We start from the raw sequence: 288,358 nt of genomic DNA, 5'->3' as shown, positions 1-288,358 counted from the left end.
TAACTTATTTTATTCCATATGCTGTAGCCACTAAGCTGTTCTACATCGCTTTGTACTTATTTTTTCTACAATTCTGTAGCAGTATGTGTGTGTTTTGTAGCTATGATGATAAACAGCATGGTAATATTCATGATTTAATGTCATTTGTAATGATTTAATTTTGACAAATCAGAAATTTTCAGAACTCCACAAGAATTTGGAGATACTGCTCACTAACGGTTGTTTTCTAAAACGGAGAAGTCTTGCAGTTTGGGGTCATCTTGGCAGGTAATACAAAAACGTATGTATTGAGCAAGGTTTGCTGCCCATCATGAGAATTTCTGCAATGTCCCCAACATCACTGCAGCGTAATTGCTCCTGAAGATACTGCAACAACAATTGAAACACTCAGCCCAACTACATAACCACAAACTTATGCCTACACAGAAGCCCATGAATTCATATTTATCACTTAAATAGGCTCAAGTCATATGAACAGAAACAAAACCAAAAAACCCTGTGGGAGGTTATATACATACATATTTGCACATATACACAGTTACGTGCACACATGTATATGCATATAAACTGACAAACTGATGTGGTATAAAATGTTAATGCAGATCTCAAGAGCAGGAAAAAAAAATGTATCTCAGAAGTTTTCACCGAATTCCTGGAATTCTTCAACATTTTTGTCAAAATATTGACTTTCGAACATAGCAATAAAACTTGAAAATGGGAGGCATTTTTTCCAGCTTTTCTTGAGACATCTTGATGGATCTCATTACCACCCCTAGTACTACAAGCTGTACAAATGGCACCCACTTGATATAGATCAGAAAGCTGGAAATCACTCTCTGAATTTCCCTTTGCAATTTTTCTGCAGGGGTTCATAGGGGTTGAGAGCAGGAGGTCATGGACCTTCGGCCACCCCACGCACAGTCCTGCACCAAAGGGCCTTGCAAACCCAGCCAGATCTACTTCTTTTAAGCAAAAGCAGTAAATTTTTACTTAATGCAAAATATCAGTGAGATGTAAACAAAAGCGGAATAAAAGGTTGGATGAATGTAGGCGGAAGGGAAAAAGTTGGAGTAAACATTTTCATAAAGGTATGAGACAAGCTGAACTGTAGGTAACAGTGGTAGCAAGAAAAAGAAAATAGAAAAAGAAAAGATAGATGTGTTCTCTGGAGAGGAAGAGATAACTGGCCAGGGGAATGAAACAACGCCGAGGAAGAAGAAAATAAAGACAAGTGAAAGGAAAAAAGAATTCCACCTGATGTTCCAAAGCCATGCGTTATCAGCCAGAGCCAGAACGGCTGTCTGCAGAAAAGAAACTCAGACACGAAGAAATCGCAGCAGGAGATGGAGAATCCCCAAACACCTAACCTAGATAGGAACACTGGAGCTGAGCGTGCAGGAGTCAGAACACAAGACAACAAAAATAAAGATGGGAACGAATTCTGCTGATCATTTCTTCTGACATTTTCAGTTAATGAGTCTCATACTTCAGTTAATATGTGGTTTCCAGTGTATTTTCTAAAGCCCATGGAACCAGATGTGGAACATCTGGGTGGGAGGTGGCGGATGACAGCACATCTCAGAGATCCCTTCTTAGTCTGGATTGTTAAATAAATTTAAGCTCCCCAAAACAAGTTCAGATGCACAGCACCCTTATTGCTGGTAAATATTAATTGATTTGCAGCACCTTTTAGTAACTTGTCCAAAAAGTCAATCCTATAGCTAAAGTCTTATCAGTCTGTATAAGCTTGGCCACATTAAATAAAAAAACAGAGCCAGCCAGATTCATATGTACAGATAGATTCCAAAGATCATAGAATCATGGAGTCATTGAGGCTGGAAAAGATCATCAAGTCCAACCTTCACAAACAATTTCATGAGCATCTTCTTGATGAAACAGGTAATTTCATCAAGTGAAGTGCATCAATCTGTCTCGGCCGTGCTGCCTTGTTGCCTTGTCCCTCATCCAGACAACCCAGGAATGTCTGCAAGGAAATAGCAGAGCACACTTTATCCAGAACAAATAGGTAGCATGTAATGTACACTCTTACTATATACCCAAATATATATTTGTAAAGTATGACACCTTTCCTCCACATTCCCTACCCTTTCTAAATTCTAGCAGATGGACTTGACTAAAATAATGTTGCTTTGCTTGGGAAATGGATACCGCCATACAAGTGGGTGCTTTGGAGAAGTTCTAATGCAAATAAATTTTTTTTGCATTGGCTTAGAAAAATCCATTGCCTAAATATTTCTACTGCTTCTATTTTATAACCCATAAGCCATATTCTTACTAAAGAAAATATAAATTATTACATGAAGTGCAATTACAGAACATAGCGTTTGTGATACTGATTTGTGATCAGTAAAACAGGGCAATTCATCCTGCTACAAGACAACCTGAACAATAAAGGTAAAACTCTAACAGCTTCCAACAATCACATATTTCTCAGAGGAGGCAATAATGTTCGAGAGACTCTTCTGCAAGATCAGAGCCATTTAAATCACACCGAACTCTGATCTAGGAGAGCAGAAGTTCCTCAAATCCCATCACTTTTTACTGAAGTCAAAGAAGTTCTCTGAACGTTGAACACTGAAGCCACAAAACTTTAAAGACGTACCTTTCCATGAAGCCAGTAAAATAACTGTTGCATTAGTATTAAGTTTCATTAATCTGAGAACAACACTAGCTATAACAATGTCTAAAATACATCTCTCTCTCTCGGCAGGTTAGTTTTTAGAATTTTTTTTTAAAACATTTTAAAAAATAGTGGGGAGAGAGGCACTTAAAGTTGTATTGAGTAGCCCAATTTAAAAATGAAAGTATGTATTACATGTCATAGGAGTGACTTTTTTCATTTACTGATCTACATAAAGGTAAATGTTTATTCTGATAATTGGCCTTTGCACAAAAAAGGCATTAAGTCAGCAGTGATGAATTATTTATGAGACCTACTTTAATGTGATTATTCTCTGGGGGCCTTAAAAAAAACCCCACTATTGGTCATGGTACTGTTTTTCATTAGTTGCTGAGACAGTAGAGGAGTCAAAGATCCATGACGCCACTTTTCCATCTCATTTTGCCCACCATGCCCTCAGGCATCAGGCTCTGGCCACACCAGTTTGGGGCAGGGATCCCACTGGTGATGCTGGGAAGGGCTGAGCATGAGTTTCATGCTGCCCATGAAAGCCTAATGCGGAGCCTTGAGTTGAACCGCGCCTGGCTGGTTCTCCAGGAGGAAGGTGATGGATGAAGTGATGGGTTTGAAGATGGAGACCCCTCGGTCATAGCCATAGTACTGCAACTTCTGCGGTCTCCTGCCTTCTAGTATTTAAAATTAACTATTACTTTCAATGAGTTTGTTCTCTGAGCTGTAACCAAGTTATAATTACCATTGCCAAGCGCAAATACCTGCAGAGCTGTGCACAAGCCCTCTGCAGCCAGATGCTGTATGCAAAACTCAACAAAAAAGGGAAAAGGCAAAGAGATCTGGTGTAATTAGCACCTAAGAATTGAGAGACCAAAGGTCCTTCAGTTGTCTCTCTTCTAAGGGAAGAAACAGGGGTACAGCTGTGGGTACAAATAACTTTAATATAATTTTGAAGAACATAAGAGACAGATCAATGTTTGGCTGGAATTAGAAACTGACAGGATACAGCAAAAAACTTGAATATGCCAAATAACCTTCCCTTTTAACTTTTGCAAGAAAATGCAATCTAACCTTAGGAGCTGCATGGAAAAGAACAACTGCTTGTAGCTTTAAAATGCTTATTAAAAATGAGAAGTGAATGAAGACATAGCAACATTAAACAATGAAGTTTTTCATATGCAAGCTGAAAGGGCTTGAGCTGCTGCAATTTTATCGTATTGGTTTGAAAAATCATAGCAAATGGCAGAACCTGTTTTAAAGTCGGTCTTTTAAGGGACTCTTAATAAAAATACATTTTTAATATTAATTAAGAATATTAAATAACTCAGAATATTCGTTTTCTGGCTCTTGAGCACAGCAGGTTTCAGGGCCTCTGACATTTAACACCTTTTTTGCCTGTAGATCCCAGGCTAAAAATTTGGGGAAAGGCTTTAGGAAATTCTGAAAGGAGCTGATCCAGCCTCACCTGGGCTGGGAAATTTTACAGTGATTACTTGTAACCTTTTCTGCACAGACGTTTATTTTGATCATTTATTGTATACTAATGATGCCAGCCTTGCATCTTTACCAAGTTGTATATGCCCTGTGTCAACATCTTTCCCCTAAAACAAGCAATCAGAAAGGCTGTAGCTCTTACTTAAGCGTATTTGTGCATGAACTAGAATCAGAAACATCCTAAAGCAGGGATCCTTGGGCAGGCAGGAACAGTGAGGGGAAAAATAAAAATAAAAAGAAAGAGTCGCTAATCAGCTCTGATTTTGACTGCACCTGCATGGGGCTGGATAACCACTGATCGGAAACGGGGACTAACACCAGACTGACCAAACTCCATGCCGCTGCCAGGCTTTACATGATAATTACTCAACCTTAGAAATAGGATCCAACTTGGGGAAGAACGCAGGAGAGCTGGGCAAGACTCCACAGCCTGGTACTTGGATGTGCAAAGTGAGTGCAAACCTGCCTCCAGCTGCAACACGTTCTCTCTCTATGGATATCAGTGTACATATGATTGTACATTATTAATACCCAGGTTTTCCAAGCTGTAGGTTTTATTCCTGGGTTTTGCATTTCCAGGTCTGTGCTCTGGTTCCAGAGCACAAGTGTATTATTTCTTCTCACAAGAAATTATCTCCTTATGATTTATCATACAGTGATAAAAACCGTATCAAAGGCGATAATGGGAAGGTGTACGCTGCAAGCCGGGTATTAAAGGATATTTCTTCTACATTGTAAATATTAGAAGCAGCAACACAGCTTGCAGAAGAGGAAATAAGACCAGGGAAGGGACACATCAGGCTATAGATAAGGGAATGGGGACTTTCTTATCCCTCTGTAGCAGAGGGACCCAAGAGTGTCCCCGAAACCTGCCTTGCAGCTGAGATCCAGCAGAGGAGCTGGACTTTTTAGGATGAGCAATGTTGTGTGCAGGATGCAGGTATTTTAGTGCCTAAAGCAACAGCTCAGTGTCCAGACTCCTCCCCAACTCCCTGCTTAAGCTCCCAGGTGAAAACCAGCAAGATCCTCAGCATTGAGGATCACAAACCGTGTCCCTGCTGAACGGCAAAGCAGCTCCGCAAGCACCGTGAACAGCCCAAGAGATGCTCAGCCTAGAAACACAACCACTTACAAATCCAAGTTGATATGCAAATGAATGCATCAATTAATAAATACTTAAATGCAGTCTTAAATGATTTTTCCCAGTTAGGTCCTCTTGCATTCATGCCTGTTTCTATGGGAAGCCAAGAAGGTGTTAAAAGCATATTTATTTTACTGTGTTTTAACAGAAAGTACTGCAAACATCACATGGTAATTTGGGGGGAAAATGTCTCTTGCATAGTTTTAGAGTTCCTCTTTGAATAGAGTATGTATATTAACTCTTCAAGACAAGCGTGTTTCTATCCCTGAGGCCACTGCTGCACTAGAGGTTCACACCACAGACACGTGCACCAGCACGGTGCGTGTCTATTTTCCAGGCCCTCTTAAGAGCCATCTCGCCACCACTGCTGCAGGGACACGTGTTGTCCAGGAGCAGCTTTTCTCCAGGAGGTCTCCAAGCTTGATCCCAGCCCAGCCTAAGCCCTCAGGCTTACTCATAAAACCTCTCCTGACCCGCTTCGGCGGATAAACCTTCCCGGGTGACGTCTCGTCCTGCTTTGCAGCAGCATCTCTGCGGCTCCGGGCTGCGCATCTTTGCTTTACCACAGAGCCCAGGAGGACGAGACCGCCTCCCGCAGCCCCCCAGCGCCGTCTGCCGCTGGTTGCACTGGTCTGCGTTCTGGTTGCACTTGGGGGAAATCAGAGTGTCTGGTTGCACACAGAGTAATGCTGGGAGCACTAAGCGAGCCAGCCGCTGTGCGGCACAGATGACCAAAAGAAACGCACGGGTTAAATTTTAAACTGACTGTTAAAATATTAAGGCTTCCTTGATTTAATTTTTAAAGTTCCACTAGCACACCAGTGTTCACAAATCCTGTGCTGAGGTCCTAGATTTTGTTGTGTTCATATTTAATATTTATTTCACCGTGTCTGATGTTTTGCTTATTTGAGCATCTTCCTAATTTTTCTACTTCTTTCTGGGCCATGAGTTTATTTCTTTATGGGAGCTGGTTACTCTTGAGCTTAAAAATTTTTCTTTATATTCTAAATTTACAAAGACAATGAAGAAAAATTAATGTTGTGGAAACTGTCTCTTTTAAAATACTATTTCTTAGGAGGATGCTTTAGTCTTTATGCTCATCTTGCACAGCATGATCCTCATGTGGCACAGATGCTGCTGATTGCGGTAAGCAAGTAATATTCAATATTTCAGTGTTCCAGAAGAGCCGTCTCCACAGCCCTGATGCAAAAGGTCTCCGTGCATACCAGCACGCTTTGGGGTCTGGTTCCCGAAGCAGAGCTCCAGGTTGCTGCAGCATCACCAGATGGTCTCATCCCGAATTAAACATTCGCCTCCTCAGGTCCCTAAGTGATCCTTCACCCGCCATCGTGCTGGGAGAGGCCACTCCAGCATCTCCAACACCATCTCACATCCTCCTCCAAAGGCTCCTTTTCCCTAACGCCGCGGGAAGCCCACCCTGCTGAACTACATATACAAGACTACTAATTAATATCACCTAACCATCGCAGCATCAGCTTCTGCCCTGCTGAGTGCTGTTGCGTATTAAAAACAAACAAACACACAACAATTTTTCACATTTATTCTGGAGGGAAACAACACAGGTAGTGAGGTTTTAGGGGTTAAGTCTGTCGGCCCTGGGACCTGCTGTTTGTCTGGCTCCAGGTTCTCACATGCCAGTCCCCAAAACAACCCATCTCCAGAGTGCAATATGGATTTGTTTTTCAAATTACACCCTCTGCTTCGGATGACACCACTGCCAACCTGCAATTAAGCAAACTGGGATGAAATTTTGAAGGGAAAGAATATGGCTGGCCCCTGGGAAAGGCTTCTCCCCTTTTCCCTTTTTAATTTTCTCCCCCACAGGTAACTTTTCCTCACTGCTGATACACGCCAGCAGCTACTGAGCCTGCAAACACAGTTCTGTGCATGGGAGCTCATCACCACAGGGTCATCACTGGTTTCAGCCACCGAGCTCTTGCGAACGTGCCCAAAGCATCACTGCTAGAGCCACGGGTACCAAGGTGGGGCAAACGGCGTCAGAGACTGGGAGCAGAACAGCTACGTCACACGACTTACAATAATTAGCACTACTGAATTAAATGCTGAGGATTAACCTGGCTAATTAGCACAGGCACAGCATCACGCTGGTACAGCCCTGCTCCGCGGGGACCTGAATTAGTATCTGTGTTTGAGGGTAAGTCGTTCCCTGCACGCAGCGCTCCCAGCTCCTTCATCTGTGTCCAGCCCCAGAGTCTCATATGGTCACCTCACTCCGCCATTTAAATTTTTTTTTTTTCTTTTCCAAATATCAAGTATTGCAAGACTTAAAGAAAATTTCTAGAAACCTTGAAGAGCTTCAAGCGCAAACCGAGAAGTGACCTTAGACCAGCACCGAAGTCAACGCAAACCCTGAGCAAGGGCACAGATCCCTCTGCTGCAGCTCCACGTTCCCGGTACCTGCCTCTGTGCGATGCCCACAACAGCCCAAGCAACTCGGTTTTGTTGGAATAACAGCCACACAAAGTGCATTTCAGATTTGCACCAGGCATATATCCAACTGATGGAAAGTGCCAACCAGAGATGCTTTAACACATGTCATAACATGTAGTTCACACAAAGTGAATTTGGTATAATCAAACCAAAAAGATTTGTGCTCCCAGTGCTCGTGCATGTCTAGGGAGGAAAAAGCAGCAGCAACATGAGACTGATCTGATCAGTCACTTAAACAGCACAGATTGCTTAATATTTGTGATCACTGCTACATGTAAATAAAAATAATCTTTAAATAGCAGTGAATAAGCTGAATCAAACTCCACGAGCTCCTGTGGGAAGGTGAGCTGGCTGCAGCATTTGCTTGGTTTGCGATGGATAAACAGGTCAAACCACACACCGGGGCTCAGCATCCCCGCACCAGCGGGGCTCCAGCAAAACCAGATGGGAGGATTTGATGGGAATTAGTCCTAAGTGTGAACTGAGGACACGGGGGCTCCCGGGCTGCCCGGCTCCAGGGGCTGGCAGGTCAAAAGTAGAGATTAAAAAAGCAGTTTCATCTGGTTGTACCATGTCCTACAGCTCAGGAAGGAAACTTGAGTTTATGATAACCTAAAATCACTGTCATATCCATGGAAAGCAAAGGAGTATTCGCAAGATCCATTCTGGAAGTGGTAGATCAGCAACTGACTTTGTGCCTTACTTTTTCCCCAGATAGAGACACAAGCAATCACCCACCACAGATCCCAGCATATGGATTCTGTAAGATATTATCCTCAGAAATGTAATATTATCCTCGGAAATGTAATCTTTTTATGGGATTAGTACTTCCTATCTTTTTGGAAAAATGAATATTTTTAGTGCAATATACTCCAGAAATGTCTGATTTCTTGCTATAGATCTCTTTGAACCAGGCAGGATTTCAGAGGGTTTTATTTCCACTGCTTGGATCTGTTTCAACCAAGTAAAAGTCTTTTCCAGAATATGATATTTTCTGCTACTAGGTATCCTTCATGGGATATCGGAAGTGTAAAGCCGTAAATTTAAAACAAGGTTTTTATTACTTTCAGGAACACAACTGACAAAATGCTCCAAAAAATGCTGCGAGATCCACAGGGCTGTGCTTGGTGGTTCCCGATTTCAGCTCCCGACTTCCCAGCAGCGTCAACAGGAATTGTGAGAGATGCTCCAGAGGGGAACTCGGAGCAGAAACTGAGATCAACTCAGCCATGATATCCATTTTATTTCTTTTTTTTTTAAAAAAAAAAAGTGGCAAGTACTGGGACTCCTTTGACAGTGATTAGGCTTTCTGATGTGCCACACAAATTGTTTGACTAATCATTCATTGACTGTCTAATCAGTCCTGATTGAATTAACTGATAGCTGCAGCTTGCAGGAGTGAAGATAAGTGGTGAGGACATGACACAGATTGTTATGAGCTTTGCTAAGACCAGTGACCGCAGCTAAATGCAGCTCTGAGCTTTGGCTGAAACAGAGTAAGATACCAAGAGAAAGACCCAGGAGAAGGTACTTTTCTGTACAGGCACATACCAAAAAAAGAGCATCATTGAGGAGAATCAGTAATTATGATTTAAAGCAGGTGCCTGCAAAGCTGGAGCAAGTCGCAGCTGTGCTCACAGTGGAGGGGCAGCAATCCTGCACCCACCAGGCACAGAGGCTTGGAGACTCTGCTCCAAGGGGCACTGGACAGGTGGTGGGGACAAGTTGTGATGTTTGAAACCCTGGTTGGAGGCTTGGAAGCACACACTAAGCAGGAGGGCAGGCAAACTCAGGGATGGGGGACAGAGAGGATGTGGGATCTCCATCCTCAGAGACATCCAAAATTGCCTGGACAAGACAGAGCAGCCTGGTCCAGCTGTCCTGGAGCTGGGCAGAGGTGGGACCAGCGACCACCAAGGTGCTTGAAAACCTCAGCTCCTCTTGTGCATTGGCCACACAGCTCACACTCACTGCAGGCTGAGGTGCAGCAGCGTCAGTGCCTTCAGCTTCCACATCCCCTGCAGCATCATCCGAACCCTTCTGCATCCCCATCCTATGCAGCAGCCACCTTCCTAAACAGAGCATGAGCTGATCATGGTCCTTTGCAGTGTTCACATCCATGCTTGCAGAAGCAGAGATGCAAACACTGCAAGCCTGTAGTGTGGCTTTCCAGTGCACCAGGACTTGCGGTGCAAAGGGGTATTTTGATTATTTCTGTTCAGAAAATTCAGGAAAACATTTCAGGTTAGAGTTGCATTAAGATTGCAAGTTGCTTTTTCGTGCCCAGAGGGAGCATAAACATTGGGGGGAAGCCCTGCTTGTGCGAAACTGCCTCCATCCACAAGAGGTTGAAGTTGTGTATCCAGCAGACTTGCTCTTTTGAATGCCTATAAAACATCACACATCTCCTTTTCTTGAACTTTCCTTCACTCCCATCGTACACAGCTTGAGCCCTTGGGGGATCATTTGCATCAAAAACATTTCCTGCTTATGTTCTATGTTTTTTCTTGATCATTTCATGTTTGCAGTGTTCAGTGGACTGGCTAAAAAAAAAAAACCCAACAACCTTGAGTAATTGAGACGGTGAATTGTGAATTCCTGAGAGGTGTAAAGACCTGGGGCCTCTGCACAGAGCCATGGCCTTGATTTGGCAGTGGGATGGACAAGCCAGGGGAGAGGCGACTGCTGAAGTCATTGACTGCAAGAGGCTTAAAGCAAACATCCACCTTCTCCTGGGATTTAGCCTGTTTCACCTGTTAACTAGCTCCATAGATGAGCTAGGAATTTGCCTTATTTCTAGCTAAGCAAAGGCTTTGTGTTATATCTACAAATGCAAGAAAGGTGGTGTAGCTCAGCCAAAAAAATGGAAAATGCTTCAGTGGAAAAAAAAAAACAAACCTCAAGAAACACGGGAATAATTTCCCCATTCTCTGGCTACCCCAAGCTCCAGCATTGCTTTAACGGGTCACACTGGAATGTGCTTTGCGTCCTCATCTGCAACCCGCATACCAGAGCTCATTTCAGCCTGGAGCACACAGCACTTCTCTACCAAGCTGCCACACATAATTTAGTGCAATTAAGCATGATTGACAATTTCTTTTCAGGAAAGACTGTGAACAAGGCGGGATAGGAGAATAAATAACTTTTCTCACCTAGCAAAGCCGGCTTCCCCAGGGCAGAGCAGCTCGTTAGCAGGGCCAAGCGGGGCTGATGAAGCAGAAGTCAACTGCCAGCAGACATCCCTACGCCTTCATCATCAGAAATGCAAATGTCCCCACATATAGGGTAGGACAGGCACAGAAAGTCAGAGTTTTCTGTACATTTTAGTTAGAGGAGGTTCACCTCTAACTCCACACTGACACTCAGACCATCAACCAGCAGGTGATGGTGAGATCAGTCCCTGCTTGACCCCGTGTGTGGTCAAACCACAGACCTGCCAAAAGTGGATCTGCATGGCCAGTAAAACTCAACATAAGCTCATAAATTCAACTAAATTCTCTGATTAGCTGTGGGCTGCGTATATCTCGAATAACTTGAAAGGGTCTTCGTCTTCTAATGCTTTAATTACAGTTATCCTTCACTTTCATTTGCCACATTATCATGCCACCATTCCGATGCTTTCCAATACTGCTATTTTTTAAGCAACAAGCAGTAGTTCCAAAGTTAGTAGCCTGTTAAAAGGGAAGAGCTGTAGCAGCAGCCTGTTTCCCATAATCTGCCTTTCCAACACATCTCAGAAATACCATGATATTCTGAATGCATTTTGAACCTCAATGGAAGTCAATGACAATATTAGGATGACTTTGGAATAATTCTTGCTTGAATATACTCATTTTGCATTTGTTTCAGACCTCTTACTTGTGTTCCCTTGCTCTCAGCTATCGAGACACAAGCCACCAGGAGCAGACAGACATTTAAAAAGCCCAGATTTTCCCATCTGAGGAGAAAATGCTGCTCAGATCTCTGCTCTTCAGGTCAGGCTTTGATGATACCACCCCTAAGAAACCTTCCCTCTGCAGAAGGGAAACCAGCTTTGCCTCCTGAGACTGGGAGAGGTCTTCAAGGCTTAACAGGTCAGTCCTAAGAATGTGATGATGAGGCATCTCGAACTGGGATTTATTTTTATATATGAACAACCTCCTCAGAACAGATGGAGTTGATCTAATATCTTAAGTCATAAGGTAAGGTTCTACCTGTTGTCTTTAGAAGAACTTAGTATCTTTTACCAAAACGGAGGAAGCATTCCATCCTCCCTTGTTCATCTCTTATGAGATAAGTAGGTTCCCTTTCCTCTTAAGCTATTTGCATATTCAAATAATATTTCCAGAATAGCTGATAATATGAAAACAAGCTTCCAGATAGAGTCTCAAAACTACATGAAGAGTCAGTATCCACTCTGAGGTGTCGTAGCCCAATGTTGGACCTTGTAGGCATGCAAAGACACCCAGTGGGTGCAGCCGCACCAGTCGGGAATTCAACAACTAACATGAATTAGGTCACAGACCAGTTAGAACAACCAGATAGGTACTGAGCAACATGTTCACAGAGGACACAATTTACACCAAAGCCATTGCAAAAGAATTCTGCCCCTGTACTTGGATGCACCACTGCCAGAAAATGAGGTTCCCTTGGGAAACCTGATGTGTCAAGAGCACTTGGGACATCATCTGCTTCCATCCAGCTATATTTTTCAGAGAACATTCTGTAATGGTTAATACTTGTCAAGCAAAATACTATGCACGCAACACTAAGAGAAAGGATATATAAATGCATATAAAATAGATATATACTGAGCTTATTTACTGCTATGTTCCCATCCATTTTGCAGTAAAACACCAGTTACCTCCATTAGTATTTTCTACCTGACTACAAACAGCAATACTGAGTCCTTTAGGCAAACACATAACAGGAGAACAGCAGCTAAAAAACACAGAAACACCACCTCAATTTCCTCCTTTCACGCTTTCAAGGTAGCCTGATGGAAAGTAAGGAAGATCACAAAGTGCTTAACAGATTTCATTTTCGGGCTAGAGCAATGTCAGCAAGATTAAATCCTCCTGGCCACAGCTTGGGAAGAAATCCCAAACAGCATAGAAGGTGTGAAAAATGCGTTATTAACTCCGGGTCTCAATGTAGCTTCTGTTCCTGCTCCAGACGGGCTCACACTTGCACTTTACAGTGCACATCCACATTTATATTCCATCACACGCTGCACGGGGAATCCAGCATGAGAACTACTGTTATTTTAATGGGCATTTTGTGCCTGATTTCCTTCCCAGCATGTAGAAAGGTAACTGTCAGAGATAGCACACAACTGTTACAGATATATGTATTTTTTTCCTCTCTGTTTAGAAGGGGAAAAAAATAAAAATCCTGCTCCCTTTTCCAGTGTGAGCTGCACCCCTCAACACTGAGCTCAGAGGCTGGGATGGGCTTGTTCAGTGAGAGGGTCCAAAAAACCCACTTTCCCTTATGGACCAGCTGCATTAACAGACTCTAAACAAAAACAGTGTATCTAAATCTGGCAGATTTTATATATCTAATATGTTACAGAAGTTTCCCTTCAACATAGAAGACTGCTTGGGGTTCTATGCAACACTTGCAGTAAAATAATTGAGTATAGAGTGAAAACAGCATTAAAATCTGCTTAGGATTCAGAGAAATACAAAAATAGTTAGGCATCCTTTAAAAAAAAATTGAAAATGGTGGAAGATAAAAGGTGGTAAATACAGAGTCCATTATTAGCAGGTGCATCATGAGCAAATACCTGAAGAGGCAGAATCACTTTGAGAAACCAGTAATATCCCCAGTTGTCCTTGAGAGGAACACACACAGTTTTTCTGACCTCACTTGGCAACAGTAGCAACCAAAAAAAGCCATCATGTGACAAGTGTTTAAAACCTCATGTCCTAGCCAAGAATATTGGTGTTAACAGCTTCCAGAACATGGAAAATATGTCCCAGCCCGGTCACGGTGATGCCCTGCAGTCAGCGACGGGAGAGCTGGGCACACCACCTGTGTTAGATGCTGAAGGTGTTACACTACATGTATGGCAACAGCAACTGTATTCTGAATTTCAAATTCTAAACCATCATTTTGGTTGGAAAAGACCTTCAGGATCATGGAGTCCAACCATAACCCAGCCCTGGCACTGCCCCGTGTCCTGAGAACCTCATGTCCGTCTGTCCAACCCCTCCAGGGATGGTGACTCCAGCACTGCCCTGGGCAGCCTGTTCCAATGCCCCACAGCCCTTGGGGGAAGAAATTGTTCCAAGATCCAACCTCAACCTCCCCTGGCGCAACTCGAGGCCGTTTCCTCTGCTCCTGGCGCTTGTTCCTGGGGAGCAGAGCCCGACCCCCCCCGGCTCTAAGCTCCTTTCAGGCAGGTCAGAGATCAGAAGGTCTCCCCTCAGCTCCTGTTCTCCAGCTGAACCCCCGGCTCCCTCAGCCGCTCCCATCACACTTGTGCTCCAGCCCCTCACCAGCCCCGTTCCCTTCTCTCAACTCGCTCCAGCACCTCAAGGCCTTTCTTGTCCTACACTGCTGCCTCCTTGGACATAATTTCCTTAATTTTATGCAATTATGCTCCACAAGCACTTTTTTTTTTTTAACTGAGTGGAAAAAAAAAATGCACCAGAATACTGCAGTGGCATTGAGCAAAATCTCTCTTAGCAAAATCTTTCCCCCACGAGCTTTATACTACTCAGTCCAAATGTCTGTTTGTTTTTCTGAAAGTTTCTTCAGGATTGATCCTACACAATCATGAAGGTTTTTTTCCTGACAACCAGATCATTCCAGCATCGTGATTTTAAATCAATAGCGCTCATGTTACTGATAATTAGATACTGAATCTAATATAGTCCAAAAGACTTGAAGGTCAGGCATCAAATGCTATGTGATTAAGTAAATATAAGAGAATTTTATTGCTTTTTTTTGTCTTACTCTATTGATTTCAGAACATTTTTATGGCATGTTGGTAGCCTGGCATTGTGTCTTTAGAGGAACAGCACAGAAGCTTTGCTAAGTTGTTCTGCTATTAAAATACTTGAAAAACCAGTCCATTTGACAAACCTACGTGGGATTTTGTCGATTATTTTTACCCCTGTCTACATGTTACTCAGTTTATTTCTCCGTATCTCTCCCAACATCACATCCCAGGGTACATCCCAGACCTCAGCAAGGTTGGTTTGGGTCTCATGGCACCACCCACTATAATTAACACACTTAATTGCTTACTGCTCTTGATTGCAGGTGTTTCCTTGGAAACAGCTCCTTAACTGACACAGAGACATCCTCCAGAGTGAACACAGGATTTAAACCTATTTCCCCTGCAAGCCAGCGGCCCTGCGACTCTGGATAACACATCACTGGAAAGCTGCACCCATCTTCTGACAGGTCATAAACAGACGCAATTAATTCCTGGAAATCAGCACCTGCAAGGGACACTGCAGGAGTCACCCTTAGTATTTCAAAATATTTAATTAGAACATGCCTCTAAATTTATCAGCCAGGATGGCAGGTTTTTGTTGAGCTTCCTGACCACTCGGAAGTGTCCAGCATTACTTTTCCTGACAAGCATTTCCATCACCATATTAATTAAGCAATGAAGTAGGATGCGAAATAAGGCACTGCTTGTGCTTAGCACGACCTGCTGCTGCTGGACCCACCCGATGCCTTATGGCAAAGATTTTTCCAGAAAGAAGAAATATGGGCTTTCAGACGAGGTTCAGTAAAGCATTTTATCAATGCTAGATGGGAATTAATTGCAAAAGACGGAAGATGGGGTTGACATGAATGGCATTGGCCAAACTAATGAAGTGATTTGCATCAAGGAGGCAAGTCCTGAGGAGCTGGAGGAAACATTTCAGCACAGCGCTTTAGAGATGGATTTTAAACTGATCTCTGGTATCAGAAGCAGACTAACAGCATTTCAGGGAAAAATCACAGGAGGATTACTAGTAGCATATCATACAGGAACAAATACCACTGAATTTTAGTGTATTTCTAAAATGATAACACATCCTCTATACCCTCAGGCTATAAGGTAACATCATGTGGGTTTATTAGAAAAGTTTCATTAAAAGCTTGAAAACCAAACAGCTTGAAAGGGCAGTGAGGAGGAAACACTATTTCACAATAACTATAAACTATTGGACAAGTACACCAGTTTGACATGAAAGCACAGACAGGTAGTACGGTATCTTCCATTCAAAAAATGCACCCAGCCTGTGCCCGTGGTGAAATGTGTATTCATGGTCCGCCTGTAAAATTACGTGACGGATCATTTCATGGCAAAGAGGGAAGCGGGGGAAGCACCAAGCTCAGCAGAACCCAAACCCGCTGTGCCGGGGGGTCCCCCAACACCTCTGCTGCTGCCTGCATCCCACACTGCCTGGCAGGGATGCTCAGGGCTGGCCGAGATACAGGCTGTAGTAGTTCTGGGTATCGATTCAAATCATCCTATTTAAAAAAAATATTTTAAAATACATATACTCTAAATTTTTAAAGATACATTTTAAGATATTTGTTTAAAAATGTATTTTTTTAAAAAAATAGCTGATTTACAGTGAATTCCCTCTTGCTCATTCAAGCAAGCAGTTAGGCTATTGATGGAGGGAGGAGACCAAGAGGAGTCCACCGACATGATCCAAGGGCTGGAACAGCTCTGCTGTGGGACAGGCTGAGGGAGCTGGGGTGTTCAGCTGGAGAAGAGAAGCTCCGGGGAGACCTGATTGTGGCCTTTCTGTGCTTAGAAGGGGCTGATAAGAAAGATGGGGACAGACTTTTGAGCAGGGCCCGTTGCAACAGGACAAGGGGTGATGGTTTTAAAATAAAGAAGAGGAGACTGAGGCTGGACATGAGGAAGGAATTGTTGCCCTGAGGGTGGTGAGAGCCTGGCCCAGGTTGGCCAGAGAGGTGGCGGCTGAACCATCCCTGGAGACATCCCAGGCCAGGCTGGACGGGGCTCTGAGCGACCTGAGCTGGTGCAGATGTCCCTGCTCGTGGCAGGGGGGGCACTGGGGAGGGCCCTCCAACCCAAACCGTCCTGTGATTCTAACGGAAGCACATGTGCCAGGCTCCTCTGCAGCCAGCAGGAAGGGACAGGCTGCTCGCAGGAGAGCAGACCAGCACCTTTCCTGCTGGGTGCACGAGCACCTGAAGAAAACGAAGTCCAGCATCTATTTTCGGACTCCAGTAATTCTGTCTCAGAGGGGAGGAATTGGTCAGTGTGTCTGACGCACACACAACCAGGTGTTGGGGCAGAACATGCATGGGAAAGCCTGGCAGCAAAACCTCAGCTGCTGATATATTTATATATAGCAGCATATATATATTTTTATATATATATAAAAATATTTGTTGCAGCAGCACAGGACATGACACAGCCAATCCAAACTCCAAGCATCCCTGCTCCAGCTGGTGGGGTAAGTACAGGCTACAACGCCACAAAGCAAGTCACCCAAGCTGGCAAAACTGTCGTCTTCACAAAAAAAAAAAACCAAACACACACATAAAACACACACAACACCCCCCCCAAAACAAACAAAAAAACCCCACCAAACAAAAAAAACCACCACACACACCACCCCACGCTCACAACAAAACACAACACAAAAAACCAGACAGATGTCTGTGGCCCAGCTGTAAGGACAGGGAGGTGATGCTCCTGGGCTGAGGACGAGCTCATCTCCCGCACGGCTGAGCCCCTTTCTGAAGAGCCCTGAAACCACACGCGTCACCGCTCATACAATACACTCACATTACAGCTCCTGTTGCCTCTCTAAAGCTAAACTGGATAACAGCGACACTGTGGAAATGAATCCGGTTTATCTCTACGTGCAGCTGGAGACATCACAGGCGATGTCAAGTGAGAGGGAAGGTCTGTGGGGGTGTGGCGGCTGATGGAAGGAGGATTTGTGCTTCTGTTCCCCTCCACAGGGAGAGGCGATAGACATTTTTCCTTGTTGATTTACCACTTTGGGCAAAACAACACTGCCCAAGAGTTAAAAGTAATTTCAAGTCAAAATTCAAATATAAGGAGCCTGTAAATATCTCTGCAACCAAATACACAAACACAGGGCTGCGTGCACAATTCTCTTCTTACCAGCTAATCTCAGTCTTCTCCCCAAAACACAGTCTCAGCTGTGGAAGTGCATTTAAGATGCTTGTTCTGAAATGGTTTACCTGACCTTTGAGGGCATATCGACAGCAAATTGATGCTCCACACTTTTGCGCTCTGCAGCAATGAGTGTTTGGTAAAAGAGTTTTCCTTCCCCTCCTGGTTAAAGAAAGGGCAGAGGAGTTTGATGGTACAGGGCGGTCTAAGCGCTAAGCCGGGCTCTGTAGCAAGGCTCAGTGCAAAGTACAGATGCACAGTCTAGCCTTGATTTTAAGCAGTCTGCAGAAGAGGCAGCACATTCAAAGCCAGGACTAACACAGCTACTAGGGCCAGTATCACCAGTAAGGCACTCCAGTACCCACGGACTAACACCAGTGCCATCTCCGCGGGGTAGATTAACAGCCCAAAGTTCTCCAGAAAAGCCATTATCACACGATCATTTTGGTTGGAAAAGACCCTCAAGATCATCAAGTCCAACTGTTAACCCAACCCTGGCACTAACCCATGTCCCTGAGAACCTCATCTCCACATCTTTATGGTGCAATTAAGATCAAGAGCAGTGGCAGGGATGGAAGCCATGACTCCCTAACATCTGTTTGGGTTAAGCTGAGCTCCATCCAAACCCAGCTGTACCGATCACAACCCCCTGTCGGGCATCGTAACATTTGCTGCATCAACATCTGCCCAAGTCAGAAACAGTGATTTGTAGGAGCGACTATGAAAATCGTAGGAGCGACTAGTGTGTCTCAAAAGTGAGGGCAATCAAACCTGTATCACAGTCACAGACTCCCCAGAGCTGTCTCAATCAGCGAGTGAGAAATTCATGCAGAAATACGCAGATCAGACAAATGAAACATTGGAACTACGAAAGCTTTGCAGAGCATCTTCAATTCTGCGCAACAGTAGTGCCTAAGGAAGTCAAAACTGAACTGAGGGTGGTGAAAAATCATCTTTACACCAACTTCTACAAGGTGAAGGAACCAAGATGTTCTGTTACCCCCGGCTCCTTCACCCAAACTGCGTGGAGAAACCTGAGCTCCAGCAAAGGAGAAGCACTGAGCAGATAGAACACTTACAGGTGTGGTTCTTCAAAAAAAACCCTCAGAATTTTAAACCAAATAAACCTATCTCTCACATAAATCCTATAAACAGTGTTTTAAGTTACTGTTCGGTTCTTAATTTCATGCTTTAACATTTTAGTCATTTCATATAGGTACAACATTCACAGTTCAAAACCTGTACAAAAATACTTTTTTTCTTGCCCAGATACACATAAAGCTTCCTTTTCTTCTATAGTGCTACTTAACTGTTTATATGACAATAATTAAAATGAAATTTGAAGCCAAGTACTTTTCATCTCAGGACCTCAAGCAGATATAAGAGATTATTTGCACATTTTAACACTTCTTTAAAGGCGCAAGACTAATGTGTGTGTGGAGAACAGAGTAGGAAAGACAAAGCAACAGGTCCAGGTCTGCAGCAGCAATACAAAGCAGTTGTATCCTTCTCCCACTCCACTGCCCTTGCCCAAAAAGTAAATTTACTTTAAAAAAAAAAAATCTTATCTTTCAGTTCATATTGTACTTCTAGGAGCAAGATCTCTTCTCCAGCATCTCCTGGGACAGGCAGCAGGATTAGGCTGAGCTCAGAGCTCAGTTTTATAGAAACCAGGCTGTACCAGCCCCTGCCCAGGAGGTGGGGAGGGCTGATCCCTGGCACCTGGAGGCATTTGCCTTATTCACACCCCACAAAGCAACACACCACTTCATCCGATCAAAATTTAAAAGAACCTCATTGCTTATACATTTAAAAAGTGAATTACTACCATTCATTACTATAATCTATACTATAATTGCTACAACTACAGGAGAAAACAAGTGTGATGGCAGTGAGGCACAATAATGGACTTTTTTATTTGCTCCTAATAAAAGACTCTACCACACCCTATGACATCAGACCAGAGCTTTGCTACGTTATCCTATGATTTAAGGCACTGGGGGAGAGGGAATTAAAATTAAGTATTGATTGCATATTATAAAATTCTGTCAGATTGTACAGTCTGATATATTCTACTGTATATTTATAAGTATTAGACTTGATCATGCTAACTTTTTTTAAAAATTTGATTAATATTGATGGTGATCTTCCCTTAAAGAGAAATAGCTCCCTCTCCAAAATTTCTTTCATTCTTGGTGTACCATGAACACCTAAACCAAGGTAGCAGTGTATCAGTAAAACTGAACCCCGATCTGCGTTGTATTAATTAATTTATCGGAGGACCAGGTGCCTGCAAGCTGGAAATGTCACATTCAGGGACCGGGTTTTGTCACCAGGGACCTTTCTTGTGTTTGTGTAGCACACATGTGAGGTTTGCATGGAAACAGAATAATGGAAAATTGGGATTAGAAGAGACCTTCAAAAGTTATCTGTAATAAATAAATAAAACACACAGGAGTGCGAACTAGCGCCAGAAAATAATGAATCCTTATGAAACAAAGGGATAATCAAAACCGGCTATTGAAATTAACTTAAATCATGTTACTATAAATTTTTTTGGTAAAAAAAATCCAAAACAAACCAGCACCGAGAGAAGCATCATTTTGAGGAAAGCAAGCTCTGGGGTTATCTGACAGCAGGGCCATTGCAAAGTACTGTCTGCAAACAGCTGGGAAATGGATCTGCTCGTGCTGGTTGATACCACAAGTGAGATAACGCTGCTGCAAGGCGGGATGTTATCCCTGGATACAGCCAGCGGCTGTGTCGGAGAGGTTCCAGCTGTTGCAAAAGTGCTGTAATAAATGACCTGCCATTGCTGGGTGCTGCGGAGCGGGTTCCGCTGGGTACCAGCCATCCCTGCTCCCACGTACCAGCCATCGCTGCTCTGCTGTTTCCATCCTGATATAACACAACATAACATAATTTAACACAACATAACATAACATATAACACAACACAACATAACAAACATAACATAACATAACATAACATAACATATAACGTAACATAACATAACATAACATATAACGTAACATAACATAACACAACATAACATAACATATAACACAACATAACAAACATAACATAACATAACATAACGTAACATAACATAACACAACATAACATATAACATATAACGTAACATAACATAACACAACATAACATAACATATAACACAACATAACATAACAAACATAACACAACATAACAAACATAACATAACATAACATAACATAACATAACATATAACGTAACATAACATAACATAACATATAACGTAACATAACATAACACAACATAACATAACATATAACACAACATAACAAACATAACATAACATAACATAACGTAACATAACATAACACAACATAACATAACATATAACATATAACGTAACATAACATAACACAACATAACATAACATATAACACAACATAACATAACAAACATAACATAACATAACACAACATAACATAACACAACATAACATAACATATAACACAACATAACATAACATACATAACATAACATAACATAACATATAACATAACATAACATATAACATAACATAACGTAACGTAACGTAACATACATAACATAACATAACATGAACTAACATGCACTGCTCTTGATGCATTCTTGTGTCATTAAAAGCGCAAAGTTTCCCGTAATACAGCAGCAGTAGCAGGCAGTTGTCCTGCCCGACGTTGCTCGGCTCTGTATTTTCAGCAAAGATTTCTCTGAGGAAACTGTATTTCCCCACTGAGCGGCGCTGGCCATTTTCTGCACTGATTTGCCCCAGCTTGTACGTTCCAGACTCAGTCCCCAGCTCAGGAACCGACTGGCCCTGCCGAGCCTGAGCGGGCCACAGTGATACCCACACCTATATAGTCAAAAAAAAAACCAAACTCTTTTGACCCAAAGAAATACAATTTTCTCCTGATTTTTTATATTAGCATGCCTGCTTTTCAGCTAGCTCAACTCCCTAATTAGCCAAAGATTTTCCTGTTTGAACTTGAGGAAATTGGTTTAATTTCAAATAATTTTGTAGTGCTTATTTTAAGGTGCCTTTCAGAAATAATTTTATTACAAATGTAGTTGAATTCTTCCCATTTAAACGCTAATAACAGTTTCATTAAAACATCATTTGTAAACTCATCCTTGCACCTGAAGGAGCAGCACTGCTGTGCACATTGTGTTTTCAAAAGCTGTGTTTTAAGAAAGCTTTTAAATGCCTTTGTTGACTGAGCGCCAGTCTTTCAGAAGAGAAGAGCCCTGCTGAAGTGCATTTCATCTTAAATCAACTGTTAATGGGCAGGTAAGTGCTGTGCAGGATCTGCTCCAAGGGCCGTTGAAGGCCCGCGGACCCATCAGGGGATGGTGGATCTCCAAACCTTCATGTGCAAACACCCGGGACCGCGGCAGCTCCACAGCCCTGGCTTTACAAACACCCAACTGCACTCAGTCTCTTGGGGTTTAGCCTTCCCCAAGCTCATCCTGAGCCTTTGGAAAAAGAAGATTTGTCTCCTGGGCTTCTGCCCCAAGTCTGAGCTGCCTCCATTCAAGGTTAAAGCTCCAGCACTGGAACATGCTGCCCTGTAGAGGAGATGCCTCCACCAGCCTGACTCCCACCTGCACCGTTTGTTTGTGACCTGGAGTTGTTTAAATATTTATTCAGGTGCCCGATGCATTTTTTCCCAAAGCAATCCGTTATACAATAGGTCTGTGTGGGACTTGAGAAGGAGCTGTGCCTGCACAAGGTGAGGGCATCTCAGCAAGATGCCACCTCCTGTCCTCACGCAGGGTCCGAGACAGGGACCCTTGGCGTTTGCTCAGCCCATCTTCCCTGGCAATGCCAAAATAAGCCTTCCCTGGCCCCGGGGAGTGTGTTTAGAGAAGGCTCTGGGGAGACCTTATTGTGGCCTTTCTGTACTCTGAAGGTCTGAAGGTCCCTTCAAACGAAACCATCCTGTGATTCTCCATTTGCAGGGAGCAGGAGGCACCAAGGGGTCCAGCAGCTCGGTCCCCAGGCGGAGCTGTCAGGACCCAAGGTTCACACCACATTGGCACGTTCCAGCACGTCCTGTCAGATGTTTCACACAACATGTCAGGCTCCTGCCACACGGGATGGCTCCCTGAGCCTGATTTTGAAGCCCAGAGAGGACACAGAAAGCTGGTGGCACGCTGGGAAATGCGTCAACACGCGCTTCCCACGGGGCTGATGCAGAAGAGCACTTCAGTAACATGAAGATGTATTTCTTTGTGTCATGTCCACATGCAATTTTTCCAGCTGTCTCCTTCTTTCTCACTAATTACCTCCATCCCAGTGGGCAGCCAAATTACATGCCAAGACAGTTTGGAGCGAGTACGGAGTCTGTTGGCTTTATTCAGTGAAAAACAAGTCAATGTATCAATTCACATAATTGCAGTCTTTTGGGAACAAATGATTCTTTGCAGCACATCTGGCCAGGTGCTGTGACAGCCCCATCAAGCAGCGCCTGCAGACGTAAAGGAGATTATAATCCTTGCAGAAAAATGGCAGCGAGCACCTCAGGGAGACAAAACCTATTCTATTCTATTCTATTCTATTCTATTCTATTCTATTCTATTCTATTCTATTCCCAGTGTACCTTCCTTTTCCTCCAGCAGTCGTACCCCCATTTGTATCATCCTCACTGCAAACTGAATCAAACTGCGCCAATCTATGGGATTATTTTCCAAGCTTTCATTATCGGTTACTGTACTTTTCCCCTAATAAAATGGAGGAGAACAAAGTTGTGAATATTTATACTCGGAGGCCCGGAGGATCCTGTTGTGAGACACTATCTCTGCTGGCAGCGTGAGGTCTCAGCTGGAGACCAGGATGAAAGAGGCAGAGTTGCAAGTCTTTCTTAAAATAAATTTAAAAATCTCCTAAAAAGCACCTGTCTGTTCTCTTCATTAAGCTCGCCTGATGAAGGCCTCGGGGGAGCTGATCAACATGAATATTTTTCCACATCTAAGTAGAATAAATATACTTAAAATCAGTCACCATATGAAAGTGTATTTATAGCTAATTACCAGTGGAATACACCCAGAATGGAACAGAGTGTGTTTCATACATCCGTTGACTGGCGTGTTTTATAAATACACAATTTCTCATTTCCTCAGATAAAGTATTTAAAAAACTGAACCTTGTTTTCATTGCCTTGATTAAAATAGAACAAATTAAGGTAATAAGCAAAGAGAAAATTTAAGGAAAAAAAAATAAATGAAAAAAAAAATCAAACCTGCAGTTTTCTAAAATTTCCCTGGGGAGATCCCCAAGCATTTATTAGGCACCGTAATTCCCGGGGCGACGTGAGATGGGCGTGAGCTGCAGGGGACACCTGCCCATCTCCCCACCCTACAGAACAGTGTCACGGAATCGCAGGATCATTTCGGTTGGAAAAGACCCTCAAGATCATCAAGTCCAAGCGTTCCCCCACCCCTGGCACTGCCCCCTGTCCCTGAGAACCTCATGTCCGTCTGTCCAACCCCTCCAGGGATGGCGACTCCAGCACTGCCCTGGGCAGCCTGTTCCAATGCCCCACAGCCTTTTGGGGAAGAAATTGTTCCCCAGATCCAACCTGAAACTCCTCTTCCCTCCCTGCTGCCGATTCTCTCTGCAGGAGCAAACACAAGTTGCTCCGAAGTACCAAATCACACCAAAGCATCCCACAGCGAGCACTATGGCACAATGCATCCAGGGAAGGGAGAAATATGGCCCACATAAAAGCAGGACTGTCTACGGCACAAGATATATGGTATTTTTTACAATGAGTTTTGGATCACACCTTTGCACATAAACTCTTGCAGCAAGAGGAAAGGACTGAGAAGTTTCTGCAAAATACAGGGTAGAAACTGGAGTCACTGGACTACCGTATTCATTATCACGGTGTATTTTGAAGAAAAAAACATTTTATTGACTGTATAAGAACACAGATACATCTAATGTATTGCAGATGGAACTAACAAGTGTTGGTAATAGGCACATTATAAACGGATGGGCTAGTTTATATACTATTTAATTTCTACCAGCTTTACAAAAAAATGATAGAACTCATTTTTTTGTGGCTGCTGTGAAAAGATATTGAAATAATTTGTATTAATAGATTCACACCTATAAATGAAGCCCATTAACATTGATGTGAAAAGCTATGATAGTCTGGTCTTTTCATGTTTTAAAAATGCTTCCAGCAGCACGAACTCTTTACTCCTGAATCCACATACATGCTGCTGTTGCTGTTGTTGTATTATCCGTCCGGTTTTAAAGATAATTATCACTGTGATTTCTGCTTGCTGCTTTGGTTTGGGTTATGAAGCACAAGCAAAACTAAACTTAGGAGTGTCAAGGTTTGGGGTTTTTTTTAAGCACTAACCACAAGGTATGCATCTGTCCAACACCAGAATGAAGACCCTTAACAATTTCAGGTTCTATCATATAATCATATCGTGGTGTTTGGACAGAATATAGGACTGTCCCCAAGTCCCTGCTGCCTTCTCCCCCACATGGCCCCAAATCCACTCTTCCCCTATCCTAAAGCTTTACGACACAGCTCTCTGTCCCTGTTCATGTCCCTGTCTGTGTCCATGTCCTTGGTCGTGCCCATGTCCGTGTCCATGCCCGTGTCCCCCTCCCTGCCCACGGTTGTGCCTGTGTCCCTGTCCCTGTCCATATCCACGTCTGTGCCCACGTCCATGTCTCTGTCTGCGTCCATGTCCATGCCTGTGTCCATGCCCATGTCCCTGTCCCTTCCCATGTCCATGTCCCTGTCTGCGTTCATGTCCATGTCCATGCCCATGTCCCTGTCCATATCCACGCCCATGTCCATGTCCGTGACCATGCCCATGTCTCTGTCCCTTCCCGTGTCCCTGTCCATGCCCCTGCCCGTGCCCCTGTCCGTGTCTGTGTCCCTGTCCCTTCCCGTGTCCCTGTTTGTATCCACGCCCGTGCCCATGTCCATGTCCCTGTCTGTGTCCATGTCCATGCCCGTGTCCCTGTCCCTTCCCGTGTCCCCGTCCCCGCCCCTGTGCCCGTCCCCGCTCACACCAGGTGTCACTAGGTGTCACTGCTGTCCCTGCGATGGCGGCTCCGCTCGGGCTGCGCCGACTCAAACCGCCGCATCAGCTGCGCTCGGCCGGGGGGAAGAGGCACCAGAGCCCCAAATCTGCCGCTCAGGTGGGTGCCAGTCCCGCGCAGGGGGTCCAGGGGACACCGCCACCCCGGCAGCGACATGTCCTGAGCTGCATTTTGGGACACACCTCTCTGGCTTTTTGGAGCACCCGTCTCTGGGTTTCGGGACACTCCACTCTGGGGTTTTGGGACACCCCTCTAAGGGTTTTTGGGGACACCGCTCTCTCAGCACTGCTCGCCCGGGCTGCAGCAGGTGTGGGCAGCGCAAGCCCCGACCTTGCTCACACCGTCCTGCTGCAGGCCAGGCAGCTCCCCAGGAGCTGGGATTCAGTTTGAGCCCCACAGGACAAAGGCAGCGCTTGGCCGGACTGTCCCGCACTCGCACAGGTGTCTTTATGTCTGTTCCTGGAAGGCAGCTGCTTCCTGCTCAATGGATCCAAAACACACATCCTTATTCCCATCCCTATCCCCATCCCATCCCATTTCCATCCTGTCCTCATCCTATTTCCATCCCCATCCCATCCCCATCCCCATCCTCATCCCATCCCCATCCTTTTCCCATCCCATCCTGTTCCTTCCCTTCTCTTCCCTTCCCTTCGCATCCCATCCCATCCCATCCCATCCCCATCCCCATCCTCATCCTCATCCTCATCCCATCCCCATTTCCATCCCATCCCCAACCCCAATTCCTCACAAAGCTGGGGCTGCCCCGCAGGTGAGCTTGGGGTGCCCCCGGCCCACACACAGCCCTGCTCCCCCCAAATCTGCTGTGCACCCAGAAGGTGTAATGTCCCCGTGGGTGAGCACTGAGGCTCTGCATGGCTGAGGTGCGAGGGGCACAGGACAGTGGTGCCCCCCAGGCAATGCCACCCTGCCCGAGCAGGGGAAGGGGGCAGGAACACTGCCCGGGGGCTGTTTTCTCCACACCAACCACCCAAATCCCACCCAGGACGCTGGACCCCACCACCTCCTCCAGCCGCAAGCACCACGAGTCACAACCGTGTCACTTTGTACAGATGATCTTTGCCCAAATCTGCCTGTTTGTACATCGCTAAAATGAGTTATGCTTTTTTCTCCCCTTTCTTTTCTAGATTTTTTTTTCCACATCAAAACATTGTAAACGAGAACATCCTTTCCATCCTGTAGCTCCACAAAATTCTCCTTAAAGCACCTCCTGTTTCTTGGTGTCTTCTTGCTTCCAATTATCTACAAAGCCAGAGAAGAGTGGTCCCTTTCCTGAGCCTTTATATGCAAGCACTCTGTATCTGCCTGACACCGCAGCTGCTGAAATCTGTATCCCCAAAGCTTTTGGCAATTTTTTGTCATCGGGCAAGATGAAATACACTTCACTCTTCAAAGCTAATCCAATTCTGGTTTGCAAATCTTTAGGGTATAAAGAAAAAAATAACAGGAATTTTAAGAGGTTAAATTGCATATCTTGCCTTCATCCTGCTGTTAAATTACAGCAGCGAGGTGCGGAAAACATAGTTTTGCCTGCTTAGACCACAACTCGCTCTTTATATTGTTCTCTTATCACAGGAAACCAATACAGATGAAATCTGAACGTTAAAAGCTACCATATGTGTGAACAGAGATTGCGTCCTCTACGATTTCTTCCTTTTGCACGTTTTGACACAACCACACTTCATTATGCTGCAATGTGCCAGTCTCTAACACGGGTCTAACGCTGCTGCCTCAGGGCACTATGGACTCACTAGTCAGAAAACATTTGCAAAACACTTTAAGTTTAGGGTTTGCCAATAATTAACCTGCAGAAACTTGCTAGTGATTCACAGAGCACAAGCGGGCACTTGGATCCAGCTTTCCTGACCCTTGGGTGCCAGCTTTTCAGGACTGAAAGTGTACACAGTACTTTCCCAACATAACTCAGGGATGGGAACCATTTTCCTGACATAACTCGGGGATGAGAGCCATTTTCCTAACTGCTGCTGAGAGGTGCCAAAAGCCAGTAAAAGGGTAAGAGCGCCGGGGGCATCCACACACCCACCGCAACCACCGGCTGCTTTGCACAACAAATGGAGAAGGCAGACAAACTGCATGCTGCAAAAAGGAGTCAGGCGGAGTTTAAAGGTCTCTTCCAGCATTTTCCTCTGGCTAAAGTAACTGCCAGCACTCCCATTGCTAATTAGAATTAATACTATCTTCTGCCTCCAACAGTAAAAACAAAATGTTCCCGTCGTGTCCCATCTGATAAGGCAGCAAAGCTCATCCCACAGCCTCGTAGGTGGGCTGCTCTGGCAGCCTGCGCTGGCCACGCTGGACTGCGCGGGGACGGGACCCCCATGGGACCAGCACCCCCTGAGCCCCGGACCAGCGGGTGGGATGTACCGAGATGCAGGTGTGAGTCACAGCTTACATCTGTGCGCTGGATGGTTGTGTCAGGTAACAAATAACCACCGCGCAAAGAAAAATTAGCTCCAAGAGGTTCGGAAAACATCATTTGTCCATGCCAGGCCTCGACCTCCCCGCTAGTTCATTCCCTTGAGGACCAGCCCTGGACAGTGTAAGGTGCCGTGTGGCCATTGCACCCCATCCTGCCATGGGCAGCGCTTGCTGGCAGCCCCAGGCAGATTTCTCTGGCTGTTCGCAATAATTATATCTCCATTCAAGCAAAGAGAGGGCAGGGTTAACGATGGCAGCAGCCGCCTGCCGCTCGCAGCATCCACATCCTCTGCTCGGAAATATCCCAAGTCATCGCGGGGCTGGCGGCACCGGAGTAACCATCCTGCCCCACAACCGGAGGCACTCAAACCATGGCACCAGCTGTCGGGAGCTGCTGCCGCCCTCCTCCAAACCTCCAAACCTCCGCCCAAACCTCCAAACCGCAGGTAGGGACAGCCCTGCCCTGCCCTGAACAACTGCTGAGGGGGACCCGAGCCCTTCGCCATTCCCAGGCACCCGGGGGCACCTTGGGAAGCAGCTTTGGTCCCCAGGGCTGGGGATGTTGTCCAAGACGTACAGCCTTAGTCACACCATGTTGCCACCGCTCCTGGTGGCATCTCTCCTGGGCACCGTGGCCTTCAGCAGCGCATGGGGAGGCAGGGACCTGAAAACTCATGGGCCTGTGCAGTGGCTGAACCTTCAATTAAATCAATTAAATCAGAAGGGATGTTTGGGGAGGGTGAGGTTCAGCTGACTCTGTCCTCAGATCCCCAAAGGGCTGGTCCAGCTCTTTCTACAGCCCTGGGAACCAGCACTGCACCCCTTTACTGCAGAAACCTCCTCTTCTGAAACAGGTTTCCCAAAAACCCCCTTCCCAGAAACCCACACCCCAGAACTTGCTCCCTTAAAAACCCACTTGGAAAATCCTGCTCCCCCAAATCTGATCTCGGAAAGCCTGTTCCTCTAAAAACACTGCCCAAACCCCACTCCCTCACAATACATCCCTCGCAGATTGCTGCCTTAAAAAAGCCCGTCCCTGAAACCCACTTGCAAACACCCACTGACCAAAACCCACCGGCAAAAATCCTGTGCCCCCCAAACCTCACTCCCCAAACCCCTCCCCTTAAGAACCCGCTCCCTGCACCCCACTCACAAAATCCTCCTTGCCCAAACCTGCTCCCCAAACCCCCTTCTCCACAACCCGCCCCCCAAAAACCGCCCCCTGCGACCCTCGTGCTCCTTCGACCCAAATCCCCCTTCCCGACGCCCGCCCCCCCGCCTCCGCCTCCCGCCCCCCAACCCCTCTCCCCTCCCTCCCTCCGTCCCTCCAGCCCCCGCCCCGGCCCCGCTCCCCGCCCGGGCGCGGCGGGGCGGAGCGGAGCTGCGGGGAGCGGAGCGGGCAGCGCGGAGCCTCCGCCGGCGCGGAGCAGCGCGGAGCGGCTGGGCACGGCTGGGCTCGGTACGGCCCGGCCCGCCTGCATGCGGCGGCGGCGGCGGCGGGGCGGCCGTGCGGGATGAACGGCTCGGCGGCGGGCGGAGCGGGCACGGCGGCGGCGGGGCTGCTGGCGGGGGCCGGCAGCGCGGCCGCGGAGCTGGAGCGGGCGCTGCGCTGCTGCACCGCCGCCTCCGTGGTGACCGACGGCGGCGGGGAGGCGGCGGAGGAGCGGAGCCTGTACATCATGCGGGTGGTGCAGATCGCTGTCATGTGCGTCCTCGCCCTCACCGTCGCGTTCGGCATCTTCTTCCTCGGCTGCAACCTCCTCATCAAGTCGGAGGGGATGATCAACTTTCTGGTCAAGGACCGGCGGCCGTCCAAGGAGGTGGAGGCGGTGGTGGTGGGACCGTACTGACCGCCGTGGGCCCCGCAGCCGCCCGCCCCGACGGCCCGGGCCGGGGGAAGCGGAGCTGGGCCGGCCGCTGCCGGCGCTGACTGCACCGCGGCCATTCCTCCTTCACGCAGACTGACTGGTGCTTTGGGGGGTTTTTTTGCTCCTTCAAAACAACAACGACCGAACCCCGAGATCCCGGTGAGACGTGCGGGGGAGCCCGGCGTGTGTGGCCCCCGCAGCCGCCCCGTCCCGACCCGCGGGTGCCGAAGTAAAAACGTGCTCTGATGGCAACAGGTCTGGGGTTCCTTCTTTCGTTCGCGGTCATCAGCGCCCCCGGTCCGGGGTCCCGGGGAGCCGCCGGTGGGTGCGGGGTCGGGGGGCTCCACCGCCGCGGGTCCGCCGGGCTCGGGGTGAAGCAAACGCCTCGTCTTTGCAGGTTTTTGCTTTGCAGCTGTGCTAAAACTGGCATTTTGGACTGCTTTTGCAGCACCCCCCGTTGCAGCAGGCGGGTGAACGCGGTGCCCTCGCCCCTGTGCGCACCGGAGCAGGGCGGGATGTGCCCCGGGAACATGCGGGGACCCCCCTCCTGCCCCGTGGAGTCCGGCTTTGGCCGGGAAATAACCCTGGGCACCCCAGTTGTATCCCTCTCTACCCGGGTTTGACTAGAAAACCACTGTACGTACTTTTTATTAACCCAACTGAAAGCCTCACCAACAGGTGACTTCTTACAGTCACATTTAAGGGAGGGAAAAATCGATGCTTGCGCAGGATTTTTTTTTTTTTTGTCATCCGTTTCCTTTACAGGGATAACAGAGCATCTGTCTGTGAGAGGTTTGTATAGCTGTTTATCATATCGCCAGGGGCTTGGGCTGGTTGCTAGTGATAAATCAATATATCCACATTTGCTGTAGGAGGAGTGGAACCAGCATAAACACTTGCTGGAGAGCACAGCAGCGGGATGGGGGCAAAAAGGCTCAAGCAGCCTGCCTGTGAGAAAATACCTCTCATGACTTCTCAAGTCTTGCAGTAAGACTTTTAATTGTCAATATTTTTAATGCTGGTAAGAGTCAGGAAGTTTTCTGGAGCAGCCATGCAGACTGATTGGTTTTCGCTCAGTTTGTCCTGAGCTGGTGTGAAGATGGCCAAGCCACCACATCATTATAGCCGCCTTTAGGGGACGTTAGCAGAAGTTTCCATTTTAATAGACAAGGTGAAACTCAGCATTTACAAAATGCACCTGAGCTAGAAGGGGATGAAATAAAGCTGGACTCTGAGACAATTGCTTGACTGCAGATAAACTTTTGGTAGAAAATGAGACAAAACAGAGTATATCTCAGCGTAGCCCAGTTCCCTCAGATGAGCAGAAATCTCAGCCATGTGCTTGTTCCTTTACAGCTACATTTAAGGGAAAGACAAAGAACAGATCTTCCTGTTCTCTGAGAAACAAATATGCCATGGACTTTGTCATTACATCAAAATAAATATTACTGAGCCATCTATCAGCTGAAACATTGGTGAGAATTTTAACCAAACCTCTCCTTTCTTTACCCCTTAGTGCTGCAGTAACATTAGCTAAGGTAGAATCTTAAAATAATACCATAAGATGGAAAACTCCTCATATAGATGGTTCGGTCATTATAAAGCATTTCTAACTTTTAAATTTGCATCACTTCATGGTATTGCAGATAACACAATCATTCCCGTAATCTGACTTGCGAGGAGTGTGCTGCATGTTTGAACATTTTTTGAGAGCTAGATTCATTAGACATTCTTAATTATAGTGAACACTTAAAGTACAATACATTTTGATTCACCTTTGCCAGCAGCCACAGCTTTTTCCAACACCGTAAATCTCCATAAACTCCGGGTTCTGTAATAAAATTGCAGAATTTTCAACGTCAGCCCAAGAGCACACGTGTCCTCGTGCCTCTCGCCTAAGGACCCCCTACAAGGTGAGACCCCCTACCCTAATAAAGTGCTTGTGGCTCTTTAATTTCTACAAAGACACTTCATTTTGAGCAGAAAATGGGAAAAGGGTTTTTCCTCCTTGGTGATGCAGAGATGCTCGCACAAGTCCCGTCCATCAGCCTGACTTACGCCTCTCTCCCTCCTCTGCCATGGGGAAAGCAAAGCCCCATCAGCTCCTAGAACACACCAAAGATGAAAATCTACCTTGCTGCAGTGCTGACGTGTCGGGAAATGGGTGTATTTAGGATAAAACCAGTGCGGGTACCCAACGGAGGGCTCCACCACCTTGTTCTTGGCTTGAAGATGAACAGCTGACCTGCTCCTGTGTACTTGTACCTTGTTTATTCAGCTTAAATGGTTGAGTATCTTCGATTTTACCACCAAAACTCAAGGGCCTTTCATTGATGTGCCTTCTTGTTTCTCCATAATATTTCCATCCCTGAAATTCCCAGAGGAACAGAAGACGATGAGAGTGAGCTGGCAGACCTGAGCAGCTCTCAGTCATTGCTGTCAGATACGAGAGCTCCTAATGGGGAAAATGTCCAGTTTTTGAGGAAATCCTGCTCCTTGTGATGCTCAGTGACTGCTGGGGGGGTAGGACCTTGCTGCAGGACTCACACCAGGACCTCTCCTGGCTGGTTCAGAGAGAATGATGCCCAAAAAGTCCATACAGCCCCAATCACAGCGAGCACCTAACGTGGTACTATTTGCAATTCTTCTTGAGTATTAAAATAAAAAAAGCTCAAATCTCACTTTTCTTAAGTGAAGGTTGAAGTAATCTCACCTTAGGCTGTCTGCATACCTAATTACTGTCTACAAAATAATAACACAAGATAATAGATTTTACCCTTTCAGCTCAAAACGTATGCTAATCCTCCAGGACAAAAATCAAGAGGCATCTTAGTCACTTCCCAAACACCCACCAAAGTGGTTTGTTCAATATTTTAAACGGGATACACTTATTAAAAACACTCCAGCAACTGCAATTGCTTTTAGATAATCCTGCAAATGTACTCAGGCTTCATTTGTCTAGATGGCTGTACAATTTTAATCGTATGCTTTCTGCATCTTGTTGGTAATAATAATCAAACACTGTCTGAAGAACGTGGAAAAGGTGCACTTTAGCAGTTCAGATATCTGCAGGTGTGGGGTTTTATTCCAGTTCCATATTCAGGCAAAATTCATATTGATTTTTAGAGCAGTTTAGTTTTAATAAGGAAAATAAGATCCTGCTGTTCATTTGCAGTTAAAAGAAAAAAACTTCGCCCTAAGTGACAAGCACAGCATGCGTTAGAGCTTTATGGTTTGCCTTAATATGTATCACTTAAATGATCCAGCGAACAATCCTGGTTTGTGCAACGCAGCCAGCACAGGGTGCTCACCCCACACTGGCGCTGGGAACCCTTAATGGAAATGCATTTCCTAAAAAAAATCTTCATATTCAGGCAGGCACCCCATTTTAAGACACAGCCCTAGCTGCGTTTGAGCCTGTATTAATTACCATTACAGAATGAGTCATTAGAAGTGCTCCTCCTCCCTCAACAGCCCCGTTTGTGTGCATGGATGGATTACGCCGTGGTCATTGATTTCAGCAAACCGTGACGGGGCTGTCTAACTGGTAAAGCTGAAGGAGCCCCGAGGGACATCGAGCCTTTCAATTCTTTTATATTATGGAACAGCAGTGTCCTCTCCATAATTAAGGCTTAAACTTGCCGTCCAAAAATCTAATTTTCTGTCAGCTCCCCATCAGCAGGTGATAGCTGCTGCCCACGGTGCTTGCCGGAGGCTGGCAGCCAGGTTTTCTCCCAGACCGTTCTGCCCGTTGTGCCGCTGCCGTCTCCACTGCACGGTCAGTGGCACGGGGACACCGGCTTCTCCACTGGGAGAGAGAGAAAAAAGCAGAGAGAGAAGCCAGCAAGCAGTGGGAAGTGTACAAGATACAGGGGGAAAAGACTATGAATGGTGCTGAGGAGTGACAAACTTAATACAAAGGAAAACTTGTTTTTTAAAAATTAAAAAAGCCCGCGTGGTTAACCTGTGAAAGCCTGAGAAATTAGCAGATTTCAGAAAAGGGGTGGATGTTTGTAAGGAAGACAAGGGCATCAGCTCTCACGCAGGTAGGGAAAGAGCATGAAGGGGCTGCAGGGTCCGTGCTCCGGGCAGCCTCGGCCCCTCGCTGCCGCGATGCTGCTGGTCCAGGCTCTGAACCCCCAGCCCCTCCTGGGTACCCCCCAGAACATCATCATCCTCCATGCACGTCACCCCAGCATGGCCAGAGCCTCCCTGCTGCCCCGCACAGCCACCCCGAGCCAGCAAATGTCTTTTACAAACACAGGAGGCAGACGGCGGTGTTGCAGAAACTATTTTTAAAGTTGTTAAGAGCACCTGTTTGCATTAAGGCTTTGTTTGCCTCTTGTCCCAAAGCAGCACGCACACTCACATGCAAAATTTTAACACCTCCCTTCCCTCCTTCGCTGAATTTAAATCCAGGCCAAGTGATATTGCTGACCATACAATTTATCTTCTCTGTAACATATTTGTAGGAAGCTGCTTTCTTTTATGGGACACCTTTCTTTTTTAATGCCAAAAATTAGATTTTTTTTATCACTGCAGACCAGACACAATCATTGAAGAAAGAAACCAAAGGAAGCCTGAGCTCCTCAGGACTAAGCGTACCCATCAATTTGGCCACCAGCAGCTTGAGACCCATTCTGCAGTTATAGAACATATTTTTAGCACATGGAAAAACAGTGTCATGAGCACATGATATGAAAAATACACAAAGCAATATATCACTTTTATGTCCTTTATTCTATCATAATCAGGTTAGGATTTTTTTTTTTTTTTTCCCCCCACTTGCTTCTATTTTGGAAGTGTCTCCAGGGAGGCTGTACGAACGTAACGGCCCATCAAACCTGCGGCAGCCACAGCAAAACCGTCCACCGCATCCAAGGAGATGGAGCGACAGAGCACGGGGACAAAGGAGACGGAGCAGAGATGAAGGAGAAGGTTGAGGTTGGATGTGAGGAACAATTCCTTCCCCAAAGGGCTGTGGGGCATTGGAACAGGCTGCCCAGGCAGTGGTGGAGTCACCATCCCTGGAGGGGCTGGACAGACGGACATGAGGTTCGCAGGGCCAGGGGGTAGTGCCAGGGCTGGGTTAATGCTTGGACTTGATGATCTTGAGGGTCTTTTCCAACCAAAATGATTCTGTGATTCTCTAACGTCTTTGCCCTCACCACCTTGCGGGGAAAGCAAGGACCGAGTCCTCCTTCAGCTCCGGGAGCTGAAGTGATGAGCACAAGGGTTCAACCACAGGCATCGGGCCGAAAAGAAAGTTAGAGATCATTTTACTGTGTGAAAAATGTAAATGTACTTGCACCTAAAATCTCTTTTTTGTCTGTGTGTGCTGTGTTTGTGAATGTACCATGAAATAAATTATCATCAGGTAGCCCCCACTCTGGTTTGTTCCTGGATAACAAAAGCTGGCGTCTAAATCCCACTCAGATACTCCTGACAAATTGGAAAACGAGAGGAAGAGAAGAAAAATCACCATGTACCTGGAAAAACTTACAAATAAACAAATACACATTAAAAATAGGCAGTCTAGGAAAGAAATGGCAACAGGAGTGCAAAATGTGTGATATACATCTACAAGATAACCTGAAGGGGCAGAAAATATTTTGGAGATGAGTCCTGTCCAGTGAAGATGGGCTGGGAGAGGCCAGAAAGCAGGAGAGCAATGTTGCTGGTTTGGAGGAAAGGCTTGAAAATGAGAGATATTAGGCTGTGGAATAATCTCTATAGGGAAGATGTAAAAATTCTTTTATTGACAACTTCCACTCTAAACTTGAGAATATATTCCCTATAGGATATTGCTGCATTCCCAAGAAGCTGGACCTGGTTCTTTAACACAAACTCCTCATTGCTGCCTGATGAAATTCCCTGCTTAAGCTAAGCACTGTGTATCACTGAAACTATGGGAATCCATGGGAACGAGAAGTGCCAATCATGCTGTAAATATTAATTACAAATAAGAACTACTCAAAAGTTAAAGAAAAGAAAACAAGCTGACTGAACACCTGGCAATTTTGGGTAGTAGATTAAAAAAAAAAAAAAAAACACAACAAAAACAAACAAACAAACAAACAAACCCCACAAAAAACCCCCAAGCAGTTTTCTTTGATTCCCTCCCCTGCAGAACCCCGCTGGCTGTTTGACAGCAAGGGAGTCGTTTCAAATCCTGTTCCCCATCAGGGTACGTGTGTGTGTAATGGAACTGCCACTCAAAGCTTTCAAAATATATATTTAGTATTTCAAAAATCCATTCAAATTTTGATTAAAATCCCTACGTGGTTAATGAAAGTTATGTATCCCTTTGTGAAATATAAAATTCAAGCTGCTGAAGAGCACATGTTTGTGACAGAGGAGATCACTGGGATTGTTTGGAGCTTTTCCTCCCTGATGAGCCTATGTTGCCATCATACACAAAGCACCCCTTTGTCTCACATTGTTATAAGGGGCAAAAGGTTGGGCTGATGCTCATTCATTTGCAGAGATATCATAGAATCACAGCATGGTTTGTGTTGCAGGGCCCCCCCCAGCTCCCCCAGTGCCCCCCTGCCATGAGCAGGGACATCTGCACCAGCTCGGGTTGCTCAGAGCCCCGTCCAGCCTGGCCTGGGATGTCTCCAGGGATGGTTCAGCCACCACCTCTCTGGCCAACCTGGGCCAGGCTCTCACCACCCGCAGGGCAACAATTCCTTCCTCATGCACAGCCTGAATGCCCCATAGCCTAATGTACCTCGCTTCCCATACACTTGTACCAGTATTAATCCCATCCACGAATACTCCCCAATTCCAGCTCCCTGATTTTCACTGGGGGAAAACCTTCTTGCCATATCAGAAGAGAGGAAACCACGCATTCCCTTAAGTAATTTTGTTCTTTGCACACCGCATGTACTTGCTATCACTTTTCCTCCTTTTCAAATGGTACACCATGACCATTTTTATACATGAATAACATCTTGAACTTGAACAAAGCATATCCATGGGATATTATCTGAGTGAGAAATGAATTATCTTAGGAAAAAAATATGCTGTTATTGGAAAATGAAGCAGAGCAGATCTTAAAGACACCTAACATTTGTTTTATCTTGGACAGAAAATGAAAATACATACATTAATTAAAAGCAGACTTTAGGGAAAATATTGTTAACTTGGGCTATAATAAAAGCTAAAGGCTTCCAGGGAGCTCCATCGTGCTGTGCTGGGGCTGTTCAGCGGGAGGGCTCACTTAATGTGATTAAATGCTGGGGCTCAGCGCTTGGTGAGAGACGTGGAACAGCAGCTCGTTGCCTGGAAGAGTGATGAGAAGTATGAGCCCTCACAAGGGGCTTGGAGGACTCAGATCTGGGGCTCTGTGAGACACGAGCTAGACTTCAGCACCTGACTACGTGCCACGATTTGAATAGACCCTATTTATCCAATGGTTAAATTGCAGCCCCACGCTCAGTCCCCAGGTCACACAAGGGTGGATCTGGGAAGAAAATCTCAATTTCCCAGACTCTACCTAAGGTGTCTCAGCGCTGACGGGTGCTGCCCGTGGCACAGACCGTACCTGTGGGACTTCAACCGTCCCCACGGAAAGAGCGAAATTAGACAGTAAAAACACTTTTAATAAAAGATTGCTGCCAAGTATTGACATTCTGTCGTTTGCCAACTAAGGTCCGGGAGCATTTAAAGCACTGTACTATTTTTAATTTTCATTAAAGGCCCACACTGTGCAGTGATTGCAGTTGACATCCCAGCGCTACCATGGCTCAGTCCCACATACCGAATCTCCAGGGCTTATGACTTGGTCCTGGCTTTGCCATCCAGCAAGGCAAGGAGACAGCAGCTTGTTTTGTTTCTCAGCAGCATTGCAAAGATTCATTCCTCTAATTGATTGAAAAGAGGGGTTCTAGCGAGATACCCAGTCTCCTGGAAAATGTGAACTGCCATTGATTCAAGCTAGTGCTTGGAGATAAAAGCCGTGAAATCATTTCTCCTGCTGTTAATCAGTCGAAACAGGATCAATAACCCCCGCTCTAGTGAGGGAGCTGGGGTGAGAGGCAATCAGTGGGTGGTGGACCCTGCCCAGTTCCCGGCCAGCAGAATGCTTCTTCACAGCATCCCAGAATGTCAGGGACTGGAAGGGACCTGGAAAGCTCATCCAGCCCAATCCCCCGCCGGAGCAGGAACACCCAGGTGAGGTTACACAGGAAGGTGTCCAGGCGGGTTGGAATGTCTGCAGAGAAGGAGACTCCACAACTTCCCTGGGCAGCCTGGGCCAGGCTCTGGCACCCTCACCGGGAAGAAGTTTCTTCTCATCTTTAAGTGGAACCTCCTGTGTTCCAGTTTGCACCCATTGCCCCTTGTCCTATCACTGGTTGTCACCCAGAAGAGCCTGGCTCCATCCTCCTGACACTCCCCCTTTATATATTTATAAACATTAATGAGGTGACCCCTCAGTCTCCTCTTCTCCAGCTCAGAGCCCCAGCTCCTCAGCCTTTCCTCACACGGGAGATGCTCCACTCCCTGCAGCATCTTCGTGGCTGCGCTGGACTCTCTCCAGCAGTTCCCTGTCCTGCTGGAACTGAGGGGCCCAGAACTGGACACAATATTCCAGATGAGGTCTCCCCAGGGCAGAGCAGAGGGGCAGGAGAACCTCTCTGACCTACTGACCACCCCCTTCTAATCCCCCCAGGTCCCATTGCCCTTCCCGGCCACAAGGGCCCAGTGCTGGCTCATGGTCACCCTGCTGTCCCCAGGACCCCCAGCTCCCTTTCCCCTACACTGCTCTCCAACGGGTCGTTCCCCAACTCATACTGGAACCTGGGGTTGTTCCTACCCCAATGCAAGACTCTACACTTGCCCTTGTTCTATTTCACTAAATTTTTCCCACCCAACTTTCCAGCCTCTCCAGGTCTCGCTGGTTGGCAGCACAGCCTTCTGGCATGTAGCCACCCCTCCCACTTCTTCATTTGTTCTTGACTTTTTAATGTCAAAATTCCAGATGAATTCTGAAAACCCCCACATGCCCAGAATGTACAACATCATGAAACAGTTCAAGCCATTGTCTGTCATAGCTGTCCCATCCCTTGGAGCCAGAGCATACTCATCCTCATCTTCGCTCCATGGAGGCTGCCGACCACACACCGGGAAGGAGATTTCACCACAGCATGCATGGCACACAGCGCTCCATCAGGGAAACAGTGATCAATTTAATAGTAAAGTGGGAGATTTAGTGTTTCCAGAAGGTTTGAAAATAGGAGCGCGTGGCAAAGGGAGGTCATAACTTCCAGCAAGCAGTATTTCTTATTGCAGGACCAGGACACATTATGTCGAAACTGCCCAGGGCAGATACTGCCTTAATGCTGGAGAGCTTCCAGAAAGGAAGGTTCCACCATTTCCCTGGATAACCTGTTCCAGATTTTCCCATCACAAATCATTTTTCCTAAAGTCTGACCTCAGACACTTTGACTACAAACTGCCAGTTTGCCATGATCCATCCGCAGCAGCTGGGAAAATAACAGGTCATGCCCTTCATTGTGTTATACACCAACTATGGGACGGAAAAGAATACTTTTTCATTTAATTCTGTTTTCTTCAGAGCAGAGACTTTTCGTGGGTTATTTCCTATCTCAGAAAAGTTCAAAGAGAACAATTACCTTGCAGTAATTTACTTAGAGACAAGGATGGGCACAGGGGAAGAGATTAATGCAGCACTGACGATGACTCCAAGTGTGGAGGAGCATTCCTGTCCTTCCTCCATCCCTGCAATGGAGCATCCTCCTCCTCACTCACCACTCACTGGAGGTGCCCAAAGCCCCATCACATCCTCCAGCTGCATGAACTCTTTTCATATTCATAAATCACGAGCACTAGTGGGTATGGACATGACTGGATGTTCCCATTTGTTTCCCGGTACCTTGCTGAGGAAGGATGCTCCAAAGAAAAGCACTGGGTGGTTGACTCACTTTATCGGCAGAGTTTGCCTGCGTTGGAACATCCCCCAGGGCCATCGCTCTCCTGAAGAGCTGCCTCTGTTACCAACACCTTGGAGATGTCAGCCAGGCAAGGACCGCTTGGGGAGCAGAAGGAAGCAGTGACAAATTTTACTGATTAACGGAAAAAAAAAAAGAAGAAAAAAAAAATGGTTCTTCATCTTCTCTGGAATACACCAGTTGTCACTTGGTGCATGTAGAAGTAAGAAGCTCTGATTTGTACTTTAACAAGCCTATGAGTCTTGAAAAGAGGTTGTCAAGGAGCAGTAAACTTGTTGGAGGTGAGAACCTCTCTGTAGGTGGGTACTGGAATAGAACTATCAAACATAATAACCTGTATTCAGGTACCATGGAGAGACCAGTTCCACCATTCGGTCTCTCCTTATTTCTTTGATTTTTTGATTAGATTGTGTCTAGAAAAATGTAAAATATGGAGTTCAATTTTTTCCCAATCTATGGAGATTCAGCATGACCATTCTAAAGGCTGGCTATCCTCGAGATTCAGAAATCACACACAATTTTTGTCTGAATAGACCTCACGTCACTCATGGATTTCTTTCTTCTTTCTCTTTTTTCTGCAGCGAAAGGCTCTACATTACCAATTTCCACTTCATGTATGAGACTTAAAAACTCTAAGCCCTGGACTTCCTTTCAATTAACCAAAAGACAGGGTTTTGGTAGTGGAATTGTGCTTATAGCACTTATCTGAACTTTTGCCAACTCAGCGTCTTTTTTTACATTTGGGCTGTTAGAACTGGACACGATGTTCCAGTCGCAGCCTCGCCAAAGCAGACGTAAAGGCAACACCACCTCTCTGCCCCATAAATCTATATCCTCTTTAAAGAGGGCATGGACGCCCGTTGTTCTTTTGGTCCCAGTGTCATGCTTCACGCCTACATTCAGCTGATCCAATTGCAGTGACACAGAAACCCTTTAAAATGCAAGTTCCAAGGCCAGAGTCCAAGAGGCTGTGTCACCTGCTTTCTTCATCCTTATATATATTTTCCATGCTAAACAATATCGAAATGTACATTGCATGAAGGGTAAAGTTTGACTGATAACATCTCTCTCATATAAAGCCACGTAGATCAGCAACAGTTATATTCGCCTTTTGTAATCCGTGATTTCAAAGTTTTGCTGCTCCCCTGTCATGCCTGGGATGGACAGATGGATGGACGGATGAAGGAATGGACGAATGACTGATGTGCACGTGGTTTGCAGGGGTTCTCCTCGCAGACTCTCAAATCATTGGCACAGTGTTTGGTGTGAAATTTCATTTTATAGCTCTGGGGCCCTCCAGGGAGGCTGGAGCTCATTCAAGCAACATCAAGAGCCCTTAGCTGGTTCTTTACATATTTTCAGAACAAATTTGTTTAACATTTCTGCTTTCGCTGCCCATGACTAACAGCTGTGTTGTTCCTATCTAGTAATCTAGTAACAATACCATAGATAGTATTCCTTCGTTTACTAAAACACTTTTAAAAAAAGCCTTGCTGCACTTATTTCTGCTTGCCATTTGTTTCCCCTTTACTCCTTTAATTTACCAGTGTGCCTGTTTTCCAGTTTTTACAGTAAATATACACTATTTTAATTTAAGATAGGCTTGTATGTAGCTGTCCTCACTCACCCAATAGGTCAAGATCATTTTTCTGCAAGGGAGCGTGTGGTAACAGACCCAGCAGTAGCCTTGCTGTCCGTACTGAAAAGGAAGCTATTCCCAATCACCATGGCATTTCGAATTCTGTAATCAAAATATTTGAGCACTGAGGTTAATCCACACCCGATACATCCCTGATTCTCCAGAGCTGCAATTAAGTGTTGCAGCTGCCAAACAGGGATGTCATACTACTGTATTTCCTATCTCAGAAATGCACTGTGTTTAACAAGAGCTCTGTGGTGTGATTATTTTATTTCAGAAAAAGTGTGGTTTGCTCCTTTCAAATCCAAAAGAAAAATTACTGAATAGAAAGTACGAATATCATGTATTTCTTATGAAAAAACCCCTGAAATGGAACAAAAAAATTGGGCCATAATTACAGAGTTGTGTTACACTTACCTAATTCATATTTTGTTCTCTTCTGATTCATTTTTAGAGAAGTGATTGACAGGGCGAGACTAATCCAGCAGAGAAATGACTTAAGACCATAAAACAGACATGCTGCATTGCTATAACCACTCAGTAGGAGTATAGCACAAAGCACCTATAACACTATGCTGGAGACAGAGTTAATTTAAGAGTCATCACTTATTCAGCCACCTGAGCACAACTACCCTCATTTACATGGTGAAAGCCCCAGCTCTGTGGCACGATGGTTTTGTTTGGACTAGAAATCCAAGATGGGAAAATGGAAAAAATATTAAAGCCAAGTAGTAAAACAGCTCACGCAAGCAGGAACGTTGAAAGAGAAATGATAGACTGATCCAAAGGTGATGGATGGTCACACTTATGTACTAGGCACTCCTCCAAGGAGGAGCAATCCTGGAAAATTCCTCCTGGAGAGAAGGGCATCTATGGCATAGCTCTGGGTCCTTGCAGTGAGTCATCTCGCCAGGGCAAGAGGAGATATGAAAGGGTCCAAACGAGCCTCCATTAGTGCTCTGGGAGCTCAAAGTGGCAGCCCTTAAATGGAGAAAGAAATGGTGGTGGATATGCAAGCTCAAGAGGGCTGGGGAACGTTGCCTTTTATAGCTGATGGTGCCTCTGGCCTCTCTAAGAGGCTCCTGCTTTTAGCCCCTAATTTTCTTTGCATCCACCACAGATCTCACCCAGGAGAGGTCCCGCTAAATGGGAGCTGGAAATTGGGACAACAGGCACCAGAGACAGGACATCACCTCCCGTCTCTGCAGTGGGGCTCCGGGCCACAGCGATGTCCCCTGCTTTTTCCCAGAAATGTTCCAAAGATGCACATTTCCCCCAAGTCATACTGTCTGATCCCCTGTCCTGGAAAGCCACCCCAAGAGCTTTGGGGTGCAGCAACACCCCAACATTCACCCCACCAAATCAGCAGGGGATGTCGTACCCTGTGGATTCAATATGTTGAAGTCTTGGATGAAACCACATGTCTTAATAGCAAGTGTAAATACACAAATTACGGTAGATATGGTAAAGTCTGGATATATCCTGTCTAAAATAATTATTTATTTCCTGCAGCCCATTCCTGGAGGAGCAGGTGGCAGCACATGCACCCCAATTACTCCCCAGGTGTGCACAGGGAAACTCCCTCACTCAAGTATTCCTACTCACTCTCCTCCATGACTTTGTACAGTTATTAAAAGGGATGAAATTTTTACCAGGGGCAAAGAAAAAAATGTTTTGTGGTTCAGTCACCCAGGTAGCAACCTTGCTGATGCTCGTGGCAGTCCCAAAAGATGGTCCCAACTGCAGAGGCACTGCAAGGCTACTAGAAATTACTGCCATTTCTGCTCTCCCTTTGGTGTTTTTAGTCCTGATAAAGATGTCATGAATTAAAGTATCTGCAAATTTTTGCACTGTCTTTGCCAACAACATGCCGTGGAGCACCCATAACTAGCAGTGCATTAAAAGCTTTGTTTTCACTCTCCTTTATTAGCTTTCTATTGCTGATCCTAACCAAGCTTCTGGGATTACCAGAAAAGCACTTTTCATTTTCTTCTGCCTGTGCAAGATAGATCTACACTGACCAATATATTGAAATTGAAATCAGCTGGAGTGACCTGACCTGCTCAGTTGAAAAATATGTTCATTGGTACTTCTGCTATTTGACAGGTTTAAATAATAAATAAAGCAGCTGTGTAAACATTTAAAAACCAAAGAGCTGCACTGCTGCAGGCAGAGGCTGGGTCCACTGGGAAGGTGCCCTGATACAACCCAGGTTCACATGGAAATAAATAACAGGAAACCTGTCTCATGCTCTGTCATTTGGAAATGGTCATCTGCGAACAGCAGTGAACAAAAATTGAACAGAAATGAAGATAAAGGCAGTTTAAGCATCACAGTCGCTCCAGCACCCCTCTGGTGCTGCCTGCTGCCTCCTGGTCAGCTGCTCCTTCAGCCTGCAGGGTGAGGACCTGCAGGACTCATGCAATCATTTGGGTTAGAAAAGACCCTTAACATCATCGAGTCCAACCACTGAGTCCCCCAGAAGCTTCCTCCTCCACTTCATCCATCGCACAGCATCAGCAGAAAGTCCTCTGACGACCAACCAGGGTCAGTTTGGGGTGATGAGGAAACCTTTTTTTTTTTCAATGTGAAGATCAGGGAAGGTGCAAATAGTTGGGTATTACCAGGGAATAGGGATGAGGGAAAAGAAATAAGTGAAATATCCTTTTATAATAGCTCTCAGTTGAAGTTCTGAGTAACTCCAAGGACTTACCGAGAACTGATGCGTGACATGGGCTCCCACTGGTGCTTGGTGAGGTTGGAGGGTTTCATAGATGGAAGAAATAATGGGGCAACCTTGGTCAACCTCTGAAGCCCCTTCCCCTGGGACTGAGTCGCAAGGAAAGCAAAACACCTCAGATCAGCTCCCAACCATCTCCTGCACGTGCCAAAAGGAACGTGCTGGATGACAGTCAGCACGGCCAGGTTGTAATATATTGCTGTTGGAAGATGGATATTACACTACAAAAACTGTTCAACCAATGTTTCTGTTTCCAGTGTGAGTTTTGACATTCTCCTTCCAAATCCCAAGGCAGACTAATAGTAAGAATTAATTTTGCTCAGGTCTTTGTGCTTCTGCTGCCAAATGATAAGTCCTTTCTCTTCTTTTCTTTTCCTTCTAATTGAGTAATCCACAATAGGTGGTGAGAGAAGCGGGGAGCAAACAAAACTCCTGCTTGGAGCCAGGCACCAGTCCTTTCTGAAGGGGTTGTTACTAGGGCAGGAGAACACGATGGAAATCAGACAGCTAATGGTATAATGAAATGAAATGAGTTTTGTAGCTTTGTGAAATAATAAGAAAAAAAAACCCCACATTCATTTAGAGAACAAGAGCTGGCTTAAATATTTAGAAGAGGCAGACAACCAGTGCGTGCAACGTTTCCACAGGTAAAGCTGTTGCAACTAATTAATAACATTACAGATGAACCTGTCACCAGAGCTGACACCACAAATTAAATTCTGTATTCCCTCTGCAACCCTACCAATATCAGCTATATTAAATCTGTATTTAAAATAGGCTGTTGCATGTAGAGCTGAGATAAATGGCTCAGCATATCAGTAAGAGCTTCCCACCTACAAATGCTCTCCTCCAGCACCGTGGCCGTCACACCCAGCCCGTGGTGGCACATGGTCCAGGTGGCAAGTGGCCATTCCTTCCACATTGCCACCGGTGACCACAAGAAATAGGGGGAAATTAAGTAATACAGCCATAAAAGCCTACGATGTGTTTACATCTTTGATACTAAAGATGTAAACTTTCCAAATGAGGAAGGCACTCTGTAAGAAAACGTATTTAGGAGGGGGGATTGTGGTAGGTTTTTTTTCCTCAAATGATGTTCTCGGCCTGCAGAACGTGTTACAAAAAGCATTTCCACCCTCTGTAAACTGAGCGTGTGTATGCACACAGTCACATGCACAAAAATGCATCTTCACAACCTGGGTGGGCAAAGAGAATGATTTTGATTAAATATTCTTGTGTTTCTCTAATGCTTTGGCCCTTATTATCTGGGCTCAGCAACTGCTCTTCACTAGTATTCCTGCAGTGTTTCTTCCTTTCACTTGAACCAAAGAGCAACTCTGAAGCTAACAAGACAACGTATGGAATCTTCCACTGAAAATGGCTACATCATGTATTATATTTTCTGGCCTTTAGATATCTAATGGGATAAATAATATTCTATATATTTCAATATCAATTTAGCATGCATATTTATTCTAGATAACTAAAGAAATTCCATGTGCATGCTGAGAAAGAAAAATGGAGCCTAATTTTACTCAGATCACTGTGGCAATGAGCAATTTTGGTATCATGCATCAGCCATAAGTGACAATTCCAGGGGAGCTGGTTGCAGCCAGCAGCAAAACAGGCTCACTCGGTTACAGTCCAGAGGAACAGCTAATGTTCCTGAAAACTGTTTGTCACCCGTAATAACGAGCGATTTGGAAGGGATTAGGTTTTACTGCCTGACCCGTGATCAGCAGTCCCTGGACTGTACATCTTCAGTTGAGTAAAAAAAAAAATTAGAAAATGGAAGCAGCGTCTCCTAATTAAAGAAAAAAAAATGCAGTTTGATGCATCACTTTGCAATGTATTTAAGATTTTATGTCAGGAGATGGGATAACAAAAAAGGAGGAGAAAGCTAGAAAGCGAAGAAGAAAGCACGAAGCACTTGTTGCACCGAGCGCAGTTGCAGCAAGCACGGTCCATGCACCACCCATCCCCTCCCCAGCTGCAGCCGTGTCTGCTAGCTCATGGGAAGCAGTTTCACATCCCTTCCCTGAGTCCCACGCAGTAAGTCCCACCATCTGTCCCGACCGCATCCCCCCACCGTGCCCCAGCGCCGTACCCGCAGCTCCCAGACATCCAGCAGCATCTGCAACCGAGAGGTCCTGGAGAAGCCCGACCAAGAAGCTGCGGCTGCTGGAAACTCCCATATTTATAGAAGGGGGATGTTTACAGGAGCCCTTCCAAGGCTGCCAGCCGCATATGTAAATTGTGATGATTACTGTTATTAATAATAGCAAATGGACACAGAGGCTTTCTGCTGGAGGCGGGTGTGCACAAGGCATTATCCCTGGGCACCTCTTTTGGTTCTTTTGAGCAGGCTAAATAATACAAACCCAGCAGTTTTCAGCAGAACAGACAAATGTAGTTGCAGCAGCCGCTTACAACCAGGAATCTCCCAGCCTGGACTGAGCGGTGTAGCTTAAAGTGGGAGCAGATCCCTTCTCAGTGGTCATTCTTCTCCATTCACGCCTTGATTCCTCTGCTCACAAAGCTACTAGGTTGAGAATATCAGGAGTCAATTGACTATCAATATAATTTCCTTTCTTAAGTTACTCCTGTGCTTTATTCTTCATGATATACTTTGTTCCTTTTGCAAAGGTCAGGCAACTCAGATCTGTCACAAAATGAGCAAGTTCACTGGCCTCTGTTGCATCTCTGGAGTATCACACCATGTCTGTTTGGCAGCAGGGAGGCATCTTCTTTTGCCACTGCCTGAGATTTGCATAAGGGTCATGAAAATATAGCGCCCTACAGTGCATTTTCCATTTTTAGAATCAAAACTGAATTTGCAGGAAAGGGCAAGAATGTGTTTTGCCTAATTAGAAATCATTAATTCAAGGGAACAGATGGAAACTGTTTGTTTGTGAGACAGAGATCTTTAGTTTGGTCTGTAAAGGACACGTTGCATCTGAGTCGTAAACAGGGTTTTCAGTTCCTTCCTGCTGCAGACTCTGCTGCACATACTGAAAGATTGTTTGCGTTTAAGCAAACACTAGAGAAGGAGCTTAAGGTACTTGGCTGCTGGAGTGCGAGAGACATTTGTCATTAACCTCTCTGATGCTTTTGGAAGTCCCATCATGCCATCTCAAGCAATGCTTTCCTTTCTCATGAACGGGGCAGTTACTAATCACAGAATGTTAGGGATTGGAAGGGACCTCGAAAGATCATCCAGTCCAATCCCCCTGCCAGGGCAGGAACACCCAGGTGAGGTTACACAGGAGGCGTCCAGGCGGGTTGGAATGTCTCCAGAGAAGGAGAATCCACAACCCCCCTGGGCAGCCTGTTCCAGTGTTCCGTCACCCTAACTGAGAAGAAGTTTCTTCTCAAATTTAAGTGGAACCTCTTGTGTTCCAGCTTGAACCCATTACCCCTTGTCTTACTGTTGGTTGTCACCAAGAAGAGCCTGGCTCCATCCTCGTGACACCCACCCTTTATATATTTATAAACATTAATGAGGTCACCCCTCAGTCTCCTCTTCTCCAAGCTAAAGAGCCCCAGCTCCTCAGCCTTTCCTCATAAGGGAGATGCTCCACTCCCTTCATCATCTTTGTGGCCCTGCGCTGGACTCTCTCCAGCAGTTCCCTGTCCTTCTGGAACTGAGGGGCCCAGAACTGGACACAATATTCCAGATGAGGTCTCACCAGGGCAGAGTAGAGGGGAAGGAGAACCTCTCTCGACCTACTAACCACCCCACTTCTAATACACCCCAAGAAGCCATTGGCCTTCTTGGCCACAAGGGCACAGTGCTGGCTCATGGTCACCCTGCTGTCCACCAGGACCCCCAGGTCCCTTTCCCCTACACTGCTCTCTAATAGGTCATTCCCCAACCTGTACTGGAACCTGGGGTTGTTCCTGCCCAGATGCAACACTCTACATTTTCCCTTGTTATATTTCATTAAATTTTTCCCCGCCCAACTCTCCAGCCTGTCCAGATCTCGCTGGATGGCAGCACAGCCCTCTGGCGTGTCAGCCACTCCTCCCAGCTGGGTGTCATCAGCAAACTTGCTGATAGTACACTCAATTCCCTCATCCAAGTCGTTGATGAATATATTGAACAGTATTGGTCCCAGAACTGACCCTTGAGGCACTCCACTAGATACAGGCCTCCAACCAGACTCTGCCCCATTGATCACGACTCTCTGGCTTCTCTCCTTCAGCCAGTTTGCAGTCCACCTCACTACCCGATCATCCAGTCCACACTTCCTCAGTTTTGCCGTGAGGATGCTGTGGGAGACGGTGTCAAATGCTTTGCTGAAGTCAAGGTAGACCACATCCACTGCTCTGCCATCGTCAATCCACCTTGTTACGTCTTGATAAAAGGCTATGAGGTTGGTCAAACATGACTTCCCCTTGGTGAAGCCATGTTGACTGTCCCTGATGACCCTCTTATCCTTGATATGTCTTAAGATGGCACCAAGGATAAGGTGTTCCATCACTAATGCAGCTGCTACTACTATGAGCAAACCCTACAGAGCAAGAAGATACATTCTGTCCCACTCCATGATATGTCATTATGTAGTTGGTCTCTCACTATTTGGGTAGGAGCAAGTAAATTGACTGGTTTTAACAACTACGTGACCTTCTCCTCCAGTTGCAAGGGGTCCCAACACTGTCCTCCAGTTGTATCAGTAGGACAGTCCTTGTCTTGCTAGAGGAACAGGGCTCCTTCAGTGCTGTTGCCATTGGGTTTCTGCTCCTTCATGCTTGGAGAGGTTGAAATGGCCATGAACCAGGTCCATAGAAAAGCTTTAAAGCTAAACTCTTGGTCCAAGCAGGTTGCATCATGTTGGTTTTTAATTGCTTATGGGAAAGTCAAGACCTAGGAGCAAACGTGTTGTATCCATGACACCAAACATTCTCTATAAGGTGATATAATCATCTCTGGAACACACCTCTGCCTCCTAACAGGACAGGGAAGGTGTGGGGATTTCAAAGCTTAGTGCAGGACAATAATAATAACTCATAATATTAATAGAACACATTCTCTTATTTCGGTAAGCTCCTTGCCATGTTTCAGCACAAATGCCAATATTTGCATTTTGAAAACGACTTCCTCTCTGGATGTATAATCTGTAGGAACTGGGGTAATGACAAATATAATTCAGAGACCACACTCCTCCATCCAGTGCCAAGGATGATCGCTGGGAATATATTTTCTGCTTGCTGTCATCCACACCTTTTATCCTCACGCCAGGGGAAAGTGCACTTCTCCTTGCGGGGCGGGGGGCGAGCTTTCAGTCTCTTTTAAAATAATTTTCACATTTTCTTTTTTTTTTTTTTTTTAATTTCGGAATAAGAGAGGTACCATCCTCAGGAAATGCAGCCTGAGCGTCAATAGGAGCCGGTGCCAGGCGAGGACCTGCCAGGGATTTTTCTCCAGTTTCTGAACATGCAAATTTGTTTCCTGTGGCTACTATGTGAATCGAGTTAAAATAGAAAATAAAGGAAAAGAAAGGAGGTTTGGGGCAGACCAGAGGCTTTAGTCATATCTCATTTTAAACTGAAAAATCACCTACTATTGTATGGTCTTCAGAAAAGGATTAGAAAATGTCCAGGATATAAAAGAGAAAAATAGAAGATAAAACATCTTATGACAGAAGAAAAATGAACAGTAACATAAAGCCTCTATTGTCCAGTTCCCTGAGGGAAAGAGGTGGCCAATCTGTGATTTCTGAGGCTTTTTGCTGAATATAATGTCATTTGTCAGTCATGTTACTGTCTGATAACCATGGATAAAGTGTTCGTTTCAGAAAAATTCAGTATGGTCAGAAAGCTATGCATAGGAAAGGCTCGTATAAACTGATTAGCAGTGAAAGAAGAATGGAGATGCTATCTTGGCTGTGAGTACAGCTTTCTGAAAACTTCCCTGTAATAATTATACTGAATTATATTCTCAAATACAAAGCCTCACAGATAGCCTATTATAAGCTGAATTAAAAGTCACAAATCGGAAGCCGATTCAAACCACAAGCTCATTAGCACATGTACAGACACAGGAATGAAAAAGGAGTTATTTCTGAAAAGCATTGAAATCAAAGTTACATCTGCCAGGATGCTCCCTGAGCTCAGGCTCAGCTCCGTCTGAGCTGGGACTAGCTGGTCCCTAAACAAGCACACAGGATTAAGCTGCCTCTTGGATTAGGGCTTCATTTTGCAATGGTGAAATGCACTTGAAATCCCCTAGGTCGTGCAAAAAAACATAGGCCAAGTATTTCTAGCATATAAAACATTTTGAAATTATCATAAGCAGTCCCATTCGGGCTGTCTTCACCCAAAGGGTGCCTGTCGTGGCCAGAAAACTCACTTTGGTGCGAAAGACCATCAGCTAAACTCACAGCCCCGGTCTCTTTGCTTTAAAGAGCGGTTGTGTTATTATTCCATCAGTCTTCCTAAGACTTTAGATCTGAAAGTTTTATTTTAAAATACATTCTGAAAAAAAATAAGGATGAATAGAAATAACAGATATCTAACGAAACAGTCAAGCAACCTGAAGTTTACCTGGACAATTGGAAAGCTGTTGTTTTAGTTTAGTACCACAACTCAAACATACTGCTCTGTTTCAGAAATCTGCTTTTACCAGAAATATACTTATTTTTAAATGGAATCCAACTGGTATTTGATTTGGTTCAAGCACTACAAAAATTGGATTTCAAGCACTAGAAATTCTTAAAGGTGACCTAGTTTAAAATAAAGATTAAAGTTTAGTTAATAGATTATTTTTGAAAATATGAGATGGCTGGGAAACATTCTGAATATGGACAATTCTTTAATTCATGGTTTTCCATCAAGTATCATATTTTTAAATTTAGCTGCGTGCATTTTTAGAAATAAAACTGGCAAGTCCAATGAACTTCAGAAGAATGGCAAAAGTTCTTGGATAAACGGATAGAAAATTACAAAGACATTAAGTAATGATACATTCAGACTGAAAGCATTTCTGTTCTATAGTCAGTTTTCCAACAGTCACACAAGGGAAAAACTGAAATACCAACTGTAGATATCAGCAGAACGGTTTCCTTGGCAATTGTAACTGTGTAAAAGACTTTTGTTTCCTTCCATCCACCTAATGTCAGCAAATATTTAAGCCTATCAACTGATCTATAAAGATTAGTACAATCAAAATTAGATCGTTTATTAATTTAAAATCACAGGGCCACATCTGGAGAAGCGATGCAAGCGTATATGTATCTGTGAGCGTTGCAGCAACCCAACGGCCTGGATGGATGATCCCCTTGTATATTTTCGTGTTTTCGTTGATTCAGAAGAGAAAAAGACAAAATAGTCAAGGGTAGAACCGGGAAGAATTGCATAGACCCAACTGGGGAGAAATTAGCGTGGTTTCTGTTGGAAAGCTGAACTTCCCTGGTGCTGGCAACCTTCAGGAATTAGATTTCCAGAGAAAGAAAGACCCACAAAGCTTGTCTGGGACATGTGAACCATTTTGCTTGGCTGTTGTTATAAGGGGAGAGGGTTTGTTTACTTGCATTGGTTTTCAGTACTAAAATCACGGCCAAAATGTTAAAGTGCTGACAAATCCAGTAACAACAAAAAAAAAAGGCAGCATATGACTGGTATCTCTAAATGAAAATACATGTTTTCAAGTCTATAATTACTTGTATAGAAGTATACACAAAATTCATTTCTACATTTCAGTTTTAAACATGTTATCTTTTCGCTTCTTTTATGAGATTTGCATGTGTAAGTTCCTTCTACAAGCCCGATGTGAAAATACACGCACTTGTCCCCTGCAGCAACTGGCAGCTAAGTTAAAGTGCAAGGGGCTGCAGATGCAGAGGGAAACGGTGTCACAGGCTATTCCATTGCTTATAATCAAAGCTATTAATACCAAAGAAGAACAGATTGATCATTTTATCTGAAGGCGATGGAGTTCCAGCCCCAGCACCAAGGGATTCTGTGTTCCTGGAGGGAAGATTCAGAGCAGATCATTGCCCAAGCACAAATGCACATTGGCACACACACTCTATTGGAGTTTATTAAAGATAATTATTTCTTATAAATAAGTTGCATGGCCCATGTTTTCTCTTTTTAAAAACCACGAGCTACTTAGAAACAATTAGCCTTATAAATTACTCTTACCTTCCTTTGTTATTAATCAACAGGGAAAACAGATAACGTATAATATAAAAATTAATAAAATTAAACAGGTACAGACTTTTTAGCAGGGCCTGTTGTGATAGGACAAGGGGTGAAGTTTTAACTAAAGGAGGGAGATTCAGGTTGGACATGGGGAAGGAATTGTTGCCCTGAGGGTGGTGAGAGCCTGGCCCAGGTTGGCCAGAGAGGTGGTGGCTGAACCATCCCTGGAGACATCCCAGGCCAGGCTGGACGGGGCTCTGAGCAACCTGAGCTGCTGCAGATGTCCCTGCTCGTGGCAGGGGGGCACTGGGGGGGCTGGGAAGGGCCCTCCAACCCAAACCATCCTGTGATTCTGTGATTGCTGTTTTTCTGATGGGTGTATTGAATTTCAGCCATCCTACATGATGATTTAAAACGAGCTCTCTAGCTAGCTTTAATTAAAGAAGAAACTCAAAACAAACAAACAAACCCCCAAAAACAAAACAACAAAACCAAACCACACACACACACACAAAACCCCCACAAAACAAACCAAAAACCAAACCAAAGCCACACACACAGTCTGGATTTGATTGACAACTATGTCATTAGATATAATTAATAACTTTTCTGAAAATGACTGATGCAGGACTCATCCAAGTGTCTGTGCCCTCCACATGCTGCTCCCCAGCCCCCTACCCTGAGGGGAGTGCAAGAGGAGACATACCTGCTGTTCCTGCTCTCCACATTTGCTCATCTCGCCACATCTCGGCTGCAAATATCCCCAGGGGATGAGACGCTTTTACCATGTCCTGGCACTCCCAAGCAAATCCTGTGCGCGTCAGGGCAATGTCTGCATGGCGGCCGTGGGCTCCTTGGAGAATTCGCTAGGGCTCGTGTCTCATCTTCTAGGACAGAAATATATTTCATTATGAGGCATGTGCCATCTTTGTGTATGAAAACTGAAAGAAATCGCAAGTCCAATTTTATATTTACCTATAATAAAAAATACAAGTCCAATTATATATTTGCATATAATAAAACACACAAGTCTGATTATACATTTACCCAGTAACCCTTGTCAGGGGCAGGTAGGCTGCCAGGAGCAGAGTTCACCAAGTACTGTAGGAGTTAGCCTACACTAATATGCTATTTTTCCTTTTTTTTTTTTTTTTTTTCTTTTTTTCCTTGATCTGTGCTTTCATCAACATTTCTGCTTGCATCATTCCCCCTGGGTATTGTGTGTTTTGTCCCCAGTAGCAGTGCCCCATCACGCTCCCTGGAATTCCCTACGACAGTGGGGAGCACACCTGGATCCCAGGGGCGCCCTGAAAGCTTGTCAGGGGCCACACAAAAAGAAGTAAATAGAATATTTGCATGTAAATCAACACAGAACCATAACAGATTTTGGTTTAAATTCATTCCACTGACCTCATCAGAGAGTGGGGTTTTGACAAAAAGCTGTTCTTCATGTTCAGGTTTTAATTTCCTTTTTCCTCACTTGATCTCATTACTTGTATTCTTGTGGTCTTGAAGTGGTGCCTTAGGGCAATCAGCTCATGGTTTTCAACCCAAAGACAAATGCTACTAAAGTGAATTTACAAAGATAAGTGCCTGAAAGCTGGTTTTATGGAAAAAAAATACCTCTCTAGGCACAGACAAACAGACCCAGGACAAGCGGCTCTGCCTTTCCAGCACAGCCCTGTACCACACGCTGCTTGTATTTATTCTACAAAGAGATTATTGCCAAGTACACAAGTTATTAGCTACGAGCCTGATTTTCAATCCTTATCATGACTCTTAGCTACAAAATAATAGCAAGTAACTTATTCTAAATGTTTGGCAGGGTCACAGCAGGCTGGATGGAGAACAGAGCCTGGGGTGACTTCTTCTGGAGATCCCTATGGCTGATTAGTTCCATAATTCCCGCAATTATTAACCTTAATGAAATTTTGCTCTCTAATAGCTGCATAGCTATTGATTTTTAATTGTTTTGTTTGTGCCTTGGATTGATTAATATCAATTCTGGAAAGCAGGCACAGCAGGAAGGCTCACTTGTCATTTGCAAATTAACATGAAAACCAAATGAACCCAGTAAGCAGGGAGTGAGCTGGCAAGAACATCCACGGACCTCTCACCATGCCATCTCCAAACGTCTCCAGAGAAGGAGACTCCACACCCGCCCTGGGCAGCCTGGGCCAGGCTCTGGCACCTCCCAGCAAAGACGTTTCTCAGCAAAGTAAAGAAGTTTCTTATTAGCCCAGGAAATCAAAAGAAGTGAACTTATTACCACCAAGTCTGGATGTATGAGAGCACAGAGCATTTGAGCTACAGTTAATGTAAAAAAAGATTAATTCTTCTTCGTTACATATCCAAGATGTTAGATTTAGGTTAAGCAGGATCCTCAGAGGTAACAAGAGGTGGCCTACCACGTTCATTTAAAAAAAACCAAACAACAACAACAAACACATGACCATAAAACCACACAAAAACACACACATCTTTCAAAAAATTCACACATTTGTATACTCTGTTCAGATTAAATAATTATCAGGTTAAATAGAGGACCTATGCTAAACAGCATAATTTGGAAATGGAAAGAGATTAATATCCCACACAAAGAGGAGCAAGGGAGGCCCAGGGGCCAGCCCCAGCCCCACCACGGGGAGCAGTGGGGACAGCCCAGGGCGTCCCGCTGGTGCCACCTTTGACACCGCAGTGTGTCGCTGCTGCAGCCCTCCCCGCCAGCTGCGCCGCCACACTGCGACCTGGGGGCTCCCACAGGAGGGGGGAACCTCTTAACCCAAATCCGTACAGTTTTCCTGAGATGGGACACCTAAAAAGATCCCATTTCACCTCCAGCATCCCACCTGGGGATGGTTCAGTTATGTGACTTGCACCGCTGTTCACAAAGAGGAGCTTGCTAGCTTGCAAACAAAACCCCACAGCTTTCTGTCTTCAAGCTGTTTTGGTCTCAAAACCCTGGAGAGGATGAAGAAGGTCTCTGTCCTGCCTCCAGCCTCACCTCCCCAGCTCTCCTCGAGCGCCCCGCAGTGAGGACGCGGCTCAGCGCATCCATCGCTCCCAGCCAGCAGCCCCTGGGAGGGTGGCAGTGACAGGTGACCCTTCGCTGTGTCACCCAGACGAGCCCCAGCCTGAGAACCCATTGGCACCGACACGCAAGGCGGAGGCTGCTGGTCGCTCTGGATTAACATCTCACCAGGGCACATCCCGTCCCTCCTTCCCACCTATTGGCAGCTCAGGGAGCAACAGTCTGGAGCAGGTGGCATTTCCACAGGCTTTAGCGTTTACCTTTTTTTCTTTTTTTTATCTTAACTTGCATGGAAATCCTGAGCCTTAAGGAAGAACATCCATATTCAGAGTATTTATCCTCCACCAACCTCCTGTTTGCAGAAGGGAGGCTGCTTACCCAATTTGCGTTGGAAAGGTAAATCTCCGAGCAGCAAAGCATGCAGACCAGAGTGCAGCAGAATTCTCTGCTTGGCTTTTCAATATAGAGAGAAAATACCTTTACGCCCATGTCAAGTCCATGACATGGTTCACCCTCAGCTGAGGCATTGCCACACACATGCAAAAAGCCTAAAATTAATAACAAATGAGAGGGGCAGGGTAGATGCCACAGCCCCTTAGTCTTCTCATTTCAAAGATGCCCGTGCTTTCTCAGTTTTAACAAATTCACATTATTACCAAAATGCATGCAGTGAGAAGCAGGAGCTAGTTCATCTTGCTTTTCAAAGCAGGATTCTTCCAGCATTTTGTGTTGGAGGTGGAGTCCCCTGTAACCTGCTTGGAGGAACATGTGGTCTGGTCGCAAGACATCCAGTTCCTCAGCTCTGCTGTAAACTTCACTGAACCCTCAGGCTTTATAAAGCAGAGATGAAATTTAAGAAATCTTCTACAGTAATAGTTGGCAAGTTACTATACATAAAGAAAAACTTTCTAATCTCTGGAATTCAGGAATTGAATTTTCTTTCTCATGTTTACAAAATTAACAAAAATGCATATTATGTTCCTCATAGAAAAAAGTTAATGTGCGTTTCATTTTGACATTTTACCTGAGAAAGTATTAACATAGAGAAGTTTGGGTCAGATGCGATTTCTGTGCTGGCTCTATAGATGAAATGCTTAGTTCACTGTATCAAAGAGAATTCATGGATTCAGTACACCAGGAGTGTTGTTTTTCCCCTTTTCAGCATCAGAAATTGTGGGGTGCAGGGGGCACCAGCAGCACCTCTGGCCAGAGGCTGCTGGTCCTGCCCCACACGAGCCGGCTCTGCCTCAGTGCTGTATCGGAAAATCCCCCTGGGGCCACGCAAGACGCAGCTTTTTGTGCTTTTCTGAGACTGCGTGGCACTGCTCCGCATTAATTTGTTTCTCAGAATCAAGGTACTTCAATATGTAATTACCAGCAAGCATTTTGACAGAAATTATGCCAAGATCAAGGCTCAGCAGTACAACGTAGCAAAGCCCACTCTTTTTTTCCCCCCTTGGAATTTCTCAATTTGCTGGGTGTTGGGTTATGGTGGGGCCACCTCCCAGCATGGCTGTGATGCTGCAGGATGGGGTCAGCTGCTGCTCCAGGGGGACCCCAAAGTGACACCCTGTGCCGAGTGGGGAGGCTGAGCACACAACCCCCCCAGACACATGATCCTGCAAATCCAGTTCACAAGGTAGCTCACACATCCTTTGAGCAGGTGCCCTTCTTGCATCACTGTCGTCACCCGCTTCTCTCTTTGCTGTGAGCGGTGATGCTCCCAGCAGGGGTGGAGAATGTAGCATGGAAGAAAACCGCCACCATGCATGGTCAGTCATAGCTCACAGAGTCATTGAATCATTTTGGTTGGAAGAGACCCTCAAGATCATCGAGTCCAACCATTCCCCAGCCCTGGCACTGCCCCATGTCCCTGAGAACCTCATGTCCGTCTGTCCAACCCCTCCAGGGATGGTGACTCCAGCACTGCCCTGGGCAGCCTGTTCCAATGCCCCACAGCCCTTTGGGGAAGAAATTGTTCACAGAATCACAGAATGTTAGGGATTGGAAGGGACCTCGAAAGATCATCCAGTCCAATCCTCCTGCCAGGGCAGGAACACCCAGCTGAGGTTACACAGGAAGGTGTCCAGGCGGATTTTGAATGTCTCCAGAGAAGGAGAATCCACAACCCCCCTGGGCAGCCTGTTCCAGTGTTCCGTCACCCTCACTGAGAAGAAGTTTCTTCTCAAATTTAAGTGGAACCTCTTGTGTTCCAGCTTGAACCCATTACCCCTTGTCTTACTGTTGGTTGTCACCGAGAAGAGCCTGGCTCCATCCTCGTAACACCCACCCCCACATCCAACCTCAGCCTCCCCTGGCGCAACTTGAGGCCGTTTCCTCTGCTCCTGGCGCTTGTTCCTGGGGAGCAGAGCCCGACCCCCCTGGCTCCAAGCTCCTTTCAGGCAGGTCAGAGATCAGAAGGTCTCCCCTCAGCTCCTGTTCTCAGCTGAACCCCCAGCTCCCTCAGCCGCTCCCATCACACTTGTGCTCCAGCCCCTTCCCCAGCTCCGTTCCCTTCTCTCAACTCGCTCCCGCACCTCAGTGTCACTTATGTGCCTCCAGCTGCCACCTCTGACTTCACAGGTGTCCTGTCCCAAATAATTCCTTCTGGCAGAGGGAAGGAAGGGAACCAGCTGCCGCGGCTTCGTTTTCTTCCCCAGGTAGAATATCTGGTGTGACACCCCAGTGCCTCCAGGTCCAGGAAATGGGACTTACCTGCAAAGCCAGTGGTGAAACACACACAATATTGTCATCCTCTGGTATTCCCCAAAATGGATGTTAGCAAAAAGAGTAAGGGCGGGACACTTACACATTGGGAAAATAGCAAAAGGATTATAAAAATAGGGGGGATGAAATGCTGATCTTGCCCTGTGAAATCATGCTAAATGCTCCCTTAGAAAATGAGGGAACTGCAAGAACCATCCTGCACGGTGCACAAGCAGTTGCCCGGGGCGTGCGGGTGATGCAGGTTGAGGTTCTTTTTTTATAGTTTTGCTTTTTTGCTCACCCCCCAAGCTGGTGTTCCTGCCTCTCCGGTGAGGTGACCGGCACACACCCCCTTCATGGTTTGCACTTTTGAACTAACAGCAAGATTTTTAAAAAAATTAGTATTTCCCGATGAAAAATAAACTTAACACGAGCTAGAAAAGAAAGGGAACAAGCAGAAAAAAGAAAGGAAATGCTCAGCTACAGTAAGCATAAAAGAAAGCAGGTTTTATTTAATCTTCACAATGAATGGAGAAGAGCAACTCTTTGTCTTATTAAAGTATGAAAAGATTGCTATGCTTGTCAAGACAGTTTAAATTTATTAGTTTCTCTGGAAAGCATTTTAGAGTGGATTCCTGGTATTACAGCGCTTTTCAAAACTTCTGTTTTACTGAGCTTAAAAAAAAAAAATTAAAAAACCACCTAATTTGCTGTCCTGGCTTGAACACTAAAATCTGTAAACTATGTCCCTAAGCCACGTTTTACTAAAACACACAATGATTTCTCTCCAATGCATACGGTTGAGAAAGGGCTTTGCTGAAAGATGCTAGAAGGAACCAGGGATTTGGGGAAACACTGGATTTATGGGTACACAGAAGAGTTCCAGCTGTACAGAAGTTACACGCAGCTATGAATTCTGCTTTTTTTTTTTAAATGGAAGTATTTCACAAAATTATGTTAAAATGGTAAATGGGTAATCACTCTGCAATGAGTTGTAAATTCAGCATTGTAAATATTAATCATCCTGCAAACGTACCAGCAAGCCTCGGTTTTAATATATGCATTCAAAATGTGACAAATTTTGCTTCGGATCACATATTTTGCCAGCTGGGCATTAATTTGAGAAGCTCTACTTCAGCGCTTTCTTAAGCTATCTGTTTATATCATGATCAAAACAAGCAGCGCGAAGTGAGAAATGGAAAAATACTGTTTCAAACCATTTACCTCTAAGTGATGCCAGCTGCTCACAAATGGAGTTTTAACAGACACCGACCCCACCGGGGAGCTCAGGGATTTCAGCACTCCCAGACACACAAGTCCTCTCAACAAGAGTATTTATTACTTATTTCTTTAGGTCCTAAACTCTATCATGCACATGCCCCACTCTGTAGAGAACCAATTAATCCTGGCAGAAAGTGAGTTAAAAGACTGAAGTTATACCCTTATTTTCATGTATATATACAGTACAATGTTGGGGTTTTTTTTCCTCAGAAGCTCAAGGAGATAAACTAATCACACAGCAAAATCGCATTCAACATAAACAAGGAGTTTAATATTAGATTTGATTGCAAAACTTTGGTGTAATGTAAAAAGGAAGCGGCGCAGGGTGAGATGGGTGCTGGGCCGAGGGCAAAACGAACTGAGCGAGCAGATTTGTCTGGATTTTAGAGAGAGAGAACTTCGCGGTACTTGCTTCCACACTAATCCCAGATGAGTCATTTTACTAGGAGTAACTTGCCAAAAAAGAAAAAAAAACACACAACACAAAGACACACAAGCCACAAATTAGAGATGCCAAAATTCTGATTTTTCAATGAAACCTGATCAGCATGTTGTTGCCTTTGGCTAGAAACCAGCCTGGTGACGGATCCAGCCGGCTCGAACCCAGGACAGTTCGTGGCAGGGGTGACACCGGTGCCGCTAAACCAAACCCGAAGCTCGTTTCGTGATGGCTCCTGCGGCTCAGAGGACGTGTTTGTACTGGGCAGCCAACGCCGTGACAGCGGGGTGGGCTCTGCCGGCCTCCTCAGCCTTCTGACAGCGAGCAATAAAAATCCAGCCACCTCGGGTTTAAATATTTATGTTCTGATTTGAAATGTAACAGCTTTCCCAGGATGTTTGGTTGTTTTATATTCCCCCTGTATGTTTAAAGGCAGAAGTCTAAATAACTGTCACTGCGAATGGCAACTTGCTATATATTATAACCACTAATGTTTTTTGTCCTTTCCACTGCATATTCAAATTTAATGTGTGCTGTGCTCCCCGGGCTCGGCAGTTAAAGGCGATTTATAAATTTGCAGGTAGTATCGTAATTTACTGGTATTTCACAAAAACAACCCTGGCACGCTGCAGCACCATTCAGCTTTGTAAAAAATCCAGTCCTGTAGGAGTAGATTATCCCCAAAGTCATTGTGGCGGCAGAGAACACATCCCAGAGAGACCCTGCCTCCACGGGCCGGGTGCTGAGCCCAGCCTAAGGGTTAGGCAGGGCTTTAGGTGGGTATTGGCTTTCAGACACATTTTCTGGGTGCTGCTCAGAACTAGCAGGGAAGAGATGACCGGGGGGCTGCAGCTGCATGTGCCCCATGTTCAATGGTGAATTATAGAGCCAGTGCTGGATTTCCAGCACCTCCCCATTGACCCTGACCAGGTCTCCTTGCCGGTGAGCCCTGACTGCCGCCTGGGCTTGCTCATCCATTCAAATCCATGCAACAAAATTTAAAATATCTTTACCTCTCATGGCACCTTGATGCTCCCCCTGCCAGCTGCAAAACTGCACTGGGATCACGCACAACAAAAGGCAAGACGGGGCAGCATGAGGGGCAGCATGGCCAAGCACGGGACACAGATTTCCCAAACCAGGGGCTCCCTGTCATGGGGAAGCACAATCAGAGAGGGCGAAACAGCACAAAATAAACTTGTCCTGACCCTTACAACCACCCAGTCCCACCCAGTATATCAGACACAGCACTGAGGAGCAATAAACAGCCCTTCTCTCTCTAATCCAACATAATAAATGGGATGTTTTAAGCGATTGGCGCGTGGGCACCCGCTGGGCCGCAGACAGGAGGAGGCGGAGGTTTGGTGCCTCCGGGCGATAACGCGGCTCAATGACACTCCGGTTTCTGGAGTCCATCCTGGGCCCCGGCTGATTTATGGTAAATAAGCGTCTTCTGCAAGAGCTCATCTCGAAAATGAAATAAAGCACAGAGGGAGGGAATGAGAGAAGGAGGGTTTCTGGGATCAAGTGGGCAACACAGTGGAGTGCAAAGATAGTGTCAAGGTAATTTCTGGAAGATGCAATGTTTGTTTTCCATGGATATGCTTCAAGCAGTTAATTTAACTGCAGAACAGTATTTACTGACCTCATTTGTGTCTCCTGTACATTATCATGTTTCTGTATAAGCAATAATTTCAGGTTTCGGGTTTGTTTTCCTCTGCAGGGCCAGTTAGCGGCCAGTGTTTGCTGCCTGATACTGCACAGAGCTCCGGAAAATAAAATTTAGCGTTAGGATCAGCATGTCATAAGCTTGCAAAAGATTTTGTCTCCTCCCTGGCCTGGCCAGGTTCTCTCTTCTCTGATTTAAACCCATGTTGCCCTGCAACACATCTTTGCCCGGAAGGGGGAAAAAAAACCCACAACATTTTGGGGCATTCGTAGGAGTCACTGCTGTGGATGAGGCTGTTGCCTCCGGACAATGCCTGAATAAATGTGAGCATGTGTTGTCCAACCTGTCTGGTTTGGAAATTTTATCCACCTGCAGAAGAACCAGCATGCAGCTATTAATATTAAATCAAACTTAGGGGTTTATATTTCACACACTGTAGCACTCAAATAAAATTGCTTGGTAGACGGACTGAACAGAAAAACAGTACAGTATAAAATATTTCAGTGTTTACTTCATTTCACATAATAGCTATTTCTATTATTAATCGCTAAGCAATTGAAACACCATTTCTCTGGAAATAAATGCATAAAAATATGGTCCTCCTTGAGTGACGTCCATGGAAAAAATAAAATGTTACGGAAGGCAGAAATAACAGATGTCACTCTAGCTCCCCTGTTCCCCTCTCTAATTAAGTTAGGAACCAATCAGCTTTTATTAACATTTTTTTAAAAAACCCACACATTTCTCTTCTAGTTTAAAAATATCCCCTTTCTGTTACACAGGCACTTACTGCTCAGGCTGTATATATATACGTGTGTGTGTGTATATATATATACGTGTGTGTGTGTGTGTATATATATATATATTCCACCCCACCCCGATTCTGCCACAATCTGCAGAACGAGCCACCAGAAACATCGTGGGCAGTGGCTGCAGCATCATCCCCAGCCAAGGGGAAGCCTCTGTTGAGCCATCCCCGGGCAGACGGAGAGCGAGTAACCCTCTAGTAGGGGCAATATGTTCACATACGCTGTGCTCAGCCGTGACAATAGATATTCACCTGCCTTTTTGTATCCTAGGAAAGCAGGAGGAAAAACCCATTTGTTTGCATGAGCGCCATGGTCAAACCTTTGGGAAGGGTCGTATCTACCTGATGGTTTTTGCTGTCTTAGCCTGGGCCAACGTGACCCACCACATAATTCCCACAAGGAGTCAGTGGAAAAATACTTGTAGTCAGGGCAATATGGGAAAAAAAAGAATGAAGTCATTCTGTGGGAGAACTGAAGATCTCATTATCTGCCTCCTGGGAGAGAAGGGAGCTCAGCACCAGCAGCCAAGCAGAAACACCCTCAGGAAGCCCATCCACTGGCATCCCAGGCACTTCCCTGGTCCAGGATGGGGCTGGTTACACATTGCATCCAAAGATACTGTTTCAGATGTTGTTAATGTCCATGATGTGTTATGTCATAATTCAGATGCCATCTCCAGACATTACTGGGCAGAACAAAGCTCCTTACAGCGTGGAGATGGCAGCACACACTGTTCATTCCCACATTATTTTTTTCACACCCCCTTTACTCCTCAGCCACAATCATTGCAGTTACACACACGTATGGCTTTGCAATTAGTGACAGGCAAGTGAGCATGGGTTGGAATAAAAGGTTAATGCTATTCCGACATCCCTCCGGAGGAAGTGACAAGGTTCAGCAAGCTTTCGATGTGCCTTCTCGTGGCGTTCGGGAAGCTGCGTTCCCGCTGCAGACAAGATCCATGGGAGAGAAGATCATCTCCAGAGGTCGTACTCCCAAAGATCACAAATGCAGCTGGCTGGAACCAATCTAATTCAACTGCTAAATTAAACATGGTTGCTGCCTTGGGGACCCCTCCCACAAGAGGGAGGTAAAGCTGTCATGTTTCTCAGAATCAAGTATGTATATTATGGTAGAGTTGAAACAAGAGTACAGAAATTAATTATTTCCCAAAGTGCCTTTGTTTTGCATTTGGAGCAGTCCGTATTCTGAGCCAAAACCGAAGAAGGGGGAAGATGTGCCATTCATTAAACATAGACCCTGCTCCCCCCACACTCCACAGGCTGGAGAGGAGCCACAAAATCCACTTTTCTGCCAAGTGCTGGAGGACCTTAAGCACAACTGCATTGCTCTCCTTCCCAGAGGGAACCAAGAAATTAAGTCACTACAAAATTATGCACGTTCTTAAGGTGAAACTGAATTAAAATGAGACCTCCAAATCAAATAAAAATCCAAAGTAAGGCTGCGAAAATGAGCAAGTCTTTCCAGAGGCTTTCTAAAGTCCTTGTCAAGATGATCAGAACAGGCAATAACGAACAAAGGAACGTCAGTTTATGGATTATGCCCAAAAAATTGACATGCAAAAAAGTAATAAGAAAGCAAAGGGCAAGCGGGAAAGGATGGTTTACAAGAAGCAATGACAAAACTAGCTAGAAGCGCAGCACTTAATGGATAAAGTGGTTCATTGGGGAAAAGTAATTTATAAACAGCAGAAGGAAAAATGGCAAAACCCTCCCCTTATTCTCCACTTCTCTCAGCTGAAGCATTTGCAAGCAAGTGCAGAGAACAGATGTTGTCACGATGCCTGGTGACTCAGAGCAGAGAGCCAGCGGGTTCCCAGTCTGGGTGCTAAAGGAAAAGCTTCTCATTAGCTGGGACCTGCAGGCACAGCCAGCTGTGGGCACAGCTGGAGCCGAGCCCCGCTCCCGCATCCACCACTGGCCAGCAGCTACTCACACACTCCCACTATGGAAATGTGCGAAACAACTGGTTTTGGAGATGCTGGCATACAGAGAAGACTTACAGTTTGGAAAAAAAAAAAAAAAAACAAAACAAAACATTGCATGCAATTGAGAAGTTAAAGCATCATGAAATGCTTTCCCTCCAGAGCAGCAAACTCTCCTTTGTGCAAAGGCAACTATGATCTCAGCTTACTTCTGGCAACCAAAAACATCCAGCTGTAATAAAAGGAACACAAATATCTTGCTTAAAAACTATAACCTTTGCATAGTCATTACAGGCTACATAAAATCTGTGGGAGGCATGCTGGCAGAGTACAAAACAGTACTAAAAACGTCATGTTTATGTATACAGATCAGTGGATTCAGCTAAAGGATTTCCAAGTAGTTCTATTAATAAGCCCCTTAATACAGGGTTATTTGGTTTTGGATGGCATCATTAAGTGTTATTACACAGGACTGTAATACCAATTTAACAGCATTATTTGATTCATGAAACACGGCCCAGGCAGTTAATAAATAGAGCTGAGACCAGGAGAAAGGCACAAGGAGGAGAAGGGCGGATGGCACCACAGACAGGAGGACCCTGCGCAAGGATGCGACACGTGGGAGTAAACTCACACTCCTCAACTGCATCCCCAACACCTCCAAGCGCTTCTTCTACACCCCATCCTTCAATGCTTACCCTATCAACCACATTTTCCAAAACACATGAAAAGGAAAAACCTATTACAGACGTTCCCTCAACCCCAGCTCTAATTTTGCTGCTCTTCCTCTTGTCTAAATTAACAGCCAGCAACATCTCATTTTAAAAAAAAGTATTTATGAAATTTTTAAAGCACATCTGGGTGCAAGTGATTACCATCTAAATGAAGCAAAGTTGCATTAGTTATGTGGATTTAAACGGAGCCTGCCTCTATTCACGGTCCTCCTGCACTGCGACAGGTCTCCAGCTTGCCAGTCACGGCAAACACAAGAGAAGCTGCAAGAAAATAAATCAGAGAAAATAAAGAGATGGGGAGCCCAAAGGAGAGGAGGGGGGATTTCATCCACCCATCCTGGGACAGCCCAGCTCAGCATAAGACTCTAGCTGCCATAAACCACCTAAATTTGCCTTATTTCAATCCTCTTTTTCCAATTCCCCCATACTTGATAAGAGAATATTTCAGCTTGGTCTCCCATCCGGTGTTAGGGCTGGCTGGTATTCAGCACAAGCCACATGGGAATATATTCTAATATAAGGGCATACCGGACTGATCCAGGTCAGTGCCTTGTGTTAGAAGGTGGCTCTCCAGTGAGAGGGAATTACTGAAAGTTCCATTTCTCGTATTTCAGGGCAGAACCACCTTTCAGATGACGTTAGGATTTCCTATTTAGCATTTAAATTCATTTTTAAAAATAATGTTTCTTTGGAAAAGTCTCAGGAAAACCTTGCAAATCCCATTTCTGCTAATGTGTAATTAAGCAGGCTGATCTGAGGAAAAACATTGCCCAGATCAAGTCCCCCATAACGTAATAAATTGGCAATTTACTGTAGCATGGTATAATTGCTTGTGACAAAGTGCTTCCATGTGTCAGCATCTAATGCTGCTTCCCAGGACAATTGATTTTAGAGAACCTGAGTTTATATAACAGTAGGGTACAATGGCGTTCCCTCCACTCTTCAAATATGCCAGAATTTTCTCTGGTCTTTTACATACTGATTTTAGCGTAAAAGAAGTGAAGAACTTGCCTTGTCATTGAGGCATTTTATGTAACCATGCAGTTGCTACAGCAGATCCCCATGGGAGAAATATGACACAACTTTGTGCCCAGTGAAATAAGCTGATTTTTCTCTTGCCTGCCGTGGAGTTGCACAGAGAGATCCATTAGGTTTCGATATCGCTGCAGGGCAATTATTTTTTCCAGGGCACTCTTTGGTGATGCCCTCTCACTATGGAACATCTTTGCTCCACTTGGACATTCGGCACAGCTGCTGATGTCTGTTTTGAAAAGCCAAGCTACTAAACACCAGCCCCACCCCAGTGTCTGCACCAAATCTCCCCAAAGCACCAAGGCTGCAAACAAAAATGCTTCCATAGACCCACACCTTCCAAATCCATCAGGACATCAATCACTAACCCTTTCCTGAGCTGCACCCCAAATTTGGATGTAATAATGACACAAGATTCATAAGCCCTTCAGTTTTTGTTGTATTTAGTTTTAAGTAGTCAGATTACTTCCAGTTACCTTTATCATTCTCATGTGAGGTCTCATTTTAGGTTGCTCTATCCAATAACTACTTTCACCCAGGTACTGCATGGTCTCTGCTCTGCACCAGATTCCCTTCCCACTCACATTTCAGCCTCCCCAGACATGAACACTGTTGATATCAGCAAAACACCCCATCCCTGGAGACACCCCAGGCCAGGCTGGACGGGGCTCTGAGCAACCCGAGCTGGTGCAGATGTCCCTGCTCATGGCAGGGGGGGTGCTGGGGGAGCTGGGGAGGGCCCTCCAACCCAAACCATACTATAATTCTATTAAAACCAAGTTCTTTTTGATTGCAAGATGTTCAGATCCCAGATACAGCCTTCCTGGGTCCTGCTTGGGTTTGGAAACCGACTGCCACCACCTTGCATTTCTCATGCCCAGCTCCCTGCTCCCGATTTTCTCCTTCCTTAATTATTATTTGAAGAAAATATTGGAGCTCAGTAAGGATTTCACAGCCACTCTGGCACCGTGATGGGAAAAGCCCAAAGATGACCATGTTAAAACTTAGATGAGCATGTAACTAAGTTAAAGCTTAGACACATCCACCAGTGTAGGGTCCAACCGATACTCCTTCTGTAAAACACAACCAAGGATGTGAGAATCACCTTCACTTGGATAGGAAATAGTTCTTGAACTTTTTGGCCTGGAGGCTGTGATGCCATCTGCTGGCAGGGGATTAGGGGTCCTTCACATACCCCAAAACCGCACACCTGCCAGAAAGCAGATTGTTCCTGGCCCAAGATGCATCTCCTGAACCAGCCCATGAGGCATATTAGAGACACGCACAGGAGCAAAATCATGGCTGGTGGATCAGACATTACCCAAGGATGCCTGAGAGTTTTGGCGTTTTAAACCCCCCCAGCTCTATTACTGCTAAAGATACTTCCTTTTAGCATTTCAGATGTACAGACTTCATCAAAAAGGGCCATCAGCCTTGCAGTGAAAAGCATAAGTCATCCACGACCTGGCTTGCTTTTTTTTTAATCTTTTCAGTTACCAGCAGGGTTCAGTCATCTGATGCTCCCAAACTGCCTTTTCCATGATGAATTCGTGTTTTGACAGGTTTAAAATTTGAAAGTCCAGCTCTTCAACAAAGAGCAGCAAATAAAATCAATGGCAAGCACAGCATATTGAAAAGACCACAGCTTAATTAAAAAAAAAAAAAAGAAAAAAAAGAGACACTGAATTCAGTAATTTTTGTGTTCCAGAGAAAAAGCAATCAATTCCCAAGAAAGATTTCATTGTCACTGCCAGAGGTTTGTTTTAAAAAGGATATATAGTGCTGTTGGCAACCTCCCATTGCCCAAAGTCTTTGCTTGTTCCTGATAAACAAGGGAAAAAAAAACCCAAAACACCAAAACAAAACTAACCACAGCAAGCTCACAATCCACACTTTAATACTAAAGTCTGTTGTTCTCTCTTATTGCAGTATCTGCCTTTGACAACTCTCTCTGCTTTTAGTTAAACATCACTGATGCATCAGGTTTTGCCACCAGCAGAGACACAAACCAGCAGCAAACAGCCTTCTCTGAGACTCACAACTTACACACGCAAGACAGATGGGTTGCCAACAAGGTTTAATCTAACTTCAAAATTTCTGGTCGTCATCTTGCTTTAAATACACAGCATCTGCATAATATACATTACTCACAGCTATATACGTGGCTATGCAGATTTAGTGAACTTAATTTGATATAAATAAGCAAAATAGGAGTGATTTAATTATTAGTTCTATCCCCTTGCCTTTCAAACGCTTGTTGTTGCAGCTTTGGGACATTCCCGCCCAGCTGCACAATAAGTTTGGGGAAAAACAGGATTGTCTTTCTTTCTGTGTGTTTGTTGCACAGGAAAATCACGGAGCAGGGGCCAGGAAGAGCCTCTCTCTACTCATTGCAGACAAACACTGTCCACCCTCCCAACTAGCGTTTCCTCATGGGGGAGAAATTTGGCAAAGCCCCATCTTTCCCCTCCACTTGCAGTTCCGGGCAGCCTGCGGGCTTTTTCACAATAAGCCTTTGATTTCGTTTCCATGGACGATATCAAGACAAAGTGATGCAATAGGACACAAAAGCCCCCAAACTGCATCCAATTTTGGGTGGTCGGGAGTGGCGAAGCCCCCAGGGTTTCAGGGTGCAGATGCCAATGCCACCTCTCCCCTCCATCCTTCCCCATTATGACCCACTAATGAGGCTTCACATGGGCAAGATGGAAAGTGATTTACACAGCTCCTACACCTGTCTATTATTCATTGCCTTATTGGATTGAGGATTACACAGCTCCGTAGCCTTGGGTAGCTTACAATACAATAATAAAATACAATAATCTCTGTAAAGTACTTTTCCTGTCTCACATCCCAAGGCACTGTACAAATAAGATTTAAGAGATAAGGTCCATCCCAGTTTTATGATGAGAATGTGCAGTAAACCGAGACTGAAAACGGAACCATGACACCCAGCTGCATGTTACTCTAAGTCAACATGAAGCAGGGATTGAGTTGTGTTTTAAAACGTATTTAAAGTCTTCTTTTCCCTACCCCTTTGTCTTTAAATATGGAAAAATTAGGAACCTGCCATAACCAGCATGATATTGCACAAACGCATGGACAGCATGAAGCTGCTCAAACCTGGCGACATTCCAACCTGTAAAAATAAATTCTTCAAAAAATTGTCAGTCAAGTCTCAGAGGACAGAGGGGATAGATAGGAAGACGGCTAACATGCTAACTAGAAAAAATATCTTTATTGAATTGATCTCTATTAAAGAGAAAATGATACCTCAAGGACAGCATACACGCAGCACTGTCTGTGGCAGGGCTTTTTCCCAGAATTAACCTTAACCAATTCTGAAATGTGCAACTTTGAGTGTCCTTGAGCGGACTCGCGGTGTTTTGATGTCACCATGCAGATCAGCAGGAAAAAAAACACGGTCAAATTAAATTGTTAAGGCTCAAAAGTTCATTTGTGGGCTATGATGGGTTTCTTTTGCAGGAGACCAGACCAAAGAAATAATTATAATAATAAAAACCCTCAGCCTCTAGTGGGAAATTAGCTCCAGTCTTAAGGGCAATAGCAATATAAGCATCAGTCTTGCAGATCTGTATCTGTCGGGATATTTAGACAGGGCTCTTCCCCAGAGGAAGAAATCACACCACGAGGGTCAAAACGCAGATGATAGTATGAGAGGTTGAGGGCAGTAGGTGATCAAAGTCAGCACAAGTATCTCCAGCACACAGAGTAGCACGTTATTCAGCAAACTCCATAATTTATCTTTCTTTCCTCTGGCAATAGCCCATTTTCATGATACTTGATAGAAACAATTTTATTTGAGAAACACACACACCTTTCAAATGGTCTGAAATTGGACTAGGTGTCCAAATTAGAGAATGAAGAGCGGAGTCAATATTATCCTACCCAAAATTAATCTGAAAAAAATCATTAATGTGCAAGACAAAATACATAAGAACTGGGCTTGTTTCACTGTTTTTCACAAAAATGTTGCACTACAGTTTCCAACATCGTTTTCAGGCTGAACTTAATGTCATGTTAGATTTTAAACATAATGCAAAAATAAAGCATGTGTGAAAACTCTGTTCACCTGATGCCTCAAACACATTTTCATCACTGCAGAGAAGTGTTTTCTATCTATCATCATCACCTCCATGGGACAGGTTGGATGGCTTCTGTAGCAAGTTTATGTAATTAAGGGTGAAAGAATCAGAAGTACATTTCTTTTGAAGAAAGAAGAAACTGCCTCTCAGCATGGAGATGCACATCACATCGCACAAACAGCAATGACTGAAAAACCAAAAGCTTTTGTCATTTATACCACTCTCCTTATGCTGCTCACTGCAACTTTTTTTTTAAATATCTACGCCTTCACTGACATGGCCACACTATAAACCAGGTTGCTAAAGTGATCCAGACCAAAAATAACCACGAAGAACAAGGAGCAGGAGACCTGTTCAGCCTCTGGACAAGATGCTCTTCATCACACACCACCGCGCCTCAGAGTCAAATCTTTTGTAAACTGGAACACAAAGGGACCAGACTGGGGTGAGGGGACAGGACTGTTTTGCCCAAAATATCCTCTGCCACATTTTCCAGGAAAGTAAAACCCACCGCCAAGCCCTGAGCATTTTGCACGAGATCTGCAGAGCACCACACGCTGCATTCAGTCCCTCTCCCCACCTTCAAGGTGATGTGTATTTAGGATAAACTCACATCTCCAACCTTATAAAATCAGGCTGAAGCAGAGCTAGCAGAAAACAGATTGGATTTGAAAAGAGTCTTTTTTCCACAAACTCTGATACAGAAGACTGAAATGGAAATAACAAAATCAGCAGCTTTCATTGCACTCACAGGATTTGATTTATATTGCAGCTTTATCCCATACATTGCTCAGAAATATGTGTAAATACAAGTTAGTATTGCACTGCTGAACTAACTGAGCAAGAAAAAGAAAGCCAAGCACATAATCAGAGCTGCAATGCATGTTGGTATTGCACCACTGAGAGCAATTTAAAGATTGATATTTACTTCTGTCACTATATAAATTACATCTTGGGAGCAAGAAAGAAAATAAGAGACATCGTAATAAAACAGCATTTTGTTGTGACTACTTCATTACCTTTAGAGGTGAAAAAAGCCAGAGAGCTATGTTTTATTTTCTGTTTTATAATTGTACTTTTTTGTTAAAAAAAAGACATTTCAAAAAAATCAGTCAATACACCTAAGAGCTATTCCTCTCCTACAGTGATTTTCCTTTTAATAGCGTTCGCAAACATTACTCTCATGACTGGCTGCAGAACATAGCACGGTAGTGTTCCTGCTATTCTCTTTAAATGGCAAGGTTATCTTCGGTCTGTGCTCTCCAAATTCAGCAAACCAACAATAAATACCAGACCAAGTAATCTAGTGTTACTACAGACTCATCCTTGCGCTTCTGCTGGACATTATTTTTCAGGGTTTTCAGAAATTATGGGAAATCAAACATCAGCTAATATTTAGAACCAAATACAAGTCTGGTTTCACTCTGAGTCACCCTCAGAGCAAAAAGTCTCCATTCCAAAATCACTTTAAAAATCACATGGCATCATCTCAGCTAGCTTTTCACATTAGTTATTTGACAGTAATAACACAGTTGAGTATATTTGCCCAAAGAGGTCTTAACAGAGTCCCCAGGCAGCTGGGATGGTCCAGGAGAAGCGTTGATGGTGGGTGGATGTGATGGGGCAAAGGCTCCTGGTCCCCCCTCCTCACCGGCTCTCTTGCCCCTCTCCCCAGGCAGCTTTGTCAGTTGGGATCAGGGCTGGGATGTTCCTCATTTCACTCCAGTTTTGGACATTTTTCCCCTTTACCTGACTCCAGAAGAAGGTAAGAGCATCTGAGGACTAGGAACAACACTCCACACAACACAACTGTTGCAAAGGGCTTAGAGATGAGGTGGTTACAAGCAGAGAGCAAGACCAAATGAGATGGTCATATTTTGCACTTCCATCAACTGTTTCTGGTGGATAAGGACTTGCAAACATTAGGCTCATCTTCTGGAAGAATATGTTGAAAATTAGGTTCAGAGGATGAATCTCACCAACCAGCACACAACCAGAATCTCACCAAGCAGCACAGAATGAATCTTCCTCCACTTTTCTGTAGCCACATGTCAGTGAACATATCAGTGCTATCTGCTCCGTCACACGCATTTGTAAGGGATCAGGAACCCATTTCCATGAGCACTGCTCATGGGGGTTTTGAGTTTGAAAGAGGGAGGAGACGACAAGAGAACCATCTGGCACAAAGCGCCTGGTTGACCTTGGACCAACTCCAGCTGTGGCAGGTACGCAGCCCTCACTTCTTTACAAAACCAGCATCTAATGGCAAAATTGAACATCCGTCAGGCTTCCCTCAAGTTCTTACTGCAAATACTTTCAGTTTTTCAATTTTTATAATATCTTGAGTTAATTTTAGACAACACAAATTATCTGTTTTAAGAACTTCTGCCACAGTCCTGCTTCCCATCTCAAACCCAAGCCCTACTAACAAACAGAGCTACCAAAGTCACAGCATCACCACTTTCAAACCATCATTCTGCAGTTGACTACAGGTCATCTACCTTTGCGTAAATCAGGACAAAACTGCACAGCTATAGTTGAGTGCATGTGAAATATCGCCTTCCAGTTCTACATCTGAAGCAGTATCTCTCATCCATACAAAGTCCCCCCAGGAACTCCAGTTCACTTGCTCATTCGGACCAACATTTGTGCTACTACATCCTCTGACGCGTTTCATCTATTCTCTGCCACGTTAGGGTTTCCCAGAATTTAAGTTGTCACTGCAGAGTCACACTGAGCAGAGGTGAGGATTCACCAGGCAACCTAGAAAGGGATGTCCTCTGCTCTAGAATATTAATTTAATACAAAATAATTTTTAAAAAATTGTGTTCAAACTGATGCAACTCCGTAATGCAATCCTACCTCCTAAAAATCTGTCCAATAAAACCACTTGTATCAGCTGTCCCCAGGCTGAAAGAGGGAGCAAGAGAGAAACAGTCTGTTATATTGGCTACATATATATTATCACATAGATAGACGCAGCACGCACACACACGCGGCCTTAGGTGAAAGGGGCTGGCAGCTGGGGCTAACAGCAGCATCTCAGACACGCTCTAGCTCCTCCTTTTGCATAGAAGTTTTAACAGGGCTAAAATACTTTTTTTTTTCCCTTAGCCAGCTGTCCATCCACATGCAGCTACTGCTCCAGGTAACAGCACCTTGTAACAAGGCCCAGAGAAGGGAAAATTTACCTGTAACATCTTGGTTGCGATGCTTAGAGACTAACACTAAAAGTAGAGTTCAGAAGGCGTTTTTATTACTGCACAAAATAATACAATAAGGGGAGAGGGTTTTTTTGTACCTAAATTCTAGCTGGCTAAATCAGATTTTTAAAACCTGGATCGCTACTGTCAAGAGCATTTTCTGCACAAGATCATGGTCCGTCAGCCCCATCACACATACAGGTACTAGCTGTCTCCCTTTCGTTATAAGCTTTTAATCTGTCTGCTTTGTACCTTTCATCTCTCACCTTTGGAAAGATGTACCCTGTATCTCCTGGCACACCGCAGAGATGTGGAGCTGATGTACGGTCCCAAATGCCGGTGAATAAAACCCAAAAATCACAGCACCCCTCCTGCTCGCAACACGCTGCCCTTTCTGGTAGCAGGGAGGGCTCACCAGTCCCTGCCTTCAGCCAAACCCAAGTATTTAGAGACATAAAGGCTGCCTCTGTGTTCATGTCTGAATGGCCCTATTCATAAAAGGCAGGAATTTACTCTGCAGTTTTGCTATTACCATTTTTCACAGGAAAAGCTACTTTTGCTGTGTGCACATAGCATTTTCTCAGTACTGCCACTTGTACTAAAGCAGAATTAAAGCACCTGTTTGGCAAAAACGGTGAACTATTAATCACGGGCAGTAACAGGCACTGTCAGCCAGGTAACAAAGGGGACTCTATTTGTGTTACTGAAAATGACGGGAGGGAAAGAAAAATTAATATACTCCTCTAAAATGGGCTCCTTTTCCTACAGTGATATTTTTACAGTAGCTTATTCTTAATATTTATCTCATCCCCTGGTTAAAGGATCATTGCTCAGCTTGTGTGACTGGGTTAAAGGAGCAAACAGCCCTTCAAAGCCCTGCATGGCACCCCAAATCAGGCACTCTCTCACACCTCACAGCCTCCAACCGCACTCCAGGTCACCTATAGATAATTATTTGTCCATATGGCTTGCTTGGGCTGCAGACTTGAAATCAGCTATTTTGCAACAAATCAGAATTAGACTAGGTATAACAGTGCATGGGTATTTTTCCTACTGATATGAATTAACTTACAACACATTAAACCTGTTCCTAGCCCCAAAATCATTACGGTTCTTGAGCACCCATCTCCTGGTTGTCCAAACACAACTTCTGACTGCAAGGAGGTCCTGAAAGGGCACAGGAGTTTTCAAAGCTGTTATATATAATAATAGCATATATTATATATAAAAATATAAACTTGTAATATATACTTCTTTAAACAATTCACTTAACATCTACTAAGTACTCAATATCAAGTTAGCAAACAGGAGTTGCTCTCTCTGCACACAAGTCTGTGATGCTCTCTCCAAGCACTCCTGTGCACATCCCTTGGTTGCTCAGTTGTCAGCAGTCACAACATTTGCAAGGGGGAAAAAAAATTAAAACAAAAAACCAGAAAAGGTGTGGAGGAAAGAAATTCCTCCCTGTTGCTTATTGGGACTCACCAGGACACCATGCAAGGCTTTACATTTGTGTTTAGCAATAAGTTATTCTTTAAATAGCCTTTTCTCTCTGAAATCAAGGATGCTGCTCGCAAAGAAATATTACCCAGCGTAAGAAAGTGCGGTGAAACCTGGTCCAGGCTCAGGAATTGTGCCTATGTGAACTAAGATGCCACCCATCAATGCTGTGTCCTGTCACACACAACCTGTTAACAGGGTGCCAGGGTGGTAGTGACCACCTGGATGCACAATAAAGCAGCAAAATATTTCCAGCTTCACTTCAGTCGTAATGTTTTTATGGAAAGGAGCCCTCGATGCCCCTTTTTTCTGGGGAGAAAAGCTGGCGGAGAGGGACACAGCTTGGTGCCTGGGAGGCATCACAGCCTGGAGGAGCAGCCTGGAGAGCAGAGATTAAACAGCAAAGACTGTTTTATAAATACAGGGTGGTTTTAGCAGCTGCTCCAGGCGGGTCTGTGTTGGCAGAACGGGAGCCAGGGGCTGCAGGGGTGGACACGGGGACCAGAGGGAACATCTGGGGGTGATGTCAGAGCCAACAATTTTTAGTAGAAGATACAGGATGGAGGGGGAAAAGAAAGGAGGAGATAGATATTGACTCAGTTTCACAGTTCAATTAAAATGAGAATACAGTTGTTTGGTGCTCAAGTCATTTAACACACGTAATTAAACTCTTTGGTCTTACCTAGTAAATGAGCAATTGTTACAGCAATTCCAGATTTTGGTCTGCTGGGTTATTCCTGCACTCTGGCTCAGTGATCAGAAGACTTATGTTTGTAATATCAAAACCCGTGCAAAAATCTGACCTACAGAACAAGTTATTACAAGGTATTTTAAAAGTAGAATGATTGTTATCTGATAGGGCCATATCTTCATTGCCAAAATTATATAGGAAAAATGGCTTCCAGACATTTTAATAATGGCACTATTTACAATCCTTTTTTGTAGTACCAGAAGTATTTCAAACAGTTACAGCATTGCCCTCTGTCATTTTAATGAAAGCCAAGAGCTTTTTACAAAGCCAAAAAACCAGCAAGATGCTAGATACTATAGAAAAGAAACTGCAATAGTAGGAGATTACTGGTATTATTGCGTCAGTGCCTAAGGGCTCAAATCTGAAAGGTGTGCTCCACTGTGCTGGGTGTTATACAAATACATCAAAAATTTACCGTGAGAAAGCTAAAACCGAAAATAAAATATTGGTGTGAACAATACTGGTTTTCAGTTTGAGGTATAATGCAACTGTGAGGGTAACTTTTACATGTCACAAGATAGTGACAATTCAACAACTTAGGGGGTTTACAGGCTTTCTAGAAAAAGTATAAATGGGAGGGAGAAGGGGAGTGATTTAGGAACATACTTTCATAGAATCATTTTGGTTGGAAAAAAAAAAATCTTTAAGATTGAGTCCAACCCTTAACCCAGCATTGCCAAGCCTACCTGTAAACCATGTCTCTAAGAACCTCATGTCCGTCTGTCCAACCCTCCAGGGATGGTGACTCCAGCACTGCCCTGGGCAGCCTGTTCCAATGCCCCACAGCCCTTGGGGGAAGAAATTGTTCCTAATATCCAATCCAAATCTCAGCTGAAACCAGCCTCTCTTCACCAGAGCACTGCACAGTCTTCAGACACAAGTGTATAAGAGCTGGATGGGGTGAGCATGAAAATGCAAATCAGCATGTTCAGATGAGGCTGCACTTATTTGGCTGTTTTTAGTTTCAGAGAGCACTTTAAATCCCCACGGGGTTCAGCATAACACACCAGCGATCTTTCAAACTGGTTCGGGCATTTCATGTTAACAACAGCCGATGGCCCCGTGGGATCCCAGCCAGCACAGGAACCCATGGGACCCTCTTCCACCACGTCACTTTTAGGTCCTACCTCACCCAACCAGCTGGTCCTTCCCCAGCCTCGCACATTTAACAGGAAGGTTGATCTCGACTGGTTGTCAACGCACCTTCTCCTGATGGCATCAGGCCAACTGGTCGTCAGCTCTGAAGCCATTTATTGACATGGCACAGGGCTGGCACAGGGCTTGCCTGGGGCTGGAGGATGCGTTGTGTGATGGACACCAATGTGCAGAGCATCCCCAAGTGCCACCGTCCCAGCACGGGGTCAATGGCCTCATGACCCCCACCCAGCCCCACTGCAATTGCAACCACCCAAAAAGAGGAGGAGGAGTGTGGTAGGGTCAGTCTGGTCTCATTTTCATCTGAAAAAATCTTAGTCATGTTTGGTAATTTTGCGTTTGGTTTGAGATATCACTTCTCCATACAGCAAAGGCCTTGGGGAACCTTTGGTATTATCAGAAATTACTAAAAGGAAAAAAACAACTGCTTCTCCTGTATTATCCCAACCTATTAACATTTATCTCTAAGGAGAAAAAAAGGAAATAACACAGAAGTCCATGCCTTGAAGTTGTTTCCTATAAGGACACTTGGATATAGGAAAGCTTGTTGCTTAAGAAAGACACTTTTAAGAAACTATGTCAAGTTAATATTAACAGAACAGAAAACCCGGCTTTAAAGGCATACCAGGACAGGCTCTGGTCTCACCTTTTCAGTGACAAGTCAGTCAGCACCACTATTTCTTCATCCCTCACTGTTTGAGATTGAGGAATTTGAACCATTAAAGAATTTCAGGTAAATTCCTGGTGCCTTGAGAGAGTCTTCTCTTTCCTCACTCCCTCCCCTCAACATCCTCAGACACCTGGGAATAAAATCCCAGAATTAGGACCAGAAAACTGGAGTAAAATGATTCCGTTTGAGAGTCTCTGATCATTAATGCCCAGTTAACCAGCAACAAGGATCAGCCAAACATTGGTTTATCTGAGGACACCTGCCCCATCTGCTGCCCTTGCTCCTGCCCCAACACGAGCAGAGCTGAGGATGGTGACACTCATTTCACACCAGAGGAGCGTTAGCTCATCCAAATCATGTTTTAAAGTGAGTAGAGGTAGAACAAGACCCTCTGGAATATCCAGCCCAAGTGAAGCTGGCAGGGATTTAGAGCTGTGAAAAATCAGCAGCTGAGTTTTGAGCAAACTCCTAAGTTGCTGAGGTGGGCTTCATTGTCCATCCCAAGGGAGATGCTCAAAGAGGTCTGCCTGAGGCTCCACACACGATACAGCAAGCCCCAAACCAGGACAAAAAGAACAAACCCACCCCAAATCGAGAGACCAGCATTTCAAATTGCTATATAAGCAAACCTTGCCTATAAAAGAATTGCATAAAACCTGATGCAAGTTCTACGTAATCAAGTGGCTGATTTATTAATTATTCAAAATTGGGGAGGCAAGGACTTTATAACAACAATTGCCTGCCTTTTTTTTAACTTTTTCTCTCCACATTCTACAAATGCATCTGCTGAATCCACAGCTGCACATGTTGCCATCCACAGAAATGCCAATATTAAGTGATTTGTGAGCACCGGTGATGCTACAATTTGTTATAACTCAATGTTAAAAGGAAAAAAAAGACACCACCATAATGAAAGCACACAAGGAAAGCAGCAAGCAGAAGTCAAATAATATTGCATATTTTAGAAGCACCGGTCTGCATGTCTTTACTGACCCTTCCTGCTCCCCTGTGCCCGTGTTGGAGCTGCAGAGGAGCGCGGGGTTTAGCACAGAAACCGGAGAGTGGAGAGAATGGGTGGCTGCTGTGCAGGGACATAGTCTGACTGTAGGAGCCATCAATCGAGGTTTGTACACAATCAATGATGCTGGTTAATGACTTTGGGGTCCTTTGCAAGGGGGAATTTCATTAATGGTTGGCACGTTACAACCCCAGCCAGCGCAGCCCTGAGATGAAGTGCAGAACCAAGGAACCCGGGCAGCAGCCACAGGTTTGGGAGGCTTAACATGAAGCAAGCCTTTCCACAGCAAGGAACCCACATTTTGGGTTCAATTGGCCACGTTTTGGGCTCCGCAGGGACTGCCTCTCAGGTTCCTGTTGCAAGGGATGTGTGGGTCATGGTGTGTCCTGTGATGTCCCCCTTTGGGTGCCTGAGGGACAGGGGCTGCTTGGACACCGATGCCACCCATGAGACATACAAGCAGATGTATCCGGGATGTGGGACTGCCACTTGCTTAGCACTTACAGGCACAGACAAAAAAATGTTATTTCATAGCAGACCTGTGTGGTGATTCCACCGTGAAAGACATTTAATGAACATGAAGAACCTAGATTTAAAAAAAAAAAAAAGCAAATACTTTCTCCTTTATTGCTCCTGGCTTGTACCCCTCGCCCACCTCCCCTCCTGCAGGCATGTCCTGAGGGAAACAGCGAGAAACACTATGAGCAGATGACATTAAATTGATATAATCCACTAGTACAGAAGGGGAAAAACAAGAGAAATCAGCTGTCACAAAAAACTTGCAACTTGCCACAGCAGCACATACAGGGATGTCTTAAGACTATATTACTTCTCCTCAGCAAATTCAATAACATTATTTTCCCCTTGTCTCTCATTATGCATTTTGTCCTACCTGCGTTGCTTTGGAGTTTCAAGGACAGCAATGCCTCTGTAACACAGAAACTATTTTTTGATCACACATTTCAACACATTAACCGGACTAATAACAGTCTTTATTTCAGCCAAATTGACTTTTGAGTTACAGAAGTGAAGATCCATAAATCTACCAGTATATTCCCACTATTTGAGCACCTAGAAATTATCATTTTCTCATATTTTCACTCCAGAGACCACATTGTAATCTATGTCTTGAAAATATCTTTATTCCAAGCTCTCTCCTAAGAAAATTCTTATTTGACAAGTTGTCCATCAAAAAAAATGTTTGCAGCTGCAATGATGTTGTGAGTCACACAGCAACCCAGAGATCCTGACCCGTACGTGTTTGTTTCTTTGCCTTGTCAATGAGCAACCAGCTCATTCCATGGGCTGTAAAAATGCCTTCTCAAGAAGGCAAACGTTTTTTTGAGATTGCTTGGAAGAAAAGTTCTTTTCAATCAAGATATAGCAATCAAAATTCTTCCTTGCTCCTTCCCATCATTGCTCAGTTTTGATTTTATTCTCTAAAAATTAGCTGATATCTAGGCAGTGTCAAAATAACTAAACTGAACATGCCGTGATACATCTCTGGGTAATTTGTTCTGTGGAGGGAAAAACACCCCACCACACCAAACAAAAACCACACACACCACACAACACGAAAAAACACCTTTTACATTGAAGTCAAATACACTGATCATAAGTTTAACCTAGACTGAGGAAAATCTGACAACCTTCAAGAAATACTGACCAATCGTGGGCTGAAAGACAAGGCACTTGGGCATTGTATGCCCTTTATCTGAGTTTAAGAAGTGAAAATAAGGCTTAAGTCAAAGTGTCTTATCTGGATAGAGAAGGGAGTCTCCCCATTTAGTTAATCAGAGGTAGGTGCAGGTGAGTTATTGATAAAATAGTCTGATTTTTAAGTGTGAAACTCCGAGGGCTGATGCTTGCCACCACATTTATTATAGTGTAGGTAACATAAGGAAAAAAAATATATATGCACACACATCACTGAAACATTCAGATAGCCATGAATATCAAATGCTAAACTTCTAAAGCTTAAATAAAAGGCAGCTAAATTTTCTTCTTTATAGATCTGGAACTTTCCAGAGTGAATTTAGTTCCCAAAGGTTTGATTAGAACGATTGGACACAAAACCCCTTTGAAGCTGCTGACAATCTCTGCAATGGCTCAACAAAATAAGAGATCAGATCTATGTAAAATTCACCATATTGAATAGTTTCCATTTCTGCATACAGATTGCCTTATTCTTCATTTCTATCGAGTCTGAAAAGAACTGCAGGGAAGAGTGACAAGGATTAGCTTTACGGGCAGGACATCTCCTTGGTAAGCAACAAACAGCTTCATGTGTGTCTCCGAGATTGTCAATTAAGCTGAAGACATTATTGAAAGAATTCACAAAAAATTGAGAAGTCATTGTCTCTGCAAGGCTGGTAGGAAGCGTCTTGGGTCTCCGAGATGAGCAGCAGCAGCGGGAGATCGCTCAAAATGCTCATTTCTAATCCGTTCCATAAGGCTCATTTGCAGGGGAAAATTTCCATTTTGGTAACTGCACAAAAATGTCACATCTTTCAAGAGACCCTTATCAGAATAAGAACAACAAATGAAATGTCAAATTCTGACACCCTGAAAGTTCATTACAATGAATGCTGTATTTCATTACTTTACCTCTCTAATTCAATTAGACCAGCAGAATTGTTTAATCTGGAGCCTGAAAGGATGAGGAGGAAAAAAAACCACCACACACACAACACGGCAACTAATAAAATGGCTTAATGTTGAGAATATGCTCTTAGTACTCCAAAATAAAAACCTTCTAGAAAAAAAAAACCTACTGGTGAATCTGAAATTCTTCCTAACAAGCATTTTTTGAACTCTGGGAAAAATTTGGAATTTTGTATTTTGGTGGATTGTGTCCTCTAACCTTTGATAAGATCATCCTGCTTTTATTTCTCAGTACAAAAATAAGCCTGCAACAGCAGAATATTGATTGAAATAAGGAATTGCCATCATGTCATTAGAGTTGTTCAACAAAGCTATTTATCTCCTGAAACACATAACAAGGAAACTTTGCATTTTGGCTGGAAGTAGAGAGCTTAGCTACCTGGTTATACGCTGCAAAATCCTGCCCTCGCCACAACCAGCAGAAACCTCACCCCAGCTTCGGCAGAGCCACGGCAACAGAATCCGTCGTGGGTTATGGAGACAGAGCGTCACTTGCGAAAGAAAAGAACCCGAATAAAATGTTATTTTATTGGTAATTTTTATCACTATTTAAGGAAACCTTCATGCCAAATATTGAAGTCCTGTTGTCTAGAGCTTTCCATCAGTTTACATAGGATTGATGGGCTCATGGTATTTACATAAAGAAAAACACCACGTTACCTTTGCATATAAGATTGCACTGAGGACTAACTTTGTCTTTTCCACCAAGCCAATAACCCAATTAAATGTCTTTAGTCCCTCCACAGTGGAGCTGATCCGATGTTTCCCAAAAAATTTCAAGTGTAGAAGAATAAATTTCTCAGCCTGTGTTTTTGTCATTATAAAAGAGGCAAACAAGGCTTTCCCATACAGCTGCGTGTCTTACTAAACCCCTAATTGCTTCTATTACATCAGCAATTCATTAGTATTTGTCTTTTGAAAAGCAAAAAAGAAAACAGAAAAGAGAAACAGACCACAGAGAGCAATAAAGTGTGTGTAAGCCCACTTTTCCTGCTAAAAAGCTAATTTGTGCAGATCTTAGCATGATGCTTTTTGATGAATATGATTGCACATCGCCGAGCATCAGCATTGCAGGCAGCTGTCCGTCCCACCTAAACATGGGAGGCAGCGTTGGCATCACCTGAGCTTCCCCCATCCTGTTTAGAAACAGAACAAGTGGTTTAACATGTTTGTGAAAACATAAGTTAAATAAGACTAGAAAATACAAACCTGGCAGCAAAATATCAGCTCATCATAATATACCCAGAAGCCTCAAGAAATGAAATTGAAGCCACCATCCTGTGCTGGTGGCAGCTCAGCAGGGTCAGGCCAAACTCAAGGGATGGTTTGGGTTGGAGGGCCCTCCCCAGCCCCCCCAGCGCCCCCCTGCCATGGGCAGGGACATCTGCACCAGCTCAGGTTGCTCAGAGCCCCGTCCAGCCTGGCCTGGGATGTCTCCAGGGATGGTTCAGCCACCACCTCTCTGGCCAACCTGGGCCAGGCTCTCACCACCCTCAGTGCAAAACATTTCTTCTTGATGCCTAGCCCAAACCTCCCCTCTTTTAGTTTGAAGCCCTGACCCCGTGACAGCAATGGTCAGACCTGCAAAACCTCAAACATCTCCTCAGCACCCATGTGCACACAGCCTCAGCATCAAGACACACCAAAACTTATTTTTACTGAAATCCTACTTTCAGCAACACCCTGAAGACAGCAGGAGTTTTTTTAATCACTTCAGCATGGATAAGCAGTGCTGGATTGGTCTTCTTGATGCTCACAGAAAACCATCATTGAGTTTCTCTCACTCTTCATTATATAGCTGAACATTTTCCAATTTTTATTGCAATTAGGCTTTGCTCAAATTAGGTAAAGCCCTGCGTGCTTCTTGAGCAGCTTGTCAAAGCCTATGTTCCTTTTAGAGCTCTGCCCTGTTTGTTGCACATAAAAGCAAGTTTCCCAGACCTTTTTCTCTCATTAAAGCCTCATGTCAGCTTGAGCACATGTCGTCTCCCAGGCCTCAACCAGATCTTTATGCCAGTTAGGTTAAATCTGGTGCTAAGATTTAATACATTCTTAATCATGACTGAAGTCATAACAGGTCTATACATTTGGAGGGGAAATTGCGTCACTATATTTAACCGTTATTCACAGCCTGGTCCTGCTGGCAGGTGCCCAGTTGCACATCACATATGGCTCTGCCCACATCCCATGGAAAGAGCCATCACCGCGTGCATAACCGCAGACATCACCCCAGCATACATTTTATTCCTACTCAGCTATAGGGAGAGTCTCCTCCCATAAGTCCCTGTAACCCCTACTATCATTACAAAATATCGGAGAGAGTAAGTCCAGACTGTGCCATACATTATTTATAGCCCTTGTTCCATTCAGAGAAAGCAAACACCTTATTCAGCTACAACTTATAGACATTTAGTGAAAACAAAACATTTTACTGCCTAGTTAATTTTGGAAGTAAGGATTTATCTCCTTGGTTTAGTCTATAGCACATCTGTGTTTGTTTTATCAGGCGGTACATGGCTAAGAGAGCTGAGTAAGTACAATTACCCGCTGATGATAAACTGCATCCCATGTGCCTTATTCAGGCAAATTCTTCTGAATTTCAGAGCAAATTTTGACCAAGTAAGGCATCTGAATCCAAACTAAAGCCGAGCTATGAACCATCTTCTGATTCCAGAGGTTTTCTGGAATTTAAAAGGCACGCAAGCTTAGTCTACGGCTGATTTACAAGGACTGCTACATATTTCACCAAGGGACAAGGAGTTTCTTGTGAAGGGACCCAACAGCTAAAGCATCAGCACTGGGTGAGCTCTGGTGCCACATCTCTGCCCCGTGGGGCAGGACCAGCTCCCCCAGGACAGGGCTCTGCTTCCGTAAATGCAGTCTCACCAAGCGGTTAGACACCCAGTTTTAAGGGAAGGAGCATCACTTTCCCAAATAAAAAACAGAAAAATCCTCAGAAATCAGGGAGTTTCCTACAGACGTGCTTCAAGTACTACAAGTAGGAATGGCTCAGTTTGAAGGTCTCTTTTTTGGCACCTTGAACTTTGCAGATATGCGTCCAGCTCAGAGGCACGCCAGTTGGACTTGCACGCATGCATCTCTATTTGTAGCCCACAGATTCAATTAGCGAGGAAGCCGACATACGTGCCTTAATTGCACTTTCCATTACCCCTGCTGCTCAGATGCTGCCGTTCTCCCTCTTTCTGGCAGCACAGCCAAGAGCTGTGTCCGCTCCCCAGGGTGCTCATTAGCTAAAAGCCCATGTGCCAAGCGCTGGTATATATATTTATTTTATTTTTTTAAATAGCTGGGACTACGGCTGGCTCCCAGCAAATCACTCAAGTGTCTGCCAGCTCAGTGGTTCAGGACTGAGGTTCTCTGTGACCTGACCACACACAGCCACTCCAACAGCATAGGTTTACTGATTCTGCCTACTTCTTAACAAATTTTAACATTCCTCACCCCCCAGAGAATAAGTTCCTGTAAGAAAATCCCATTAACCTCTCCCTGTAACTCCGTACAAATTCAAATCAGCCTGGAGGGGTAAAAGGCAAAGCATATTTTAATTATGGGGGAGCAACCCTAAATCAGTTTGCCCAAACCCCTCCCCAACATCAAGTCAGGGCAGCTGAATCTTCATCAGGAGCTGTTGAACAAGCCTGGATTGAAATGAGAACATTTAAACACATCACCCCTTTCCATTTCTAAGCCATATTTTGAAGGAGAACAACCAGTTTCTGCATAACAAGCACAGAGGAGATTTATATAAGAGTAATCATTTTAAAGTGTGCAATTGTGCTCCATTAGAATACTTATATTGTGTATCAATGCACATAAGTACAATGACCCCACAAAAATATTCCTATTTTCCACCACTACCAGCAGCACAAGCCACCTCTGGGCAGCACAATGGGCCCCAGAGACCCAAGCAAAAAGCCACCTTCACCCAGTAATTATTCAGCTCATCATTTGACATCACAAGGTAACAATTGGGGTTTTTGTTTATTCCTCCAAAGACAGTGCAACTACATGACCAAGGGATGGGTTTGCTCCAGTGACTTGCTCTTGTTTTGCCCCAGGTGATGGATGCCCAGATGTCACACTGCACCCAATGCAGCTGGGGATGCTGCAATGAGCCATTCTGTACTTGCTGAGCCCAGACTTTCTCTTCCCTGGAACCCAAAGTCCCCCCAGCCCCAGGCACATCTCTGCTGCTCAAAACCAGCTCCAAAGCCACTCAGAGAAATCTTGGTCTTCACTTGGAAGTGAGACAAGAGAAAGCCATTGCTCCTCAGGAGGGAAGAGATGCTACTAATTGGGTGTCAGCGCATTAAGCGGCTGATCTATGGAGAGCGTTAACACGCAAGAATCCGATTTAAAACAGGCAAGTTGCTAGAGATGGGTAGGACAGGTTGGAGTCCCAAGTCCCCATCAGTCTGCCCTGTTGTTCGATGTCACATGCTGCTGCCCTGGGGATCCCACGCTTGGTTATGGATGCTGCTGCTGAACTTGGTTTTTAGAATGCTAGAAAACGGCTTGAGGAAAATCAAATCACAATTAGGAGAAACCAAAGCAGGAAAGATCTGGAAAGCAGTGAAGTGTTGAAATGGGAGCAGGTTTGAAGGAAATAAGCTAGTTATATATCAAGGAAAGCACTGCATAAAAGCAAGCAACTTATTAAAGCAGAAGAGGAAAGTTAAATTGAAAGGGCTTACAGGCAATGCACAAGAGATGACAAGATATTCCTCTTGTGCATTCTGAGAACTGCTCTGATTCTGATGGTTTTAACTTCCATTGGAGCACGATGGGAAAGCCGTGCCCAGCCCCATGTGCTGAGTGGGGAGGACGTGTTATTCGCCATGCAAGCATCACCCCAAACCCCACATCTTCCCCAGCAGCACTGCACCGGAGGGACATCTCTGAAAAACACACAGCTTGCTCCTACCTGCAGTCAGCTCTGCAAAAAATCAGCCCGCAGCTTCTGAAGTGAAAGGGTCAAAGGAAGAGAAAGTGCAGGGCAACCGCAGTTATTTAATCCAAGAAGCTGATCAGGACTGTGACAAGCATTCATGAGATGAGGCCAACGTTCGGTCATGCATTGGGTTCAAACAACACCGGAAACATCCTTCAGCGAAAACTGGTGAAAATACATGCACCCTTGCCTTGCAGAAGAGATTATTGCTGGAGTGTTGGTTAAAAAAATGAGTAAGCAAATATTGTTCTGTCTAAAACCACATAAATGCTCAAATAAACATAGTTTGCATGTGATTTCAAAGACTCAAAAAGACACATAAGATTTTGATTACATGTTTAGTGGTTTCTCAGAGAAGGGTTTGGGGCTCAGCCCACAGCAGCGCTTCAAAAAAAGTTACACGGATCAAAAATTTATCTTTTGGAATACAATCCACTGAATTTATTTTTAATGTTCTCCAAGCATTTTTTATTTCCAGCGTCAGAATTTGGCCACCGGGCTGAGTTCGAGTGCTCACCTGAACATGAAGAAACAGATAAGAGCTGGGATGTGGCAGGCTCTGGTTCAGACTGGTGGTCCACAGGATCCTTGAAATGGAATGTAAGCACCACAGAAAGTCATCCGGGCCTGATGGGAGCCATTAACCCCCTCGAGACAGGCTGAGCTGAGCAGTCTAATGGAAGGAGTCACAGGTTTTGTGTTAAGGAAGAGATAAGTTTCAGAAAAATAAGAAAACATTAACATTTTCTGCTTTTAATACCATGTTTAATTTGGTATTCCTATCTCAAACCTCAATGTACTTAATAACAGTTCCTACATTTAAATAAGAACACCTAAAACATATTTTTCACAGCCAGACGTCATGGTCCTCCAAAAGTGAACTTCATCTGATATTTATTTAAGTTTTCAGTGCTTTGCTGTTTCTTCTCATGTTCTGATAAGTTCTTCTGTTACCGAAGTCCTGAATTTAGCACCGATGTCAAGAAGTGATCCCTCCCAACAGCCCAGCCTCAGGTCTAATAATTCCCAGCAGGAGAAGTTAATTGAACAGCCTTCTGGCTGAGACAACATTTGATTTTCCTTTTTGAAAACCCATCAGCATCTGCAGGTGTTTTGGCCACTTTCTGGGAACAAGTAAAGGGAAAAGTGCTTTCATTTCAGAGGGAGACATTATCTCTGATGAAGAACAATTTGTAAAATGGAAAGCTTCTTACAAGAGGGAAGAGTAAGAAAAAGTGTGATAATGGAAGTCTGGTAACCTGTAGCCAGTTCAAATAGACTGAAATGTTACTGGTCAGAGGAAATAAGCTCAATAAAATCAAAAGCAGAGAGTAGTGAAAAAAAAAAAAATAGCTGATCTGGAACCAGATGGAGACAAAATGCAAATTCACTACACTGAAAACCGCACACATCTTATCAATCTCTGAAAAAAATGTTATTCCTGCTGTGTCCTATATTTTTCCCCAGTTTGGAGTGGATGGTACCAATTCCACTTGCCAACGGGGAGGTACCCATATAAACAGTGCCCACGCAGTGAGCAAGAAGACAACAAATTTAGAGATGATGATCTGAGAAAATATGAAGAGCAACTAGCACAGTTCAGTGATGTGCTGCGCAACACACTTCCTGTGAATATTAGCATATCACATGATTTTTCTTAAGAGCAATCCATGGTTTTTGGAAGATCATGTGACATACTTGATCATTACTCCCAATGGAGAGCAAATAATCTTGGTCATTATGCTGAGTAAGTTCAGTTGCAGCAAAATTTAAGAGACACAATTGAGGTTTCCCATATGTAAGCAGGAGAAATTGTTTCTCTGAGGAAGTTAAAGAGACACAAACTGGAAAGACATGATGCTCTTCTGTCTTACACAGGAGTTACCCGAGGATCAGTGATTTACTTTTCCCTCTACCTTTTCCCTGTCTTGCTTTACAGGATTAGATCACTCAGATCCTAACCTCCCCCCAAAAAATTCCGCTTAATTTTTGGTGGCAGTGAATAGTCAAGACAGCCTTTGCAATGAGAATGTCACCTTATGCTATTTACTCTGTAAGTAAATTAGGTACTTTGGTGGTCCAGCAAAACATACAGATGAGGCTTTTTCCATCCCCATCCCTGCAAACACCCATCCCAGGTGGGACAGGGGACCACCCAGCTGGGACACACATGTCAAACACGGCACATCCTCAGGACAGAGCAGCTCCATCCTTGCAGGACCCTCTGCCTCAAAGCCAACTTGTAGAGCAGCACAGATCCCTGGGGCGTCATGAGGTTTGATCCGTCCCCCAGCATCCACACCCCCACATTGAGCTCATCTGGGTACCAGAGGGCTTATCTGAAATATTTGGACTACTCAGCTCTCTGCCCTCATGCTCAAAATGAAAGATGAAAACTAAATGCCAAGAATAAGCCATGCATCTGTAAGCATCTTCTGTTTCATAAAACAAATTCCACATTAGACTCAAATACATTTCAAAGTTTGGCATCTTCAGGGGAATGCATGAGATGTTTTCCCTGGGAAAAACAAAAAGATAAACTGCTTAAGAATTCAATTAACTTGAGAAACTTACTGTCATTAGAGATAATCAAATATAAAACTGTGAAAAGATTCTAACAGGTGCATATATAGTCAGATGACTAAGAAAATCCTTCTCAAAGTGCATGAAGCACGCAACACATCATCCTGTAACTGCCATAACACACACACACACTGTGCCAAAGGAAATTTCCCTAAGTCGTCTTGTTTCTGGTGTTTTCCAGAGACGATTTTCCCTGCCAGCCCCCAACGCCCCAGGTGCTCCACGGCCAGACTCGCTCCCACCAGGGACGTCAAAACCAAGACACTCCTCCAGCATTTTTATGTCAACTAACCAAGTTCTAATAAAAACCTCTTTCAGCCAGAACTCCTATGACTGGCTCTGGTCTAACATCAATGCAGGCTATTCTTGTCATTGTTCACTCTTTCTTTTGATTCAGATTCGGTTTTATTACTCCAAATAAGTGCCAAATGGGTTTGGAGAAGATGTAAGAGTGCTGCCTAGTCCTGGATCAGAAACATGCAGAGGGAATGGAAAAAAAAAAAAATGCAGCTTTCCTCCAAGATCACCAGGGAAAGCTGCATCCAGTGCACAGGCAGCTTCCATGGTCCACGTATCCTTGGGCCTCTCCAGGTACAAAAGCACCAGCAGATAGTGAATAATAAAGACCAGTTGATTCATAACTTTTGATATTACACAAAACTTTGGTTATTGCATAAGAGTGAAAAGCAACAGTTCCTCTCATCCAGTAACATCTTCCTTACAGCTGTTAATACCCAGGACTTCAGGGGAATCCTAAAGAAGTCACATGCAAAGTTACCCACATTTGAGAACTCAGCAGGCTTTGGCTAAAGCCGTTCATTCATGAAACTCAGAGTCAAAGCCAAATTACATCACGTAGAGCCTACTTTTAGATTAATTTACTATTTATTATTATTTTTAGGATTAATTTCTGCAAGGATCAATTCGCTTCCCAACATTTGTACTCCATCCCAGAAGTTTTTGTTGCCAGAAGAGTAACCTCATCTTCCTCGCCTACATCCAGATGTTTATTATGTGTTTCCCCATGGTCCTCAAAGGGACACCGCAGAGAGGACACATCCAAAAGCTGCACAGCAGAAAAATTGGGCAAAGGAGTCTAGCTAGAAGATAGCTAATTACAAGATTTAGTTTATTATAAGGATATAAAGCATCCATAGGTTGCCTCCTACCCCATTTTGCTCCCATCTTTACTGCTGTCCCTCTTTAGTTCTGAGCAGAGAGTTTAGAGGAGGAAACAAGGCTTCTGGAACTATTCTTATGATTTAGGCTTGTCTGGGAACCTGGTATGACTTATATGTGCTCATTAAAATATAAAAATAAAAGATGCTTGTTACCCGCATAGACCGAGTAGGTAGATTAAGCATCATGTCCCCTCAGTCATGGAAAATTGACACTGCTAAGGCTCAAAGCATCCATCTCAAATTACTTTGTGAATCATTCTCCCCTCTGGGAAAGAAAAAAATAAAAAGGCAACTAAAGAAGCTACTTGGTTATTTTCTGTTTCTTTTTTATCACTTCACCATTGCCACCTGCTGTGCAGTATTTTGTGCTCCATTTCTTCCAGTTAGGCTATTTCTAGGTGGAAAAAAATGCAATTTATTTTGTTCAGGTATGGGAGATATTTATGTATTGTTCTACAGTGATAGACACCTATGAAATCTGAAGAACAAGAACACTAATCTAGCACAAGGGACATCAGCCCTATAGACAGAACAAGCTTTAAGGAGGCTGAAACCATTCCCACCCACTGCTTCACTCTAAAAACAGAGATCTTCTGCTTTACAATTTCAGGAAAACAGCACAGAAGAATGAGACTGATGTGAAAACAACACAGAGGAGCACACTTCGATCTGTAGCTATTCCAAAACAGCATCTTTAAAAGATGAGACCAGCCCAGGATGTTTTTCTGACCCACCAGCAGCCACATCCATGGACTCATTTTCCCTTTTGGCAGAAGCAGGACCTGCAGTTTTCACACTTTCTCCTGCTGTTCAGTGGAGCAAAGTTTCACGGCTGCACTGATTTCCCTTCCTTTCCAGCCCCAGTGATGAATTTGATGCCCGAAGCCCAATTTTCTTTCTTTTTTTGGACTCCTACCAAAACAAACCCCAGAAAGCCTGTCACTTTTGTTATAACCCAAGAAGAATTATTACAGCAGCTGCTAACTATTCTGGGACAGAGATACAGTTCCTCAAAACTACACATTCATCTTTACAAGAGAAACCTAATGATTTTTTTTTCCCCAAGCAAATATTAGCCTCAAAAATCCCGAAGCATATTTTGTTTAACAATAGTACTGTAAGCAACACAACCCCTGCTCATTGCATTTCATATTGCTAAAAATAGAGGCTGCAGTGGCACCCTGTCTCTGGGATGACATTATTAATGAGTCCACTTGTGCTCATCAAGCCCCCACAACAGCCCACACCACGAGTAATGCAGAAAAAAAGGAATCTCAACATCAGCATGAGGTTTTGACAGAGAAACACACAAACCATCATTGCTTTGCAGTCACTTAACTGGATCCCTGAAAGAGGACAGATTTTCTCTCCACATACTTCATTGTCAGGGACCACACTGTCGTAAGTATTTATATGTATTTCTCTGGAGATGATTGTATTGCAAGCAATAAACGACAATTTTACTAATTGCTGATACTATGTTCAAGCACGTTTCTCCAACTCCTGGCCTTCCAGGATGCAGCAGTTGACAGTTCAGCAACAAAAGGTTTAAGTGAACAAGACAAGCAATTTCTAATGCCTTTTTATCGGCACATATGTGGCTCCAACTTGTCACCTCCTCCTTCTGCTTGCACCACAGAAAGCTGAAGGGAGCACCAGGCTCTCTGGATATTTTCGTTATTACTGCCTAAATAACCAGCTTCACACCATAGTCAGCATTAGCTGCTTCACTGGGCTTTTCTAGGCAGGGCTTGGGTAACCCCAGGGTATGTCAGAGTCTTGTCTTACCTTGCTGGTATTCTAATAGTAATCTCTTTGAGTCCCAGTTTCCCTGGCTAACCAGAAGGAGAAGTGTTCACACCAACCCTGGCACTCCAAAGGCTGAAAGCAAAGCAAGGGGTCCCTAAAACCTTGATTTCAGCCCAACTCGGCCAGAACTAGTACAAAAAGACTCTGGGCAAGACACTCAGGCCTCAGAAACCACTGTAAATTCACTTATGATATAATGGTGGGTATGAGTTGCACTGAACATCTGAATTGAGTCTATTAATGGCTGGAAATTTTACATGGATACATTAAACAATTTGGCTCACAGCAGGTGAGAGTTAATGCTTGAAACCAAAGCAAGTGAAGGCAGAGGCTTCACTGCCTACATACCAACATGATAAAAAAGTAACTTGAGATAACTCAAGCAGGGTCAAATATATAGATGATACAGTATTTGGCATACCCCGGTTTTACTCCGGAGAAACTCATCCTCAGGACCTGATATTTTCTCTGATGCACTTAGTCCTTTTTGCTTGCAACCAAGCAACAACCTCTAATATAGTGGACTAAATGAAATGTTACAGTGCAAAACCCCTGTGACCAATTTCTTTTTTTTAACTTTTGCCTATAAGCAGGATCTTTCATTTTGCACAAGTCCATTTTTGCTGTCCTCTGCGACCTCAGGTTAGCTAAACAAACAAAACCTTTCTTGCCTCCCTCTTGCTTTTTGTAGGACTGCTATGAACATTTAAAGGTCACTTATAGCTGTGTTTTAGAAATAACACAGCTCTTCAGCTTTCCCTCGCCTTTGTTACGTGCCTGACATTTCTCAGATGGATTTTGTCTTTTGTGCCCTCTGTTCATCTGTTTTGCCATGTTTGTGTCTCATTTGGTGCAGCAACCTATGTGTTAAGCCAAAGCCCTTCCCCGGGGGGTTGCAGGGATCTTTGCTGGCACTGAAGGACTCAAAGTGCCCATTTTGCTGAGCCACCAGCCAGCAAAGTCCCAAAGAAGCTACAAAACCCTCTTTGAAGATTATTGAAATACCTTGGGTAGCACACCAGTGAAATTAAAAACAAGCAATAGACCATCAATGGAGTCAACCCCACTTTGAAGTTTATTGAAATACCTTGGGTAGCACACCAGTGAAATTAAAAATAAGCAATAAATCGGAGTCAGCAGGAAAGACACATATGATTGTTGCACTCTTGGTGGGGTCTTGCCAAGCACGCCACAGCTCACCAGTGCCTCTTCCAGAACATTCCTGGCCAGAATTTAGTCTCTGTGCACACACACACAAACAGTCTCCTGGCATCCTCTCAGCTTCCCTCGTGAATTACCCATTTTTGACGCTTCTTTTGCCACAAGTGAGACATTTGCAGATCTCTATGGGTTCTGATAGGAATATTCCTGATCTCTTGGGCATAACTTATAAGCAGCCCTGTTCTAAAGATAAACCCAGTCTCTGAGAAAGAATGACATCTGACAATTTTTTAAGGCACTTAAGTTTTATTTTCATTCTTACAGGAAAAGATTTTTAAACCTAGGTAGTCACTATGAAACTGCATCACTGTCCTTCAGCCAAAGCCACATTTTACCCTCACCTGTGGGCACAAAACACTCTTCAGACCCTTTAACACACTTCACAGCTCTTGCCACCTGCTCCCACCCATCATTCTTTTCTTCTGTTTCGTGTTTTTGAAATATGGTTGGTTGAAGTCACAGGCATAGCAAAGATAAATGCTCAGAGTTCATTTTCTGAGGGAGATAGTGGAAAATAACTAGATTTCGCTAGATCAAAATGGGCATAACCATTTATACCACAAGGGTCAGCACAACCTAAGAGAGTATCTTAAATGATGAAGTCCACATAAGTGGCTCAAATGTTAGCAATACCAGCTTTCCTTGGAAAGTGAGAAAGTAAGTAGAAGTCAGTGATTTGGATGGAGCAGAAGAGAATAGCAATTAACAATTCACCCCCCACAATGGCCTGCCCAGAAGAAAAGCTTTTCCTAGACTAGGAAAGAGCGCCATAAAGTGCATTATTTGGCACTGCCATGTGTTCTTCATAGAATGCCCTGAGTTGGAAGGGGCCCACAAGGACCATCGAGTCCAACTCCTGTCCCTGCATATGACGACTCCACAGTTCACACCATGTGTCTTCTGATACTTCCAGTCACTGTCATTCCCCACCACGTTACTTCTGGGACATTCATCTAAGGAGAGAGCCCAAGATGGATGAGACGTCTGCAGGAGTTGAGCACGACCTGAAAAGGGCAGAAGGGAGACACCCCCAGCACCACTGGCCATTGAGCTGGAGGGTTTATGACAACAGCAGAACACCAGGCAGAGTTTTATGCCCATCAGCTCATCATCCACAGGCCTGAAATCACAGATTTATTCAGGGAGAAAGGCATCTCAAGAGCTCTCTGCCTTTTAAGATCCTTGCAGGTTTTAAACATTTTCCATCAAGACCAACACAAACATCCCCTTAAGTTCGTTTTCAAAGAGTTCTGTCAGAACACGCTCACTTGACATTTATGTTTCTGACAGTAAGAAGCATCACCCATTGAAGCAAACATGGAATTTTTTAAATAGGAAGCTCATACAAATGCCACATCTCCAGCAGTGAACATACCCAGTGATGAGCAGTTGCCCACTGCAGCCTACCCGCTGGTTCTCTGCAGCTTCCCCAACACAAGGCAAAAGCAAAAATAAGTCTCATCTCACCTCGTCAACTCAAAGCAGAGACATTTAGCACAAGTAAGTGACATGAGGTGGCTTGCCACAGCAGACTGGAGTCAAGCACAGCAGCTGGATATTAAAAAGGGGAAAGCTGGTTTTACAGAAAACAACACGGACATTAGAATAACTTGGATAGCAGGCCCAGGGGCATACTACACAATAATAATTAGTAATAAACAGTAATAGCAGTGAAGAGTGCTGGCTGAGTGAAAAAAGTCATGAAGTGAATGGAAAGACTCCCAGCAATTTTAAGGGGATTCTGTCCCAATTGGAAATAAGTTATCCAAATGCCATTAACACGATAATCTGCCTATGCTGTCCTCCCAAGCAACAAATGAAAAATAAGACAGGAATTTACACAAGGCTGTTTTCCCTCTGTATTTTAGCTTCCATTATGTTGTCTTTATTCAAGATAGTATCTAGAAAACAACCAATTGTCATACATATCTATGAAGTGCTCATATATTAGTCAAGTTTTCAGTACAACTTTGTAGTAAGGAGGTTTTACAATATTTTGCTTTAATTAATAAACAGTTTCCCCTCTATTCCTTTCCCCATACAGGCTGCATAGAAGTTCATTTAACATCTTTGTAGGATAATGCAAATATACTAGTCATCTCTTCCCCTCCCGCCTCCGTATTTCTGAAGTGTATCAAACATGTCGATCAAAACAAATATTACAAGCTTTCCTTCCAATTTCCATATTCTCGTTTTTCCCTAGAGAGGCAGTGCTGGGTCTGCAGAAGCACAGGAGCACTGCACCCTCACACACAACTCAAACGTTCAGAAAGCAACCAAGAAGATGCTTCTCAGAAATTCTCCCAAGATCCCTCTGATCCAAATCTGCTTCTGCATTTTCATCTCACTATTACTGATTTGCCATGGACCACCTGGGAATAGCAAACACTCACCTGCAGGGAAAGGATCCCCTTTTTGAACACCCCACAAGAACAGGTTGTGCTGCTGAAGGCAAAAGCAAAGCTTGTTCCTTTCTGAGCTCTGATGTTGATGTGATTTGTCATGGAAAATCCCTCCAGTTTCACCATGTACAACCCACCACCTCATCGCGCACAGCCTCTTACGGTATTTCACCATTATGCATTGAATTATCTGCATTCTCCCTCACAGAATCCCTAAATTTAAGGGAAAAAAATCTGCAAAATATAGATTACAATGTTCTTCCACATACTGCTGATAAGGGAATAATGGTTAAAATACACTTGGGATAAGAAATGCCAATTAACTCTGGAGATGGCCACTTGCTTTGAAGTATTCTTCCTCATTAAGGTGCTGTAGTGCTTAACATTCCTAAAGCACCTCAATTATTACGATGTGTAGACACTAAACCAAACATTAAAGATTCACAGAAACATTTCCCATCATCTTGCCTGGAGATTTCTAATGTTTCTTCCATGTCACAAAGGTACAAGTAGGTCCTTGGTTCTGAGGGACATTTGCATGAAACCCTGGTTCCAGTCAAAGCCTTGGTCTGCTGCTCCTCTTCATTCTCCATCTGAAGGCACCACTGCCTGCAGTATCACAGCTGGTTACTACAGATCTTAGTTCTGCACCCCGGGCACTGAACTTACAGTGCATTGATGGGAAGTGCCCAAGAGCAGCAAGAGCTTCAGATCAGTCATATAAATATCATTTTATCTGTAGGCTGACAGTACATAGAGGTCTGGGGAATCTAACAGAATCAAGATTACTCTTTCCTCGTCATAAAAAGGAGCTACATAAATGTTGGAGACTTTTTTTTTAATAAGCATTGTTCAAACAAAGCCCGAGTCCTCCTCCCTGGGTAGAAATTGCAAAAATATAATCACACCAGTATTACTGTTAGGGGCAGGAAGAACAACCCACCAACTGAAATGAAGTCACCAGATGTGATGTTTGTGGAGCAGATTTCAGAGGCTGTTTGCAACCTGCAGATGGCTCACACATGACATCGGGGTAGCATCTACGCTTTGCCAGAATTCAAGACAAACATGAGGAAATCTCAGAAGATGGTTTGCTCGGCACAAAGAGGAGCAGCAACGCAGCACAGTCCTGTCTGCAGCCTCTGGTCTCCCAGTTGGTTGTAATGAATAAACAAAGTGGCACAAGTTATTCACATGTACCCAATGCCCAAGAAGTGCACTGGAGCGTTGTAGCTGTGTCCAGAATTTTATAATATACATCTATGCATTTGGTTAGAGAAATGCGAAATACCGCACAAGTCTTTGTAGAAGAGAGCTTATCTTGACTGGAAGTTCAAGCTGCTGATTGAAGCAAGTGCCCTCACCACCAGCCAAAGCATTTGCTACCTCTGCATGTCTCTATTTACTATTCTGGGGTAGGAATCTTTGACACACCTCAATCTCTCCCAAGTATGGAGGAGGAGGAGACATGAAGATTTAGACAAGCCTTACAGAATGGGAAAAATCATTTTTGCCAGCCAGAAATGTATCTACCTGCTGCAATTAAATTGCTACCTAATAAAACATGCTAAAAAGCCTATTATTTGGGCACAGTATTATTTAAATAATATTCCTGTAAATATAAATTGGCAGCACACTCGGATATAAGGTTTCTGTTTTTCATGACAACTTAGTATACTTCCCAAAGATTTTTCCTACTCCCTAGTGAACTGTCTCGCATGAGGACACCTCACTTTGGAGAAATGTGTACCCAATTAGCCTCCAGTTTTATCTTTTGGAACATCAAATCTCGTTTTACAGGCTCAGCTTATTACAGAGGTGTAGCAGTTCGTGAAGAAAGTCAGCAGTGGAAAGACACAGTTAAAAAGCAGAAATAAAGAGAAACTCTGAATCAAGAGATCCATCTTGAAGCATACCTTCACTGAAAACTTTGATATGTATTTTAAAAGTATATACTTTCATTATAAGCTACACTTAATTGCTATGAATCAATCTTTCAGTTACTGCAAATGAGTAGAAAGAAATCATACAGGAAATTAAGGAGCACATTGTAAATGCCATGTGTATCTTTGCTGTTAACCAAATAATTTTAATATTCATGTGTGACCTCTTAAAACAGACCAAATCCTCATGCACAGAAATCCCAGCATCAACATGGAATAATACTGCTCACAATAGCAGAGAGCTGCTGCTAAATGCTGGGAATTGTAGGTTGCATGAAGGATTTTATCCCTTTTGTGCACCTGACCGTCTCAGCCACAAAGCTGCAGGGACTGTTTCAATTCAACTAAGAAAATGCTCCGAAACCAATCCCTTCCCCTGCGGATAACCGGGGCTTTAGTCCCTCAGTTGGAGCTATCAGGACCTGCATCTTCCCTTGGGCAATTGAGCCAGCCTGGTTAAAACTAAGCCTTCAATCCCAGGATTAGCACTTTCCTCACTCATTTCAGTCTGTCCTTTACTGCAGGGGTCACTGTAAAGCTCACAGGGAACAGACACGTAGCACCAAGACATTTTCCAGTTTAACTCCAGATGTTGTTTACGTCACCATGCCGCATCCCTTTACCTCAAATAAGGGACTGTGGGCTGTGACCGGCTCCACGCTGGAGCAAGGAACCAGAGCTTTGCTTTGGAAGGGGCAGTTTGGGAGCAGAGGTGCAGGGAGGATGATGGCACAGACATGCGTTCATGTCTTATGTCCTACCTTCAGAGCCATCTTCCACCTCCTCATTGCACCATAACCAAGAGCCTCTGTGTCTGCTCTGACTCACAACATTCTTAAACAGCTTATTATCAGCCACACAAGGTAGAAAACAGAGAATGGTTTGGGTTTGCGGTCGCTCCTCTCACCAAACTGAGGTTGCACAAGAGAAAACATCAGGTTTTTTTTCTTGCCTAAATGTTTCTAGGAGGACACACCAAGTGGTATTTGCAGATATGACCCAGCTGGGTAACATTCTCCAAGCACCTAAACCTCTTGCTCACTGCAGAAAGTTACCTCCTAAATACTTAAGGTTTCAGGTTAGCAGCATTATTTCATCAAGCATATATAATTTATCCCTACTAATACACAGAAATACTCCTCACTGTGGCATAAAAGAAAAAAATATTTGCAACATTGGGTTTAAGACCACTTGTAATCCACTCACTCCTGCACCCAGGGCAGGAAGCCAGTATCAGGCTGCAAACTGCATTTCTTAAACATAAATTTGTAGTTGCATGCTGGAAATAACACTTGGTAGTGCCAGGTGTTGGGTAGACAACATTTAATTCCCTAAGCTCATAATGCAGAAACACCATCAGTGATTATTTTTTATGAGTCCGGAAAGACAGGATTAGATGTAGTTAGCCAAGATATGTATTAGGTAACAAAATAATGAAAAATTAACCAGCTCACCCACCACACATACACCCACGTCAGTGTTAGTTCAGCATTTTGTCTCCAGGGAAGGGTTAACTCTTAAACATCACACTTCCAGTAATCCTTCAATTGTTCACAAGTTCAGCTGCTCTCAGTCCATCAAACGAGCAAATAAAAGCCTGTTTGATGAAGCAGCAGCTCTTATTCTGGCAGCTCTAGATGGACGGAGCTCAGGAGCCCCTCGCGCGCCAGGTTCGGGTTTCATGCCTGTGCTGCACGAGGTCAAATGCCGAGCTCTGGTCTCCGCGGGGACGAGGTACCGATCGATGGGAGAACTGTACCGCAGAGCCATCGATTCCTCACTTCAAAGGGATCCAGATACGTTCACTTCTACTGAGGACAGTTATTAAGGTGTCTTGTTCTTCTAAATATCCCCTAATTACATTTTATGAAATATTGCACCCGTTGCACAAAACCTCCCTTGAATCTTATTTTTCTCAACGATTGGGCATTATAATTCATTCCACGGGAGGCATAGTAATAAAACAGCAGAATAGGTACAAATCATCTCTACATCTCCTCATCACATAAGAGGTCAGCTATACGATTCACTATCGAGTTATAAGGTGAATTAACAGACTGTTGGAAATAATCGGGCCATTAAGAGCATATGAGCTTTACATGAAGCATCCACGAAGCCCATCAAGGAGTACACAGGCTTTTCCACTTCATCACTGTCAAAACCTTCATATGAAAAAAATGAAACCACAGAGTACTTCATAACATGGCATAGTGAATTAAAACTTAATGACTCCGCTGTAGAAGAGACCATTTCCAACCTCTGCCTTTGCTACCAGAAGGCAGGATATTGCACAACAACAATAAATCGTTACAAGCAGAGAGTTTATCTTTAATGAGTGGCCCAGAAATTTGTATTTGACAGGAAGTTTGCAGGTTTTGCTCTGTGAAAGAGAGGTCCCCATTCCCTACCAGGGATGCCACACACCAGAAAAAAAATTATAACCCCCTGTTTTTATGGCAATTGGTTCTGATTTTTCTGCTTCCAGCAGCTTTGAAGTCACCAACACAATCTTGTTTCGTGCGTAAGGGGTTTAGTTCTGTACAGCAAAACCACAACAATACTGAAGGCAGAAGAAACTCCCAGAGGCAGAAAAAGTCACCAAATTCATACCAAACTAGCTTAAAGAAGAATAACAGCCTACCTCAAACTATAAATACAATTCTGATTCTTATGATCATACCTTCAAAACCAGGGATTAAGAACTCAGAAACGACAAGAGGGAGTCACAGGGCAGCATTATTTATGAAAACAGTGCCTAATAATAGAATAAATTGGGCATATCTCAAAAGCTTAAGTGCTAACACATTTTTTTTCCTCTCCCTTACGCTCCTAATGAGTTCTTTCCACCCTGTTGTCTAATTTTCTCCTCCAAGCCGGATCATAATCTAACTTTATAATTTTCTGTATCCAGACATCACCATTCCCCAAACTCCCACAAAGACAGGAGCAAAACTGACCTGTGCCTGCAGCAGGGCTGATTTCTGAAAGCCAGCACACCAGCCTCCTCCACACCCAGCAAATATCTCACACCATAACCAGCCTCACTTATAGGGAGAGGAGCTACTAGCAGGTGTAGGTAATGATCACCCCCAGCCTCCTCTCTGTGAAGCTGGGTCTGGGCAGGATGATATTAAGAACATTATTGCAATTACCAAAGCCTGATAGACAACATCTGTGTTTCTGCAAAAGAGACTTTTCACCACTCAGCCCAGGGCTGGCTTTCCTGCTTAGGATTTGGATAAAATCTGGTCCTGCACCTTCCTAGCTCAAGCACTCAAAAGGATGCGACCATCATCATCATCTTATGTCATTTTTCATCTTAAGGGGAAAAAACCCAGCATCCAAGATGCCTCTAACTTCAAAATTGACAAATCCACATGGTATTTGTGCAGGTGATTAATCATTAGCAAACAACTTGTTAATTAAGGCTGGTGATTAAAAGATGTAAACATCAAAGCTGCACCTGCTTTCTAAATTGATCTCCCTTAAAGTGTAAATATTTTATCTATACAAGATGGGAAAACAGAATGTCACCAGTGTTTAATCTGTACCGTTCATTATGGATTTATATTAACCTTTAGAAGAGCAGTGACTACATCCCAGCACTCAAGATGAACCACTATTAAGAATAAGATCTGAGTCAATTAAAAATTGAAGGATGGTGCTTTGCTAAAGGACAGAAGATTATTATTATACCATTGCAAGAACGATCCAAAAGCTACAGTTTAAGTCGGACTTTCCTCTGGTGATATATTGTCAAGTAGATATGGCTTCAAGTTAAAATTTTGAATTGAAATAGTAATGCTTGGTTTTAGCACAGAGGGAAGAAGTTGGGTCAAACTCCCAGGCGATTGCTTTAGACCATTCCAAAGCAGAAATCCCTTCGCTCGGCTGAGTCTAACACAGCATAAAAACTTCACAACCATAAGATGTAATGGCAAATAAGAAATAACTGCCCAAAAGCCAGGGGGTTGTATTAAAATGAGTTACATATAAATGCACACAAACAGCATGCGTATATTTTAATCCTTCTGTTGTAGCAGTCCACCATCAAAGTGATTCCCAAATTTACTGATGAAAACCAGGGAGGCAAAGGGAGGAGAGATATTAATAGTATTTGCCAAAAAGACTCCAAACACCAGTAAAGCAGGCTATTCTGAGTTTGACTGTATTTCTAGTTATCGAGTGGCAATTCACCCACAGGAATTAGGACATTTTTCAAAATCAAACTGAAACCATAATTTACAACATCTATAAAATTATGCTATTAATATGAGGTATGGAAGAAGCTGATAAAAAATATTTCGTGCACAATTTCTAAATTCCATATGCAAGAGAAAGGGATACCCTGAGTTCAGCATTGGGAATACACCTTGCACTTTGGCTGTAATTATTTCTCTCCATGCTATCAGCATTACTTGGCAAATGTGACAGATGGATGGATGATATTTCAAGGCGTGTTCACAAACTGGCAAAGCAAAACAAAGTTAAGGACCCATGTGAGTGTATAGAATTTTGGGATCTGACATCGTTCTGATGTAATGCTTCGGTACCCATAAAAACGAAGAGATGCAGGAATGAGATAGTAGTACGTAATTATAATGTCAGAGGCTAAAAGATGCCTGAAAACGCAGGCTAAAAGGAGTACGATTGCCTAGTACATTACCTTCCAAACCCAAAATGGCAATAGTTTTACTGCATAATTGCGCTTTTATTGGTTTATTGCACTCATTAAGAAGAGCAGCCTTTCTCTCTTGATTCCTCTCTGACTACTTGTCTCCAACGCTCTTGGCTGCTGGTCTAAATTCCTCGTCCAAACCCATCTGCAGAGTGACTGGTGATGGGCTGGAAAGAGCTGGCTGGTCCCATGGTGTGTCCCTTCCCAGTGCCCAGATGCTAAACCCCCTTTGGAGATGGCTCAGCGCGCACTGAGAGAGGCCTCGGCGCTGAATTCCCCTGGATCCCCTTGCTGGAATCGGCACCTTGCTGCACCAGGAGGAGAGAAATGGTCCCTGCAAGCAAGAAGATGGGAGGCTGCGATCACAGAATTATCATACATGTCAGGTTTTCAACTCTTTATTTTTGCTTGACAACCCAAACATGAAAATCTCTGCGTGCTAAACGTTGTTAAATCTCTGAATGTCCCTATAATGCACTGGGTCAGCTCAGTTTGCGGCTTTCTTCTTCATTTCTTTTCTTTTGGGCATATTCCCCTTGGTATTATGTGTCCATCCAGAGCTCACTCTAGCACATGTGGTGGCAGATGTTGTAAATGCCATGGGATTCATGCACTCAACATAGAGTAAACCTCTATTAGCATTACAGTGTTCTTGCTTGTACAACAGCAAAATTTCAATATAACCTTCAAACAGGTATATTGAAGACAAAGCTGACTTGCTGCGCCATGCTGGTCACCCACTGAAGAAAGACATTACAACCAAGGGAAGAAAAAACTCTCACCCTCAAGTCATTGGGTAACATCCCAGACTGAAGTCCTCAGTCTTGCAGTCAATGAGGTGGGATTTCAGTCAAAATCAGTGGGATTTTGCATAGTTTTGGTCAAATTATCCGATCCTTTATGGAAAGCCCTGTACCAAAGGAGCAGGAACCACCCCAGGCCCTGGTAACTGAAGTTGCAATGCTCTGGCAGAAGCATTTGCAACACCTGCTCCTCAAAAGAATGGCTGTCACTTAATTAAACATCATTTCAAATAAGACCCAGGACCAAGTTTGCATGCACCAATGAACAAATAAATTATTGACACTAAGTGCATATCTGTACTTGTTCCATTAGTCTTGAGGGCTAAGCTTGCCACAGGGGACGAAGAATCACAGTTTGTCTTTTGAGGGCCCATTATACGAGGCACAATCTGGTTATTTAAGTGCAGGTCACACTGACTTCAGCTTTTATTTTATTTAGTTTATTTAGTTTATTGAGGAGTTGTGTACATGCGTGAAGAACTCATAAAGTCAGACCCAGAGGCTGCCCACTTTTTAAGACAATGGATGAACTGTTTTTCGAAAGTTCTCCACACACACAGTGCTTTATAAATCATTTGTCACTAAAGAGGGCAGATTTAAACTCCTGAAGATCTCCAGGCTCTTGTGTGTTAGCAGGGTCTGAAGAACGAATGGCAGGATGAACAGACTGGTCTCCCTCTGTGGAACCTGGCTACGGGATATTGAGGTGAGGCACACTGAGAATTAAAAACATTAGACATTTTTGGTAGAGTTAGGATCTAAAAGATAGGGTAAACTGACTAGAAACAGTAAGTTCGACAGAAAACAACAGAAGGGTTGTTAAAATAACTCCTTAATAGCTCCCTGCCCTCCTGCTGCTTTGGAAGCTTCACATTTATATACATTGCCTATTCTGTAGGAGACAGGAGCTGAAGGTGGAAGCCCAAGAGAAAAGCCGTATGAAAACTAACTTTATTAAGCAGAGTGGGACCGCAGCTCCCTGCAGAAGCCAGAACAGATGAAGTTGTCTCCATTTCTAAAGCGACATGGGATTTTTGAAGTGACACCTAGAAAACTAAATTGGAGCAGATCGTTCTAGCTGGTAATACGTACCAACAAGCCTGGCTAAATCTTCACTCAGCATCAACTTCACACACAGGAGGGTCAACTCGTGCCTGAGCAGATGTTAAAGTGATTTAGACTCAACTATTAATATAAACAACCCCAGAGTTGGAAGTCCTCAAAGTAAAAAAACCCTCTACCCCAGGGTTACTTTCCCAAGAAGGTATTCCTGGCTGGTGTGAGCTGGCATCCCAACACACAGCAGCACAACAGTTATTTGATATTATTTTATTTCTTTATTGTTTACAAGAAGGAGATGTGAATAACTTAACTGTAACAGCTGCCTGTCACCAAGAGACCATGAGGATACAAGGTTATATACAGCATTATAGAGCACTGAATATTAATACGTATCATATTATCGGGAACATATGGAAGCAAACAAAGCAGAGATGATTCCCACATTATAGTAAAATACAACCTTTAGAAGGAAGGCTTGTTAGTATGTCTAGTGAAAGTTGTGAAATGTGAAAAGACTGTTAGTGAGAACTCTGGCTGCAGTGGGACATCTGCACATGGTAGGGCTGCAGAAATATGCTCATACCCCAAATTTCCCTAAATTAGCTCATGGGTACACTGATAACCACCCACGCTGTGACATACCGTTCAAAAAAAAAGTTCAGTTCTTAGAAAATACTGCCCCATACACAAGAAAAACATTAAAACCAACAGCATTGGCTATTGAAAGGTTAATATTGACACTTAACCCTTCTCGTCTCAGGGTCCCAAATCGCCGCACGGGGTATCTCGGTGTTGTTACATGAAGGGAGGTCAAGCAGCCGTTCCAAGATGCTGCAGAGACTCAATGGGGCCGCTGAAAGCATCTTCTGACTCCCAGCCAGGATATTGTGCCCTAATATACTCAGTCTTGAAATATAATATTTAAAAAGAGTCGCTCTAACGTGCTTGAGAGTAGGGAAGTTGATATTAAGGACATCAGTTAGGAAAGCAGCAATACATTATTCAAAGAGTTTCTGCAGCATTCAGGTCTCTGCTAGATGCCAAGACAGCTCTCCAGATTTTATTCTTTCGATTTAGTATGAGAGCTGCAAGAAAGAAAAAAAAAAAGAAAAATGAATCAATAATCCAAAGCTATGCTCTCTGCTACTAAAATGAGAACTCAAAATATTCAGAATACCAAACTTGAAAGTCATTTCAGGCCCTTTTGTTAAGTTTTGTCTCAGATTTCAAGTTCCCTGTGCCTGTAAGCAGCCCACAGCTTTCCCAAGAACTCAATAATTCATTAGGAACTGGGTTGGACTTTGATCAAGACTAGTAATTCGTATTTCATAGCCCAAAGCCCACAGAGACAGTCCTCAGGAAACACAGGCAGGCAGAACTACAGGGCAGTGTCAAATCCCGACGGCGTTAATAACTAATGGAAAATAATGGCTTTTTTCTGTAGTGATGTCGATACATTCAAGGCTTTCCAATTGGGTGTGAAAGAAGTCAAAAAGTAACCCAAACCAAATAGCTCATTAAGAGCCAGCAGTGAAAACGACTACAGATGGAAAATAAGTAGTCGTGAGCTGATCCAAACAGTAACATTAATTTAACGCAGGCTGTTATTAGACATCCATTGATTACAAAGACATTTAAGTTTTCCCACCTGAAGGGAGAACTTAATCCAAACTGTCACATTAATGCAATATTGTATATCATATCATGTTTACATATATCGTGTGTATATATTGTACTCTCATAAAAACGTATATAAATGTAACTGTATATTAAGTCATTCATTACAAAGCTGAAACTCTTTAAAGGTACAAACACATGTCTAAAATTAAGCATTTGTTTTCACCATGGAGTCAGCTGGCAGTGTAAGTAAGAGCCAGGCTGAATAAAGGCACACGGGAACACATTAGTCCCACAAATAATAAAACAGAATGAGAATGGTGCTCCGAGTGGGAATGGCTGTGAAAGCAGGGCAAGCACTTAGACAATTTCATGGCAGACAAATAGCCTGCCTACGATCAGGTATTTTCACAGCCAAACACTAATTGAATCAGGCAGCCAACAGAGAGTGGCCTGAAATATTCGTTCTGTCACTTTTTCAAGTTTCTAGTTTTTGATGCAGCTCTTCAAATCCAGACACCGGATTGAGCAGGATCGTGCCCTTCTGTGGGCAACGAGAAATGGCAGGAGGAGAAAAGCAGAGGCAGACAGTGGATTGGGAAGCAGGCTCCTCTTGCAGTGAGAATTATACTTCTCCCTTTGTTTTGTGTTGGTTTTATAGTATCTTTGATTTTATTATTTCGTTGTTTCTTTTTGCCCTGGAAATGCAGGCAGAGCACACCAAGTCTTGTGGGAGATGGCTGAAGACGTGCATTAAATGCTCTGGGAATAGATGAAAGAAAATGCTGTTATCATATTATTATCATATTATTATCATATCATCAGAGAATTTGCATTTGAAGGCAGGTTAGCCGTGGCACAAGGAGCAGTGTCTTTTTGGATTTCTCTGCTTTCTGAGTGGGATGTGTTATGCTCGATGCTCTTTCCTCTCCCAACAGGAGCTAAGCTGACTCCGCACAGAAAAGTAATGCTGGGTTTTTTTTCATTCAGAGTGAAATTAAGATTCCCACAGACCGTGGCAATACTTGTGAAGGCAGTTCCCTGTCACAGGCAGGATTTTCGGCACTAAGTCTCAGGGCTGGGGATCTGGGGAGCGCGGAGGAGGCAGCCTGGCCCCCCAGACAGCTGTGAACACTTCATGTTCAATTAATCTCCCAGCACTAATCAGAAAGGAAATATTGTCCAGGATGTTCTTTCCCTTAGTGCTCCTCCAAAGTTGGGATGCAGACAAAGGGACCCAAACCCCATCTTCTGCCAGACACGGCCCCCAGACCTCGATCTGCATCTCAGCGAAGGGCAGGCAGCTGCCAGCACCACATCGGTTTCTCTCTAACGTGTGGTGGCACCAACATCTGGCAGAAGCTGAAATCTCTGCCCGGTCAAAGCAAGTCCTTGGCCGCTGCAGATGCTGCACATCTGGTGATGATTTGTTCTGCCACCACCACGCAACACGTGCAGGAGACATGGGAGGAGATAAGCACGTACAAACTTGTCATAGAGAAAGAAGGAAAACGACCAAGGAGAGAAAAAGTGAGCAGTGGGACACCAGCAAAGCCCTTACAGACGTGTTTTTCAGAAACTTGCTTATGGCATCTACGCACCATCAGCCACATTTCTTGGATCACACTCCTGGATTCAGCTGCATACACTCTAGCCAAATTGCACTTTCTGGATCTCATTCCAAGAGTTTATAATCAGGGAAGAATTTAAACTCAGCGTGGAAGAGCCAAAGACAAAAAAAGAGGTCACATCGTGGACCTTTTTTTTGCTTTCTTGCTATTGCAATAAGAAGCAGCATTAAAGTGCTCCCAATAATGAGCTCTCCATATACGATATTTTATATCCCCCTCAGGATTCCCTCTGATGCTGGTGCTGATGATGGAGCAGCTGCAGGAGAGCGACCATGAGCTCACCCCGCCGGTGCTCGGTACTGCGCAGGGCTGCGGCGAGCCCAGGTTCTTCGCCTGTTTATACAGCGGGCAAGTCCTACCTAATAAAACTGACACCTGACACCATGATAATTAATTTCCTTGCTCGTAAAGCTGATAGCGTGGCTGACATGAGCTTGGAGTATGGCTCTGAATGTGTGTTCGTCCTCGAGTGGGAGTGAGAGCGGAGGCTGAATACGCAGCAAGAGCAGAGGAAGCACCAGATGCTCTGGCTCGCCGTGTCTTCTGACCACTTTGACACGAAAACGAGAAAAGTGACAAGAAACTCATCCCCAACATCACAATTGTCCTTGAAGATGTGAATTGCTGTTCGTGGTTTAAATGAGGACACGATTCAGTGATAAATGATGCCCAGTGATGAATGCTGTGACCCACAGCACTGCTCTGCTCGGCTGCCCCACATGTGAACTGTTAAACACAGGCCATGGAGAATCTGTTTTATTCTTCACATAATCTTCAAATAAAGCCCAGATTTGACAGGGAGAGTGCTCTCACTTTGTACCATAGGCTCCTAATTTGTAGATAAACCACTTTCTGAGGGATATTCATCAGCAACCGGATTATCTTTACATTTGTTCCGATAACCGTGTGCAGCTCTGACTGAATCGCCAACAGGTTCAAGAACAGCGTGAGCAAAAATTCTCCAGCCCATCCATTGTGATAAGAGAGATGACAAGATGCTATTGATCTACTTGTCCTGGGAACATCACACAGAGGGTCTTCCCGACAGCTCGGAAGAAGATGAAAAGGAAAAAAAATGCAAGGAGGGAACAGAAAATAAATCTCTCCATGCAAAATGTTTTGTAAGAAAGGTGATGGGCTGAGCTCTTCTACAGGATCCTGCTTCCAAATCCTTACTCATCCCTGTGCACCGAGCTACTCTGACACGCAAGGATGGCAGAACCAGCGAAACGTGGACCCAAATGATCCAAAACAGATTTTCCTGTTGCCATCAGTTGTTTTTACAGGTGGTTCCTGGTCTTCTGCAAGGTCTCCAGCCCAGCTCCAAGCTCTGCAGACATAGTCCGCAAGCACCGGCAGCCAAAGAGGCAACAGAAACCACCTAGGAAACTTTGAAATGTAATCAACTTTATGCCTTCAGTAATTGTAACGACAGTTAAATTTTGTTTGTTAGGAAACAAGCCTGTGAGGAAGTATAAAATCCATTCTCATTTAAAAATTATTCATTTCCACCAAAAATTCTGTTTATGGGTTGAATCCTGAGATAGCTGAAACCCAGCAAGTGATTGTCACTGAGAAATGTAGGTGTGAAAAAATCATTGGCAGCATTTGCCCCGGAAAAGTCTTTACTTTTCATATCAAAAAGTCTGATGCAGTTTGTTTCTGATGCCTAATTAAAAAAGGTCACTTCCCTCCACCTTCATCAATGTTTAAGACACCATTTTAATATCAGCCCAGGTTATTAAATTGGACAGTATGAGAAGTGCAGGAAATGCCCACAGGGATGGCAGAATGAGCCCCATCTCCAAGTAACTCACTTGAATCGTTAAGGGGGTATTTTGCTAATTTGGAATCAAAATTCAGCAATACATAGATAAAATCAAAGCTCTGCTTTTACTAGTGACTAGCTATTTCATTTAAAGAAACTGCATTTTAGGGGGACAGCACATCAAACTTTGCCATGAGTCTTTTTACTTCTGTCATTTTCTCCTTTTAGTTTTCTTCTGTTACCTACAAATATATTGTATGTTTTATTATACAATTGTATAAACTGATGGTGTTTTACTTGTGGCCTTTTAATTTCTTTTTTTTTTTAATTCTACTGAAGAGATTCCATGAAGATTAACAGCAAATTTTATAAGAATAATTAAATTTTAGGGACCTTGTAATAGAGATAGATAAAACTAAAAGACGCAGATGTGGGTTTCTTTTGCCAAAGATTGCAGCCAAGCCTGATTGTGAAGTTCCTCGATAATAAATCTTCATTGTTTCCTCCTGGTATTTACAGGAACAGAGAATAAGTGAGAAAGTCTGGTTATTATTATGTTACCTTACATTATTGTGTATATGAAGCAAAGGAATAAACAACTTTTGATGGTGATCTCTCCTAGGAGTAGTTTTTACCCAGGAACAACTGGGTTGTTCTAACTATTTGCTATAGTTACAGTGAATTATGAAGGCATTAAGATATTCATCATCTACCTATAAAGTGAGATTTACTTTGGATCCTTTATGTTCTCCACAGCCCACAAACTTGCTGTACATACTAAACAAGTCCGAGGGCTATTAACGGGAACCCTTTTGGAACTTGCTTTAAAATGCAAGTATTGTGCATGAGCAGCAGCCAGGCAATTAAACAAAACTACAGTTCTACTCAGCAAACCCTGGGAAGTATTTTTAAGGTGCTCAGTAAAGTATCATGGGCAGCACCCTCATGCCAATTGAATGAACGAACAGCAAAATTCCCAGATGTTTCAACGGCTGTAAGTTTTCTTTCTGTTTCCAGGAATTTCCCAAGTTTTGGTGGTGGTGGTAGGGTTTGGTGGGGGGGTGGTGTTTTTTGCTGTTTTGGTTTGGGGTTTTTTGGTGTTTATTTGGTTTTGGTTGTTGGCTTTTTTGTTGTTTGTTTGTGGTTTTGTGTGTGGTTTTTGTTGGTTTGTTTTCCCAAGCAATCCCTGAATTTCCAGCGGGTTAGGCTGGAGCTGCTACCAGTCCAGTTGTGGTACCGATCAATCCTGACCACACTCACAGTCGTTTTCTCAGGGTACATTTGGATTCCCATGTTAGACACAGCCATCCAAGCTAGACATTAATGTTTCCTCGTGCAGCCAGTTTATTAAGACACAGTGTAATCATCCCACAGGGATCTCCTGCTGTCACCCGTTGCATTTTGGCAGTGCCAGCAAGTCAGTATAACACTATTCCTAGGACATTTGGGGGAGATGCACTAAGCCTAGCACCCGTGTTATCAGCCAAGCCTAAACTGCAATGCTATGTCTTAAAATGGGTGTAAACACGATGTGAATACTGAAGATGTCCCTCGACAGATGACACAGGGAATGCTGCTGTGTCCTTCAGCAGGTCCCTGCCCACAGCTGCTGCTCCTCACCTCTGCCCGGCCACCGGCTGCTCCCATTTGTTTTGCTTTCTATATTTACCGCTCATCCTCCACGGGATCGGGACGGCATCTTTTCCTGAGTTTTGAGTGATGAGATCCCCGCTGTGCCTATCTGGGGCTGGTATCTGAATGGACAAAACCCGCATGGAATGTACCTCCAGCAAACGAGCGCACCCAGCCCTCTCTGCCGTCTGTCCCCAGATCTGGAGGTGGGAGAAAAATTATAATTGTTATTTTCCGTGATGAGTATTTGGTATTTAAGGATCGTGTTCTATATTCATAGAAAAATCATAGATCAAAGACAATTTTGGTTGAAAGAGACCCTCATGATCATCGAGTCCAACCGTTCCCCAGCCCTGGCACTGCCCCATGTCCTGAGAACCTCCTGTCCGTCTGTCCAGCCCCTCCAGGGATGGTGACTCCAGCACTGCCCTGGGCAGCCTGTTCCAATGCCCCACAGCCCTTTGGGGAAGAAATTGTTCCCCAGATCCAACCTCAACCTCCCCTGGCGCAACTTGAGGCCGTTTCCTCTGGTCCTGGCGCTTGTTCCTGGGGAGCAGAGCCCGACCCCCCCTGGCTCCCAGCTCCTTTCAGGCGGGTCAGAGAGCAGAAGGTCTCCCCTCAGCTCCTGTTCTCCAGGCTCTTCTCCATCATTCCTTGTGATACAACAGCATAAACAAAAACCAGAACCTATACTCTCTGATTTTAAAAATCCAGCATATGTGCACCATCTCTGCAGTTTAGCAAACTAAGAACTACGTAGAGCACAAAAGCGCTGAGCAATTTGCCTTGTCAAACACAGTCTGAGGCATTTTTGGATGCCTCATTTTCATCAGAAGTTAACCCTGCAGCTAATTGAGGGATCATCACTTGCCTCTTTGATTGTTCTCTGTAGGACTTAACAACCCTTTGCACATCCACTTCTCTCATTTTGATGACACCGAGCCTTTTAATCAAGCATCACAGTTTGCGAGGACTGCACTGTTAGCTATCTGTTATAAATAGTTCATTGCCAAAAAATATCAGGTAGTTTCTGCAATATTTATGTTAAGAAGACTTAGTGAAATGAGCATCCTGGTATTAGCAGAGGAGCTATTTCAAAAAGGGTGAACTTCAGAAAGTTCAAGGCACTGTGAACTGTGGGATACAGGATTTAAAAGCATACTTGGATCTTTGGGTGCTTTTTTTTCTCAATTCCCAGGTGTAGTTCTTGTGACAATCACATCTGTCCAGCTCAGTAGGTAGAACAGAGGCTTCTCTGAAATGATCAGGAGAAATGACCATTAATATTGACATATGCTGTTGACTTCACGTATTTCACACACAGCTTCTGACGTTCGCGCACGGGCCGGTGCTTTAGCACTCGAGTAGACCAGGTGGCTTTGGGTATATATCTTCTGAGATTCTGCTTAACAAATAACACGGACCAGATGCCGAAAAACGTAAAAGATGAGTAGCTGAATAAAAACCACCAACGTGCAAGACAACACGTTCCTAAATACAAATCATTAATATTAGTCCAGCAAAAATGGAATACTTAAGGGGAAGCATTATCACAAAGGTGACTATTAGTCTTTATTTACCCCCTTTAAAATGATAAACCCTTATTGTCTCCTGAATCTACCTAATTGCAACTAGGAAATTGTTGCCATGGTGCCACTGAGGCATGCAGATGGCGATTTTCTATCTTTTTTTAACCTGTTTCAATCGTTCTTTGTACCACAGGAGTGGAAGTGCCACTGGCATTCAGATAAAAACGAGCCATTAGATGACAGATGAGACTCTGCCACTTTGCAGCTGGACAAAAGCAGAACACAATTGTTTTTATATCGCTCGCAAACCCTTTTGTGATGGTTCAGCTGCTCAAGCAGCGAGCGATGCTGGAGGGAAGGGGAAGGAGCACCGTGAGGTTGGGGTGACCTGGCTTCACCCCGCTCCGGCACCAGCCCCCAAGTATGGGCTGAGGAGCAGCGGGAAGGGTCGGGATACAAGAAAAAAAGGTGGACTTAGCAAAATCACTGCGCGTCCAGCTCTTGAACCGAAGCTCAGGGCTGGAGAGCGGTCGCTGGCTGCACTTTGAATGAGGTTATTGCTCCATCGCTCTCCTAAGGTCTGTGTGTGCCACTGTCCCAGTAACCAACTGGCCAACAAGCACAACTAACACTACAAAACGCAGTTTAGTTTCTCACAGAATGAGAAATAAAGGGAGAGAAAAGGGTGTTTTCACATTTTGTTTCTCCCACAAACGTTTTACCTTTAAATGGAGGAATTTGCTGCACAGAGCTCCCCAAATTGAGGTTTTAAAAGCTCGCTAAGAAATCAGATTACAGCCACAATAACCAGCCACACCACTCCCCCTCCTTCCTCTGCGACAGATCCCCAAAGCAGCAAACCCATTTATTTATATCGGCACACCAAGGGATGCAGGGAGCTCGGGTTTGAGATCAAACAATGTTCTTAATCTCAGCCACAAACCCCATTTCTGTTACTACAATCAAGGCCAAAGGGAAACCAAATAAAACCTTTTTATTAACCATTTCTCAGTAAAATTTCTAGTCACTCTGGTGGCACCAGACACTTGATTTTTCCTCCCCCTCCGGCTCTTCCGAGCCCATCGGAGCCACCAGGGGACGGCAGCGGGTGGGCAGGAGCTGTCACACTTCGGCACTTACCAGCTGCTTCACCAGCCTGTTGCAACCAGAAATTACACCAGATTTGCATCAAGCTTTGAAGATATTATTACGTGAAGAGCAGCCTTCAGGAAATCATTTAATACCCATATATATGATTTCAACACAAAGTACTACTTAATGTAATTGTACAATTATCAGCACTAGAATTTATTAAATGCCAATGGCATAGATGAAATATTTTTTCACATTAGAAATGGTAATATATTTAAGAGAAAAATCCACAAACAACAGAGTTTTCTATTTATTTGTATCAAAAACATAAAAGACTCAGCAAAATGCATTTTAACCACTGAAATAGGCAGTTTTTAATTCATTTCAGATTAATAAGAGAATTCTGTCTTAGCTATCATTAAAAAGATAAGAAGGAAGTGTTTTAGTAGGGCTTTTAAACTCCTTTTTACTCATGATTTCAGACCTTATCTTGGATAAAATAAACTCAAAACTGCAAAAGGAAAGCTGCTGCAGGCTGGGGTTGAAGGCACATGCTTCCTTTGCACAGTTTGCCCCACTACTGCCACAAAAAGTTAATAAGACAGTAGAAAAACTGGGCACTGCCTACTTAAATCATCAAGAGCTCTCTCCTTGCACACAGATTTTAATTTGTTCTTGAGATTTTGCAGTAGATGCACTGGGTATTTCTGTAATTCATTCTTACCACTTAAAAAATAAAACAGCGACTATCTCAAAACAGAGATACAGGATGTTTCGCTGCTGAGAAAGCAGGACAGAAAAGACCTGTTTGGAATGGCTGAAAGAACAAAGAATTCTCATCTACTTTGCAGTGAACTTGCAGAGAGCTATACTGATGAATAAATTTGCTAAAATAGCATCGCTTGTTTTACCTGCAGCTTTTGAGGACACTTTGCTTGTTCTCACATGCTGCAATTACAAAGAATGCAAATCAAAGCAAGTAACAGGTTCCGTTTCAAAAAGGAAGGGAAAAAAAAAAAAGGAAGTAACATTTGTAAGTCCTACAAACCCAAACGAATAGCACATAACAGTAACAGCCTGTTTAAAGAAATATTTTTACATTGCTGTACCCATTCCGCACGTCACAGAAAACGCAGGTTTCTGTGGCAGGAACAGCTACAGAGACATTTTGGGAATCCCCGCGGTGCCGCTGGCTGGTGATGAGCACACGGGAACCCAGACCTGCCAGCCTTCGCTCCTCTTCCTAACCAGGTTTGCTTGGGCGTTTTTTGGTTTGGGGTTTGGTTTGGTTTGGTTTGTTTTAATTAACGAAAGAAGCTAGCGGGAAAATGTTTCTCTCGTCACCATTATGAGATACAAAACCCAGCGCCTCAGGGGTAACAGTGCTATGAAATGTTGTTTTCTCCTCATGCAAAGCCAACATGGGCACTCATCTGGTGTCCTCACAGCAGCTCCCTCGCTCCAAGATGTCTACTTACAACCCTTCCCATTTTGTAACATATGTTAATATATTTCACAGGTAAAGAACTGGTCTTCAGGTGTAAAGTTCGATCCCATTTCATGTACCCACGGCAGCAGGGGCTGGAACCGTGCGTATCTAAATGCTGCAGCATCACCTGCTTTTCCAGTTGCTATTCTTCTATTCCCTCTCAAAAAAACCTCTTTGCCATATCCATCATAATCCAAGATAGTGAGCAGAGACTCCATATGCAACATCCTTGAGCATCATTCCTGTACAATCACCATTTTACCATTTCTGCCTCCGCTCCATCTTCTTTCTCTGGTTTTACTTATGGTTTTATTTGGGCTCCCGTAGCCCCTTCCCTGACCACAGCCCCGGCCAAGCACCAGAAGGGGAGGAATGACGGGATCAAAAGCTCAGTCTGGATTTCCAAAGCCACTCTTGCATCTACAGTATGTGCGAGCATCTGAATAATTCATTGCTTAGGATATTATAACACAGTTTTTGTAGGTCACGGTTTTCAGCGACAGACGTTTAGCATCCACCAACTGTTTTAAATTGCTACACAGAGTGAAATTTAATCCAAATCTGTGAATTATTTGGAAAAGCTAAAAATAAACTTAAAAAAAATCCCCACTGGATGTTACGCGTGCTCTAGGAAGCACAGATAACAATTTCACACACTGTATAATAAAGAAATAGTGAATCACCTACAAATGCTGAAGACATTTCGGACATGTCCAGGAGGACGAAGTTGCATGGAATGACTAGGGCTGAAAGATCACATTTCGATCCATAAATGAGTAGAAAAGCAGTCAGAGGGGATAAAGCCACCTGAGCATGGTTGCATTCTCTCTCAACACCCTGTCAGTGATGCAGAGTTGGACCATACCAACTGTCTCTGCCGTCTGCTTCCAGCAGGCTGGGCAGCAAGAGAAATCTTGAATCTAGAGAAAATCTGCCCCTGCTCAGAAAGAATCTGCTGTGTGCTTAGAGAGAAACAGGTGGAAAAATACCGTGCAGAGAACTATCCCCAGTGAGCTGTAGTTCACTTCGTATCGCTGCTGGCCACCCTGGTGTGGAGATGGACGAGGATGGACGAGGATGGACGAGGATGGACGAGGATGGACGAGGATGAGACGAGGATGAGACGAGGATGGGACGAGGATGAGACGAGGATGGTCTCCATCACCATCACGGGAGCACCACCACCTTCCTTCCCACAGCAGCTCAGCTCTTCCCTCTGCTCCGCCAGTCCTGCCAACTTTCAAAACGCATTTGATTTCATAGAAACACTTTCTGAAATAATTGAACGAGGCCCTGCAAAAATCACAAGGACTTTAAAATGTATCTATTTTGAATTCTTTAAATAAGCGATAGTTACAAGAGACTTGAAAGGGGAGCAGCAGTTCGTCCTCCCACCTGCCACATTGACAGCTGGAGGAGGAACAGGATAGACCTTGCTTGAGTCCTTTGTATAACAAGCATAAAAACTTGGCATAAGATTTCACAGTCATCACATGTATTAAAAAAAAAAAATATTTTTATACGTTTTTTAATTTGAGCTGTCAGTCATAAAATACCTGCTGCGATTACGGCTGCTTTTTATTCACATCTTTGAAGAGACGTTCTTTGACGGGCACGTTTTCCCGGTTACCCTGTAAAGCACAGAGCGTAACTCGGATGACAAGCCCAACGCCAAAGCCCGTGGGCAGGTGGGGTAAGTGATGGCAACAGCTTTCTCGGGGCTGCTGGTGCAAGGGAACCTGACCAGCCTAATTCAGAGAAAACTCATCTCTCTAGTGAGCCTGCACTCCATACAACTGTGATCCCTGCCCAGGCACTTTAATAAAAGCTAAAAATCCAGCACACAGCACATAGCATGGCAATTTACTCTCCTGTGCTTCTGCATTTTAAACAAAGCTCCTTTTCCAGATTAACCACCTCATTACACAATGATACTAATCAAGTTCATTTCATCTGTGCTCTTTTTTTCTTTCTTGAACTGTGATGAAGCAGCATGTAGTGGAGATAAGTTTACAGGAGAATGGGGCACTTTTGGCTAATGCTGTCTCTGCCGATCAAAACGTGGCAACTATTTGCCCTTTGAAGGAAGCGTGCCTTGCTGGACGGGGACAACGGGAATCTAAAAAGACATCGAAAGGCACAAAGGGAAGGATCACACCTGTCTTATGTGACATTAGGAGGATGTGGATGCTACAAGAGGAAAGTATAAATATATTATACAAAGATCTTGTTTCCTTCTGAGCTTTTCACAAGACGAGAAAAAAGCCTGACTCTCAAAGAGCACGTCTGTGCCGATTCTGCCAAAAACACTTTGGAGACCAGGATGTGGAGAGGTGCTGGGGCTCTGAACATGGGCAGGACCCTAACAGAGATGTCTGCACCACATCCAACCACGAGTTACAGGCTTTACCTGAGCTCACATTTATCTCTTTTACGTGGGCAATAGGGCAAGATGTAGCAAAAGCAGCAGGTGAGGTGTTTGCATCAGTCGTTACAGTCATTTGCATTGGTCTCCAGGGATGGGGACATCCCAGGCCAGGCTGGACGGGGCTCTGAGCAACCTGAGCTGGTGCAGATGTCCCTGCCCATGGCAGGGGGGCACTGGGGGAGCTCTGAAGGTCCTTTCAACCCAAACCATTCCATGATTCTACGATTGCAAACGTCCAGCGCTCAGCAGGTCCCGCCTCCACATCCCAAGGAGCTCAGAAGAACTCAAGGATCTTCTGACTGGAGTTTTAACACCAAACTGGGTGGACACTGGCCATTTTAGCTGCTGACAAGAAGATCTGAGAAGTAACAACAAGCTGTCTTTACTCCTCATTATGGGCAGGTTCAGGAGCACATTGTAACTCCAGCCTGCCTGGGGTTTAGCTGCCACACTCAGTTGTAAAGTCACCCATGAGCTGCGTCCTTCAGTAGCTGCATGAGACACAGCACACGGGAGAAAGCATTAAAACAAACACAAAGCCTTCCAAACCCACCCACCTATCGCACTGCATCACAGACATATCTATCTTATTTTATACAGCCATTTTAATTAAGAGATTTAATTTCCCACGTAACACAATTTAAGGAGACCTCTTTACGTGCACAAGCTGAAGAGAATTACATTAGACTTGCTATAACCAAGAACAAGCACTGCCTCTATTACAGTGCTGTGCACACAGACACGATTCTGCCCTAAGCAGAGAACACAAGAATCACGGGCTTGAATTATAAAAACAAACAAACAAAGCCCCAACAACCATGAACAAATAAAAAAACCCACAAACAAACAAAAACCCCAGCAAATAAAACCCAACAACCAAGAAAAGTTCAGATGGTTAAGGAACACAGGGTGGAAATGCTGAACTGTTCCACCTGCCAACAGCATTTGAAAAAGTATTTACAAACCGACCCACAATACTCTGCAACAACACAGGTCAGAAAATACAGGTTTTTAACAAAGTATATAGATCTATAGTATTTTCTGTGCGGTGCAAAACAAAAAAAAAAGGAAAATACTGCATGTGACAACAGCTATATGTATGGGTTTACATAATGAAAATTCGATTCTATATACATGTGCTTTTCATACAGAAACACATACAGTCAACTATCGTGGCATTTGTCCAATTAAATATCAAGGCTGTTAATTCTTAAGAGTATGGACTTTGAAATCATATAAATTTGCTTAGAAATTAATGTTTCTTCACTATTTCAGTTCTAACATACAACAAGGTTACATTTATCTAAACTAGATTTTTTTTCTGATATATATTGATGAATATATTAAATAAATTAAGTGAGACAAACCAAATTCCATCATCTCTCACCGCACCATATCTGACTGGCAGACTTGCTCTTCTTAAAAGCACAGATACAATACTGCAGGAAAGGTGAGCGGTTTTATATACTTTACAAAGACAGAAAAACCGTAATAGTTACTTTTGTAGATTTTCAGTGTGAACATCTGCCAACAAATTCTCACACACATGAATATATGTAAGATTTAAGCGTACAAGAACAGAGCAGCATTGTTAGCCTTTGTCTCTTTGGCAAAATCTTCTTATATTCTTAGCACAAGTATTTTGGCGTATTCAATAACACTGCACGTAGCTGCAATCCTTGCAGGTAAATACAACATCAAGTTGTTTACACACAAGAGTGAGATTGTTTATAAAAACATAGGAAAGAGTAACACATAATTTCCTTGATCTGATTTTTACATTTCTCTGAATCCAATAGAAATGCTTAAATAACTTCTTCCTTGCAGCGTTAGGAAAAAACCAAAAAAACAGAGTGCTGTACAAATATCAGAGAGCCCGAGTACTTGACTGTATGAACTAAAAATTGCTGATTTCTATCAGGTATAATTTAAACAACAAGAGCAGTGAAAAAAAAAAAGTTACTGGACTTCATGGCATCTTAATTGCAAATTAGTTTTGTCTCCTTTCACCTGCGCCACCATAGCACAGCTGGAAGCACAGACAAAGATACTACCAAAAAAAAGAAAAAAAATCAGAAAATACCTTATGGATTTGAAATATTGTTAATTATTCCTGAAGAGAAATAGTCGTATGTTGTACATAAGCACACGTCCCCTTTCCTTTTTCCTTACGCATAACACCCACTAAGCCCAAGACTTCACTTATAAGTCTGAAACACAGAGAGCAGCAAACTATTCTGTGTTTAGACCTGAACCATCATTCTCTACAGTTATTTAAGACACCAACTTCTGTCGTTGGGCTTTGGGAGCATCTTCAAGAAAGTGTCACCAAATGCCATCAAGTCACCACACCAGCTGTGTTGGGTACCACAAAACACAAGAGCAGCCACCACACGGGGCTGCCACAGCACAAATGATACAGAAAAAATAGCCTTTTCCTGCAAAAGGAAATCAGAATGAGCAGGGACATCTTCACCCAGAGCCCCGTCCAGGGATGTCTGCAGGGATGGTTCAGCCACCACCTCTCTGGCCAACCTGGGCCAGGCTCTCACCACCCCCAGGGCAACAATTCCTTCTTATGTCTGGCCTGAATCTCCCTCCTTTAGTTTAAAACCATCACCCCTTGCCCTGTCGCAACCAACCCTCCTCAAAAGTCTGTCCCCATCTTTCTTATATATATAGAGATAGATACAGACAGATACATATGCATAACCAAGGTCAAACTCTGATGTTTTCCAATGGTTTGGCATTCATAACATTTCCCATATGAATTTTTTGTTGTGCAACAAGAACTGAGTTCAACCAACAGCTTGTCGTTGGAGATGAGGAAAAAAAGAATCATCTCTTTTGCCATCCCCTTTTCTTTGCAAGCTCAACCCCTCCAGTTCCACCGAAGCTGCTCAGTGGGCTCCAAGAGTCTCTTCTGGGTGATGATGGGGAGCAGAACTGAGGAGAAACAGCAAATGGCTTCATCTCACAGGCTCCGTTTTATCAGCAACGAAGCTAAAATAACCATCATCTGAAGGCTTTGCGGGATTAGGAGTTCGGAAATCAGTTTGGTTGCTCCAGCTGATGGGGAATTGCTGTGGCCACCAACACGCGGTCACTGCCCAGGGTGCGGCCAGGAACAAACCAGGACCAGCCGGGCACGGAGGCGCTTTGGAAAAGAAACGTATTGGATTATTGTTTTAAAGCATCCCATAGCAGCAGTGGGAGAGGGAAACACAGAAAACATTTTCATCCAAACAGAAAAGCGCTCTCAGATTTCTACAATATGCCCTAAATTTAAGCTTCTTGTTGGCAGATGCTCATGTTTCCACTGAAGCTACTATGCAGTACAGCAAACAAATTTAAAATAAAATTTGACCAAAAAAAGCACAAAAGAAGAGAACCTTGCATGAAAACCTGACCAGCACATTGACAAGAACAAACATTAATTAAACTCTTTCCACCATCTTCCAGACAGCTGTAGGATCTCTATTGAAATGGACAATTTGCAATCATTTCAGCTCTCCAATTCAGAGACACGGCCAAAAGCCATTCGCAGCAATCTCTATATAACATGGGCAGGATCCAATCTTCCATGCAATCATATGCTGTGACTTCAGACAGATTTTAGATATTTATAACGTATTCTCTTTGAGGTCCTGCAGCAGAAACAATAGCTGTGGTATGCAATCAGTGCTGCTCGTATCCCTGCTGTACAGTGATGACAATAATTCAGAAATAATTGCATCAGACACATTTGAGCCCCGAACGGTTTGCTGTGGGATTCAGGGAAAAGTTCTGGTCAGGAAAACTTTTTGAGTTTAAAAAAAGTGCACCGGTGCAAAAGCAGGAGTCCTGAAACCAGAATGCCACTAAGGATAACAACAAGAAGCAGCTTATCTCTGACTTTACAAGTGCCGGAGCCCACACATCACTCTTGGATCACTGTTACAGCTGCTGTCAACTTCGCTCTGGTCTAAACCAGCTATTTTAATGCTCTAAATACTAGGGGAAAAAAAAATATCATTGCCATGTTCGCCGTCCAGTAGGGATGGAACAGCTATATCCCCTACTCTTGTAGGAATTATTAGTTACCACAGTTCCCTGCACAGAGGTCTGGGAGATGCAGGAACCCGGCCAGACAAGGTCCCAGCTGCTCGTCCTCAAGGACAAACCCACCACAGAGCTGGTCCAGGTCCTGCTCCAGCAGCCCCAGGGGACCCCTCCTTCCTCCAAAGGGGTTCAAGGGCGTTCGTAACGCAGCCGATCGTATGACGGCTTTCTGAAAATACGGGAGAAGTCTCTGAAGCTCAGATTGTTTAAGAAGCAAGAGGGAAACAATGGAAATGGACAGCACCGGTGCAGAACTTAGGCCCAGCTCAACAGCGTAGACATTGCCAGAATTAAAATAGAGCATATTTTATTTACATTCTGCATCTAATTTTTTATTTATACTCAATGCCTTTAAACACACTTCCAAAAACTGAAAAATTCTTCAAGAACTCTTCCACAATCATGGTTAACTCCATAAGCATAACAAAATGCGTAATTACCTTTCTTAATGATGACGGTAGGCTTTGATTTGTCACCTTTGCCCATCTGCAGAACCAACCGGTCACCAGGAAATCCCTGTCCTCAAGTCACCCTCACACATGTCTCCAAACCCAGATTTTGGACAAGGTGACACCCTATGGGGTTCTACTCCACGAAAACGCAGAAAGCGTTGGGACAGGACAGGCTGTTCTGCTCTCCACGCTGCCCAGGCCGACAGCAAACCAGTGGCAAGTGGTAAACCTGCAGGAAAACATGAACATTTGCCTAAAAATTTTAATTTTCCATTGTTGGCATCATTAAAAAAAGTTGCCTCTAACAGACTTTTCCATCATGCATTAGGAAGAACAGCAAAACTGCTGAACGGTGCCAAAAGCAAGCAGGTGTGCAGATAACATTTGGCGCTGTCAGACCGATTTCATTTTCCATCACACACCGTGCAGATCGCCGGAACACTTGAACACGGTGGGGAAAAAAATAAGCAAAACCACTTTAAAAACAATGCAAGCTGAAATTTTCTCTTTATAACATGGCCTCCATGGTATGGGGTGGCGTTGCAAACATCTAAGTCAAAGTCAGATGAAATACTGAAAAATTTAAGTCGTCGTTCGAGTTGTTTTAAGCCAAATAGAAAGGTGGCAGGATGACCAACCGGGAGGTGTTGGCTTCTTTCAAATGGATTATCGATAAAGAGATTTTCAGCTTCCACACTATTTTATTCTGTGGGAATATGCCGGTTTAATTAAAAAGCTGGTTTGAGTGTCTGTGGAGAACGTCCCCGCACCTCTGGGACAGGGCTCTGCCCAGGCTGCGACACGGCCAGGGGAGGAACCCGCTTATTGCTCACGTTCAACACCAGATTAACACATTAACTTTAGTTCTTTTGTTCCTCCCATCCTATTATTCACAGGATTAAGTAGCAGATTAGAAAACACTCACCGTTAAACAGGATGTCTTCTCCCAAAGTTTGAATCAGCTGTAGTCTTGGGGACTTTTGTTCCCAAAGGTGAGCCTGGACCTTTCCTCACAGCGGACTCAGAACAGGAGTCGCTGCCAAGTGACACCAGAAGATTGAGCTAAAATCCCCCGGACAGACCCTCCTGCTGGGTGACGTCTCATTTATGGAACATCACTGCCCGGACTTTACATCTTTAACCCAACAACTTTAACCAATCTCTGCGGCAACCAATGACTTTCGCATTGACCGCCATGCAAAACACCATTCCAGGAAGTGAATAAAACTGGAAATAAGATTAAGCTCATTTTTATGCAACAGTATTATGGATGGTAAAGCCTACTTTCCATGACCCATTAGACCACAATTTAACTGTTCATAACACCATTTATTCTCCTTATATATATACTTATAATACTCATTCTGTGTTGAGCCGTGTAAGTTCAAACCAGAACCACATTTCCATCAGCAGCCTGATGAACAACATTCTCCTGCATGGCACAGTTCCATTTACCCTCATTTTCAAGCTTAAATTCACAACAAGCCATTACCTGCAGAGATAACTCCCTGCATCACAACAAATGGATTCCTTTCTCAATGCATTAAGAAGTTTCCCTAAGAAACGTATTCCAGAAATGAAATGAGGTGTTTAACATAAAAAAATTCAGGGAAGAAAAAAAAAAAACCGGCATTTTGGAAGATTATGAAAGAATTTATTTGCCTTCCTGAAGGCCAGGCCACACTTTGGTACGGAACGAGCTGCATTTCCATGATTTCCAAATACACTCTTTTAGGGGGGTTTGTTGTGACTTTTCCATCCCACTTGACATTAACTTGAAAGGCTGAGTTTTTTTCTCTCTCAACTAAAAATCCCTTCCTGCTGATAGGGGTCCTGAAGAGAAAGGAACGGGGAGAATGCCCAGGCATTAGAAGATTTCTCTTCCTACTGCTACCCTTGTTTGCGAATTAAATGTGGCTCTCATGCCCTTTAAGCTTTATCCCCACGCTTTTATCTTTAGCTTCATTAGTCTCTTTAGAACACGTTTCAGACAGGCTTCAAAGCTTTCCCATGTCAAAAATAAAAATTTCCAATAACCTGGACTGTTATTTTATTCTGATTTTTCTCACACATTGCCTTTTCCCCCCCTGCTTTTATTTCCTATATTTAAAGACTTCAAAGGTTCCTAACTGTTGGTTTAGAGGGCTGGATGCTATTAAGCAGATGTCATTACTCTCTTCGGTTTTTAACATTTCTCTTCAGAGTTTTTTTTTTTCCATCTTTAATCCTCTCTTATGACTTCAGGATTTGTTTTTCAACCAATAGTCCAGAGTACATTTTTATTTCTAGCACTTGCTAGTAATGAAATACGGATTATTTGTCTTAAATCCATGAATTCATCAGCAATACAGCAGTAGGATCAAGAAACAAGCATTACTGATCTATGTTTCATCACATGATTTTTATGAAACAAAGTGATCATATGAACACAATAAAGTGGGATACGCAATTATTTAGCATAAAATCCCTTATTAGCTTGATCAAAATCAGCAATTAGTCGCTTGCATCAAATTTTGACTAGGATTCTACCAAAAAGCAAATCAGGTGTACAAAGTCCAACATTTACTACACAAGATCTGGGAAACACACAAATTATCCATCTCTGAGTGAGAATTCCCTTGGGCATAACACTCAGAGCCAGAAGCCACTCAAGATTAACACACACACACACACATATATATATATGTGTGTGTGTGTCACATATTTTTGCTTTGTATGTCGCCTTGACTTTGTTCAGCACTGGACCTGGATGTGTTTCTTCTCTTGGTACCCGACATCCAAACTCTTCCCTTCCTGAGCCAACAGAGAAGTCGGGACTCAGCTCATTTCCCCAGAATCCAAGAAATAATTCTCAGCTTTAGACTTGCTTTCATGAAAAATAGTTCGACATACTCTTATGATTTTTCCCTATATTGGACTGATGTGAACCCAGCCTGCTCTCGGTCTGATGTTTTCCATGATGACGGTGCAGGTGGGAGCAGAGAATAATGAAAATGTGCCATGATAATATAGCACCCAGCATAAAATACAACCCCACCATTTATAAAGCAAAATACAGAACTGGAAAATTTGAATACACTTTTCTTAAAGAGTGAAAATTACGTTATTCAGAGGAAGAAATAAGTTGCAAAGAATACATTTGGAACATGGGAAAAAGCTCCCTATGAATCTTTTCAAAAGAGACCAGGGTGACGTGCTGAATGGATCTAACTAGAATACATCAGACATCCCAGGGACTCCTTGCAAGGAAGAAAAAAAAAAAAACAAAAAACCCCAAACCAACCAAACAAAAAACCCAAAACAAACTAAACAAAACCAACAACGAACAAACAAACCACCCTTAGCACAAGATCAAAACTGTATTTTTAAAAAACAAAATCAATTCAATTCTTGAATAACTTATGAAGCTCTAATGGAAAAAAAAAAAGCTTCTGTATAACTTAAAGCACATCTGTTGTGAAATAATCAGACACACCAGCAAACCAAAAACATAACTGGCTTCATGTAGAATACAATTTCATGCATTTTTTTAAAGGTCCGGTGAGATTTCTTTAACTCAGCATGTTAGACACCAATAGTTCTAATCTATCCAGAAACTAAGACGGCAGTTGCTAAGGCAACACTGCCTTCCAGACCCGCTTGCTCTTTACTTAATATGCCCACATTTGAAAATATTTTACCAGTGCATATGATGCAGGACAGAGCTCTAAATAGCACTCTTAAATTAAAAAAAAAAAAAAAAAAAAAACAAAACAAAAAAACCCATATATACACACACACACACATATATATATACTTTTTTTTCCCCCCCATAACAAGCTGCTCTTGGTTTATTAACTGAATCCCAAGACCGACACACTGGAAGCTTCACTAATGTTCCCTTTTCGATTTGCACATTCCGTGTCCAAGCCCTCACCCTGCTGGCCAGCACACAGAGCTGTTCCAAACAGTAAGCACAGAAACCAACAGGTGTCTGGGAAACATCTGAGGGTAATTTTGTATTTATACATAGAAAGCTTAAGTGCATTTCTAAGAGCAAAAGTAAAAGACCACTGTGTATCTAAGTATACTCTAACTAGTAGCGCTATTGTTCTGTTGTAAAAGAAATTCTGCTCAGCTTCCTACAAATTCTAAATTTCAAAATCCAGATGTACTGGCAGGGGACTTGCCTGCAGGACCTAGAAGGAAGGGTAAAAGATATGTGCTGTATCAAAATATACTAAAAACAGTGCAAAAAGTTAAAACCTTGGTGGAGAAATCACTTGATTTAGACTTATTTTAGGCAGCAAATCTGAGATCTAAAAATTTAATTCCACCATGGCAGAAAACCATGACAAAGTAAAGGCCTTTTAATGTTTATGTATTTAGAGACTGTTAATTTGGACTCTGCCAGAGGTGCCAGGATCATGGTTGATAGTTTTAACCCTAATTTCAAGATATGAATTTTACAGAATAGTTATTGAGGAGCTATTTCTCACAGATCAGCGTCTCCATCCTGAAGTGGCAGAACTGGCTGGTGCGGGACTGGAAACTGCAAAAGCGCTGCCCACTCTGCTTTAATATTGTTAGAACATTTGGAGGAATTCTACCCCATTCAGAACAAAGCTCTAAACACATGAGAATCAATGTCTACAAACAGGGTAAAACCAGATTTCTTCTCTAGCACTGATGAGAAATACCCAACTCAACGGAAAACATTCGCACACACAGATATCAAATTAATTCCCCATCAGAACACCTTTATTTTGTATACTGAACAATGTAAAATCACAACATGTAATGCATTCTTCCATGTACGTATGCACAAACATACACAGCGCTGAATTTAAATTATACAAGCTGATTACGTGTTTCATCTCTTCCCCACAACCCAAGAACTACAGTGGATATTCACTAAGAAATTTTCCTTGATCCCACAATCCGAGAAAGATGAAAAGTAAAAGGCAAAGGGTACTCGCTCACTGCCACCCTCAGAAAACTGTAAGATGCTTCCAAATTTAGAAAATAAGGTCTGTATAGGCTCACCCTGCCCTCACTCCAACCAACCTGGAGCTGTACTGGCCGCAAACTGGGAACCAGTTCTGGTTCCTGTCTCACTGCAGAAATTCAGTTTAAATGTCTGCACCCTCAAAATACGGAATTAACAGCGCTTCATAATAACAGAGGTGGGCGGGAGTCAGAATATTATGCGGGCACAAAAATAAAAGCCACATTCCCCAAATATCTATTCTCTTCAAAGGAGAATTCATGGGAAAGAAAAACATGCTCCAAGTTTGGCATTTATAGGAAGAACCAGTTACAATGGTTACATAGTAGCAAATATATGCTACAAGTTTGGCATTTATAGGAGGTACCAGTTACAATGGTTACATAGTAGCAACAGAAAGAGTAAACATGACCTCAGTGAAACAAACACTGACAAGGGAGCAGGTCCCTGTGCTTTGTTTAGTTCATACACAAGTTATTTCCAGAGGTTTTTGACTGCAGTTCTTACATTTTAACTCTTGTTTTAGCGGTGCATTATCTCAGCGAAATCTGTTGAAGAAAAACACTCTTTGTGCATGACAGGGTCAGGAAAACAGCATGTTTATCAATTCTAAAAATTCTCACTCTCTAATGCTCATTTTAGCATTAAGGCCACATGAAATGATTTCTTACGTATGACATTTCACTTGTACATTCATGTTAGGTTCCTTTGTTTTCTCTAAAACCAGACCATTTTGTTTCAAGAGGGTATCCCACTTTAAATACACATTTCAGCAACTATCACAGCACCTTAATCAATGACACCATAATTACAATGGCCATATGTATCAACTGCTGGGATTTCACAGTTATTTAGTGGTTCCCTGGCTCACACACAGGCTGCAGTTACTGCTGGCAACATCCGTTCCTCCCAATCCTCTGAAAAGAAAAAAGAAAATAACTCCAAACCCCATCCTAAAGGCCTCCAGCAATCCACATGGGGAACTCCCCATGTCAAACCAACACAGCTGGTTTGAGACCCCTTCTCAGTGGTTTGCTGGACAGGCTGCCTGGTGTAATCAGCAAAAGAAATCTGCCCACACCCCCTACATGTATAGATACATATCGAAATAAAGACAAGATTTGCAAATACTGTACGATTTTTATCTTGCTATAATAAATTAACTCCTTCTTCCACACCAAACACTTTTCAGTAGGTACAAAAAGCTCACTACATACCATATGCCAAAAAAAAAAAAAAAGAAAAAAACCACAACACACTTTGACATGGTTTTTACCATTTTATTGAAAATCAAGAGTTATATGTTACACTTAATTTCAGTTGAAGTCACAGTCAATTTTAACATCAGGGCAATTTTCAGCTTTCCTTTTCTGGTCTTTCCCCCCACGTTCTCTCACCATTTCCAGCACTGAATCCTGAATCTGACCCCAAACCATGGGAGGCAGAGGGACCAGGACAGTCACTGCTGCAGGGCTGAGGCAGGAGGGCACAGTCTGCTCTGAAGGAGGGCAGGAGACACAAAGATCTGGTATGAAATTGATGTTTAAGGTAGTCTGTTGGTTTAAGTCAAGGCTATTAAACCCAACTAACATTATCTAAATAAAAAAGCAAGAAGTAGGGAATTTAAAATTACAATTCCTTTGAATTCTTATCAATGTCCATTATATTATTTTGAACAGTATTTTCAAAAACTTCTTATTCATAAAAAATACAGATTTAATAAAAGTGTTGCACAGAACCAAACTTCTTATTCATAAAAATACAGATTTAACAAAAATGCCACACAGAACCCACGAAAGCATCAACACGTGCAACATCACACCTCGCCCAGCTGAGCCTCTCCTGCTCAATTCTCACTCAAGGTGGCAGAATGGGATTCCTAAAAAGGATAAAACCTCTCAGGATTTTCCACAAGTCTCCTTGGAAAAAGTCAAACCCTCCAGTGCTTGAAGAAGCCCTAACTTAAACTGCCTTTGGCAAAATTTTCAGTGACTGCTTACCTCAAAAAGAGTACCTCAACTTGCCCTAAACTAGCGATTGTAATTTAAGGCAGGATAGTTTTCTTCCTTGAAGCACAGGAACACCTACAGAATCACAGAATGGTTTGAGTTGGAAAGGACCTCAAAGCCCACCCCACGCCACCCCTGCCATGAGCAGGGACATCTTCACCAGCTCAGGTTGCTCAGAGCCCCATCCAGCCTGGCCTGGGATGTCACAGAATCACAATGTCAGGGACTGGAAGGGACCTGGAAAGCTCATCCAGCCCAATCCCCCCCACCGGAGCAGGAACACCCAGGTGAGGTTACACAGGAAGGTGTCCAGGCGGGTTGGAATGTCTGCAGAGAAGGAGACTCCACAACCTCCCTGGGCAGCCTGGGCCAGGCTCTGGCACCCTCACCGGGAAGAAGTTTCTTCTCATATTTAAGTGGAACCTCCTGTGTTCCAGTTTGCACCCATTGCCCCTTGTCCTATCACTGGTTGTCACCCAGAAGAGCCTGGCTCCATCCTCCTGACACTCCCCCTTTCCATATTGATGCCCATGAATGAGTCACCCCTCAGTCTCCTCTTCTCCAGCTCCAGAGCCCCAGCTCCTCAGCCTTTGTCTCCAGGGATGGTTTATCCACCACCTCTCTGGCCAACCTGGGCCAGGCTCTCACCACCCTCAAGAACAACAATTTCTTCCTTATACCTAGCCTGAATCTCCCCTCTTCTTGTTTAAAACTATTAAAGCTGCCAACAACACAGGAGCTTCCCAGGGCAACAATTCCGCCCCTCACTGTGCAGGCCTCAGCCCAGCGGCCGCAGAAACCCGCCCTTGGGCTGCGCGCCCAGCCCCTCCCGAGCGGCCCGAGAGCGCCTGAGCAGCGCTGCTCCTGCACAGGCCCGCAGCGGGCCCGGGGCGGCGCCGAGGGCCTACCTCGGCCCTCAGCTACGGGGCGCGGCGGGCAGAGCGGCCGGGCCCTCCGGAGCCGCCCCCGCCATGGCCGCCGCCACTTCCCCTCAGGAGGCGCCTACCACCGCGCGCCCAGGGCGGGGGGAAGCCGCGCTGCCGCCGCACCGCGCGCCTCCAGCAGCACCCCGTGGCACGTACCAACCCCAACCGGCGGAGGGGGTGGGCAATAAGGCCGAGCCTCCGGGCCGGCGCGTACCACCTGCTGCGCGGCTGAGGGGAGCGCGACCGCCACCTCCCGGCCTGCTTGAGCGGGCGGCGGAGACGGCGCTGGGCGCCTCCCCCCCTCTTCCTTCAGACGCTCCTGGTGCCGCCCGGCTCCTAGCGCCCCGCCCCCGGCCCACGTGAGCCCTTTCCCAGCGTCCCCTCCGCTCGGCCCCCGCCGCAGCCGCTTCCCCCCGCGCCAGCTCCGCGGCCCGCCGGGCCCGCGCCCCGTCCCCCGCCGGTAGCGGCCCGATTTCGCCGGGAGGCGCTTCTGCTCGCCGCAGGCCCGGTCCGGAAAGCCGCTTTTGTTCCGCGGCTTCCCCCCCACCCCGTGCGGGGCCTCTCTCCATCCGCCTGGTCCTCGCCGCCTCCAGCAGGCGGCCGCCAGCGGCTCCGAGCGTCGACGCCAAGAGGGGCGGAGAAGAGCTCCCCGCGGCGGGGCCGGCGGCCAGGATGTCAGGTGGGGACTCGGCGGCGGCGGCGGCGACCGCCTCCCCGCAGCCGCTCCCGTTCTCCTTGCCGAAGCCCCCTCCCCTCATGCAGCTGACGCCGGGGGACGCCGTCCGGCCCGTCGCCTCCGCTGCGGACCAATCGCCGAAGAGCACCCGGCTGGCGGGCCGCCCGGATTGGCCGGCTGGGAAGCCAGTCAGCCTGCTGGCCCCGCTGCTCCCGCCCCGCGGGGAGCCCGAGCCGCTCATGCCCTTTGGCCCCTCGTCGCGGCAGCCACTCAGAGGGCGGCTTCTTGGCAGGTGCAGCGGGGGCAGCCTGCTCAGCCCCTCCATGCGGCCCGGCGGCGTCGACCGGGGCTCCCTCATGGTGAGTGGGGGGCACAGGGTGGGCCTCGGGCCGGGGCCGCTTCCCCTCAGAAAGTGAGGGTGGTGGTGTATTAGGAAGTGGGGTGGATTAGAAGAGGTGGTCAGTAGGTCCAGAGAGGTTCTCCTTCCCCTCTACTCTGCCCCGGTGAGGCCGCATCTGGAATATTGTGTCCAGTTCTGGGCCCCTCAGTTCCAGAAGGATAGGGAACTGCTGGAGAGAGTCCAGCGCAGGGTAACGAAGATGATTAAGGGAGTGGAGCATCTCCCTTATGAGGAAAGGCTGAGGGAGCTGGGTCTCTTTAGCTTGGAGAAGATGAGACTGAGGGGCGACCTCATCAATGTTTATAAATATATAAAAGGTGGGTGTCACGAGGATGGAGCCAGGCTCTTCTGGGTGACAACCAATGATAGGACAAGGGGCAGTGGGCGCAAACTGGAACGCAGGAGGTTCCACTTAAATATGAGAAGAAACTTCTTCCCAGTGAGGGTGCCAGAGCCTGGCCCAGGCTGCCCAGGGAGGTTGTGGAGTCTCCTTCTCTGCAGACATTCCAACCCGCCTGGACACCTTCCTGTGTAACCTCACCTGGGTGTTCCTGCTCCAGCGGGGGGGATTGGGCTGGATGAGCTTTCCAGGTCCCTTCCAGTCCCTGACATTCTGTGATTCTGTGTGATTCTGTCAAAGTAACAGAAAACACAGGTGCACTTGGAACAAGGTTTTCAGGAATCATTGTTCTTGTACCTGGAGTTATTTGGGCTGTATCAGAGGCTCCATAACAGCCAAGCTGCTACTGAGTGTCTCGTAAGAGTCAAGGATGTGACAGGAGTCAAGGATGTGGCGGGGAGTCAAGTGTTACATTCAGATGTTTCAGCACTTCCTAGTTGGAGTTTCTTTGTGTGAACTTTCTTCACAGTGTGTTCTGGTACAAAACAATCATAGGAAAAATGTTTTTAAAAACATCAAAAAGAAGCATTACTACTTTTATGCTAAGGACCCTTCTGAAATGTTTTGTTTAAGAGTAGTTTTAATGTTTATAAACTAGAGCACTTACACACACACAGAAATATGTTGTAAGTTTAAGTTTTGTGTTCTTCAAAGAAAAATCCTTTCCAGTGTTTGTGCCAAGATACTCTTAGAACTGTTGCTTCTGACTAGAATAGAAAGCTCTAAACACATATTGTTAATTAAAATATGAAAAAATGTCCCTAACCTTTTTTGTAGTAGCAGTGTAACTATACCGAGAATTAGTACAGCAACAGGATCCAGGTTTTTTAGGAAAGCACAGAGATGGGGATGGTACTTGATGTAGAAGCTATTTCGGACTTGGACATCAAGAGTGGAAGATATTTTGTTTCTCTGACTTGTTCATCCATACAGTTACAATTAACACATGCAAAAGTAGTTGCATTCCTAAATTTAGTATGGTTTTCTGTGACAAGCCATAAGATGAAAGATTATGGAGGATTTTTCTCGTTTGGCTGTTGGTTTTGAAATTTTAAATGGATTTGTTAATTACGATTAACTTTGGCTCTAGAGGACCCAGAAGAGTGAGTGATCCTGCTTGTTGTTCTCACAGTGTCAATCTAAAATTGCCCAAATAATTTTCAGTGCAGTGCTGAGCGTCTCTGTGTTATTAATGCTTTTGTGGGATTTGGGGCTGTTTGCTTCATGCTGATTCATCTCCTTTGTTGCTGAATTTCAGATGGGACACCCGGGAATGCCACATTATCCTCCCATGGGAATGCACCCTATGGGGCAGAGACCCCCAAATATGCCTCCGGTTCCGCATGGGATGATGCCTCAGATGATGCCCCCCATGGGAGGACCACCAATGGGGCAGGTAAGGCAGTTTTACAAGGTTTGTTTTTCCTTTCTTTTTTCCTTCCCATAATGATGTCGGATAGTCCCTGAGGTCGGTAAGTCTCATACAGTAGCTTGCACATGGTAAGGTTAATAATTCAGGGTATTTCATGTCACTATTCACATCCATATAGCAACTCTTCTCGTTTGTAATTGATGCACCTCATGTAGATCTTTACAGATTTGTACCTACAGCTATTTACAAGTAATTTGCTTTTTCTTAAAGCTTTTTGGTAGTTTTCTTTAGATGTTGAAGAAGTAAGGCTGTGTTACTAACACACAGAAACATAAAGTAGTTGTTCTTTTCAGAGGTAGTAATGGTAGAGAACTTCACGTTTCTTTAATTCTTGGCTGACTCTTACATCTACATCAGTTGAAAATTATAGGGAGATGCAAGGGAGGAAATAATTATGATTTGAATTTTTGCAGAATTCCTTCTTGAATCCTAGAAAGTGGTTTATGGTTCTGTGTATATACAGCTGTTGAGAGCATTGTGACCGAAAAATAAACTTGGCCATTCAGATTGACAGGTGGGAACCTGGGTTGACAGAGTAGCCAGAATCATATCTGTGCTTTCTGCAAATTTAAAGCTTTTATTTTCAATAATCAAACATCCATTCCTGTGTGGTTTCTGATTAAATTCTGAACTTCCGAAAGAAACAGTTCTCTTTCTGGATATAATAAATGCGATACTGCTTGTGATGATGGCTTGCATAAGTAGAAACTGAGTATCATCAACTAGACCAGAGGGAAAGATTACAGCAGACAGAGGATGGCAAGAAAGGTTTACCCTCTGAGAAAAAGCCCACAAGGTCCTGCTGGCAACTCCTGTCTTTCTTTGCAGTACCTTGGATAGAGCGTCTGTGGTTTTTGTTGGTTTTTTTAAGTGGTGTATAACAGCTTGCTAGGAATCTTCAGCATGATTTTGCAACATATTAGAGCTTCTGGTGTAAAAATAATGCAGTTTTAAAAGGTGAGTTCAGAATTGTTTTAAAGCTTTGATGCTTAAATTTAATAGCTCTCTTCATCTCAAAGTTGTTTGCAGAAATTCGTTCTTCTGGTGTCCCTGTAAAGTGTTTTTTCCTATTTGTGAGATAAGAGTGAAACAGGTTGGAAGTTGTCAAAAAATGTGGGCAGAACTAATCTCAGATTCTGAATTTACCTTTGTTTAGATTCTTCTGTGTGCCCTCAGAATTTTGCAGAACTCTTTCTCCACCTTTTATTGTTCCTGATTTCATGTAGGATTTCAGTAGTAGCTTATTAATAGATCACATATCATTTGCTGCTGTTCTTTTGTAGTTTAAATGGTTGTCTTTAGTAATATTTCCAATCAGACTTTGGAATACTGTGGACATGTTATTACTAATGTCCATTTTGTAGGAGTGTAATGAAAGGAATGAGAATTCCACAAACCTATCTTACTTCTTGTTGCCAAGTGCTTTAAAGGTTTTTTTGGGTTAAAAATGAGTATTTCTAAATAAAAATAAAAGAATCCTCGTGGTTTATGTTGAAAATTTCATAGAATTTATCTGATATACTATTTAATTACAGATGCCTGGAATGATGCAGTCAGTAATGCCTGGGATGATGATGTCTCACATGTCTCAAGCTGCTATGCAGCCTACAGTTCCGGTGAGTTTCACGTAACCCTTCTGGTTTTCAAAATCTCTGTCAGTCGCTGTCATTACTTCAGTATGGTTATGCCTTTGTTTTCCTCAATTGGGTTATTACAAAAGTGTTGCTAATTGAAATGAGGTTTTATCTAGCTCTTGAACTGTTGTCAAAAATAAGATTTCTGCGAGAGGTAGAGCTAGTGCTACTTGGTGTCCTGTGGGATTTCATCAGTCTTTAAACTCCTCTGTAGCTGCTTCTGCTTTTCCCTTCTTGTTTCTGGCTGGATTCTGCTTCCCATAATGATTCCCACACCCCTGGCCTCCTCTCTTGGCCCTTACCAGTGTGAACTCTGACTGATTTTTCATAAAAGTGTCTGAAATTCAGTGCGTTTGGGATCTTGAGTGAAGTTTGCTGAAATCTGTAAAGGTATGAAGAAGTTATTTGGGTGGAAGTGGAGAGGGAAGAAAGGTCTTTAATTCATCTACTAAATATGCTGTGTAACCAGATTTGTTAAGTGCTCCATGTGCTGTCTGTATTAATGAGCAAAAAATAACAAAGATTCAAAGTTTCTGCAAAATTAAAAGAGAAGGGGCTGTTAGGAAGAGTGGAAAGAGGATGTAATGTCATCCTGACATGCGCTATATGACAGAAAATTGACACCAGAGAAGGGATGTTAATTATCCTAACAGTGGAGAAAAAAACCTTAAGTTTAGTGCTTGGGCTTTATCAGGCTCTGGAGAATCTGCCTGTTAGTTACGAGTTTGTTTCTCGCTGCTGTTTAATGAGATGTGAGTGTATGTTCCAGCCTTAATGTAATTAAAGTAAAAGTCAGTAACTCCTCAGGCAAATCCTTGGGCACCAACCACGCTTCGTTAGTTCTTGTGCTCGTGCAGCTACTTCCTAATGCACGAAATATTTTAGAAGCTACCGAGTAGGGAGGGTATTAATGATTTTTTCCTCCATTTCCCGTACAGAAGTTATGAATTTCTAACAAGTGAGGCTCATGGAAAATTCTGAAAGAATTTCATACCTTCAGAGGAAAATCTTAAAAATGCTGTGGCCAAATGGGACTTAAAAGGAGAGGGAGGGATCAACGTTAAAATTTTGAGTTTAACTGTATATTTTTGCATATTTTGGCAAGAAGGCAGATATTTTGGATTTCTAATCCAGGATTAGGAATAATTTCTGATTGAATTCAGTCTATGGATGTATGATATTTAGGAGGCAAAGTAGCCTGGCAGAGAGCTCCAGCTTTTAATTTAGCCCTCGAGCTCTTGGCAGTGACAGCAGGAGCGCAAACCCTCATGCGGGTGGACAAAAAGTCATTTCTCTGTCCCAGCACCATTCTTATCCCTTCCTGATATCGTATGTGGGCCACAGCCTGCCAAGTGTTTCAGAAATAGAAGGGTAATTTTACCACTTTTCTAATTTATGATAATTTGTAGATGAGTGAAAAATTGTGGAATTTTTTTTTTTTGCAGCCCTGATGATTTGCTTGGTAAGCTTCATGAGTGCAATTCATAAAGATTATTATTTCAGTCAGATTAGTGCTCTTACTATATACAACAGATTAGAATGGAATTTGGAAAACACAGGCACAAGAAAATAAACGTATCAGAAGGGTTGCTTGCCCGAGACACAAGTGAAACTATAGCCTTGCTTAACCAACTGTACTTATGCTCAGAGACATGTGCACACACAGAGTAGCTGAAATTTTTTGATATACAGAACACAATTTAAAGGCCTGCATTCTGCTGATGATTCACCTGGTTTAGTCCTATCAGATAATATCAAACAGAATTGATCCAGTGTGATTTATTTTTTAACAAATTTTGCTTTTTTTACTGAAGGATTCTTTTGCTAATAAAGTTTGTAGGAGAGAGCTGAAAGACAAACCCTAGCTAAAGATAAACCTGCAAGCTATATTTTTGCCTACAGAAAAAGAAAGGGATTAGGAAAACTATTTGAATTCTGTTAACCTTTTTCCTTAGTTTGAAAGAATTTCAAACAGGGTATCAGTAAGAGCTTTGGTTATTTGCAAGCACTTTTATGAATGCAACACTAATACATTCAGAGGATTATGCCACATAATTGTAACAGAAGCTTAATAAGCTATTCCAGCAAATATTCAGAATGTCGTTTGTTTTTTTTTTTTTTTCCTTCCAACCTACTCATTCGGGAGGCAAAGACTGTACTGGAACAATGGCAAGGGACCCCCGATGCAGTTTATTGTATGTGTTGCCTTTCTGAAGAGGAGCTTGATGTTCCTAACTGCTTATTTAAGGAGCAGTAATAACAAAGTGGGTGATGGGAAGGTAGGAATCCATATTTAAGGCAGTAGAGCATTTTGTCACCAAAAGCACTTACTCGGATATGTTCTTTATTTATCGATGATTTAATTACAATTGCACTCAGTACTTAAATGTCTGTTGGTTGTTTCTACAGCCAGGGGTGAACAGTATGGATGCACAAGTAGGTAAGTATAAACAATTTCTTACCATTTCAAAATTTTTCACCAAAATTAGGTAAAGTATATATAAAAAAAACCAAATTATACTTTTCTGTAAAATGTGATTTAGCATTTCAGTAACTGATATCTTCATTGTTTCCCAGAAATTTTTTTCTTTCAAACATTAATTTGAGTCTTTATGTAGAAAAATAAAGCAGCCAAACCGTTTTTGAATTACTGTTTAAAATTTTTTTTAGGTGTAACACCTCCTGGAACTCAGGTACGTGAAAACCAAAATTCTAGAAGATTGTAAGGCAGTGTGGTGGTGTGCATGCATGGCTCTATGGGTTTAAAAAAATCCTTGTATTTTTCATCTTCTGTGGAGCTTCGCTTATTTGACTGTCAGCCTGTAATTAATACTTACACTAGATGTGTGTTCTGTTATATTTCCACTCATTCTGAGCACCGAAGTCTACTTGTTTCTAGTTCTTGTAGCACGCAGGACAGCAATAGGAGACATTTCTGTGGTGGTTTTAGGTCTTTTTGCCTTATCTGAGCAGCAAGTGGATTGTATCCTAGATACCTATGTTACTATAAATCTGACTGTTTTCAGATTTAAATCTTTGCAGGCGTTGTGCTGGATAGTCACTCAGAGTAGGGTTGGGGGTTTATTTGCACTGAAGAAGATGGAGGGTTGTCCCTATTTCTGTGGTTTTCCTCTTTTTTTTTTTTTCTTTCTTCTGAATCAGTGACCAGTTTATAAGCAGATTTTCATTTTATTTGTGTTTGGATAACTTTTTGCCTGTTCCATATGAACGAGTACTTTGCTTCGGCAGTTCTAATGTGTATTGCAGAATTTGGTAGGTGATGGTTACGTCTTCCTTGCTGTTCCCCAATGCACCTGTGCTCAGCAGGAGAAGCTAGGTCAAGGTTCTGGGATTGTTCAGCCCCGTGTGATTATTGGAGCCTTTATTAGCATTGTCAGCTTACCAAGGGGTTTGTTACCAAACACTCAAACAATAAAAAAAGAATAGACTATATAGTTACCCATGATAATTTTGAAAACATCACTGTGGTTTTTGAAGAATATAAAGTACAAACCTGGAAGGGTTATCACCACTTCATCAGTTTTGCTGCTCATTGGTAATTTAGCTTAACTCTCTTCCTACAACCGCCAGTGTCTTGACATTGTTTGAAATTTGCTTTATTAGTGTCTCCTTCAACATTTGTGGGAACATAGCAGAATTCAGTAGCTTAATTAGGAATAAATACTGAGTAGTTGCATGAAAGGTAATTTAAGGTAGGTTGAAGTTGCGAGGAGGATGGTGCTGGCAGGCCAGACTTAGCGCATGGCGTGATTTTCAGTGCGCTTCCACCTTTCCATCAGAGGGGAAGTTGCTGATGGAATAGAGCTGGTGCTGTATATCTCAGTATTGACATTTTTGAATCGTGGATCAGTGTAACTTTGTATTGAGGTGGGCAGGTCATCTGGGAGTAATCTCAAATTTTAGATTTGTCTTTCATGGCACTGTGAATGACAATGAATAGCTTTCAGTCACTCAAATTCCCATTTAAAATGTTGTAAAAAATTACTTCTCTAGAAGATAGTCTATACATTTATCTTCTTAGTTTGTAAGATGATGAAGAAAATAGTTTGGTCAGGTAACTAGGAGGCAAAATCTGTAAAAATAGTCATGTGGCCTCAAAGATACCCCTTTAAGTTTTTGATTGTTCCTTCAAAATTTGGTGACCTTTTACCCAGCTTAATTATTAAATGTTGGTGAATATCAACTGCCCTTGCATTTCTATGAGATTTGCATTCTAGGTCATTATATCGTGCAAGTCCTAATTTCCGAGAGTTTATATAAGCAGTAGGAAGGTGCTCCTGAGTTCACACTGAACTCTTGAGGTCAGAATCTTCTTGAAGGAAGTTTTTCTTAGCTTTGAAAACACAGTGTGCTTCTGGGACTTGCACTCGGAGTTGTTAGGCGGCAATCACATTCGCTTTCTTTTCTGATGGTAATGGGCTGCCTTGGCTTGCTGAATGGGGGGAGTGAGACTCTAAATAGCTCTTGTCACAAAGAAGTAGTTTCTTGAAAACAATGCTGCCTTGAATGTGGTTAGATTTTGGCTTGCTGTCTTTGCTTTGCCACTGAGTGCCTTAGTATGTTTAATACACACGCTGAAATGAAAAACAAATATTAACCAGAATGTCTTTTCAGAGCTCTGTTTTGTTTCGCCCTCAGACAACACATCCTGTGGTTTGTGCAGCCCAGCAAACTGCCACAACCAACAGTTCTGTTACCGAAGACCACTCCAAACAGGTTTATCTGCTTTCCACTTGTGTTTAACTTGATAGTGGCTTTCAATAGCACCTCAGTTGGCAATTATTCATCATTAATATCTTTTATTTTTCCTAGAAATCCACATGGACAGAGCACAAATCACCTGATGGAAGAACATATTACTATAATACTGAAACGAAGCAGTCGACGTGGGAGAAGCCAGATGATCTCAAAACACCAGCTGAGGTAAACTAAATCCAGATGGAGATTACTGTTCTGTGTGAGTTTGTGTGAACGCAAGAATTCAGTGGCTCACCCACCGTGCAGGAGGATAGCTGTGCCAATAGATTTTTTTTTTTCAATGAGAACAAACTCTTAAAATAAGAAAGTTGCAAAATGCTTATATTTCACACTTTATGTTGGTAGAACTCAAGGCTGTAAAATGGACAAAACCATATTCCTCAAGTTTTAGATACATTTTCCATATTAAAAAGATGGCATTCTTCAATATTTAGATAAATAATGTGTTTACTTATTGCTAGGGAGGATTTTCCTTGGAAAGTATATGCCTTATATTCATTGATCCTTAAGTTATTTCTTGGTATAGTGTTTGTGGCTCACTTCTAGCTATCCTTTCAGTTTTAAAACACCATTGTAAGTTTGATTTTATGTGGTTTTTTTGGTTTTTTTTCTGTCTATTAGCAATTGTTGTCTAAGTGTCCCTGGAAAGAGTATAAATCTGATTCTGGAAAGCCCTACTATTATAATTCCCAAACAAAGGAATCGCGCTGGGCAAAACCCAAAGAGCTGGAGGATCTCGAAGGTAATGTTGAGATAAATGAGTAGGGAGGGTGGAAGCGAGTTGTAAGCTGTGCTTATGTGTGACTTTGCGCAAAAATGTTCCATCATGCCTTTAGTTCCTCCTTCTGTGGCAGTGGCATCAGGTCCCCCTCATGTCCCCAAACAGGGACTGAATTGGGGTGTAACGGACTTGCTTCATTTTAGGGCTGTTGCAGGATTTGACTCTTAGCCGGCCATCCTTTGGAAACCTGCAGGAACTTAGTAGCATTTTTAAAAGGCTTCAGGTTGATGGAGGAAAATGAGAGGCAGAGAGGAGACTGTAATCTCATTCACACTTTTAAATTTTGACAAAAATTATTTTGATAAACTATGATGTGGCAAAAATATCATTAATTAATGCCCTTCTGTTTTATAAAGGCAGTGTCCCCTTTTGTACAGTCATCATATGATGCTGTGCTCCTGTTTTTCACTTTTAGCACAGTTTTGTTTGGTATTGTAATAAGGGAAATAAGATCTTGATGAAAAATCTACAAAATCAGCTGGGGTGAAAAATGAGTCTTTAAAAAAGTACTATGAAGAGTAAGCATCAGTGACAGAATAAAGAAGGAAAGACCTGTTTCAGTAAACCTGACTTTATCTGTTCTTCAAACTAGTTTTTTTAAAGTTGAAATAATTAATTTAAACCAATAAGTCATTTTTATATACCCTAGTCTTTATTTAATGGGATTTCTAAATTTTGTTTTAGTCTGAATTGGTGTCAGTCTTTCAAGGGCACAAATATTAAAATTATTGATAGTAACAAAAACATTTAAAGCTAAGCTTTAATTAAATCATGTTAACAGTAACTTTTCACCATGCATGTATAAACTATTTTTGAAGCTCTATTTTGATTGTTTTCCTCTTTCTCCTCTAGCAATGATTAAAGCTGAAGAAAACAGGTATGTTTTTAATGATATGCTAACGCTTTTTACATTCGGCTGCCTGTTATTTCATAAAAATGGAATCTAGTCCTTGAATCTGAAAACATTCTCCTTGCACCTTTTCATTCTAAATAGTGCCTTAATATATAAAAGCTTGATATATTCTAGATTTCTTTTTAACTGAAGTGACTGATCATCGTAGAAACAGTTTCAGTAAAGTATTTCCTTTCTCTAGGCTAAGATTGGTTTGTGTTCTGAGATACAATCTCTGTGACTAGTCCTAAGCCTCTCATTTCGTACTTTATTAACTTATTTAAACTACACGTTTCCCTAGACCCCTAAGTTGTCCTGTGCTCGTATGTGACTTTTCCTGGGTTTTTTTATATCTATAGCATAAAGCCCGAAGAATCTGCTCCAGCAACATCTGCTCCAGCTGCCGCGGCAGAAGCAGCGAACGCAACCAGCACAGCCACAGCTGCTGCCGAAACTGCCGCGGCTGGTGCTGCCGCCACTACTGCAGCAACAGCGGCGCCCGAAGCGGAATCTGCTGCGGCTGCTTCTGGGGCAGAAAACGAGGGAACGGGCACTTCAGCGGCCGAGGAGCCGGGACAGGCGACGTCTGCACCTGCTGCGCAGGAGCAGAGCGGAGAAACTGCCGCCAGCACAGCCGATGACTCCTCCAAGCAGGAGGCTTCGGCAGAGTGAGTGAAATGACAGAGCCTGGGGCTTTGCTGCGGTTTTGTGTAATATTTCTTCTAGGATCTGGTTTGGCTTCAGTTATAGGTGGCCAGGCTGCTTTGACAGCCATTTCTTCGGTGAAACATGAGGGTGAATCAGTGGCAGCAGAGGAGAATGAGCAAGGAGGGGAGGAAGGAGTGTTAAATCGTTAAATCTCTTTTTAGAAAAATTAACATCCCTCCACCAAAACTCTTAAACCCAACACTTGTGCCTCAAACACTTCATAAATTTTCGATAGCTGTAAGAGTTTCCTAGGGTAACATTATGTGCTTACCCTGCACGTTTCTTCTTCCACAGATCTGTGCAATTCGCTATCGCTAGAAGAAAATGCAGTGCTAAAAAGATCTTTATCTGTTTCACCAGAAATGAGATCCTTGGTTTTTTAAGAATGGAGAATTGATTATGTGGAGAATTATAGCTTATAATTTTTATCGTTCAAACAAAGAAAGATGCAGTGGGGATTATAGCCATCAGGAGATAATTAAGGGCTAGAGGCGTATTTTTAGGCACTCCCCTTTATATTTTTGTATTGTATATATAAGTATTCCTGCTAATTTCAGCATTGTGTGTTTGAATAATTTCTAGATAACTTGAGCAGGTGGCCAGTTGCATAAGTGATAATACTTTTCCGAAATACTTTGCTTTTTTTGATCAGCTGTGTCTGTGAGGAAGAGTCTTGTACGACTTGTGGTGTTTATCATGTGTAGCATTATTGAGTTGCTATTTAAAATACTCGTTCTATCTGATTGTAGTGGTTTATGACTCTCCAGTGGCCTAACTTAGGGAAAAAAAAGCTTAAACAATAAAATTATTGATTTTTGTATATAGTGCTGCCTCAAAGAAAGAGGACGACGATGCTCAACCAGTTAAAAAAACCTACACGTGGAATACAAAGGAAGAAGCAAAGCAAGCGTTTAAAGAGCTGTTAAAAGAAAAGGTATTTCAGCCAACTATTCTTCATGCTTTATGGAACTCCAACAACTGCATTTGCCAGAAATTGCTAGCCTTTTTTTGGTGAAGAATTTCTAGTGTTATGGAAAAGGACTTCTGTACTAGACAAGAAATGAGGGAAAAGAATACTACAGTGAAAACAGTGCATGGTTTAAACTTTTTTTTAGCTCTTTGGGTGATTGTGGAGGTATTGAGTTTTCATCAGGGCTCCCTGTTTGGTTTTTTTCTTATTTTCTTCCTTCTACATGATCCTCACACAGTAATGCAAACTTGTATCTGGTCTTTGTCCAAAATTTCGCCTGCAGTGGTGAGTGATTTGCCAGACAGCTTCACTAGAGGCTTCGGAGACAGACAATGTAGGGCTCCCGAAGGAAAAAGGTCAAACTTTTAGATTTAGAACACAGTATTTCCATAAGCTAGTATGATTTAAACACATTTTTTTCACCACTATGAAGCAGTAATTCTAAAACTGTATTTAAGTGTTGTAGAAATGATGGCTGCCAATATTTTTGTGTGACAGTGAGGTACATTTCTAACAAAAGTGTTGCCTGATCATCTGAGCCCTCAATTTTTTATCTGTGTTTTAAAGGTGGAGATGAAGTGAGAGTAAAATGAGACTGGCTTTGTTTTTCCCTCAGTGTATGAGATCTGTTTGTGTTTTATCTAATGGATCAACATAGTTGTGTAGTAGACAAACTTCCAGAAGAATTTATCGTAGAAATGGCAATAATCCCAAAAGTACTTTGTTTCATTTTCCATGTTAACTGTAAATACTTAAAAAAAAATTGTGACAAAGAATGTTATCTCAACATCAAAAGTAGTGCGCTTTTTTTTACCTAAGGGCTATTTTTTAAGGAATCTGTTTGATGTTGGTTCCATATCTAATTAGTTAATGATTTAATGTCTTCACAGCGAGTACCATCCAATGCTTCTTGGGAGCAAGCTATGAAAATGATCATCAATGATCCTAGATACAGGTACTGCCTGATTCTTTTCTCATTACATTTGTACAGAAATGAGTATTTTAGGTAGTTTGACTTTACTGATGTAACTTTCCATTGTTTTAATAGATATTCGTGCATTTGTGAATGTGTACCATTGTCAGGGAACTTTGTTCCTTTACTACATAAAGAGATGCAAGTCCTAGGCTTAATTTTTCATTTGGAAAAGGTGTGGCAGTTGTTGGTTGTATTTTATGCCATTTATATTATTTTATTGGGAAAAAACACGCGTTTGCAATGACGGAGCTGAAGACTTTCTAGGTGACTTTTTGTTATGAATGGCAGAGAAGTGGTTGAAATAGATGATAAAATCAGTATTTTAATGTGAAATGTGTAAGCGCAACCTGAAAGCATGTGATAGTAGCTTGTGTTTTGTTATTGGCTGCTTTTATTAGCAAGTGGTTTTGTTTTCATTGCTTTTTTATAAATGATCTTCCATTAATCCTGAGGGAGAGACAGTGTGATGATCGACCATTTACATTATATTTCATTTTGTCTCAAAAGTCTGGATTATTCAAATCTCTTGTTATCTTCTGGTTCTTTGGGTTTGTTCTCCTAATTTAATTCCTTTGTATGTAACTGACACCGTTGTTTTCTTTTTCTTTGATATGAAGTGCTTTGGCAAAATTAAGTGAAAAAAAGCAAGCCTTTAATGCTTACAAAGTTCAAACAGAAAAAGAAGAGAAAGAAGAAGCAAGATCAAAGTACAAAGAAGCTAAAGAATCCTTCCAGCGTTTTCTTGAGAACCATGAAAAAATGACATCCACAACAAGATACAAGTAAGGCCGATCTTAAATGAAGTTCCAGCCTTCGCTAACTTGCCAAGTTAATAACCAAATCTTGCTCTTGGTGGATGTGCTCAGCCTGGAAAAGCCTGTAACTAAAATTTTACAGGAACACAAGTATCCGTGTTTTCATAGACCCTGGCAAAACAAACTAACAAACCAACCTCAAATGGGTGGTGCGCTGATGAAATGGTTTGCGCTTCTAATAAGTAGAAATAGAATATAACCCTGAGAGGAGTTTTATATTATGTCTACCATTAAGAACAAAGTAGTTCTGATAGCTCGTTCATGGAAATTCCTGCCCAAAGGGAGGTGTATCTGATAAACTGCTTGTTGAAAATTTCCTAGATCTGATTTCGTATAATATTTCCTAGAACAGTGACCTGAACATGCACTGACCCTCAGATAAAAATACTCATGTAATGTGCTGCAGGTGAACTTGCACTTGTATATAGAGGAATGTATAGTGGCATCAGCTTTAGGTTTTTTTCACCATTCCCTTTGTTTATAAGGGATAGAAGCTGTCACAGAAAAAGTTGCCTGAGAGAGGAGATCAGGGAGATAATGTAGGAAAGCATTACTACTTATAAAGAGTTCCTTTAACGTTATTGTAAGCCAGTGGGACCATTTATGTCGATGTTCACTAATAAATGATTGCAAACTTTTCCTTTGTTCTGTCCAGAAAAGCTGAACAAATGTTTGGGGAGATGGAGGTCTGGAATGCAATATCTGAGCGTGATCGTCTTGAAATTTATGAAGATGTCTTGTTTTTTCTGTCTAAGAAAGAGAAGGTAACTTGCTTTCAAACCTCTTTTTTCACTTGATATCTGTAAATCGGGGACAGGTAAAACACAAACAGAAGGGGAGGAACCTGTAGGAAAGGTGCAGAGAACCAAATTGAATCGTTGCAGCTGCTGTGACCCATATACTGCTCACAGGTACAGGTCAGGTTACACCCTCTCCCAAAGGAGCGAGAGAGAAAAGAACAGAAGGAGACGAGGTTTATGAATTATGAGAAGCTGTAGAGAGGGGACCCTTCAGTTTAGAAAGATGTGATGGAAGGAAGCAAATCAAAAAAGCACTGGTGGAACTCTTCAAAACTCCTGATCTGATCCTGTATGGCAGATGCAACAGCAGCTTCTCTGAAAGGTCTTTGTTCTTATTCAAATACATTGCTGCTAATTTTGCAATGTGTTAATCTAGTAAAATCATACTAAAAATTTACGATGGCTTTTATTCTGAACTGCTCTGAGTCAGACTGCGGCACTACCCTGGGCCTGTTGCAGAAAGCTGTGTTCCCTTTAACTCAGTGCTGCCGTACCAGCTGTGAGGATCTGGCCCTAGCTGGCCAGTTCATCTTTGCTGCAGTCTGGTAACAATGTTTGCGCTCACCAGCACCCTTGGGCAGACGGAAAACAGGCAACTAGAAACAAATGGTGTAGCAAGACTATTTGGTTTAGATCTGCTTTTCAGCAGCGCAGTGGGCCGCAGTACCTTGTTGCAGCACTGGCCGTTTACCAAGTGTTCAGGCAGTATCTAAAAGATGAGCAGCCCTTCGTGAGCTCTTTCCATCCATCGGGAACAGTCAGATATAACGGTACTGAAATGGTTTATCTGTGGATGCAAGCGATAATAGTGTGTACAAAATTGTAGGTGGGTCCAAATTGTATCATGTTGCTTTGCATGCGGACGAAAGGCTAATTCTGTGTTGTCTTGGAGAGCATGTTTAAGGGGCCATGTATTTTTGTCTATACAACTTCAAATTTTTTAAAAAATGTGGTTTTTCTCTTCAGGAACAAGCCAAACAGTTACGAAAGCGGAATTGGGAAGCTTTGAAGAACATCCTAGATAACATGGCTAATGTCACTTACTGCACTACTTGGTCAGAGGCTCAGCAGTATCTGATGGACAATCCCACATTTGCAGAAGATGAGGAACTTCAGAGTATGTAAAAAAATCTGTGTTTCTTTTGGAAGAGGGAATGGATTTGACTTTGGCAGTGAGGACTCCTGACTGGGCACAGCTCGTTCTTGCCCCGTCCAGAGCCACCTGTGCAAAGGAACCCATCTTGTTTGGTTCCTACCAAACAGATGGCAGCATCCTTGCATCTGTTCTGTGTTTTTAAGATATTAATACCTGTGGCAATGCGGGGAGATGCACAAGTGCTCATCCACAGCGCATTTCTCATGAAGGTTTCTGTGCTCTCTATCGGCAACGATATTTATCCATGTTGGGGAGGCTGGTTCTTGCTGCCGTGCAGGTCTTCATAGATTTCAGTGCTCAGTCGAAACTTCCACTCACAGTAACAACTGGCAACTGTTATAGTAATAAACTGTCTACAGTTAGTGGGAAGAATACCTGATTTTTACTCTTGCTATCTGTTGCTAGACATGGATAAGGAGGATGCACTGATCTGCTTTGAGGAACATATCAGGGCATTGGAGAAAGAGGAGGAGGAAGAAAAACAGAAAAGTTTGCTTAGAGAAAGAAGGCGGCAGCGTAAAAATAGAGAATCTTTTCAGGTTGGTGGAATTTCTTTTTCTGTCCTAGACATGTCATGTGATTAGCTATTCTGTGTGTTTTCTTTGGGGTAGGCTAATGGGTGCGTATAATGCATGTTATCGGCATTTGTAGCATTTGTGTGTGGTGCAATGCAGCTGTTTGCCAGCAAACTGCAAGAGTAGGGGAAAGTGAGAGGAAATGGATTTGAATGGAAAGGAAATGCAATTGGGAACTTTGTAAATGGTGGAGGAAAGGAGGGAGAAATGATGATGTAAAAGATGATTTTTCAATTGCATTTTAACAAAAATGGAATTCCAATTATCAAGAGTATCCATTCCAGCTGATCGCCAAGTAAAAGCGTGATGAGCGACTATGAACTTCCATTTCACTTCTGTTTTGTAGCTGTTTTTAGATGAACTGCACGAGCACGGCCAGTTACATTCGATGTCCTCTTGGATGGAGTTGTACCCCACCATCAGCTCCGACATCAGATTCACCAACATGCTTGGGCAGCCTGGTAAGAATCCTGGCTGGGATTTGGGGCAGGACAGAGCAGGGTTATTTGTATATTTTCTGAATGTTTAAAAAAATGCAGCTCTTTTATTAGAGCTAGCTTTTGACTTATCTAGTTTTTTCATCAGGATCAACAGCACTTGATCTTTTCAAGTTCTATGTTGAAGACTTGAAAGCACGTTACCATGATGAGAAGAAGATAATAAAAGATATCTTAAAGGTGAGAGGGGAAAACACTCCATTGTGTGCTTGCTTCTTTTATTGCCAAATATATCTTTCCGGTGAACTCTTTGCTATTGGGAGATGGGATTTCACATTGTGTTAATGTCATGTGCGTGAAGTGAGAGTTTCTGACAGACCTGATGCTCAAAAAGCCATTTCCTTACAGGATAAAGGGTTCGTGGTTGAAGTGAATACTTCTTTTGAAGATTTTGTTACGGTCATCAGTTCAACTAAAAGAGCTACCACTTTAGATGCAGGAAATATCAAGCTGGCTTTCAACAGTGTAAGTACTATTACATAGGTATGTTCAAAAAATTATAATGCGAAGAACAAGAACTGGTACTTATTTTCACTGTATTGCTATGACTGCTTCCGTAATATTAGAGAGATGCTGCACTTTATAGTTGCTTGTTCCTAAAATAAAAGGTTGCAGAGCTGCATCTTTATTCAAGCCATAGATATTTCAACTTGAGAAATTCTGTGGTAGGAGTTAAGTGATGTTCTCTCATTTTTACATAACTTTTCTCATGAGGGGTTTTTTGTGTGTGTCTGTAGTTCTGGCTTGCATAATATATTAACTCTATTTTAGATTCTGTTTGAGAAACAGCAGTTGCACACTATAAAAATAAGTAACTGGTTAATTTTCGTGTATGCCCAAGTGACTAATAGAAAACTCTAAAGGTGGACTGTCATTTGGCTTGCCAAACATTGCATTAAACTGAATTCGTAGTCTTCTATTTTGATAACTTTCAAATAATCTTTTGACTTTTGTTTGATGCAGCTGCTAGAAAAGGCAGAAGCTCGTGAAAGAGAGAGGGAAAAGGAAGAAGCTCGCAAGATGAAGCGGAAAGAGTCGGCCTTCAAGAGCATGTTGAAGCAAGCGACTCCTCCCATTGAGCTGGACGCGGTCTGGGAAGAGGTACGTATCCTCCGTTACCCAAGCATTTCCAATCAGAGTTAACAGGCTGCTGCTTGCCAATGCTTTTATAAGTAAGTTGAGATTCTCTAAGCTCTTTCTGTTCTTATAACTTCCACCATAAAAATCGTCCTGTCATTTCTTCAGGAAAATTTGAAATTCGATGTGAATAAATTCATTCTATTGATACTTTTGTTTCAATAGAATTTGAAACAAAAACAACGCTAAATCCAAACAAAGAAAACAACACAACCCCCAAAAAACCTTATCACACCAAGCCCCCAAACTTAATTTAACTGGAGATAAAGCACTCTGCTTAGGTAAAGGTCCATAACTTTGTTCCGGGAAGATAGACTTTGAGAGGAAAGGTTCTTAAAGGTTATTTTTTTATAAAAATGCAGGATTTAACAATCTTGCGTGGCTTAAATGGCAGATGTAGGAAAAACCGGTTGGTTCTGCTGCCTCCATCGGTTATAGTTTGGCTGAAGAGCGCTTTGGTTGTGAAGTGGTCAAAAAAAAAGTTTAGCCTTGTAACAGTACGGTGGCTTTTCCAATTGGTGAAATGATGTCTCTTTTTTATTATTTTTATTTCTGAGTGGCTGTATTTCATATTAGTATTTCATTGCTATTTTTTTTTTACAGATCAGAGATAGATTTGTGAAGGAACCAGCATTTGAAGACATCACGCTGGAGTCTGAAAGAAAAAGAATATTTAAAGACTTCATGCATGTATTAGAGGTAATTATTACTTTATTTTTTCCTGATTAAAGAATATACAAAGAAATTCTTAGTTGTTAGGCTCTTAAATTGTGTGGGAAGGGAGAAGGGTTGAACAGAATTCTGATTTCAGTCACAGTGGACATGGTGTGTTATGTAAAAGTAACGGGTATTAAAACCTGGCCTCGAAAATAAGGAACTGAAGAAAATGTTACAATTATTTGGTATTATTAGAAACATAGGTGTTCCTTTAATCTGCTTCCCTAAAAGAATTTTTGGAAGTTAATTTAGTATCAAAATTTCCTGGTTTATTTTAGAAAAATTGTTTCTTGCTGTGATTTTGTACAGAAAGTGATGAAACTTCTGCAGTATTTTGTTCACTACAAATCTGAAACTTCAAGAATGTGCCATGCTCTGCTGGTGTACTTTTTCCCCCCGCTGTAGCCAATTTTACCGTGATATAGTTTAGCTTCATTCTTAACTTCTGGATGGGCTGCAGTTAAGCTGCAAAAGTTGTGACAAGTCATTCTTGTTGAATAAGGTGCTGGTTTTCCTAGATAATGTGAGATTTGACTTTTGCAGCAGATGCTCTTTGGGTTTTTTTGTTTCATTTTCTGGAGTTTGTAGGAAATATTTTTAAATGGCTTAACTTCAGAACTTCAAACTTTGCCAAGCAAGGTACACAGTGTATTCTGGGCCATCCTGAGCAGGGACTTTAATTGGAAGCATTGAAACAAGGATCCAGAGAACAGAAACTTTGTGCATCCATGCCTAACATCATATCCTTCTTATTACAACTTGAACGTGGCAATGCTGGTAGCTGTTTATGGGTTTTAACACAATAAATACTTCATTTTATTTTTTTTAACCACTGCTAGCCATAGATGCCTTGTGGATGTTGGGAAACATCAGTACCGTTTCTTGCCGCGTCCTACAGACCGATTATAACATGTGCCTTCTCTTGTACTCCAGCACGAGTGTCAGCATCACCATTCGAAGAACAAGAAACATTCTAAGAAGTCTAAAAAACACCACAGGAAGCGTTCTCGGTCTCGTTCGGTAAGGTGTTCCCTATGTCCTCAAACCTGCCTCTGTCAGCCTGCGTAATGCTGTCATCTTGCTGAGCATGTCATTTGTGTCCCCAGGGCTCGGAGTCCGAGGACGATGACAGCCATTCGAAGAAGAAACGGCAGCGCTCAGAATCCAGATCGGTTTCCGAGCGTTCTTCCAGCGCAGAATCCGGTACGAGATTGGTTTGGTTTTAAATCAGTGTTACTGTTTCATTGCTGGGCGTTTATAATTGTATTGATGTGTTTTTGTTTCACCATGTGTTTGCAGAGAGAAGTTACAAGAAGTCAAAAAAACACAAGAAAAAGAGCAAGAAGAGAAGACATAAGTCGGTGAGTGCAGTTGACTTTTTTGGGTCAGCTAACGGACATCTGGACACGGTTTCATTGATCCTTTTTGGGGATCGCTCACCAACTAGCTGCCTTTGTCACAGCGACTGTATGAAACCAGCCCACAACAGAATAACTTTCTGCTATATATACCTTAATATTGAACCATTTGAGACTGCTGAATTTGGGGGTTTTAACTGCAACCACGCAAGCAGATGTGAAGGGCTGTACCAGTAGCCTGGTATTTGTTGTTCATCGTGGCAAATCTTGGCATTCACTTTGACTCCAGAGAGCTGGGAAGGATCCCAGCCGCCTTTTCCTTTTGCCTTACGCTGAGCATCATTCCTTCTGTCTGCTTGCATGTCCGAGTTGCGTTAGAAGCTCTGATATCAAATGTAGCGGAGCACCCCTTCCAGAGATCTCACTGAATAAATCACATTTGTGCACTGAAGAGGCTTATGCTGTGGCATCCAGCGCGCCCCATCTTTGCACACACTGAGAGTCCTGAAAGTTCTTCTCTAGTGAACAAACCTCTCAGCTTTTCTTCTCAAATCACTTTAGTAATGTCTTTGCATTACTTATTTCTGTGGTTAATAGGATGTGCTTAATTAGTAACCACTTTCTAAGATGATCTGTATTGAAATGAAGTCAGACTTCTCTGAGGTGTCAATATTCTGTAAGTTAATATCTAATGTATTTAGTATTAATCTTTAATACTTCCCCCTTTATTTACACAGGATTCACCAGAATCTGATATCGAACGAGAAAAAGACAAAAAAGACAGGGAGAGTGAAAAGGATAGAGCTAGACAGAGATCCGAATCAAAACATAAATCTCCTACTAAAAAGCGACCTGGAAAAGATTCTGTAAGTGTTCATGTTTCCTTTTTATCTAATGTGTTGGACTTCACGTATCAGTGGGATGCTGTAGTGTAGTGTTCAGGCTTTATGGGTTGATTTTAAGGTGCTAAAGCTTAATTTATGTTTCATTTCTAGATAAAAAGGACCAAATGTTCAAGCAGAGCTTAATCATGCAGATCCTATTCCTTCATTTAGTGTCTTTTTTTAATGGATGTGTGAAATTACTATTTGATTAAGCGCTATTTATTGTTGCTTGTCGACGTAAGGTGTGAATGAGGCACATTATTTCCTAGACAGTACCGAAGCTTGGTCCGTACTGCGACAAAGTATTTGTGACTAAACTGCTCTTCTTTTTTGCATCCGATCGGCCAGACTGATCTCGACAGAGATGAGCTGCGTGGCTGGTTAAACGTTTGAGGGCACCTGCCTGCCAGGATTTTAGTCGGTGCAGCACTGGGCTGGTGCTGGAGGGAAATTGTGGATTGAAGTTCTGCAATTCTGGCATTTCTGGTGCTGGGAAAGGCGGTGGGAGTGGGGCTGCCGTCCTCTCGCTGCCTGGGGAGGCGCAGAACAGTGTTTGCAAAGACGCGGACGAGTGTTTGAACGGAAAAGATCAACTTGGTTCAGCATCTCTGGGGGTCTCTTCAGGGGGAATTACACACCTGGCTCTGGTAATTCACATCATGGTGTCCCCATACACCCCACCCGCAGGGAGGAGATGGGAGGGCACGTAACTGCTTTTGTATTATCTTCTTCAAAAAAAAGCTGCTTCGGCTTCCAGCTGCTTTTGAAAAACCCAATTCGGAGGCCAAACACGGCATCTTCTGTCGAGAGGGTGAACTCGGGTGCAGTTGAGCAGCCGCAGGAGCTCGGCTGGGCTGGCAGCCCCCCCGCCCTCCCAACCTCTTCTGGTGGCCCTGAGCCTGTGCCCCGTGCTGTCTGTCTGGGTGCTGTCTGTCTGTCCGGGTGCTCCCCGCCGGTCTGTCTGTCCACGCTGAGGCCCGTGCTGCCAGGAGCCCCCACGGCCCAGAAAACCCCGCTAACAGTGCGTCTCTCCGCAGGGGAACTGGGACACGTCCGGCAGCGAGCTGAGCGAAGGGGAGCTGGAAAAGCAGAGGAGGACGCTTTTGGAACAACTGGATGAAGATCAATGAGAACATTATTTATACCAAATATGTTTACATTGTGGCATAATAAAAGAAACCAATGTCTAATTCAGGACGTGGGTTCCGATATCCTGAGTTCCATTGTTGAAATGACAGTGGGGTTTTTAATTTGACCAGATAAATACATTCAAGTACCATTGTTAGGGGCCTGGCAACACATCTCGAGCGCGGAGCGGGGTCTGTCCTGGCCCCGCGGTCACTGCAGCCCCGGGGGGGTCGGCACCTTTCTAGCAAAGCCTCTCGCGCACAGTCCTTCCTAGAAAGGTTGTAACTGGTTTTCCTGGCCGGTGTAAGCAGATAAAATTTCATTTGTAGAAAGAGATACTTAATATAGTTTCTTGTGGTTTAATTTCTTCTATGGATTTTATTTTGGAGCGGGGAGGGCAATGGAAGGGGAGCAGTGAAGCCATTTTTTGATCTGAATTGCAAAAAAAAATCAGATATTAGAGTTGCTCTTTTGTGAACCGTGTCACTGGCCAAACCCATGTTGAGCTTTTGTACAAAGACTTGATTCCCGGCTGAGATCCGTGTCTAAATACCGGCTCAGTGACATTTTTACTGTGGATTTCCCTGCGGTTGATGGGAAGGTGACCAGCCCCTCGCTGCCCGGCACAGCCGCCTGGTGTTCCCTGAACCCCCCCAGCAGCTCCGGCTGGTAGTTCAGCGCTTATCTCCCTGCTAAGAAAACTTAACAAATAAAAACCATGTTGTAAATGGATTTCCATGTGTTGCCTTAAGAACCTGCTGAAGAATGTGCGGTGGCGTTGCAGCCGCGTGGCCCGTCCGGGCGCGGGATGAAGCTCTGGCCCCGGCTGCTCCTCGGTGGTGTCTCTGGCCGGTGCGTTTGGGATGTTCTGAAACCGCTCTGACTGCTGGGAATATTTTTGTACATTTTTATCAATTATTAAACCTTGTCTTCTAGCGTGTACTAGTGTTTATTTCTCATTTTATATGCTCTGTACAGCTCCGGTAAATAATGACTAACTTGTGACTGTTGGATTTAACCAACACAAATGATTCGAAGATATTTAGAGTTCAGCGCCCTTTCTATGGCTTTTTTTTCCTCATACACGGCAGCTGTTTCTAGTGCATAAATCCCCCCAAAGGTTCATTTTCTGGCTGGGGTGGTTACGTGATTCAGACTTATTTTTCAGGCAACTCTCTGAGATTGAAATCGGTCATTGGAAATACAAACGGCTGCGCTCAGCAGGACCTGATGAGGTTTTTCACCGAGCCGATGTGTGCGGTTCCCCCTGCTGGGTTCCGCAGTGAGTAGCTGCTCATCACCTGCTCAGGGCCCATCCCTCTGGGGAAAAACACCCCAGTTTGGTCAAATGGGACTTGTAATGAATTCTCTGTATCCTGCGGTGGGTCGTGTCAGGATTTGGGAAGGTGCCGCTTGGTTTGGCAGTGGTTTCATGCCTCTCTGGTCTCCCAGGTGCAGCAGGATGGGAGTTGCTGCTCCCAGGAGTAGTTACAATCAGCTGAACATTTAAGCACGTACTTTACTAACCTTGTAATCTCCCTTTCCTGCACTTATATTTAAAAACGGCAACGTGTAACCAGTGCGGCAAGTGGCGAACAGCGCAGGGGCTGGAGAACAGGATTAGAACTTACCTACAATATTTTGTTATTGCCTTGTATCTGCATAACTCGCATAAGAAAAATACCCGTTTCTAAGGAACTAATACTTTTTAAAAGGTTTGCATTTATTTTGCCATTAAATATAAAAAAACCCTGTATGTGCAAATTATTCTGATGGGATTCTTTTGTCTGTCTTCATTAGCGCTTGCAAAAAGAAATGCATCTGAAAAGGAAACTGCTTTCAAAAGAGTCTGGTGAGGTATAATAGAATTTTTTAAGGGAAATGAGTTCAAGCCTTTGTACTGTTCTTTTTCACGCACTGATGGCACCCAAACCAGCACCCACATTCTGCTGCAAGCTCCAGCTGCTCACCTCTCAAATACACCATTTGTGGAAAAAAAAAAAACATAAAAGTGGCAAAAAAACCCCCTCTGGATTACAGTGTAGTAGTGTAAATAGTTTATTTGATCTTACGGCAGGAACAGACCAGGAAAGTAACATGAACTGCTTTTATAAAACACTTCTAATATTGCTAAGAAGCAGGTCTATTACTAGAAAAATATTAAAGAGAACATGCCAGCATTATATTCTAGTCATAGGACAATTTTTCTCTTCAATTAAAAAAATACCTTTTGAGCTTCAGAATGTGAGAGCTAGTGCTTTTAACCACTCGCCTAACCATTTATTAAATTAATTGTCAAATTTTCTTACGCAGATTAGAACGCTCTTCGGTCACGGTCAGTGAGGAAAGAGGCGGTTTGGCATGTTCTCTTTAGCAGGTCAAGTACACGTTGCTGTAAATGCAAGAAGGTGGCAGTTTTTAAAGTAAACGTCCTGTAAATGGGTAAGCAGAGGTCAATGTGGTAACTTTGAGCCCCAAACTGTCCATTTAGTTAAATATAAAAACAAAAACTATAAGTTAAAATAACATTCAGATTGTATAGCACAGGCTGATGCATTTTTTTAAACAATATTTACAATATTACCCAGAGGCTAAAGTGGGAGTAAAAGAGAAGTGTAAAAACCATAAAAAAACTGCACCAATTTTGTAGCAAAATATCTGTACATTTAAAAACAGATTATCATATAACTACACATTATCCAAGAAAAAAAACAAAACGGGACCTTCACCAGTGGTTCACATAAGCACAACATAAAAGAAAAAAAAGAAATTCAGTGGTTAAATACTATACAATAAATTTTACAATTAACATATTGATGCAACGAGACCGGGAAAGGGAAGCTGTAAGCAAAATGTGTCTTGGAAAGCAGAAATTTCTCTCCAGTCCAGTTCTTCGCTGCCGAGAAGATGCCGTACCCGCGGATCCGGCTCCGTCCCGCTGCTCTGGGCCATCGCGCTGCTCCGCTCAGCCTATCGGCCCTTTTTAAACTTTAAAATTGCAAAATACGACCTGTCACCTACCGGGATTTGAGCCTCGGCGGGGAATCGGAACCGGACTGTCTGAGGAACCGGCGTTGCGGTGTGAACCCCGCCGAGCAGGGCACGGGGCGCTTCTCCGCGCGAGGAACTGAACTGTGACGGTCCTGGGGATCCTAATACTGATTATTGAGATGTTAATACCTTAGTGCTAATTAATAAATACACTGTTATTAGGAAGCTGCCTGTGGCTGCAGAGCACGGCACGTGGCTCTGCCCAATCCTCGATCTGCGCATCAGCATTGGTGCCCCAGCCCCACAGCGCACGAACATCCGACCTCCCGGTGACGCCGCCGAACATCTCGTTGTCACTGACAGACGTGGTGCCGCATCCCTGCCGTGATGACACTGAACATCTCGTTGTCACCGACGGACATGGTGCCACATCCCTGCAGCGACGATGCCAAACATCTCGTTGTCACCAATGGACATGGTGCCACATCCCTGCAGTGACGATGCCGAACATCTCGTTGTCACCGACGGACATGGTGCCACATCCCTGCGGTGACGATGCCAAACATCTCGTTGTCACCAATGGACATGGTGCCACATCCCTGCGGTGATGCCGCCGAACATCTCGTTGTCACCGACGGACATGGTGCCACATCCCTGCAGCGACGATGCCAAACATCTCGTTGTCACCAATGGACATGGTGCCACATCCCTGCGGTGACGATGCCAAACATCTCGTTGTCACCAATGGACATGGTGCCACATCCCTACGGTGACGATGCCGAACATCTTGTTGTCACCAATGGACATGGTGCCACATCCCTGCAGTGACGATGCCAAACATCTCGTTGTCACCAATGGACATGGTGCCACATCCCTGCGGTGATGCCGCCGAACATCTTGTTGTCACCGACGGACATGGTGCCACATCCCTGCAGTGACACGGAGTCTGTGCGCGTGGTGGGAAAACGGACGGGGCCCTTCTTGGAAACATTTCCATATTACCTACAGAAAGCCCTTAAATGTCTTCCTTTTTGTAAAAACAAAACAAAAACCCAATAAACGAAGGCGGTAAGTGCAGCTGGAGGTGAGGGGCACCCCTCGGCGCCAGCACAGGAATGCGTGGAAAAGCCGAGCGCGGCTGAGCATCACCCGGTCACAACCAGTCGGGATGCGGGTCAAGGTCCACAGGAGACCAGTCACTAAACTTTTATATAATCAAACCAAACTAAACACCCCCCCAAAAAAAAAAAAACAACACGTATTTTACATTTTGGTTAAAAATACTGAATAATGTATTGGTGTAGAAACATACCCAATCAAATCAAGTCCTATTGCTTTGATTAATTTGAGCAGGTACTTCAATTTTAGGCACTTGTTAGCTACGGCTGAGTGGAGAGCCCATCGCTGACGTTCCTATGCGGTTTTTAGGTCTCGGAGCCCTTTAGAAGGTCAATGTTACAGTTCCCGAGGCTGGAAATGAGTCGGCGGGGCCGAGGAATCGCTGCAGCCCCCCGGGCTCACATGGTGATCTCGGCGCCGTTGGCAGAGCGCAGGTTCTGGTCGTCAAAGCGCCGCCGGACGCTCCTCCTCAGCGCGTCGGCCCGTCGGTACGGCTGGTTTCGAAGATCTGCGGGGAGGAAAGCGGCGTCGGTCAGAGCTCGGCCGGGCCCGCGCGCGCACACACACACACAAACACGCACGCAGACGAGACAAGGCAAAGTCCTGCTGGAAGCCAATCAAAGCAGCTTGTGTAGGCAGAGGAGAAGGGACTTTTCACCCCATGAGAGCAGAAGGCAGCGGATACGGACGTGCCCTTTCACTACCCCAAGCAGCGGGTAATACTGGTGGAGCGACGCGGGGCGATGCTGGTGGGTTAGCGAGGTCTCCCCGCCCGCGGGCCGCTGCTGTTGACGGGGCTCAGCGAGGAAGGCGACAGCGGCTGAAATCAGCCTGCTCGACGTGCGCCCTGGTCCTTCCCCCAGCCCCTCAAACACCGGGAGTTTTCTAAAGCGGGATGAAGCTCCCTGGGGATGCCTGACCCAGGTGCGAGTGTTTGGCAGCACGAGGGTGGGTCTCTGCTCCCTGTTTATCCCTTTGTTTAAAAGAAGGTGCCCTGAGATGCTGCAACTGGCTTGCAAAGCGCCAGGCGCCGTCCTGCCCGGCAGCGGAGGGGCCAACGCGCTCCATCCTCATCCTCGCCACGGCAAAGCTCAGCTCAGCCCGTCCTGCAGCTGCTGGGGAGGGCGCGGGAGGAAGAGGAGGGAAGATGGAGCATGCAATGGGTTGAAAAAAGCTGGAGGCGGTGCTGATGAAGATGAGCATTACATGAGCTGTTACAGGTGGTACACGTGCAGCTACGTATGAGGAGCACGCTTGGTGCACCTGGAGACTAATTCAAGCTAAAATATTTCTCTACTGGAAAACAAATTTGCTTTGGACTGGGCAAACCCTCCTTCAAATCTCCTGGCTGACGTTCGTCTTGAGTTTAAATACAACTCCCGAAGCCAGCGGCTGCTTGTTCATCCCTCACGTCCTCTTTGGTGGCCGGAGCAGGATTGAGACGGAGGCAGCAGAATATCCAGGGAATTATGGAATCATAGAGGAGTTTGTGTTGCAGGGCCCTCCCCAGCTCCCCAGTGCCCCCCTGCCATGAGCAGGGACATCTGCACCAGCTCAGGTTGCTCAGAGCCCCGTCCAGCCTGGCCTGGGATGTCTCCAGGGATGGTTCAGCCACCACCTCTCTGGGAACCTGGGCCAGGCTCCCACCACCCTCACTCTGGGGCTGGAACAACCTGGGAACAAGACTGTCTATCTCAGGCTAAACTTGCGGGAAAAAAGGGCCAAAACGGAGCAAACAGAGAGACCGTCACCAGCGTGTGGATCCTGCAGAGGGTGGAAATCAAGGGTCGGGTCTCCCCCGGGCTTTGGGCTCTCACCAGTATTACACTCAGCCACATCTACCCCCAGCTGCCTGGCGCACAGAGAGAGGAGGAAGCCAAGTAAAAAGTGATGCTTGCCAGCTCTGTGTATCCTCCACCACCGGTGTGCTAGAAGAAATCCTTACCCTCGAGTGAACATTGGGAAATTTAGTGATATTATTCTTCTTTAGGGCTAAATAGAACAAAAAAAAAAAAGAAAAGAAAAGAAAACAAAACAGAAGACAAAATGATGGTTAAGTAAAAAAATGGGATGGAAAATGAAGAGCAAAGTCAACTCGGTGTTTGAATCCCAGGCGCGTTAGCCAGCGGAGCGGGGACACGGCCACGGGGTTAGAAACAAGAGGAGGGGCCGGGCCGCCCGCGCCCTCCACAACCACACTCCAAGCTGCTTTGAACATTGGCTCCAGGAAGAGACTACAGCAATTAACTCGAAAGAGCAAATAACCGTCGAGCTGATTACAGTTTGCGATTTTATTAGAAGCACTCGTAAAAATACAGACCGCGGAGGCGGGACGCTGTTGTCTTCTTAAGCCGCTGAGCCCTTAATTCAAGACAACAGCGTGGGAGACATGCGGGTTAAACGCGCCCACGCGGTGGAAATGGCTCAGTTCCATGTCAAGCTTTTCCTTGTCGGGGTTTCTGCCGTGCCGGCAGGTCGCTGAGTGTTTCCCCAGCTCCGTCCCCCCGTCCCCCGGTTCACATGCTGCCGAGCGCAACCCCAGCTCTGCGCAAAGCGCCCTGGAACCGGCCAGCGCTCAGCAAACACCTCTGGTTTTATTGAGATAAAGCTGGCATGGAACTGAAGAATGTTAAATACAGACGTGACCGAATGAGAGGAGATTTTTATTCTAGTCGTTTTATCCCGTGTCTCACATGCAGAGGAAACATGCTGGTTAAAAGGTCTACGCCGCATCCCTCCTCGCAGAGCACGTACGTAGTTACAGACAACCCTTCCGAGGCACAAAGTCCCGCTTAGTTTATGCAGACCGAGGTTTTGCTTTGGCACGCAGCTGAGGTGTTACATGCATTTCACACAGGTGGGTGATGCCATAGAAAAGCCAAGTGAACCGTCACTTTTTGACCGCATTTGGTCTCCTCAGTCTGGAAACCTGCCCCAAATCTGCTGCCAGCACCGGCTGCTCTATGGCATCCGTCGGGAGAGGGAGAGATGCCTTTGAAACGCAAATTCGGTCAAAAGCATCAGGCCCAAAGTCGATGGGATGGAATAAAAAGTCACTGGAACACAAGAACATGCAACACAGGTGACAGAAATACAACTTGAGGTGGACGCTGGACGTCACTATACACTCGACATTCACATGGTCCTGGCTGAGATCCGTACAAACGGGGAAGGGTCAAAAATCTACAGCAACCTTTCTTTTGGCTAAGAGCAGCAGGTGTGAAAGAGGAATAGTTTAGTAATGGAATTCCTCAGTGAGAACAGGTTCGCAGAAGAACCGAGAGCCCCGCTTGGCGGTTCGAGCGGTAAAGGGCACAGTCTTCAGCACTGCATGGGAATAACAGCCAAACAGACAGACAAACAGCCGTCAGAAGCCGATCCATCGCATTAGTACATGTTAGTGCTCGGTTACGGATGCCCAGGGATGATTTTACACCTATTTTTCTGCCTATCGCCCTCCACTCCAGCAGGCTTGGGCAACAAGGGTGTTCTGAGTCTTTGAATAAATATTTCTTATTTTTACATCGGTTTCAAGTCGTTTTGAGAGACTATTGCTAAACGTCCTCCAGAAAAGGGAGAGTTGTTAATGCTCTGCTCCGGATCAGCGGAGCTTTCCCCGTTTGGCACTACCCAATTTAAAACAACACTATCCAATTTAAAATAACGCTTTTGATTATTTCCACACCATTGACAGAGACCTCACGGGCCATACCCAAGTCCTACCTGACTTTCTGTGCCCAACCTTTATTATTCAATAGCTCGAGGTCCTCAGAGAGAGCCCAAAATGGGAAATACCAGGCATAGGACCACAGGAAATGTTTAATTTGAGTCTGGCATGTGGATGGGCTTCTGCTACACAGTCTGTTTCTCCTGCAGAGCAGGAGAATCATTTTACCAATTAAACAAGCTTCCAGGAGACTAAAGGACTTGTAGATAGATTAGATATTGTAGCCACTCTGCCGTTTAAATAAAGAATATTATCTTAGGAAGCTCTTAAGGTTAAAAAGAAAGCTTCAAGCTTGTGAAAGCTTCAAGCATTTCAACTGTCATCTAATCAGCAAAAAATTCCCTGGCCTTCCTCACTGTACGTAAAACAGCTCTCCTGCCCTCCCACAGGAAAAACTGCTCTGAAAACCACCCAGGAGCAGCAGCCAAGGAAATCCTGCCCAAAGACCTTTTTTTGTGCTTCTGCGAAATGGAAACAAATCACTATAAAGCTACCAAAGCGTTAAAACTGTGTTCCTTCCGCAGCACGGCTGGAGAACGTGCGGTGAAATCACAGCACTGCAGTCAGAGCAGCTGCCCAGGTTAAAACTGCTCTGAGTCCTGAGCAAAATGCAGTTTAGAAAGCGGCTCCTTTTATCAGCAAATCCTGGCACCAAAGTCCCGGCTACACCCGGGGGTTCTGCCCCTCGCCCTCGGGCTGGGGTTCGGTGCGGACTTTGCCGACCAAAGGAGAAGCAGTAAAACCAGCAGCAGTTTAGGGTCATACATTGTTTGGGTCTGACTAACCGAACTGCCGTGGCTGGGCAATAATGTGATGCGATTGCTGTTAGTACATTTTAATGAAAATGTAAGGCTCTTAATAATGTTAAAACACCCGTCATTCGTTCCATTTATGGGGAAAATGGGTTTCTGGGGAAGATCTGCCCGCCATGCACATCCCCACCGGAGCATCTGCTGAGATCCAGCACGGAACCGGCTACTCGGAGGAGGAGGGACCGAGTAACTCCCGATGTGCGCAAAGAGAAGAACCAAGAACCAGAGCGTGTGCCCGAGGGGCACGGACAGGCAGGTTACGGGGCTTATTTGTTACATCGCATGAGCAAAAGGTTCTATATTTGATTCCCAGCATATAAACAACTTCCTAAGCTGTGCTCGAGTCACGCTTTTAAGTACACAAAGCGCTTGCGATAACTACTAGGCAGATACAGATTTTTATCCTTTGTGAAATGGCCTCTCAGATTACGGAACAAAAGGTGTTTACCTGTTATAATGTCTTCAATAGCACCATCCTTCCCTTCGTACACATGCCTGTTATCCTTGACTTGCCGCCGCCTGAGCTCTGCAATCAGCTCTTGCTGCTGCCTCTTTGTTTTATGTGAAGGAGACTGAAAGCCAAGAAAAAAGGATTTGTAAAAACCCACCTCCAGCAGCCCTGAACGTCAAACACCAGCTGATCCCCATCAGCAAACAGTAATTGCCACTTTTTTGCCCAAATTTGCAAGGCTAGGAAAATGCAGGTGTGCGGAGAGCTCACGTCCCGCAGAGAACACGGGCAGGGTCACAAGTTATTCCGGCCAGGCAGCTTTTTCTTTCTTAGGTTTGTAATTTATTTCCAAGGCTTCTGGAGCTCCAAGCTCTTCCCTCTGAAAAGCATCAGGGGAAGCAGGAGAAGAGGCTTTTCCTCTGAGGGAAAAGTTGGGCTGGGATTAAAGATCCCAGCAACAGCTGCAGGAAGCAGCACCAGCCAACAAAGTGGCCATCTGAGAGCCAGGGGAAACTGTCTCTAGCAAATCCAAACTCCGAAAAAAATCCCACATCAGGAAAATTCCTATTAAAGGAAGGGTCTGAGGATGATGGGTCCTTGTCCTGTCAGCGACAGGTGGCTCCACACACCGAACACCAAGCGGGTTTTAGACAGAGCCGAGGCCAGAGCAGGACAAAGTTCAGGTAATGGCAATGTGGACGAGATAATTTTGCCTATTCAGTTTTTCTTAATTTTGCAGACTTTAAAGTAGCAGAACCACACACTTGTATTTTTTCAGCTTGTTTTGGTTCTGTCCTCATATGGAGAAAACTTGCAGAGACTATTTATAGGCAACTATAAGTCTGGGCAACTGAAGCGGAGGTTTGTGAACTCTCAGGAAAAACACATGAACACGATGGCTCTGGCTGCAAGACGATCTGTTTCGTACCTTCTGGTCCTGCTGCTCCATCAATGCTTCTTGCTCCATGAGTTTTTCCATTAAGGCCTGCTCCTGCTTTTTTCTCAACTCATTCTCTTCTTCTGCTTGCTATTCATCACAAAAAAACCACGGGTTAGAGCTTCCAGTTGCTAGCGGGAACTGAAATATTACAAATGAGTAACACCATCGCTTGCTGCCATGGGGCTTTCCAAGGAAGCGAGCTGATGGGGAGCGATTCAGCTGCCTCTGAAGACAGTCTGAACAAAACTGGGCTGGGAGAGACCTTCCTAAATCACACGAACCCTCCTCTCCCGGCCCCAAAAGACAAGTCTCAGCTGTGGTCACTCAGAAATTCAATTTCTGAGGATTCCTCCAGCGCCTCAGACAGCCGTGTTGTCTCTCGGCCCTGAAAATGCTCCCCGAACAACTATTTGTGCTGCCCTGAGCTGGTGTTGCTGTGCTGTTGGGGATGGCTCACGTTTTGTCAAAGCTAGAGGGAGCCAAGAGCCGTTTTGTTCGGAAAAGAGGAGAGGAGAAGAGAGAAGAGAGGAGAGATGAGAGAGAGGAGGAGAGATGAGAGAAAAGAGGGAGGAGGGAAGAGAGAAGAGGAGAAGAGGAGAAGAGGGGAGAAGAGCAGAGGGGAGAAGAGAGAGGTGAGGCGAGGCGAGGCAGAGAAGAGAAGAGGCGAGAGGAGGAGAGAAGAGGAGAGGAGAGAAGAGGCGAGGTGAGGCAGAGGATCGGAGAGGAGAAGAGGAGAAGAGGAGGAGAGGAGAGGAGAGGAGAGGAGAAGAGAAGAGGAGAGAAGAGAAGAGGAGAGAAGAGAAGAGAAGAGAAGAGAAGAGGAGAGGAGAGGAGAGGAGAGGAGAGGAGAGGAGAGAAGAGAAGAGAAGAGGAGAGAAGAGAAGAGGAGAGGAGAGACGAGACGAGGAGAGAAGAGAAGAGACGAGGAGAGGAGAGGAGAAGAGAAGAGAAGAGAAGAGACGAGAAGAGAAGAGACGAGAAGAGAAGAGACGAGAAGAGACGAGAAGAGAAGAGACGAGAAGAGAAGAGAAGAGAAGAGAAGAGAAGAGAAGAGAAGAGAAGAGAAGAGAAGAGACGAGAAGAGAAGAGACGAGAAGAGACGAGGAGAGAAGAGGAGAGGAGAGAAGAGGCGAGGTGAGGCAGAGGATCGGAGAGGAGAAGAGGAGAAGAGGAGGAGAGGAGAGGAGAGGAGAAGAGAAGAGAAGAGGAGAGGAGAGGAGAGGAGAGGAGAGGAGAGGAGAGGAGAGGAGAGGAGAGGAGAGGAGAGAAGAGAAGAGGAGAGAAGAGACGAGGAGAGGAGAGGAGAGACGAGACGAGGAGAGAAGAGAAGAGACGAGGAGAGAAGAGAAGAGACGAGGAGAGGAGGGAAGAGGAGAGGAGAGGAGAAGAGAGGAGAGGAGAAGAGACGAGAAGAGAAGAGACGAGAAGAGAAGAGACGAGAAGAGACGAGAAGAGAAGAGACGAGAAGAGAAGAGACGAGAAGAGAAGAGACGAGAAGAGAAGAGACGAGAAGAGACGAGGAGAGACGAGAAGAGACGAGGAGAGAAGAGAAGAGACGAGGAGAGGAGAGGAGAGGAGAGGAGAGGAGAGGAGAGGAGAGAAGAGAAGAGAAGAGAAGAGAAGAGAAGAGAAGAGAAGAGAAGAGAAGAGAAGAGAAGAGAAGAGAAGAGAAGAGAAGAGAAGAGAAGAGGAGAGAAGAGAAGAGACGAGGAGAGAAGAGAAGAGACGAGGAGAGAAGAGAAGAGACGAGGAGAGAAGAGAAGAGACGAGGAGAGGAGAGGAGAGGAGAGGAGAAGAGAAGAGAAGAGAAGAGAAGAGAAGAGAAGAGAAGAGAAGAGAAGAGAAGAGAAGAGAAGAGAAGAGAAGAGAAGAGAAGAGAAGAGACGAGAAGAGAAGAGACGAGAAGAGACGAGAAGAGACGAGACGAGAAGAGACGAGGAGAGAAGAGAAGAGACGAGGAGAGAAGAGAAGAGACGAGGAGAGAAGAGAAGAGACGAGGAGAGGAGAGGAGAGGAGAGGAGAAGAGAAGAGAAGAGAAGAGAAGAGAAGAGAAGAGAAGAGAAGAGAAGAGAAGAGAAGAGAAGAGAAGAGAAGAGAAGAGAAGAGACGAGGAGAGAAGAGAAGAGACGAGGAGAGGAGAGGAGAAGAGAAGAGAAGAGAAGAGAAGAGAAGAGAAGAGAAGAGAAGAGAAGAGAAGAGAAGAGAAGAGAAGAGAAGAGAAGAGAAGAGAAGAGAAGAGACGAGGAGAGAAGAGAAGAGACGAGGAGAGAAGAGAAGAGACGAGGAGAGAAGAGAAGAGACGAGGAGAGGAGAGGAGAGGAGAGGAGAAGAGAAGAGAAGAGAAGAGACGAGAAGAGAAGAGACGAGAAGAGACGAGAAGAGACGAGACGAGAAGAGACGAGGAGAGAAGAGAAGAGACGAGGAGAGAAGAGAAGAGACGAGGAGAGAAGAGAAGAGACGAGGAGAGGAGAGGAGAGGAGAGGAGAAGAGAAGAGAAGAGAAGAGAAGAGACGAGAAGAGAAGAGACGAGAAGAGAAGAGAAGAGAAGAGAAGAGAAGAGAAGAGAAGAGAAGAGACGAGGAGAGAAGAGAAGAGACGAGGAGAGGAGAGGAGAGGAGAGGAGAAGAGAAGAGAAGAGAAGAGAAGAGACGAGAAGAGAAGAGACGAGAAGAGAAGAGAAGAGAAGAGAAGAGAAGAGAAGAGAAGAGAAGAGACGAGGAGAGAAGAGAAGAGACGAGGAGAGGAGAGGAGAAGAGAAGAGAAGAGAAGAGAAGAGAAGAGAAGAGAAGAGAAGAGAAGAGAAGAGAAGAGAAGAGAAGAGAGAGAAGAGAAGAGACGAGGAGAGAAGAGAAGAGACGAGGAGAGGAGAGGAGAAGAGAAGAGAAGAGAAGAGAAGAGAAGAGAAGAGAAGAGAAGAGAAGAGAAGAGAAGAGAAGAGACGAGACGAGACGAGAAGAGAAGAGATGAGACAAGACGAGGAGAGAAGAGAAGAGACGAGGAGAGAACAGAAGAGACGAGGAGAGGAGAGGAGAGAAGAGGAGAGGAGAGAAGAGAAAAGAGATACTCCATTTACCTTGTAGGCCTTCACAAACCGGACAAATACTGGGAAGAAGACCGAGGGTGGTGTTGTCTTGGGATTCTCCCCAAAGTACTTCACAGCATCATCGAAGGCATCCTACAAAAAGCACAGATTTACTGTGTTGCACGGATTTCAAGATAAACTCACCACCCACTACTGCAGTACTCGGTGTAAAGGGTGGAGATGTCCTCTGCATGTGAAACCCTTGGCTCAGAGCAGCACATCTGGGGACAGACTTTTGAGCAGGGCCTGTGCAATAGGACAAGGGGTGATGGTTTTAAACTAAAAGAGGGGAGACTCAGGCTGGACATGAAGAAGTTTTTTACATGGAGGGTGGTGAGAGCCTGGCGCAGGTTGGCCAGAGAGGTGGTGGCTGAACCATCCCTGGAGACACCCCAGGCCAGGCTGGACGGGGCTCTGAGCAACCTGAGCTGGTGCAGATGTCCCTGCTCATGGCAGGGGGGGCACTGGGGGCCTGGGGAGGGCCCTTCAACCCAAACCATCCTGTGATTCTCTGATCTACATCTAGAACTTGAACTCAGGACCAAATCCCCAACCTTGCTGCACCTTCTCCTCCTCACATGCACATCAAAGCCCGTCCTTTGCAGTGACATGCTGCTATTCACGGTGTCACTCGCGCCCCCTTGCCAAGCCCCAAGAATAAAGCAATACCTGGGCTATTTTGGCGTCGTCCTGCAGTTTCTTCAGCTTCCCTTCGTTGTTCTGAATGAACTCCTTCAGCATCGTGTTATGGTCGTGCATGGTGTACTCGCGCTTTGTCAGATCCAGGCCTCTCTGCAGCTCCTTCACATCCAAGAGGACATTTTCAAGAGACACTAGGGAATAAAACAAAAATGCTACATGTTGTGCAAATGCCTGAACCCACAGGTAGAGCAATTCCCCACTGAGGTGCCCGTAGCACGTGTGCCACCGCCGCCGGCCAAGCACAGGAGGGTGACGGTACCTGCAGCCGCCTTCTCCACGTAATGCAGCTCGTTGTAGAAGAGGGAGACGTGCTGGTACTTCTCCTTGACCACGTTTGAAATATAGTGCAGCAGGGTCTGCTTTCGGTCCGTCGACTTTGTTTCCAGGAGCTGGGGAGAGAAGGCAAAGAGGCCTCTGGGTGGAGGAGCAGCAGAGTGCAGCAAAGTGACCTTCCCTGGTGTTCCTCCGTCTGATAGGGACGGCTGCAAACTCTCATTTAAGTGTTTAGCAGGTGGTTTTCAAGCCATGGTCTGCAGAGCCTCTGAAGACACCTGCCTTCAACTAAGCAGCCCCCAAAACTACAATAAGCAAAGCAAACTCACGCCCCAAGCTGCCCTCCCCGCCTGGAAAGCACCGACCGAGTCCCCAGCAGCCACTTGCCGTGTCCGTGAAACACATTTTCCCCAAAAACCACAGCCCTGAGCACCTCTGGTTTACTTACCAGGTCTAAACTCTGCAGTTTAAATCCATACACAGCTCCCCGTTTACTGCTGTTCATGTAGTTTCCAAGAGCCAGGATTATCTGCCGGGATGGAACAGAGCGTGAATTTTCGGGACAAACGCCCGGCACGTCAGAAAGCTCTGGAAGGATGGCTGCTATGTCAGCATCTCAGTGCACGTGAGGGGATGCACCAGTGAGTGGTTGAGCTATTGAACCTTTCCAAAATCAGACCTACCTCCAGTATTTTCTTCAGCTTTTGGGATGACTTTATTGAGACTGATGCAGCTATTATTGCGTGAAGTTGCTGCAGGCAAAACACATGAAGAGCTTTGGTTAATGCATGTCCAACCCAAGAGTAAAATTAAAATCTAAACACTCACATTCTGAAAGAAAAACCTCTTGTTTTTCCTCCACACCACAGGCCCCAGCAGGAATGTTATCCTGCCCTGACACGTCAGGATTTCAAACAGTTCGCTTGCACCGCGAATTTACCACACTCAGATGTGGCTGGTAAAAGCGTATTTACGTTTCAGTCCCGACGAGTGTGAAAGATGCATCAGGCTGAATGGGACACGCTTCAAAGAGCCCATGGACTGATCATAACTTTTCCTGATGATACAAACAACTGGATTTTCATTTAAACCAGTTTTAAATTTCTGCAGAGCAAAGAAATAGGACAGTACGGAGCAGTTCGCGGTACAAACAGCACCTGGGATTTCAGCTATTGATATATGAAAGTACAGCTAGAAAACCACTTTTCTATTTGTATAATTGTTTCTTGTTCTGTCTCTGTGAGAACTGACGATGACTCCACAACACCCAAACCTCCTCTCTGTCTCAGAAAAATTAAGATGTCCCCAGGGGCTGTCCCCCCCTCACCGGGGTCAGCATCTGGATGCTCTCCGCGAAGTTGCCTATGAAGGCCATGATGGTCATCTTCTGCATCAGCCTCTCGATCTTGCTGAACTGCATCATGAAGCGGTCCTCGTCCGACAGGTTCTCGATGGGTTTCCGCTCCCGCTCGTACAGCCGCAGCACCTTCACTTCATTCTCGGTGGGCAGGAACCGCATCAGGCATTCCACAAAATCCACCGGCAACGTCTTCAGGTCAAACCTGCGCGGGACCCAACCAGAAGGAGTGGTGTTACGAAAAAGGCTCTATGCAAAATGATGGAAAGGAAAAGAAGGGAGGAAGCGGCCAAAGACGTGACCTCTGCCTCCTGCGCTGCATGAGCCCGAGTCATGAGAAACTACAAAGATGCTCAGAAGTTACTCCTGCTCTTGCGGCCCTGGCTGGGGTGGGGACGCGGTCCTGCACGTGAAGGTGTGAACGAGGTTCCTGTGCTGATGGGGACGTGCTGCTGGGCACCCTGTTTGTGTTTCCAAAGACGTGCTCATTCCTTCCACCCCTCCGTGGCCACGCTCCATTTTTATGAGAGAAGATACGTGGAGAGGAGCAGGTGGCAGTTTTATTTCATTAAAGTGATACAGTGATATAAAACTGCAAGTTTTTTATTTTATTTCAAGGGAATCTGATTTCTGTGAATTTCAAAAGGCTCCATCCAGATGCAAAAACATTTACATCAACTGCCAGTTCAAAACCACTCACCAAAAACCACAGTAAATTTCAAACCTAATTTCTTTGCTGACAAGTGTTTTACTCACACGTGAATGGCTTTGCATATTTCATCCGCCGTTTTTCCAGCTTTTCTCAAAGTAATGGCAAGATTTTTGGCCCTGTTGGCATCCAATAACGTGACTTTGTTCGATCCTTTCTGCGTTATCTTTTGCTTGCTCGAAGTAAGATCAATGGCTGGACCTTGGGCTTTAGTTTTGAATATTTCTTCAAATTCATCCACATTTAAATCCTTAAAAGGAAAGAAAATTATTTATCCCTCCCGTAGCAAACAGTAAAACCTGCGCTGCCCCACGTTGACCAGCTCTGCAGTACGAGCCCTGCGGCGCCGTGATTACAGTCAAGAGCTCAAACCGGGGGCTGCAGGATGTAACGAACTCCCAAGTTTGTGATCAGGAAACTTGACCTCCACCCATAATAGGTCCATCTATGTTCAAAAGTTCAGGAAAATATTCACGTGAGCACCCAGGCTTCCCCCAGCCATGGGCATGTAAGACCTGTGTACCCAGCTCTGCTCTGTGCGGCTTTAGGTTTCCTTCCCCAACATGCAGCCACCACCCAAGCCTGACTCCTATAGGCCAGACCAGCAATTTTAGGCTGGGAGAAATGCATCTTCCTCATCCTGGTTGATGTGTTTTAAACAAATGCACACAACAGGGATGCAGTCTTTATAACTGATACTGCCAGCTACCATCCCTAATTCTCCACCAAGGGGCTCACGCTGCCCTACACCTTTCCTACTGGGTGCCAGGGGCCACAGGATGAGTTGTTCGCCAAAATAATTGCTGTAGTCTTCACCTTCTTCATGGAAAGGGCTGTGGGGCATTGGAACAGGCTGCCCAGGGCAGTGGTGGAGTCGCCATCCCCGGAGAGGTTGGACAGATGCAGAGATGAGGTTCTCAGGGGCATGGGGCAGTGCCAGGGATGGGGGAATGGTTGGACTTGATGCTCATAAAGGTCTTTTCCAACCAAATTGGTTCTATGATTCTAATCTATCCCTGCAAAGACTGATATTCACACGTATTACGGCCAGAAGCAGGAGGCGGAAGGCAGCAGTCGTACCTCCAGGATCCTTTCGTCATCTATTTCGTTGAAGACCGTCCCATTGATCTGGTTGGGTTTGAGGGCAACCCAGTTGAACACCGGCATGCGGAACTTGGTCTTGATCGGCTTCTTGATTTTCACAGCTAAAGAGAGCAGAGGAGAGGAAATGTCAAATTCCCTAACCCCTGAAAAACACCCCACGTGCCCAGGCCGCAGTCTTGAGTCGGCATTTCAGCACCAGAGGAAGAACTGGCCAGAGCTAAGGGGTCATACTGGGAAGCCTGGAAAGATCTTGCTGCTTTGACAGACAAACAGCACGCACAGCTGGTCTGTGTCACAATACTCCATGCAGAATAGGTGACAAGAAGACAAAAAAGCCCCTTTCACAAGGTTTTGGTATAGGGAACGGCCCCGCTGCAGTGGGGCAGGGCTGCTCCTCACCAGGTTTGTCTTTTAAAGTAGCACCGTGAGCTTCAACATGGTTCAAATACCAGATTTCATCTTCTTGTGCTGTGCAGAACCAGTAAACGATTCAGTAACTTAACAGACAAGCTAAGAAAATGAAGCCAGACTGCCCTCATTAATCTGCGAGCAAGGTACAAAAATCAGCACTGGAGCAATGAAAGACACTTTACTGTTCCTATTCCTAAGAGGTCTGGGAAGTACACGAATCATTTCTGTAAGTCAGGTCTCATTTCTTTGTGTCTTGCTGTAAACATGAAGTTGTTAGTTCCTACGAGATCAGGATGTTCATTAAAATGATGAATCAATGACGCGGGGACGGAGCACGTTTGGTTTGGCTCAGTGTTCGCTCCCGACCCCTGCCCACCTGCACCTGCAGCAGGAGCAATCTTGCTAAATATCTCACGCTCTGCAGAGCTGCTGGATTTTTTCCCCTCGATTTCAGAAAATTGCCACGTTCCCAGGTTGCAAAGCACTTGAGCAAGTAATTATTTGACTTCCCCCAAAGGATGCTGTGTGTCTGTTTTGGCCAGGACAGAGATGACCTATATCAGGGGCCGGTCCTGTTGTGCACCAGAGCTGGGTGAATGCTGAAAACATTTCTCTCGCTTTGTTATTCCACTTTAAAAACAAGAATTGAGTTGTGTGTCCACGTCCCTCTCATGCTCATGCTCATTTTGCACGGACATCACAAAAAATAAATTACTGGCAAGAGTATTTACTTGAAACAAAGAACCGTAAGTGAATAACAGGGAACATATACAATATGCAGCTGTATATTTTGAGAATTATATTTATCCAACTGGGATACATGAACACACGTGATCAGCTTCTGCTCATCTAAACTGAAGGATTTTACTCTTCGCTTATTAATGTGATTACTTCAAAATAATTCCTAAAATTAAAAAAAAAAAAGACATAGCTTTTCCCATCTGAAACATTCATGAAAAACACATTTTCCACTCGTGCATATATTAGAATAGATTATTAACTGGGTTATTTGAGGCCAGGGAAGGGAGCTGATTGCCTGGTGGGCCAGCTCCTGATGTAGCTAAGCCAAATGTCTTCAAATTCCCCTTTTTCCTCCGTTACAAAGCCCGACGGGGTGATGTCCGTGCGTGGCGTGTCCTCAGTGTCACCGGGACCGCGGCTCGGGGCTGGCTCTAAAGAAACCACCCGTCTTAATTACTTGCTGAAGTGCTTTGCTTGATCAGGGGCTCCCGGGTGCCACGTCCCGCTGGCTGGCAGCGTCCCCAAAGCCACCGAGGGCCCCCCTCCCCAGGGCAGCCCCCGCACACACACGGGCACGGCACAGGGGGACACGCGGGGACACAGGCAAATATTAATACTTAGCAGAAAGCAACCTACAGAAGAGCTTGATGGGCCCGTCTTAGCAGGAAGCAGAAAGAACAGAGAGAAAAAAAATGTTAGTGGTGGTCAGAAAAGCTAGGGTTGTTGTTTCGCTGACCCCCCTCTGACCCAGCAGGTCCCTGCCCTGAGAAACGCTCCTTTTAGCACAGACACCATGTCAAGAAGAGGTGTTTTCGCTCTCCTTCCCTCTCCGAACCCCCCGAAGCACAAAATACCCGTCCCAGCTGGCTTTGGGCATCTCAGCTCATCACCAAACCCGCGGGGAGGGGCCAGCCCCAAACCTCCGCTGTGTCGCATCTTTTGTGCCTTTTTTTTTTTGGTAACACGCCCTGGGACCCTCACATTTCATGATGTTTTTGGCTTTCAGAGGAAACTTTAAAGGCTGGAATACTTAAGCAGTTTTTGTTGTTTTGTTTTGTTTTTTTTTTTTTTAAAAAAAGCTATTAATCAGAGCTCTTCTTTCTGGATTCATATCGTGCTTTTGAGATTTCCCGGAGGGGAGCCGTGCGATACCAATTAGCGTTCACTTGCTTGGCATATGTCAGAGAGTGCATAAAAACATAATTAAAGACAGACAGTAAATTTATCTTCCTTCCAAAAAATCACAAAAAAAGTTTGCCGTTTTTTTTCACAGACATTTCTTCATCAGCTTCTAAGAAGAAATCAAAACCACGAAGCTCTGCATTTTTTTCAAAGCCATACTTGGCTTGCTTAAAGCCAAGAAATGATCACGTTTGAAAAATATTTTTGGCGATAGCTTTAGTTTCACTGGAGAAGCCATCTCTTCCAGACCAAATCAAAACCGTTTGGTTGATAAACGCTCTCTCCTTTTACAAACCACTCGAAGGATGGTACCAGTACGAGATAAGGGATGGCGTCCAGGTGATGAACCAAGTCCCGGCTCGGCACCCTGACCTCGCCTTTGCTCGCTGTGCGGCGACGGGCAGAGGGGACGCGCGGGGGCTTTACCTGCGAGCCCTGAGTTGAAGACCACGGTGGGGGAGGCTGTCCCGGGCAGGGGGGGTGCGGACGGCGGGGGCGGCGGGGGCAGCGGGGCCGCAGGAGCCGCCTCCAGAGATGGACCCGGCAGAGGCGGCGGCGGCGGCGGCGGGGGCGGCGGTGGAGGCGGCGGCATCGGCACCGACACGGGGCCGTTTTGCACTGGGAAACGAAGGGAAAAGGAGGTATTACCGTGAGCGCTCGTCAAAACATGACGAGCACACGCGGAAAAAGTCACAACCCTTGTCCCCCACTAGACATCTGCTCTCCACCACTACGCTGGCTCTAGCATTTGTTGGAGCCTTCACCAAAGTACTTCGGCGCATTAGCCCAGGAGGAAACTACCCTAATGAAAGCAGCGAGTACTTTTTTCTATCAACTGAAGGGCTCAGAAATGGATCAGACAAACACGGGAGCCACCCATGAGTGAGTGTGACCACAGGCGGGGACCTCAGCATCCTCGGCCACTGCCAGGTGCCGGCTCATTACGGCTGACGGTGGTTTTGTCACAGAATCATAGAATCATAGAATCATTCCGGTTGGAAGAGACCCTCAAGGCTGAGTCCAACCATAACCTAACTGTAGCACTAAACCACGGCAGCGTAAAGCCGCCGTGACCGTCCCCAGCACAAGGAACTGCACCTGCAGCTCCCGGCCAGCCCACCTCTTGGGGACAAAACACTTCTCACCGGCCTCAGACGCTGCTGCCACGGCGGGTAACGGTGGTGGAGGTGGTGGCAACGGCACTGAAGATGCAGCTCCAGCCACCAGTGTGACACACGTGCCAGCCGCAGCCTCTGGCCCTGCCGGCACCATCCCGGAGGCCAGAGCGACGGGGAGGATGGAGATGTCACCGTCCCCTTTCTTCTGGATCTTAATGGTTCCCTGCTTCTCCAGTTCGTGGATCTTTTTCTCCAGCGTCGACTGGCGCTGGATGGCTTCTTCTTTTTCTTTCACCATTTTTCTCAAGGTGTGAACTTGGGTATTTGCATCTTTGTAGATTTCCTGAAAATGCCGCAGAAACAAGGAATTTGCGCTTGTTTTCACAAGACGCAATACCAGAAACAGAACAGCCTGACATGGGACGGTCACTGCACCAGGCACTACCTTACAATGAGCTTTGATGCAAACCATACGTCTTTGGTGGTTAGGAAGAATTAATTTTGTTTTTTTCCCAAGCTAGCAGCAACGCTGTGCACAGTCCTGGGAGAAATCTCACCTGGGGGCAAGAGCACCTGGGCGTGCAGAATTCCTCATCATTGCTTTTTCATGATGTGTCCCAATCCTTATGCTAGTTTTAAACATTTAGTGTAGGTATGCCACCTCGATTTGGACGTTACCGGAGAGTTTCTGATGCCTTGCTGGTTGAAATCCAGCCTAGGCTCAAAATGAGGGAGCTAACAGAAGTCCATGGCCCGTTACAAGAGTCATTACCTCCCAAACACAAGGCGCACAGGAGATCCATCGCTGACACCCAGCCAGAGCTGCCCCATCGCCCTTACCCGAATCACGTCCAGTTCTTTGTTTCGTTGCATAAGCTGTTTTTCCAGTTCCACAATCTTTGCCATGGCTTCATTCTCCGTATCTTGGAGTTTTTCGGATAACTATCATTCAAAAGAGAAAGAGATTATTTAAGTGGGTAACAGTAGTTTTCTCAGCCAAAATGTTGGAGCAGTGGTATGCGGTAAATTACTGATATTCCACCAAATTCTGAAGTCTTTCTTTGGAAAGCGAGGGGGTTCATGCGATCGGGGGGCACTGAGTGTCCCACTGAAGGTTCCTCTGATGGTGACCATTGTCCTTCAGCTACGACCAGAAGTAACCTGGCTGGACTGGATCTATGAACCTGTCCAGGTACAAGAGGCCTCTCTATAATGATGCTCTTAAAATACAATTATTTTCTAATTTTCATCTACACCAAGTCTCATCTGAAACCCCCAAACCCCCCTGAACAACATAGTGGAAATGTTGCAAAACCAATCGACACCGAAATGGTGGAACCTGGAAATATCACCTCTCACAATGAGGCTAATTCAATTAGCAATGAATGAAAAAATGGGGTTTTTTTTTCCGTCATGCTCTTTTGATTTATTTTTATTTTTTGCCAGCCCCACTGCTCTTGCTGGCTTTTTCCATCACCAGGCTGCGGAGGTGGCGAGGGGGCACCGGTTGCTGTGTTGTTGAGATAATACTTCTCCAATTCTATTCTGAGTATTTTTGTCAACACATGACAGAAAATTACGTCCATACTCCTGGGATAAGTCTAGTTTATGCAACAAGAGCTCAGAAGCAAACTCTTAAAAATTTGCCACTTTCCTATCAGGCCAACAGAGAGCTTACGAACAAATCTTTGTAGCAAGCAGAGCACCTGTTGACTAAAATGTGCAGAATATGAGATTCAAAATACACCATGAAAGCACCCAGGGAGTTTACCTGCCTGAGATCTCCCAAATTCCTCCACTGGCCAAATATCTGATTATTCCCCCAGACGGAAGCACAGTAGTATAGAGGCTTCTGCTAAAATAAGCACTTCTCAGCCCAAAGGCTGTAGCCCCCTGTGCTGAAACGGGCAGCGGCAAAGCCCACGTGCAGAGCGGGTTCTGAACTGCTTCAGAAACAGAGGCAACACAGTTTGGTACTAACATGTGAAATGTTCTCTTCCAGTTCTTCAACTCTTTCCAGGGCTGCATTCTTGGTCTCAGCATCCTCCAGCAAAGCTCCCACGTCAAAAACGTTATCCAGGTAAGCTTGGATTTGCACCTGCAGTTTGTCGCTCTCTGTGTGCTTCAGTTTCTGGAAATCACAGAATCACAGAATAGTTTGGTCGGAAGGGAACTTCAAAGCTCATCCAGCGCCCCCCTGCCATGAGCAGGGACATCTGCACCAGCTCAGGTTGCTCAGAGCCCCGTCCAGCCTGGCCTGGGATGTCTCCAGGGATGGTTCAGCCACCACCTCTCTGGCCAACCTGGGACAGGCTCCCACCACCCTCCGTGCAAAAATTTCTTCTTCATGTCCAGCCTGAATCTCCCTCCTTTAGTTTAAAACCAAGCCGAGGGTGTCACCCTGCGCTGGCCGCCCTTCGCAGCAAGAGGGCCACAGACAACAAGTGGGACCGGAGAGCGGCAGGAGCTCAGGCCACTTCCACCACCCAGGAGAACGCTTTGCACTTTGTTAGCGGGGGTCGTAAGTGAATAAACTGTAATTTTTGAAGACCAAACATCCAGAGCTTTGAAACTCTCTGGATTCAAGAGCTCAGATGCTAAACAGCATCTTATCTTCTGTTACTAAAGAGGGTACTACCGCTTTCCTCTGTGCTTGCTCCTTGACCCTGGCAAGCTCTGGATCCCCCAGATCCACTTTGGTACTGCCATGTACAAGTATTTCTTGCAGACAGCAAAAGGCCTCTCTCCTGGTTACCGCTGAGCAAAGCCAGCAGGGACACATCAGTCCCTTGTCAACACGAGCACCGTTTTCGTGTCTGCACTCCCAGGGAAAGGGAGAGAGAAAATTACAAAAAGGGAAAACATAAAACCAGCTTTCTTCTGCAGGAGAGCATTTCCCATGGGCTGCCAGGAAACGCATGGCTGTCAGGAGAAAACTCCAAGGAGGGTTTTTGTACATGCAGATGCAGTGGGCCTGGGCAGCACCTGAGCTGGGGCCGACACGAGCCCTGCAGCCGTGGCTGGAGGTCAGGGACGTGGCATGGGCGAGGACAACTGCGGTTCATCCTCCCTTTGTTATAAGGCGAAGCTACAAATTTAGCTCCCTGTGTAATTGCAGTCACCCGCAGCTGATCTTCCTTCTGCAGGGGTGGCTCCAGGCCACGGCCCCTGGTCCCGGCCAAGGCACCGCATTTTCAACAGAGACTACGGCACATCGCTGCTCTGCCCTCCCGAAAGCTCTCGGGTGGCGGGGCTTAAGGAGGGTTACGGCTCAGCTGGGCAGATGTGGCACTGGGACACGGTGTGGACCCTCCACATCCAGCCTGTACCCCCAGGCAGGGCTCAGCCCAGGGGGAGAGCAGACCCGGGTGCGTAGACCCGGCTTATACTCACGTCCAGGTACTCATCCAGGCCAAGCTTTGTAAATTCATACTGCAGGTGGACCCTGAAGTTCATGTCCTCCACCGAGTGGACAACGATGTTGATGAACTGCATGCAGGCCACCTGCAAGGAGAACCGCGGCACGTGAGAGCGGGCGATGGCGCGGCCCCGGCTGCCCCCGAAATCCCCGCGCTCTGCTGGGGCCCCACGGCTCAGAACAACCACATTTCCTTGTGGTTACTACGAGGAGAAACTGTGATCCGCTGTTCTGCAGCCGGGGCTGGACTGGGGCTGTGATAAAGGCAAACATGGGTTCCAAAAGTGAAGTCATGTCTGCAGAGTCTACCTTTACTGCGTGCCAGTGAATGCTTGCCATGCCAGCTCGCACGGCCAGACATCGTGCAAGCACACAAGCTCTTAAGAAAACAATGCTGTTTCTGAAACGGCCTGTAAAAGTGAAGATTAATTTTGCAAACTGGAACCCCCAGCTTAGGAAACGGGACTTTCACAAAAGGCGCTTTGTTGGTTGCAGAAAGCACATTTCCAAAGCTGTGGTTTGCTAACTGAACAAGGGACCAGATCACACGGGTTGGCATCCAAATGTGTCTGAGCACAGCGGAGGAAAGGAAAAGTCTCTCGAGTGAAGGAGCAGCGGGGGACCCTCCTGCAGAGCGGCAGGAATCGGGCCACAAACCCCAAAAGCTTTGCCCTTTATTCGAACACAAAGCATGGCCAAATCCTGCTCTGCACGAGCATCCCCAGCCCTCCTGCAGCTCACGGATGATCTGCCACCCTCTGAGCTGCTTTAGGAGAGGGTTTGCCTAGTCCTTGCTGCGTTTTTCCAGCACAAAACCCTGTCCCGCCAGCAATGCTGCAGCAGGGGTAGCACCAGCATCTCAACATCTACTGAGGTATTTCCCAGATTTCTAGAATGAACCAGAGAAAATAAAAATCAAAGCAACCTGATTTTACCTGCACGCAAGCCTGCAGGAGACCCCAGGTCTCTGGGTGAATTTGTGGGAAGAACGAACTGTGAGGTACTCTCTGGATCACCCGTTTGCTCCAGAAAACTGGCCAAACTCACTCAAAACTGGATAAACTCACAAGGAGTCACCTGCAGCTTGGTGGGCTCTGTCTACAGGTCTGGCTGGGATGTGCTGCTCCTTCCACCCGGAGCTCCCAGCACCTGCTGAGCTGCAATAAAAGCCTTTGCTGGCCGAACCGCCCAGTACTGCCCAGCTCTGAGGAACTGGGACCACAGGGACTCCACAAAGGTCAGCCAAAACCTTTCAGCTACATCTTCCCATGTAGACCCCAACCTGCTTTAACCACTCTGTTTCCAAAATGACTTTAACGCTAGAAAACATGAAGTTGCGAGCCTGAAAGCAGGGAAAAACCCAAAGAAGAGAGGAAGGAGGATGGTCAAAAGCTCCTGTGATGCCTCATCCCCACATCTCGGTCTGTACCCATCTCTCGCACAAACAACCCAGCCGTGCCGTTGGAAACCTAACTCCAGGTTTCAGTCTTTGCAGGACTTTTTCCAGTTCCCACGCTGAACCCCGATTATTCCTGGTGCCGGTACTGGCCTTCGCCAGCTGAACTCTGCTGTCCTGTCCTACCACCCAGAGCCAAATTCCCCTATTTCAATAGTGCCTTTGTTGCACTCGCTTTGGCTCTTGCAATGTTAGGGCCAAATTCTCATTTCCTCTCTCAGATTCTTACATACACAACCAAGGAATTTATCAAGGCAGAGAAAACTAACCCAAGAAAGTCGCTTTCAAGATGAAGTAAGTCAATGTCAACAAAGGGAACCTTCTCTAAAATACTTGTGAATTTTGTTACTCTTCTCTGTCAACTCACACAATTAACCGCGGCCCCTTCCCAGACAGCTCTCGCCATCTCCACCTCGGGCAGCATGAAAGCCACGTCCTGTAGGAACAGCTCTTTGTTTACGTTCAGTCCTTGCAACTCCTTGAATTACTCAAGCTTTGACATTACGTCCTGGAGCAGCAGCTTGTTAGGGCCAGATGGTGACAAGAACAAGCGGATCTGCCAAATCGTTCATCACCAGCTCTCCCTTCTTGCTTTGGGCTTGTCATATAGCCAAGCCCATAGTTGGTGGAAGCAGCCCAAAAATGCAGATTTTCAGTAGTATTTGGGCAAGGCCTGAAAAAAAAATGTATTTATCCTTTTTCAAGCAAATTTCACCACTACCTTCAACCTATGGCTTGAGAGGACCAGGGAATTTTCTCAGAGGCTGTCCAGGTGGATGCAGAATGCTCACAGCTCACCGGGCTGGTACAGACACACGCTCACATGCATATTTCCTATTACAGCCTTACAACACACCATTTCATATCTTAAATAAAGATGAGGGATGACTTTTTTTCAAAAAGAGTGGACAAATGCCGTGGCTGCTCCAGACTGCACTGAGCTGTGCTGCTCTCCCGCTCCCCAAATACAATCACCCTTCCCTGTGAGCACAAGAAAAATGACCAAGAGCCGGGTGCGGAGGATTGACAAATCTTTCTGTTAAATTTCAGACTAAACTGTGTGTACATCTGCGAATACTTAATGTACACTGTGACTACCAACATGTCCTTACTGGGACTGCAGTAACGAGGAGCAAAACCAACTGCAACGTGTCAGAGTTACTGAGAGCAGCTTGCTGACTTGAGGAAAAATGCAGAGAGCACTGGAACTTTTTTTTTTTTTCCTTTTTAAATACGAGAAAGAGACCATCCTTTTTTGATCACGCCACAAGCTCTGCCCTTCCCGTGGTGCCGCCGTGCACGCTGGCGCTGGTGCCGGGGGTGCCAGCCAGAGCTTCCTCCCTCTGCTCCGTTCTGGTGCTCCAGGGGAAGTGGATTTGGTGAATAATCATGCATATGCACACTGAGGAACCAAAAGTGGTGCAAGCTACTGCTATATTTATCAGCAGATAAGGACAGACGGCAGCTGCAGCGAGTCTCTCCCACACTTCCCCGTCTGTGGCTCCGGGGATGTTGGCACACGGACAGAATACACGTGTCTTGATATTGCAGAAGCTGCTGCTTTTCTGCAGTGAAACAGCGCACACGACCAAAAGGCCACTCTCCTCTTACCTTCTCTGCGGTACAAGGCATTTCTTGAAGATAAATGAACAGAACGGAAGCTAAAAATGAAACGCACGTTATGTAGTTTGGAATATAAAAAAAGTTGTATTGTGGTAATTTGAGGCCAAGGATCGGAAGGCAGATACATCTCTGCCTACGCCAGCAGGACCAGACACAGTAAACACTGAGACCAAAGTCTGCTGGTGATAAACAGCACTCACCATAAAGTCGATGTTGTTGTCTTCATTTCGGAAGTGCTCCATCAGCTTCTCGAAGCGCTGTTTCTCCCCACACACCTACAAAAGAATCACAACGTGTTTGTTAAACTACAGCTTGCACGAGAGTATTAAAAACACCTAAAACGCAGCTTATCTGCTTGCTCAAAACCTCTCCGCCCAGGTTTCCTCTCTTGTTAAAAACATTCGTGTTCATGACAAATTCAGTGGAGGAATCACAGGTGAACACCTGCACTGGCAGTGTAAGGGGTCGGGTACAATTATAACTCTTTGTACCTCTTTTCCCCCTAAAAATGTAATCATACCCACTAATGGGAAGAACGAGAGCAACAGAGTCGCGCTGGGCTACGCCACAGGAAGACTCGGCCTCTCACAGTTCAGAACTGGCTCTCCACTCTCATATAATGTAATTAGGAAGAAGAACAAATTACAGGGAAAAAAAAAATAAAATTATCGCTGGCTAAACGAGGAGTGAAATACATCAGCGTAACTATCAGCTGGTCAGAATTACAGAGCCATAATATGGGGGTGTTGGCAGGAAACACAACCAACTGGAGGGGGAAATAAGATCTAAGATAAAGCAGGTCTCAGGATATTGCTTGAATCTTTTTACTTCCCAGCAGCTTCTCCGGATCAGTCCTACTTTTCCCAGCACACAAAATGATCTAGAGTAATCCACACCAAAATCGCAAAATATTAAATAAGTTGGAAGTGAAAGGGCGCAGAGGTGAGCACCGGGAGGTGCATCCATGCCCCCATCCTCCCCAATAGCAACTGCAACCCCTCCCCTCTGTGGTGCTTCGTTCGGGGTATTTTTCAACATCCCTGAACACCTGAGCCATAGGGGTAGAAGCTGGTGCACAGCAGCTACGCTGAGCCCGGTCATCCCGGTAAGCCCAGCCATCCCAGCAGGGTCAGCCGGGAGGTGATGGGGCAGTGCAAAGGGTCCGGTGCACTCCCAGATCCACTGATGCTCATACCCCACACCGCGAGCTGACTGCTCGGTTGCTGGATTTCGGCATCAAACTGAGCAGTGGATTCGGGGAGAGCACGGGCACACTCTTCTGAACAAGGCGCTAAGTGCCTGGGCAAGCACATCCCTGCACAAACGGTGCTAAATGATGTTCCCAGCATCACCTTCCTCAGGTGCTGGCTGTTTGCAGAGGGACAGAGCAGCTCTAAAACAAACTGGTTTGTTCTTAAAGGCCTTGAAAAACAAGAGTCCAGTCATGTGGGGCACTGAAATGTCCCTTCTGCTGAAGAACAAAACCCTCAATGAGCCCAAGAGGGTCTTTCCTTCCTTAACCAGATTTCACCCAAACGTCCCAGGAGTGCTGGGGACCTGGCCGTGGGACCTCCAGCCCAGGACGGCTGGTTGGAGTCACAGAAACACAGAATCACAGGATGGTTTGGGATGAAGGGCCCTCCCCAGCTCCCCCAGCACCCCCCTGCCATGGGCAGGGACATCTGCACCAGCTCAGGTTGCTCAGAGCCCCGTCCAGCCTGGCCTGGGATGTCTCCAGGGATGGTTCAGCCACCACCTCTCTGGCCAACCTGGGCCAGGCTCTCACCGCCCTCCGTGTAAAAATTTCTTCTTCATGTCCAGCCTGAATCTCCCCTCCTTTAGTTAAAACCATCACCCCTTGTCTTATTGCAACAGGCCCTGATTAAAAGTCTGTCCCCATCTTTCTTATCAGCCCCTTTTAAGTACCGAGGTGGACTTTCAAGTCCACCAGCTTCTCAGTGGCACAACCCTGAGACATCAGCTGCTGCTCCCCTTGGCAGCCAGCTCATGGCACAGTAGTTATGAGCAATTAGACAGTGAACAGTAATTAAGGATTGGCAAGAGCACCGGCTACTTCTCCTTTAGAAATGAAACTCTTTGGGGCAGGGACCAGTTCTTTGTGCATACTTCTATGTTTGTGTGTCCCGCAAGGAGACCAAATCCCCGATTCGGGTTTCTAGATACTCTCCAAAAGCAAATTCTTTACGAAGTATTCGTTATTATTACTATTCCCATATCAGCTTCCTCTTTCTAACTGTGTCTATCTTACAGCATGGACCTACATAAAGGTGAAGGCCCGAGCAGACTCCACTGAAGTCCCACAGGGTTGAGCGGGACCTAAACTGAGCTGAGATCTGCAAAGCACTGCGAGTAACGGTCTGTCGGGTGACCTCTCGCCACGCTTTCTGCTGCCTATCATGACCAAATAAAACATACTTGTGGTGTATGCGGGACATCTTCTGTCATTCCTAAGCAAAATTGCCATAACTGGGTTATTATTCAGATAGTTGTGGTCGGTACCTGACGTCAACGGGAATTCTGCCACTGGATCCCTGTGAGAGGACGCGGACAGTGGTTATGCTGAATTATTTGATAACACATTACAATCAATATTTGCGGCCACAATCCCACAAGTTGCAACTACAGGGCTCTGTGCAGGCTCAGCGACCCCGGCTCGCACAGCCCCGGTAAGCCCAGAGCTGAGGTCGCTCACAAACACTTGCTAAAGTTGTATTTAAATGTTTCTGGCTGAACCTTAAAGACTCGCAAGGTAGAGCAAACACACTTAAACAAAGCATGCATTCTCAAGTTGTGCTGGGGGTTTAGATTGGATATTAGGAACAATTTCTTCCCCAAAGGGCTGTGGGGCATTGGAACAGGCTGCCCAGGGCAGTGCTGGAGTCACCATCCCTGGAGGGGCTGGACAGACGGACATGAGGTTCTCAGGACATGGGGCAGTGCCAGGGGTGGGGAACGGTTGGACTCGATGATCTTAAAGGTCTTTTCCAACCAAAACAATTCCATGATTCTACGACACGTACGCTACCATGCAGGAGCCACACACCCTTCAGGAGGAAAAAAAATGAAATGCTGCAAAAACGTCAGCCCCGTCAGGAAGAGCCAAAGAGAAAACCAGAATTTGGCCAGGTTTCAGGAGCTACTGGCACTGGAAGGATCAAAGGCAGCAGCTGCCCACCAACATAATTTGATTTTGGAGGCGTACGCTGGGCCTGATCCAGCCCCTGCTCAAAGCAAACCCAAGGAACCCTCTCCCTGACTTGCACCACAGGCTGTTTAGATGCATCTTCTCTACATTATTATCCCAAGTCATTTTTTTCCTGCTGTAGTAAACGGCATGGTATTTCAGCTCAACCAACTGCAAATTCTTCCAGCGCTCTCCATACTCTCCCCTCCCCACAAAACAGTGAAGAGTCAACACAACAAAAGGAAAAAAGTAGGTTCGTCTCAACTTTGAGCTCTAGACAATCGCGTCTCTCTTGCACCCACTTCGGAAAAGCTGGAACTGACTTGAACAACATAATGTATTATGGAAACAAAAACAACAATGGTGCATATGATCACTCAACAATAAAAGCCAGAAGGACTGATTTCTGGGAAATCTAATGTAAACCGTCCCACATGGATGAGGAAAGCTGACATAAACAACTACAAGCCGCTTATGGCTGACTAATTAAATTAGAGAGCAACTCAAAGTGATCCGGCCCCGGCAGAGAAGTGCGATCCCGGGACACGAGCAGCCGATAGCAGGAGGAAAAGCAAGAGCAACCTGCGGCTTTCGGTGGCTGCTCGCAGATATTTCACACTATCATCAGATGAGTCAGTGCTGGGAACGTGCGCGTTCCAAGAGGCAGCGAGCTGACTTTCATGAAATGATATAATTTATCCTGGAAGATTAAAGAGAGTGAAACCGTAGATGAAGCCTGAAGGTTGGCCAAAATCCAAGACGAATGCTGAAATCAAATCCCACCACATAAAACCATATGTTGCCATTTATATTTGAATAAATTTCCAAGCTCTGTCATTTGAAAGTATAGCTGGGGCTAAGAAAGGCTGATCTTTATATTATTAGCATTATTCTGTGTAAGAAGGAAGATTAAATGGGTTACCACAGCTATAAAAAACCTCTGTCTCTACTTAGACTGTGAAAAAAAGAACTTTTTAGGTTGCATTAAGCCCACGTCATTCCAGAAGAACAATGTGACTTTATGGAAAACCACCCACGAAGGTCCTTTCTCTGGCAAGGCTCTGGGCGCTAACGAACTAAACCCATCACAGATCTATTACAAAGGTACAATACAATCCTATAAGGAAGCAAAAGGATCCGTTATGAAAAATTTGGGGATGATTGCATCCATATCCACCTGGCAATGCTCTCGGGTCACACTGTTCCCCATCCAGACCACCCAAGGACAAAGCTGAACCACAACCGTGCTCACGCGGCCGGATTATGGTACGATGCTTCAGGAAGGTGTCCTGGGCAGGAAGCAAAAGACAACAAGGGTATTTCGGAAAAACTGAACATGTTTCCATGTGCAGTGTCAGGGAGAAAGTGAAAATCCAGGCTGATGGAAGCACATCCTTCGCCCGCCTACCTCAGACAGCTATCTAACGACATGAAGCACCACCTCGTTGGGTTGGAGAACGAAGCTCGTAGCTAAACCTCCCCATGAGCAGACACAGCATGCTCCATGCGGAGACGGCAGCCAACATGGGCCGTATTTCAGGCTCCGGAGCTGCAGCTTGTTGGCCAATGGTGCAGAACGCACGCAGCTGCCAGACCGCTATCTCCTGCACATCTGGAGGACCGATGCTGCTGAGATGCGGCGCCCCATCCAGTCGCTGGAACCACCTACTGCAACCGCGAGTGGCGGTCTGTCAGCAACGGGGAGAGAGAGTGACAGCTCTGAGGCAGCAACACGTGCTCCTAGAAATGACACGAGCAAGCTCAACAACTTGCAAAAGGAGCGGGTAACGCCTGGTGGTCCCAAACTCCATCCAGAAAATTAATTCATTTTGGCCACATTTACACTCGACATGTTCTGGCATGGGAAACGCAGGTAACAGTGACCTCAGGGCGGGGAAAACAGTTCTCTGGAGGATCAAATTTAAAATACTTAAACCTTAGGAACGGCTTTGAAATACAGGACACTTTCTGGCAGTGCAAACGTTAAAATAAGCATCCACCACATGTCACCCAAGGGTTGTTTTAAGCTGCTCCCTCCTCCTTCCAACAACTTTTTTGAGTTCTGAAAGAACAGGAAGCAGTAGCACCATTTCACGGCGGATATACGCTGTGTAGACGAACACAGACCCTAGGGGATGTGGTGTTAGAAACAGCCTGATGTATGGGCAACCCAAAAATTCAGGGGAGCCTTTGTGAGCGTCCTCTCCTGGCTGTGCCCCTTTGTCCGGCAGCACAAAGCTGCCTTCTGTGCCCGCGGTCCCACCGCCGCACACAGCCCTCCACAGAACGCTCTGTTTGCCCTCAGCACGCTGACATTTTCGCAGTTTGCTGAAGAACAAAAAAAATCAGTTTTCCCATAAGCTACTGGTTAAGTAAACAGTTATTTAATACTTACTAGGTTAAAATACCTTTTGCTTCTCTACCAGCGGGGTTAGGGCACTCGCAAAATATTGCTGCAGTGCAAAAGAAAACAAATGTATTTACATTTTCCAGCCCGTGCTAACGGTTCCTCCTAGCACTGAGTTATTATAATGGCCCGTAAGAATAATTCAGAACTGCTGTTTTCAGTGCTGCCATTCATTATGCAAATAGAGAAATCTGACTCTGAACTGAGTATTGTGAAAAATCGAGGGCTGAACAATATTGTCTCACTTCGCCTGAGTGAAAACTGATGGACATAAAGAATGAGGTTCATGTGCCATGTCCCTGCCTTCTTGCTCACTGCCCGGCAATCCAGCTGAACCCGGCCTCTGTAAGCTCGGCTTTAATAGTCATAACCAGGTGACGCGCAAGGCGATTGCGATTCTGCTCACCTGGTTCTTTGGAGGGAAAGCACCTCAATTCCGCTTTTATTTTTAAATACTAAAATTGTTTCCTGTAAGGAGAAGCGCACAAGCGTATACACACCTTACCAAATTCAAATATTCTGGTATATGTCTGTATAATAATCAATTTAACTGCTTTGCTGGACTAGAGCCAAAGTCAGGAAGCGCTCCCTGCAGAGCCAGGATTATTCCTGGCTGGTTTTCTGTCTCACTGCAGATCCCAGTCAATTCTTTTGCCTCCTCGGTTTGGATCCATTTTAAAACTACTATTGTGCTTATTGAAAAAAAAAAAAGAGCGTACAGTCCTTCGGTCTTTTCCCAGCAATATTTAGTTGTTATTGAAGTAAATTCTCCTATGTTTAAAATGGAGATTAACAAAAAGCTTCATGAGGACCTAAGATTGTGCTCCTTAAAATGTGAGTTCAGAGTACTGTGAAGAATATTCAAAAACTGTCATTTTTCAGATCTCCGCTAAGGCTGAGGAAATGAATATTTACAAAAATCTCACAATTTCTTTGTAACTCTTTTCATTATGCAATCCCATTAGCACTGTTGGGTTGTGATTTTTTTCAACATATCTGTAAACTGACTGAAGCTATTCATTTATTGGCTACTACGCTTGCAGTAAATGAAAAACACATAAACCATGTCAATAAAACAGCTAACACGCCGCAAAAAAAAAATAATTTTGAAGCAAGGCAAGTGAGCTGGCAAACAGCTTCCTGCGCTCATAGCCTCAACGAGCTTTAATTCTGTTGAATTAGAACTCTTCTGTTCATTCTATTTCAACCTTCTTTCCCTTTTAGCCCAGAGCGAGACCTCCTGCAAACGGATGAGCTGGATTTAGGCTGGAAACTGGGGCGATTCACCCAACATCTGCGCTGGCCTGGACAGAACGACCAAACCCAGGAGGTGTGTGAACATTTGGGGCATTTCTCTCTTGGAGAGCTAGAAGTTACCATTCTGTCCATGCTGAATAGTTCCCCAAAATGCAGAGCAGGCTGCAGAAAGTAGATACGTGCACCATGAGACTGACCTAAACCATCCCCGGCTTGCGCTCAACGTGAGAACCCCTTCAATGTTACAGGGAACACAAAGGAGAAATGAAAAGATGGATGAGAAACTACTACTGGTTTATTCCATACAGTACAGATGAGAATTTCATTTTAAACGCTTCCTGCCTTTTGGCAAAATTTTAAAAAAAATGTATTCAACAGCTTTGCCACTCACTGGACTGAAAAATGGAACCCGTGTTTCCCACCACCCGTGCGACTGTGTGAAGCCTCATTTCCTCAACTCTAATGAACTTTGCAATAAAACACCCACCTTTTCTTCCATCCATCTATCCATCCATCCTTCCATCCATCCAACTATCCTTCCATTCATCCATCCATCCACCCATCCATCCAACCATCCTTCCATCCATCCATCCTTCCATCCATGCTTCCATCCATCCATCCAACCATCCTTCCTTCCATCCATCTATCCATCCATCCTTCCATCCAACCATCCATCCATCCATTCATCCTTCCATCCTTCCATCCATCCATCCATCCTTCCATCCATCCATCCATCCCAAACCAGTCCTTCCCTCTCCTGCTCTCCATCCCCCAGCAATAACAGCAGTTCTGGATTTTCTTTTCCTGTTGAGTTCTGCTTTATTCGATGCCATCTCAAGCTCCTGGTTCACTGTAAAATTCATGGCGGCTTTGAAATACCCTCGTGTTTTTGTGTTTGGAAGTGACCTGCTCAACGTGATCTTAATCCTGTACAGAAAGCGAGCACTGGGCTGTGTCTGTGATGCACAGAGCAATGCAAAGTGAAACAACCTGTGCACCAGAATCCATGATTTCGGATGAAATAAGGGGCAAGAATCATTTTCAGGAGACAGATTAACAAAACAAAACATCCTCCAGTTGAACATCCTGAGCCCAGCCAGAAAATGATTGGCCTATAAAATCATTTTCAAATGAAAAGCCACTTTCAAAAAAGAATTCTCGACAAGATTCAGATCAACTGTGGTTTTCCAGTTTTCCAGACCCTGAGAACCAAATCCTGTTCTCATTTATATCAGATCAAAGTTCAAAGCCTAATGAAATATTTGATGTTCACCCTGATGTAAATAAAAGCAGAATTTGGTCCGAAATATCCTGTTTTCCCTACTGACTTTATTACAGAGTGAGTGTCAGGCAGGAGTTCAGGTTTCTTTTGAAGTTATTTTATGGCAAGGAGATAGAGTGGCAGAGATCTAGTTCGACGAGTCTAATCTGTCCTAAATATGCACAGAGTGTCTGATGAAAGAACCGCAAGGAGCTGTGGCACCCTGCAACGCGTTCCAGAACCCGCACAAATATTCTTGAGTTTCCAGTCATTTCAGTTGGAAGAATACTGCTACAAATCTAACCCTGGGTACTCTACATGTCAGCAACTCAGATTATTTTTAATATAACAGCTGAATGAGGTGTAAACATGAGGACTTGAAACCATTACTGAAAACTTGCGCAGGAGGAAACTGGAAAACAACAGCACAGAGCAAGAAATAACCAGCGTAACTCGTTAAAAAGAACAGATAAATGAAGACTTGAGAAAAGTACAATCCCCTCCTTGCCAGCCCATTCACCCGCAACATCCACAGTTCCACTGCAGCAAACGACTTGATCAAACACAGACAGGAGCGGAATAACTAAATAATGGCAGACAAATTGTGTCACATCGGAATTTTTGAACACTGGCAGGACTGAAAAAAGAGATGATAGAGCACTTGGAAGGAAACGAAGGAGCAAAACCTCGACTGCAGATGTCAGGAAGGTCAGAGAGCAAACAGGACTTTGTCCATCGTTCCCTGTGACAGGGGCTGGACTCGATGATCCTTGTGGGTCCCTTCCACCTCAGGACATTCTATAACATGATTCTATGCAAAGGGCCAGTTTAATGATCCTTACAGACCGTCCCGACCAGCGGTTATTCCGGCTGGGCTCCTTTGCCCGCCTTACCTGTAATCCCTCTCACCCTCCTCCCTCATGAGTCACAGTTCTTCTATAATAGACTAGTAATAAGCCAGAAGAACTTGAGCCTGGAGTAACACCACTGTACTTGGCACGATTACAGTGCTTCTCCCATTTAAAGCGCTTCTCTCATATTACCCGATTGTTCTTCATACCAATCTCATCTGCATTTGCTTCCGCAACTCCTTCGTTTCACAGAGGTGCAAACAAAGCCACAGGTACCGGCAGCTTGCCCAAGGCTACAGGGGAAGAAATGAAACAACAAAACTACAATTCCCAGTTCCGTGCCTGCAGGAAGGGACTGCAGACCTCTCCCCAGCTGGAAGCAGAATGTCTTATTTCTATATTCTGGGCTTATTTCCGTATTCTTCGGCTGGTGTAACCCAGCAGTAAGGCTTTCTCCATGGTCACACGACAACTCCAACACGATTTCCACGTGGCGGCCGGGAAGCCTCGGCAGCAGCCGTGCTGTTGCCATCACCTCTGTCCTCTGGCAGCTCTAAATACACAACACAGCTCACCTCTAGGACAGGTCTGGTCTTGCAGAGCCAAGGTTTCTACAACAGGCCCACACTGGAGATGACTTTTTGCTCTGGTTACTGACGAGCACCTCAGAAATACAGTTATTTGTCTAAGACGTGCAAATATTTACAGTGGGTGGAAATCAGAGACTGGTATCTCTCCAGCAGAAACAACTTCCAAAACACAAAAAGTTAAAAAAAAAAAAAAGTGGCTTGTTGATCATGTGCATTAACCCACTTAGAGCAACCGTGGCATTGAGGAAGAACAAGCTACATGTTCACACACAGTCCAGTTGGGACTCATCAAGCCTAACAATTTTTGAGCTGGTAAGTCTAGATTCATTTTTCTCTGGTAATAAATCCACACATATATCCAATATTCAAAATAAGGTAGAACAGCAGCTTTCTAGGACTTGATTCCCACAGTTGGGCTTCTGAACCTTCATATTCTCAAATCCCATTAACTATCGTATGCAAACATGGGGTGCACTTGAACCTATGTACCTGTGAACGACACTCTTTTGCCCCACTTGAGCCTATTGGAATATTTACATTAATTTCAGCATTCAGTGTTTCATCACAGACAATTGATTTTCTAATTTCTCCACAAATACAATTTCTACTCCTAGTAAAACCGCGAGTTTTGCATTTCAAGGGCTTGTGTAAATGGCTCTGAATACAGGAGATCTAATACACCATTCCCGGTTGTTTTATCAAAGAACATACAAAAGAGTTCAGGAACTGGAGCAAAGTTCTCAAGATCTCCATTAATTTTCCACGTCAGGGACGTAGCTTGACTGGCCAAAAGGTAAAGGGAGCAACTCACGGTCTGGACTCATCTTGTTGGGATTACGGCTCTTTTAAACAAAAGCACAGAAAATGATGGCATCAGCACCGCTATCTGACTCTTTCCACTCAAAGTGACTTATGGAAAACCTGCAGTTTATGGAAAATCTTTAGGAAATGTAGCTGAATGTGAAAGCTCTGGCCAGTGCTATCCATGTAAAAGAACTACCGACACGCGCGCCAAATTCTAATAAAGCAGAGAAACGTACCTCCTTAAAGTTATCGAATGCAGATAAAATGATTTCGTGCCCTCCTCTGACGAGGCAAACAGCTGCTAAAAGTTCTAAGACAAGGGCCTTTGTCCTGCGAAGAAAAGAAACCGCGACAGTCAGTGACCACCATGTGAGGATCCACCTTCTTTCTGTTTGAAACCAGATGTGGGAGACGGAGTTTGCATCCCGTGTATTTTTAATCTCTTGAAACGAGTAAACCTGCAAGATGTGTAATGCTGAGCATCCGGGGGATTTTGACTCTCCCAGGATCATGCAGTTTTCCCCCATTTTAACACTTCACAAAACATGCAAAAATTGAAATTGCAGAATATACTTGAGGAAATCGAAGCAAACGAGTCTGGGAAAGGCAGAGCACGTCAGCCTTGGACAGCTCGTCCTAGAGTCCCTGTACAAACCCGGGGAACGCAGGCTTACACAAGCCGGGATCACCGCACACCACCCATTAGTCTTCACCGCAACGCTGCCCTTTTCCTCTAAGCCCCGTTTTCAATGACTGCACTTGTAATTCAAATCTGTGTTTTTCCTGATACAAATCTGAGTTATTTTCTGTGATAATTCGTATTATTCATAGCCACAGAAAAAAATCAAGACGTGGTTCGCTGAAGTAAATATGGGATGCCTTAGCACGTAATTCCCCTCTTGAATCAGAAATCTGGGCAACTGATTGACAGCAGTGCTAACACAGCAAATTAATGAGAGAAGACAACAGAATACCAAATGAAAAGCATGCAACAGACTCGGTGTAAATCTAATATAAATAATCCCCAGTACTTTCTTACAGGGTTCACATAAGGCAAAAGCACCAACCGGCCTTTATGGCCAGATGAGCTCTGGGCAGACAGTAAAGTCATGCAGACACGTATGAAATTAGTCTCATGCTAAAGCACTGACTCAAACCAGATGTTACAGAACAAGAAATACCTTTTGGCTTTCAAAGTGTCAAGGTTATCTTTGGAAACCAGATAAAATGTTCACTTTCCTAGGAAATTTTAGATGTATCATTTTCAATTCTTACTCATCAATTTTTTAATTTTTTTTTTTTCTTGCCACAAGAAGAAAACCCCAAGCTGTTCCAGACAGGATGGAAGGTTCTTAATACGGATCGTCAGGAACATCCCATCCCAGGGCAGGTGTGCGGGGAGAGCGCAGAGCCCGGGGGATGCACATCTGGGGTGGGGACGGGGACGGGAGGTCACAGCTGTATCGGTGGCACCCGTTTGGGGACAAACGGAGGAGAAGGGGTCCCTAAAGCCACCCCCGCCTGGCCTGCCCGCTCCTGTGGCACTTGGCTCGCTCGGGGATGGGATCAGCTCTGCAGCATCTCTCAGAGGTGCTGCTGCCCTTTCTGCACATCCCACAACCCTGCGCACTCAAACCTCTGCTTTCTTCAGAGCTTATGATGGGGCTAAACCAAAAAGGAATTAGGTTTTGAACAGCACTAACATTAAGTTTCGTCTTCAGATTATTTTAGCCACATCGGAAAGCATTTTTTTTTAATCAACAGAAATGTAAATAACCCACTTCTTTCAAAAATGAAAACTCAGGCTCTGTCTTGATCGCCTGATTTCCAGGCACAGGACAACAAACATGATAAAAACAATAAACTTGCCATATCCTTCCCATCCATCCTGTGCCTAGGCTTGCTGACTTAGAGCTAAATAAAAGAAAGGAAGGAAATACCTACTTCCATCAGGACAGGATTTCAAACAGTGCTCTGGAAGGCAAGCGGATAGCCTAAGCAAAGCCTATATGTGTGTGTGTGTATATATATATACACACATATATAGTGCTGTTTAGTTTTGTTTCATCCCCTGGTTTGACCTTTCCTTGCAAACACCCGTATGTCAGATGCGGTTCCTTTAGCCATGCAGGATCTCTGCGGCTGCGGCTCTGCTGGAAGTGGCTGCCGGGGTGACAAGGGTGCGGGGACAGGAGGGGACATCGGTGCCACCACCCGCTTATGGAATTGCTGCTGCAACTGAACAGCAACCTGACACGGAACAAGAATTAAACCCTCACTCAAAGAAATTCCAACCTAAGCACCCTTTAGACAAGATTCTGTAAAGAAGATTTTCCTGTTTTTCAGGGAAATCCAGCTGAGCTGCTCAGGATCAGCAGGGTCTTCCTCGCACTACGATAGTCAGAGCTGAAGAGTCGATTGCTTCTGAAACCAACAGAACTAGATGGCAACTGCTCATCTATTTGCATCATTACACAGATTGAATCTAATTTGGAACGACGTCTTATTTGTACTACAGATTTGGGCGTAAATGTATCCCTGAAAATCCCTTTCCAAGTGCTCTTTACTTACCTACTTCTTAAACTCTCTAAAAGCAATTGCAGCCTACCTGGGATTCTTGTTGTTCAAACTCAGTGCAATTTCATTAACGGCGTGTGGATGCGACATGACCATATTGAATCCATACTGAAAAGAGAAGGGAAAATTAGTGCTTTGGGTTTGAGACTGAAATTATTATTTTTAAAATCCAACAAATCGCACACCTCCAACCAGATCAGCAGCAGTCTTCCCCCCTGCTGTAAGCCAAACAAAATGATGTTGAGTTTAACACATCAGCCAGCGCATTTCCACCCACCACTGTGCCCAACAACACCTCGGCCACTAACGGTGTCAGAAATACTCATTTTGGCCATGTCAGCCAACAAAAGGGGTCCCAGAGCTGCTCCCACACTACTGCCAACCCCTCTGCTCGTCAGTTCCTCCCTCCAACCCCTTTTAATTCTGACAGTCAAGTGTGTCTTTGACTCCCTAAAGAGGAATTTGCAATTCAGTTGCCAAAATCGCTCCTCTTCCACATGCACGTTGCCATAAAGTGACTGCAGCACGCGGCTGCTGCACAAGTACTGTTGGATTCAGTCTCCAAAAGCGAAAAAAAAGAATTGCTTTGGAAAATCCTGTGTTGGTTATTAGCACAAGATTGTTGTTTGAATCCTTCCCATCAGAGGTGAGAAACCCTGAAAATCCCAGGGAGAGGGTGACCCCAAGGGCAGAGCTCACACATGCAGCCGTGTTAGAAACACCTCGTACCATCACAAAACTTGTAATAAAGGTGTTCGCCACAGCTCTTCTTTGAAGCACGTAACTTTTAGTGTTACTGTTTTAGTTAAAAAAAAAAAAAATCCCAAGTCCCTGACACTAGCTGGGCATGCCATATGCTCCCAGCAACCCACGCAGGAGAAAAGAAACTCCTGAAAATAAGATCAACTTTGGGCTAGTTCATTCTGTGACTTGCAGTTATTGCAACTGCCTTGCATGTCAAAAGAGCGAAAGCTTGGATTTTCCATCAGGTCTTCTGGAAAATTCTCATATTTCCTAAGTGTTCATGCTAAATTCTGAGACAAATTCTAACTGCATATGTAATAAGTTAGCGCAAACTGAGCAATCCTGCAAACAGGACCTGGCCCAGTATCCACAGGCTGTTATCTGTGTGTGTCTTCATATTTGTACTAAATTTTACGGTTGGCCTCAATGATCTTAAAGGTGTTTTCCAACCTAAATGATTCTTTGATTCCACAAATCACCTGCATGGGTACACAAGGACTGTGTTATATTGCTTCCCAGCTACACTGCCTAAGAATGAGTAAGAATTTAAACCTTTGCATCAGTTTTACCTTAACAATTCACCACTAACCTTTCCCTCCCCCTCCCACCAAAAAAATAGTTTTGTGGTCTGAAAGAACAAGAAGGGCAATACCTGGTAATTCATTATGGCCCGTAAACACATGATGCAGACATGAACGTCATCTTTTTTACTCACTAATCTGGAATTTTTTAGCGTTCTTCGGCTTGGCAAGGTGTTATACCTGCAAACAAAACCAGCTCTCATCAATCACAAGGCTCTTTTGAGGTGGTGAGAATAAAGGGAATGGAAACATTCCTCCACTGGGTGAAAATGCAGAAATCTTTCAGTGCTGCAGAGCAGACAACCGTCAGATAATATACACACAAGCTGAAAAAAGGTGACGGGACCTCCATCCCTCGTGGCAACCAACAGGGAAAGAACCATCTACCCGCGAACAGTCATACTCTGGATTTTCTTCCATGCACTTCACTCTGCACGAGCCACGGCACAGACTTTTAATTGAATTGAACATTCGGAGGCATCAGCAAATGTGTTAATTCCCACTGCACTTGGTTTAAGAATGGTGCCTCTCTTCTGACCTGCAGCTGAGCTTTCTGAAAGCCCTCCAAATTACTGGAGGAAAATCCAGCCCTCAGGAACCTTCCTAAGAACAGAGGCGCTAATTATTTTAATTGTAACCCCTAACTGGTCAATCAATCTTGAATTTGATTAAATGAGTACAGGGAACAAACACAAAGGGAAATCTTCTAAATCTGACATTTCTATAGCATAGCAAATGAAAACCACATTGGGCTCTTCCTGGGATACCGTTTATTTTCTTTAAGAAAAAACACACTTGATGAGCTGAGTGCAGGGAATTGGAGAGAAGGAGGCACTGCCATGTGAAATACATATATGTTCTTATGTAGGTGGAATGGAATAAGCAACAAGAAAATTATGATTATGGTTTATATCGCAGGCGGTGCCAACAGCGCTGGTGAAGGTGGTGTTCTGAGCTGGAAAAACCCATTATTTATCCCACTCCCCCCATTCGCAGTGTAAATACAGCCCGCAGAGAAGGTCCAGGCAGATTCTCAATTAGTCCCAGGGCTGCGGCATCCAGAGATTTGCTCCTAATTTACACCTGGGCAGGTGAGAGCAGAGACCAGATGGGCATCGGCTCAGATTCTAATGAAACGTCTGGGCAGCCACAATAATCCTTTTGCATTTACAACTATCGTGCTCGAGCCTGAAAACAGTGGAAGAAAGAATAAAAACCCGCTGATAGGAAGACAGAAAGAAAAATAACGTGATGCACGTGCAGCGACGTGCAAATTCTGACATTTGTTATGCAGAGAACAACTCCACCGGGGGAAGAAAGAGAAATTCAGAGATGAAGCTCAATGGCTGGAGTAAATACAAGCTTCAGGAAAAACAAGACTTGTAGACAACGGCAGCTGGCCAAGGCCACCTCTGCAGCCCGAGAACATACACAGGAAGGCTTTGCTTCTCTTTGATTTGGGAGAACAGCAGTGGGGAAAGGTTCAGCATTCCAGCATCCTCAGCTCTCCCTCCAGTCCCTGAGCGGGAGGGAAAGGAATCGGCGCTGGTACCTGGCAGAGACCCAAATTACAACTGCAAACGGGGTGGGATGGGGAGATGGAGACTGGGAGAGCTGGAGATCGGGAGAGCTGGAAATCAGGAGATCTGGAGAACCAGAGAGCTCCCTGGGGACATGCAGCCCCAGGCTTTGCCATCCCACAATGATCCCAGTGTTCCCAGAACATATGAGTGGCACAGAGGGAGTCAACGGGGCACGATCTGTCCTTACTTCTGGTAACAAAGGAACCGCGTGGCATCACATCTCATGAGCAGCTGACAGGATCAACGCAAAGCTGGTAATTATGGAGGCGCTAAAGCTTCGGAGGACATGGTTGCTGCGGAGCCAGAGCCCAGCACGGGCTCCAACAGCATTTACACCAATTCACAGAGGAAAAAAAAAAAAAACATAAAGAACCACGAAACGCAAGATGCAATCCTTAGATCGGGATGCTCAGATCTGCGGAGTGCTGGAAGCAGGAGCACAGACCAGGAGAAGCATCACCGGGTATCAGCCTTGCTCGTCCTAAACAAGTGATCTGAGCATCTGCTGCACCGAGCGTTGGCTCCTGGGCAGCGGCAGAGCGGTGCCAGGTGCGGCTTGGGTGTTATTATACTGCACGGTTTGCTTCTTTCTTTCCTCTGGATATTTTGAGTGCATTTGGGGGGTTGCCCTGTTTATTGCTGATGCTACTGTGGAGTTACTTGCCCAATCTATGCTACTCATTTTGTTTAAAAAGAGGCATAGCTTTTAAAATCAGTGATTAATATCTATATTATATTATATTATATTATATTATATTATATTGTATTGTATTGTATTATATTATATTATATTATATTATATTATATTATATTATATTATATTATATTATATTATATTATATTATATTATAATATCATGTCATATTAATTGTATATAATTATAATATGTATATTATAAAAAATAATACTAAATACTTGAAACGGCTAATAACACACTTGTTTTATACTGACCCACCACCTCACCCTCTGACACAAAGAACGTACTCGCAAATTTTCTCATTTTAAACAGAACAACATCGAGGGGTGGAATCGCAGGAGCTGGGTTTGGGGGAGCGGACCCCGAGGAGGGGTCCAGGGACAGGACTCGGCTGCTCCCCCCCTTTCCCGAGCCAGAAGAGGAGCGGTGCAACCTCTAACTGGGAGCCCAGCATTGAGTCTGAACTGGGAGGTGTGGGAGAGCTGGCAGTGTCAGCTGGAGAACGTGTGACCACACCGCTCCAGCCTATTTCCACACATTTATTTCACTAAATATGAAAAACACTGCAATAAAAAGATTTAGAAGTAATTTCCAGTCACACAGAGATCGTTCCTACAATGACTTATCTCAGTTTTAAACTGCTAATGGCCGCATACATTATTTTCTTTTCAATGTTAAATAGCGGAGTAATTAGATCTTTATCATGCCACTGACAGAAGAAAAATGTATCAACTCCTTAAATTTCAGAATGCCTTTAAATATGACAGTTTTGTCAGCTATAACACGCGGCAGCAAGTCTCCTTAAACTAATTAAGAGGTCCATAAAGCCAGAATTTGGCATTTCCAGCTATTTGGGGAGCGAGGAGAAACAGAATTGGGGAGCAAGGATGTTCCGCAGGGCAGGAGGACGCTGGAGAACGTTGGGTCCATCTCCTGGGAGCTCAGCTTGGGATCCAGTGCCTGGATGGGGCGTTCATGGGCAGAGAGATGCTGGACGGGGCTCTGAGCAACCTGAGCTGGTGCACATGTCCCTGCCCATGGCAGGGGGGCACTGGGGGGGCTGGGGAGGGCCCTGCAACACAAACCATTCTAGGATTCGATGATTCTACACTCCGAGCCCACACACTCCGGCTCACAGAGCTTCCACCCCGTTAGTTTACAATTCGGCTGCGAAACGGGTACAGAATATGCAATCGAGAGCTGCAGTGCAGAGAAAACATCTCCAGCACAGACGGGATTCTGCCCTACACTGAGATCGTTTCCCTTCAACAGATGCAAATTTCTTCACACGGACATGAATGCCAAGAATTAATGAGGATTTTTTGTATGGAAACTCTTCTACAACGACTCTGCACGCTGGAACTAAGGCTCGAGATGCTTTTTCTGTATTAGATGCAACTGCACCAACTCCCGATGTTATTTGTTCCCTCGCTAAAGGCAGGGCAGGCTGGCGGGAGCTCTGACACCTCCCTTTATGCAACATGAGCCAAACCAGGGCGGAGGATCTTCTTTTGCCTTTATTTCGTTTCTTGTTACTAAACATTAGGCCAATCCGAGCATCTGGACGAATTGTTGGTTTTGATTTCCTGTCTGCTGCAGGTCAAAGATTATGTCACCGAGAGTATATTTATCCTGGTAATTCAATTCAGATGGTTCCCTCTTTTATTTCCTCTGCCCCTCCTTTAAAAGAAGAACTATAAAACCAGGGGGAAAAAACAAAAAGGCAGAAACAAAAACCTGACCATGTGCAAGCTCCTGCAGCATCTTTCCTCGGGCCAGCCGTGGGCGGTGGGATGTGGGATGTCACCCGTGGGTGGTGGGATGTCACCCATGGGCGGTGGGATGTGGGATGTCACCCGTGGGTGGTGGGATGTCACCCATGGGCGGTGGGATGTGGGATGCCACCCGTGGGCGGTGGGATGTGGGATGCCACCCGTGGGTCGTGGGATGTCACCCGTGGGCGGTGGGATGTGGGATGCCACCCGTGGGTCGTGGGATGTCACCCATGGGCGGTGGGATGTCACCCGTGGGTGGTGGGATGTCACCCATGGGCGCTGGGATGTGGGATGTCACCCGTGGGTGGTGGGATGTCACCCATGGGCGCTGGGATGTGGGATGTCACCCGTGGGTGTTGGGATGTCACCCATGGGCAGTGGGATGTGGGATGTCACCCGTGGGTGGTGGGATGTGGGATGTCACCTGTGGGTGGTGGGATGTCACCCATGGGCGGTGGGATGTGGGATGTCACCTGTGGGTGTTGGGATGTCACCCATGGGCGGTGGGATGTGGGATGTCACCCGTGGGCGTTGGGATGTCACCCGTGGGGAGGGAGCGACTCCGGAGCCTCGTGCCTTTGCTGCAGGAGGTTGGGGGGAAGCACGAGGATTCGGCATTTCCACAGCTGGGACACCGCACCCATGTGGCAAAACCAACAGCCATAAAATCGAGGCTAAATCTGTGCTGAAATACAAGGTTTAAGGTTCTTTTTCTCACCCAGATCTAACGGAAGTACCTTTCTGTCCAAGAATAACTCGTTCATAATTTTGATTCAACTTGTTAACAATTGCGTTAATTGTCCAGGCACTGCCACGATGTCTCTGGAGACCAGGCTGTGCTCTCACCCACCAGCCTCCTACAGAAAGGCGAGAAGGAGCATTCAGTCCAGCCAGCCTCAAGAAATCCATTTTAAAAACCACTCCTGCCTCCGTGTCCATGTTAATGTGTTAACATGATCAGCCAGAACCCCTGAAAGTGTCCGGTGCGTCCTGGACTCCTCCAGCACTTCGTACAACCAAGACCTAGAAAATACAACGCGCAAGAGCATCTGCTGGTGCAAAACAGCTCATGCTGACACTGAGACGCACAAATGGATAATTAAAACACCTAAGCAACAAATTGGGATACCCAAAGCAAATAAAAGCCGCGTCCACCATGGAAAGCGAGCACAAATCTCAAACAAGCTCCTGCCATCACCACCTTCAACGGGAGGACTTTCACACTTTGAACACGGACACATGCCCGGTCCAATGGTGTAGACTTGTAATGCACCACGTTAATCACAAATACAAGTTATAGCTGGTTTTTCCTACTGTTTTAATCTTATTATCTGCTAAAGAATATCATGCCCTCCTCTGTCTGTGCTGCTGGTTTTGTCCTCATCTAACAGAATCTGGGAAAATTATTAATCCATAAAGCTGAGGAGGAAAGTCAGCTGGTCTCTGAGCAGTCAAAGTGTTAATGGCAAAGTTCAAATTAAAACATTTTAGCATGCAAAGCAGCGTCCAATTTGAGTCCAATTACTGAATACATTCAAAACCCAATTACAGATTAAGATACATTTGCCTGGATCGCTCTCTCATTACGGACTCCACTGATTTTGAAGAGAGAAATGAAGTTTCTCAGTTCAACCCACATAAAAACTGAACTATTTGACTCAGAAGAAAGAGAATTTCTAATGGGCCAGGACATTACCAAGTCTGCATTAATATTTATCTGACGGGAAAGTATGACTCTCATGTGAAAGTAATGCTCTTTCCCCCCAAAAAAGCAGCCATAAAATCCCCAAAGGTTCACCCCCGTTTTTATCCTTCTGCCCTCATTTCGGTGGTTGCCTCCCAAATCCCTGTGCATCCTCTTAAAAAATAAAAACCCTCTCAGTTGCCAAGGAAACCCAGCGAGCAGGGAATTGGCAGGACTCAGCACTACTAAAAAGGGCTACGGGAAGCCAGTTAAAGTCACAATCAGCCACGGATAGCCTGGGCTGCGCAAACAGACAGACAGACAGACAGACAGACAGACGTCCTCCGTGTCCCCGTCACACCGTGGCAAAGCCACGCCGCTGCGAGGATGCTCACGCACCCTGCCAGGGCTTCCTAGTGCTGCTTTGGGCTTATCTCCGGTGATGTTTGCTGTAATTAAACGTGTCCAGCACCCCCGGGGTTCTGGGGTGCAGCAGGTTCCCGGCGCCGAACCCCGCGGGCAGGCAGGGGAGCTGGTGCCACCACACCGCCACCCAAGCACCAAAAATGAGGGGAAAACCCGGTGTTAAAGCTGGCAGGAAACACTGTCTCCCCAAATTTTCTGGTTGTTTTAATGAAGAGGAATCCAGAGCAATTCTGTTCTCATTTTTCACATCGCTATGGCATAGCAGGGATGAGTCCTGCACCTGAATTTTAAATTACCCTGGTAAGACTGTCGGCCTTCTCCTTTTCCATCCAAGAGGGAGGATTGCTCCTTGCTCTCTCTCCATTTTAATGGGTTTCATACCAAGGCAGAAAAGCAGCTGCCACACAGCAGAACCCAGGCTCTGGGTCTCCGCACGTCCCAGACACGTCGTGTTCCCAGAGACGGGGCCGGAACCTCCTGGTTCTGCCCAGACCTGCACACCCTCCTCATTCGATGGGCACCGGCTTGTTCTCAGGTTCCAGTTAACCAATAGCTACTAATTATACCAAAAAAAAAAAAAAAATCTTAAAAATTTCCCACCTCCTTTCAGCTTTTACTTTTTTAATACGCATAGTCCCCAGCTATTGAAAAAGCACACGTCTTAAAACAGATATTTTTTTTTTTGTACAAAACACAAGCCAAAGATGCTAATTGCACATAACTGTTGGACACTTTCTGCCCAAGTCTCCTCAGTATAAAGTTGATTCTGCATCTGAAAAGCATTGTACTAGGTTACACTTCTGTGCCAGTTTTGGATAAAAGTCTCTATTTGTAATAAAAAAGATGAAATAACCCAGACACTGACTAAGAGCTCTAAGTCTAAGGTATGAAACTAATAATACTATTTGCAACATGATAAGGAAAATGAGTATCTTGCTTCAAAGCAAAACACTCTCAAAACCAGCAAATAGGGAAATGTTGAGAAGTGAAGAAAAAGGGCAGAACAATTTCTGAAAACTTTCAGAGCAAACAAATTTTGCTTCATTTCTAGTATTCCCCACATAATTCACTGAGTTGGTCTGCTTCTAAGGAACAAACCTCTTTTTGCTGAACCAAAGGTCAAACAGATACTAGTTCATCCCATCTAAGTGCAGACATTTAATGCTCAACGGACTGAAATTTCTAAATAAAGAACAACGGTCATTCAGGGACTGGTAATGAATCTGTACTCCAAATCTGTATATCGTGAAAAGATCTATTTTTTTATTTTCTTTCGGAAAACCCCGCTCTACGGAAGCAAACTGCTCTTCGAAGTTATAATGTGACAACCCCACGTTCCGGAGGCCGAAAAGTCGCCGCCGGTGCTCAGGCGGTCGCTCTCCCGAGACGTGCGGTTACCAGATTATCCGGCACGGGCAGCGGGACCGGCCGCGTCCCCCACGCCCGGCACGGCCCCTGCGGCGGGTCAGCGGCAGCTCGGGACTTACGGGGCACTCGGCCCGGGAGCGTCGCGGGCACAGCGCCACGGGAAGCCGCTCCACGGGCAGGAGGAGGCTGGAAAGCAGCTCTGGTGGCGTTTGAACCGGAGACGTTCGGGCAGAGGAGTGAGGCTGACGGGACGGGAGGGACGGATGGGACGGGGGAAGAGCGATAGAAAGAGGGAGGGGAGTTAAGGATGCGAGGAAGGAGATGTTGAAACGGAAAATTACAAAAAAAAAAAAAAAAAAAGCGAGGAGTAAAGGAGGATGTGAAAAAGGAAAAAGGATGGAAGGGAATGAAGAGAAAAAAATGTAAGAAACATATAATGTAGACCTGACTTATCCATTCCTAGTGTATCACAGAATCACACAGAGTCACAGAATGTCAGGGACTGGAAGGGACCTGGAAAGCTCATCCAGCCCAATCCCCCGCCGGAGCAGGAACACCCAGGTGAGGTTACACAGGAAGGTGTCCAGGCGGGTTGGAATGTCTGCAGAGAAGGAGACTCCACAGCCTCCCTGGGCAGCCTGGGCCAGGCTCTGGCACCCTCACCGGGAACAAGTTTCTTCTCATATTTAAGTGGAACCTCCTGTGTTCCAGTTTGCACCCATTGCCCCTTGTCCTATCACTGGTTGTCACCCAGAAGAGCCTGGCTCCATCCTCCTGACACTCCCCCTTTATATATTTATAAACATTAATGAGGTGACCCCTCAGTCTGCTCTTCTCCAGCTCAGAGCCCCAGCTCCTCAGCCTTTCCTCACACGGGAGATGCTCCACTCCCTCCAGCACCTTCGTGGCTGCGCTGGACTCTCTCAACAGTTCCCTGTCCTGCTGGAACTGTAACTAATCACGAGTGTGATCGGACACCCTCCTGCAAGCACAGGGCTCTGCCATTCCTCTGTCCTAGCAGTTAAAGATCAAAAAGCACGAAGAACACCTTTGCAACGTAAAAAAAAAAAGAATCAACTGGTCAAGTGCTTTTGCTGCACTCCCTGGCCTGTACCTCTGAACCAGGGCGGTGTGTCCATCTCCTCCTCTCCACCGCCCCATGCCTGTGAACTACTACACATTATATGTTATACTGTAATACATCTCCCAGGTACCGCATCTGCTACAGCTCAGGAACTCGCTTCCCATCAGCTAAAGAGCCAACACTGACTGACAAACCAGAAGGGAGCTTCTACTGGAAGATGCAGGAAAAACCTGCAAGTCCTCACTGGCTCCGTCTTTTTTGGACTCCTGCTTTATGCTCACAGATTTCTATGCTCACTATGTACCAAACTCCAGAAAAGCCAAAAAAAAAAGCAGAAAGTCAATGCCATTCAGCACTCTGAGCTGTGCTGCGAGGTGACGGTCTGCAGGTGGGGGTCGGTATGGGTTGTAACGGTGAAGCACTGAAGGAATTAAGAGCTGACTGCCAGTCAGTCTGGGGAAGTGATCCTGCCTCTCCACAAACTGAGAAAAAAAACCAACAGTATTTGGAAAGAGACACTTCATAGTAAAGCCTGGGGTGCTGCCAGAATTAACAGCAGGTCTGAAGGATGAAGGTGGTGTTTAAAAAAAAAAAAACAACCTTGTTCATAGCAGCATGGAAGGAATGCGCTGCTACAAGAGACCTTTTTGGCTGGGTCCATGGAAATCTTGAGGCAAAAAGGAATTGCTTGCTCTGTGCAAACCACCTTGTACCTGATGGAAATGTGCTGTGCATCCTTAGATCATTCTGCCACTGGGGAGGGAGGCAGACTTATTGTTGCCATTTCCTCAATTGCTGTGTAACACACGCTTAGCGCTTCTTTCCACCCCAAACCGTCAGCACAACGACACGTTTCCTACCTATGCCAAGCCTACACCGTGAAAAGAGGGAAGATGAAAAATATTCTAATTGGAAAAACCATCCTGCCTCTTCTCGCTCCCTGTTCGCAGGTCACCCACGGCCTGATTTAAGCCCTCACCGTAAGGTGGAGTGTCTGCCGGAGCGGGAGATGCTGTTGCCGACGGGCGAGGGCAAATTGCTGCCTCGGTGCAGGTCCTCGATAGAGCGGCTCCAAGGTTTGGACTTGTCCATCGAGCTTTCCACGTTGTTCTCCAAACTTTCAAAGTCAAACCTGAAAGGAAACAGAAATCCCGGGTTAGGCGGAAAAGATGCACGTTGCGTTTTCCTTCCTGACCAACATGCGCAGGTTTTAGTAGGTCCCAGAAGATTAGAAAAAGAAAGGAAGAAAGCAAGGCGGGCTAACGCCTTGGGCTGCGATTCCGCGCGAGCTTCAGATGCACCGTGCAGCAAATTACGGTTGGACTCGATGATCCTGAGCGTCTCTTCAACCAAAACGATTCTGTGGTTCTACGGTTCTACCAAATTTGGACCTTGCCAAAGGGAGAAGCCAACCACGCGAGCCCACAGATTCGGAAACATCAAACGGCTACGTGTTATTCTACTTCAATGTAAAATAAATACAATGTGGGCTGCTTTGCTGATGAATTGCCCTGTCCTGAAGGAAAGAGGGGGAATGTTAAAGCTGTCTCCATTTTATTTCAATAAATCAACACGTTGTGCAAGCACTAATTGAGTTTCTTTCACCAATATATGACACTTACACTGCCTTGTTGGCCCTTGCGAACCTCCCGGCATATGTAATATATCACCATAATCATTACAGATTTTCTTTGATTTCTGACTCATTGCCTATTGTAGTGCTATTTCTAGCAAAAATTCCTTGTTCTCCTTACAGCTTTTGAGGTTATTACTCATGTTTACCACGTTTGAGAGGGGAAAAACCCAGCAAGTTAACTTGCGTACATTTGTATAATTTTAGGAAGAAAGTCTTTATACAAACGCTCCTTTTTGCTGTGCACAGTTTTTTCCAGTGTTAGGAACATTTTAAAACATATCATTTTCCTTCATTAATTTTACTGCAACTCCACCAAAAATCTCTTTTTTGTGTGATGATACATACACATCTGGTGGCATCTTTTCTAAAAATAAAATACCAACTCTACTCAGCTCAAACTCCTAACTACGGCAGTATCTTTAACCTACCGCTTCTTTTAATACAATTTTATACAAAAATCTAATGCTATAATAACCTGAAGTGAAAGCCTGTGGATATACAAAACCAGATCCTCAGCTGAAATCTTTTTCTAATTCTCCCTAAATACAGCATGTGACTAATTAGAAAAGAAAAAGACGGACAAGGGAACGATGCAATAAGGTGCTGGAGAGGAGAAGAGAGGACATTGTGACAGAAGAAAATGAACTTTATAGAATGTGAGAGGGATTCCATTCAAAAAATCTGAGTGGAAGGCTTTTCTCTAGTAGCACATCATGTAAGTACCAGTTAAGCAAGTAAATTCTTAGAAATAATCTCTATATGCAAAGCTATTTTGAAGGCTGTAACTGCTTCTCACTGGTACAAATATTGAGAACTCAAATTTTTTTTTATGTGTTCTATTTCGTTTCTTTTTTTAAAAAAACATGTTAAAAATCATGGTGGGTGAATAGATCTTTTACCCTTTACCCGTTTTTCGACATTCTCAGCTAAAGCCAGTTGGAATTTTTGAACGTACCCAATTACTAAAAAATATGTCAGTGCAGTATTAGAAATTTTCTCTAGGCTTCATTTAGGGTTTGTTTTTTTTTTCTCTGCAACATGTTACGATCTGATAGTTTCAGACAAATGTTTTCTCTGCTTGGCACTTTCCTCTTGCTCTATATAAGGGTTTTTGCTCTCCCATGCAAGCTAAAGTACCAGGCACGTCCTACTCACGTGACGGCGTACTGTGCGAAGGACAAATACTCCACCAGAACATCCAGGCCTTTGTTCTCCTCGTTCAGGAACTCCCTGACCCATCTGTTAGAGAAATCAGGAGATATCAGAGCATTCCACGGGCTCGGGGCAGCTACAGGAATTCTGCTCGGATAAACCAGAGACCTGCTGCGGGGAAGGCAAAGCTGCGGAGCAAAACTGCTCACTCGCTCAGAGAAAGAGCATTATTTAAAAATACCCTTTATTATTTAGAGGATTTTTAAAATAGAGTCCTTCAGAGGACTTGATAAATGTACTGAAACAAGCGTTCTTGCAGCACTACGATGGAAAAAATATTCAAAAATATATACTTTTTAAAAAAACCTATGCACGCTCTGCATAGCTCAGGAACTAGATGTTTTTCCAAGCACTGAGCTCCAGAGCTGGTAGGTGCCTTTCCCATCACCACCTTGCTCCAAACCCAGCTCATCACCTCCCTGGCACAAACCACTGAGCAAATCACCTTCTCACCATCCGGCGCTGGGACCTGGTTTATTTTCTGTCACATCCTGATCTCTAGCAGGCTTTAAAAGCATATAGACAGCACACCGGCAAGAGTAATGTGACATTCTGGATGTACATTCAATAGTAATTTTCCCTTCTCTTTGCAAAAAGTGTTAACCTATTACTGTGAATTTTGGTCCCTGAGAATTATCAAAGTTACCCTTCTCCCAGCAAAGCGGGAATTCATCACCTCTGAGTTATTCTGGTCTTTGGAGGTTTAAATCTTTCACTGTTTACCAGCTAAAATAAACAACCTGGCATTTTTATAAAACGTATTTTGAAACGTATCTTTCAGCCACATGAACCAAATAAATAAACACTGGTCTTGTCAGCCTCTTTTATATATCTGGTGCTCCACCACGGTTCATTCTGCGCACCCATCAATCTGCGGAGCATCATACAGCATCCTGTAAAATTGATGAGGTTGTGCGGTCATGAAACAAAACGCTGAAGAAACCTTTCTGGCTGATGTTCCAGGGCCGAACGGCTTCTGGTCCCGAGATCCAAAGCAGAGACGCGAGACCGGTGGAAATGTGGATGGGAATGGCATGTTTGATAGAAAACTGAAGTCTCTGGCAGTTCTTTTGCTATTTGAGGGGAATTTTCTGCTTTGTGGAAGTAAAATCCTGGTAACATTACTCACAGCCAGGCTTGGTGAGCTGCATTATGTTAAAGCTATAAAACAGCATGGGGGTTTTCCATATATATATTTATAGCTGCAATGCTATTGCTATTCTAGACACAAGCACGCTCGCTGCTGCTCTGAGGGGGAGCAGAGCTGGGCTGCAATCTTCTCGCAGCCTTCGCAGAGATGTGAATGAACCCTATCGAGAAAGGACTGAGGCTGAATTATTCTTCTGAGATGCTCAGCTATCCCTCAACTGAGCCCTTCAGGCTTTAATGATCAATCAAGTGGTATCACTGCTTGGCATGCAAAGAGATATTTTCTCAAAGACATCCATCAGTAGATATATATATAAAAAAATAATCTTAGACCAGAGGTCATAAAAAATTCTTACCCAATGTGATTTGTTCTTAAAGAAATTTCCAGTTCTCGGAGTACTTGAGTAGACTCTTGGACTCGTCTTCTGAATTTCTGTTATTGAGTGAGCAGGCAAAAATAGCAATTAGACTCAAGCGATGCTATTAAAAATATCAACACGTCACACAGCGCAGAAGGAATAAATAAAACAGTAAGGTAAACTGAGAACCCCTCTAAATCCTGAGGAATGCAACAACAATAGTCCAGCAGTCAACAAAAACAAGTGCAGAAAAATAACTTCTGTTCCCACGTACATTTTTGAGTTTCCAGGGTAAAGAAAAAAGCCTGTAGATAAATAAACGTTTCTTTACAACACAAGCTTTGGTTTAGTACCAAACTCTCCACTGAGAACCACAGCGTTTGGGCTCCATTCTCAGCCTGGTGCTTTAATCACGACTTCACACCCACGCCAACAACCCTGCCACGATTTCTGTCTAATTACCAATCTGGGGGTGCGAGCCAGCGCTGGAATGCAGACGCGCTGCCATCTGCACACGTTAATGGTCTGCGCATGCTGAACTGCATCTGCAAAACGAGATGCCGGGAAAAGGCCGTGAAATGGCAGGAGAAAAACCCCGGGCAGCGACGCGGCAGAAAGGAGATGAGGTTTCATGTCAGCTCCGTACGGCAGGAGCAAGGGCGACCTGGAAAACCTCACTGGGACGCAGCGGGAGCCCCAATGTGGGGCTCAAAGCAGGCGCTGGTCACAGTAGATCTCTAAGCGCACACCGAGTTGTCTTGAGTCCAGCCAAGCTGCTCCTCTCCATCCTCCGCAACACCAACGTGCAGCAAACCCAACCTGGCGTGCGGACCAAGAGAGCCAGGGGTGCTCTTCCCTCCTGCTCCTGGAAACCCAACAAAACTGCGGGAGAAATTATTGTTTGGGGAAATTCTCATTTGTGAACAAGCTAAATGAGAGCAGAAGCTGATGGAGAATGATAATCATCTTGGAATCGCAGTATTTAACAGCCAACTTGGTCACTGCTTGTCACGCAGAGACCTGATGCGTTTGGTAAGTGTTTTAGGGGGCAAGCGAGCCTGGTGCAAGCAGGACTGTGCTCCGAATACGAGGGAAAAAAGGCTTTGTTCTCAGTGCGCCGCCATGAAACCAAGGGAACCAGTGGCAGTTAATAATTCCCAGGAGTCCATTTATTGAGGTGAGGATGATGAAAGGACGGGATTTACCTTGCTGACCTACACGAACATTATCAGCTGCCTTTTCCTCCGGGGCTTCATCACGTGCTGGTTAGCACCACGGCCTGACTTGGAGACTAAATCCCAGCTCAGAAAGCCACTGGCAGACTGAAATAGATATCTCGCTGTAAAGTCCTAGTACATGTGAGGCGCTATTAATTTTTTCTTTGAAATTGCTTGTTGAGCTCAGACAGTTTCCCTGGACCGTGGTTAATTAGCTCGGAGTACAAAATCACGGTGCTCTCTCTCCCGAGAGAGTTTACACCATATACTGCAAGCAATATAAAACATTCCCTCTCTGCAGGTAAAGGTAAAATATTGATGGAGCGAGAGGCGAAGAGGAGACGGGTGGGAGGACACGGCAGGAACGGGCAGCACCTTCCCACGTGGGGCATTATCCCCCTGCAAGGCCAATCTGCTCTTTGCAACCACAGCAATGAACCGGCTCTGTGCTTCACTGGGCTCTAGGAGCCACCAAATTCTTTAAAAATGAGTCGTTTCGACACTTTCATTTTCCCGTTTCATAATTCAGCTCAGACGAAAAGCAATTGTTTCCCTGGGAAGAGCCATTGTGACCCCAATTACAAGGCGAAACGCGCATTTTGCAGCAGCGTTTGGAGCCGCTTTCTCTTGGCCACGCCGGGGGTCATCGGCAAAAACCCCGACACCACCCCAATGACAGCGATAATCCCGCTTGGACGAGCTCTCCCCGCAAAACTGCACGTCCCTCCAGAAGCCCATTTGTAAATCTTTCTGCCTGGCAGCCCTGGCTGAGGAAAGGCTGCTGGCGATAGAGAGTAACGCCACAAAAGAGAGGAACTCAATGGGGTTATTTTTAGGCTCCTTCGGTTTTGTCATTTGTCATGGGACTCTCCTAGTGGCATTAGGATAAGAAAGGCTTCAATGTGCGCCCACGGAGTAACCACAGAGCAAAGCCAAACACTAAACAAATTTCAAAAACCCTTCGGGAGGAAAAAACACAAAGACCCCGTTCACTTTTTTTTTTTTAACAAAAACCATAATCGGCTGCAGGCAAATTTAAAGGTTTCCTAGCAAATGGTTTCCTGCTCCTCGTCAGAGCCTCTGACAAGAGAAGCGCTGTCAGAGACATCGCTGCAGCCCCGAGGAGCTGGACAAGCGGCGGAGGAAGGATGGGACCCGGTGCTTGTCCCTCGTCCCTCCCCGGGACAGAGTTCACCTCGCCAGGATCCGTATTTGACCGCCAGGCACCAACCTCAGCTCTTTGTGCAGCAACACAGAGCGGCGATTGTTGGGGCCGAGGCAGAGCCGGGCAGCGGCAGGGTCTGCTGTGCTCTCGCTGCCTTTTTTTACGGTTTTTCTTTTTTTTTTTTTGAAGGCTATTATAGCTATCAGCACAGGATATAAGCTGATACCCAAAGTGGTTAAATGCCAAAGGTTCAGCCACGTCCCCTAAACAGGACGGAGGTTTACTGTTATTCTAAAATCCTGGAGGCTATTACTGAGCCCACGAGAGCGGCGCAGAAATATCCGAATCAGCCACAAATACATCCCGGTGCAGACGGCACATTCGGGGATGCACGATGTTCATGTGAAAGGCCAAGTGAAATGCCTGAGTCTTTCATGAGTGATCAATAAACTGTTTGGGGCAAAATAATGCGCAGGAGGATGGGTGAGGCTCTGCCACGTAAACACAGCCCAGCTTGTGTCTTCGGCGCAACCCGGGCTGGGACGGCAGCGCGGGACCTGTGCCAGCTGTGTGACCTGACACACAAACACACCCAGAAAAGGACTCCAAATGTCAACGTCCATTCACACGGGTGAGGAAAGTGCCACCTGACGGAGGTTTTATTCGCCGCCAGCACTGCCCACATGGAAAGTCAGACCTGGAGCACAGCTCAGTGATAATTTGCGAGACTATTTATCACAGCTGAAGTTATTAAAACTATTTGTTTCATGTGTCAGATGGCCCTTTTCTTTGCAACATCCCTTCTCCTTTCCGAGCTGTGAAAACCACAGCATCTTTCCAATTACTCTTTGCTTCTCTCTGCAGTTGGTTCCACCTCCAAGACTCTTCTCAGAGACTTTTACAGGGTCTTTGCCACAAGGGCAGGAAGGAACCGGGACCCCGGGACCGCCCTCACGGCAGAACGAGGGACGAGGAACAGGATCCTCCTCACCTTCCTGGTGACAGCCGGGTCCAGATACCCCTTCAGCTTCTGGATGTACGTGTGCGGGGGATTCTTCACTTGAAACCTTTCCTGCAAGGGATGCAAGAATAAACATCAGCCATTTCATAACATCTCCTGTATTTACTTACTATACATACAAAACGCACACACGCACATATTTAAACAGTATATATATACAAAATATCGTTTTATATGTACATACCTTATATTCATAAATATATAATTTATGCATATACAATATGCATGTAAATAAAATAGATTTACATGTATCCTGATATTCTGGAATTTGATATTTATATAGGATGCATAAAAATATACCTTACATATTCAATGACAATTTTGAATTTTAGTTACAAATGCACACATGTGAAGTAACAGGGTTTCTGCTAGCCTGGTGCACCGAGAAAAAGGAAAAACGTTAGAAGAGTGTCCATGTTTGATTGAAAGCCATCACCCCAAAAGCCAAGACACCTTTTTTATCACTTGGAACAAGTCTAAGAATACACTGCATGATCTAGTCGTGGGAGAAATCTCATCGTGTCATTGCTCGGGTTCCAGAAAAATGAATGCAAGAGCAGCATTTTAGCAATAAACAAGCAATATTTTAACTCCAGGATATTAGATTGGATTGTCTTGGTGAGCGGCCCAGCAGCTCCCAGCCCGGCCCTTACTGTGGGTCCCGTTTGCAGGCAGAGACACGGGATGGGCAAGGGCAGAGTGGCCCCAGGGGCACCGGCCAAGCCTCCCCTGCCACGGGGCTTTATATTCCATATAAATATAATACACCCAAATACAGCAGAATCATAGAATCACAGGATGGTTTGTGTTGGAGGGCCCTCCCCAGCTCCACCAGTGCCCCCCCTGCCATGAGCAGGGACATCTGCACCAGCTCAGGTTGCTCAGAGCCCCGTCCAGCCTGGCCTGGGATGTCTCCAGGGATGGTTCAGCCACCACCTCTCTGGCCAACCTGGGCCAGGCTCTCACCACCCTCGGGGCAACAATTCCTTCCTCATGTCCAGCCTCAATCTCCCCTTCTTTATTTTAAAACCATCACCCCTTGTCCTGTTGCAACAGGCCGTGCTCGAAAGTCTGTCCCCATCTTTCTTATTGGCCCCTTCAACCAACTTCAACATCGACCAACTCTTGAGCACCAACATGGACATTGTGCCTTGGGGTCACGTCCCCGCAACCATTCCTGCAGGGACCGTGCCGGTGGCTGAGCTCGTCCCAGCCGCCCACAGCTCTTGGAGAACCGGACGGTTTCCTCCAGCACCCGTATCACACGAGGGCAGCGCTGAGGGACCTCCAGCGCGGTGGGAAGCAACCCAGCAAGTGCTACCAAGGCCACCGTTACACTTAGCAGGGAAATTATGGACCAGATGCCCATCCCGGTCCCATGGGGAAAGGCCAGGAACCACCATGTGCCTCTCCTCCCCAGAAGGCTGGAGCCCCACCAACCTCAGGACACGGAGGAAGGCAGGTTCCTGCGATTGTAAAACATCTCCTCACCCATGCCTTGGAGACTTCTTCCTCCTTTAAGTCTTCCCAACTTCTGACCTTACAGGGAACACTTGGTCTGCAATCCACCATCAGCCCCATTCAGACGTGAATTAAAGATTTTCACGACAAATACAAGGTCTGCCAGGTTTGTATTCTGCAAGCTGCTTGATTTTTCCTTGCTTTTTTTTACCATTTGCACAGCCAGCCTGAAATTTATCCTACAAAGCTGCTGCAAAACACGAGTTGTTCTGCGAGGAGCACGCTGTGTCCAAACCTGTTAAGAGCATTACCGAAAGTTCTGATGCTATTTGTATCTTGGAAGAATTTTAAACTATCCTGCCCTTTCCCTTGAGGAAAGATCTCATAACAAGTCCATCCTGAAATTTCGCATTTTATAACTGATATCTGAAACCTCCCTTTATTAGGTCAGGATGCAATTTTGACTACATTATCTGAAAGTTATTTCATAATGACTAGGACACTGCTGCCCAGTTACCAGAACATACTGTCTGAACACCAAAAGTTGTTCCTGTTATTATCTTGCTGCTTGCTGTAAAAAAAAAAAAAAAAAAAAAAAAAATTCATCATGCTCAGAAGGAAAAAATGAACCAAAAAGTCTAAAAAGTCTGCCCTGTGGTCCATGAGCTCTGTAAGATAGAGAGCGGACATTTTTTTCCTCTTTTAAAACCAGATTTTTTTTCCATTCACCTTCACATGTAGGGGCCAAACACAGTCCTGGAACTGGCATTTCCTTTTTATCTAAAAAACAGTCCTGAAAATGCAAATCTGAGGGTCCCTTTCACACCGTTGTAGTTAAATTTGCTGCTAATTGGGAGCAGGAACACCCACAGATGTTGACTTCGAAGGATATTTTTTAAAAAATAAATAAATAAAAAGCACATAAAATAAATCAGTCGAAAGAATGAGAAGTCAATATTCAAAGTACCGCAACCGCCACCCTAATTTTTGCACTTTTTCCCTCCCACTGTTAGGCCAGTTTCTCAGTCAGACTTACAGCCCCCTCGGGATACTGCGGCTTTACAGAGGGCATAAATACAAGTTATTTAGAAGCAATTTTGATCCATTAACCTGTTTTAAAACTTCTTTACGCTGGCAGACAGACCGAAAAAAAAAAAACACCCAACCAAAGCATTTTGTTGTAAATGAGAATCTGGCCCATCATAGACTAGTAAAGAGTTACCGAGGTACCCGGACCTCGGAGACACCACCGCTTCTCATCCTCCCCCTCGACACTTTCATGTTGGCTCCAGAGGTATCACAGCATCTGAATAACCGCGTCCTTCTCTACAGAAAACCACAAAGGTAAAAGTGTTTTCCACGTGATAACCACATCCAAATATTATTTATCCTTCAGACGTGCAGGTGATGGAGCGCAGTGGTGGAGCAGCGAGCAGCAGGCACAGCAAAGTCCCCGCCTAACAAGGCTCCGCTTACTTCTCGGGTTTATTCCTCTGCTTTCTGAGGCTTCCCTCATGCCAGCGCAGCCCTGCTGTGTTTAGCCCAAGTCTCCAGAGCAGCTCTTTCTCTCTTTTGGATTTATTTCTCTTCCTAACTAATTAGCCATCATCTGCTAAAGACGGGAGCTTTTCCCAACTGCCAGTTTTAATATCTGGAGTCTTCAAAATGAGATGCTTAAAGAAGCTCAGCGAGCACATTTAGCAGTCTGTGATGTAGATACTAGAAGTTTTTGTCTGCTTTCTTCAAACCTAGCTATAATTCTGTACTTAAGTAATAATCGCTACAGTGATTTCCTTAAAAAAGACACTGGGTGGAAGGGTTTTAAAGACATTATCCATGAACAGCAGACACCAGCAACACTCTTCTCTAACTAGTGACCAAGAACCACTTGTGGTAAACATCTCCAAGTCCTGGAAACATTTTTATAGCCCCTTAAAGTGTTTTTTTCTGCTTTGGAAAGCCATGAGGGATTAGCCTGTAAAACTGTCCTTTCCTGGCTGTGATTGCTGTCTGGGTTTATCCAGCTCTGACTGTTTCTTATTAGAGGCTGATACGTCGCAAGCTGCAAAACCCAAGCGTCAGTGCGGTGCGATGACAGCGTCCTCCCAATGTCCTTCTGGTCCTTCTTCTCGATGACAAACACATTCTCGGCTAACATCAAGACATCGCTGTTCACACGTAATCCACTTGCCTTAGATACCGTAAATAATTAGTTTAAAATTATTGCTTTTTCCTGTCTGCTCCTCCCCTCCACTTCTGGCAATTTGCAGTCGCTCGCTGGCCAAATCCGCCTTCAAAATAAGAATTTATACAGCGAGGGGTTTAACGCTATTTGAACGAGGAGGTTGGGGATTCTTACCACACACATAATAAAGTTTAAAATCCCTATTTGAGTCTCCAGACTTTGCTGGGCAAAAACGCAAAAGCCAGTGGGTGACATCACGACTGGGACACGGTGGCTTCTCCTCCCCGTCACCCCAGGACCGCGCCGTTCAGACACAACAAAGTTAATAATAAATCCCGATGAAAACTATTTTATCTCCGCTACGTGACTCATATAAGCACCGGCACTATCTACAGCCCTGAAAGGAGAGAGGCGCAGCCCAGCAATAACTCAGCCCGGCTTTTGTCAGCCACCTAGAAAGCAAACTAACTTAATTTCCCAAGGATAAAAGGCCCTTTCTTACTTGAAAAATTGCTGCCAGAAGGACAGAGAAGCACATGCAAGGAGCCAGCGGCACCGGAGCGGAGAGCAGGGAGATGTCCTGGTCCCCAGCACCTCCCTTTAGGGTAATAAATGAGGAGAAATCGGGGACAAAGCTGGAACAGGGGGCACAACGCTGCTCCTGCGCTTTTCTCACCAGCAGTCTCCAGAATTAGCGCTTTTTTTTCCAGATGGATACCAAAAAAAGGGGGCTGGGAGGCTATACTTGAACTGCCGGATTTCTGCATTTCCTCTTCCATCTGATCCTACAAGGAATTCAACACACCTCTCGTTCACCCAAATCTGGAAAACGTATTTATTGCGTAACCAGGAAATTGTGGCTTTTGCTTCCAAAGACATTCAGGACATTTTCTGCATTAGTGACATATGTTATTATTATTATTATTATGACCCTCGCTAACTGGTTTCATTCCTAAGATTCACACACATTAGGCAAGCACACAAACCCAGCGGCCGTGACTGCTGGGGGGGCATAAAGCACACAGATGGTGACCAGTGGTGACCAGAGGTGGACAAGCAGGGCTGGAGATCAGCATCTTCTCACACCCGAGGCACAAACACACCAAAAACGTGGTGCACGTTTCCACCACCCGTCCCCAAACCACACAGCCCTGGGGAGCAGCTCAGCAATCCCACCAGCAGGACAGTGTGTCACTTTATATGTCTTTATTACGGAAGGAAACAACAGCAGCCATTCTCATCTTGGCACTAATTAGGGAGCAGAGGGATCCGTTTCCACCACTATTAATTTTCTGCAAAACCAGGTCACCAGCAAGGACCCAGCCAAGAGGCACAAGAGCTGCAGATGCTCCCTCTGAGGCCTGGGATGCGACCACTGCTCGGCCCCACAGAGCCTGGACCACTTGTGTCCTGCACCTGCATCTCCAGCTGCTCCATCACTCACAGCCTCAGGGAGCCTGGACCACTCGTGTCCTGCACCTGCATCTCCGACTGCTCCATCACTCACTGTCTGATGGAGCCTGGACCACTCATGTCCTGCACCTGCATCTCCAGCTGCTCCATCACTCACTGTCTGATGGAGCCTGGACCACTCGTGTCCTGCACCTGCATCTCCAGCTGCTCCATCACTCACAGCCTCAGGGAGCCTGGACCACTCGTGTCCTGCACCTGCATCTCCGACTGCTCCATCACTCACTGTCTGATGGAGCCTGGACCGCTCATGTCCTGCACCTGCATCTCCAACTGCTCCATCACTCACTGTCTGATGGAGCCTGGACCACTCGTGTCCTGCACCTGCATCTCCGACTGCTCCATCACTCACTGTCTGATGGAGCCTGGACCACTCATGTCCTGCACCTGCATCTCCAGCTGCTCCATCACTCACTGTCTGATGGAGCCTGGACCACTCGTGTCCTGCACCTGCATCTCCAGCTGCTCCATCACTCACTGTCTGATGGAGCCTGGACCACTCGTGTCCTGCACCTGCATCTCCAGCTGCTCCATCACTCACAGCCTCAGGGAGCCTGGACCACTCGTGTCCTGCACCTGCATCTCCGACTGCTCCATCACTCACTGTCTGATGGAGCCTGGACCACTCATGTCCTGCACCTGCATCTCCAGCTGCTCCATCACTCACTGTCTGATGGAGCCTGGACCACTCGTGTCCTGCACCTGCATCTCCAGCTGCTCCATCACTCACAGCCTCAGGGAGCCTGGACCACTCGTGTCCTGCACCTGCATCTCCGACTGCTCCATCACTCACTGTCTGATGGAGCCTGGACCGCTCATGTCCTGCACCTGCATCTCCAACTGCTCCATCACTCACTGTCTGATGGAGCCTGGACCACTCGTGTCCTGCACCTGCATCTCCGACTGCTCCATCACTCACTGTCTGATGGAGCCTGGACCACTCATGTCCTGCACCTGCATCTCCAGCTGCTCCATCACTCACTGTCTGATGGAGCCTGGACCACTCGTGTCCTGCACCTGCATCTCCAGCTGCTCCATCACTCACAGCCTCAGGGAGCCTGGACCACTCGTGTCCTGCACCTGCATCTCCAACTGCTCCATCACTCACTGTCTCATGGAGCTGGACCACTCGTGTCCTGCACCTGCATCTCCAGCTGCTCCATCACTCACAGCCTCAGGGAGCCTGGACCACTCGTGTCCTGCACCTGCATCTCCGACTGCTCCATCACTCACTGTCTCATGGAGCCTGGACCGCTCATGTCCTGCACCTGCATCTCCAACTGCTCCATCACTCACTGTCTCATGGAGCTGGACCACTCGTGTCCTGCACCTGCATCTCCAACTGCTCCATCACTCACTGTCTGATGGAGCCTGGACCACTCGTGTCCTGCACCTGCATCTCCGACTGCTCCATCACTCACTGTCTCATGGAGCCTGGACCGCTCATGTCCTGCACCTGCATCTCCAACTGCTCCATCACTCACTGTCTGATGGAGCCTGGACCGCTCATGTCCTGCACCTGCATCTCCAACTGCTCCATCACTCACTGTCTGATGGAGCCTGGACCACTCGTGTCCTGCACCTGCATCTCCGACCGCTCCACCACCCACCATCCGATTTTCAGTGAGCCACCTGTCTCAGGGCCGGCCAGCTGGATAAATGAAGCAGTGAGCATCTGTACCATCCAAATGTTCGTGACTTCATTAAAACACTCGATTTTACTCGCAACAGGGGAAATTCAGTGGCATAGAAAACACGTTTTTAAGCAAAAGCTCTCAAAATAGAGCAGTGAATGTCTACTGCAACATGTGCAAAGGCAGGAAAAATTCATTAATCCCCACACACACCTCTGGTGTCTCCAAAGGTGAGGACACAGGGATGCCCCTGCCACAATTTGCCATTAGAGGGCAACGAAGAACTTTGTAAGATGTCCCCAACCTCCTCCCTCTGCATCCATGCCCCCTCCATCACCCATCACTGCCCAGGGCTGGATGAAGAGGCACAGAGGACACCAAAAGGGTGGCTCATCACGCCAAGAAATGGTGTCCATCCCTGCCAGGATCCTTCCCAATGCTCGCCCCCAAGATGACCCACCGCTTGGACCTCTCCACTATGGACAACAGGTTTACGGGCTTTGCTCTTCTCCTTGTTTGCTAATCCAGAGAGGCATAGAGCGAGCTTTCAGGGCACCAGCAGTGATGCTGAGATGACTTGCAAGGTTTATAGACACAGAACATATAGAACAGAAAATACCACACAGGATGAGTCCCCACAACCAGCCCAGCAACCCTTACGGCAACTCACTACAACGTGCACGATCCCATTCACAGCAGATTATATTATTGTTATCATCATCATGATGAGACTGGCAGCTCCCCACTTTAGTTAATCTCACTTCTGCAAAAATGAAAGTTCCGTTTGGGAGCTGACCTCTCTCCCCATATATTTTGAACATATTTCACAGATAATTGGCTATGGTCTGCTTTACAGACTATATAGAAATTATCCTTTACGAGCAACCTCCGGATCCTTTTTCCTTTCAGACAAAAGCACAGGAGGGAAAGAATGAATTTCCTCAAGCTGTTACATTAATTTGCATCCTCAGTCCTTCACTAAGCAAAAGCGGGTGAAAATGGTGTAATGAGTGATATCGATAGAAAATAGCAGCTAAAATCTGCATCCACACTAAAAACACATGTTCTGTACAAAATCTGTTCCTGGAAGTACTTTTAGCCACGCACCGTCATTATGTGGACAGAGATAAATATTTCACACTCCATATGCCGTATTCCGGTGCTTTTCCGAGCCTGGCTCCCCGCTGCTCTGAGTCGCGGCGCCTGCCAAGCACCAGCGGTGCTGCCGGGGCTGGGGCAGCTCACGGATGTGCAGCCCAAGCACGGACCCTCGGCCGGCCGGACGCTGGAAAGGTGGCACATTGTCACCTCCTGTCCCCTGGGGACCCTCGCAGCGCTGGTGACAACAGTACCGTGCCGCTTCATAGAGTCATGGAATCACTTTGGTTGGAAAAGACCCTCAAGGTCATCGAGTCCAACCATAACCCAGCCCCGGCACTGCCCCATGTCCCTGAGAACCTCATGTCCGTCTGTCCAACCCCTCCAGGGATGGTGACTCCAGCACTGCCCTGGGCAGCCTGTTCCAATGCCCCACAGCCCTTTGGGGAAGAAATTGTTCCAAGATCCAACCTCAACCTCCCCTGGTGCAACTTGAGGCCGTTTCCTCTGGTCCTGGCGCTTGTTCCTGGGGAGCAGAGCCCGACCCCCCCGGCTCCAAGCTCCTTTCAGGCAGGTCAGAGATCAGAAGGTCTCCCCTCAGCTCCTGTTCTCCAGCTGAACCCCCAGCTCCCTCAGCCGCTCCCATCACACTTGTGCTCCAGCCCCTCACCAGCCCCGTTCCCTTCTCTCAACTCGCTCCAGCACCTCGAGGTCTCCAGGCTTCCCTGCCTGAGGAGACTCATCCCAACCCAGGGGTAGACTCAGCCTTGTGCAAGAAGCTAGTAAGACAGGCTAAGGTTACTCTGGATTGCAAATTTCCTTCCCTGCGTTTCCATCTGCTCGTCCCTCCTACCCCGCTGTGGAGTGCAGGAGTGAATCAGCAGCAGCTGCACGTTGCAGGGGGTGGATCAGCTCGGAGTTTGCACATCCACGCTGCGCTGGAGCTGCTCCTGCCCCGCTGCCAAGTCCACGCAGACTGGGCGCAGACTCCAGCACGAAGCTCACCCGTCCGTCTGCACGCCCCGAGTGTGCCTGCTCTGAGCAAACATCCATGAAACAAATCACCTACAGCAAATTAAGTTATTTGTTCGGTGTCTCAATAAACTGAAACTTTAAATAGCTCAACGCTTTAGGTTTTTTGCATAGAAAACTCATGGAAAAAAGGTAAGTAATTCTTTATTCAGTTTTACTTTAAAGTAGTTGGATTTTATCGGAGGCTCCATCACTGTAATAGCTAAATAGGAAATGTCCCACAAATGCATTTATTAAAATGTTCCTGACCTCACAGCACGACTGTACCTTCCGCCAAACTCTCATCCTGCTACCGCTGTGTTTACATTTCAAGGAAACATCCTTTCTCAGTCCTGGATCAATTATTTCCATTAGCGATTACTTTTGAAGTCTATGGCAGGACCTGATTTTGCTGCTGGCTCACAAACGCACATCCTACCTCTGGCATGCTTCGCTTTCTCTAAATAATGCCGCTTCTGTTCATTTGCCAGGGCAGAGCCGACCTGTTAATTGCTGTACGTTGCTGCCAAGGCTGCGCGCCGCAGCGGAGCTCATGTACCAAAGATGCTTCGGCATATGGTGCTGCTTAATCCGAGGTTGTTGTTGAGGCTCTGGAGGCGAAGGGAGCTCAGGCTGCATCACCCTTCGCCTCCCCCTGAAGGCGACAGCGACCGCCAGCTGCGGGAAGGGCTCCTGATGTGGAACAAATACTCACTGGGTCAAGACCCCCCGTTCTTATTACACAGGTCGAGAGGGACTAAAGCCCGAGCACTCGCTGAGGGGACACTGATGGGGACAAGTCTCTTTGAGCTTGTGCCGAGCAAAATAAGAAACATTCGCCGCCCAGAGGAAACGGGCACAGGGGTGATGGTGACATCAGAGGGAAAGAATAGCGCTCTGTGGCAAAAAAGGGAATTATTATTGCAAGTCATTACCAATAACGAAGCATAATGTCAAAGAAATGAATGTTTGAATCTGTTCAAATACGTTTCCTCCGCGAGGTCCCTTTCTAAGCCCAGCGACACTGCTGATGAAACCCAGTTTGTGCTCTCAGCCAAAAGCCTTCCCGGCCGCCCTTACCTGGTCGCAGATGAGCTCCCACTTTTTCTCGTTGTCGTATTGCCGCAGCAGCCGCGCTTTGTCGGGAGGCAAGTTCATGGCATTCTGCGGAGAAAGAGAAAGCGAACGTGAGGGACCGCGGAGGGCGAGGGCTCCGGCAGAGCCAGACACGAGCAAACCGAGGTGACGTGGCTGCGGTTGCTGCCATTGTTCCATGTGAATTCCTGCTGACAGGGCTATTCAGAAACATTCCCTCTAAACGTCGTCTTTGGCCCCAAAAGTGCCAGTGAATCACAAGGCACCGAGAGGCAGGGCTCGGTGCTGGGACGCAGGAGGAGGTGACCTCTGTCTGGAGGAGAGGACACGGCACAGAGCCACCTGCCACCCCAGACGGGTCCCCACGGGCCACCACATCCCCTCGTCCCTTCGCCTGTCCCCGCCTGAGCACACTCGTACGGGAAACCCGCACAGCAGAACGCCAGTTCTCTCCAAACGAGATCTCAAAATGCCATTTCATTTTATTTCAACGGTGGGACACTCTTCAGGTGTTTAAATGTCACCGCGTGCAACCGTATGTGGATCAGAGAGATCCCAGGGGTGGGATTGCTGCTGCCCATCCTGACGCAAAGATAACGATCCCGGGACTGGGAATGACAAGCTGCAGTAAGGAGGCAGGGAGAGGCAGCAATTAGGAGATGCCCATCGCTCGCTGGCTCCTTTGATGTCAGCCGGGATCTCTCTCCATGGGCAATTGCCTGGGGTAGGGCGGCACAGCCTGGCTGCTCCCAGGGCAGCTTTGCTAAGATCCGGGTCTAAATGTGCAGCGTAACTGTCATGCTTAGGCTCGCGGAGAAGCCAGGAACACCTCGAGAGCTTTGCAAACGCCAGGGCTGAGAGCCGCCCTGCGGCACACAGCGAGGTGAAGTGCCTCAGTCAAAAACCCGCCCAGCACCTCTCGGTCGCCAGCTCGCGTTCCCAGACCAGCCCAGTTATCCCCAGTTAACCCTGGAGGACCAAAGGCTGTTAAGTAATCCCGCAGCAAAGCAGCCATCAATGAACTGGTGTTTAGGTACCAAAACACCCTGCTCTGGGAGCACCCATCTTCACAACCCACACTACAGGCAGTTTTACATATTTATTAAAAGCAGGCTGACCTGGAAATGCTTAGAAACCCTCCCGGACCCGCACTCTGCTACAGCTGGACCCGCACAGCCGGACTGGGGCCCAACCTCCCGCTCTGGTCGCACAAACCCTGTCCCGGGTGTCAGGAGAGGAGGGACGTGGAAAGCCCAAACTGCCACAAACACCAGCAAGAGCATCTGGTAGGACCAGCCCAGCCTGCTGACACCCCTGAGCAGCACACGATAAAATCTACATTTCACTAAGTCCTCAGACGGGGGCCGTGGGCCACTGGGATGGTGTATACAGCCCTGACCGTGCCGATGGGCACCACAACACCCAGGCGAGTTTTGGGGGATGAAAGACTTTGAAGAACAGCCCAGGGGTGAACCGCCCATCAACGGCAAAGCTTTCCAGCACCGCTGCCGGCTGGCTGAGCGCCGCACCCCTGTCGCAAAGACAAGGCTTTCCCCACTTGTATCCACCAACCTTCACACCTTGGGTGTGACAGCAAGTGCCTCTCCTTACAGGGAACACCACGGACCCCCGGGACCCCCGGCTGGTCCCTCCTGGCCCAGGCAGGACCGCAGAGGGAGGTGAGGACCACGCAGGTCTCCAGCTCATCCCAGCGCCCACGCGGTGCAGATGGACTCGCTATTGTCCCTCGAGACCTTATCTCCCTCCATCCCGGCGACGAGCGTCACCCGCTCCCGGGGATCCCCTCACCGCTCTGCTGCTCCATGGCTGCTCTTCCTAAAGCTTATTTTCCATCAGATAACACATACTCTTCCTTTTGCTCATCTGCACTGTCATGTTGACAGTATTTATAGGCAGCGATCATATCTGCACTTGATTCTCCTCCCAGTCTCTCACCGTGTACCTTATCAGCTCTACTTATCATTTTAATGCACTTCTTGGTATTTTTCCTGGGGCTTTTTCAAGAACCATTCCTTACCTCTGAGGATGCAAACATATTTCATAGCTTAGACTAAATCTCGGCTTTAGGAAAAGCTTCACAGTTTACCTGCAATACACCCTTTGTCAAATCCTGATCTCCACCTAGCTAATCAGCTTACCCACCCAGGCTGGCGCTCAGACAAGAGACCTGCCTGGAAACCTTTGCAGAATTCAGTCGCGGCAAGAGTTCAGGACGGATGAAAGCCTGAAACAGGGAGAACAAGACCCAGGCAGCAGGTTCCAGTGATCTCATTTCAAAATGAGTTAAATCTGATCTCATCCTGAAATGTGAACTCTTTGCTCCACGTCGTTTTGCTGCACACAACCATTTCATGTATTTCAACAATCACTGCAGCCCACTTCAGATACCCCCTGCACTGGTCCGATGGGCAAAATTATTTGTGAATACACTGTGTGCAACCAGGTTCAAATCCCAGTGGATGGTTTGCACCTACTCTCTTCTCAGTAAGAGATTTAAAGCAGTTTTGAAACCTGCTTGTGTGCAAGTCCCTCACCACGCCACGGACAGGACCCTGGGCTGAGGCAAACCAAGGCCAGTCACCCCAGTACCCCCAGTCCCATCCTTCGTCTCTTCTGGAGGGACTGGGAAGGAAAACACAGCCTCTCTGGTCTCATCATCCATGTGGTGAGGAGGGGATGCGCTTGGACCGGGAGGGGGTGGATTTGGACCAGGAGGGGATGCACTCGAACCAGGACAGGATGCGCTTGGACCAGGACTTTTCGCACTGGCAGCATCAGTCTGACATTAACTCTTTTATATTTTATGCATAAATCAGTTTGCATGGCTTTCTTGGAAACCGGATCAAATTGCATCTGTTTACTGGAAGCTCTGGCAAGACGTTTTCTCTCCCAGCCTGAGGCTCTCTGCTCATCCTGCAGGTCTATTTCTGCTCCTTCTCCCCATCCATGAGCCACCTCCTGACCCTGGAGCTCCCTGTCCTTGGGGACTCTCCTGCTGCCTCCAGGTGCCCCAGCACATCCAACCCCACTCAACATACGTGGCTGTACCATATAGCCCTTGTTTCTCCGTACAAAATAAGGCAGGCATAAATCATATCTTCTCTAAAACCCAGACTAATGCTGGTCTTCAGCTGGTCTTACTGTTAACAAACGTTCCCTGCTGGAAAGCTAGCTTTTAAGCCATGATATTTTTATTTAAATGGGAAGGAATGTATTTTCTTTACGTTTATGCATGGCACTACACCAGTCACCTTTCCAAAATCCAAGTGTACTACATCTAATTGCACAACCTTCCGCTGTTGCAGCAGTAACGATGGCAAAGGCGGCTACTGAACTGGCTGGCTTGACCCTAGCGGCTGCAATAGCTGTGACTCCAGTCACAAGTAACCAGATGCATGAGTAATCTGGGTTTCTTGCTCTCTGCGGATCAGTGAAATGACTCACAAATGTCTCCTGGCCACTTGCAGCCCTTACGATGGGTTTCACATACACCAGCGTTTTTCAGTTAACTACAGGTCATAGACCTGCGATTTCTCTTTCCGTCTTTACCCTCATTAGAATTCATGCTTTGAAGGCTTTTGATACCACAACTATTCCACTCCTGATAGGATCTAAATCCCTGCTGTTGCCAGAAGCGATGGCCTCACTTGCTCCTCTCCTGCCTGTGTGCCCAGCCAGGTTGTCCCTTACTGTCCCCCATGTCGAACTGCACCTTTCCCTGGGTACCTTCCTTCCATCAGGATCCCATCTTGGGGCAGAAAAGACCTTTTCTTTTTAGTGGCAACAGCAGCTGAAGCAGCCACGCTGTCCTGCACCCTGCACCGCTCTGCATCCCTGTCCCCATCCCTGTCCCCATTCCCAGCTGACCCCGTGCACACAGAATCACGGAGTCATTTTGGTTGGAAAAGACCCTCAAGATCATCGAGTCCGACCATAACCCAGCCCTGGCACTGCCCCATGTCCCTGAGAACCTCATGTCCGTCTGTCCAACCCCTCCAGGGATGGTGACTCCAGCACTGCCCTGGGCAGCCTGTTCCAATGCCCCACAGCCCTTTGGGGAAGAAATTGTTCCCCACATCCAACCTCAACCTCCCCTGGCGCAACTTGAGGCCGTTTCCTCTGGTGCTGGCGCTTGTTCCTGGGGAGCAGAGACTGACACCCATACATGGGTCGTACTAAACATGACCTGGATTAAAAAGAACTCTTTCTGGTCAAGCTATTTTTAATTCAAGTCATTGCCACGAGTCCGACAAGCTGCAGGGTGGCACGAACCGAGAGGCTGCCAGTCCGTGCCACAGCTGGAACTTGTAACCACGTAGTAGCCGTGATACAACCCCGCTGTGTTTGGGATTTTGCCTCTTGCACCCTGTCATTACCCTGGGTCATACAGACCTGCCTAAAGCGCTGATGCCCACCGGTCCCGGCCGAGCATCGGCGCCTGGGTGAGCTCTGCAGCTTCACTGCTCTCCCTCCTCCCACAGATTCACAGCTTTAGGAAATTAATCCCCCCTTCCACACCATACTGCAAATTTCCACTACGTCACACCACTTCTAGCATTTAAGAGAAAAAAAAAAGGCACACAATTCTGCCTCGATGTCTGCGAGGCAATAGGAAACCAGCTCACATCGTCGCTTTACAGCCTCCGAGTGAGGTTTCCGACTGCTCGGAAACTCCTACGAACACAAATCTGGAGGGCTGCACTCAAAAGGAACCGCAGCGAGATCCTACACGGCATCGTGCTGTCTGCGCGGGCCCGTTCCCAATCGCAGCTTGGCTCCAAAAACACGTAACTTCTCTTTTTCCCCACAAATTCCAAAGTTATTCATGTCTACTGCTACGCGCCAAGTAATATAGGTAAGGTTTCCATTCCGTTTGCTCCGGGTTGGCATTATAAAGCTAGAACTTAAATTAATCGCAGTAGCAGATGGAAAACTGGGGGAAATACTAGCAGACCTACAAAATATTAAATTGCTTAAGAGTTAAAAATAAAACCAACAGCGCGTCAAGGAAATATATGGGGTTTTAACCTACGAAACCAAGCCCAGCTCTGTCCAGACCGGCGGACCCGGCGGCGTCTCCAGAGCAGATTCGGTCGCGGCGCTGCGGACCAGGGCGGTTCGAGGTTCAGCCTCATCCCGAGGAGATGATTTCACTCGTCGCAGGGTGACGGCGAGAGCAGGAAAATGCCGTTTCCCACACAGCAACGTTATTTTCTGGCCGCGAGCAGGAAAGCAGGACGCCAGCGCGGGCACCTCAGCTTCGCACTTCACGTTCCGGCCCCGAAAAAGAGCAACCGTAAATACAACTTCACGGCTGAGAGCCGAACTCCTCCGGAACTCCAGGGAAAAGCTGGGGGTTGCACTTCCGTGCCCTGTTCAAAACTGAACAAATTTTGTGCGGTTTGCTGTGACCGGCTGCCTTGGCCATTGTAACCTTCTCCCCTTTGTCCTCTAGAAGCCTCCATAGAAAAGCAAATTAGGTTTTGAGTCAACAGAGCATCTGAATTTACTACGGAAACTGCGTAGCCTCCATTTCCATTTTTTGGCACTAAATTCCGTTTTCGTAGACCGATTTGTAAGGTTAGGCACCATCTCCGTGGCGCTCGGCTTCACCCTTGGCCTTGAACCTGGCCGTGGGGATTCGCACGCCGTCCCCATCCATGGAAAAGACACACGGAACAGACACAAACAACTGCACTCGACTGCCTGAGATGAACCCCCGTACACAAATACCACGACGTTCAGCAGCATTTGTGGTTTCATTAAGGAAAGGACCAGCACGTAACTAACTACGGGTTTAACCACAGACCAGGTCACAGCGGCACCAGCACCGCACGCGAGAAGTTGGTGGTGGGATGACCGAGCTGTATTTTTTCTAACTTAGTCCTCGTTTTAATGAGAATTAAAAGGCTCGATGTCTTGGAAAACAAGCGTAGCAGCAACTTGACTGACTCAAAAGAACATGCATTGCTAATTAATAGCATTAGGCTGTTGCTCTTTCTTATTAATCTCATCATCTTTAAATCTAAATCCCTTTCATTTATGAATCATGACACTAATGTGCAACACACACACCAGAGTCCTCCTGATCCATTTGTTCCCATGAACAGCCCTGCATGTGTTAGTAAGACAACTGGAACAGGTGTACCCCTAAAATCCAAGACGTTTGCAGCAGCCTAACGCCACTCGCCGCAGGGTGATGGGACAAGCCAGCCCTGCGTCCCTCCAGGTGCAGCAGCAAAGCTCAGCCTGGCCAGGCGCGACTCAGCCAAGGCTGCGACCTTCAGAGCTGGAACAAAGCAAAATTTGAAAGCCGTTTCAGCAAAGAGTTAAACGTCTCAATTCCACAATGGCACCGTTAGCTTTAAATGAAATAAAAGTATCCCAAGAAAATGTTATGTGCGTCCCCGGCGTGGCAGAGGAGGGTGCAGGTTAATACACCCTCCTCTCTGAGACGTACCTTATATTCCCAGCTCGCTTTCTCCCCCTGCCCTTCCTCCGTTTGGGATTATTCCCAATTTGCACTGCTACCAGAGAGACAGAAAAACAAACCCGGGTAGCTTTTGGCTTCACAACAGTATTGATGAAAAAGATCAGGGCTCTAATACATTTAAAATAATATTCTTGGCCCTTGTAAATTAGATTCAGATTTACATACCGACATCAAAGCTCTGCTCCTAACTCCAGAAATTGCAGACTTCAAGGACCCCCTATCCTCACTTGGAATTTCCTAATCTGAGCTTATTCTCCAGCTCATCAGCCCAACTTCTCAATTCCTCGCAGAGTTTTGTAACAGCCACGGCTGTTGCGTTTCGCCTCCAGCTCTCCTGGTTTTATCTCCCTTGTCTCCAGCATGATGAGCTGCAATCTTAAATTTTTCTGCATTACAGTCAGGGCTGTTTTAAAGCACAGCCTGAACTATTTTAAGCTTTTATTAATACCTAGTGAGTTCTTAACAAAGTAGATCCAAAATTGGATCGTAAGTCAAATCCATACCTCCCACCTTCGTATTGTACAAGGGAGATGGAGCAGCCCCATTCCCTGGCCAGGGCAAGAGAACGAAGCGCCGTTGGATCCAGGTTTACTGAGTGGATCCAGGTTTACTTCTTGGCACTGTGAGGTGCCTACGTCTTCCCAGAAACCAGGATCCAAAAGTAACAAAATCCCAAAAATAACAAAACGAGAATGGAAAGCAGCATACCACACAGTTCAGATCTGTTCGTGTATATTCATAGAGCCATTGACATCGTCACCCTTCGCTGTCAGATTTCTGAGCCTGTAAATGTTCCTTCACATCTTCTAAGTTTAGTCGGTGTGAAAAGAAACCAGTTTATAACGTTACAAAGAGAAATCATCTTTCCTGAGCAGAGGATGCCCAGGCAGCAGCGGCAAGCCAGGGCTGAAAGGAGACTCGCACCTCCCCAGCTCTCGTCCTCTTGTCCTCTGCTGGGACAACCAACTCCAGAGGAGTCAACTCAGGGCCACAAGACCTCCATACTCCTCCCTTACTCCTGACCTGAGTTCTACTAAAGGTCTACAACCCCTAAAGCCTTGGTACAGTGTTCTTCATCTCAGAACACCCCCAGGTGAACCACGCACCGACCAGACCACCCAACGCCGCGGTGCAGGAGGTTGGTGGCGACCAGGTCTGTTCGGGCTGGGCTAAAACTCCACAAGAACCAGACTCTGGCCCTAAACTCGCCTCATTCGCCATGGCCGGAGAAGGTCAGCTCGCAGCTCTGCCCCCGACTCTGACCCTTTCTGCATAGGAAAGAAAGAAAAAAGTTTATTGCTAACTTCGATAGCTGCCTACTAAAACAACCTGTGGTATTTTTATACAGTATTAAAATTTAATTCCAGGGCCTGGCCCGTAAACCAGCCCTTAATATTCTTCTGCAATATTAAAATTTAACTTTTTGCAATTTTCTGTGCTACTTAACTTCTCAGCCCTGCTACGGTGTGTTTATTTAGGAAAGCTAGAGGCAAGTGAAGCAATCTCAGAGTTCTCTGACTTTATGAGGAACCCAAGCTAGGCTAAAACTAAATGTACTTATTGTTCTAATCCTCCTTTTTTTTTTTTTCATTAAACTGGTTTTTGATCTAAAAATACCCATGCTTTGGCTGCACGAGTCCTTTCTCCTGCAGGGAGGGCAGCGAGGAGCAGGATGGGCCGCACAAGGATGGGGTGACGTTCCAGGGGCAACTTTTACACATCGAAGGGGAAAGCCAGGATCCAGAAAACCTCTGTGAGTACCTGGGGTTCCCCAGCAGAAAAGGAAGGTCTAAACTCTCCCGAAACCCAGCGGGGAATCTCCACGACGTCCCCGAGCCCCTCCACGTCTGGTCGCGCTCCTCGCAGCTTCCACGTGCTGCTTGTCGCTCACTCCGCTTTGTTTTATCAGCACTGACATTCGCATATTTGTAATAAATTAGCATTTTAAACTTCAAAGCTCTTCACAGAGGTTAATCCCCACGCTATAAATACCAGCAGGTTGTACAGACGAAAGCTCCGACACGGAGACGTTTAACACTGATGCACGTGAAGCTGCAGGTGTGAGCGGAAATCCTGGAATTTCCCCCAAAATACACGACCACGGCTCGTGTCCGGGGTCAAAACCCCTTTTCCTCGGCGTGGGAGCACATGGCGAGTGGGGTCTCGCTGGGAAGTCACGATGGTTCTGCCGCCGCCGCTGAAGCATCATCTGGGAAACCTCTGGAAGGTTTTGGTGGCCACGGACGGCTGCTGCTGCCGCAGACCTGTTTGCTCCTTTCAAAAATCCAGGCTCAGCCTAATGCGTTTCACATTTTGGAAAGGCTGAAACCTCATTAATTCACCACTGAAAAATAGTTTCATGCTACAAAGGCTTCAAAGTCCGACTCACGGCTGACTCGCCCAGCCGGGCAGATCGCTCCGAGCGAGCCCCGCGGCTTTGCTCAATCATTCAAAGGCACTCGCTGCTGATAAGGCAAACCGCAAAATCCAAAATTAAAGCCGTTTCAGTGAAACGGCTGAGAAAGTGTCTTCCAAAGCACATACGCTAAAGGCTGCTGGGCTTGGATATGCACAGATGAGGGTCAGAGAGATGTCCCGGCCACGGGGCAGCCGACCACCCGGCTGCAGGACAGGGAGACGGTGGGAGACACACAGACAAGGGTTTTCAGCGGTTTTTACACCTTTTCCAAGCCTGCGCTGGCACACAGCAGTACAGACAGAGGGGCAAAGTGTGAGCATCCCGACAACTATCACGAATATACCGATGGGTTTTGGTTTTCTCTTAAGCTTTTATCCAGATCTCACTGAAAACCTTATGGAAACAAAAGCAAATGTTGCAGAGACACCTGTGTGACCCATCGGCTGTTCATCAATCACTCTGCTGAAAAGAAAAATTAGAATTAAGGGCAGCGGCACCTATCAGCGCTGCCAGAACCCATCCGCCGCCTGCGCACGTAAGACGACTGCAGAACCTCAGCTGCAGAGAACAGGCGGTTCAAAGGCCATGTTCTTTCCAAAGGTGTCAACCTCATTGCAAAGAAGCCCCTCAAAATCAGAGCAAAATGCAGCCATGCACCCGGTGGGCACAAACCTGAGAGAAGGGAGATTCAGGCTGGACATGGGGAAGGAATTGTTGCCCTGAGGGTGGTGAGAGCCTGGCCCAGGTTGGCCAGAGAGGTGGTGGCTGAACCATCCCTGGAGACATCCCAGGCCAGGCTGGACGGGGCTCTGAGCAACCTGAGCTGGTGCAGATGTCCCTGCTCATGGCAGGGGGGCACTGGGGGAGCTGGGGAGGGCCCTCCAACCCAAACCATCCTGTGGTTCTGTGATTCGATGCCAATGAAATACAGAGAATTCCAGGTAAAAGGTGAGAACCGACTGTTTCAGGGGGAGGGCGATGGACTCGCACGAGTACAACACCCACGAGAGCAAGCGAGAGGCTGCTCGTCTGCCCCGGCCACCCTCCTGCTCCTGCTGAAGCTGTCAGACATTTAAAACGGACAACAAATAATAATGAAAAAGCAAATAAAACCCACGCAGCCACCGCGGTTCAGTCCTAGGACACAGAGGAAACAGTGTCGCTTGGCAGCTTCCCTGCTCGACGCTGGTCTCGAAACAAAAAAAATCTCCATTTGAATAATATTAAGGGTCTGAATAAACCAAGAAAAATAAATGAACTCAGGGATAAAAAGCCTGGCCCCCGTCCCGGTCCCAGGTTTGATGTCTCCGACAGCCGTCAGCACGAGCCCTCCTGCGAAACCGCGGCTCAGACAGAGCCGCTCTGCTCGCGGCAGACGTGAACTCACCCGCGGGGCTCACTGCAGCTCCATCAGCCTCCAGGGTTCAGGTTAATTCTCCCTGGACATGGCTGAGCGTTGCCAGCGAGCCCAGGTCTCTGTGCTTTGCTGCCCGCTGCCCAGACAGGAGTAGATACGTGACAAACACTTGTCACACTAAAAATTGCAAATTATTTACAACCTTCTTTTCTGCACTCAAGTAACAAACAGTGTAAGGAATTTATCAGAAAGTTTGTTCCGTGCAAAAACGTAAACACAACAAAAGGCTTGCATTTGCCAAGCATCAATCCCAAGTGAATTTTAAAGGCAACTTACAAGCTTTGGTTTATATTGGAAATATTTGCAGGTCTAAGTAGCGCAGGCACCACCGCAAGCCAACAAGAGGTGTACGGGAAACCAAAGTGAACCACAAACGTGTGACTTTCCAGCCATAATGAGAAATACTTCGTACAGCAAGTCCACATTGTCTTTTACTGCATTACGACTGACCCCAAGGCTCCTTTATCATTATGTCCACGTGGGCTGAAAAGAAAAGTCAGTAAAAATGTAGAAAAGGACACACGTGTATGCAGGCATATCATAGGAATAATTTTAAGTGTCTAAAAATCATGCATCTCCAAACTACCTGCTGTTTCGCCAGCCACATTCTCATGTAACGTTCTTGAACATGAATCCCCTCTGGGTTTTAACCCCGAAGCCTCGGATGCTCCTCTCAACACGAGCAGCACTAAGGAGCAGCGTGGACACAGCCGAGCCCTCATCCCGGGGGGGATGTATTTGTTCTCTTGCCCAAAATTTGGGCTCAAAGATCCACGGTCCGGCAAGCTGAGCTGGCTGGGGAATACCGGGGGGGTCGCAGGGGACAAAACCCTCCTCGGAAAACACACTTGGGTTATTCTTTAAGCACTTTTACTGTGGCCATCCCAAAGCTGGTCCTAAAGGTAGATGCTAGACCAATAAATGTTTGAACTCTCCCATAAAAGTTTCTACTAAGTTACTTTTTCCAAATAAAGCCCTGGACGCGTTTTCTGGGCTCTGTTTATGATCAGCATGTTGAAGCTTCCAGTGTGCACCAGAGTGACCGACACTCCACAGATCCCAGCTTTCCTTGCAGGGTTTCTAATTCCCTTCTAATAAACCTCCACAGTCATCCACGGCACATGTCACCCAATGCCACGCTCAGACGTGAACCCAATAAAGTGTTGTTAAAGCAGAGACTTGCACATTAAAGTTATTGCTCAAAGTGCGTATGTTGGAAAATGCTGAGGCAATTCGGGATGCTATTTTTAACCTCTGTAAGAAGATGAATACCAAATTTCTGGAAACTTCTCATCTGTACCACACATACACCGATACCTACACGCAGAAATACAGGCTTAATTCTTTACGCATGCCATGTACAAACAGCTAAACCTGCTTTGTGTATTCGGGCAGGGCTTAGCTCTGTGCAGGGGCTGTACACAAATCAAATCCACGGCACACCCAACCGCAACGGATTTATTTCTTTCCTTGTTTTCCTGTTCTTAGCTCCACTCCTTACCGCAGAACAGAAGTCACCACCTGATTCCTCATCGATCGGATGTGCCAGGAAACAAGGAGAAAAGTCACTGCCCAAAGAGCTTGTTCCAGCATCCCAGGTGGAGGATTTTCTGTAGCTCCAGTCATGCTCCCAAGGTCATCTTTGTTACTGATTCCCACAGGATTTCTCGCCTGATGATAACAGACGTACTACAATAGCCTCTGTTTATCCACAAATATGTTTCTAATTGAATCTTTTCATCTTAGAGACACTCCACCTGCTCACCCCCCAAGATATCCACCTTCTGATTTTCCCTGTGCGCCACATGGAGCCTGTCAACAGAATAGACTTGTATTTCATCCGAAGTCCCTTTGATCAATGTTTATAAACTATAGAGCAACCGGAAACCTGGCAGAGCATTGAACTGCAATGCCGCATGTGTACATCTGCTGCCTGGAGTGCGAGGATGCTGCCTGTACAGGGCAGGGTTCAATTGCCTAAATGTTCTGTTCTATTCTGTTCTATTCTATTCTATTCTATTCTATTCTATCCTATCCTATCCTATCCTATCCTATCCTATTCTTTCTATTCTATTCTATTCTATTCTATTCTATTCTATTCTATTCTAGTCTAGTCTAGTCTAGTCTAGTCTAGTCTAGTCTATCCTATCCTATCCTATTCTATCCTATCCTATCCTATTCTTTCTATTCTAGTCTAGTCTAGTCTAGTCTAGTCTAGTCTAGTCTAGTCTAGTCTAGTCTATCCTATCCTATCCCGTTCCATTTCATTCCATTCCATTCCCTTCCATTCTATATGTCGGTGTCTCTTTGACAATGTGTTAGAGACACCCTGGAGCAAGCAGGTAGGAAACAGGACCCACTGCACATTCGTGGAGCAGGAGCTGGAAGCCGAGCAGGTCACCCACGGTGCCTTAAAGAGATATTTAAGCGACCCAAACCTCCTAAAATCCCTCCCTCCCTGCCAAAGAGATGGGGCAAATCCACAGGTGTTCACAAAACTCGGGTCATATTGATATGAGAAGAATGAAGGGAACAGTGTGAGTTCACACTGGCTGAAAATCCACCCCGCTGCATTACAAGCCCTTCGTGCTTCATCACTGCGGTGGCAAATTAACGTGGGTACCGGCGATGGGGAGGCTGCTGCACACCCGTCCAGCCAGGACACCCTGGGACAGCCACACCGGCTTTCCTGGGAAGTACTCTCCAGCAAATGCCAAATACCTCATTCCTATGCAAGGCAGCTCAGAGCACACAGCCCCTCCTCTAATTCTCTTTTTATGACCTTGACACTGTAAATTTCAACAAAGGAAGAGGAAGGGAAAAAAAAAAAGGAGGTGAAGCTATCTACTGCCTTTGCAGAAGGCTCTGCTGCTCTTTACGAGCCCAAATTAAGCAGTAATGCTCTTTTGATTAAACCCGCGCCTGCCCACCCTCCCTGCGCCCATTCCAGTGCCACCCTGCCCGGCTGGCCCAGAAAATGGCTGGAAAACCCAAAGCACTGCCCTTTTCCTTTATACCAGGGTTTGTACTGGTTTCAGCAGCGACCACACCAACACGTGAACCCTCCCGACTTCCACGGGGTTTTCCTGATGCCCGAGGCACAGCACGGTAGCATGAAACACCCAGGAATCGCTTGCCCAAATCCGGCCTTCACATCAGCCCCGTGCAAACTGGTTTTGATTTCACTGCCAAGGAATCCGCATCATTGCTTTTTGCAAAAGGGGCTTGGGGGCTCTGCAAGCTCTCCCTGGTCCACGGGGATGTCCTGCCCACGTAACGCACAGCCAAGCACTCAGAAGCAGCAAAATCGTAACTCCTAGAAGAACAACTTCCCATCTTTTCAGCAGATTTCCTCGCCTGCTTGGCCTGTGCTACAGCCACACAGCTGCCATCGCCACGCAGCAGCAGCAGCTTCACAAAACCAGGCAAACCCAGCGTGATGCCTCTCCCGTCGTTATCTCCAGCACATCGCCGGCATTTCCTCCCTAAATCATCCCCAAAATCAGCTCTGCACAGCACTGCTGGGATGAGGCCAGGTCTACAAGCAGAGAGCTCAAGCCAACCTTTCGGGAGACCTCAGCACCATGTTCCGGGATTTAAGGGTGGCTGGCTACAAAGCAGATGGAGACTCTCCCTTTTTGCACGGAGTCTCATGGAAAAGACATGGGGCAACGGGTACAAGTTACTCCTGGGAAGATTCCGGCTGGACACGAGGGAAGTTTTTCCTGATAGGAACAGTCAGCACTGGAATAATGTCCCCAGGGAAGTGGTGGATTCCCCAACGTTGGACACTTTAAGATTCAGCCGGGCAGGGTGCTGGGCCAGCTTGTCCAGACCGGGCTGGTGCCAAGAAAGGTCGGAGCAGATGATCCTTGAGTTCCCTTCCAACCTGGGATTCTATGTTTCTGTGGTTTTTTCTACATTTCAACCTAGCTGTCACCACTGAACTGCCCAGCAAGCAAGCGCCCAGGCCGTCCACAAGTGATTAAAAAGCTGCTCTCCGCGTGAGGAGGTTTAATGGATTTGTGCCTATTGCCCTGTGAATCCAGCTACTGAATGGAGAAACCCCCATTTTTAAAATAGCTTGAGCAAGCTTCTCGGCTTTCACTGGAATACCGGTGGGGAGCAGGGACAGGACTGTCAGGACAGCTTGGTGGCTCCTGGTGCTTCACCACAGCCCGCGGCAGAGAAACGGGAAACGTCCTTCACATACCTGCTCTTCCTCGGCTTCATCAACCCAGCACTGCCGTCCTTAATTGCTGACTGTACACTGCCTCTTAATTAGCTGAGAGTTGGAGAGTCGGGGTGGTTACAGAGGAGGAAACTGGATTCAATTACGCTTCACAATCTTCGCCTAAACAACCAAGGACCTTGACTTGCAGATCCCAGACAGGAGGAGCTGGGCTGGCTGCCAGCAAAATCAGTAAACAGATCTGAGCTTAAAAATACCGAAAGAGAGGAACGGCTGAAAACAGCTATTTATAAGGAGATTTTTCTGGTAACACTTTAGCCCCTGTTGCACGCTGTGCTAATTCCTTCACCTGGAGGCACGTTTATTAATTTATCAGCCGTACAGGCGGGTACGCAGCCCAAGTGGCATCATCACATCGGTGAAAGTCTGGTTTTGTAGTGCCTAAGTCACCTGGGCACGCGGCGCAGGCAGAGCTCTTCCCGAGCGCTGAAGTGAAGATATCTTTGTTAAATCGAGCTCCGGCTTTCCTCGGCTTCCCACGCCGGGCGCTGGGCCGGCGCTGGGATGGTAATTAGGTTAACCAGCGGACGGGCTGACGCCGGAGCGGAGCGTGGCACCGAATGAAAATGAGCCCGTGTGCGAGGAAAAGCTCTGAGCCGGCATTCGAGCAGCAGAATTAATCCCATACCAGCACCGATGGCAACCTGCCCCCAACTCAGCATCAGGACAAGAAGCGATGGGCGCGGGCCGAAACACCCCAAATCCCAGTTAAACATTAAAAAAAACCAACTTTTATGATCCAACACTGGGACTGGTTGCCCAGAGAGGTTGTGCAGCCCCGTCCTTGGATGGAAACCAGACCCAGCCCTGAGCCACCTGCCTTGTGCCAGCGCTGGGACCACCTCAGCCCATCATCCGCCCCAATGAACCATCACAGGGAAGCTCGCAGGATCTGCTGGCCATGGGGGAAGCAGCACCGACCCCACAGCAAAGCACGTTTTCTCTGACAGACAGACCCAGAGGAAGTTTTGTGCTCCAGATCACAAACAGCCTTTACCCTTAGTTGGAGCTGGCAAGGAAAAACACATCCTTCCCAGCAACCGTACATCCTTATCACACTCACACTTCATTATCCTTAGCTGCAAAAACTCGAGGGTGCTGTCGGCCAGGTCCCTACTACACACTTCCGTGGCTGATGATGCCTCAAGGAAGAAATGCCAAAAAAACAAGTCAAATTCATGTGTATGGGTTCAGATACACTTGCGTTATACGGCGTATTTGAAAGCAGCCAGGTCAGCTCTCTTTCCAAGCCTCAGCACAGGTCCCATTGCCACCAAAACCTCTCAGCACATGATGGTGATGGTTCATACCTGGGACCCTGGGACTTCTCCATCTCTTAAAATCAAGTGATGGTGTCTAGAAACCTTGTCTGAGGTTTTCCTACAGGACCTGAATTTTGGGCCCCATGGCGTGTACCCGGAGAGCTTTGGGAAGTCTCGCCCCGGTGCCTCCCTCCTCCCCAGCCTCCTCCATGCTCCCCCCCTGCCCCTCCAGCTCTTTGGGAGCCTCTAAGGGATGGCCGGCATGGCTTGCGTGTTCATATTTGCAGCGCAAAGTCACGGAAAGAAGAGAGCACCACAAGCAAACCCGGAGCCCGGGGTCTGGCCAGCACCCACCAGCCCATCCAGCCAACACTTTGGGGCGGCGGTTCCAACATCGCGCAGGGCTGGGGGTGCCAGCACGGCACGGCTGCCTTCGGAATCAATGCAGACACAATCCCAGACAGCGATGGACATCTTGAAGAGCGTTTCAGCACAACGCAGAGCCCGCGGCATCCCTGATCGCAGAAGGCTTCAACTCCTCAGCCGCCTCCGGCAGCATCTTCTCCACCTTGACAAGCACCAGAGATTACTGGAAGACTGCAAATCCCAGTATGACCAAGGCTGCAACCAATTGCTCCTAATCACGCCCCTTCTGAACATATGCTCAGCCTTCTGTCATTAAGGACAAAGCAGCAAGCAGACGGAGCAGAACGGGCCCGGTCCCACAAACAGGATTTCACACTGGCGCTGTGAAACGCTGCGTCTGCTGAGAGCGCCCGGGGCGCCGCGCAGCCACACGGCATCCTCGCTGCCACAGAAAGCACCGAACAGCCACAGGAAGACTGCGCTGAAAGTTTTTCCAAAGCTTGCCCGCTTAAAATTATGCACCTAAACTCAGGTTTTAGTGGTCTAAACTTCCAGAGGTGCAACGAGATGGGTCGTTTGTGACTGCCCTGCTACGCTGACCACAGAGGTGTGGAGGGCTGGGACCAAACGCCCGACTTTTAGACTGAAGAGATGCAAGACAAACCCCATCCTAATGATTAATCGACCAAATATTCAAAATAACAAAGGCAAAGAATGAAGCTGAGGCCGACACGTTGGGGGAAATGACTGCAAAAGGAACCTCGGCTTTTGTGATCGTGCGGTCCCCTGCCTGTGTATGTGTGTTTATGCATCAGTTGAAATCCATACATTACCAGAATGAGGTTGGGCTGCACGCTGCTAACGCGAATTGCCGTCTTCCTGCGGCCAAGTTACTTTCCACGTCACGCATGGGACTGGGAACTGAAGCAAGCACCACAAAGTACGCTTCAAATAATAACTGTGTATTTTTATAACAGATAAGAACTCAAGGTCCTCACGAGGAGCAGCAGGACCTACCAGATCACTCAGTATTTTGACTATTTTCATTAATATTGCAAGGAGAGTATGGAGGCATGTCACGCAGGCAAGCGTAAAGGAAAAATCCTTTCTTGCCTTCAATGCAGCCATTCCCGTGTGCTTGAAATTCCAAAGTGCAGAGCGCGTCTCCGAGCACCCGCGGCCCCGCGGCTGCTGATTCCCTGCTAGGAAAGCACCAACACCAGCGCTCGGACGGCACTGGGCAGCCCCACGCTGAGCACAGCACTGGCTAATTAGTCTTCCTTTTCTGCTAAGCTAATGAGGGTGGGAAACGAGCACGGTGCTGTCACAGTGATGTCTGTGTTTCAGGGCGGCCGATGTGAAAGTTTTCTTGCCTTGAGCAGCTCAGCGGAGACAAGGACTGGGACCATCTCTTCTGCACCAGAGGGGACAGGTCCTCGTCCCTCCACGGACAAGCGTGGGAGAGACGCAAAATTCTCCCTCCATGTTTCAAAGTAGTGACGAGCAACTAAACATGCACACACAGAGGATCACTTAATCCCAGCACGGACAAAACATCCTGAATTAGAGACATCATTTCCTCTTGACCACGCATGGATGGATGCCCAGTCGAGATGATTTTCCTACAGTCACGGGTGCCCCAACTGAGCTGGCGCATGGCAAGAACATTTGGGGTTATCAGGAAGAAAATCTGTTAAATGCAGCCAAACCCCACAAACCAAACCTTACATCAAAGCATCAGCCAATTTTATGACATTCATCTCCATATTTCTTACGGTCAGTGAAGTCTCTGCTAGATTTCAAAGGCCGGTGGCTCAATCCTAATACGCTTTTGAATAATCCACTTTATTTCCACATCTCCCTGATTGTATTTTAGCCTTCTAAATAATGTAAGATGAGGCCACACCTTTAATCCCTCTTCAATGTCTGCGTTCCAAAGGAGCTGATGCTGGTGTGTATGGTACGAGTGCACAGCTGCTCTGTAGATGGACACTCAACCACATCAACCTGGAAAGTGCAGAGCAGCCCCAGGACACTTTTATTTCATATGTCACCCGAAAAAGATGCTGGAGAAGCAGGAACCCAGGATGCACAGATGAAACTATAGGCAGCAAGCACAAAGCCTGGTATCCACGGGATTTCTTCGAACTTCCTTTGAAAATTATGCGGCATCAATGCTGACTTTGCAAGAATAATGATTGTCCAATTAGGCCAGGACCAAGACATCACCTTTTCCCTTGCTTCCAGCAACTATTTGGGGGATCTGAGCTCACACACTGGATTTAAACTGCCATTTATTTAAAATTTCTAAGGTACAAAGTTGATTTGATGGACGAGTATTTTCGAAACGAATGTCTCACAGTTCAAACTGAGAACAAATCTTTACATTTGAGCAAAATGGTGGAAAATTACCTCAACAGACTCCAGTAAAAACATATTTTGACAGCTAAGCTTGGTGGGAGGGAGAGATGGATGGATGGATGGATGGATGGATGGATGGATGGATGGATGGATGTTGCTGCGGAGGACGCAGATGGGCACGGAGCAGCAGCTCTGACCACCAGCACCTTCTGACCAGGGATGGTCACAACTGCCTTTCAAATCCATGCAGAATTCAAGAAATTCAACCCAAAACCTCAGACCCAAAGTCAATTAAATGCTGGGGAAGCTTGGCTGCCTCTCCAAATGCAGTGCTCATCTGTTTCTCTAACAAAGTAAAGTGCTGTGATTTAAACGTAACTAAGGTCAGGGTCCTCCAATTTACCCCAAAGGTTGATCCTCCCAAATGTCACACACACCAGAATATGCAATTTTCCGTACTGTCCTCTGATACTGACTCTGCTAACACTGCCAGGCTGAGCACAGTGAACAAGGAACACAACGGATTCTGCCACAACTACTGCAAATTGCTTAAAAACCAAGTTATTATCCAACCCCAGAAGTAAACCGGTGTGTACAGATCCACGCTGGCTTGACACAAGTGCTGCCAGTCTACAAAGGATGCACAGAGGAACAAGAAGAGCAGCTGGGACTGCGCTGGCTGGGAAACGGGTCACCGAAACAGCACCTGGTTCACAATTAAAATCCCTGCATTAATTAGTCTCCTCGGAAGGGCAGAAACCCCCAGCACCAGCTGCCAGGCTGCAGAGCAGCCACCTTTCCTGCCAGTGAGGCAGAAGATGAGCAGAACTCACGTTCGCCATTGGAAATTAATCTGGTGTGAGCGTTGCTGATGGGATCCAGACACTTTGAAGACCAGCAAACACCTCCAGCGCCTGCGAGCTCCGACCTCAACACCCACCAGCACCAGCCGAGGAGGACGGACGGATGGATGGATGGATGGATGGATGGATGGATGGATGGATGGATGGAGGGCACTTTGCAGAAGGCAGGCAGGAGCCTTTGCCCACTCGCAGTCATCAGTCAGGAGTTTGGCTCATGCCTCCAAACACGATTTACATCCCCTGCAAGAAATCCCAGCTCGCAGGAGCAGCAGGAGCCGGAGCACCAGCATTCCCCGCACGGGGATTTCTGGCACACGTTTTACTTCCATGCCATGCCAGCTCATGAACCAGGCTGTTTTTAATGGGAAGTGAGAAAATTTGGCACGAATAAAAGATAAAATACTGCCTGTGCTAGTGGTTTAGCAGGCGCCCAGGCTGGTCTGTACCGTAAGGGAGGGCATTTGGTAGCTGTGCTCCCAACAGTTAACGCAGCCTTTATTTTGCAGATCTGATATTTTGGGTTTGCTTATAAGACTCTTATATAATCAAGACAGGGAAGGGAAGGAAAGCAAGCAAGCAACCCTCCTGGGACAGGGCCAGGGGAACGCTCCCTTCTTTGGGCCAACAGACTGGGAGGTTTCACTACAGGGAAGACTGAGGCCAAAATGTTATTTTTATAAATATTTGCAAAGCCTAATAACAACAGAAAGATTCAAAATATTTTTTTTTTTTTGCTGGTAGAAAGTGGCAATCGAAACCCGTTGCTGAAGTTTCCCTTTATAGCGCTTGACACCCAAGCAACCCAAGCGTTGCACGCACCATACGCAGGAACACAAACCCTCCGTAAACGAGTTAAAAGCGAAAAGTAGTCACTGAGCCAGCTTCTCTGGCCAAACACCGGCAGGAAAACAAGCACAGATAAAAGAAAAATCTAGGAGAGAGAAAAAGGAGCAGCAAAACGTCTCTGGGTTCAGAGGGGGGGCTGGCGCGGTGCTCGGCCTTGGCAGGCGGGTGGGAGCATCCTCGCCCCGGTGGACACGCGACCAGATGGACCATCACGGAGCAGGAGGTCACCTCGACGTGACACCACGGAGCAGGAGGCCACCTCGATGTGACAAGGTGCTTGGGCACCACATCCAGAGCAGTTGGAGGATGCCAGCAAACCCCATGGGGTGGCCTGGGTTCACCCCACGGATGATATTGTCCGTGGGGCTGCCATGGGTCGAGCTGCAGGTTACCTGGTTTAACTCCGCAAACACTGTGATTTGCAGAAATATGAGTGTGCCGGATGCTCACGCAGCTTTATTTAATTTTACACGACAAAAATCCCCTTGCAGGTTCATACATCGCCCATCAGCTTTCGGCCAGGAGCAAGTCATCAGCGCCGAGCTTCGAAACCTCAAAGATCCAGGGTTAATGCACCAACACCAGACACAGCAACAAACGCACAAGTACCGCAAGGGTAAGGAGAGGCAAGACTGTCCCAAGAAAAATATTAATGGAAAAGAACAGCATTAAATCCTACTTTCTGAATGCCTCAAAAATGTATTAAAGAAATCAGCTTCTAAACTAAGTGCAAGAGTCAGGTCCTCCTTCAAGACACTTTGCAGGAGAAGAGGATGGGAAGAGCGAGACATCGGCACCGATCAGGTTCACCCACCTGCAGACCAGTTCACACGTGGTACTAAACACCTAACACCCATTCAACACCCACCACCACTGGCCACAGACCAGCACACGCGTCTTCACGGGCATCGGCTTCTTCTAGTTGAGAATTTTTAAATGAACGGACATCATCAGCAAAGGTGTGAGCAGGGGCAAAGCTCGGTGAAGTGGCAATCCTCCAGCACAGACGTCCACCAGTCCCGAGTCCCCTCCTGCCTCAGTAGTTCCTCCAAAAGAACAAATGCTGTTGATACTTGAGTGCCCTTGAGACACCCAAACCGGCAGCACTGATGCTTTTCTCCATTTTTTGGCTTGGCTTCATTTCCCGGTGGAGCTGGAGCTGCAGGACTTGCTCCCTTGCAAAACCCGGTGTAAACACCGAGTAACAGGCAGCTAAAGAAGAATATCACACGCCCTCTGCAAATAAATGGTACTTTACCACCTCTTCGCCTGAAGGAGCACTGATTTCAAGCTATTTTCTCATTCCAGCTAAGCCTGAATGTCCTTGGGCCAGGCAAGAGGAATTCCTGACTATGGCTTTGCCCAAAATGCCCACTAGCCAGGTCGTTAGGAAAAGGGAATGTAAAAATCTGGAGGTAAACATTGCGATTCACAGCAAGTATTCAAACCATTAAAATGGGGAGTTTCACCGCTCAGTTACACAATTACTACTAGCTAAAATTATGGGCTGTCGGTTTAATATGAGACTGAAAGAGAGAATTATAAAGCCAGTGTGAAGCCCTCCAAACACCACATCCATCGTAACTCCTCTCTGCAGGAGCAAATGCAGCGTCTGGCTGGGCAATGCCCATCCCAACACATCGCCAAGAAAAACACAAAGCAACCAGACACGTTACAGCGCTACGGGACTAGAAAAGATGATCAAAATTCCCCAATCGCATCACTCAAAACATCATAATTAATGCTTCTTCCAGGCAGACGCATTCACTCGCAAGACATCGGGGAGCTGATGGTCAAGAGTCGGCAGCAATGGGCTTTTGGAGCGGTAGCGGGGACCCCCTCCTGAGCATGGGAACCCCCACTCCTCTGACAGCGTTCTCCGTGTTATCACAGATGCGGCTACACTTATTTGCTTTTGCAAACTCCTTCTGCCGGAACAGCAGCACAGCAAAGCGGAGAAGGTATGCTGAGCAAAACCAGCTCCCGGTCGCCTGACCCACGGTCGGAAAGCCGAGCCTGCCGCTGGGGAGCGCGCAAAAGAACACTCTGTGTTCCCTGAAATGACAAAGACATGTCAGAAGCCACGCAGGATCAAACACGAAAGGTCATGCTGGATAAAAAAATACCCATCTGTGAAAGAGGAGAACAATACAATACTGTTCTTTGACATATTTATTGCATCTCCTTTGTAACCGGGCTGTGAAAACACCTCTCTCATAGTGTTTCATTAATAAATTTTTAGCCAGAGCCCTGGGTTTCAGGTTGAAGGTAATGCTTATTATTGATACCAGGACAGAAGTGATCAGACCACCTCTGGAAAGAGAGCGCAAGGGAAAGTGCTTGAGCTCCCCGCTGGGTTTAACTGGAGAGCAGGAGCGGCCCCAGCCCCATCTGCCCCCTGGCCCCTGCTCCCGGCCGGGATTCATCAGCTTGTGCAATCGAGTTTTCCGCCACCCCCAGAAACACACGCCTTTGTCCAAAAGCATTTGTCAGAAGAAAAACAGAACCACCCAAAATTGAACATCACTCAGCTGCTCAGAAAAGAGAAAGGGTAAGGAACAGCAGGAGACGGGGATGGACGGCTGCAGCAACAGCAGCCCGAGATGCCCGAAAATTAATGAATGAGCAAGCCAGGAGAGGGATTTACACAGTGTTTTCTGCAGTTTGACAATATTTATACCAGCGAGACATAGTTTCCCAGCAAGCAGGGGCTGAGCTGACAGCAGGAGTTCTGCTCCCCACGATACCTTCCATGGAAAGGAAAAAACAGAGAAAACACCTTATGCTAAAAGGCACCTAATACAAACAGACTGCGACATTTAGTGCTACAAAAGTAGGATCATGAGTACTTATGTCCATAAGGATAAAGACGACCACTGCACTGGAAGAAATACTTTTACACGAAATACCACTTGGATCTCTAAACACAAAATACCGTTTGGATCTCTAAACCAGACGCTGCTGTCCCCTCCCGGTGCTGTCAGCCCTGACTCCGCCAGGGTGAGAGAAACGCGGCGGAGCTTTCACGAGCCACGAGCTGGGCTTGCAAACGAAGCGGGACCGCAGCCCCGGTCCAGCTGGAGCCGAGCTCGGCGCAGACCCACCCTGCAAACCTCACGGCGCTGAAATGCGGGCGTAGCCCCGCCGGGATTTCTCGTTCCTGCGCCTCCTCCGGCAAACATTCCCATCCCCTCCGACGAGCGCGGCCGCTGCGGAAAGCCAAGCGTGAGGGCAGAGGGCTATTTTAATAAGACACGTTTTACCGATTAGGAGCTCGTGATAGCCATCAGAACGCCTAGCGCAAGGCGGCGAAACCATTAATAAAGCCCGACACACATACTGGGGTTTTGCAGATCCCATGGCAAGCGGCGGGTGCTGTCTTCTTGAAGTCTGCCTGAGTGGGGTTCATTAATTATAGTCCCGTGCTAACCAAGTCATGCCGTTTCCACGTTTAGGTGTGCTTAAAACTTCATTACTCTGTTTCATCCCAGGATTGTCTTCCACTGCAGATGGTCGTTTTCTGCTCCAAGAGGTACAAGAACCTCGGGCTCGGGGCTGCCCAGGGAGGGAGACGCCTGATTTCTGTACCAAACACCTACACAGGCGCTTGCAAAGGCTGTTACAGGAGGAATAATAGGGAATTATGAATAATGCAGAGATATCAGCGTTGATCGAGGCCTGTTATGATTTCATTTAGCAGAAAATGGGAACCGTCCTGCCCATCATTAAAACAAAACCTCCTTCCCACCCTGTGCTACGCAAAGGACCGTAACGCGCTCACGGAGTTCGGCTCCAGGCCGGCAGCCGCGGCTGGTTCTGCCCCAAACAGGGAAGAACTGCAGTGATTATTCCGCATGTAAATGTGTCAGAGCACAGGACGCTCCTTGCTTCCCCATCTCTAGGACGTTTGGGACCATTTCTGATGGTACCTCAGTAAAATTTACTAAAACCGGCCAATGTCCTTGGGATGCAGCATGTAAATGAAGTCAGGATACAACAGGACTCTGATTTCTTCCAAAATCAAAAGTTGCTGCCAAAGGCATCGCCAAGTCAATTTTAAAACTGGTTTATGTTGTCTGCACTGTCACCTGACTTCAACGCAGTCTTAAGGGAGATCTGTTTATGAGTATTTACCTTGCTTTTGTTCTTCCTGAAGTCTGACAGTCTTACAGAACTTCTAGCCTCGTTATTGGTGCATACAGATGGGACAGCCGCCCATCCCGCCACAAATCCAAAGTATTTTAAAGATGGGAATCCATTTTAGTCTATTCCTCTGCTAATTTCTCGATCTGAACTACATCAGCCAAGCTCTTTCAGCTCTTACAGCACCTATTTATCAGGTGAATCTGTCCAAAAGACACGCCAGACATGGGCAACGCCAGGAGGATGCCCAGAGGGGTCCCCAGGAGCTCAGCGTGGAAGGGACCTGCATCCCAGGGACCTGCATCCCAGGGACCTGCATCCCAGGGACACATCCCTGCACCAAAACCAACCCACAGGGAGCCCCGGCTGTGCCTTCAGTTATTTTAATTCATTACTAACAAAGAGCCAGGCAATTTTCTCAGGATTCAGTAAACAGCCTTCTTTTGCCAGTTATGCAAATTTCGTGTGTATTTTTCTTAATAAACTCGGCCAGGCTCGTCAACTGAAAAGAAATAAAGCGCAGCATCTCGATCGTATCTCTTCTGCTCCAGAAGAGGGGATCCGGAGCCAAAACCGCGGCGAGGCCCCGACGTGCCCGGGACGCGCTGCCCTGACAGCCCTCACCCTGAAAACAATCCCACAAAAACGAGGCACCTCTCGCACCCCGAATTTCCAACCACCACCCCAACACCTTCATCACCTTCAGTCTGCATTGCATTTCAAAGCTTTCGCTGGCTTTTTCCCCAAAATGCGGCTCCTCTGTCACGGCAGCGATTCCTGCATCGCTCAATGAAGTTCCACTTTGCAGAGCCAAAGATCTATGTGCCTATAGATCCTTCCTATAGACGCTGCCTATAGACTCTGCCCAGAGTCAGAGCATCCTCAGAGGGGGAACAGACATTCCTCACACCAAAAACCTCACTTCAGCCCCAAAATCCAGTGGGATCTTTGTTGTTCTTGGGGATTACACACAGGGCTGAACAGCTGCTCTAATGGGAGATCTCGTCCCTGAAAATGTGTTATTGCGGTGGCGCAGCCCGGGAAATCCTGGCAGCTGGTGAAAATCTGGCATTACCTAGTGCTGAGATGAAGATGAGCGTAGAGGGTGACGATCCTGGGTTAGGAAAGAGGACTGTCACCCAGCACCCTGGGGGCATTTAGGTGTGATTTCTCTAATTAACAATAAAACTGATCGCTGCCCTGGATGACCCACAGGAGAAGATAAATCCAACTCTCCCCCAGGCACAGCTCCTAAGAGACTTTCCCTCCCCATCCCGGGACACGGAATTGCACGTTCAGACAGAGTGCCAGTTGTGGGAGGGACGTGACACGTTATTTAGGGGAGATGGGGATCAAACGTGGAGCCCGTCGCCTTCAACACCCTCCGTGCACATCCCTGCATGTGCTGCTCTGCCCCACGGCAGATAATTCACACTTCTGAAGGGCCAGGACACCATCTGTGCGTTAAGTCACTACTTCATTACTCAGTTCTCATGCAGAACGTGGCTGTTATTTGGAAATGTATTATATTGATTTCCTGGCACACGACGCCTGTTGAAATGGGCGTTGGCATTAGTTTCCTGTCTGAGTTGTTTTAAGCCAAAGTCTCATCTTTACGCTGAGGTTCATGTTGCTAACATGTACGTACCACAGTTTTAAAATAGTGGCTTTATTTTTAAAAAAATGAATAGAATAATTTGATGACTTTTCTCACGGCCAAGAGCTGTCTGGCAGACAGCATGAGCCAAAAACTCCCATGGAAGTCAGGGGGAGGTCGTTTTCCCAACCAGCACTTCAGATGAACACCGTTCCCTACTCTCACGTCTTACAGCTCACTCCCCTGTAATTCACTTTATAAACCCGCATTCGCACACACGCTGGAAAACTTGACTTGTAAGATATTCCAGACGAACCCTTCTGGAGAAGAGCAGAGCTGCTCTCGGGGTCACACCTGCAGAACATGGGAGCTGAGGCTCCTCCTGCTCAGGGGACTTTGCATAACTCACCTGAACGTGCTCCAGGACCAGGACTAGGACCAGGGCATCCTCAAAGGAGGGCTGAGCCCGGCTTTCCAAGTTGGTTGCTGACCAGATCTGTGCTTAAGAACCAAAAGACACATCCCTGGGAAAGGAATATGCTTATTTAGGTGATCACGTATAGATTCAGCAGCCTATCTTTAGACCCCAGAAAGTTTTCTTAATTACTGATGAAATAGCACCCAAACTTTTAATAAGAGCGACAGGACTGACAGAAGAACAACCTGTGGATATACGGCAATAGCAGAAGATCCAGCTGGTGAGACGTGTCAAGACAGAGACTCGACATCGCTGCTTTGAGGCTGGTTACTCCGATAACTGCTCCATCCTCTGCCCCTTCCAGCTGAAGCTGCTCTGAGCCCCAAAGCACCAGGGACCAGGTTAGGGGAGCCCAGGGGTCCCCACCACCACAGGTACCAAGTGCACCCTTACAACATCTTGCTCCGAGTCATATTTCCAATATTATTTCTCATTTCAGTGGCCTAATCTCCAAGTTATTCTCTGCCCCCTAAAAATGACTTTAAAAGAAACAGCAGCCAAAACCCTTAAAATTCAAACCATTAGCGAATTTTTCACCTCTTGAGAAAGGCCCGAAGTGTTGAACACATAGAAATTGTGATAATGTAGGTTACTAATTAAACCATTAGCAGAATTAAAAAAAAAAAAAAAAAAAGCCCTTCTTAAGATTCCTCTTTAATTAGATTTGTTTACAATAGCACCGGTACGGTTGGGGAGATATTCCGGGAAGCCTCTGCCAGGGTGATTTACCTTCCTCGGTGGCAGAGGTCAGGCTGGGTGCACATTTAGCACTTTCAGGGACATCTGCTGATGCATCCGGAAAACAAAGGAGGCGGCAGGAAAGGCCGGACTCAGCCAAACCCTCCCAAATATGCTATTGTACAAACAAATTGTGTGTGCATGTATCCCAAGAACAATAAAGTAAACTTGGCTGGGCGTGTTTTAGTGCTTATGAAAACGAGGAGCTCGCTCTCCAAATTCTGCTTTTTGTTATTGCAACATCAGGCAGGGGCTGGAGGGCGATGGGAGAGCAGACGTGGGGGTGGCAGGAGGGACAGACACTCGATTGCGACTCACCCCGAGAGCCCGAACCCACCAGGAGTCATCTGTGAACCAGGAAAAATCATCCCCACCACCGCTTGTGGACGAAGAACACAAATTAATTATGGCAAAACAAGGGAGTACCTCCAAATAAAGGATAATTGTCACTTGAAATTGTTCGCATCTGCTGGATGCCTTTCATTCTTGGATCAAAGCTCTTTATAAACCTGAATCAATTACGCTTCACAAAGCCCGAGTGAATCACACACCATTTTATTAATATTTCTTCAAGCAGAGCTTTCTGCCACTCTGAGTTTGAGAGGAGACATATTAATATTCCTTTGAAGATTATTCAGTTATTCAGGATCACTGAAAGTTCTGTAGGATGTTGCAAAAAGTCTGGGGTTTACGTTGAAACCCATGAAAACACAGGGTGCATCTGCAATACAGCCTCGTGCTCACACCATCCAGGGCAGGTGGATTGCTCTCGATTTCTTTTCCACAGTTTCACCCTCTCTTTAATCTATTTGCATAACTTGGACACCCAAAAACCAAACCCGTTTGATCCAGGCATTTGGGTCAAAGAGAAGACGGAAAGGGGTATTTTTTGTGTATATTACAGGGCTTTTATTTTGTTCTATTTTTCAATAAAACATCGGAAAAATGCCAACAAACCCAATTTGAAGTGTGAACAAAATATTTTGCTGGTTTACCGTAAACTAACACAGAAATGTTGTATATACACGCACAACATGTACCCACACCCCCCTCCTTTGCCCAGTGAGAATCCAGAGGATTTTGAAATTACACCACTTTCGATGAAAGCAGAATCTGCCCTAAAATAATTTCAGCCAGCTGCTGGTGCCACGTGTACATATTTGCAATGGTAAAGCAAACAATTACTTTTTGGACAGAAATCAGAATAACAACTTTAAGTTCGGCTCTTGGCATCCTTTTATTTAGCCACTCAGGCAGCAAAAATACAAATCTGTGGTTAAAAAATTACTGGGGAAATGAAAACCGAGCGCAACTAGAAAAAGGTAAGAACAGCTTTTTTTAAGTGAACCTATTGTTGCAATATTAAGAATATTGCAGAAGAATACTGAGCTCTGCCCACCACACGCTTGTGCCCGTGAATTACCTTCAACACCAAGGTGTTGTATTTTTCTAGTAGCACCTGAAGACACCCAACTAGGTTGTGGTGGTTATATCCCCTATAAACATAACCCTAAAATCCTATTGCTGTATTATTGCTGTTATAAGGAAGCGAGTAGCCTGCGGTGTCACCCTGGCACTCACAAGAGCTTTTTTTCACCGAGGGAGCTCAAAACTCTACGGCAGGGAAGGCAAAACCCTCCAAAGCAACTCACGCTGAGCAGCTTTACTCATCCGTATATGTCATTTGCACTCTGCAAGAATCAAACTGATGCAAACTCATCAGGAATTCATTTGGCTTCATATTATGGCTGCTGGAGCTGCTTGAGCTCATTGCTTCCCCAGCTAAGACAAAAATAGTGTTCCTGACCCAATTAAACTGCCTTCTAAGACAACGAAAGGTGAGGAGAGGGTAAGGAGCAACCGGAGCGACCGTACACAAACTAATTTGAAAGACGGCCCCTCCTTCCAAACTGGCGAGCCACCTACAAGAGAAATAAATGCAATATGCAAAAAGACTATTTAACCAGCTTATTGCTCTCAGGTGTTTCGGTGCCTCATCCGAAAAGATTTACATAAGAAATTACAACCTCTGGGGTTTGATGCCGTGTTCCCTGCTCTCCGTACGCTTCCTTTTGATGTCACTGGGAATTTTCCCTGCATAGGATTTGGAGGAGGGCTGAGGGACCTCGTCCCGCGAGCCGCCGTCCAGCTCACGCGAGGCCAGGACTGGCCCTTACGTTAGAACCAAGCCTGGAAATCTGACAGAAGTCTGAGCAGAGAACTGAAATCCTGGCCATTGAGAAGAAAACAGAAAAAAAATCCCTCTTAGGTTAAATTAAGCTAAGACTTCACTGCCTGGGTCTAACATTTTATCTTCTTACTTTCCTTATCAGATACAAAAAAAAACTCCCGACGGTTTGTTTTGTGACTGTTTTTAATAACAGCTATTTTTGCAATCGCTTCTCCTTTATTATCTATGGAAAATTCTCCTTACTTTAATACTCCAGGCATCATTTAACTCTTGGACACGTCAGCTCAGCCATCATAACGCACAACTAGAAATCCTCCTCCAATTTAAAACCTGAAAAAGAGTGTCCCGGCAGTGATTGTATGTAAAGCAAAGACAAATCACTGCTGGAGAGGAGGAAACCAGCCGCTGCTGTGCCCTCCAATTCACACGGGCCCATCCTGCACCCACAAGAGCTTTGGGTTGTGAATTCAGCCCAAGAATCCTTTCTGTAACCGTGGCCATCACACAGGCAAGGACCGTGCACAAGAAAACGGTGAATGTTCCATGCTAAAAAGCACTTTTTAGAAAGCACGGGGATGCACAGGGCTCCCTTGGGGTCCGGGTGCGATGCGGGGGATGCAGGATCGGTGCACGGCCAGAGACCTGGGGATGCTGTGGTGGCCAGAGCGGAGGGTGACGAGGCTGCGGTGGCCACCGGCTTCGTTTAGAGGACGCCTGGAGAGGTGGCGGCTGCCGGTCCTGCAGCGTGGACTGGAGGGACCAGTCTGAACGAGAGCAAAGGGCACGGAGCGAGAGCGGGATCTGCCTTTACGCCCCGCAGCCAGTCGGGCTGGTTTGGCCCACGCCAACACGTCTGGTGTGAAACCATCCCAGCGCAGCTCCCGCGGCCGAGCCCGGGGCAGAGGGGTGCTGAGCCGGGGGGAGATGAGATTTCACCGACGACACTGAGTCCAACACTCCCGACGAGCAGTTTTCTATGCAAAAAAGCAAGTGCACACTTAACACTTGAAGCCAGCAAGTCACCTTCTCCCTCCTCATGTACAGGCAAGAGCAGGCAGTAGAAATCATAGAAACACGGGATAGTTTGGGTTGAAGGGACCTCTCCAGCCTCCCCAGTGCCCCCCTGCCATGGGCAGGGACATCTGCACCAGCTCAGGTTGCTCAGAGCCCCGTCCAGCCTGGCCTGGGATGTCTCCAGGGATGGTTCAGCCACCACCTCTCTGGCCAACCTGGGCCAGGCTCTCACCACCCTCAGGGCCAACAATTCCTTCCTCATGTCCAACCAGAATCTTCTTTCTTTATTTTAAAACCATCACCCCTCGTCCTGCCGCAACAGGCCCTGCACAAAAGTCCATCCCCAACTTTCTTATAAACCCCTTCTAAGCAGCGATGGGATTTTCAGTTTTTCCCACCAATACTCTGTGTGTTTTCCTGACATACCGCTCTGGCTGCAGGTACTTTAACTAGAAATTAATGAATTATGATTAACAGCGAGAAAGGAAAGGAGGAAGAGGAGGAAAGAAAAAGGGAAGAAAAAGGGAGAAGGGAGAAGGGAGAAGAAGGAGGAAAAGAGGAAGAGGGAAAAAAGGAAAGGGGGAAGAGGGAAAAAAGGAAAGGGGGAAGAGGGAAAAAAGGAAAGGGGGGAAAGGAAAGGGGGGAAAGGAAAGGGGGGAAAGGAAAGGGGGGAAAGGAAAGGGGGGAAAGGAAAGGGGGGAAAGGAAAGGGGGGAAAGGAAAAACCAGGAAAAAATAATTTTAAAAAATACACAAAAAACCAATACAAAACAAAACAAATCACACACACGAAAAAAGAAAAAGCACTGTGGGAAGGCCTGGGTGTGTGCCCGCGCTGCGGCCGTAGCAGCACTGCTGACATCTGTGCCACGACACACACCCCAGGGTCTCATTTTACGGTTTCAGCAAGGGCCAGGGAGGGAAATCGGCAGCTTCCGCGGGCACCTTCCATGTGCTGCTTGAGCGCTGGCCCGCAGCTGCTGGCAGCCAGCCGGGGCAGCCACAGACACACGGCCCGTGATGCCGCGGCTGAGAAGGGACAAGAGTTAAACCAGGGGACTCTGCATCCCAGACAGAGGGACCTGAGCAGCCCCGGCCACCCGGCTGCCCCCAGGGACACGCAGGGACAACCGCATCCCCGACCCCCAGCAACCAGCGCGGGGTGTGGATGCAAGTCCTGAGCATCATGGCAAAATGTTCCTTATTTGTCACTCCCCTTTGACACGGAGCTTCCTGCAGCAGCCCTCCGTGCACACACAGCACGGGTTTGAGCAGCTGCGCAGGAAAATACATCTTCTCTGATTTCCTACTCATTTTTTGTTTTCTAGAATATAAAGGGACAATACAGAGCACGCTCCTCCTTCTTCCCTTGGGCAGTTCTGCCGCACATGGGTCTCCACTCAAAACCAGGTCATTTCTAGAGAAGAAAAGCTTTTCTGATGTCTTGGTTACTTTCTGTTCTTCAGATTCGGTATTTTTAACAGCGATGATGCGGCATATCACTTATAGACTATTTCATGGCCTTTTATTTTTCATAGAATCCAATGGCTTTCAGGGAAAATAGAAAACATTCCCAGTCCCAATTCAATAAAGGCACCAAACGAGGTTACAGCATCTTCAATAATTTTAACATCTTCTTTTGTAGATGTTTGGTTTAAGCACCTGCTTACAACTGCCTGTGCAGCCCCATCACTCACAAAGCGCTTGGGATCTTCAGCACAGATGATGTTGAACTTCAACACAGAGGAAACAGAAAGGACAGGGGTTCATCTGCCCTATAGACTTTGCCCTCTCCATATAGACATGTGTCTCACCTAACGTGACCATATGCTTTGAAAATCCAGTTGTTCATTTACTACTTCAGTAGGTGCTGAGCTCTTCTGAAAATCTAGTCCTGACTAGCCACTGAGCTTCTTTAGAAAACTGGTCCTTAATCTCTCCACATCTTGGTTTCCTCACCCTTAATTAAAAGGTATTTAATATATAATAAACTCCTCCACCAGGACTCCATCAGGCAAACTGCACTCAGGTTTTTCCCTTCCTGGGAAGGATTGTGCAAGTGTTACCTGTGGTGAGAGGCACAGTGGCATCGCTCAAAAAATGTGAGCTCCCCAAGAAGAAAGCCAAGGGCTATATAGCCCACAACGGAAAACACATCGTTGTAGCTACGGGGCTCTTCTTATTTTGTGGCCGTTGCACAGTAAGTTTGCAGGCAGTGGGTAAAAGTCTTCTCATCCCCATTCCCATCATATTCCCTTGACTCCTCATCGTGTGCAATGGACCGGGAGCAGGAGAAGGTCTGTACAGAAGGTCTGTATAGAAAGTCCATATAGAAGGTCTCTATAGAAAGTCTGTATATACCCATCAGTTGCCCAGCAGCCCCTACAGCAGAGCTGCAGGGAGAAGAAACCACGGTTGAGTTACGAGGCCTGGCCAGGGCAACGGATGCAGATATGGATTAGGTCACTCATAAAACAAGCCTTAAATTAATCCCAGGGGGAATATGCATCCCAAACACAAAACCCCTGCACATTCTGGCACAGTCAAAAATCTCTTCCCAAGAAGAGCCACACAGGAAAAAGCAGGGATGGGGGAGACTGGGGAGACTGGTCAGCCCTGGATCTGCAGCGGAGTCGTGCAAGGTCTCCTGCACCGGCACTTGCAGTCTTTCACTTTCTCAGGCAGAAAAATCACTTTGTATTTTAACTAGAAAAAGAAGAAATTGTAAACAAACCGGCATGCACACACAACTAGCCTACCCGCGTGTGGAAAGGCGCCTCTGAGCGAGGGCCGTGCACTTGTCGGGGGCTGCGGTGGTGACCACATCCACTTGGCAGGAGCCGCAGGACTGAAATCACTTTCCCCCGAGATGGGCTCGGCCGCCAGCCCTCGGCGGAGGTTGCTGTTGCCGGACTCCCACAGCTGGGTGGTCTCAGAAATGTAGATATCTCCTGTCACCCTTTTCTTACCTGCAGCACCATTCCCTCCTCTGGGCACCGAGCAGCTCCCCGGGCACAAGAGCTTCTCCTGCTGCAGAAGTTGACCCCATCAGACGTCCCCGCACCAGGAAAACCTCACACCAGGAGCAGTAACACGATGAGTCAAAGCCAGGAAGACCCAAGGGGGTCATAAGCTAGTAATTAATTAACTGTTGCAGTGCTACAGCTACACCAGTTAAATATGCAGTGTGTGACCATCATACCCAGATCCCCATCTGGTGTAAAGGGGTAGCGACGCGCTGGAATGAACGCAGCTACGCCGATTCCCACCAAATGATAATCTGCTCCAGAAGGGTAACCCATATTTCGCCTTAACAAACACAATGCACATTGAGGATCTATTTTGCACCTTTGCAGCCCACTCCCATCTTCAAAACCCCCCATCCGGGCAATACCCAAGCCCCAGCCCCACAAAGAAGCGACTCCAGGAAATAAGAAAGTTAATAGCAAACGGGCACGGAGGAGATTGCAATGATTGAGTGGATTCTGCCTTCATGTGAAGCCCACTAAAATTATTGATATAAAAACACAACAACTTGAAGTCAGATGCTGAATCACATTACAAACATCAATAAACAGATCTATACCCTTGGCTCAGCCCCGGCCTCGGGCTGGCAGCAGCAGCCTGCCCAGGCTGGCCCGGCCTCAGCCACCGTGGGTCCCCAGCTTTCCCAATTTTAGTTCCCGCTCCTGTGAGTCAGGGAAGCAAATGACTTCCTCTGAGTTTTCCACAGAAAACGCTGCACACTCATTGATCCCTCCCCGAGATACTGCTTGCTCCTGCTATGACTAAGTACCCCGTGCATCCTGCGTGTCCACGTTAACCCACACTTGTCCTCCTGATCACACACTTCCAGGGCATCATCAGGAACACCCTGAATCCTGGGCTCAGTTTTGGGCCCCTCACACCAAGAAAGGCCTTGAGGGGCTGGAGCGAGTTGAGAGAAGGGAACGGGGCTGGTGAGGGGCTGGAGCACAAGGGTGATGGGAGCGGCTGAGGGAGCTGGGGGTTCAGCTGGAGAACAGGAGCTGAGGGGAGACCTTCTGATCTCTGACCTGCCTGAAAGGAGCTTGGAGCCAGGGGGGTCGGGCTCTGCTCCCCAGGAACAAGCGCCAGGAGCAGAGGAAACGGCCTCGAGTTGCGCCAGGGGAGGTTGAGGTTGGATCTGGGGAACAATTTCTTCCCCAAAGGGCTGTGGGGCATTGGAACAGGCTGCCCAGGGCAGTGCTGGGGTCACCATCCCTGGAGGGGTTGGACAGACGGACATGAGGTTCTCAGGGACACGGGTTAGAGGTGGACTTGGCAATGCTGGGTTAATGGTTGGACTCAATGAACTTGAGAGTCTTTTCCAATCAAAATGATTCTATGGTTTGCAACCCCCAGCCCAGCACCCCTGGTTTCTGCCGGTGGCTCAGACACCTCAGTGCTCTCCATGAAGCAGAGTTGATGCTCCGGGCACCCGCTGAGGCTGAGACCAGCAGAGGAGGAGCAGGACTGAGCCTGGACTGAGCCTGGACTGAGCCTGGACTGAGCCTGGACTGAGCCTCCTTCCCCATCCCAGCAGCCAAAAGATAAAACCGCCTCTGGCACCGCACAGGTCCCAGCCCATGGAAGGCACCGCACATCGGGCCAAGAATTTCTACGCACGAAGGCAACAGCATCCTCCTTTGCAAAGAAGATCCTTGTTACATATAAACCAGTATTTTCACTGCTCTGATTCTTCCTGTGAAGTCACTTTGGTTCTCATTTATTTCGAAAGGAGCGATTATTGCTTCGAGGTGAATAATATTCCTATTAAAGGCAAAGAAACAACGCAGGGTTTTTCCTCAAACGTTACAAGCGGCGACAGAACAACCATCAAGTCGTAGCTTGCCTTGTCTTAAATGCAAAGGCAGAATAAAACATGAACCTACAGCTACGGTTTATAGGAGGAACGTGACCGTTTCCAAACTACCCAAATCAACCCCTAAGATGCTGTTATTGATTCTTTCAAACGTTTTCTAAACCAGCATTCACAGGCAGGGATGCTTGGCTGGGAGGGCAAGGGGCTTCCACGCAGCCTGGAGAGAGCTGGCATGGGAGCTGAGGAAACACCTGCATCTCCCAGCACCTCGGGGTGCCCACGTGGCACCTCGGGGTGCCCACAAGGCACCTCTGGGTCCAGCTGGCACTGGGGACAGGCAGCCAGCCCGGGCCGCGGCACGGAGCGCTCTGCCAGCTCACTGGCATTTCATTCCTACCCCCGAAATGCGTGCGGGGACCACAGCATCAATACTCCTTTTGTAATCTCCTCAGCTGACTTCATTCCTAACATATATCCGAATGGAAGAAATTAAATTACATGACAAATCCATGACATTTTACATCTGATGAATGCTGAGGAGAAGTATACTCACTGGGATGAATTACGTTTCGCTGCTGCCAAGCCTGTATCTTAAGGAAACTGATAGTTATTCTGCCAAAGGGTGGGGGGAGACCAGATTCCCTTCCTGTCTATAAATATTTTTCTGCTGCTCTGCTGCCTTCAGCAGAGCCCTTCCAGATTTGTGTTGGAGGAAAGGAGAGCTGGGCTGACTCTGACGCAAGCCTGGAGCCACTCCAGCGAGATCAAACACGGGAGTGACACCGGAGCAAGGGGAGCGTGGGGTATAACCCACATGTACGATCTCCTACCGCTCCTCTCCTCCCGAAAGCTTCACCCAAATCCCTTTGCCTGCCAGACCCACGGCCCTCCCAGGCCGCTGGGTCACGGGGAGATGCCACCCGACATTCCGAACATCCCTGAGGATGCTGGAGGATGCTCTCCGGTCCGTCACCCAGGGCCGGACCTGCAATATTCAAGCGGCACGTGGCTGGTAATCTGAAAACTGGAAGCCTTAATCTGCCTGCTGCATTTCTGGAGCCTCCACAGTCACTTCTGCAACGTGTAGGGGAGAGAAGCCCAGCAAGATTCTCAACATTTGCACCAAAAGGGAGGTCTCCAGGTCATATTTTTAGAAAGAAAGCAAAAAAACCTACTATGCAAACACTAGAGACTTGTACCTTAAATCTGCTCACCAGATGTGAACTTCAAAAAGTCTCTAAGTACAATTTAGCTGTAGAAAACAGCTCTGAAAGTCCTGTGCTGTGTGCATCTGACCTACATCCCGGCCTCATTCTTTACTTCTTCAGCAAAACTACTTGTTTTTTCACTTGACCTCTGCTTGTTTCCCGTTTTATCCCAAAGGCTTAAAAGCTGTAAGAAAGTGCATCGCCAGCAATTTGCAAGCAAGGAGGAGAGGGCGTACGGCTCAAATGAAAACCCTTAATTTTTCTGTTATACCCTGCAGGGCCGAGCGTTTCCCAGGCACACATCTCGAAACCCTCCACAAACGAACGCAAGGAGGCTGTTTGGGCACGGAGGTGGCTGAACAAAGGCATCGCTCGCTTTGTGGAAGCGCTAGGCTGAAATTTTCTCCCCAGGTACTCTCAGCAATATTTAATGGCAGGAGCGTTAATGGCTGGGCCATTCTTCCAGCTTTCTGCATGACGGCTGGTCGCTCGCCCTCTTGGGATGTTTACAGTCCCGCAGCCTTTTTGCCCTGCCCTCCCTGCCACCTCCAGCACTCTCCTTCATGCCCAAATACCACATTTGCAGCTGCCACATCCATGGGCAGACCAAGGGACGAGCACAGGTGGGACCCAGGGAAGCATCCCCGTCCCCACCACCACCTCCCCGCTCCTTCTGCAGGAAGTTAAGAGCGCTGAGCCACGGCAAGCCTGGAAAAAACGTGGCACAACGCCACACGGCTCGTCCAAAATCATCTTGAAACTCTGCAAGGTGGCGGTCGGTGCCAGGCGAGGACACAGATGTGCCACTAACCCTGTGACACACTGACTGCGCGGCCGTGACACAAACACTTCCAGCGACACCAGCCCTGCGGAAACAACATAAAACCAGACATGAACCAAGAGAGACAGAAAGCTCCTGCACTCTGGGAAATGGGCTCCTGCAGCATAACCAAAATATAGGGAGGAAAACACCAATGTTTCTGTCCACTGGAGCCGTATTCCAAAGTTGTTCTCCCCCACGCATTTTTGATGTTCAAAAGGAAATGTGTTTGCTGGCTCGTTCGCAATAAAGGTTTTCATACAAGGGATACTCTGCAGCAGTGCAAACCACCCGGTCACACCTGCAGAAGAACAAGCATCACCAAGCTGGATGTGCAGCTGGGCCAAAAGGGAAAAAAAAAAAAAAAAAAAAATAAATAGAATTAAGTTTTAGAAAAGCCCTCCCTGTTTGCATTCTTTCCTCAGTATCATCACATACAGCAGCAAGGCTGTGTCCTTCTCATGCTCAACAATATCTCATGGTCTGATTTCAGTCTTGACCCCCTTTGAGCAGGAGGACCAGAGATGTCCTCTGGTCACAGGCGGGGATTCGCATCCTTCTGCACCCCACCAGAATCAGCGGCACAAGGACACAGGGGGGTCACTGCGTCACTGGAGCTTAAATCACCTTTTTTACCTTTTTTTTTTTTTTGAGAGAGAGAATGAGAAAGATGCCGGGCGTAGGTCGTAACCGTGCAGTTTCCGTCTTAAATTTGATTATTAGGTTGCAATCCTCACTGAACACTGCTGAGCATCCAGCCCATGCAGGATGCTAGCGAGGTTTGGGCGCTTGGTCTTCATCAATCTGAGGCAATGCCATTCCCCTTTATTTGGTGACATAATCTTTAAAAGAGGAGATTTGTTCATAATAAAAACGGACACACCCACGTATACAATGACAGAACTGTGCCCAGAAGAGTATCAACACTGACTTGCTTTCTCCCTTATTTTCTTACAGTAATTTATTTGCATCACAAGCACAGAATCACAGAATATTTGGGGTTGGAAGAGACCTCTGTAGATCATCTAGTCCAACCCACCTGCCGAAGCAGGTTCACCGAGCACACGTGCATGCTTTACGCCTTTGACTTTTTCTTGCATTTTATGATGACAAATTCCAGGAGCAAATCTTATAGACAAAGGCCTTTCTCTGCAAACCCTCCAAACTGACGAGAGTTTATTTTAATTTCCCTGAAACAATACAGAAGCAAACATTCAAGTACTACCAGGAAGGGTCTTGTATTTCTGAGGGGTTATGTCTTTATTATTAAAGTCACAACTTTCTTACTTGCCAAAAATCGACTGCATGGAAATGGACCAAAGCACTTGGCAGGATGATGACCTGGGAGGACACCGAGAGGTGTCCCCTGATGCGGTCCAGCAAAACACCAACAGGTGATGTAGCGATGCTGAGGTGGCACGAGGTGCCGACCATGTCCAAGCTCTGACCCTGCACTGGACACCGTCCTTGTGTTTCCTCGGGCACTTCAGAAGGAAAGGGATAAAAATTTAATCAAGACAGCTTGACAGGAGCAGCCCGGTCGGGGTAGTGCCTGCTTGCAAAGTCCCCTGGGGTGACAGCAGCACTTATTGCCGGGCTGTAACGAGGCGTTTTTGCACAGAGCCCGGGCTCCCGGAGGACAGGTTTGGCAGACAACACACAATGCAGTTCCCACATCATGCGCTGCTTCTGGAAACCAAAATGTAAGGTGTGTTCAACCTCATTTTACAGCCTGCACCAGACCCCAGGAGCTGGCACCACTGCCCCGGCTGTCTGTCCCCCGTCTCATCTTACCTAAAACCAGCGATATTAGTGATAACCCACACAAAACCAGGAGCACCAATGCTCATTGGAGTGCAAACACATGCTCAAGTACTTGTGCCATCATATTTTCCTTGAAATCCCGGCCACGTTTCAGCAAAAGCCCTTGTCCCCCTGCCTGCTCATCCTCCCCTCATTAGGAGGATCCAAACCCGTCCCCATAGGAACCATCATCAAGTCACCAGCACGTTGACTCAATGGCACAAGGACAAAAAGGAGCCCACGGAGCCCCGGACGTGCCAAGCTCTTACTGGAAACACAGACACACATTCACTGGCCCATCATCATACAAAACCACAACAGAAGTGCCGGTTTGCAGGGGAATTTTTTTTTTAATGAAGAAGCCCTTTCAAGTCCAGAAGGTACAACAAGGAAGTAAACACGCACGTGGGTGTAAGAAAATAAAGCCTTTTCATTTAAGCAACACTTAGCATAGTCTCTAAAACAACAAGAAAATCCAGGCGAGCTTCTGCCGTTTCACACGTGGCCGGTCCGACAATTTGCAGCAGAAGCTGATAGAGGTGTCTGACAAGGGTACAAAGCCCGAATCCCCCAGTGACCCCCTAAAACCTCCTTTCTGCTACCCCGGGAAGCTCTCCTGAAGTCACTGGAGTCACACCTACCAATGCACCTCTGGATGGACTTTAAAGACTTACTGAAGCCTCACGGAAAATCTGGGGGAGAAGGTTCATGTTGTGTCTCTTCTCTTGTCTCCATCTTACCCAGAGACATGCAGGAAAATAGTCTCAGCAGCTCCAAAGCCGAGTGCTCGCTGAAGACCCAGAGTGCTTCTGCTGAGCACCAACGTGGTGACCCAGCGGGGCTCCAGCCTCTTCCCACCCCAGCTCAGGAGACCGGTGCTGTGTCTGTTGATGCTCCAACAGCCCCAGCATCTCCCACCAGCTCCAGAGAGGCTGCAGGATTCTCAGCTGAACCCAGGGTTTGGGCCACCACCTTGTTTGTAGCATGCAGCAAAGACCTTATTGAGGCCCTTCTGTACTCAAAAAGGGCCAATAAGAAAGATGGGGATGGACTTTTTAGCCTGCTGCGATACGACAAGGGGTGATGGTTTGAAACTAAAGGAGGGAGATTCAGGCTGGACATGAGGAAGGAATTGTTGCCCTGAAGGTGGTGAGAGCCTGGCCCAGGCTGCCCAGAGAGGTGGTGGCTGAAGCATCCCTGGAGACATCCCAGGCCAGGCTGGACGGGGCTCTGAGCAACCTGAGCTGGTGCAGATGTCCCTGCTCATGGCAGGGGGGCGCTGGGGGAGCTGGGGAGGGCCCTTCAACACAAACCATCCTGTGATTCTAGGGCTGTTGGGCACGTCCCATGAAAAGACCTTCCTCTCTGCCGTATCTCCAACTTCAGACATGGGAAGTCAAAACCCAGAGCCACATCACTCAGGGACTCAAAGGTATGAGAGGAAACAACCGGGAAACACTACGTCATTGCCATCAACAATAATGAAGGTTCACCGGCCATATAGCTAATTAAGGAATAATTTTGACCCATAGTTACTGCAGGATGTGGCAAACCCACTCCACATCTACTGGAGTGCCCACTCTCCCTCTGAGCTCAGCTCACCACGAGCTGCAGACACGGACAGTGACTGCATGGAAGATTACTAAAACCTGCAAGCAAGGTAATTTAGTCAATAATTGCTATTCCAGGCAGCAAAGTAGACTTTTTCACTGCAGCAACCTCCAAACACCAACATATTACCACCAAAAAAGTAACTTTCCCGAGCAGTTGAAGTCCCTCCCCTATGGTGCAGCACATCTTCCCACCTTGGGACTCTGCTCTCGTCCATCAGCTGCCAGCGCGTTCCTGACGTGACATTGCGCTGGTGCGAGATAACTGGAAGACAGAAATCTCAAAAGTGTAGGGGAGGAAACGCTGGTGATGCTGAAGGTTCATGAGTTCTCCCCCTCTTCTTTTGGCCACTTCTTTATCTTCTTTTGTCACCCTGGGGATGGGACGATGGGGTGTGCTGGTGGGAGGGCTCCTGATGCTCTCCGGCAGGCAGAGCTGTTCCCACCCCACCTCACAGGGGACGGAGGCTGAGCAAAGGAAAAAACTCTTCCTCAAACTCCAGCTCCCTCAGATAGTCAAGCAAAGAAAAGGAGGAAAAACGTGAAGCTGATACACCCCTTCTTTCTGAGGTGAGCATCCAGAAACACACTGCCCTGTGGCCATCACGAAGCCCAGGAGATGTCCCTCACCCATGGTCCCCGCAGCCACCCAGCTCCTCTCTGCCCTGATCCCCGCAGAGAGGAGTTTTTTCTACACACCAGAAGGTCTTGTGGGTTTCTTTCACTTTTAGGTTCCCAGCCTGTCGCTGGCAAATCTCCCTCCTGGTTTTGGATCAAGAGCTTATGCATCAACTGCCTTGGGCCAGGAGCCAAGTCCCCACGCCAGGTCATCTGCAGGCTCCGCTCCACAAAGGGGACATTTAGTGACACACCAGAAACGCTTTTAAAAGGGTTTTTCCAGATGTCCAATAGAAAATACAACCAAAATGACTACACGTCTCCTCTGAATGTAAGGGGCTGAAGAAACCCAGGTTCCCTTTCCTCCTTTTGCTCCGTCTGCTGGAAAAGCAAACACCCGTGCAAGGAGCAGGAGCGCGAGTGTTTGAGCAGCCACATCAAAGCCTCGTCCTCTCGGCGTCAGCGCCGAGCAGTTCGCACCTAAAAACACCCAAAAGTCCAGCAATGCAAAATCCATTGAAGAAACAGAAGAACGCACAAAACTGTTTTCAAGTTGCTCAAATTCGAAGTGGTTTAAACTTCTTCCAGTCACTTCAAGGTCCCGCATTCTCTCCTTAATACAACGCATCTTTAAAAGGGGCTCATGCTTCAGCCAAACCCCTGGGCCAGAGTTCACCGCCTCTGTTCAAAAACACCCCCAGCTTCCACACGTTTTTCTACTGCTTAAACAGCCTCAGAACGAGCGATCCTGCAGAAGCTGTGATGCAGGCGGAGACTTGAATGCCAGCCCAGCTGCCCATTTCGCAAAGGTCTGAATCCAGACTCTAAATCTGACTGTGGCATTCTCATCGAGTTAAATCAGAGCCTGCTTGGCTGAATTTGGGCTAATACGATCTCTGCTCTTTGCTAGCATGTTTGGATGTGCAATCCACATAATTATTACAGATAATATCCCTTGTCTACGACAATCATACAGAAATTAACATTCCTGAGTTTGCTGTTAACAGCTCCACAAAATACATTATTTTTGAAAGGACTACACCTACCTTACAGTAGTAGGGTTTTGCACCCGCATTTTGCTTTACAGTAATGATTTTGCACTCGCATTTTACTTTGCATCCTCAGATTTCTAAACGTTTTATGAAGATGGGTAGGTGCATTACAGTATTTTCTGAATCTGAGGGGTACCACCACCCTGCCGGACGCAGGGATGTGCCAGCTGTCCCCGTCCTAGGGCTCAACAAGACGTGAGCAGCTCTGGGGACAAGAATATGTTCAGGCAAGTCCAGTGCTGAAAGCTGTAATTTTGCAAAAGGAAGAAGCTCCTGTGAAACGCCTTCCCGTGAACGCAGACAGGTATTTACAGTAACCCCAGCGCAAAAAATGCAAAAAAGCATTTGTTCAGACATGTGGTCTGACTTGGAAGCTCCAAGGGGTCTACGGTGCGATTCTGGAAATGTGCTTCGGGGAAGATGTTGCTCCCCTGGTATCAGTCTCCTTTTTCATTGTTTTTTTAATACCATCATCTTTTGCTGATCCTTGATTTTTAGTTAGGACCCTATTTAATCGGTAAGTATATCTGCTAAATGGCTCAGAATCCCAGACATGTCAGAATAAAGCATTGTAATCACCCTCTTGTTCGTTTGAAGGTTACCAACTTGTTCGGGTTTTTACTCAATTTCCAAGCACAGCAAACTCACTTCACTAAACTCAACGAGGCTTCAACGGGGAGCTTTGGTACCAGCATTTATAAATTACCCCAAGTAACAAAGAGAAAGGGAAGCAGACAGCCTATTTCTGCCCTGCTCCACTCCTCCCATTCCCGGGATCCCTTTGCAATCTCACCTCCATCACGCTGAAGGGATGCAAGACCCAAGTGCCTAATGGCTGCTGAGCAGAGATTGCGGCTGCTTTTCTCCAAAACCCCCATTTTACCCGTCTAACGGCAAAAGCAGAGAGGTGCTTCGAGGGCACGAAGTGCTGGCACCGGTGAAGAACCCTGTGCCAGCGACACGCTGCTGCGAGGAACGCGGCACCGGCGACCACCGCGAGGAACACGCGGTGTGCTCCAGTACCGCAGCCCGCCAGCACCTGCGTCCAAATCGGCACGACAGACGGTGCCGACGAGGCCTCTGCCAGCAGCTCCTGCAGATGCCAAGAGCCGTAGGACCCACCAGCAGCTCCTGCAGACGTCAAGAGCCGTAGGACCCACCGCATCCATCAGGCACGGCCGAGCAGGCGAGGGTCGAGTCAGGACAGAGCCGGGCAGCTTGGACAGCTTCTCGGCAGCCAAACAAGAACAAGGTCACGACTGTCTCAAATCCCCTCCCGCTCTTCTCTAGGAACTCAGATGAGAAACACTGTTTAATTTTTTTTTTTTTAAGTGTTAATAAGGTGTTTTCTTTTTTGGAGGGCTGATGCTCAGTCCAGCCGTACTTGGTCCAGAAGGTGCTACCCTCGTTCAAACTAAAGAGCTATAAATTTGGGGCTTCCCCTCCATGGTTCGGAGCATCCCACCAGGAGAACCCACAGCCTGTTCCCAGCTTGTACCCACACTGGGTACCAGTTCGGAGACTGGACATCTGCAAGAGCACCTTGAGGATGAAGAGAAGGGTCCTGCTCCTCCAGGCAGCACTCACAGCTCACTCCACTTCAGAAATAAGATATCAAAGAGGCAGGACAGCATCAGAGCTGAAAGGTGCGATTCCCGATTCATTTGCACCTCTGCAAGTCTGCAAATCTGTACAGGGAGCCAAATTTATTCCCTGCTTTTAAAGCTACTCCATTGGAAAGGGACAAATGTGTACCCCAACACCCAAAAATATGTTGCTAAACACAGGGCGACAAATACAAACACATACAAATACACCAATGGGAACCAACTCCAGCTCTCTCCCGCAAGCATAAAAACCCCAAACAAAGAATGTGGAAAGAGCGAAGTGAAAAACTGTTAATATTGTGAGACTGCAAAATTTAAACATACAGCACTGTTTGTACTCCTGATTCCTTGACCTCCCACTTCAAATCCATTTGCGTGGCGTACAACAATAACAGGGCAGGAACACTAACCAGATCTGTGTGGGACAGGAATAAATTTGGGTCTGAAATGAGGGGCATCTGTTCTTTGTAATAGCAGACACCAGAGATCTGTATCTGTGAGCCAAAACGAAAGCAATAAATGCAGAAAATCATGGCGAGCCATACTGTTACATGCACCCAGCTTCTCTTGACGTCAATGAAGTTGCCTATAAGTTAACTGAAACCAGGATTTGACCATGAATAACACAAAGAGCTGAACGCAAATTAAATGTAAACTGAGCTCTTCTAAAGAGACTGCGTTCTGCTAAAAAAGAAAACACAGGAAATACGAAGGATGAAACTGATTACTCAAGAGAAGCTACCACAGGGACAAAACTTCCATCCTTCCTGAAAATAAATCATAAATTGCATATACACAAATCTAACTCTTATGCAAAGGCTAGAAAATAGAAACCTTTCATATGTATCCCTGAACAATTTATTATATAATTCTACAGTTATAGGATACACAATGATATTATTAAAAAAGTATTATGCTATGCCGTCACCTATCATGTCCTAAAGAATGGGAGAGCGTGTTGCAACAGCCTGGGAAAAGAGAGAGCCTAACCTCAAACCACTGCCGAGGCACCAAAAAAACTCAAAATAAAAATAAAATCAAGCGTGCCCGGATCCCCTGGGCAGTGTTAACTCATGCCTTGACAGTCCCAAACAAAAGGTGGCAAAACTGACCAAAACGCAGCTCATCCCATTGCAGAAATCATAGGAAATATTCCGAGATAAGTAAATGTGAGCCTGGGCTTAGCGATCCTTGAACAGAAATGGCAAATACCTTTCAGTCTCTTGTTGAGTGTCAGCAAGAAGAAAAAAACCCAACAGCCTAAACTGATAATCTAACATATTTTCAGAGATAACTCACTTAGGATAAGTGCTTTTTGTTACCTACTGACACCAAACCCCACGGCTACTCCTGAAAATGGAAATGCCCGTTCTTTCGCAGCTCGCTCGTGCTCTGGGGTTGCAGCAGCACCTTTAACTCCGGAGCTTCTCCCTCGGATCGTGTCTGTGGAGACGGCTGGTAATGACAAACCTGGAAGGTGAGAGCAGGTGGCTGCTCCAGCTGCTGCCCACGGCCAAGTCAGCAGGAAAACAGCCCCACCACGGACCTTGAGGGTCTTTCCGTATAATAGGAATTTCGAAAGTCACAAGGCTGACCCAGTGACCCATCCGAGCCCTTCCCAGAGGCGGTGCACAGCCTAGTAGGGACTTTCGGGTCACAACCCAAAGTTCTATGATTCTGTGATTCTACGTAACACTAGCTATCACTATCGCTATGTCTAATGACCTGCAAACCTTTCAGTACTCTTCTTTTTTTTTTTCCTATCATAATCATTGCAGATACAAAAAGAAAGGAAAAGAAACTGAAAAGTTGCTAGGGGAAAAAAAAAAAAAAAAAAAATCACTGCAACTTTGGTATTATTCTTCAAGCTGCGAGAACTCCCTTAAAGACAGGAGGAGTGCTCACAAAAGGGGAGGATTCACTCCTTAGGATGTATTAACACTACCACCGCAAAACATTTAATGGCAAAGGGAACTATACAGATTAAAAAAAAAAAAAATGTTAAATACCTCTTGAGCCCCTTGAGGCCAGAAGATTGCAGGCAAATTCAGATTAATAAACTAACTAGACAGAAGGGTTTCCAGCCTGGTCAGGCGGGGAATTTGCAGGAGGTGTAGCTGTACCTCAGTGTATAACCTCAGCTACCCACCCAAAATGAGCACGGCGTAGGGGGCTGTCACATAAAACACTAGGAAGGCGAAACCTTCCCAGATTTTTTGTTTCTCTTTGTTAAGCAATAACAGCGAAGAGATTTCCCATCGCGACAAGGGAAAGCTGATCAGCTGGGCTAATCTCCAGTGCACGCACCACCTGCAAAAATATTGCAGTAGGCGTCACTAGTCTTATGAGAGTTAAGTCGAGGTTTTGGAGAGAAAAACAGAGCTTAAAAGGGGGGCGGGGGGAGAGAAAAGAACCCTGGCATTTCACAAAAAGGGAGCCAGAGACACGCAGTCTGAGCTGGGAAAAGGCTGCTGTCTTCAATAGCTGTTTGTTAACTTGCTCTCATGTGTGTCTTTTGGGTCTTTTCTTGTCCAGATAGACTCATTTATTTAGTCCATCCAAAGCCGTTTCTGCAGTGCGAGCTACTCCCAGGTTCGGGGTACGAAGACTCGACACCAGCTCGTTTGGGCTCGGCCCGTTTCCCTTCCCAAAAGCACCGAGCGACGGGCAGGACCTCGCTGCCAACGGAGGGTTTGCAGCACAGCAACATGGAGAGAGGTTTGGGAACAGATGGGCAGCTGAGAAATCAGGCCTAATTAGGGGGAAATTTGTGTCCCAAAGCGTTAATGGCTGAAGCACAGCAAAACACGCACCCAGCTACAGAAACCCTTTGAAGGAGGGTGCTCTCGCTAACACACCGCCCACCAGAAAGAGATCTTTCCATCCCGTACTCCAGTTAAATGGAATTGCTTTGATTACTCCCTCTCTGAGCAGAAAATCTGAACTGCAATTAAATTAATTTACTCCACAAAAACGTCCCATTTTCCTGATTAACACCTCCCATGTTCAACAATAAGCATCTTTCAGCAAAATCCCTGTCGCGGTGCTCCACTGGGCAATTTCGATAAACAGCCCAAAATAAATAGAGCTTCGTATTGGTGAAAGTGGGAGTAGCATTTAAAATAACGCCTTCTCTTTTCACGACATCTCATCCATCTTTAATGCTTATTTTTTCTTAAGTTGCCCTTAACCGCTTGTGTCCCAACTGCTTTCAGAAACAGGACTGTGGTTCTGCTCCCTGTTGTACAGCTCAGCCCAGGCAACGGATGCCAAAAACCACCAAGAAGGATTTATTGGAGCGCAGAGTCGATAAACAGCTCTCAGTAAGGATCATTTTGCACTGATAAGCCTAAAACCTGGGGTTGCTGTCAAGAAAGTTTAAGAAATTGAAAAGTCAAAATTAATTTAATGTATTTTAATGAGTTTTAGCCTACATGAAAAATATTTGTTAGGAACGTTTTCATAAGAACATCCATCCAACTGTATTAACTACCCGCCTCTACTACTATTCTCAACTAACGCCATGATAAAAGTGTTAGTCAATCAACTCTGAATTATGTATATATGCATTATATATATGCATATATTCCTACATCAGCCAAGGTCTGTCAGAGCTCACTACCTAAAGCCCGGGTGGTGTCAGATACCTGGGTGAGGGCCAAAAGCAAAACAGGAGGGCTGGTGGAGCTTAGAAACATCCCAGCTTCCAGGACTCCTCAGCTTTTCCAATCCATGCCTTAAATTAATGACCAGAAAGATTCTTATTGCTGCTTTTGAGTTGTCGTATGTCATTAATGCTACTGCCTTCAAATAAATTTATGGAGGTTCATCATAAGCGATCCAGCAGGCAGTGTTGTGCTGCTCACTAACATATTACCCGTTTTTCTAAGTTTTAATCATTTGGAAATCATGGGGAAGAGAAGCCCCTGATCTGGAAATACAGGGAGAAAACACGACGCTCTGTTGATCTATCTGCGATTCAATCCCATTGTCCCTCCAGCCGGGTAAACTGTGCATTGCTGTCCCAGACAGCTGCGGGTGCTCCAGCATCCATCACCAGCTCAACGATGCGGCCTCCAAAGCAATAAAAAGCCCATTTTCATTTTCCATAGCCCAGGAGTTCGCCCCAGCCGAGAAATAAAGACAAGCAGCGTGATTCATTTTAAACATCTGTGGGCCAGAGCCATGTTTCTTCACATTAGGCTGAGTTTAAGTTGGTTTCCAAGCGGGTGTCTTGGCAGAAGGGGGACGGCAGCCAGTTCTGGCTAAATCCAACAAATTGCCAGCCCTGCTGAAGCCCAACACCCCTCCACTAGGAAAATGCATTGCTATAAATGGAGAAAATATATTGCATTTTCTGCCCATTTGTCTGGATTCACCCAGAAGAAGCCAAGTCATGACTGTCCCTTTGTGTCGCTCCTTCCCCGGCCAGGGTGTCGTGGAGATGAGGACACTAGTTGTCCAGGCTACCCCGAGAATCCACAATTGATTGTGCTGTAAATTACCCTCGCACTGAATTACTGGAACAACTACATTTTAATTGGGTAACCCAGGAAATTACTAGAAAATTATCCTCATTTTTCTATATAAGCTGCTTAAGGGACACGCAAGTAAACCTGCGGAGTATTCAACAGGGACAACCAGGAGATAATATTATCTGCGAGCAAAAAAAAAAAAAAAAAAAGGATTGATTTAGAGAGATGAGGATTAAGATATGGAAAAGTAGCTCTTGTAGCTCAGCCCAGACGAAAGGAGCCGGATCCAACACGAAAAGCTGCAGCAGGAATAAGCAGCTGTGAGGCTCCTAGTCGGGCACCAGCACAGGGAAAGTGCTGAACTGGTCTGGGGTGGGGGGGAGAGGACCAGGGGAGGGCAGGCGGCCAAGGAAACGAATATACCAAGTACAGGAGCATTTTCAGAAACCAGGCTGGGCTTACCAACCACCTCAGATCAAATGAGACTGAGATTGGATGAATTAAACTCCCCCATCTTCAGGTTAAGCATAAGGGATGGTGGGATGGAGAATATGAAGAGACGAGAGATGCTACACGGAAAAGTAAAATCAAGTTATTTTGTCATCAGGAAGGATTTTACAAAGCTAGAGGTGGCAGATGGAATTAAAATACTCACGTTCCAGGAGTCCTGCTCATTTTAAAAGGTTAAGGAAACCTGCGTTCTCCTGGCAGAAGAGAGGCAGGGATGGGCTGTGACACATCAGGCTCCAAATGGGAAAAAAAAGAAGAAGAAAATACCCTTTCACAGTCGCCAAAGAAACAGAAAAGGGCACATCTAAGACAAACACACCTAAGAAATTCAACAAAAGATACAGACAATAGCAAACCTTTTTCCTAGGCTTCTGAAACCTTAAAATAAACTGCTGCAAGTGACAAACAACTTGAGTATTAAACAAAACATAACAGGTCTGCTTGCAGGTTATTTGCTGTTTGGAAACAATTGGACTCCCTTCTTTCTTTCTTGTTTTTGTCCTGTTTTGAGAGCAGCCCCTGCGCAGAGCACAGGCTAAGACAGCTAGTTTGTTCTCCAGGATAAACGTTAAAATCCTCACGAAAATGAATAACCCCATTAAATTAAAAAAGCAGACGACAAATGCAGAACTACCTGGCCATATCTGTATTCAGCAGCAACCTCTTCAGTCCTTCCTAAAGTAAGATTTACACCCCACCTGCAGTGACTCCCACCTGCATTTCGCAGCCCTCGGGTGCACAAAACCTGGCAAAGAGCATTCGACCGAGGGACCCGCTCTTCCCTAATTCCCCTTCACTCCCTGTATTGAGACAATCTGGATTCAATCCCAGCTCCTTCCCCGGGACCGGATCCCTTTTCCTGGATTACCTCCTAGAAAACAGATTGCAGAGCTCTCCCCCAAATACCAACATTTAACGTAAAGCCTTTTCATTTAATACGCAGCATTTTCCCCAGGCATCTGTCCCTCGTGAATCTAAACAATTGGCCGCACCTTTCACGGATTTCCAGCTCTAATACTCGTATGTTAAGCTGAAAATAACACTCTACTTGGAGAGCTGGAAGTCACTCTTTAAATTACACATTTTCAGAGACAAAATCCCATTTGGTGTGTTGGGAAACAGGACCGACTTGGGGCAGTATCATTTTCTGACCATCCCAAATAGCTCACACGTTACTGTCAAACTACCAAAACCTACAAAATTCTTGCTTTTTTTAGCACCCTAGTGCTATGTTTGAATAAGGCAGTGCTTTTTTCTCCCTGGATTTCTACTCCAAATGATTATTAAACTTCATCTAGCAGAGTGCAAGGCTGCCTACTCTCGGTCTTCATTTGGAAAGCAGCTGATCCATTAGCTGTCAATTAGTGTAAATTCTTCTGTTTGAAGCACTGTCTCTATTGCCCTAGACCCCTCTAACTCATTTTCAGGATACTAAGAAGAAGGGGAATACATGAACAAGCCCTATTTTTTCTATTATTCAATTCATCTTATGCAGAAATACTGGTAATAGAGTTTATTAAATCCCATTTGAGGTTTTCCTTGGCTTCCGGATTCATAAATTAACAAAAATTACTTGATGTTTAAAAGAACAGCTCTTGAGGATTCGCTGTATGAAATTTAATGATAACATGTCTTTGGCTGTAATGCAGTTCTCAGGAAAAGTGAAGTTCACACACAAAATACTTGTCGGCAACATGGATAATCCATCCATTGACAACCAAAACCAAATCACTGCCCCGACTGCACTGAATTCAGGTATGATGTATATGCCAGTACGGGAACTTTTCTAACAAGACGGCCAGAAACTCCAAGTAATTTAAACTGAAATTTCTATATAGGCAGCTGGTTTCACCATTATTTAGAATTCTCTTCTAATTATTTTGATTATTAAATGCCCTCGGACTGTGCATCCAGACTACCCTCCTGCACAATCCTCTCTTGCACTTTTCGCCTATAAAATGATACCAGGAATGTGACCACCATACACGACACTTCAATATCATGGAGCAGTACCTGTCAATGTGCTACTGAAGGGAAAACCCTTGTACCAAAGACCTTAGGGTTTGCCTTCACTTTAAGGATTACAGCGGCATGTTTTAACAAGAAACTGGGATGACAAGTCCGTCACGTCCGCCCCAGGTCACTGCTTATGGAACACAAGCAATGACGTTTATACCTACCGTACGGCGTCAAAACGGAAACACGAGCAGGGAGGAGGCTGTTAGGGATGCACAGAGAGGACGCGGTCTTCAAATCCTTATTTCTAATGAAAAACACCGTTTTGGCACAGAAACTCCTCCAGCAGCGGGGCAGCCGTTGCCAGGCCCGTCCTCACACCCCTCTGCACTACAATACTGATTTCACTAATATCAATTAACAAAGAGGAAAACACACACTGCAATGCACCCTCAGGTAAAATTACTATTCCCTGGCACACAAGCTTTAAAATAAAAGCCTGAGGTTTTTTTTAGTTCCATGCCCCTGAAATAAGATCTGCTTCTATCTGGTTCTCAGTTACAACATCTGCTTAGAAAGAAAAGAGAAAAACCTGCGCTATTCTATGATTCTATAGGCTTATTCTTTGGATTATTATATATTACAGCTTTTAGAAAGGAAGCTTAGAGCAACTACCCTCAGGCAGAGCAGTCAGAGCTCACCAGGAAAGAGAATTTCTCATCATGTGGATCTTGTGCGCCAGATTTTAAGAACTCTTGAGCTGTTTGATGGACCCGCGCTGTGCAGACAAGAAAACTTATGCCGACTTTTAGACCGGTTCAACATCAGAAAAAAATGCACGATGAAAAAACTGAAATCATCTGGAAAACATATTTAAGTCAAAGAACAGTAAAAACCTCTGTAGATCCTAAATCGTGTATGACTAAGATTACAAGTGAAATGGTTATTCGTGTAATGTAACCTCCGCACAACATGGTGCTACCGCGAGCCAGGGACCCTGGGAAGCCTTTGGAAAAGATGTTGCACATTAACATGAAAGTTTTATATTTTCATGCAATCTGAGAGTTTGAGCGCTTAACAGAAAGAAGGAAGTAAAGAATCCAATTGTAAAATGCTATCCAAAGAAGTCTACTCTTACAGGTTTATGATTCTTGTTTTATCTAAAGTGCAATAAATCACCTTTTCATTTCACAGGTGCTCATATATAACATACTGTATTCAGAAATTACTATATACTATTCCTATTATGGAGGGAGATAACACTGTAAACAGCAAGGAGGTGGCTTTGCTCCTAAATTTCCAATTACATTTGTATTTACTAAAGCTCACAGTGTGTATTTCCAGCGTGAATCTCCTTTAACTTAGAATGCAGACCGCTGTAATTCAAAAAAAGAAAATCCAGGCCAAATTCAGCCCTCAGCTGCATCAGTAAAACTCTCCGAGAGAACCATGGACATTAATTTCACCTTATGCGTCCAGACAAGAGAACAAACCCATTTGTCCCATCTCATAATGCAGAGAATTGCCACACTTACAAGACTCTATTTTTGCCCGAGGAGGAGGAGCAGAGATACCTCTGGAGTCCATCAGCTCCTCATAAACGTGTCAGATTAGGAAATTTAGATTTGCACCTACAGACATGCACCCACCAACAGCTCTCGCCAACCTCAATACAAAGATTTCTGGCAAGTCAGTGCCATTTGCTGCTGTTTCTCCAAACCCCCAGCATGACCAGATGGTGCAATTTTAAATAAACCAAGAGCCCAATTCTTGTCCCTCCAGCACACCCATGTACCCCTGTAGAAGTGGGAGAGCCTTTAATGCCAGTGGAATCACTAATGTAATTAAAAGCATCTTTCAGAAGCATCGGTGGCATTTTAAATTAAGAGCGATACCCACCAGATGTTACCAACAAGCCACACGTTTCTGAGGGCAAATACCATCAGATCGAGGGAATGATGTTGGCTTCAGCTGACCTTGCTTACATGTGGAGAGCTCAGATACATACAGTCCCCCAGTAATTAAAACAAAAAACACCACAAAATTAGTGTGTCAGGGCACCCGTATGAGGCTGATTTTTGGAGGAACATCACCTTCAATTGAGCTGACTCCATCCACAGTGTGTTTGGTCCCTCATTGGGACTGAGAGACTATTTTAATGCCCAGATAAGCGTGCGGGATACAGACCCACAGCCATACAAGTGCAGCTGCTCCCTGGGGACAGCAATTACCCTCAACAGAAGGGGCTTGTCTTTTGATTTCTTATTCAGCTGAAACACTCGGTGACATTTTCCATAAAAGTAGAAAAAAAACCAGCATCGCATTTATATGAGATTTGCAAAAACATATGCTGCACAAACGCAGGCTACGAAGATGATGTGCGAACACCACCGGGTTCTCACGGCAAGAACACAGGGACGGTGCCCAAAAAGCTGTTTGATAAGCTATGGGATGCTCCCAACAAAATTAGAGAGGATGAAGACTGTAAGGGTAATCCTAACGTGATAAAAACGTGGGGTTTTTTCCTTTCCCAAGTTTTATCATTATGAAGAATTTTTATTCCATATTGTCAAATTGCTCCCTGCTGCTCCAACACACAGTATGCAAGATCCTCCTCTCCGTCCACCACCAAGTACACAAACAAGACAGAAACAACACGGTCCGGCCTCCTACTAATGCAAAAAATGTTGAACTGCGTCCCTTAATGAAGTGTACTTGCTCATGGCATGCTGGTATTTCTTCAGCCGCGCTCCCTCCCACGAAGTCAGAAATGCCTTCAAGATAACGGAAGGCAGACGGAGCAGGCTGCTCCTGAAGTCAGTCCCTCAGCCGAGTCTGAAGTGCCCCGCTAATGTAAAATCTATGCCTGCAACAGAGCTGGGGTGCCCTTCGCTTTTCTAATAAACAAACTGTGCCAACTCGCCGCCCGGCTCCTCCTCGCTTTTCCGCGCAGATCACAACGCTCCCCAGAGCGCCGCGTGGATCCGCAAGCAAAGCACAGCAACCCAAAGCCAAGGCTGTGTTTAAGCCAGCGCTCATCAAAGCGCTAAGACGCCTTTAAGGTTCCCGCACGGGTAATAAATAACATTTGCAACCCCTTCGAGAGCCCTGTTGGGTACTGTTGACCCGGCAGTTCAACGGGAGCAAAGGCCACCCCACCAGAAAGCACTGCTTGGTGTTATATTAATAGCTAAAATTCCTGGAGCATAAGACAAAGACTTTTAGATTTCCATCGTTTTAAGAAGCCTCTGTCCTGACCTGGCAGTTAATACGGCAGTTCCACAAGGTGTGAACGGTGGGGTTGTCCCGTGCAGGGACAGAAGTTGGACTCAATGATCCCTGCGGGTCCCTTCCAGCTCAGGATGTTCTAGGATTCTATGAACAGCGATGCAAACACCAGCTTTGCCGAGGACCAAACTCCCCTCTCGGCTGTGCACAACTTCTGAAAGGTCCCTGCAGGACGGACGGACATCTACAAGGATGGAGTTTGGCCAGAAAAATCCACAAATCTGCTCTATTTTAACCACTATCTAAAGCCTTTATTGTTATTATCATACACTGAGATGCTGCAATAGCTGCTGATTCCCGTGTCCATGGCATTGCCCAGCACAAGGCCAGCCCGGCTGGAAGCTCAGCGGGATAAGAGCAGTCACGGTCAAGGCCTTAATCGGTGTTTTGGCTACGTGGCTTTGCAGTTCAGCAAAAGGCTCCTTGTTTTTCACCGCTATCTTCGTGAGAAAGCTCTGGCTGCAGTAAACCAGGGTGCACCAAGGCATTACAACAGGCCCTGGGCGACGGGCACATGCAACACGTGCACCGGCGATGCAGAGCTGTCACACCAGGAATAGCTTCTTGACAAGTCATTCCTAAACCCACCACTTCTGAAGACAAAATAAATCCAAATAGGGATTTTTTTTTTCCACGTTAAGAGGGGAAATTTTTCTCCTTACGCATCTTTTCTGTGCAATACACTTTGGCACAGCAGTAGCAATTGGGAGAACGTACCCAAATAAACTTGTAGGTGAACCTTAAAAATATTATAACAGGTATTCTTTTTTTTTAAGGAAACTGATTGTGTTGATTGAATACAAGGAGCTGTGCTTTGTACCAGAAACACAAGGAATACTCCTGTCTACCTCAGGGATCACCACCTCCTCAGAGCACCTAAATCCAATCCATTTTAACCATTTACTGAATGCCTTACAAGTGCAGTTGGGGAGTTTTCATTCCACTTGCTAAACAGAAGGGATAATTCACCTTTAACAAAGATTTGCCATCAGAGGTAAAATAAACATTAGCAAAACTAAACAAACAATAGCTTTGAGCTATCTACAAGCACTCTTCCTTTCAGTTGTGCAACCTTTTGTCTCTGAGCCAAGCAAGAATCCACTGCCAGAGAAGAATTTCATGCTTAATCAATTTTTGCCTCACTCGTGTTTGTAAGTATCAGAGTTCCCCATCTGAACTGAAAATCCAGCGTGTTCACGATGCACCGACCACCCCTGTAATCACTGCGGTATGTGAGGATGCAGGAGCAGCATCGGCACCTGAAAACCATCAGCTGGTTTCCCTGTGAAACGACAAGTTCATTTGCATTGCAATTGTTGATGAAGGATCCTGCCGCTGCTGAACACGGGAGGAGTCGGCTCATATAAACTCTTGCACAACTTCTTTTATATTCTAATTGAACCACTTAATCTTCTGCCAGAGAAAGCCCACCTGCCTTCTGGTCCAAACAACAGTTGGATTTACAGGCGTATGCACAGCTTTATTTCTGGAAAACATACCAAGCGATGGCCTAAAAACAGAGCTGGACAGCTGGGGTAATTCCACGGTACAGTGCCAAGGATTTGCAGCACAAAGCTTTGCAGACTCACGGTGTGCAAGGGAGATTCCTCGCTTCAGAGGAAAGGTCAGCAGGCCCGTACCCGCTCATGTAAACCTCCGTGCGCGCTGAGCCGAAAGGTCATTTCATTTTAATCCGGTACAAAGTCTGAGAGTCGCCTTCCCAAATGCCTCTTCTCCCATTCTTTTGCCATTTGATCCGAGTCAGCTGAACCTCTTTCCATGAACGCACTCAGCACGGTAAACATGCACACGGAAAACATCGTTGCCTGTTTATCCCAGGTATTACAGGTTCTCATATAAAAAGGATTTAAAAAAAAAAAAAAGCAGCTTTTTCCTCCCTGTATTTGGTGTAAATCACACATCTCTATATTAAAGAAATTTGCCTTTTTTCTACTGATAGAAAACACAGAATTAATTTCCAAGTCAAGACGATTCTTCAGACCCTCACGACCCCCTTTCATCCTCATTTTTCTCAAGCTCCCCTGCAGCCCTGATATTGCCTTTATTTCTCCTAAAGAAACAGACTGCAGCGCCAACCAGCTTCTCCACACTGCAGCATCCCTGGGTGAATATCATCTCTCCCACCTTCATTTGGACTAACAGGCCAATTATCTTTGGAAATAAGCTTTGCAGTCATTAAAAAAAAAGTTTCAATTCATGCAAATGTGCATAGACCAAGAGGGATAAAAACGTTATCTCAGTGCCAGAATACAACAGAAAATTAAAAACTGGAAGGTGAGAGGCAAATAAAACCAGTGCAAAGTGAGATTTTTTTTTTTAAAATACATCAAAGAGAAAAGATGCCCTGAAACACCAGAAAATAAACAAACTAAAAGGCTGTTCTTCAGCTTCTGTGTAACTGAGCTGGCCAAATGACAGACTTGAAAGGAAAGCGGACGTGGATCTGCAAAGGTGACTTCAAAGACCAAACACCAGCTGCCACCTCCCCATTTTCTTCTCCCAGGGGCCACAGCAAGTGCTGGGAAGTTGGGAGACATTATTTCTAATCTGTCCTGTTGCTCGGTTTTGGGGGCTCAGAGCAACTCCGGCTCCTTTTTACAAAGGTAACAAGTGTAACTCCCACTCCTCGCCTTCCTCTGCAGCACCGTGAGGCTTGTGAAAGATTCATGGATTAAAAAAATGCCGTGAAGTACAAAAGTTCTTGTTTTATTTACCGAAAAGAATATCGTACATTTGCCGCACTTAGATATTCGTTTACATGATCAAGAGAACAGGGATTTGTAGCTGAAGCTCTGACATGAACCGCGTTTCACAGACACGCCATGCGCCGGGAGGGGATCGCTGAGGAGACTTGAAAACCCCGAGACTGTTTTAAGAAGCCGTAATTTTTCGAGAACAAGATTCACAGCAATTCAGAGTTACCTGTAAGCTAGAGACTGAATTATAATTATCACCAAGTGCTTCCTGGCTCAATCCATGGTGCACTTTAATAACTATCGCTACGTCAAATTGAGTTACTCAGTTTACCCGAAGAGCATTGTTGGCCACCGAGTAACACCTTGTGCAAACGCAAGGAGAGATAAGCCACGAGCCGATGCCTTTTGGAGAGCTGGCATGCCAACCAACCCCACAAACCTCAAAACTATGACTACATCATGCAACGATCTGCCTACCATCAGCTCCCCAGCAAAACGCTGTACACCAAATGGTATTCTGACGCCAGGTACCATGCCTGCCCGTGAAGGTGGAACACAATTATTTATATTTGCAGCATTAGGCTTATTATGTCTGAGAGAAGAGACAAATACAGCGTTGACCTAACATATCTGTGAAAGTGGACAGATACAGAGGCTCTCATATATACACACGACATTAAAGCTCCTATTTGACCATGCTTTAAGTTAAATATTTGTGATAGTTAATTTATTTGATCTCCTGTATTTGCAAGGCTCAGAGCCAGGCAGAAAACCCCTTGAAGCACTCCCAAACACACTAAACTATTGGAAACGTTTGTCAGAAAACCGCTGCATAGCCTCGGCCAAGCTATCTCCATCGCTTCACGGACCCTTCGGATAACGGCGTCACCCACCTCTGCCCAACAGCTGGCTCCAAACCTGCCCTAGGTTGTCGTGTGCTACTCGTTTGCTTCTCTTAGGGGATGGAAAACAGGATAAAAGGAGTCAGCAGAGGGACGTGGCAGAGCATTAGATGGATTAACAACCAGAACTTCAGGACTGAACAATTTGCTGCTTCACTTTAATTACTGGCTTCTGAAAGACTTCAGAAACTTGGCCAATTTGTGCAACTCTCTATTCTTCGCTTTTGGCCTCAACTGTACAGTTCATTTCACAGGCAAACAAGTAACAGATGTACAATCTATATTCACCCCAAGTCCTTTTATAGTAAAATGACTTCTGGCCAAATAGCGTATATTAAAAATAAAATAAAAAAATTAAAAAACAAACACCCAAACACAATCCCTCTAATACTTTTGTATTTTAAGATATCTCCCACGACATCCAAATACACGCTAAAAAACCTAAGACTACGGCCCTGGAGGACTCAAGGGCCTTCCCAGAAGCGCTCACCAAGGACACGACTTCTGCAGGGGCAGGAGGCCGCGGCCTACGCCGCCCTGCGCCCTCCAGGCACGGCGACAAGAGCCGCCCCATCCGCCCGGGGTTTTCCCGAGGATCCTCGCGATGTAGGGGTTTTGCCCCGGCGCAGGGCAGGGTGCCCGTGCGGAGGTGTCCCCACTCGCCCCTCCAGTTCGGGGGCCGGGCGCGTCTCCAGCTCCCGACGAAGCACACGCAGCCCTCTCAAGAGCTGCGGAGGAGGCCCAGGCATCGCGCAGCGCTCATCTGAAGACCATTCATTTCCTATACAACGCAACTATTATGTCGCTTTATGAATAACCTCCCCAAATATATGTTTAACGATGCGCAGTTACAGAAGACAAACAGTTGTTTTGTTAGAGATCCTATGGTAAATCGAAAACCAACACATGCTGAACTCCTACAGCATGTTAGTTGTAACAGTATGGGCAAGTTATACATTATCCAAGTCTTTATGCAACAAAACACTTGCGAAAGGCAGGAAGACTCTATTTTAGGAAGAGACAGAGCCTGGGACAAATTAATGCTTACATATTAGTTACAAGGAAGAAATTCTTCACTGTGAGGGTGGTGAGGCCCTGGAACAGGCTGCCCAGAGAGGTGGTGGCTGAACCATCCCTGGAGACATCCCAGGCCAGGCTGGACGGGGCTCTGAGCAACCTGAGCTGGTGCAGATGTCCCTGCTCATGGCAGGGGGGCGCTGGATGAGTTTTGAGGGTTCCTTCAACCCAAGCCATCCCGTAATTCTATGATATTCCAATAAATCCATACATAATGTTGTGCATCTTGAGTTATTAAAACCACAAAGCAGATGATCAAGGTCAAAATAATCAGTGCAAGTGAAACAATACTCAACTAAAAACAGGGGTGCACATCATGTACCTACAGATCTGGGAGCCCTTTGCAGAAGGAATTGGGAACTGGGCATTCTCAGCGACAATGCTATGGGGGTAAGAGCGCAGCACTTGTTTTAACACAGACCCTTCAGAATTAGAACTGGCAGGATGTGATAAACGGGAAATTACTGCTTTTTATGCAACAGCAGCTGAAAGTGCTTTCACCTGACGAACAGGCTGAGGCCTCTGGCTACAGCGATGCTGCAGCTCCTAAGGGCTGGAAGCTTGGGCTAGATGGCTTTAACACAATCATAAATCAAAATGAATGAGTTGGTGTCGCTTATTTCCCATACCAAATGCCCAAACGGACTCTTCCAAACAAAGAAAGGAGAAAACAAACAATAATTCAGCTCAGTTTGTCTAAAATGTGGCTGCGGAAGTTTTCCAGCGGCCGAACGGCTGCTTCCCTGCCACCGCCTGGAAGCATCTTTCAAATGGCTCCTCTCAGAACACGCAACATATGGTTTTGCTCCTCAGCTAGTTTTAAGGTCTAATGTTCTGGTTACCAAAGAAAATCACATTTACCTCTCTCTGCAGTGAGAAAACCCTCCGGAGCGGGGCAAGCTCCATCACCAGCGCCACCTGAAACAGCCGCATCTGCTGCCGTCACATCTCCCAAGGACACGGCACCCAAAGGGACGGGGGAAAACAACCCCTTCCCTTGCAGTTTGCTTCATGGCTTCCTGCACTGCGAAGTATTTTGATTCTGATCATAATGTGCCTAATTCAAACTCAAGAGGCAGCCCAGATGCTTAAAAACAGAACGGGTGCCAAAGAGCGTTGCTGCATTAGCGTGTTTTGCATAATTCATCGCATCGTTCTGCGGGGAGCTCTTGGATTCCCGCTTTGTGAGAGGTCACGATGGCAGCGCGGGCACACGCTCCTCCAGGACAAAGAACTTAGCATTTTTAAAATAACTTCAAACTTGCGGTTTCTGCTATTTAAAAACGCTCTTTTTAGGAGCACCCCGATTTGAAAGGAGCTCAAAAAAAGTTGATGTCCTTTCACGTGAAGTTTCTGGTTTGGTTGGGCACAGGTCAGCTCACCTGTCAGACGTGTCCCCTCGCACACCAGCGAGCCGTGGTGGAAACGGCACTAAACGCCACCGAGGGACGTCACCAACAACTTGTGCAGCACAATCTGCGGCAAAAATGAAGAGGTTGATTTAACTTCCCTGTGCGACGAGTCAGCATGTGGGATTAGTGTTGATGTAGTCCAGATGAAATGGTCCATAATCATAGAATTACGGAATAGTTTGGGTTGGAGGGCCCTGCCCAATTCCCCCAGTGCCCCCCTGCCATGAGCAGGGACATCTGCACCAGCTCAGGTTGCTCAGAGCCCCGTCCAGCCTGGCCTGGGATGTCTCCAGGGATGGTTCAGCCACCACCTCTCTGGCCAACCTGGGCCAGGCTCTCACCACCCTCAGGGCCAACAATTCCTTCCTCATGTCCAGCCTGAATCTCCCTCCTTTAGTTTAAAACCATCGCCCCTTGTCCTATCGCAGCAGGCCCTGCTGAACAATCTGTCCCCAGAATTTCAGTGGTGGTGTCACTGGAGCACAAACCCCCCGTCCCTGTCCCACTCAAACCGCTCCAGAAGCTGCTGCTCAAAAGCAAGAGTCACACGTCATGCAAAGACCAGTCGTTGGGTCAGCAAAGCAAAAGCAAAACTGAAATCAATCACAGGGATTTTCCACTCCTGAAACCAAACAGTATGCTGTATTCATCCTCACTTCTCTGTTACTGAGTTTGAAGAACGGCAGCAACACTGAAAAATTAGCAGAAATGCCGAAAGCTCAAGACTACAAATGTATTTGGGCGAAAAGGCAGGAATTGGCAGTAGGTTTGCCTTTTAATGACCAAACAAAACGTCAGAAACTGAACAGCAAAGCTCAGTTTCACTTCAGGATATATTCCAAGCTACAAAAAATTAGGAGAAAACCCAGCTACTCCTGCAGGGTCTTCACTCCCTCAGCATAAGAACTGACAAACCAAGATGGCAGATTTAAACCACCTTTTCAAACAGACTGGGGAAAAATAAAGTTTATTTTAATCAGCAGGTGCAGGCCTCAAAAAGAGAGCAAGAGACAGGACCCTGTTCGAAACAGTGGGTGTTGATCTGAGGTGAAGCACCAGGCAAGTCCCTTCTGCAAAGGGAAGGAGCACCCAGCACCCCAATCTCAGCAGGGAAAAATATGCCTTCTTCAATTAAGTAGCCATACGAGCATAGCACATGGGTTGCTGATTAGCATGCGTACCTTCAGACAGGTGGCTTATTTCAAAAAGGATCTGGACTCTTTAAAAGTTGCTTGAATAATCTGCAATCTTTGCTGCATGATGCAAAAAAACATAACAAAAATAACAAGTACCACCAAATCTGAATTATCTCGGCTTCTTTTGAACAAACACATGGGGGAAATCTCACATTTTTGTTTGTTTCGTTTTGTGCTTCTGTTGCATTTTGCTGTTCAAGTTTCTGTAGATTTCAATACCTTTTCACACAGCATGAAAAGCTAAAGCCATTTTTTTAAATGAAAGACTAAAGGCAGACTCCAGTGGCTTTAGGTCATTCGATCAAAAGCAATTCAACAGCTACTGTTTTATTTAAGATCATCTTGTACACTCTGAATTTCATCTTGTGTCTCTCAAAATTCTTTCCGAAGCATCACCCACTACATAGAGCAGCACAGAAGAGACCATTTAACACCTCGAGGCCACGTCTTGCATGACCTTGCTTGTGACGACAAAATAAAACACACTTTACCTTGCACGCAGGGTTAAGGAAAAAAAAAAAAAGGTAACAATCCTGCCAAGTTCACAGATGTGCCTGTTCTGTTTTCCGCCTTTAGAAGTCGATTGACCTGTTGTCATTCGCCTTAGACAAAAGCACAGCGCAATCTGCAAGGATACATGACATGATGATGGGTTCATACAGCACAAAAAGGATTAGGAAACCTCTTTGCCATCATTACCGTCGGGGGTTTGCAGATTCAGGCCCCCCAGGAGCAGTCCCCCCTGGGGCAGCTTTGGGAGACACATGGGTACCAACCAGCATCCCCTCACCTGGGGCTTTCGACCAAAAAAATACTATTTTCAGGCTATTTGGAGCTTATGAACAAGTGACACACGCGGTTTGACAGAATGGGTTCATACCTCCATCATTATAGCCAAATAAATCAAGGAGATTATTTCATATAGAAAAAAAAATGGTATACAGAAAAATACACGCATCTACATCAGCTTAGCCACTTTTTTTTTTAAGCCTTCCAGGTTTCCGGGATCTGAAATTAATTTTAGGAATGTGACTAACTTGCTAGTAGCAAATACTCACCACAGTATCCTTGTATTCCAGACACTCAAAAAAAAAGATAGTTTTACAAAAATATTCTCCTGTGATGTCTAGGTGGAAAAACTTACAAGTGCGGTTTGCTGATTTACAAGGCAGCTTGACAGATGTGTCACCACCAAGCACTACTTCGCTCTGTGAACTTAACCCTTCAGAAACACTTATATTTAGACCAGGATGTATTAGATTGGTTTTTTCAAGCAAAAGGTGTCATTGCTCAAATCGTTTAAATGAGGCCTTGAGGGAAGAGCCCGGCAGCAGAAGCATGTCGGAGATGAGGCCTGAACAAGAAAACACAACGGAGCTTTTCAACATCTGAATTTTAGAAATTGCCTTTTCCTGAAGGTGGTTCCTAAGTGTAATTGAGTGTCTCCCAACTTCCACAGTATTGCTGTCAAGTTCCACAAAAACAATACAAATTACAACTAATATGAGAATACAGGATATCTTGGGACGGATCTCAAGACAGTTCTGCTAAATTTAGGAATTACAACAAGGAATCCAGTGCCCCACCAACCCTGCTGGAGAGAGGGAGCTAATGCTACCTGGCACAGGTCCCCCACAACCATGTCATGCTCTTTAATGACCTGCAGACTCTAAACCGTATACAGCATAAAACAATGCATAATATATTTGATAGAAGATTACGAAAGGGAATGGAAAACAGCTGGGAAACGTTACAGAGTTTTCACCCTGCGCTTTCAAGTTCTTTAGCAATAGGCACTAAAGCTCCCTTGACTGGTATAGAAAATGATGCTCGGTTGAAATCCAGTGTGAAGAAGGAAATTCTAGCAGAAGGAAGAAGTTCCTAGGGGCGAAACAGAGCAGATACAGGTCGGTACCACCGCATTAAACCGAGGAGCACGCAGAGCGGGGCTGGACGGCAGCAACACCTCCTCCCTCCACCCCACAGCGCCGGGCACACAAGGCTCCTTTGTAAAAAATAAAACACCACTTGGTGGGGGTAAGAGGATATTTCCTGTTAACCTCACCACAGATTTGTAATCCAGCAGTCAAATTATGTCAATCACAGCTCATTAGGCAACAATTTACCCTGCCAACTCCGTCCTGGCTGCTTCCTCCAAACCACGTCTCGTTTGCAAACGTGCGACCCCGTCACGGGTGCAGAGAGAGACCACCCTGCTGCCGGAGCTGGGGGCCCGGCTTCTACCCCCGGACCTCCAAACACGCACCCCGCTGCATCGATGGCGGTGCCGTAACGTCCTTGGACGCCTACAAGCAATTGGGTTGCAACGACACTTGCACATGCTGAACAAGGGCTTGCTATGCCATAAACTCGGGTTGGTTACCAGAATCCATCGTTTATGCACGCTTGCCACGTGTGTCTGTAGGAGAAAGCCAGGAAAAAATCTCAGCATGGCTGAGAAGGCAAAGTGAACATGCTGGGGAAGGGAAAGGAGGCTCCTGCAGACGCACCCAGGGCTGCGCCGGTGCTGGCAAGCTCACAGTCACAGCCGGGATCCAGATCGCAGTTTATCCTTCACCCCTCACGGGCAAACCGGGAACTCGGTGGCAATGACACGCCGTCCCTTCCCTGGACTTTACACTCCTGCGTAAACTTGAAACCGAGGGAATTATTTCACGTGTCCCACTAAAAGGGGAGAATTTGCATCACTTTGAGAGGACAGAAAAAAATGACAGTTTACAGACAGAAACCTGGAAATTGTTGCCCCTGAGGGTGGTGAGAGCCTGTTCCAGGCTGCCCAGAGAGGTGGTGGCTGAACCATCCCTGGAGACATCCCAGGCCAGGCTGGACGGGGCTCTGAGCAACCTGAGCTGGGGCAGATGTCCCTGCTCATGGCAGGGGGGGTGCTGGGGGAGCTGGGGAGGGCCTTCCAACCCAAACCATCCCGTGATTCTCTCTCACATTATCTTCCACATTTTTCTCTTTGAGGAACATCCCATTGAATACAAAGTCTTCCTGAAATACACAGCCAGGTAAGCGCCCTCCCCAGCAGCGACAAGTACAAATCTCAGCACGACAAACAAGCCAGCGAAGCACATTTACCACGTCAGTCCCAAAAACAGCGGTACCAGGGGACACAGACTCACAGAGAAGATCCTCTCATGTTATTTACCCCACAGCCCAAGAGCAGCGACACAAAGATCCTCCCCTTCCCCTGGGTCGGGCGCTGCCGCACACGTGCTCAGCGCATCCTCGTTCACGCCGATGGCACCGTCACGGACTGGAGGAACGTATTAGCATGGTGGAGAACTTCACTGCAAAAGCGTGACCCGGAGCACTTCCCATCATCTCCCGCAATTTGTGCGCCTCGAACCTCAAAGAGCAAGGCTAACGAAGGCGGCAGTAAGGTGATTATGTATGTTTGAAGTAGACAAACTACTTCACCAGAGACTTTCCTGAAGAAGAAGGCTGCTAACAATCCAGCACACACATGCATCACCCCCAGGCACAACGCTGCTTGTCCACCCCCTTGCTGAAGAGACCACAGAGCTCCTGGAGAAGGTCAGGAGAGTGCGGTCAAAGAGGAAAAAAATAAAACAGCAGTCAAGGTCACAGCGCTTGCGGTGAAAATATGACCAACCTGCGCTCTCCTCACAGCCATGCAGATGTTTTAGAGGGCTACAGCTCACCGAGTTGGTTTTGCACAAGGGAGGAAGAATCAAACTTTAAAATGCCTTTGTGAGGCTGCCCAAGAAGAACCCTTCTCGTTACACACGGAAGCGGAGACGAGCCGCCCAGCGTGATGACTGCATACCTGCACATGCTGCAGCCCACCCAGCTGCATGTGCGTCAACGTCAAGCACAGTCCTGGAAATTTCAGTAGCGGTACGAAAATTGTTATTGTCAGGAAAACCCTCCGGGACCTCACCAGGGCTCTCTGAGCACGTGAGCGACGCTTCTGCCAGGCTGATTTCTTAAGACAGCGTGTAAAGAAGGTGAGATTTAGTCCTATAACCTTCAGCATCTCCTCCTCCATACCCTCATCTCCTGACTAATCCTCTCTCCCTACAGAAAATCTGGTTTTCCTCCAATCTGGGGTTTGACCAGTGGCGCAGTCATCTTCCCCTCAGAGCCACAGAGAAAACAAAATAATAACAGTCTAAGAGTTTATTCTTTCATAAACTGGTCAGATATTTCCTGGAAGCTGCAACAAACTCCAGCCAACCCCAGCTGGCTCGGAGAACAGGCTGAAGGCGATTTTTGGCTGTTCCAGCAGTTGTGTTTGGGCCCCATCTCGCAGCTCCTCCCAACGGGAGCAGAACATCCAACACCCCATTTGTACAGACGTTAGTCTGCACAGCCTGCTGCTCCCTCCAGCAAAGCTACAGCACTCGGCCCCTGACCCTTCATTTAACTCCATCTTCCAAAAACAGATGCCATCTCCTCCTTCCAAGTACCTCAAGAAATTACAAGCGTGGTGCTGTTATCTCCCGTATTTACATTATACGTATCTAATGCGCCCTGCTTTCCCAAATGGTGTCTCTTCCTTTTACTGATCAGTTGGTCCTAACTCAAAAGCGCTGATTTTCTCCCACAGACCATGCACACAAATTAAACCAGGCACTCTTTTGGTGGGTTAAGACAAACCAAGGCTTGAGTCTGAGCCCTGCATTGCTTGTGAGGGCACCTCCCATCTGTGAAACGACCACGGGTTTCCCTGACAAGAGCAATGCCAGATCAGGCTTTTTCCACTGTGCCTAATAATCGTAACATCTCACTCGCCATTTGGCTCGTCAGTGGGGGTTCCTGACTGAATAGGCTTATTCTTTTCTTAGACATGATAATCTAATTGGGTCTAACCAGAAATAATCCCCAACACACACCAGTTTGTGAATCCTCGCGCAGCACCAGGAGCATTTCAAATACCAGAGGGGTTGCTCCAGCATCTGATATGGGAATTACTCTGGCAGCAGCTCGTCTCGCCGGGTTTCACACGGCATTACGGGAACGCAGGGCACAGCACACACACGGGTTTTATTCCTCCTCCTCCACAGCTTCTGTTTATCATGTGAATGTGGCTCAAAAGTAAGAAGGGCATGGAAGATCAGATGGGTCATTATATTTGCACTAATTGGACACCTGAAAGAAAACAGGACGTTTGCCCCAAACGCTCCCGTGCAGCACCACGGGAAGCTCTGCCCTCCCTTGGAAAGCTCCCAAACCCCGAGCCACCGCGCTGCTCAGGTGAGGGGAAACGAGCGAAACGAAACGGAGAGGCCGGCGGCCCCGAACCTCCGCGGGTGACCCGCACACGCGGGCCGGGGACACGGGCACCGGGGTGGGCCGGGCGTGGGAACGGGGTGTCCCCGGGGGTCCCAGCGCCCCGCGGGCCCCTCTGCAGCCCGGGCTGCGGGAGCCGCCAGGCCGAGCGGCGCCGCCCCGAGCTCCGCACCGGCCGCCCGCTGCCCCGGGGCCGGCACCGCCGGTGACCCCCGCGGGCTCCCCGCTCCCGGCGGCTCCTCACGGCTTCGCCCGCGAGGCGGGGACGGAGCCCAGCGCGGCGGGACCGCCCGGGCTCGGGGGAAGGCGGCTCTTCGGGGGCCCCCGAGACAAAGAGCCGCAGCCGGCGCACACGCCCGGCCCCGCTCCGCTCCGCTCCCCGCCCGCCGCGGCCCCGTCCCGCCGCCTCCAGCCGGGCCGGGAGGTGCGGGCGGCACCGCCCCGCCGAGCCCACCTGTGCCGCCCGCAGCTCCCGCCTGGCTCTCCAACTTTTCCCCGCTCCCCAGCCGCCCCCCGCGGCCCCGCAGCTCCTCCTCGGCCCCTCGGCGGAGGCCCGCGGGCGGAACGCGGCGCCCCGACCCGCTCCCCACAGACAATGGGGCCGGCACTCACCAGGACGACGGCGAAGCGCTCCTCCAGCTCGCCGGGCTCGGGCATGGGCAGCTTGAGGGGGACGCTGTGCGCCCTGAACTCCGTCTGCTGCGAGTCCACGCTCCCCGCGTTGCCCATGGCGGCGGCGGCCCCTCCGCGCTGCCTCCGCGCTCCGCGCCGCCGAGCCAGGCGGGCTCCGCGCCCCGCGCTCGCCCTCTAGCACCGACGGCGGAACGAGGCGCCGCCGCCCGTCATGGCTCGCCGCCCTCGCCCTCCCCCCGGGGCGGGCTCGCTCGGGCTCCGGCTCCGGCTGCGGCTGCGGCTCGGCGGCGGCTCCCCCGCATGCCGCCCCGCGGCCGGCGCGGCCCGCACAAAGCCCCGCTCCGCCCCCGGCCCGGGGCGCGCTGGGACTCGTAGTCCCGTCCACGTCGGGGGAAGGGGCCGCTGCGGACTGGCCGGGGGCCGCAGGGGCGGGCGGGGGTTTGGGTGACCCTTCCGCGTCCGTTTTAGCGCAGCGGGCCGCGCCGGCCCCCGCCGGCCTCCCCTTGCAGGCAGTCCCGGGG

At 45.9% G+C, this 288,358-nt stretch overlaps 3 protein-coding genes across 9 annotated transcripts; 2 read left to right on the top strand and 1 right to left on the bottom strand.

Annotated features, from left to right (window-relative positions):
• The first annotated feature begins 29,830 nt into the window (after positions 1-29,830).
• On the top strand, positions 29,831-30,545 carry RPRM (reprimo, TP53 dependent G2 arrest mediator homolog). Its single transcript, XM_065638076.1, has one exon. It carries the CDS (start codon positions 29,950-29,952, stop codon positions 30,283-30,285), a length of 336 nt encoding a protein of 111 aa, XP_065494148.1. The 5' UTR covers positions 29,831-29,949; the 3' UTR covers positions 30,286-30,545.
• A 99,863-nt stretch (positions 30,546-130,408) lies between these two features.
• On the top strand, positions 130,409-152,609 carry PRPF40A (pre-mRNA processing factor 40 homolog A). Of its 3 annotated transcripts, none has more exons than XM_065637479.1 (26): positions 130,409-130,867; positions 132,567-132,704; positions 134,276-134,356; positions 136,784-136,814; positions 137,045-137,067; positions 139,034-139,111; positions 139,208-139,318; positions 139,775-139,895; positions 140,787-140,811; positions 141,186-141,494; positions 142,360-142,468; positions 143,395-143,459; positions 144,098-144,262; positions 144,951-145,059; positions 146,062-146,212; positions 146,657-146,790; positions 147,173-147,287; positions 147,412-147,503; positions 147,672-147,788; positions 148,287-148,424; positions 149,064-149,159; positions 150,111-150,197; positions 150,284-150,380; positions 150,477-150,538; positions 151,273-151,401; positions 152,457-152,609. In XM_065637479.1, exons 1-26 carry the CDS (start codon positions 130,505-130,507, stop codon positions 152,547-152,549), a joined length of 3,039 nt encoding a protein of 1,012 aa, XP_065493551.1. In that variant the 5' UTR covers positions 130,409-130,504; the 3' UTR covers positions 152,550-152,609. The 3 variants fall into 3 exon arrangements, with proteins under 3 accessions (XP_065493551.1, XP_065493550.1, XP_065493549.1); XM_065637478.1 differs by having other exon boundaries at positions 139,010-139,111; XM_065637477.1 differs by having other exon boundaries at positions 139,010-139,111; positions 147,400-147,503.
• A 1,991-nt stretch (positions 152,610-154,600) lies between these two features.
• Positions 154,601-287,984, bottom strand: FMNL2 (formin like 2). 5 transcript variants are annotated; one of them, XM_065637502.1, is made up of 27 exons: positions 287,817-287,984; positions 220,356-220,439; positions 210,387-210,467; positions 207,011-207,087; positions 205,449-205,532; positions 203,637-203,789; positions 194,112-194,220; positions 192,747-192,823; positions 190,375-190,468; positions 179,964-180,038; positions 176,660-176,770; positions 175,248-175,397; positions 174,107-174,208; positions 173,294-173,609; positions 172,575-172,766; positions 169,791-169,915; positions 168,758-168,960; positions 167,972-168,206; positions 167,328-167,396; positions 167,093-167,173; positions 166,631-166,760; positions 166,339-166,502; positions 165,661-165,762; positions 162,576-162,674; positions 161,645-161,768; positions 158,603-158,649; positions 154,601-157,165 (listed from the first exon to the last, which is right to left on the bottom strand). In XM_065637502.1, exons 1-27 carry the CDS (start codon positions 287,931-287,933, stop codon positions 157,127-157,129), a joined length of 3,240 nt encoding a protein of 1,079 aa, XP_065493574.1. In that variant the 5' UTR covers positions 287,934-287,984; the 3' UTR covers positions 154,601-157,126. The 5 variants fall into 5 exon arrangements, with proteins under 5 accessions (XP_065493574.1, XP_065493571.1, XP_065493573.1 ...); XM_065637501.1 differs by having other exon boundaries at positions 157,082-157,165; positions 158,556-158,649; XM_065637499.1 differs by lacking the exon at positions 158,603-158,649.
• Between the last annotated feature and the right edge of the window lie 374 nt (positions 287,985-288,358).

Source organism: Caloenas nicobarica, chromosome 6 (assembly GCF_036013445.1).
Source record: "Caloenas nicobarica isolate bCalNic1 chromosome 6, bCalNic1.hap1, whole genome shotgun sequence".
In the NCBI taxonomy this organism is placed as follows: Eukaryota; Metazoa; Chordata; class Aves; order Columbiformes; family Columbidae; genus Caloenas; species Caloenas nicobarica.
This window is presented reverse-complemented; position numbering and strand designations above follow the sequence as displayed.

Coding starts and splice junctions, on each gene's coding strand:
- RPRM (XM_065638076.1), top strand. CDS start 29,950: ATGAACGGCTCGGCGGCGGGCGGAGCGGGCACGGCGGCGGCGGGGCTG.
- PRPF40A (XM_065637477.1), top strand. CDS start 130,505: ATGTCAGGTGGGGACTCGGCGGCGGCGGCGGCGACCGCCTCCCCGCAG. Junction 150,198..150,283: donor AGCGTTCTCGGTCTCGTTCG/GTAAGGTGTTCC, acceptor TTGTGTCCCCAG/GGCTCGGAGTCCGAGGACGA. Junction 151,402..152,456: donor AGCGACCTGGAAAAGATTCT/GTAAGTGTTCAT, acceptor GTCTCTCCGCAG/GGGAACTGGGACACGTCCGG.
- FMNL2 (XM_065637498.1), bottom strand. CDS start 287,933: ATGGGCAACGCGGGGAGCGTGGACTCGCAGCAGACGGAGTTCAGGGCG. Junction 173,610..174,106: donor AAGAACTGGACGTGATTCGG/GTAAGGGCGATG, acceptor CGGCATTTTCAG/GAAATCTACAAAGATGCAAA. Junction 166,761..167,092: donor AACTGCAGAGTTTAGACCTG/GTAAGTAAACCA, acceptor TTCTCTCCCCAG/CTCCTGGAAACAAAGTCGAC.